Here is a 288,358-nt window from a genome sequence, read left to right as displayed (position 1 = left end):
GATATAATCGTAATATATAGTATAACATTAATATAAAAGATTAAATATTTACAAAAATTAAAAATGATGAAATGTAGTATTATGTGAAATATGACCTGGACATTTTCTTGACAGAGTTTGTGAGATTCACCCAGTCTCTCTTTTCTGACAAGAGGAATGGTTTTCTGAGAGCCCGTGTGATGTGTATGTGCCCACAAATTTTATGGTTATATAAAGTCTCATCTCCTCAATGATCAGGCTTATATGAGCAAAAGTGACGACAAGAGAGAGACAGAGATAGAAACTGATGGAGAATTTCTGAACATGAGAGATGGATAATGTGTTTTATTCAGAAGCCCATGATTGACAGTCCATTTACCTCTTAAAGTTCTTGAGAACAGTGAACGTCTCCGTCCTGATTGTTTCTCAGGAGAGGTATCTAAGGAGAGCCGTGTTCCTCCATTTCTCTCTCTGCTTCCATCTTTTCACTTAAAGTTTCACAGAGGCCTGGAGATTGACTCCTGTTGTGTCAGAGTGAAAAGCATGTTCTCCGAAAAGCTCATCACCCCATCCGGGAATTATGTGAGTCATCTGCAGGTTCTTGAACACAGTGCTTCCGATTGCATTCGCTCCTTTAAAAGATTACACTGAAAATTTCCAACTGTCCCGGATTGTGTAAAAATGGCTGGAAAAATAATTGGCTGCAGCTTGCAATGTGCTTTTCTCAGAATAGCTAAAAATATTGCAGATTTTATTATATTCTAGCAAAGAATATTACACAGTTTACACACCTGCATTATAGGATCTGCATTACTGGAATTGCTTGAAATGTTCACTGAAATTATTCTGTCCTCTATCTGCAAATAGACAAAATGAAAAGGAGTGTTGTCTTTCTTAATTTAACTAATTTTAAACTCATGTTTCTTATATAATTATTGAAACTGTGACATTTTTGTGCAGGATTTCCAATTGCATTTGACATATTGCACAAATTAGAGTTAAACAGGGCTTCAATCTAATCCTTATTCTTTTCTATCTGTCTATAAATATTTTCTGTAGTATTTTTTTTCTTTCACTTTTAAGATATGTTATACTACTGTATGTGTGTGTGTGTAATTATTTATTGTTTCAAATGTAATTTTAATACATTTTATTGAAAATAATATCTCATATATAAATAAAAAAAATGTCAAATCTCCAATTGCATTTGACATATTGCAAAAATTAGATTTGTAAGGATTTTGACCAACAAACTGCTTCTGCAAGTCAAAACAGGTCAGATGGATGTTTTAATAGAAACTGACAGACCGCTGCGGTTATGATTTAAATACGTTGAATGTACAGATGAAAAAGCATGTCAGCAGAAATAAGGTAACTGTGCCTACATATGAAGTAAAAGCAGCATGGTTCTGTGTGCATATATATATATTATCAACACCCTCCAGCCTGTCCTTCCTCAGTAGAAATGTACTGTTTTATTACTTATATGTAAAAAATAAAACTCATTTGTCAGTGACCCTGACTTTGTCAGGCTTTGCTATAAAAACGTTCTAAATATGTCATGCTGTTACTTGCATTATACAGCAGGTCTACAAAGGAAAGGAAATCTGAGAACTCATAATTGGGAATATTTTTTTGAATAGTGTTGGTCTAGTTTTATTAATCATTTGGTTGGTTTTTGACTGGTTTTATTGGTTATTTGGTTGGTTTCAATTGGTCATTGGGGTGTTTTTATTGCACAGACCTGGCAACCATGTATTTTTGTGAAAAGCCAAAGACAAATTTGCACAGTAGTGAACAATTACTGTGATATATTATCTAATCTAATCTAATCTAAATAACTTAGACTTGCGGCTTGCATGCGACCACCAGCTGCGGCAAAATGACGCAGCCGCAAAAGAAAGCTCACATGTAATGATCCAAACAAATGCCTACAAGAAAAAATGAAAGAAAAGGGAGAGAAAAAAGGCGACAAAGTCGTGACAGAAGTTTTTGTGTGTGTGTGTGTGTATGTGTGAGAACTTCTCATTGTACAGAGGAGGTTTTGAAGTTTCTCTCTCTGCTCTTTCCCCATGAGAACTGGCCTCCCTCTTTCTTCCTGTCAGCCCTCCAGATTGTTCTCTTTTCTCTGCAGCATTCTTTCCCTCCATCCTGCACAAACGAGAGTCGGGTTGCACTCAGCACCTGTTGGGGGTTGAAAGCATGTGGGATTAGACTGTTCACAGCTAACGAGTTCAAGGACTCCATTACTGCATCCACAGAACAAGCCAGACACAGCAGTAGTAGCAGGGCCAGGTGTAGATGTGCGATAGAGGGAGGACCTGCTTTCTGAAGTGTTCGCTGCTCCCTACATACTGGTTCACTAGACAAAATACAATATATATGAAAACAATATATTGCAAAGTACATATTGCTTTTAATTATTTTATTTATTAATTATTTTCAATTTTCATGTCTATAAATGTTATACATATATATATAGTTTCAAATTTATTTTTAATAAATTTTTCAGTTTAAATAATATCTCACATGTAAACACAAAAATATGTCCAATCTCCAACTGCATTATAATAATAGATTATTATAATAATTATAATATTGTATAATGTTATAATAATAGATTAATTAATGATTTATTCTTAATAACTAAAAACTAAAATGCATAAAAAACTATATAGCCCTAATAAAAATGTAAAACTTGTGAATATCTTAAATGTGTTTTGACATTCAGCATACTTTCCCTTAAGCATTAAAATTTATATGAAGTTGATAGCATATGTGCATAAATCAACCATTTTCATGGCAGACAGAGAGCAGTTAGATTTTTTCTGCCAACTGAATAGACAAAATGCCCTTTCATACTGTACTCCATATGAGCACCCTGAAAAGAGCACTTGACAGGGCACAATATCGGGCGATTGGAATGTACTCAGAGAGAGAGGTGACCCCCCTGACGGAAAAAATAAAGAGGAGAAGAGCGAGAGGAAGTGAGAGCGATAGATCTGATGTCATCTTGAATTAATGACAAGGAAAGAGTGAGAAAAATGGATGGAAGCAGCGCACAAACAGAGTGATGGATGGAGCGATGGAGAGATAAAAAGCTCAGATATGCACAAGGTTCTGCAGATGGACGGTGGGGGTGGGAAGGGAAGGGAAGAGAACGGAACGAAGAGGGGAAAAAATTAAAAGAGGGTGAGAAAAAGGGGAAAAACAGCAAGACAGAATTTTAGCGCCTGAGGTGATGGCATGAGCGAGCATCAGAGAGAGAGAGAGATGAGACGCTCTGAAGAAGGAGAGAGTGGCCAGACGAGCGTGACTGTGTGGAGCAGGTGTATTAAACATGCTGATGCCTTTAAAACAGACAACAGACTATAAATTACTGCAGCGGCTGTTATTAGTGCAGCACAAGAGCAGTGGAGTATAGAAAGACTTCAGTTACCACCCTACACCCATACTAATGCACCTAGAGAGAACAAGAGTAATTAAACTACAGAAAAGAAAGAAGTGGAGTGGAGAAGTGCTGTTCAGGTGATGGAGGGATGGAGATGGAGAGAGAGAGGGGTGATAAAGAAGTAATGAAGGGGACCGAATATGAGAGTGTGCAAACGGCAAGAGCTTAGTGCTCATTAAAAACACAGGCCCCATTAGAGAGCAAACTACCCGTTTGAAAACACACTCACACACACACACACACAGCCTGAAAGAATGCAAGAGGCTGAGGAGAAAAAGAGAGAAATCAGATTGTAGGACATTGTCATACTGTTTGGAAACAATGTTTTTTAACATCCGAATAAATCATTGTCTCATATCTGCATTAGCAGGCAAATTTACCCAGCCGTACGCAAATGAGATCTCTTTAATATGTCAGTTTTTTTTCTCTGAGAAAATAAATATTTCATCCACAGAATTATCATTTTGTTATTATTTACACACGAAAAAGACTTTTCTTGGCTGCTATTTTCAACATAATGACAGTGAATGAGGACTGGTGCTCGCAAGCTCCAAAATTACCAAAAAGTATCATGAAAGGACCATAAAAGCGGTTCATATGAAGTGTTTTGAGTCACGTGAAAACTTTTTGTGATAAACAGGCCAAAAAATTTAGACCCTAGTGCTGCATAGTGAGTTAATAACCCATTCACGAGTTGCCAGATTTGCCATCATTGTTTTGAGTCAGATCTTTTTAATGAATTTCAACCCAATTATTCGGTCACAACCTAAATTTCAGCCTGTTTATGGCACAAAGCTATCAAATGACTTCAGAAGACCTATATATAGGTCTATATACCTTCACTTCTATCTCAGTATTTTTTTCTTGTATGCCAGTAAAAATATTTAAACACTCTTAAATCAAGAAAATTACCCAAGATATGAAGTTTTGTTTTCTGAAAAATGCAATCAAAATGAAGTGAGTTTATGCCTAAACCTGAAAGAAAAACAAAAAACTAATGGGCTAAGAAAAATAACCTTGTTTTCCCTTTGAATTAATTTAATTTTTCTTATCCCTCGGGCAGATGTTTTTCTTGTTTAAGCACAAACCCACTTCATTTTCATGCATTTTTCAGAAAACATGCTTAATATCTTAAGGCGCTTCCCGAGTAAATATATCTTGATTGTAAGAAAGCTCAGGTAATTATGCATTGCATTGTTTATGGTGATTTTACATATATTTGGAATCCTGAAAGCTCCAGTCTTCATTCATTGCAAGTGCATGGAAATAAAAGACCAATGCACACTTCAAACTTTTGCTTATGTATCCTGCCTCTCAGAGCGAACACTGTTACTGTGGTTACTAGTGTTACCGGGATGCTGGTACTTTGTGTTTTTCTGGTGACTATAATTGGTCTATATTTGCTGTTTGTTTGTTTTATTTATCAATATTTAATTGGCAGCATTATGCACTAAGAAATTCCATTGTTTTGGCAAAGCCATTGCAGAACAGTCAAACTAGATCTGAATCCAGACTATTGATGTTGTGCTGTCTCTTAATCAGATGTAGAAAGAGCAGCAGAAACAGACGGAGCCTTCGAGAGACACAGACCGACTGCTGAGCTACTGCTGTAATGAAATAAAGATGTTCTGGAATGATGCCTGGCGCTCTGGACACCAGCAGGGATCTTCACAGAACAAACCTCTCACAAGCTGGACTGGGATGAACCACAGTCTCTCTGAAGCATGTCACTCCTCAGCAGCCATCTCAGCTATATGCAATTGTCATGTGAGTATATGTTTGTATGGGAAAAGCCTGAGACCTCCGATCATGTTTACCTAGCTTGCATCACATCACTAATAAAATTCAGCAAACATGGTATCTTGGTAATAGTTTGTCTTTTTCACGTTGGTTCAGCTCATGGAGGTGTATAATACCTAGAGCAAGCCATTCGTTCATAAGACATGAAAGGCAGCAAACAAAGAAAACTAAAAAGAGCTATTTTACACCATAATATTCAATTTAAATTAAAAACAATATATAAATACTATATGTGTATTATATTTACTTATTAGTAAGTAAATCTTAATTTAATATTTCTATTTTTGTATGTGTTATTTCAGACGAAATAATACATATAAAAATTAATTAAATTACATTTTTTTTTTAAATAAAAAAAATGAAACACACACACATATATAATGCCATAAATTCTTGTATTACTTCTTGTATTATGCCTTTCAGATTTCACATTTCAAAGCACCTTAAATCTGAATACACAACAAATTTACTCATTTTTAAGTTATATGGATACTGTAGTCGAGTCGTAATATATATTTGCAACCTCCAGCAGCAGTCAGTATGAATGCACCTTTAAGGCCTGTTCACACCATAACTGTAAAGATAACTTTAACAATAACTATATTATCTCAAGCTCTTTAAAGTTGGGATGGATTCTGATTGACTGTCAATGTTTTTATTTTTAATTAGCTGGGGGAAAATGCTCTGAAAGTGATTCTAAAGATTTTGTTCCTCTGTGTCATTTTCATTATAGTTGGTGTTGACTGTTCTCATAGAATTAGAACGATTAAAACTCTATCGTTAACATTATAGTTATTGTCCTTGGTGTGAACACACCTTTATACTGTCTGTGGCCAATTCACACAGATCTACAGAAACCTAACAGCCCCGAATGAACCAGGTTATACAGAACTAAAATGACAAAAGACAAATGGATTCAGTCTGTGACTACAGGTCGATCAGTCTATGACACAGTATTTCTTTGTTCTCATTGTGTTCTGTGAAATGGCTCACTTTGACCCCTGTCAGGAGGAAAATTCTGGATCATTTTCATTGTGTGTGACTCAATTAAGGGTTTTAATACAGAAAGTACCATAAAAGTGCACATTATGACACGCTTCAGTAGACAGTATTGATAACGCAACTCTATCTCGCTCTCTCTCTCTGCAGTGCAGTGTTCTGTGTTTCCTGTGACAACCTATCAGTGTACTCAAATCTATGAGCCATGGAGATGCACGGCCGCCTCCAGCCCTGCTCTCAAAAAGCATGACTCAACAATCCCGAGCATCCTCCCACCCCGTAATCCTCTGCCCAAGAGATGGCCACCACTCGAGACCAAAGCCATGTTGCCGAAGGTAAAGCCTTGCTCGCGATAATGGATACATTTCGCAGAGCTTTGGTTAATGTGATACCTTGTGAAAAATATGATATGTGAATGCTAATTTCATGGGGCGGTGAAAAAATGCAATGCAAAATTTCCACTGTAAGCACTAACATCTGAGACCTTCACCTGAAGCTGGTAAATGGATGACTCCTGCACGAGTTTTATGAGAGTCTGCTTGACCTTTTGATCCTCGAGGATTTTGATAGACGTGGAACTAATCAGAGTCAATTTCTTACAAAAGCCTGTGCCAATTTGTCAGCAAGTCATTTCTGTATTGGCCCCGCTGTTCCAGTTTCAGCATTTTCTAAAAATATCAATTTGTGAAGACGACGTCCTCAGGGAAAAAATGGAATAAAATCACATATTCAAGAAGAATAATGAGATATTTTTATGGGTTATCAAGTGGACTTGAGGGGAAAATTGAGTAACAGAAAAGTTTGTCTCGGACAACAGCGAGTGTCGAATCTAATCGAAAACCTGATTTATTAACACATAAAGTCAGATTTGCTTGGCTAAGCAATATGTGCTGTGATTGGTGGGTAAACTGTGGATGTGAGCAGTGATTGGTTGGCTTACTGTGAATGAGTGTAGCGACTGTGAGCGTGAGACAGAGTGTATCATTCATTGATCAAAAGTGACAATAAAGACATTTATGATGTTGAACTTTTTTATTTTATTCCTGAAAAAGTAATAAGTAGCAACAATAAAAAGCATTGCTAATAAGAAATGTTTCTAGAATAGATCATCAAATCAGCATTTTAGAATGATTTCTGAAGGATCATTTGACACTGAAGACTGCAGTAATGATGCTGAGAATTCAACTTTATATTACTGGATTTTAAAATGTATTCAAATTGAAACTGTTGTTTTTTTACAATATTACTGTTTTACTGTATATTTGATCGAATAAATGCACCATTGGTGAACATAAGAGACTTGTATAAAAAAGCATTAAAAAGTCATACGGACCTCAACTTTTGAACCGTGTGTATATGTGTATAGTGTATATTTCCTCATATTTAATAATTTAACTTTTGCGGTCTTGGGTGGATGAACACATCATTGCCCAAAATGCATTGCATGTGTTAAATTCATTTGAATTGCAATCTAGTCAGTTCCTCTTTCTGTCTTTCCAATTGAACATCCTGTGAAATGTAGCCAATTAAAATCAAATTCACACTTCTGAATTGAAAGAGAGCAAATATTTAATTCTAAATTTGACCCAACCCTAATGTGAGCAGTCATTGGTCAGTTTCGTAGTAAACGTAAGAAGAGATTAGTCAGTTTTTGTTAGGGCAAAGATTCATTATATAACTGGTTTAATGTATGCAGGCTAGCATTAAAGGGGCCCTTGGCCCTCCAGGGCCCCGTATTGTGGATCTAAAAAAGTGAATCAGCCTGCAGTCTGAAGTCAAAATTGATACAGCTAATGTCAAGTTTGCACTCTTATCTTCCACAGCATTAGCCACATGAATGTTTAATACAAACCCAAACATTGTCTGTGCTTAAGCTATTAAATGAATCAGACCATCCCTCCATTAACAGATTAAAAGCTTTACATTGTCTCCTTGTGTTCTCCATCTCTACCTCCCTCCTCCATTTCTCCATTTCTAATTGACTGTAGATAGAGTGGAGTAGAATAAAGCTTCCCCGGGGAACCTGGCTGGTTACAGCGGGAATCTCAGTACTGAATCATCCCAATGTTTACAAGAATAGTTCAGCCAAAGATGAAAACTCTGTCATCATTTACTCACCCTCAAGTTGTTCCAAACCCGTAAGACTTTCATTATTTCGTGGAAAATTTTTGAATGATGTAATGGTCGCCCTTTTGAGTCACAATGAAAATGAGGAAAATGGCAAAAGCTCCATAAAAAAAAAAAACGTGTGCATTGTTTCAGGTCTACTGAAGCCATACGATAACTTTGTGTGAGGAACAAACTGAAATTAAAGTCATTATTCACTAATAATCTCACCTCCGGTAAGCTATTAATGGCAATTAAGAACTGGATCAGTTCTTTTTTTGTGAACTGGATCAATCGATTCATTAAAAATCTGACTTAAAAGAATGATTCATTCACAAAAGTCTAATGACTTTCAGTGAACAATGACTGTTCCTCACACAAAGCTATCATATGACACCAAGAGATCTTATTTTGAACTAAAACTATTTTTAATTTAAATAAAATGTGTGTGTATATATACACACACAGTATAGATATTATATATAGATTACATAATAACCTAAATGGTAATATTATAATTAGTAATAGTAATAAATGATAATTATTATTGGGCATACCAAAAGTGAAAACTGTACATTACAATTACAATGAAAATGTATAAAACAAAATATAACAATAAAAAACAAAAACTGAAAAATATAACAATAAAAGCTCATTCAAAATATTAATAAAAACTCTAATAGTTCATACTGTAATACTAAAATAAAACTGATGACAGGCCTGAAAGGTTCTCATGCACTGCTTTTATTTTACTGTTATTAAAGACATTACACTGAAATTATTCTTCAGTATATTCTTTACAAAATCACCATGCATGTTCCACGGAAGAAAGTAAGTCAGACATGAGGTTGAGTAGTTAATGACAGTGTTTTCATTTGTGGATCTCTTTCAAGAAAAACAGAGAGAGAGAGTCTGACTGATGTAGTCGATTGCCTTATTAAATGATAAAACTATCAAGCCTGCCTTCTGGCCAGAGAAGGAGACGCCGCACAATTATAGAGCGAAACAGAGAGACGCAGAGGAGGGGTGCTGGATTTCTCGAGCCATCAGGCAGAGACAAATCCTTGCGAACACAAAACCCAAACATTCCCCAGTGTAAAAGTTGATGTCTCTTTGGAGAATTATGATCCAAAGTGTTCATCGGAGGGCAGTGGCTTTGGCAGGAGTGTGTTCACGTATGCTTCTGCTAACAAAGATGTATTCTGGGAGGGGAAAGTCAGAGATCGCAGACTGTGTGATTAAACTCAGTGGGACACAGAGAAATCTGATTAATAAATAAACGCTTTCTCACCGGCTTCCATATGCCGGAGAGACTCCACCAGCACCTCGGCTGCCTTTATCAGAGGTGATGATGCTCTGATTAACCCAGATGCAATTAGAACAATGACACGCCCCAGGGGAGGTCACCGACTGCACAAACTCACTTCAGAGCCAGTGTGAATCACTGATAATGTATGCAAAACATCAAACATTAAACACACACCCAGATCGCAATTAAAAAGGAAAGTTCACTCAAAATGAAAATTCTGTCATTTACTCAAACCCGAATGACTTTCTTTCTTCTCCATGAATACAAAAGAAGAAAAACACAATAAAAGTCAATGGGGTCCAATGTGGTTGTTGGACAATAATACACATAGACATATTTAAAACATCTTCTTTTGTGTTCCACTTGGCTTGATTGTTTAATTCAGTAATTAGCTTTATCTTAGATGTTTCTCCTAAAGCCCTAAAGGGATTTTTCTTATGTCTGATTGCCTTTGCAAGCAAAATCATTCATGAGTCAAATGTTGACATATACCATTAAAACGTTTTTTTATTTAAAAGATAAGTACTTAAATTCAGAAAGAATGCATTCAATTGATCAAAAGTGACTGTAAAGACATTTATAGTGTTACAAAATATTTCTATTTAAAAACCACTGCTGTTCTTTTGAACTTTCTATTCATCAAAGAATCATAAATCAAGGTTTCCACAAAAATAATAAGCAGCTCGACTGTTTTCAACATTGATCATCAATAATTTAATTATGTATCATCAATTATGTCAGAATTTACTACAAAACCATTGTTTTAAATTGTAATTATATTTCACAATAGTACTTTTTTACTGTATTTTTGAGCATAACAGACTTTTAAAAAGTATTTAAGTGAAAGCAAGAGGCTTTTAAAAGCATTAAATATTCTTATCAACAGTAGTCTAGAGCTATAAAATAAATAACTGAATTATTATAAATTATCTCATTATTTAAAATATAACACAAAACTGTTATTTTAATTATATTTCACAATATTACTGTTTTTACTGTATTTTTGAGCATAACAGACTTTTAAAAAAGTATTAAATTAGTAAAAGTAAGAGACTTTTAAAAACATTAAATATTCTTATCAACAGTAGTCTAGAGCTATAATTTGAATATAGCTCATTCGAAAAAAGTTTAATGAGAAATGCTTGTATTGAATCTTTTTTGACTGTAGACTCCATGTGGAGACACGTGTGAGGTTTTTCTCCAGCGAAACCCCTGAGAAGCAGCAAACTTATGCAAAAGTCTCAGTTTGAGCTCCATTTAATCTCATTTTTGCGCGTTCATGCTGACACACGCTGCGTCTTTCAGCTACCGCAGGCAGAGAAGATGACATCTAGACAAGCGGTTGATTTGTTTTCTTTCTTTTATTTGAGATGGTACATTATCATGGATCACAGAAACAGTGAATTCTCATTTTTACACCTGATAGGAAACAGGGCACATTAACAGAAGATGAGCAGAGGAAAGAACCGGCACAGTAAAACAGGTCCGAAAAGTGACCCAGAGGCCAGAGGTCGAGGAAGGGTTCAGGTGTGTTTGTGTGGAGGAGGTTTGTTAAAGGCAAGTTCAACATGGCACGGAGAGACATGCTCGAACCACAGCACACTCCACATCTCCACTCAACCAGTCACCAAATGGCAAGTATTTCAAGTATAATGACTATTTAATACTTAATCTTGTGTGCTATTTAAGTGTTTTCCCACTTCAGTTCCCTAATGTTTATGGAGCGTTGAGCATGACTGAGCATGTGCAGTAATGAGGGAGCTCTGATTGGCCGACTGCATGACTCTGGGTTATGATGGACACAATCATCATTCAGCGCCAACATTGAGGCAAATAATCAGGCCCAGACGGAATCAGCACACATTTCTGCACTGGATTGGAGGTAAATGCATGGTAAAAATGTGTGTGGTTGTGGTCAAGCTACACCAGTCACTTCTATTCAATCCTGATTCTTTGTTGATTAGTTGATTCAGCCGATGATGCATACAAAACTCATATTTGGTCAACTCTGACCTGCAAATTTGTATAGTGAAAAGATTTTTCACCAAAAACATTGTTTGCTTGTTTTGTATTTCTCATTTGTAAGTCACTTTGGAAAAAAAAATTAAAATAACTGTCTGGTACACCACAAAAAATGATTTTTTTTTTGAGTATTTTTAACTTGTTTTACAGTACAAATATCTAAACATTCTTAAATCACAATACATTTACTTAAAAAAGCAAAGTTAGTTAAGATATAGAGTCTTGTTTTCTGAGATATTTATCCAAATTAAGTGAGTTTATACTTTAAAATCAATGGGGTAAAAAAATTTACTTAATTCAAAGTTTTAAGCAAAAATCACTTAATTTTGATCATTTATTCAGAAAACTGCTCTTTATAATTTTGTATAATCTTGATTTAGGAATGTTTAGATATTTACCAAAACATAAGACAAAAATATACTTGTTTAGAAAATCCTTTTTTGCCTTGTAAATCAATACACATAAATGTAAATGTAACATTATTGACCTCATATCTCAATACAAAGAATACAAGTGGCATGTTAAATTAAATAAAGAGTGCTTTTATAAAATCGGACAACTGCATTGTGAAAAAATGACAAACGTTCAACAAATAGCTGAATTTGTTTCAATTATCCTTCCAAATTAAAAGCCTAAAGTGTGACTGCACCTTTAAATTTGGAGATGGAATAACACTCACCTCCAAATTAGTTGAAATTAATTATATTTAAATGTTGAATGCTGAATATGCAGAGACAACTATACGCCAGCAATCTGTAGATGGGCACAAAAAAAGCCCATTCAAATCATTTCTCTTTTTGTGAATCCTGGGCTGGACTATCAGTTTTACCGACCAATAGCAGAGTCTTCGGGCGACCTGTTTGAAAGCAATTTACGCAATCCGTGTGCAAACACGATTGCATTTTAATACACAAACAAGTTCCAATTCTCCAGAAATCAGCAGCCGCTGATTCCATGTGGGCCTGCAACGTTTAAGTAGGGTAGAGTGCTCATTGTTGATAGTTTCATTAAAATTAACTGCAAAACAAGACAAAATAAATCCGTCAAGCCATTATTAAAAGCGAAAATACAGCGCTGTGAAAAAAAGAAAAAAAAAACATAAGTGCACTCCATAAAAGAAGATTAAATACAGACTATTTTGGGCATCTTCATTAGAAAAACATTAGCAGTGGTGATTATTTTCATGCAATTGATGGTGCATTGTGGGGTGACAAACAGTGGCACACAGTCCAGTGGGCTCACAATGCAGAGCCAGAGGAGAGAGAGAGAGCGAATCAACATCAGTACAACTGAAATGAGTTTCAGTACGGGTGCCTGCAGCCGCCAAATAAATCAGTGTCCGCATACTATAATAATAAAGCTATGAGCCTACAGGGTAAACTCCTCTCTCTCCTCTCTCCTCTCTCTCTCTCTCTCCTGCAATCTTCCCGCTCCTCTCTTTCTCTCTCCATCACGCTTGCAGCTCTCTCGCCGGAGTGCTTTTTTCTCTAACCCATACTCTCGCTCTCTCTCCTCCACTTTCTCCATCCCTTTATCCCTTATTGTGTGTTTATCTCTTTTCCTGTCCCTTGCTCCCTGCAATCTAGCGCTCGGCGCAGAGGATTCGCCGTGGCAGGTTTCTCTTGTGTACACAGGCGCAGATGGGCGCAGAGGAAATGTTAGACTCATATTAAGCAAATCTGTGTATGGGCCAAGTCGTGGTTGTAATGCGGCACACGCAAGCAAACAGCGAAATTGTTATGGTTAATTTAGTGTGGGATCCGTCTCTCTAGCTCTGTTCCAGAACTGGGCATGTTTTGAACGCTGGTTCACGACATGGGTGGTCCCAGGTGGATTAGCTAGCTTAACCAGGCAAGATTATGCTGGTTAACCAGCTTTATTAGTGAAGTTGTGCTATAAGCATTACAACTTGACTTAGCCTACTGTTTTGAGTTTGATGTTAGCATGTTGCTAAGCTAACAGGATGATATGCCAATACACAAAAAATACAGTCTTTTAGTCTTGTTTTACAGTTAAAATATATAAAATCCTTGAAACAAGATTAAATTACTTGAGAAGCAACACAGCTTAATGTTTTCTGAGAACTGGAGTGTATTTTGTCTTACTGCACTGGCAGTAAGTATTTTAAGCATAAATGAGTTAATGAACAGACAAAATACTGTAATATTACATTCAAGCTATAATATCTTATGTGGTGTTTCTCAGGTAGTTTCTTTTAAGGATTTTACATATATGTGACTAAAAAGCAAGTCAAAAAATTATAATTGTGGGGGAAACAATTGCCAGGTTTTCCAGTTAAAATATCTCAGAATTCTTGAAACAAGATAACTTGAAAAACAGCATGACAGAAAATATTAAGACTATAAAGAATACAAGTTTATTTTTTATGTATTTTATGTGTTCTTTTCTTTTTTTGTCTTGTGCTCCAGTTAGTCTTTCCAAAAATACTTGAAACAAGATAACATTAATTGAGAGACAACACTGTAGAAGATATTAGTATATGATTTCCGATAATACAAGTGTATGTTGCACTAGCAGATTTTATTTTTTACACATAAATGATTTAAAACTCTTTAATACTCATTAAAAATACATTCGCTTAAGTTTTAATGTCTTTTGTAGTGTTGCCGGAAGGATTTTTAAAATTTTTACGGATAAGCAAGTTAAAAAAGACTAATTAAAAACTCATTAAGAAATCATTTTTGCAGTATATGCACAATAATTAGGTAAAATAGTCATTCTTTAATTAGATTGAACTATTTTATCAGTTTTTAACGGTATTTAATTAAACATATTTATAATCAACATTATTCGCCCACATCCTGGAAAAGTGTAGGCCTGCTTTAAAATTTGACCAAAACAAGGTATTATATCTTACTGCATTTCAGTAGCCTTCAAATGCTAAGTAGGAATCTTGCTAGGTCTCAGAACACAGCTAACACTGCTCTTCTGTCTATGCCTCCCAAAACTTTTCTGCAATGTGCATTTATTTAACGCATGGCTTATTTGTTTATTTTTTTGAAATATTGTAATGTGAATCACTGACACCCATGCCTTTGCTCTCCTCCTCCGATGTCACTCATTCTCTGACTCCCTCTGTTATGGCTGGGCGGACGACACTGGCCCCCGATAACAATTAAAAAATAACAACAGCCATCATAAAGGCTGCCCGCTATTTCGACAGGCGCATCAATCCAGAGGCGCTCTCGTTTCTTCTCTTAATTAACCCTACTGATTGAGCGGGCGCGCTGCGTGGCTCGCTGACCTTGCCACGGAGGAGAAAACGTTGAGGAGCACGACGTCTGTTCAATCAGAGCGCACCCCTCTATGTTCCTCCGCATAATAGATCAGTTCAGAATCTGATTGTTAAGTCATGTCGGTGTAATCGAAGGTGCTTCTTGAGAATGCTAGATGAGATATGAGCACTTTAGCTAAGCTTTAATTTCTTCCAGAGAAGATGAGGAGGAGGAGGAGGAGGAGGAGGAGGAGGAGGAGGAGGGAGGTGAATGTGTTTAGTAGCCCTCATGCTCTAAAAACCCAACTAGACGGAGGCTGCGTCTGAACTGAATCGTTTTTTTACTTATCGGTAAAAATATTTGAATATCCTTAAAACAAGATTCATTTACTTACATTAGCACTACATTAGATATTAAAAGCAATGTATTTTTAATGTGAGTATTAAAGAGTTTCAACTCATTTATTCTTAAAACTAAAAAATCTACTAGTTCAGTAAGACAAAATACATTTGTGCTTTTTTTAAAAACAGGTCCTAATGTCTTATGCTGTGTCGTTTTATCTTGTTTCAAGGATTTTTTGAAAGAAGAATTTTCTTAAGTTTTTAATTAGTCTTTTTAACTTGTTTGTCAGTGAAAAATCCTGCTTTTGAACTATCTATTCATCAAAGACTCTTGAAAAAAAAGGGTAACGCTTTACTTAAGGCCTTTATTTGTAACGCATTATAAAAGGTTATTAAAGGGTATAAGGGTATATAAAGGGTAAAATGCATAGTGTTACAATGAATTGATAAGTGTTATAATGTATAACTGTGGTTACAATTATTCATTGTAAGTTGCATTACAAGGCATAATTAATGCATTAAAACTACTTTTATAATGCATTATACATAAAGGCTTTAAGTAAAGTGTTACCAAATATCATATCACAGTAAACTTTTAAAGTTTATATATATCTATATGAATAGTTGTTTTTAATTGTTTCCAGCCAAAATTCTTAGCAACTGAAAAGTTAAAGAAATAACATTATTAGTGCTGTCAAGTGATTAATCGTGATTAATCGTTTGACAACACTAGACATTATGTCAAATAATTTCTGATTATCTAGATAATATTGTGATGATGTGTCATGTTTTTGAACAGGCATTACAGTGGGCTGCCACTTGCGGTCCAAGGGGAATAGGATTCTGCGAGGCACCGAATCTTGTAATTTTACTACATACCTACTGAACATACTCCATCAACGGTCGAGAAGTAAGTTCTCGATCGAATCCAGTACGACTGCACCCATGTTCTCTCTCTCACTTCCACGGATGGACATGCACGAGAGCGAGGAAAAGAAACGAGATTGAGAAAAAAGCATCGGTGTCAGCAAAAGATTTATAAGAAACAGAAAAAGCATGTGATTCTAGACTGTATGTTTTTTCTCTTCGCTGGAGGGTTTGAGTCTCTCCCCGTCTCCGTCTGTTCCTTCCCTTGATCTCTTTTTTCTATTTCGTTCCCATCACGAGTAATTCGTCCCCGTGAACACACAACAAGATAAACAGTTTGTGTTGTAAGCCATTATCTCTGTGAAAGTAAAACAACAGGCACAGGGAGAGGTACCAGGCGACAGGCGGTTGGAAAATGACTTCCTGTTTCTTCCCCTCGGGTTCTAAACCCAGACCGGACTCCAACACCTGCTGTGCCACGATATATTTATTTATTTAGTGTGTTTATTTCTTTATTTTCGGCTTTATTACTCATGTTTTTTTCTGTTCGCGGACGTGTTTTCTTATTTATGCCCCTGGTTAGAGTGCACAGTCTGTGCTGAGTCAAAAAATGAAAGCACATCGCAGATAGAGCAATAAATGAAAACCGCTTGCATCTGCGCGATCGGCTCCGCAGCAGGGCAGAGGCGTGTGTGTGTGATTAGGTGTGCGGCCTGATTCCAGAGACACGGAGGCGTGTGAAACGGGAAGATTCGGAAATCGTGCTCGACAGGTTTTTTGCTCTCGTGTCAAGCGAATCACGTACTTACAAACACATACATTTTGTCTCATTTCATATACGACGACATGATCAGCGACAATAAACACAGCGGGTTTTCCGAACCCAAGGAAAGCCAACGCTTTCCTGGTTTAACTCGCTTTTCTGAAGCACACTGACATTATACAATAGATACATGGCAAGACCAAATCATTCGTTCACCGTCGGCTTCTGTCAGTCCGAGGAGTCGTGAATCTTCTGTGTGATTCAAATGATTCAGGCAGGGAATCCCATTCAGAAAGCGGTTCCCTAATGAACAAGCAGCTATATCTATAGCAGACCCTCTTCCCGAGAAGGAGAAAAAGAATGAATGAAAGAAGGAAAGAGGGATAGAACAGTTGTCCGCTCGTTTCGCACTTCGATCTGTCGTTCTTGTCGGTCCCTCGATGGTAGAGTCTGGATGTGAGCGAGTACTTCAGGAGGAAGTGTGTTTGTGTGTTGTGTAAGAGTGTGTGTGTAGGTGTGTGTGTGTGTGTGTGAGTGAGGGTTTCTACCCCCAGCGGAGGGCAATCAGCAGCAGGGCCGCGAGTAGGAAATGAGGGATGGAGAAGGTGGAGGCCGAGCTGTGGACTCTTCCAGCCTCAGAGCCCAGATTAGTGACTGTCGCCTTGTCTGAGAACGGAGGGATGATGTTGAACCCTCCTCCTCCTCCGGTTTGGTCTTCTTCCTCCTCCTCCTCCTCCTCCTCTTCTTCCTCCTCATCTTCTTCACTTTCGATCACCTTTTGGAAACAGAGAAATGTTTCTTTAATGGGGGTTATGCACAACAAGCTACTGTAAAACAGGTGGCGTTGCTTCTGGTTCAGGTCTTTTGTATGTGCTTTGTTAAATATGGAGCTGTTTTACTCAAGATGCCTTCAAAGGAGATACCATTCTTAACCAGTGTCCAGACTGATGTCCAGATTGCTTCTCACTAACATTTTGATATTAAAATTGAATAAAATCGCAAAAATAATAATAATAAAAACATTCTAGTCCATATATGATCATGCAGTGAGACCTGATTTTTGGTTTGGTCAGAAGATGTAGCCTATTGTTTAAATTGTTGTTACACTGGCTCAGCCAATGGAGTGCAACAGTGACTTGCAGGATTAACTAAAAATAAATTATTAACTAAAACTAAAACCATGAAAACAAAAAATTATTTTTGTCACTTGAAATAAAATAAAAATGTAAAAAAATAAATAAATAAAAAAGCAAAAAAAAAAAAACATTTTAATTGCAACTAGTTGCTAAGACAACATTTCTCATTTTAATTTAGTTTAGATTGATGGCTTTAGTTTAACTAAATCTAAAACTGAAATAAAAATTTATAAAAACTATATGTAGAAAATACTATAACTGAGAAAAACACAACAAAATAAATTAAACTAACTCAAATTAAAATGGAAAATGGAAAAATAAAACTAATTCAAAATACTAATAAATGTTAGTATTAGTTGCAATAGTAGCAGTAGTAGTAGTATTTATTAATAAATACTCTCATGGGGATTAAAAAAATCATAATTTAAGAAGTTATAAAATATTAACCAAACCAACCAGCTAAGGGGTGAATCACGACATTACAAACTTTGATTTGAAGCAAAAAAAAAAGGTTTTAAAAATTGGACAAAAAGACAAAGGTTCAAGACTGTGTACTTAAAAGCTGCAATGAGAGAAAGAACTACAATCCCATAAAGCATTGCACATATATATATATATATATATATATATACTGTATATACTGTATATATGCACAATTATTTCTTTTCTCTGATTGGTGGAGATTTGTTTGCAGAATCATGGGAAATGTAGTTTTTCACGAGTTTAAATTCTAAGTTGAAATAGTGTGGCTGATGTACTCAACAAAAACATACCATCAATTAACATCCTCATAGCTCACAGTACAATTGTTGTCCTCTATGGCGTGAGTTTGGGGGTGAAGTTATTTGTAGTTCAACCAATGGCAGATATACAGAAAAATAATATATCTAAGGGATAATCAATGGCTAGCTGTGCATTAAACGATTTGAATGCACGACGTGGAGGCGAAGAACCTCCACGTCGTGCCTCCGCGAAGTGCATTCAAACCGTTTAACGCACAGCTAGCCGTTGATTATCCCGTTTATGCCATGGTCATTTGCCAGCATTCACATATTAAAGATGTTAATAATATTCGTGCTGCAATATTTGACCGGAACGATAAAAATTACGGTTATTTTTGTCTGTATTACTATTCAATTGTAACTATATGTTACTATGGTTACCAATGTTTATAGGAAGTGCATTAATATAGAACGTGATTAAACTGACCTGGAACTACCTGTGCAGTTCAACGAATTTAATCAACACCTGCCAGCCAATCAGAATCGAGTATTCAGACAGACCATGGCATAAAATGTAATATAAAAATTACATAATTTAATATATATATATTAAACTTTGTTACATGGGGTTTATGAGAAACATCAGAGACAAAATTAGTTGAATGGTGATATGAGAAATTAATCATATGAGAAATAACTGAAACACCTGAGAATTACAGTTTTAGTAAAGTAGGAGCAATACGATGGTGAGTGTTTGTCAGGGAGAGGGACGGAGAGATTGTGAGGGAGAGGGATTAGGAACGAACGATAAAAGAAGGAGAAAGAGAAAAAGAGAGTTAGCCAGAGAGACAGACAGATGGGTACGAATACATTAATATTAATGAAGTTTGACTGGTGCACCGCTGCTTGCAAACACCTTTAGCTAATCCGTTCAGAGAGAGAGAGAGAGAGACAGGCCAAGAAAGTGAGAAGCACATCAAGAGAGACAGATCAGGAAAGACAGGGACATTTGGAGAGGAGAGATTTGCTGGAGAACACAAGTGAGAGAGAGAGTCTAGGAAAGAAATAAATGACAGCAGAAACTGAATTGAATCCTTTTTGTCTGCAGGCCCAGATTATCTCTAAGCTGAATGCTGCGGTCTGTGTGTTCTGAGAACAGAGGATGTGAACGCGGTCCAAAGCGAGGACACGCGAACACAAAGACACACAGATCAGAGCAGCATTTCTTGATAAAGTCTGTACGCCTATGGACGCCAAGGGATTATTTGCTTCTCTTTTATGTGGGCAGCAAATATACAACCCATTTTACAATACATAGTCAAGTAAGTGTTGCTATCACGAACGGTGTCATTCCCTGAAGCACTAAAAGCTGATCGGCTATCAAGAAATTACTTTAGCTGGATATTACGCTACGGCTAATGCTAATAACATGGCCAGGGGGTCAGGGTTTAGCCGGTTAGTTTTAGTATTACACCATTATGCTGTCAAAAAGCATTGACATCCATTCAAAAGTAGCTAACAAAATCATTTTTGCCACAAATCTGCAAAACAGTAGATGTTTCAACAGTAACTAATTTTGTTGGATGGTGTCACTCCCTGTTGCTCTAGTAGCCTATTTGTCTATCAAGAAATGGCTCTTGCACAGATTATTATACTAATGCTAATACCTTGTCTATGGGGGTCAGGGTTTAGCCGGTTAGCTTTAGTATTACACCATCATGCTGTCAAAAAGCAAGTTTCTCTATTGACATCCATTCAAATGTAGCCAACAACATGCTTTTTGTAAGAAATATCAATGATTTATTTGGATAGTGTCACTCCCTCAAGCTTTAGCAGCTTATCAAGAAATGACTTTGGCACCAATATTATGCAAATGCTAATAGCTTGTCAGTGGGGTCAAGGTTGGCTAATGTTAACAGTTAGCCTCTTCAGGCTAATTATTTATTTAATTGAACTCAAGTTAAATCACTCTATGTATTTAAATATTAAATTGCACTATATATATATATATATATATATACATATATATATATATATATATATATATATATATATATATATATATATATATATATATATATATATATATATATATATTTATTTTTATTTATTTTTTTTGGTTGGTGGGTTAGTTGGGATCAGAGCTGGGTAGTAACTGATTACATGGATTATGTATTACGTAATCATATTCCAAAAATTAAGTACTTGTAATTAGATTAAATTACAATTTAAAATACTGGTAATCATACTACAGATACTTTTTTATGGATTACATGATTACTTTACCCAGTATTATTTTGGACAGCATGTGTCTTTCAAACACATTAAAATGCACAAATTCACCAACATTTTTGTCATCTGATCCTCTTTCACCTAATTTATTTTTATTTGAATTATCCCTGAGATATTAAAAATATTGGTAACACTTTAGAATAGGGAACACTTATTCACTATTAACCACGACATTTCCCTAAATAAATTCCTAATTTGCTGCTTATTAATAGTTAGTAAGGTAGTTGTTAAATTTAGGTATTGGGTAGGATTAGGGATGTAAAATAAGGTCATGTCGAATAAGGCATTAATATGTGCTTAATTACTACTAATAAATGGCTAATATTCTAGTAATATGCATGCTAATAAGCAACTAGTTAAGAGACCCTAAAATAAAGTGTTACCAAAATATTTTAATAATGAAGCATTACATTTGCCTGTTCATGGTCCTCTGACATTGGTTACGGTCACATGACATGCAGGTTAACAAATAAACTACAATTTTTGTCATGTAATTCGGAATCAGTAAAGGATTACAATTTGTAAGTAATCTACCCAGCTCTGCTTGGGATGGTCACTGGCTATCACTAAATGTCTTTGCGAATACTATCCTAATGCTAATAACTTTTCACTGATAACTGTTTCGAGAAATTGTGGCTCAAGCTGTGCAAAGTATATGGTCACTTTCAGATACAGCATAAAACCAAGGCAACCACAAGACTGAGGAAAATTAAAGATCTGATTCAGTGACGCTGCCTACTAAGTCTCATTGAGTCATTTAAAGTTTGGCAGCCGGCCATAATGAAAGAAAAATAAAGCTGACACCCTCATTCCAAAGCACAATATAATCTGACTAAAGGGAAGAGCAAATCGATATAGATTTAATTCCTTACCATGATTGTGTTCTTGAGGGCCTGTGGGTTGTGTGATTATTTCTGATTGAATTGAAGGTGGCAGTTCAGGCAGTTTGATTCCGACCCCACACTGATCCCTTTAGGTGCATGTGGCATTTGTTTACCATCTTTGTGTATAGACGAAAACCAAGTGAACATATCCGTGAAATTAACATTTTAAAGTAAGATCGGGCATTTTAACAAGGTCATGCGCGTAGAGGTCAGAGGTCGGACCTTTAATTCAAAGCATCATGACCTATTGATTAGGTCTAAGAAATGGGTCTCTTTTAAGGATGCTAAAGAGACAGAATAACAAAAACTCGCATTCATTACTCTTGTTCCAAAATATTTGCACCACAGTTGAATCAATACAGTAAATTAACAGGGAATGTTTAGAAGCATCCCACGACATACACAGGAAACCAAATTAAATGCAGAAGGTGGGTTTTCTGAACAAGCGTTTTTGTGCTTACTGTAGCGGCTGCAGAGCGATGGTGTGTGACTGTGTGTTTCTGCAGTGACACGATCAGCCGTGCATAAACGTCTCAGTTCGCTTCTCGGATCCATCAGTATGCTCAAAGCGCAAGGACTGCGGGTTTGCTGGACCCTTCGTTTTTGCAAATCTCATGTATCAAAGGCCAGAATTAACCACAAAGCTATGACAAGAATAAGAATCAGGTTTATCCTGATTATACAGAACTCGTACACGTGGGCGGAGCTTTATAAATGGTCCTTCTGTGTAAATTATGTTGAGTTAGCATTGCAGCTGGAGGAGTTTGATTGTGTGGTGGTTGTTTTAAGAAAATGTGTTCACTACTTACTGCATTGGGTTCAGGCAGCGTGTTGATGTTAAGCTCATCGCGCTGGACCTGAGGGGAGGGGCGAGGAGGAGGAAGGGGCGTGCCTTCTACTGGACGAGGGGTGGAGCTTCCCATGTTATCAATGGCATTACCTGTTAGGTAAAGAGACCAAGTTTTAGGTTTCATTTACTTGAATAGTCCAGTTTGCAAAATAAGAAAGGATAAAGTATAAAACATTTTAAAACCAATTATAAATCTCATGAAATGTAAAATATTCGAGTTTTGTGGGTTTTAGTTCATGTCTGTTATGCTTATCTACTGTGAAAAGTTGACAAAATATACTTAAAGTCTATACCCACATTTAACATTTACAGTCATCTGATAAAATGGATAAAATATTGATATCATCTTCTGTGCAGGGGTGTATATAAACGCATAGCTCAGATCATTTTTTTGAGTTTGATGAGAAATGCTTCAGTTCATATTGAAATAGATATCATAGTTTAAGCATAGTGTTGACATCTATTCTGATATTTTAGAGCAGACACACACTGTTGTTTAAAAGTGTGGGGTCAGTTTTTTAACAACAGAGTAAAACAGTAATACTGTGAAATATTATTACAATTTAAAATAACTATTTTATATTTGAGTATATTTTAAAATGTAATTTATTCCTTTGATGCAAAGCTGAATTTTCATTACTCCAGTCTTCAGAGATCATTTTAACATGCTGATTTACTGCTCAAGAAACATTTCTTGTTACTATCAATGTTAAAACAGTTGCTGCTTAATGTTTTTGTGGAAGCTGTTTGAAATATTTGCTGTCACTTTTGATCAATTTAATGCATCCTTGCTTGAAATTAATGCTGAATTAGAGCAGCTCCGACAAGGACCTATGCCAACTTCCTGTTTCAATAAGAAGTATGTCATACACAAAAGAAAAGTGTGAACGTTAAACCTTTTAAAGGGGTCTGTAAGAAACAGCAAATCTGTCAGAACAGTTCCATATTTACACTCTTCTTGGCAAACATTAAGATGATGTGTAAATGATATTCTGGGATACTCACGCAGGCAGGTGTTGCTGTTGAACATGTGCAGGATTCGCAGACAGTCCTGCCACTGATTCCCGCTGCCTTCGCAATTACACCACTGCGACACCTCTGTACTGCTGTTACTCACGTAGTTTGGTGTCATGATGGTACCTGCGGAGGGAGGGAGAAGGAAAGAGGGGATGAGAGACAGCCAGAGGAAAAGATCCCATGCCAATTAGCCTGAAGCCCATCTGGGAGAATCTCCAAGCAGTGTAGTCTATCCACCCCCCTCCGGTTTAATTATGTTGCCTCAGGTTGTCTTGCTAATTCAATATAAGTGGCACACTGGGTTAAAGTAAACCTACGACATGAAGTTGAACCCAAACTGCTCTGACCAGCCATTCCCGATACCGTTTCCCATTTCAGTGAACTCACTCCAGCAGGACGCAGAAGTGCTCGTCATTAAAAATGTAATATTATTTAAGTACAGACTGTGCAGTGACGTATCGATTTGTGCATTTTGCACTCTTCATTAAGATTGCGTCCATTTTTTCAAGGTCGTCTGAGGTGGTTTCTCACCGATGAGCCCAGCGTAGGCCTTGAGGCACACGGCTCCACTTTCCCGGAGACAGCCGGAGGAAGAGAGAGAAGACGGCTGACAGTTCTGCTGGAAATCAGCCAATCTTGACCTGACAGACCAGACAAATTTGAATACGGACACAGGATAATTAGAACATAAACATACAGTATGTCAGATTTTGACAGAGGAAATCTATACACAGAATGCATGATCAGTTGCTCAATCTGATTTTTACTGTGCTTTTGTTCTGTAGAGTGTGTACGGTTTTTGTCAGAGCGGTTTGAAAAGTAAGGGGGACGTGTTATAAACCTTATCTGTGTTGTTCATGTATATTTATTAGGTGATGTAATGTTTGCTTTATAGTTGTAACTGATTTACTGGGTGATAACCATATTAGGTTAATTGCTTACCAGTCATTAAACTGCTGATGCAACTGTGGCTTTTGTTTTGTCTTTAAAAAGGCACTAGTTTTTAAACATTTAAAACTACAAAAGTTTATCTGTTGGTGCTGCTGTGGAATAGTGTTACTTTAGAACACTTTTATTTCGATTTTCATTTACATGCTATTTTATATTTCGAATTAGCTTTATTATATTTTTTTACTTTCTTTTTTTATATTTTCTATTCGGTGTTCAGATTAATTTGATTATTTTATGTGCTTTAGTCATTTTTATTAATTTGTATTTTTTATTTTAATTAGTGCTATTATCGCTATTAATTGTTTGACAGCACTAATTTTAATATTTCTATTTAACTAATATTCTAACATGGTATTTATATTTAAACTTCATTTCAGTTTCAGTTTTTAGTAACTTTAGTACTTTAAACATATTTCATTTCAGATTGTTGCCTAAACTATTTCATCTTATATTTAAATTTTATTTTAGCTTTATTTCAACTATTTTTAATCGTTTAAAAAATAAATAATAGTTGTTGGTTTTTTTTTTTTTTTTTTGCTAATTACTAGTGATTTAGCAGTTTAATAAATCATTAGATTTTTTTTTTTAAATATCCAATGCTATTTTGTACTATTAATTGTGTAATTTTGTAACTAATTTTTAATGACTTGCTGCCTCTTGTGAGAAAATGCCTTTCACTGACTAAATGTGTCCATGCTGAAAGATAGTCTGCATTCTCCAAACATTTCTCATTTTTATCCTTGTTTAAATACCAGAGGCGTCTAATCGTATAATATGCGACCTGTTGTCCTTTCTTCCATCCAACTCAGCATGTTCTGTGCTATTAATGATGCTTAGATAAGCATTACTGCCAGAGACATCTGTTTCTAGAGGAAGATAAAAGGGAAGTCTTGTATTTCAAGAAGAAAGGTGGAAATGATCATGCTGTGCTGTTATCAAAGCTGAGGTTAGGTTTGAATGAGGGGAAGAACATCTGATGAGAGTGTAATATGTCACAATCAGTTACACAAACTGGTTCTTTCAAACAATTAATTTCAAAGAACCAATTTAAAATATTGATTCAGCAGATCTTTACATTATGTTTTTTACATAACGGGCGTTTGTTGTTATGTGTCCCAGTTCAGTTTGCTGCAGCCATGAGCTATAAACTTAAATATGATTTGCATTTTCAAATAAAACAAAAAAATCATATACATCTCTTGGCTGAAAATGTTTTAGCATGTTTTATAAAATGCAATTACATACATATAATTTCTTACCTATTATTCTAACATATGTCATTTATTTTTATTTATTTATTTACTTAATTTTTTATGAATATACGCTACTGTTCAAAAAAGTATAAACTCTTTTGAAGGTTTGGTTTCATGTGTTTGTGAGTTGTTGACTTTGAACTGATTAGTGAATAAAACATTCACATATGTTTTGTGAACTGGTTTGGCTGATTGATTTAAAATATCAGATTCGAAAACTCAAATTCATATCCAACTGCTAACAGACGTGTATCTCACCTGCACAGGTTGTCTTTGAGGCAGTAACTCTCCAGATTGAGGCAGTTGGGCTGTCCGTCTCGCTCCTCATAGGAACAGGAGGGCACGATGGTTTTTCTCCTCCTCTCCCCACACAGAGTATCCGAACAGGGACAAAATAAAACACCAAAGCTGTACTCCTCTGGAACACGCTCCAGGAACCTCCGCAGGGCCCGGTGACATTTGTGCCGGTTACAGTGGTTCGTGCCAGGTATGATCTTAGTGCAAGCTAGCGCGTACTCAGAGCGCAGAGAACCGCACTTTTCGTACAACCCACAGTCCTGAGCTGCTTTCAGACACTGGTTCTGATCCGTCAGAGGAAGGGAGGACACTGAGAAAGAGGAAAAGACTCTTTCAGTTAAGTGTCCAAATTCTTCTTTTTTTTTTTGGCCTGTAAAAAGCAGTATGTTATGCCTTTTATATTTCACACACACACACAGTAAAAAAAAAAAGGAAGTTGTAAGTAAAATATAGATTACTGGAGAATGTTTTGCAAGAAAATACTATTTTATTCTTTATACTTCAACATTTTGCAATTTTAAAGGAATAGTTCACCCAAAAATGAAAATTTTCTGAAAACTAACTCACCTTCAGGCCATCCAAGATGTAGTTGAGTTTGTTTCTTCATCGGAACAGATTTAGAGAAATTTAGCATTACACCATATGCTCACCAATGGATCCTCTGCAATGAATGGGTGCCGTCAGAATGAGAGTCTTAACAGCTGATAAAACACCAGAATAATCCACAAGTAATCCACACAACTCCACTCCAACATTTAATGTCTTTTGAAGTGAAAAGCAGCTGTAAGAAACTAATCCGTCATAAGGTGTTTTAACTTTAAACTGTCACTTCTGGCTAAAATGAGTCCATAAACCATAATAATACTTCCTTCAGTGAAAAAGTTGATTGATTGTTGTCCTCTCACATCAAAATCCACCAACATATTTAAGCTGTTTTCACTTGTAAACTGTGAAAGCAATATTATGATTTGTTTAAAAAAACTTTATTGTTTATTACAAAAAAGGAGCTTTTCGCTTCACAAGATGTTAATTGATAGACTGGAGGGATGTGGATTATTTGTGGATAATTGTGATGTTTTTATCAGCTGTTTGGACTCTCATTCTGACGGCACCCATTCACTGCAGAGGATCCATTGCTGAATTTCACCAAATCTGTCCTCACAAAGAAACAAACTCATCTACATCTTGGATGGACTGAGGGTGAGACTATTTTCAGCAATTTTTCATTTTTGGATGAACTACTCCTTTAATTAAATATATTACTTGCCATTTCTTTGAAACTATTTGTGAAAGTTACTAGCAATTTCTGAGTGAAAACTGTTTCAAAGTAAAACCTACACCAACTTTTTGCAGTGTAGAAATACAACAGCAAGACAAGGAAAACATATTAAGCACAAACATACAAACATGCAGCGATACACTGACATACATCATCACAGTGCATTCAGCTGTGGAGGAAAACACATTTTGTTTGGTCGTACCACTGATGTGGCTGCAGTACCTGAAACTATTGAGGCTAGTTTTGATGTTTCGCTATTTCTCACAAGTTCCAGTTCAATGTCTTCATATGGGGACGTCTCAATGTCATCATAACCTGCAATACAAACACACACATAACCATTTGAGACTAATTAAGCTCACCAAACTGCACCATTACCTTATCATTATGCCTAATTAACAGCACAGAATATTATCAAATTTCATATGGTATTTCTTTAATTATGTTTACAAATTTTAATAAGAGGTCAGTGTTTGAGATGCATTGGTTGAACTGTCAGTCCACAGACTGAAGGGTCTGGATCAAAACACAAGTTAAAATAGAGACCAGTCTATTTGTATCACACAACCCTGGGGACACTGCCAAGAAGAGTGAGTATGAAACCATAAACACACACACACACACACACACAAGCTTGTATTGTAGAGTTTTCTCTTGTGGGGACTTTCTGTTCATATTTATTGTATTTAAAATAAGATAATGTATGAGAATTTAAAGTATTAACCTTTGGTAGGCATCTTGTCCTATACTATTTTGCTACAAACATGAATGATACAGTAATTAGAAATAATTCACTTACGTTGAAGGGGGGACTGATAAAGAATTCTGTTTATTATAAGCACACTTCATTATTTTATTAATATGTTTTTTTTTCTTTCCTTATTAATCATTTTAGATCATTTTTATCATTAAGTTTTAAATAGAACTTTTATTTATAATTTTTTCATCATTATTAAGATATTGTTATTTGTTTTTATTTATTTGATATTTATTTTATTATTTTCATTTAATGCATTATTTTGTTATTTTAGATATTCTTTTTCATATTATTTATTTTAATTATATTTATTTATTTATTTTATATTTATAGAATGTATGATTTATAAAATGTAGATTTTTAAAATGTCATTATAATAGTCATTATAATTTCTCTTTATTTTATTATTTTTCTTTATTATTTTTCATTATTATAATGATTTTCTTTTTCCTTTTATTTACTTTATTTCTGTATTTTTGATTTGTTTTCATTTTTAAATTAAACTTTTCCTGTCTTCCTTCCTCATTCTTAAATTGTGTTAAATTTAGTATAATGTGTCGTTTATCTTGCTCTAACACTATGCACTTGCATGAATTACCACTGTGTATGAAATGTGCTACAATGTATAAATAAACCTGCCTTGTATCATCTATATGTACAGATCTGAATATCATAGAGTGCAACAACTTCAAATGCCTTAGCAATAGATTAGCAAATACTGTAAACAATTTTCAGCAAACACCACTCATATTTTCTTCAAAAAGTCATGTTATAATTACTACACTCTTGGCCTAACTCCAAAATGCACATTTTGTCATTTCACACGCCTGTTATATTTGTATCGACATCCCCAGAAGGAATTTTTGTCAAATTGTGATATTCTTTTGGGGACATTTTCTGAAATTCCGGTTATCAAAACCTACGCACACACAGACTCTTCAAACAAATGCAAACAGGCAGAATCCCTCCTGTCATCTTGTTCGCACGCCACATTTCAATCTACGGAGGCGCCACATCAAGTGTGCTACATTCACAATTACGTGCCTTACGTATTCTGCCGCTGACGGTTTTCATTTGCAGCACGCAGGAGAAGAACACTTGACATTTCCAGTTGATGTGGTTTAAAAGCACTTATTTCTGAGACTGTCGATCAGGCCGGGCCCTTCTGGCCCCTGCAGCCCCTGCATTGCACTCAGACGCATGACGAGTTCGCTGCTGGAGAAGCCTGGGATTAGTCAGCATTTACAACAGCTCTTGATGAGTCGCTGTGGGAACCCATCTTCCTGTTTCATAAGGTTTAATATTAATAAGCCATATTGGGTGGGAATATGGACTCCGAATCAATTAATTTTGCAGCCGTGCTTTGACGATCCCCCGGACGTCATTCACCAGCATCTCCGTAATCTCTTTTGCTCATGAGCAAACACACGGCGTGAAACTTCTGCCATGAGACGGAACCAGACGCCCTCGACGGAACGTGGCATATTCCGGTTCCTGCATGTATGCGTCCGTCCCGCCGAGCGTAATGAACAGATGAGGGAATGGCGAGATTAATCACGATAGCACTGTCAGGGAGCCAGTCGTTTGTTTAGTGTCTGACTGGGTTTTATGCTTCCTTGCCATTTCATACACATTACTGAGCACTCATTAAATGCTATTACTGCCTAAATCTAAATCCTCTGGTAGCTCACTCAACACTCTCATTAAAGCGTTTTGGCATGTCCTGAAAGAACATAACAAACGGCATCCACTGAGATCTATGAGTTCACTGTTTATGACCGACCGAACAAAGGCAGTCATTTTAAAATTGATTTAACCGAATTCTTTATGCATGACTTTTCTCTGGAGTTACCTACTCCCTCTGTTCGCTTTCTTTAAACCTGCTCCTTTCATCATGACATTTACTGGTTTGGGAATTGCTGGACATGAGCAGTTCAGTCAGGGACTATTCTAGGGAGTCTTAAAAAAACCATGAAACTGCATTAGCAATTTAACTTCTATAATATGATATATTTCTGAGTGAAGCTGAATATTCAGTATATGCATATATATATATATATATATATATATATATATATACATGCGGTTTTTGATGTTTTTGAAAGACATCTCATACTCACCAAACCTGCCTTTATTTGTTCAAAAATACAGTAAATTGTAATACTGTGAAATATTATTACAGTTTAAAAGAACTGTTTTGTCTTTTAATATACACTACCAGTCAAAAGTTTTTGAAGAGTAAACTAAAGTTTAAAGCAGTCTCTTCTGTTCACCAAGGCTGCATTTATTTGATCCAAAGTACAGCAAAAACCATTTAAAAGTACCATTTAAAATAACTGTTTTCCATTTGAATATATTTTTGAATGTAATTTATTCCTATGATTTCAAAGCTGAATTTTTAGCATCATTACTCCAGTCACATGATCCTTCAGAAATCATCCTAATATTCTGATTTGCTGCTCAAAAAACGTTCTTATTATTATTATTATTATTATGTTGAAAACAGCGGAGTAGATTTTTTTCAGGTTTCAGGTTTTCAGGTTTGATGAATAGAATGTTCAGAAGAACAGCAATTACCTGAAATAGAAATCTTTTGTGACATTATAAATGTCTTTATCATCACTTTTGATCCATTTAAAGCATTCTTGCTAAACAAAAGTATTAATTTCTGTAATCCCCCCCCCCCCCCTTCAAATTATTTTTTATACTGACCCTAAGCTTTTGAATGATATAGTGTATAATGTTACGAACGCTTTTTATTCCAGATCTTTGGATCTTTCTAAAAGCATCCTGAAAAGAATTTACTCAACTATTATAAATATTGATGATAATAATAATAATAAATGTTTCTTGAACAGCAAATCAGAATATTAGAATGATTTCTGATGGATCACATTACTGGAGTAATGATCCTGAAAATGTAGCTTTGATCACAGGAATAAATTACATTTTTAAATATATTCAAATAGAAAGCAGTTTTTTAAATAGTAAAAATATTTCACAATATTACTGTATTTGCTGTACTTTGCATCAAATAAATGCAAGCTTGGTGCGCAGAAGAGAATTCTTTAGAACGTTAAAAATCTTACTGTTCAAAAACTTTTGACTGTTAGTGTATTTTAAAATGTAATTTACTTCTGTGATGGCAAATCTGAATTTTCAGCATCATTACTCCAGTCTTCAGTGTCACATGATCCTTCAGAAATCATATACTGATTTGCTGCTCAAGAAACATTTCTTATTATCATCAATATTGCAAACAATGCTTAATGTTTTTTGTGGTTTATTTTAAACAGAAATCTTTTGAGCAATTTAATGCATCCAGGAGCTTAAAGGAACTTAAATTTGTGAATGGCAGTGTATATATATATATATATATATATATATATATATATATATATATATTTATATGGTTATATATTATGGCATTTTGATCATTTGAATGTATTTTTACAGTCCTTTTCACAGTAAATATTGGTCTAAAACTAAAAGTATTGGTCTTTTCTTTTTTTTTTTTTTACTTTCCACAGACTCAGAACTCCCTTTGCAAGAAACCATTTCTGAATCAAGCAGAAAAAAATTAGGGTGGGACTTATTGAGAACAGATCCAGGTGGTATATTTTTACTGAAATATACTGTAAGAGGGCTTATTGTTGACAACAGTCACCATACAAAAAGTAAAAACTCTCTCTTACGCCTCTTACCTTGTGGAAAACGGACGGTCCAGTAAACGCTCAGGCACTGTTGTTCCAAGCGAGAGCCTCGCTGACACTTGCATTCTTGCAGGTTCTGATAGTGCATGAGGTTGTTCTGGGCGTCGACGCAGGCCTGCCGTCCCTCCAGACTGAGGGGAGCCACCGCCTCCTCGTCCACGCAGTACTCCAGGTGCCTGAACTGCCGCTTACACTCTGGGTCCACCATACATTCATTTACAGCCTCTATGCAGTCCACAGTCCCGGGGAACACTGGCACCACAGAGGGAACAGCCCCTGGAGGATTGTGAGTAAAGTTCATTTTAAGGCACAGATGGAATCACACATTTTTTTGTTGTCATACATGCCTTTTTCTAAAAATCAGCAGTGGAATGCAATTAAACATCATAAAAAGTCTTAAAAGGAACCGAGAGCAACTACAACATTTTGAAATGAATAGAGAATTCTTATATTCCCAATCAGTTCCTGAATTTGAATCGAATTGGAGGTACATTAGCAAACAGGTTGCAGAATGCAGTCCAAATTTGTATGTGAGGAAGTAGAAATAAAATGAATCCAAAGAAGTTTTAATGTAATTTGAAATGGGACAATTCACCCCAAAATTATGTCATTAATTACTCAACCTCATGTTGCTTTCTGACCCTCCATAGACAGCAATGCAACTGACACGTTCAAGGCCCAGAAAGGTAGTAAGGACATTGTTAAAATAGTCCATCAGCGGTTCAACCTTAATTTTATGAACCTACAAGAATAATTGAAGGTCTTATGGGTTTGGAAAAACATGTGGATGAGTAATTAAAGACAGAATTTTCATTTTTGGGTGAACTATCTCTTTAAGTAGAAAGACACATTTTGTTGAATGTTGGCTTGAGAAAGCCTTGTTTTGAAAAAAAAAAGAAAAAAAAAAAAGTCTTCAAGTTTATAGGCCAGATAGTTTATAGAACACTTTATTTCCCAGAATATACCGCACATTACATTTCTTTGAATTGCTATTTAGTAATTTCTACTTCCTGTCTTTGTCTTCAATTTCCAATTCAACTTCCTGTTGGGTATGGCCGATCCAATTCACATCTGATTCATGAGTTGGTCGTTGAAAACAGACATACTGGCCAAAATATTTAAAAAGAGAACACACAAAAAGTGTGGGGAATATATATATAACTTTGTGAATGAGTTTTCTGTTCAATTCTGATTCCCTGTGGACCTGGTTATGACAAATTACAGTTTGTGAATTTTCATCTGTTTCACTATAATACATCCGAGTTATAACACTAGACACATAGAAAACATTCTGACAGTGGCCATGTAAAAACGAAGATCAAAGTCCTTGCACTCAAGGGCAGAATTAATAATGTGTAAAATAATTTAAAAGAGACCTCTTTCCGGCGCGCTATTGCAGGAGGACAGATAACTTAAACGAGCAAAAATCTTCATTCACCATCAAGAGTTTCAACCCAAGTCCTTGACAACAGACACTTTGTGCTTTGTGTCCATTCTCAGGCTCAATCCTGACAGACGTCATCAACTCCAGAGACCCTCGCTGTCAGCCGGGTCTCAGGGTGACCCGAGGGGAAAGTGTGACAGGGCTGTGTAATTTCATGGCTACGTTTGCTGTTTTTCATTAAGAAGCGACAGAAAAAGCCTTGCACTCCTGTAGAAGCATGAGACATGTGTTTCTCTTTCTTGTATTTCTCCCCCTTGACCCCCATCCCCCTTTGTGTCTGTTTTCCTTCGCAGCGGCAGGGGCTGTAATTGCGCTAGGCCTCATTTTAAAGCGTGTGGTGATTGAGAACCAACGGCTGTGGCCGGCAGACTAAGCGTTGGTCATGGCTTAGGACTCCGCTACCACAAAATGGCACCTCCTTCCACAGCTCACAGAGCGATGATCCAAGCGTGAAAGACCATCTACTGCGGCGACCGAAGTTAAACGGACAAGTAAACACACTTTGATCTCGCACATATTTGACAAACAGTTCAATATTGAGATGTTACGTGCTAGTTTGAATTTAAAGACAGGTGTTTGATCTGCCACTGTTTTCATTTTTCTTCTTAAAGGTGAAGTGTGTCGTTGCTGCACCACTAGTGGCACCAAACAGAACTGCAGAATTTATGTCTGCTTTCAAACAGGTTTTCCGTCTGCCATCAGATAGCCCCGCCCTAAACTCGATGCTGCTGTATTCGATGCTTGTTTGATAGCACAACACAGCCAAAGTATAAATTTTTCAGTCAACCACTGAATGTCTTGACACTGCATATGAAAATGACTTATACAAAACATAATTAAAGCATTTTTAGCTGAACTGTTGTTTATTTGTTCATTTTAGATGTATTAATAATTAATTTATTAATATTTATTCAAATGAATGAATAATACATTTTAATCAATAAATAATTAATATCATGGATATTAACTAAAACTTAAACTAGTTAACTAAAATTCAAACCATAAAAACATATTTTTAACTTGAAATGAAAGTTAACGGAGTTGAAATAAAATGTAAAAAAAAAATAAATAAAAAACTATTTAGACATTAAAAAACTAATTACTAAAACAAAAACTTTTTATAAAAAGCTATAATAATTTCCCAATTATACTAAAATAACACTGATTTGTGTTAATATATGTTCATATTTATTTTGGTCATACAAACTATTAACTACGACTTGCCTCAATAAACTCCTAATTTGCTGCTTATTAATAGTTAGTAAGGTAGTTGTTAAGTTTAGGTTTTGGGTAGGATTAGGGAGGTAGAATATGATCATGCAGAATATGTGCTTTATTAGTACTAATAAACAGCCACTACGTTAATAATAGGCATGCTAATAATATAAATAAATTTTAGGTGTATCACCAGCTGTTACTACTGATAGACAGAACACAACAGAATATAACAGGTTTTCAAGACATGTTTTTGAAAGCTCATGGCATTAGATGCTTAAAAATAGTGAGACACAAAGCAACAGCATGTGCAAACAATTTAAAGAAAATAGTTCCAAAATACATCCTGGGAAGAAAAGCCCTTAAGTCTACACCAGACAAAATAACAAAGTCGATTGCAAAATGGACTGTTGTGGACTGCAGCCCAGTGATAGACTTGCATTCAATGATATGGATATATAACAAAGAATATATTGACCTTCTGTCTATTCAACGCTTTACTCGTCTGCAACAATAATGTCTTTAAAGTATCTCCATTTGGGGGCTTTTCAGAGCAAATATATGTCTGGGTTTAAATCTGCGTTGTACAAAGTTTTATTCTATGGATTAACAGTCCAAACTACATTAAATATGTTTATATACTAATACAAAAAACAATAAATAAAACTAACTAAAATATCTCATTTTGTGTCTTTCCTTTTTATAAAACAGGGAACGATTCAAGATTTAAAAAGTGAGCGATGGAGTGAGAAAGAAACAGAAAGAAAGAAAGAAAGTAAACAGAATGACAGACAGCAGACGCCTCACACAATAGGAAACCGTCTCAGTATGGAGGCTGATGGCAATCAAACACATGCTGGCCGGGTATTACGAGATATGTGTGTGTGTGCGCGCACTAAAATCACATTTAGCAAGTGACAGTGACACACACACAAACACACACACCTTGAGGCTTTAAGTCTCATGCACACACTGAGAGAGAACGACAGACGCAGTTTCTGCAGTGAAGCTCAGCTGTACAGGGGAGTGAAAGAAATAAAGAGGTGAGTGAAATAGAGAAAGACAGCGTGAGCGCGTACTGTAAATCTAAGTATCCTTGTGTGACCGTATTTATGGCCGGCGACAGCAAACCGGCTCCAGCTGTCGATATTTGCGGGTCTAACGTGATTAACTAATCAATGCGTACAGCGGTCTGAACTGCTGTGGTAAACCGAGCTCCACTATATCAAGATACATATCAAGAAAACATCTCTTCTGTCGATCCACACAGAACTGAAGAATCCATCAGCTAAATTACAGCATGCTGCATCTCAGGGCCTAAACCAACAATTTAGACAAATTACTCGACAAAAAAACCCACACAAACAAACCCTCGTATCCATTTAAAACAGTGAATGTTTTTCAGCAAGGATGACAAATGTCAAGGAATAAAAAAGAAGCCACTAACATTATATTTAAGTATCTTTCTGACAGTAAATGTGCTGTATAGACTTCCAGCACACACTGTTATTTGCTGCATTGAGGGTTTTGTCAAATGTGGGTCAGAGCGCCGTATCTATTCACTATTGGTGACACGTCACATCAAAGCATGGCGGTGATATTAAAAGAACCGGGTCGGATGGGCCCGTCTGATTGACAGGGAGGAGAAACGGAAGACAATCCGAAAGCCCCGGGAGGAAGGAGTGCATTGCAGGGACGTGATGCTGAGACGGTCCTCGTCACTAAATCACAGCGCTCAGCGCCTTTAATGAAAATTGGCTACAACATCATCATAAAAGCCGTGTGCGAGTGGAGCTCACGCACACACATGCTCGCACGCGCTCTTTCTGATTCTGTCGCTTGGCTTGAATCTTCCAGTCGAGGCGAGAGAGTCCAACACCATCTGCCGTCACCGTGTTTGCCTTTCCAAATCCTGGTTATCAACAAAACACACACGCGACCCTGAAAAGACCCTAAACGTCCGTCATATGTGAAGAAAACATGCCCGGAGGGAGGATTACCTTTTTGTTAACTAGTCCTGTGTGGTTTATTGAACCTGTGTTCTTACGATTCCTCTTTGATTTGCTAAAAATGGCCGTGTAATTAGGCTGTCCGCCTGTCCCTGGGTATGTCCTTGGCTGGGATGCATCTGAGTCCATTATGGCATATATTTCTCCATGCAATTAGTATATGCGCTGACGAAGCCTGGTTCACCTGTGTATTAAAGCCTCCCAAAACATTTCTTAACTTGTGCAGCTCATGCTTTTCTCAAGAATCTCATTTGGGTAAAAGCAGAAATGAGGAAGAAACCATTACACAACAAAAAATATTTTCATGCTCGGTATTTTTTTTACTTGTTTTACAGTCCAAGTATCTGACGATACATTTACTTGTGAAGCAAAATTGCTTTAGGTATTAAGTCTGAAAAAGTTCAAAAATATCTACCACTGGGGTAAGAATTAATTTTATTTTTCTAACCCCACTGGCAGATATTTGTTCTTGTTTTAACCCTTGTGCTGTGCCGAAAACCTACTTTGGTGTTCTCAGTAAAGTGACCTTGTAATTCTCTCATAATTCTCTCACTAAATCTTGGGATTCAGTATTTTTGTCAACCTATTTTCTTTCAATTAGCACAGGTTTTGCATTTCTTTTTGGACCTGATACATCATAGGCTTCACTGATCTGAGCTAATGCGCAAAAAAAAAAAATATATTTGTGGATGATTTTGGCAGTGTTCACTCAAAAACTGATGTGCAGAAGCTCAGGTCAATGAGCTCGCTGATCAGTCAGGTCCAAAAAGAAGTGCAACACTTGTGCTAATTGAAAGAAAACAACTCTGAATCCAATATTTGGCTGCAATATAGCATATTGAGAGATTTACAAGTGATTTTTTTGTAGAGCAGTCATTTTTGACTGAAAAACACCATAAGTATAAGAACAATCCTAAAAAAACTACAAAAATTATGCAATTTTCCAAGCTGTTATAACCTGTGTGAACAAAGTCTGTAAGTTTTAGTCCAATGCGATAACATCAAAATCACTTAATTTTGATAACTTTTTCAGAAAACCATCATTTTTATTTTGCTTCTCAAGCCAATGTATCATAATTTGAGAATGTTTCAATATTCTACTGAAAAACAAGATTAAAATGCTCATGTTTTGCAGCGGATATTCCAGGCATGTTTTCCCAGACCTGTCAGCATCTGTCGCTGGCAAATGAGTTGAAGCTGCCAAAGTCCAGACTTGCGCACCTTTTCTCAAACACACCTGGGCACGCGGCTGGCACGAGTTTGCACATGCGCACCTGCCCGAATCTTTGACTTGGTATGTTTGTACACATCTTTCCACCTCAGGTCGCCTCTTAAAAACATATTCAAGCAAGCGAATCTTTATGCAAATACACTGTGGAAATTAAATCTTTTTGCCACTTGATATCCGTCAGGGGGTCCCTTTGCGATTCGTGCGGCTGATATACGACCCGACCCCCGGGGATACACACAGCATGAGCGAGCACATCAAATCTGCAATCATTAACACAGCTAATAAATAAACCTGTCGATCAGCGGGCGCATTACAGCATGTTCTCGTGGCACCAGGGTGCGACAAACACCACTCATGATGATGAATGCCACTTGGGCTACAAAGCACTCGCACAAGACACTTGCAATATTGCACCCTGTCGTCCCAGGTGGGAAGAGAAAGTCAGATCCCTCAAATGTTGGTTGCTGTGCTACGGGAACACCATGGAGCTGCCCTTTACCAGCCTAATCTGTCTCTGTTTATATGTGTGTGCGTTTCTGCCATCACATAATTAGGATAATATTGACTGTGACAGATGTCTCATAACATACTGTTATTTGCTGACAGAATTATATTTTTAGACCTGGCCTGTGTGGATTATCATTCTCAGAAGAGCTCCTGTAATGTCTGAGATATTAAAACTATTATGCTGTTGTGATTCTAAGGTGTGAAGAAAATAAACATAGGGCTGGAAAGTACATCTAATTGGCTGAAAATAAATTAAAAGTACTGTGTATGAATGAAATTCGATGAAAGCATAAGGATGAGCTCAGAATGCTACATTAAATGAGGGTCTCTTAAAGGTCATTTTTGTTTTTGTACACATTTAACAGTAAGTGATATTAATAGTTAAGCTCTTTTAAGCTCTTTATGTTGGTTTTACAACATAAAGGGTTGTGCTATTGTTACAAGCCGCATATAAAGATAATCTGGTGCTATTGGGGATATTCTTAAGAGTGTACAGCATTTGTTAAATGTAATAAGCAAGTACACAGATATGTGAGGGAGTGACAGACACATCTGCTCAGCGTACAGCACTCTAGAAAATGAAACCCTTTCTATTGTTTCAGCACAAGCACATGGCACAGCGGTCACCCTAAAACACACCTGTGCAATAAGTTTCCATGCAATTGTAATTTAATCACTGCTGTTCTGGCTTTTACAAATGTTCTTGATGCAATGGTATGCACTATACATGACATGTACAATATAATGCATGCACAATGTGTATAATACATCCAATACCCAGCATACCGTGTGCAACCGGTAGAATTTTTTATGTGTACAATAAAATCTTGTTTATGATGTCTGTTGTGCTTATTCTTCTCACTTGGTCTATTTGTCTATAATATATTGTGTATTGTGTAAATAGTTTATAATGTAGACTTTTCTAATCTTTCTATATATATTGTGTTACACTCTGTACATGTCTGGCTGTTAACGCAACCCCAAAATAGAGTATCTATCTATCTATCGATCTATCTATCTATCTTTCTATATTTTCCCTGAGACAGTCCTTCCCTTTACAATACCATGGTTTTACAATAGTAAGTCTCTTTTAGTTTAGTTCACCACCAAAGAGCCATTCATAAAAATATCTATCTATCTATCTATCTATCTGTCTATCTATCTTTTCCATTAGAAAATTTACAATACCATGGTCCCTTTTAGTTTGCGTTCATCTTTCACCTTACGTTTATATTACTGTATATATGTAAATATAAGGAATCACAATAGTCCTACAAACAAATTGCTTTTGCAGGAGGCTCTACAAAACAGTTCAATATTATTCACGTTGTACATTAACTTAAGTAAATATGCAATGTAAATACTTATGTATTTATGTAAATGTTCTGCATAAACACGGTCATGTAAAGTGTGACCCTAATGTGTCAAAATAAGTCATGGAGGCTGTTTCTAAGAGTCTTACCCTTAATGACGAACAGATTTAGAAGTATTCCCAGAAGGATCATGTCGACTGCTGCTGGATGCGCTCGGCTGGACGGTGATGCTGCTGGGGAATCTCGGGGAAGCGCGTCTGGAACCCCCGGATCGGTCCGACTCAGTCCGAGCCACTACATCCATACAAGAGGACCACCGTCCGACAGATAGAAATCTCCAAAACGACGTGTCCGAAAATCAATTCCAGCTACAAACTTGTGCGATATCGAAAGCTTTCTAATGCGTAAGAGGTGTCCGAAGAGCAATGATTTCATACAACATACAAACAAGGGGGCAATTACAAACTGTCAAACGCACTAGCAGCTGATGTCCGTTATACTCACGATCGGAGTCTTTCTAAAATAATAATCCTCGATTCAAACGCGTATCACCATGATAGAAGCGTAACCAAAGGCGCGCGTCAGATGTGCCAGTGTGCGCATTAGTGCGCATCAGTTTAATACAGTATATGTGAGCGCGACCCCAGATGCTTGATTCCTGCTGTCCCACAGCACAATGTGCTCAATCCAGTCCTCAAACTCAGCGGCGAATTTTACATGCATCTGCCTCCTTGTGATTGGCTCGGGCATTCTCAGGCGCATCCATGCAAAATCCCTGACCAGCCTTCTGGAGAGCTGGGTCGGTGCTCCTATAGGCTAGAGAAATTCAGACTGCTCTGCAAGTATCTAAGTTTGCAATAGTGAAATGTTACGGCGATTAAAAAAGTGAGATAAAGGTCAGTCAAACTGTGCACTCTAAAAAATAACTGTCCTTTTTTAGGATCCCATCACTCAGTGGTATTTAAACGGTTCATAAGTTTACCAAGGAATAAATAACTATTTTAGGCTGTATGTTGTTGTGTGTGTGTGTGTGTGTGTGTGTGTGTGTGTGTGTGTGTGTGTGAGTGTGTGTGTGTGTTTTAGAATAAAAAAAAAGCTCTTATGTTAAATGTTCTTCAGATTAGAACATTTACAAAATTTATGAACATTGTCCTATGGTGATTTTTGTTCTACTGGAAACCTGTTTAAGTGTGTAAAGGACCATTCACAGCAGAGCAATAACTAGCGTCCACAGCAGTGAACAATATCATTCATTTACTGTAAACGCGCGTCTGTAGCTTTAAATGCTCGATCGCTTTAGAAGCAGGATGGATTCTGATTGGCTATCAATGTTTTATCCTTCATCAGCTGGAATAAATCGTTCTAAAAGTGGTTCCAGCTATGTTCCTTTGTGCCCTTATCGTTATGGTGTGGACTCTGCCATACCTTTAAGTTTATAACAATTTATAAACTATACCTTTATCATTATAGTAATCGTCCTTGGTGTGAACAGATGTTAAAATGATGTTTAATAATAATAAAAAAATCAAGGTGCTAAATTCCATTGCTGTGTGCATAGCTATTTCTGTTTAACCTGACCCATATAAAGTAATGTTTAATGTTATATTTAATTATAATATTGAACAAACCCAGCTAATCTGGATATAAGTTTTGAGATCACCCACAAAACAATATGTAACAGTGCTGCAAAACATAAATACGGGAACAGGCGAGACTTCATTGAGAGAGTTCACAGGGTGTTCTGTTTCAGTTTATTTACAAAACTCCATACAGAGAAATCCCATAAGGGCCATGAGCTGTCCAGACCGGGGATACTACGAACACAACACCGTTAGAACTTTAGATTCTGAAGTTTAGTTGGCAGGACAACACAGAGATATACCAAGGCTGTATTTCTGTTCCAATTTCAGGATTTGCGAATGAAACTTTAATGAGAATTTGATTTGTCCAAGTGGTCTGACTTGGTCCAACAACTGGGTCTATAATCAGGAGGCTTATGTAGATACACATTCGGCTGATTACCGCAGTGCAACAGCCTGCACGGTCATCTGTGTGTGTGTGTGTGAGTGGTTTGCTGAGCGGACAATCATGTCCATTTAACTAATCAGAGTAAATGCCATACAGAGTCATTGCCCTGATGATGTCACAGCTCTGGAGTTGTCACTCTGAGTGCTTCCATCTGGTTTCGGCTTTTTAGTGGCCGGAGAAACACACTTCACTTTTTCTTTTGTCCTCTCTCATTTTCAAGCAATCTGGCCATACTTTCTGTCCTCTTTTCAAATGCAAGATGCAGTTTTATCACCCTTTTCAATGATCAGATGTAACAGATTTTTACACTTTAAAAAAAAAAGGTGTTTAAACTTGAAACTACTTTGAAACTGTAGCTTGTCAAGTTATAACCTAATAACAATTGTCAGTAATATTGTCAGTGTAATTTCTCCTGAGGTTTTGAATGAACAATCACGATTAATACAGTCCATAGTAAAGGGAGCTAAAATTGTTAATTCATTCATTTGCATGAATCATCGCATGACCCGATACACTAGAATGATTCGGAATCACTACATATAAAAGAGCAGCCCTTTTAGGACAAACCAATTCACTAGAATCAATCAGACTTTCTAACACAACATATGACAAAAAAAAAACATTTAGAAATGAATATGACTTTCCATCTCAACATATGAAAGAGCATACCATTTAGGACTAACCAATTAATTAGAACGAATCAGACTTTCCAACACAACATGTGAGAGAGAGCCATTTAGGGGTAAACTAAAATGATTCGGACTATCCATCAGAGGACCATTTAGGACGAACTGATTCATTACAATGAATCAGACTAACCAGCACAGCATCAGAGAGGACCATTCACTGGAATGAATCAGACATTCTACATATGAGAGAGAGAGTGGGTCATTTAGGACAAATCGATTCACTTGAAAGAATCAGACTTTCCAACACAACATATGAGAGCTTCATTTAGGGGGGAACTGATTTAGTGAAATGAATCGGACTTCCCATCACTATATGAATGAAAGGACCATTTAGGACGAACCGATTCATTAGAATGAGTCTTTCCAATGCAGCATCAGAGAGGAGCATTTACGACGAACCGATTCACTGGAATGAATCGACATGCTACATGTGAGAGAGAGTGGGTCATTTAGGACAAATAGATTCACTTTAAAGAATCAGACATGAGAGCTTCATTTAGGGGTGAACCGAATTACTGGAATTAATCTGACTTTCCATCACTATATGCATGAAAGGACCATTTACGACGAACCGATTCACAGGAATGAATCGGACTTCCATGAGGAGGACCATTAGGCGATAGTTTTTTTAACTTCTCTTCGGTCGCGCTACACCGCAAATGTTTCGCTAATTTAAAAGCTACACTATGACAATAATTAGTGTCAGACTACTGAACAATATATTCTTCGCTACGTTTAGTTAGCTAATCATCAAAACTGTGTTGGTTTGGGTTTTTTTCCCCAGGGTTGCTATGGTTTTGTGCGTGATTGCTAGTGTGCTTACTTTTAATAGTCCGAGTCAAAAGAGCGCCTCAAACGCTTTTCAATTCATTGTCCGTTTTATCCAATTTACTAAACATATATTTATGTTTTACCTTTCCCCATTACCACACCGTTTCTTTCTTGAAATTTCTTCTCTTCATCAACACAAAGATCTTTCCATTCGTCTGTCCTCCCTCGCTCTCTGTTTCTCCTCTCCACTCATCCCTCGCTCAGCTCATCATTGCTTTACGATAGCTGTGACCTTTTCAGTGGCACTCCACTATCAGACTCTTATCTCACTGCCAGTGTAGCCGAGCGGTCATTTATGAGGTCACTTCACAGAAGTGGACATTAGCGATAATGTACTTCCAGTGACTCAGGTGTCACACTAAAGCGAAGGCAAGCGCGCGAGCGCACGCACACGCACCCACTTTTGCCCGGCATATAATCATCCGGCTCTGTGTAGCCTACCTACATGACAGAGATGTGGACGTCGTAACAAATTAAAATGTCCGTAGGTGGAAGGAATATTTTGCTTGATGAGAGAAGAGAAAAAAAGAGACAAAATATTTTCTTCAGAGTATTACAAACGCGTGCATACACACACGCACACACAATTTCTCGATCCCACTCGGTTTGTACGCTTGTTAGTTCCACTTGAAATGGCAAATGACAAACAATCAGAGGCAGTGAAGCAGTGGCTTACCAGCTCACAGAACCAGCCAAAACAAAACAAACAAGGCAATTACTGCAATTCACACTACACCAGTTCTCCATGTTAAACACACACACGCACACACAGATAAACACAAAGGCCTTTGCAATTATAAACATTATTCTCATCTCTTGCAATCTATTTTTGACATGCAAACTAACACTACACATATACATAAGCTCGAGCAGCGGGGATGTACACTGTATATTAAAACGACTAAATCCACTGAATAAAATATTTTCTCATCTCCAAGGTTATGAAGAGAAGGTGGAGAAAATCTCCGAACTGATTTTTTATACATCACTGGCTTTGCAGGGCTTTGATAACCTGAGGCCAAAAGAGGAAGTTGGCAGATGTGTTTAGTTTACGGCCCGTTTGAATGTCTCCCTCACAGATATAGAACAACTTTATGCCTCTGTGCTATCCAAATACACACAAAATATAAAGCCGTGCCCACTAAGTATTTTTAGCACTCTTGCTTTAGTTCATGTAATTAATTCATATTATTAATTGCTAAACGACAAGACCTACTCACATAATTTGTCAGCAGGATGCATTCAGCAATGTTTGAAGCCGTTTGTTAATGTTTACATGTTTAATACAAGTTTACAAGTGTATGTTTGTTTGTGTATCTCTCACACACACTGGTTTTATAGACTCTTTTGACTGGCAGTAAATTATAGGCCTACAAATGGATAAAAATAGCATGGCATGAACCGTGCAACAAATAAACAGTTGGCAAGAAAGAATTAGACAAGTTCAACGTTTTTTTTGTCATGTATGAGTCATTCTATGAACACAATCGATCATTTGAAAAATATGCTGTTAAGGGCTTTGCTTGCTTAAATATATGAATATTATTTTATTGCCATTTTGGTATACATGTGTGTGTGTGTGTGTGTGTGTGTGTGTGTACATATATATTATATATAAAATTCTATTTAATACAATTTAAAATAAAAATTATAATAACCCACCAGAACATTACCAATATCAAATATGGACTAATTTTCTCGCTCACACTATATTAATAATGTCTTTTTTAGTCCAGTGCTGAAGATAAATTTGAACAGAAAATGAAAACAATTGAACTGAAAAAATTATTTTAATTAAAAACAGAATCATTTATCTGTGTCCACAAATTCTGATTCACTCCCCATCACATCACTACTGTAACAATAATGAGGAAAAGACAAAACTGCAGCCATGTTTAATTAATTAATTTTTATTTTTGTATTTTTTGCCTGGCAGGTAAAGCATAACATATCCAGCTTGTCAAATAAAAGAGAAAAGTCCTGTTGAATCTTAATGCTAATGAGAAAACCTCATAACTAAAACATTTTGGTTTTAAACATTTCATCCTGTCACATTCAGAATAACCTAACATATTATTTTTTTATTATTTCATCATATGATGAACGCTGAAAGACATTCTTTGTCTGGTAGAAGTTTTATAATTAGAAATGTATTTGGGAGAGCAGCTTGACTCGGTACATGGCATTGTTTTGTTAATGATCTAGGGGCAAATATGCAAAAACACAGTGATTTATGAAAGCACATCAAATAAATGTGTGTAAATGTTTGTTGGTTATGCATGAAGTTATTGGTATGTGTGGTTGCGGGCCCCTGATTAAGGATCTGGGTGGCTTGAGGGAAAGTAGCTCCTCCTGACCCCTGCTGGCCCTGCAGCTGCGGTAGAGCTTTATCTGACCACAGCAGTGTGGATGAAATCCTTAGTGATTTTTCTTGCCATATAATCTTGCTTAGATGTCCTAGAAGCAGGCCAGAACAATGGGAGCCTGTTTTATTCATCTGTCAGGGAAAAATCACAAGTTTGGTAACTTAAAGAATTAATTGCACACATCTCCTTAACAACATGCATAGATCATGTACATTACTTGCATCTCATGTGACCATTTACCAACATCAGAAAACTGTGAACTAGTGTTATTTTAGTATAATTTGAATACTATTATAGTTTTTATTAATATTTTGAATTAGTTATTGTTTTTATATTATAATTTAGTTAAAGTTTTAATAATTTTGTTGTGAGTTTTTGCCATTTTTATTAGTTATTGTTTTTAATGTCTATATAGTTTTAATATTTTAATTTTATTTTTTGTCTTAAATTGTATTTCAGTTAACATTTATTTTATTTAAAGTGCATTTTTTATGGTTTTAGTAATATTAACTATAATTATCCTGCGAATGAACGTGAATGTGATGTTAAATTATTGAAATATTAACTTAAACTCTTCAAGTAAATATTTTACAGGGCTCAGCTTAAGAAAACATTTGGAAATTAACATTAACTAAGATTAATAAATCCGTTAGCATTGTGAGTTAATGTCAACAAATGGAACCTTATTGTAAAGTGTTATCAGGGCCTTGTTCTTGCTGACGCTCACCTCTACTTCCTGTAAATAGGCTTTGTATTGACTGTCAGCATCAAACCCATCACAACAGAGCGAGATGGCAGAGAAAAGGAGGAGGGTGGGGTGGAGGAAGAACAAACATGTCCCTTTGAGATAGACTCTAGTACTAATATTGACCAGCAAGCTTCAGAAAACACAGACGCACGACTCTGCTACAGTAATGAAAGCCCCACAAAGGACCATCGACACGTTTTATCAGCAACCTGAATTAGCAGCGTCTGTTCACCTTGATTGCTAGTGTTCATATGTTTCACTTACACACACACACACACACACACTCACTCACTCACCACTGCACATGCAATCAGCCAGCAAATAAGAGCATGTGGCACAAAAAAACAACAACCACAAAACACATTTCATGTGCTCAGCAGGTATAAGTCCAACTATTAAAACACACACAAATGCATATGAAAACACATACATGCATCACTTTTGGACCTTTTATATCCCTAAAGGGTACATAGTAAAGTGTGCATATCAGTGACAGATTTTGTAGGCTACCTTTTTTGCCCATAGGGTATGAAGTCAAAGGGAATTGAAACTGTTTCTTTACCAACATTCTTCAAAATATCATCTTTCATGTTCCACAGAAAGAAAAAAAATGCACCCAGGTTTCTAAAAACATGAGTGTGAGTATCCTATGATGACAGAATGTTCATTTTTTGGGGTGAACATCCCTTGAATGAGTTACACATTAAGGTTTAATGCTTCTTATGTTAGATGAAACTCCTAACCTTAGGTATGAGCTATAATAATAATAATGACAACTGCCTTAGCAAACACCTTTTAAGTACGCACGCAGTAGTTTGTGATGAGAGAATCAGGTTTTAGTGGAGCTGGAGGGAGGAACGCACAGAAACGTGAGTCACGTTTTTCCCAGGTTAAAACATCAGGGAGCCTCTAAGCTATGAGCAAGCTGTTCCTCTCTCTGAAACAGTTACTGTTTACTATTTATTGTGGCGCTGATAGGCTTTTAAGAAATGATAGCTCTTCCTGCACTTAAGATGGAAGCTGCTTTATTACCCCCTGAATGAATAAACGAATGAATAAATAGCAAGTCGAAAGAACAAATTAAGAATGCAATGTTAAGGGTATAAAATCAACATTGATCTGTTGAGATATGACATCTGAGTTTACATAAATATCTTTTTGCAAAATAGATAGAAAAGTAAACGGATATGTCAGGCAAACCGTAAACTACCATGTGACACTGTGACGTGACAATCATGTGACACTGAGTAATGACTGCAGAAAATTCAGCTTTGACATCACAAGAATAAATGACATTTTAAAATGTATTAAAACAGAAAATAGTTATTTGAAACTGTAATAATATTTATAATATTTCACAATATTACAGATTTTTTTTTTTTTACTGCAATCTGTTTTTGTTTGTTTGTTTGATCAAATAAATCCATTGGTGAGAAACAAAATAGTGCTGTCAAACGATTATTCGCATCCAAAATAAAAGTTTTTGTTTACATAATATATGTGTGTGTTTTGCGTATATTTTTTATGTGTATATATATATAAATATGCACACATACAGCATATATTTTGAAAATATTTACATGTATTTACATATTCATATAATTTAGATCATATATAAATATATTTAATATATAAACGTAACATATTTTTCTTAAATATATACATGCAAGTGTGTGCATTTATATATATATACATAATAAATATACACAGTACACACACATATATTATGCAAACAAAAACTTTTATTTTGGATGCAATTAATCGCGATTAATCCAACATTTCAAACAAAATATATTAAAATATATTAAAACAGAAAATAGTTATTCTAAATTAGAATCTTATTTCATGTTATTTCTGCTTTTCTGTGTTTTTATTAAATAAATGCATATTTTATTTTAATGCATTTTATTTATTTATAAAAAAAAAGTCATACATTGGCACAATTATTCATAATTGTCTAGAAAACTAATTTCACTGCAGAAATATATATGGAACCCTATTTTCAGATCAAGCACTACTCCTAAATGTCAAAAGAAGATTAAAGTTCACTGAGACGCCCTGAAAGTTAGTGTGAGTGTGTTTACAGGGTGAGTGACAGGACTGAGGATATGAGTTTTGACATTGGACAGATTGCATGTCCCTCGGTGAGCCCCGGGGTGGCAGAGGGGCTGGGATCAGCCTCTTTATGAGGCGGGGCGGCTGGGGTTTGAGAGCGCGTGTGTGTGCATTTCAGGACAGGCTCACAGATGTGAGTGACGACCCCACGGCAAAGGAACTGCTGTCGCTACACAGCACACATTGCATAGCAACTGGATAACATCAGTCAGATAGGCCCAATTTTAATGTTTAGATGTAAAAGGGTATAAATTATTTAGCCAATGGCAGAGACAAGGCTCTGGATAAACAAGAAACACAGTGATATCCGAATACAACTTAATTATAGGTATGGTTAATACCCTCAAACCTGACGCTGAATAAAACCATCAATCCACAGGTGACCTAACCAGCAGGTCACAATTTGTGAAAATGATATGCACAGTCTCTAAATCAAATGAAGTGTTTAATAATATTATCATTGTGACTGCAGTACACGTGACAGTGTGAGGCGGCTTTATGACCTTCGCTACATTAGGAGGTGTTGATGTGTTTATTTCCATGCAAACAAACTGTAATTGCACTACGGTAAAAAGATGAATCGCACATCTCACAGCCCGGAAAATGGAAAGATGCAAGGGATGAAAGGTGCAGAGGGGAACAAGAAAAACATATGGCAGTTGTCTGTTCTGTCTGTTTTTCCTTTCAGAGAATTAAAAGGCTGTGAGGCAACGGAGGGATTTTCTCCTGCTAAAAAGTCAGAGCTGGAGGCCACACTGAGAACTAAGCCAGGCTCTGCCTTTCATCTGGCACAGCATCATTTTACACTGACAAACTGTGTACCTGCACTCATGCAATCGCTAAGCTGGTGTTAATTCAAAAGTCGCTACATAAAATACTGTCTTTGATCATTTTCATGTCATTTGTGTTCCAGACCTACATTTTATTGTAACTTGGCCAGAGCTGTATGACACACTAAACTCTTTAATTCATCTGCCAACATCTGAAAAAAAAACAACAACAACAACAACAACTCAGATGGTGTTTATCTGAATTAGGCCTATGCATATTCAAAAACAAGGTGTCATGGTTTTGTTTAAAACATCAAGATGAGTCTGAAGACAGTTTTTTATGTACATAATAAAAAATGCATGTCAACAAGCATGGCCTTTGAAGCAAAGTTACAAACAGAGTTATCTTGAGATTATTTATTCACACTTGACAGCTTAAAATGAAGTGTGAAAAAATATGTTAGGAATGGAACTCTTGCATACACACTGTGCAGTGTACACTGTTGCATACGATAAGATAAAGAATGTGATGATGCTTGTTGTTACATTGTTGTTATATGAACTCATCAACTTATGCGTATGTTATCATAAGCAAAAACAACAAAAAAGCAAATTAGCTCATGAATAAATAAGCACAGTTATATTGCATTTGAATCCAAATTTTTGTAAAATGTAATTCTAAATTAATAATAATATAACATAATATAATGTGATGCAAGATAATATAATATAATACATAAATCTACCACATCTCAAAGGAACACATATATTGAGATTTATTCAAAACTGACATCTTAATATTAAGTGTGAAAAACTAAAAAAAAGTTTGGAATAGAAACTCTTGCATACTGTGCAGTGTACACTTGCCTACTATATTTAGCTATTCCAAATCATCATGTATGTTTATTTCAGTGAATGGCATCCATTTACAATGAACAAAAATAGTTAATTATTTCATGAATAAATATAGTTATATTGCATTTTAATCAAATTTTCTGGAAAAAAAAATTTAGAATATAATTAAAAATAAAAGAAAAATCTATATAAAAAAAGACAAAGAGAAATACTAAGCTATGAAAACAAACAAATAGAATGTCCAAGAACAACAAAACACAAATCTTGAAAAGGAATCCACTGCTGTTTTTCTCAATAAAAAATATTTTTTTTAAAATAAAGAAAAAAATAAAGCAAGAAATAGTACACTTTGAAATCAAATACATCAAATGTCCAAGAAAAACAAAACACAAATCTTGAAAAAGCGTCCACTGCTGTTTGTGTCAGTAGACAGTTTTATGGTGCAGGGGTCATGACCTCTGAAAACTCGGCCCAGCAGAACACCTAATAACACATTTTCCCTTAGAATAAAAACACAGGAAGATCTACATATGTCCTGCTGTTTTGTACACATAAAGGGGGCGTATTTGCACATATATGACTCTCGAAAGATGAAACATGTTTTCAAACAGTAACAATGTTGCCGAGGCAGATGGACGAAGTTCATGCACAGCTGCCACCTGCTGGTGAAGAGCGGAACGCCTCTAATTATTGCTCCCCAATTAAACCAGTTTTTAAAAGTTACATAACAGATTCATTCATGCAAACACGAACAATTATAAATTTAACAGCTGTCTATAAAATCTTAATTGTGTAAGTATCAGCACTATCTCTGCTTATGACTGAAATTTCAGCGCGCTGCGCAGAATCCGCCCCCTTTCCTCAAGCGTGTCCAATAGTGTTTCCAGAAAGTCTTGCGCTTTATTTTAATGACCTTAGCTTGACTTTTCCACCAATTTACAGGTGTGCCATCACAGGTGGACAGCGACATGGAGGGACGGCAGCTACAGCAGGTGAGAGAGTTTATTTACTGTTAATATTTATAAACAGCACACTTGTTTTGCCAAAACTTTGCGCAGTAAGAATTTTACGCATCATGAGTTTATTCGTGTGTCATGACAGTTTGGCGTTTGAGAGCACTTCAGCTCATCGATATAAGATGGAAAGCGTTACATCACCTCTCTAATTTGATTTCTGGCAGGTTTTGAACCCGCAGAGACTGAAGGCACTACAAGAATGGATGCAGAAAAGCTCAATCACTTTAACACAGGTCAATGGGCAGAGGAAATATGGTGGTCCTCCTCCGGGTGAGTGCTCTTGAATGGAACTGAGATCAGCCTTTTGCAATTAAAACATAACCTGTGGCATTTTATATGGAGTATGGTATGGATGAAGACAGAGCTGTAGCACATGGCCTCTTATTTTCCTTTGTAACGTTGAGCAGAAACAAGCCTTTTGCTTTTCCTTTGAGAGGTTTTAGGAATAAATCTTCATCATCTTGGGTTTAAAACGGCTTGCCATGTAGAACTGACACGAAAGAACCATGAACCATGCCTCTTTTGTGCTTTGTCTTTACCTCCATTAAAACATGGACACCTGGAGCTCAATTAGGCTGCAAGTCCTCATTGCTGCTCAGTTTTTGCTGATTGGGTGGTTTTAATTATTGTTTGATTGGAATGATTAGTTCAAGATCCCCTTTAAAGCAAAATTTGTAGATTAGTGAGCTTAAATTCTAACGTGTTGATCACTTTAGATGTAAATAACTTGTTTAAATCTGACACCAACAGTATTTTCTGCGTAAGTAATATCTGTTTTAGTTGATACACTTAACTTCAGGAATATTAGATGTAACAAATCATGAGTGCATAGATGGTACTTATTAGTTTTTTTCTCAAGGAGTACATCTAATTTTCAGCTTTGATCTGAGTCTCTGGTCAGTGCATGTTATGTGATGTTTTCATCAGTTTTTCAGAGTATAGTTATACTTCTAAAGGATCATATTATGAGGATTTTTATTTGCCTTGATCTTTATTTCTTAAAGACCTTGATGTACTATAAAATATCTCAAACTATATATGCTTTATAAAGTCAGATCTTGACACTCTGAGCAGTTCGGTATCTATGATTGTCATAATTTATTATGAGGTGTTTTTCATCACGGTTTTACCGCTAGTCGACACAAAATCATGAAGCTTTGAATTTACAGCTAACAAGGGTTTTTATTTATGACTTATTTTATCTTTATTTATGAAAACACTTTCAAAAAGTGTATTTTGGCAAAGCGTATGTAAGTTAATATATAAATGAGAATTTATATTTATATGCATAACTTGTCTGTTTAATGTCTAAGTGTGTGTGTTTATGAATGTATGTCTCCTACTATTCTCAAATTGGTTTCAACATTAATCATGAAATCTTTTTGAAATGTTATCCCAGTCACTTTTGTTTTTGAGGAAATGCAAATTATAACTCCTTTCTTTACTTCGTTCTCTTACTCCAGGCTGGCAAGGTCCTGTTCCCGGCCCTGGCTGTGAGGTTTTCATCAGCCAGATCCCACGTGACGTCTACGAGGACCGTCTGATCCCTCTTTTCCAGAGTGTTGGCATTATTTACGAGTTTCGTCTCATGATGAACTTCAGCGGGCAGAATCGTGGCTTTGCCTATGCAAAGTACGGCGACCCCGTCACCGCCTCCACCGCCGTCATGACCCTGCATCACTACCGTCTGCCAGATGGGGGCTGCCTGACGGTGCGCAAGAGCACGGAGAAGCGGCAGCTGCGTCTGGGGGATCTTCCGACTAACATAAATCAGGTGAAGTTGCTGACGTTACTGCGAATGGTGTCTGACGGAGTGGAGGATGTCATGCTGAAGATGGCTGGGCCCAAAGGGAGAGAGGTTGTGGCTCTAGTGAACTACTCCTCCCACTACGCCGCATCCATGGCCAAGAAAGTGCTTATGCAAGGTATGCCAGGACATGGAAATATTTGGATTACTAACTGAATTGCTGTCATTTTAAAAGAAAGTAGTATGTTGCATGTGTAGTATGTGAATTTGTAGTACGGTATATTGTGTGTGTATATATGGAGTAGTATGCATTAAGCAGTACATCAAGGTTTATTTTGTGTGTGGATTTTTGTGGAGATTGTGACAATGTCTATTTAAAATAAATGCTGGTCTCTCAAACTTTCTATTTATCAAAGAATCCTATACAAAAACTCATGTTCTCCACCAAAATATGAAGCAGCTCAACTGTTTTTACCCATTGATAATAAGAAATGTTTCTTGAGCAGCAAATTAACATTACAATTTAAATCGGCATATTATAATGAATTCTGGAGGATCATGTGACACTGAAGACTGGAGTAATGATGCTGAAAATTCAGCTTTGACCTCACAGGATAAATTACATTTTTACAGTTTATTAAAATAGAAAATTTGAAGTTGTATTTTTCATAATCTTAAATTCTTACCTCTCCCATTTTGAACAGCAGCATATATGGTATTAAATGCATAAATATTCAACATTTAGAAGCAGTTAGGAAAAAAGATTATGCATGCATACACTCTGTATGTGTCAACACGCACAATTATTTATTTTACTGGAGTAAGAGAAAGTATTGTATTTATCTTAAGTAGTGTGTGTGTGTTTTTTTTTTTTTTTTTTTTTTCTTCTCTCTTATGTCTTTTCAGCTTTTAAGAAGCATTGCGGCATATCCATTACCGTGAAGTGGACGTCCTTCTCAAAGTCAAAGCATGTATCTGAGACTGAACAAGAAGATGGCACCTCTACCCCACCTGGTCTGAATCCTTTCCCCAAACCCTCCATCAGCCCTCCCCACCTGCACCCTCAGCCCTTCCTTCATAATGTCCCGGCCCACCCCCCTCTCCAGTCCTCCTTCAGCGCTGTGGGGGGTCCGGCTGGCCCTCCGAGAGATGAGATGAAGCCACAAGGCCCCGTTAACTGCGACACCGTGTCTCTGCTGCAGTGGATGTGCGAGGTGCACAGACTCGGCACTCCGCAGTATGAAATCCGTTACCATCACGCCAGCTCTGATGGCTTCCTCTGCTTCAGCTACGAAGTCCTGATCCCATGCTTTCTTATTCCCCTGTATGGGGTTATCCAGATCCTTCCAGGCCCCAGTGCTCAGGCCACGAAGGAGGAGGTTTATCGAGCTGTCGCTGAGCTGGTGATCCAAACCATCTGTAAGGTCTCAAGTTTACGACCTTTCTAAATTTTGAGCTGTTAATGTAACGTTATCAGTTTTACGTTCAGTATTCCGGTTTGAAGGTATGTACTGTTCCAGTTTCAGATGAGTGGAAATTTAATGATTAAACAAGTATTTAGTTTAATGTTAAAAGGGGGGGAAAAAAGCCAATCTGTGCAGTGGATTTCTTTTGATTTTACAAGCTCTTGAATTCAGCGGCATGAAAGAGGTTTGAAGTATTATGTTCTCGTTTGTATGTTTTATAATATTTTAATGTAATTAATCATTTATTTTAGTCAGCCTCATCACATTTGGATGATTGCATGTTTTCACAACTTATTTTGTGTTTTTTCACCGTATTTGGGTCTTTTTCACGATTTGTTGCGTTTGTCACGTTTGACTTTGCATGGTGTGCTCTTGTTTCCTTGTTTGATGGGTTGTACTGACTATAAATGACTTTTGTACAGTAAATAAGTTGTTCAAGACTTACAATTTGTGTAGTCTGTTGCTCAAGTCCCTGATTATGACTTGGATGGATCACTACTGTTCATACTCGTGGTAAGTCGTCTCAACTTTCATGCAGAAAATTGCTACAGATATGAATGATACTTCAAATCACATGGGTTTAGAGGGGTCTTTCAAAATCTTTTATATATATTATGACTATAAAATCAATTCTTAATTTTATTATTTAAAAAATCTATAGAATTGTAAATTCTGTAAAAGCTTTTTTTTTTTTTTTTTTAAGCTGGAAAATCACAACTTTCATAGACTTAATACTACTGAAGAGTTTTATTTAAAAGCTGTGATGTTACTTTTTTTTTAACAATTGGTTAAATTTGCAATACTAACATTTATGGCTGCCTTAAAGACAACATTACATAGAATGTAGGCCTAGAGACAATGTAAAAGTAGCATCATGCATGTGGCATTAAAACAAATATGACTGACACAAGGATAAGACAAACTAAATATCTTAGTTATCCATTTATTGATAGATCTGACAATCCAAGCACATTCTAAAAGAGCAGGCAATGACTTGAATGTTTTCTCCTTAATGTCAATGTTTGATAACTGACACAATTATAACTGGCATTTGGCAAATGGGTCCACAGTCGTCCTCTGTTTATATGGTGCCTGGTTTTAAGACTACAAAGTCCTTTTTTTGATCTCCTCAACCAGATCCACTCTGGGCACATCAACCTACAGGAAACCAGACAACATATTAGTGATTTTGAAAAATTCTCAATTTTTATTAGATTGGACTCCCAAAAAGTGAGGTATAAAAATGTAAAATAACTATTTATGTTCAAGCAGATGAATAAACATGCAATATTGTGTGACAAATGTAGCCTATTTGAAATGATGCATAAAATTGTTTTATAATCAATGTTGTTAAAAGGCATGACAAATTATAAACTATCAAACACACTTCTTCTCGGCTGGCCACGTTGCGCAGTTTGACGACTCTGTCTTTGAGTTCTTGTTCTCCTAAAATGGCCACCAGTGGAATCCCAGTTTCCTCACAGTGCTGCAATTGGCTCAACAGCTTCGGGTTTTTCTTATATAAAACCTCAGCCTGTAGCACATAATGCATAGCTCAGAATCAGAGATCCACAATACAACTCCAAATTCATTTTAGTTTTCTTGAAACTACAACCTTGATTCCGGCGTTCCAAAGCTCGCTGGTCAGTTTGAGTCGCTCTTCTAGAAGGTTCTTCTGCGCTGAGGCCACCAGCACTTGAGTTTCAGTGGTGCGCACCTTCTCTGAAGATATCTGGAGGAGATGAGAACATTCCACATTTCTATTTAAATACCTTTCATATTAAAACACAGTGGCACCATTCTAAAAATGAACTCCAAGGAAATAAAAAGAATTGTATAACTAAAATAAGTTTAAAAATAAATCCTTAATCTTCACAGATCATAAATACCTTTTATAATAAAAACCAGAGGCACCATTCCAAAAATGAACTCCAAGGAAATAAAAAGAATTTAGTAATTAAAACTATTTTTACCATAATAATGAGTCATTAATATTGTTTTTAAATTAAAAAAAAAAAAAAAAATTACTCCTCCCAAATGTGTAAAAAGCCTTAAATATTTAATATGAACTCTTAATTTTCCCAGTTTAAAAATATATATATATATATATATATATATACACATACATAAGTGGTGTCAAAATTAGCGCGTTAACGTAGGCGATTAATTTTTTCAGTTTAACAACGCAATTAACGCAGGGGCGGAGCTAGGGTTGGCCACCCCTCTCACAACCGCTGTTTGTCACTTTTTCTCTTGACAAGAAGTGCATGCATTCAGTCTCAGAGCGTCTTTGCGACCACATCAAACCGGAGATGTTTCAGAAGCGCGCTCCACTTCACTTCAGAGGCAGGCGCGAGTCAAACGAGCGCGGAAACGGTACTGTGCTCGCAGCGCGTGCTCTTCCATTGCACGCACAAAGGTGCCGGCGCGCGCTGTATCATTTCATATCAAAGCGCGAAATAAACTATGAGCATGCAATGTTGTGGTCAGTTAAGTCATGATGTTACCAAAAAGGCGATTAAAGCTGCCTTAAAACTGTGCGTGGCTGCGTGCATGTAGCTAATATATTTTATGAGTCACATTTAAGAACATGTCTCTAAAATGGTTTTCAAAACTTTCCTGGAGCAGCCCAGCACTGTCTCCCTCATCTAACACACCTGATTCAACTCGTCAGCTCATTAATAGAGACTTTAAGACCTGAAGTGTGTCAGAAATGGTGATGAGAGTTGAGAGAAAATAAGATGCGTGTCATGTTCAGCAGCGGCTGCTCTTAAAGAAATAACACAGCCAAAATAACCTAATAACCAGCTGCTGGGATGTAGGGCTGGGGGGTATATCGAGTTTGTACGATATATCGATATATGCTTTATAAGCGATAAGGTATGAAGCAATACCGTTACTATCGATATAGTAGTTTGATATGAGCGCATCTGAAAAAATATCTAGGGAGGACACAGACTGAACTACTACGGAGAAAGTGCATAATACAATTTGTTCTACATGTATCAGGCTTTAAAAAAAAAAAGTGCTTTTTTTTTTATTTTCAATTTTAGTTTAGTAAATTTAACTTCTGCTTTAAAAGCATTATTTTTGTTTTTAGATTGCAATGTTACAATGTTAGAATGTAATGTGATTTTAACCCTTTTTGCACATAATATATGCCTTCATGCTTACATTCACTTTATTTGTTTAATCCAAATACAAAATACGAGATATATACCGTATACTGCATATCAGCCAAAAAATACAGAGATATTAATTTTTGCTCATATCGCCCATTTGTTCATCAAAGGACAAAGGGAAAAAAAAAAAAAAAGAGAACTTTTATAGCTTTAAGGATTCATCTATATTTAATTTAGTATTTATATTATATAACTTCAATTTCAATTTCTGTATATTTCTGCTGAAAGGCACAGGTAAATATGACATTTATAATAATGGGTTTATGTGAAGATTGTTTTAAGTTTAAGAGTTAAGTTATTTTTTTAAAAGTCTAATGTTAAAATTGATATCTCTCAATTATACTGTAATGTTGAATGGCTATATAGGGGCATTTTATAGAGAAATCAGTACTGGTATCAGTGATACTGGCCTTCAGTCATAAAAAAAGATGCCATTAATCAAATATTAAAAAATATACTGTCTTTATGTTGTTTGTACATTCATTTGAAGATTGAATGTGAAATTATTGCAATATAAAAGTATATTTAAAAACTTTAATGTTAGGGGGGATTAATCGCGATTAATTTCAGAAAAATGTGCGATTAATTAGTTGTTTTTTTTAAATTGATTGATAGCACTTATATATATATATATATACACACACACACATGCAAATAAATAAATGTAAATAGCATTAAATAATTAAAATAAATATTAATTCATGTTTTAAATGTTTAAAAACCATTAAATAATTGAATATTTAAAATGAACCATTACAGTGGCTCCATTCTAAAAATGTATTTAATCAGAAAAAAATTTACATTTTAAATTGCATAATTAAAATAAATATTAAAAATAAACCATTGATCTTTCTAAAGGTTTAAAAAGCATTAAATATTTAAAACTAAACAATTTTTTTTTTGTTGCAAATACCATTTCATATTATATTTAAATGTACTCTTTAAAAAAAAAACAAGCTTCCAAAACAGACAAAAAAGAAAAGTAATTATACAACCTCTTTCTCTCACTCACCTCGGCCTTCTGCTCCATGATGGAAAAGATCCTCTCAATTCCAATGCTGACACCAACACAGGGCACTTTCCTGCCCTTGGGGTCAAACATGCCCACCAGACCATCGTATCTCCCTCCACCGGCCACGCTGCCAACGCTGACGCCAGCCTCATCCGCCCCGTTCTGCTCTGCGGACGTGGACACTGGCGCTGGGATGGTCTGGGAGAGAATGGCTTCATAAATCACACCAGTGTAGTAATCCAATCCTCGAGCCAGACTCAAATCAAACACCACCTAGAGAGAGAGAGAGAGAGAGATTTAAAAATTAATGAGGGCAAACGAAAAGAACAAGCATCACAGATGCAGACAGCGAATGGGTGTGAAAAAAGAAATAATGAACATCAAATTATAACTGCATTTACTGAAATGAAACACCCGTGTAAGAAATTTTATAGGGTGTGTATTTCTTATCTAATGGATCATAAAATGCAACGAAGATGCACGTGGAGCATACAAAAAAAGAATCAGGTGTGATGTGATATAGCATCTTTTTCAAGTTAATTTTGAGTTGTTTTTTTTTAAACTAGCTGTAAATATTTTCATTTTGATGGACAAATATATAATTACAAAAGACTGCAGAGTAAAAGCATTTTCTCTACACACCTTTTGATCAGTATTAAGCACAACAGGAAATAACTGAATTTTCTTTCGACGCGTTCTTGACCTCTGACCTCACCTTGTCTGTGACCTGGAAGAGCTCCAGGTAGCCGAAGAGCAGCTTCATATCCGTGAGCCCAGCGCAGGCCTGTTTGTTCTGGGACAGTTTGGGGTCCTGAAGCAGCCGCTCGGCCAGATCCTGTCCACCTGGAGGTCAAAGATGTCAGCAGATGTAGGAATACACAAGAGGGAACACATCTGGTCAGGTAAAAACCGGCTGTAAGCGACTTTGTAATGCATGTGTGATGAATGTTTACTCACCCTGCATGCTGACATACTCCCCGATCCGATCAGCCACATCCTCTGAAAGACCTTTCTCATTCACCATCTCCTTTTTAACATCCTCCCAGGCCATCTACAAACACAACGAGCACTTCAAACCTTAAACTAGGGCTGGGTTCAATCATATCACAAATCATTTGTAGCGTGCTTGCTATTCAATAATCCCATTAAGCTTTGTGCTTTGCTACTTGAGATATGAAGTCTCAGTTTTCAAATTCTGCTAATTTTAATCACAAAATTCAAACAATAAATACTGCTTTGACAGATCACTGTAGCACATCAGTTTGTGGAAGCACAGCTTGTAAACAATGTCAACGTTAACAATGTCACCAACCAACTTATTTTGTCAGCCAGACAAAGCAACTCCAGAGAAAAATTAAACTGTTAGTGCTGACAGATACAGGTATATTTAAACATACAATAAACGACATGAAAACTTATGACAGCCACCGTTTAATGTTTATTATTTCAGCAACAAACTGCATTGTGCAATTTTAAATATTTGTATACAGCTGTTTTTGAGAGCTGATTGAATATGGACTGTTAATTTTAACCTTCAATATTGTAGTAATGTACCAACTGACAGGTTCCCTGTATAATTTACAGCTTTAATGTAGAGACTGAAGAATAACTGAAATGCACTGCACCTGTTTTATGCATTCAAATTCACGGATAATGAATTGAATCGCAATCAAATCAAAGACTTGATAGATAGAATTGATTCTTAAAATCTGTGTCAATACGCAGCCCTGCCTTAAATGCATTCTATTATCATTCTATTCAATTATTAACATTTATTAAGACTTAAAAAAATGCAAACATTCTCTTGTAACAGAAAGCATTTCTCCAGTCACCTAATGTTAATGCTCAAGGTTGATCTCTCACCTTGTCCAGTTTGTCCACTGTGGAGCAGATTGTGCGGAACTTCTCGTCAGGAACGCCGCACACGGCAAACATTCCATCTAGAATGCGTCGGTCATTCACCTGAAACACCACAACAGTGAATATCCCATCTCAAACTGATAAATACACAACATAAGGTTCTACAACGATTAATAACCATAGCTGCTTCTGAAAGCTTAGGCTGCTGACATGTTGCCTCACTGCCCTATCAGGCAATGACTCTGCAGGCACAATTTTGGACAGGCTTCTGAGGCAGCATAGTAGTTTAACGATCTACAACAAAATGGATAGAGCTTTGGATTATAACTAAGTGAATATTTAATTACTACAATACTAATTTCTCACTAGAAATGATATTAAAAGTGAACAAAGTTGGTCAAGTTGGTTACACAGTGCAACTTTTAGACGCCATCTTTATTATTTTAAGATCAACTGTCATCGAATGGAACGCACAGGACAGTGGGATATCAAAGGCAGCAAAGGATACATCTACGATGCCTTCAAAAATCAATCAGATGAAAGCATCTCAGCAAACAAGGTCATTGGATTATGACGTGGCTTGTTGCCTTGCGGAAGCAGCATTTTTCAGCTTTCAGACCCAGCTCATAATACTGCGAATTTCTCATGTCGACCAGCAACCAACCTTGATATGAAAATCTCCAAGATCTAATTCATTCAGGATCTCGTAGACAATTTTCAGACACTCGGCATCAGGGATCATGGCATCGTACTGACCTGCGATATCGAAATCCTGCAGCCACAAAGATTTATCATCAAGAATTATTTACATTCATATTAATAATAATAATTCTATTACAACTACTACTACTACTAGTACTTCTACAAGTAGTAGTAATAATAATAATAATAATAATAATAGCTAATGATATTGAGGGATGCTTTAGAGCGAGGTACTCACACACTGGTAGAACTCCCTGTATCTGCCCCGGGTCATGGCCGGGTTGTCTCTGCGGTACACTTTAGCAATGTGGTAGCGCTTAATGTTGGTGATTTTATTCATCGCGAGATAGCGAGCAAATGGGACCTGAGGAGAAAAAAGTCAAGGAGCCAAATGCTGCCAGCACTGTTGATTCTTCAAAAAAAAATGTCATGCAGTTATGGTGAGATTGAACACATACATATGGCCAATCAAAAATAGCTTTTACAGCAATAAAAAAATAAAAAAACACTCAGATTTCAGAAACACTGAGAATATGCAATGACTTGTTTATCCGTTGATGCTTATTCTGGCTTTCACTTGATTATTTCTGTCCTGAGTCCCTTGGAGAAAAATGGTAATTTCAGTCTAAATCAAACAAGCTAACAGATGCAAATCAATCTGACTTTCCCTACCAGCTATATGTCTGCAAAAAGATTCAATATTAGATCAATAAACGCATGTCTGATGGATACAGTGAGGTCATATCTCAAAGACAGAAGTTCTCCTCCCTGGTCCTTCAGATCGTAGATGAGTTTGGAGTCTTCGCCGTACTTCCCTGTCAATGTTTCCTACAGAAACACAAATAAACAGGGTCATTATGGTGAATGATTGCAATTATGTGATGCAAAAATGAATGTGTAACTGCTACAGAGACCTTCAGCTCAAAGACGGGGGTATCGATGGTTTCAGCACCATGGCGTTTAAAGCAGCTGATGATGATGTTGAAAACCTTTTCTCTGATAGCCATTTGCTTGGGATTATAGTCCCTGGACCCCTACAGAGAAGAAATGAAAGATATAGCTCACTGCAAAATGGCTCACTTCAAACAAACCTGTCTAAAATGTCAGTTGTTTATATACCTTGGCTGTCTTGAGAACAAACACATGTTTTCCCTCATCTCCTCCCAGCTGAGCTTTGAGCTGCAACAGTTTGGCCACTTCTTCATCAATCTGAAAAACAAACAGTACAAAGTTTTTACCTTCAGAAAAATGAAAATGCAGAAATTGCTTCCGGGTGAATCATGAAACTTCTCAAGAAAATATCTAGGCCATTTTTTAGCCTAAAATTTAAAAAGTAAATTTATTTTCCCCAATTCGCTTTCTTGTAATGCAAAATCTCTCAATACATCATGTGTTTTATTTGTTTATTTGTTGTTTTAAATTACATTTAAATGCTGATTTTATTTATTTTTTTATTATTTATTATTTTGTCTAAATAAGATGATTTTCATTTCTTCTCAATTTCTTTTATTTTTTATTATTAATGCTGAAAACTTGACGCTCAATTCTTCTTACTATTTCTTACTCAATGCTGTCAACAGTTGTGCTGCTTAATATTTTGTGAAAACCATGATACATCTTTTCAAGACTCGTTGATTAAAAGAGAGTTCAAAAGAACAGGTTTTATTTGAAGAAGAAATTATTTGTAACATTACATATGTCTGCACTGTTACTTTGGAGCAATTTAATGCATCTTTGTTGAAAAAAAGTATTAATTTCTTATTTTTTTTAATTACTAACCCCAAATAGTACTGTATACACAGTAAGAAATTACATATATGTTTATCTTGATTTAAGTGAAATTTGACCTGCTATTTTCTTATCCTTTTAGTACATTTATTTTTGTTCTTCACTAAGTTCAGTATTGTTTTGGATGGGGAAACAGGACGTGAGCAGATGACAGGCAGCACGTAAAGCTAAAAGTCATAAGATCAGCAGTGACTGGACTGTGACTGAAATAAAAAGGTACCTGTGATAAAGTCATTCCAGAGGAGAAGCGCAGAAATGGCCGGTTCACAGCAGACCGACGGCCCATGAGTCCAGCACACAGCCGCATGGAGACCAGCCCCAGAGCGTTCATTACGCACAGTCCAAACACACGCCAAAATCACAATACCATAGAGTCCAAAAGCAGGTGAACCATCCGATCCCACAAACGGCGATGTAATGGTGGCGGTATCCGCATCAACAAGCAGGAAGAACAGGAGAAAAGTGGTGAGCAACCCTGTCACTAGGGGCCCATAAGAGAGGCATCACAGCAATGAGGAAGCAAAACATGAGAGGAGGCTGTCAAAATCAACCAGCATCCCCCAAACTGAGCTACAAACACACCACACCTCTTAGATGACCACATAACTGTTATTAGGGCCTTTTTAACACAACATGAAATATAAATATAACTTGCCTCTCTTTTACAATACACTTGTCATGGGACTTTTTTCATATTTTAATTTTCCTACATTATAGTGTGTTATAGACATACTGAAGTTCAACAATGAGTCTCATTTTCGATCACGTCATTTATCACTGGACACTCAATAGCGTCACATTTTCATTCTAAATCTACAGCAAACACTATAACTGAATGCATTTCATACTATCACTACAGATTTATTCCTCCATCCATATACAGTAATGATGTCCACCATGACTGACAGATTGCATCAGCTGGCTAACAGTTAGCATCATGCCGAATGCAGAATAACATTCATTAAATATTGAATATTGACAATGGAATAAATTAAAAACAACAAAACGGATCACAGCCTATAATGCAGACGAGACGTAAACAGTTGTGATCTCCCGTTTTCTTACATGAAAGATACAGCAGGGCCAGGCAGCCATTGATCACACCGTGTGTTCCGTCATTAAGCTTATGTTACAAGTTATTAGCACTTATTAATGCTTATTAATGCTTCAGATCTCATACTAACCTGTTCTTTACTCGCTTTCTCCGATTTCAGTTTCCTGACGACCTCTCCTTGTGTTTTAATCGCCTCCTGTAGCTGTGCTTTATCGGCCATGGTGCTCCAGACAGCCGACGATGAACCTGGGACGGAACTGCAGCCGCTGCGGCGCACACGTTAAACGTCACTGCGCTTGCGAAAACATGGGGAACGATGAAACGTTTAACCTATTTTTTTAACGAAGAGAATAAAAATTATGTTATTATTATTATTGTTGTTTGTTGTTGTTAGCTAGTTTCATACATATTTATAATATATGCATGTTCATAAAACCATGTTTTTCTCTATTATATCTTTGTAATTTAGCAAAACAGTTTTTATTTTGATAAATGGAATAACAAATAAATGATCGTTTATAATAATAATTATTATTATTATTATTATTGTTATTATATTATTATTATTGTTGTTGTTTAAAAATAATAATAGTAGTGCTCCAGCTAGTTTCACGTATATTTATAATACATACATGCTCAACTTTTATTCTCTATATTTTTTCTATTTATTCTATAAGTCTTTGTAATGTATACCAAAATTAGACATTACTAGATATTTATACCTAAAATAGATTATTATTATATTATTATTATCATTATTAATTAATTAGTAGTAGTGGTGTTTAAAAATGAAAAATAAAGAATAAGGTGACTTATCTATAAATTTGTAATGTATATATTAATTTTGGTACTGTGGCTGTTTTTTTTTGTTTTGTTTTGTTTTGTTTTTTTCACTACTTGAAGTCTTTAATACTTGGTGGTTAAAACAACCTCATTAAACAAACACATTAAAAATATTTTTCCTCATCAAGAAATGTCACCGGTAAATTTCTAAAGACTTTTCCCACAACTGTCAATATGCTGATTTCGGAAACGTGTAGTAGCATACTTCTCTTACTATTTTTGCCATGAAAAGATAGGCTAAAAGTAATAAGAGTAGTAGGCTAGTATGCAGTTTCAAGTCCGTGAAGTGGCTGTAAGCACAGCATGAGTCCAGCAGGTGGCGGTAAAGAGACGCGTCTCCTGCAAATCGACGCGAAAAGCCTCAAAAAGAAGAAGCAGTCATATGTCATGAAGAAGGTGGGGTTTGAATTAAAAACAAGAGCTGTACATAAATGTAACGTTAGGCCAGCCTGCTGAAAACCGAGTAAAACACTACTTGAAACTAAAGGTAAGTACCTTCCAGCTCATAGACTAATATTTACTTGTTATAAGTGACAGCGCTGCGTATATTAATATTGTTTAACAGGCTGTTACTGAGCGTTAGCTTTAGCATACACAGAGTAGCATCAGCTGTCACGGGTGACAATTGAAGGAGTCCGATGCTTTGCAGTTTATCCTTTGACGGTTTGCAACAAAAATGTCATTAGATTTATCATATGTTTAAAAAAAAAGACTTATATGTGTATTTGTCAGTGTGTCGTTTATTTTCTGTCTTCAAATCCCGAGAAGTCACTGTCTCCAGGATCCTTGAACATGAACCATGGTCATCTATCTCCAATGAACAACCCATATCAAATGAAATAAATTTCTTAGACTTGCATGCTGTATTTGCCTCTCAATGCAGTCTATATTGACTATATTTGTGTTTATTTTGTGCTGGTCAGGTGGTCTGTTCGCAGGCGTCATGAGTCCAGCTCAATGGGATCTTCCTCCAGAGCTGTGCTGCAGGCCCATGGCCTTTGTGGCTCTGACAGGACTGGACGTGGTTTATAATGCTATCCACAGAGCCATCTGGGATGCCTTCTGTGCTAACCGGCGGGCAGACAGAGTGCCCATCTCGTTCAAAGTTCTGCCCGGAGACCACGAGTATCCAAAGTGCAGAACCAAGGTGAGACAAAAGAACTTTGAAACCTTCTAAAGATATTCCAAAAAAAAATGCTTTATGCTCTTTATAAATAATTATTTTCATTTTGGGTGTTATGTAACTGTGTTGACTTAGTTTGCTAACACATTTTCTTTTTATGTTAGAGAACATCATATGAGTGGTACATCCCTAAAGGGATACTGAAGACGGGCTGGATGAATAAACATCTCAACCTGGTGCCTGCGCTGGTCGTGCTGTTTTATGAGCTGGACTGGGATGATCCACAATGGAAGGAAAAGCAATCAGAATGTGCAACCAAAGTGGAAATTGTCAGGTATATTTTTATGAAAAGGTCACAGTGCTCAATTTGGTGTTATTATTAAACTATTAAAATAGTTCTTGACTATTGAAATAAAGCTGAAATAAAATAAATATGAATATTAGATTAAAAAAAACAAACTTAAAAAAAAATTTAACTCAAATAAATAATTTGAAGAACTAAAATGACTAAAACTAGCTTTTAGTTAACTGAATTAAAAATCAATTAAAGCTAGGTAGAAATGTTTAAAAAAGACAAAAAATGGCAAACACATCAATTTACTAAAACCTAAAATGAAATAAAAATAAATGAAAGTTAAATATAAATGTTTAAAAAATAATAATAATAAAATGTTAAAGGCAAAATTAAAATGTTACTAAATATAAAAATTAAAGCTAATTCAAATAATAAAAAGTAATTATATAAAATAAATAAAAAATATAATAGTTTGTAAATACTAAAATAGCACAGAAAGATAGAAATGCATTGTATAATTTTGTAACAGAATCCAAAACTCTTGGGTGAATAGACATTAGGACAAATCCTAACAGGTGTTTTTATTGTTTGTTGTTTGCTGATCTGTGATATATTTATTTCTCACAGGACAAGTTTACAAGGAAGAAACACGAAGGTCGCTGTTGTTTTGATTCAGAAGAAAACCCCTCTCCCACCAGGTATCACAAAACTGAACCCATGTTTCAGGAACTTCAGTATATGTCTTGAGCAGATGTTGATGGGTGACGATGTGGTTGTGTCTCAGGTGAAGATCTGGTGGCATCTGAGAGGGCTTCTGCTCTATGTGGTGCCTGTGACCTGTCTGGGAAGTCCCTGTTTGTCCTGCCCCATACTGACCACCTGGTGGGATACATCATTAGGTTAGAGTCTCTCTAGATGTAGAGCGTGTGTTCATTATTCCTGAATGACCCAATCAGATCTGTCTTTGTATGTGATAGTCAAAAACGACTTGCTGGGTTGCTAGAAGAGATCAGCTGTTTTTTTTTTAAACAATATAATAGTCAATACTGATTATTTTTTTATTTGAGTATCCAATAACAAATATGCAGCACTAATATTTAATAATTGCTTTTATTTTACAACAAGAATGTAAGATATTTTTTGAGATTTCTTGTTCATTTGCCGGAATAGGTAAATAACTAGAAGAATAGCAAAGTGCTGTAAACAGTAGAACTATATGCGTTATAAAGCAGTGTGTTTATAAATATGCTAATAAATTAAAAGAAAATGAAATAAAGAAATACCAGTATGTAATATCAGGCAGCATAATAGACTGTTTTTGTATAGCTATAACAACTTGAAGCATATGACACCGGAGCCTCACACATTCAAGTTACAAATGGTTGCACCGCTCGTCTATGTTACAAATATGGTTGATATATCCTCAATCGCTGCCTAGATTACATGACAGAAAGTGACTGAAGTGACTGACTTGCATTTTCACACCTTAGTTTTGTCTGTTATGTATTTATATGCCTGCAGGTTGGAAAATGCATTCTACGAACATGCTCAGACCTACTATTATAATGAGATCAGGAGAGTGAAATCTCACAAGGAGTTCCTCAATAAAACTACACACCAGGTAACCAGGAGCCCGACTGCAAATATAAAACCTGAATTTCTTCAAAATGGCCTTTATAATGAAGTTCCTAACACTCAAAATGAGGCATTACAACAAGTGTAAAAAGCAAGAAATTAATTCAGGAACACACTTCTCAGCTTCTTTTGAATGCATAGCTTACATGAAGATTATGGCATGCAGTTGCCTCTTTCTAAATAAGTAATTAACGGTTGTAATTTTTATTGTGGTTCTTAATTTATTAGTTATCTGTTAGGTGTGAGAAAGCTCAACTTGCACCATAATAACCTATGAATGCTGTGAATTCTAGTTGCTATTTGTCAGGCACCAGTTTAAAATGGGCTTCTTCAGTGAACTAAAGCAGGACACTCAGAACGCCCTCAAGTAAGTGCTCTTAACAGCAATTTTGACTCTGCTGTTTTGTATTTATTTATAAGAGCTCAAACACATTCCATGTGCTGTCTTACAGATATTACAGGACAGCTTATAGCCTTGTTCATGAACTCAGAGCTCATGAAACCAACATGCTTGAGATCAAAACCATGGCTGGATTCATCAACTACAAGGTGAACTAGATGTTCTGAAGAAAGTGTGGATGGTGCTTGCATATTGTTTTGAGCAGTATTATTTTAGTGACATTGATATACACTGCCACTCAAAAGTTTGGGATCAGTAAGTCTTTTAAAGAAGTTTCTTCTGCTCATCAAGGCTATATCTATTTGATCAAAAATGCAGAAAACGCACTGTTATTTTGTGAAATAATATTGCATTTTAAATTTTCAAATATAATTAATTTCTGTGATCAAAGCTGAATTTTCAGCATCATTACTCCAGTCTTCAGTGTCACATGATCCTTTAGAAATCATTCTAATATGCTGATTTATAATCAATGTTGGAAACTGTTGTGCTGCTTCATATTTTTGGGGTGAATGTTGTTGTTTTTTTTTTTTTTGATTAATGAAAAGTTCAAAAGAACAGCATTTATTTAAAAAAGAAATTTTGTGGTACAATGCTATTCAAAAATTTGGGGTCAGTAATTATTTTTCTTAAGAAATTAATACTTTTATTCAGGAGGGATGTGCTAAATGAATAAAGTCATAGTAAAGACTAATATTGTTAGAAAAGATTTCTATTTTGAACAAATGCTGCTCTTCTTAAAGGAACACTCCACTTTTTTTGGAAATAGGCTCATTCTCCAACTCCCCCAGAGTTAATAAGTTGAGTTTTACCGTTTTTGAATCTATTCAGCCGATCTCCGGATCTGGCGATAGCACTTTTAGCATAGCTTAGCATAGATCATTGAATCCTATTAGACCAGTAGCATCGCGTTCAAAAATGACCAAAGAGTTTCGATAGTTTTCCTATTTAAAACTTGACTCTTCTGTAGTTATATCGTGTACTAAGACCGGCGGAAAATGAAAAGTTGCGATTTTCTAGGCCGATATGATTAGGAACTATACTCTCATTCTGGTGTAATAATCAAGGAACTTTGACGCGGCAGCAGGCGCAGTGATATTACGCAGCGCCTGAAAGTAGTCCCCAGCTATATTATAACTAGGTACCTGGCTGGGGACTACTTTCAGGCGCTGCGTAATATCACTGCGCCTGCTGCGGCCATGTTACGGTAAAACTCAACTTATTAACACTGGGGGAGTTGGAGAATGAGCCTATTTCCAAAAAAAGTGGAGTGTTCCTTTAACTTTGAATTCATCAAAGAAAAAAGTATCACAATATTAAGCAGCACAACAGTTTCAACACTCATAATAAATCAGTATATTAGAATGAGTTCTGAAGGATCATGTGACACTGAAGACTGATGTAATGATGCTGAAAATTCTGCGCAAAAATAAATTCTATTTTAAAGTATATTAAAATAGGAAACCAATATTAGAAATTGCAATAAATTTTTTTCAGTATTTTTGATTGAATAAATACAGCCTTGATGAGCAGAAGAGACTCCCTTAAAAAACATTAAAAATCTTACTGATCCCAAACTTTTGAGCAGCGGTGTATATTATCATTGTATCATCGAGTGGTCATTTTTTTTTTTTTTTTAACAATCGTGTATTCGTTTTAAATTTGATGTGTTTCTGTTTTGTAATTTTTACTGTTTTTAAAAAAAAAAAAATCTATTTAGTTTTTATTACGTTTTAGGGGTTTTAGTTTTAGTTATTTTAATAATATTAGGTTAAACTAAACAAAAATTTGAAATGTTGACACGGGCAGTATGAGGTGTCATCTAACCAGCTGTAAACACTACACAGGAAACTGGCCAGAGTTTCCTGTTCTCATTCTTTTCTAAATAGCACCGTCACGTTCAGTTGCATTTTGTTCAGAGTATATCTCTCTATTGAGTGTCTACCGGTGGTCTTCTCTCACAGATCTGCAGGCTCTGCTTTCAGCATAACACCCCCCTGGATGCCATTGCTCAGTTCCGCAAGCACATCGACCTGTGCAAGAAGAAGATTGGTAGCGCTGAGCTGGCGTTTGAACACACGGCCTGGATGTCCAAACAGTAAGATTCAACCCTGCCATATGCACACATTTTTATTTCATGTTTTTGGACAAATCAGGATTTTAACTGTTTCAAGGTTTTTATAGGGTTTAATTGCAGATATAAAAAAGTCAGAGTTTGACTGAATGATTAGTAGTTATTAAAATGTTGTTGTTGTTCTCCTGTTAATGCCATGTGGTTCTGGTTAGCTGATGTCCTGCCCATTGTGTAAACATGAATTACTTTGTATTATTTTTGATTGAATATTATCCATTAAACTGATTTTTATAATTATCAATAGTTATTATTATTATTATTATTATTATTATTAGAAAATAAAACCATAGACTTACAATAATGCGAGATCTCTGGATCAGAACATTGTAGAGTCAAGGGAGTGGGCTATTTTCACTCAGAATGCAAATTCTTTAAAAATCACACTGGCAACTATCTAGCCATGCCCTAGCAACCAATTAGAGCACCCCAGCAACCATATATCTACGTAAGCAAGCCATATGTCAGCTCTCTCTTGCAAACACCCATTTGCCATGGCAAGCACCACTAACGTTTTCTTCAGGAAATGTACATGTTGAGTAATTAATATTATGAAGATCTAAAATACAACCGACATTAAGAATATATAACATTTATGTAATGAGTTAAGAAAAACAAAACCAGCGCACCAACTGACTCATTGCGTAATGATTTCTGGGCATGTTGCTCAACAATCCTGATACTTAGCACATGTGGAGAAAAAAAGCTACGTTTAGAATTATATACAATTTTATAATTAATTTGATAAGTGATTCCACTGATTGGTGACCTCTGGTCTTGATTTTATACATGCACTCATTTGCTTGTTCCTTCTGTCTCTGTAGGTTCCAGTCGTTTGGTGATCTGTTCGATGAGGCCATTAAACTGGGCCTCACTGCTATTCAGACCCAGAACCCAGGGTTCTACTATCAACAGGCTGCTTATTATGCACAGGAGCGCAAGCAGCAAGCGGGGCAGCTCTGTAGTCATGAGGTACTGCTACCCAAAATGCAATGCATCATTAATGTTATCGCAGCTTATTTTAGTTTGTGATGCAAAATCTCCCAATCTTACTGTTCCAGCCAGGCGTGGGCTACCCTGCACCTGACCCATTAGAGACCACCTCCGGAGCTCTAGACTTTTACGGACAGAGACCTTGGAGACAGGGACATCAGAGTGAGTAATGGTTTAAGAAACACTATAATCCTATCTGAATCATATGAATCCTGTCCAGAACATGTGATGTTTCACAACAAAATTCAAAAAGGAAGAAGCAGAAATTTTATTACATTGTTGTATTGTATTTTATTCAGGGTGTCCGTGGGGTCTTAAAAAGTCTTAAATTTAGTTGTATCAAAATTAAATTTGTTCAAGAAAGTCTTAATGATGATCTCAAGAAGTCTTAAATTTGGAGACGTTATTTTTCTCCAAAAGTCAGCATGATTACAAATGATTTTATGCAACCGTTCAATAAACAAGAAGTTAATATTAAGAAACTCACATTTTAGACACCATATTACCTGCTTTTGCTCTATTTCTCCAACAAAAATCGTTCCAAACACAGCCACAGCACTGTTTTGCGTCTCTGAGCAACATGAAGGCTTGAATGGATCAGCCTTTTAAATGATTCGGTTCAGTCGCAATGACTCGCTGCCACCTACTGGCGGTTTCAATTTCACATTTAAAGTATCTTCATTTTTTTTAAATAATTTCAAACTTCAGTTTTCAACGTTTTATGTTTCAAACATCAAAACATTATTTATGCGTTTGTAACTGCAGGTTAGCATTCTACGTCCCTCTGAGCTGCATTAAACTTTGTAAATGCATCTAAATGCCACTTCAGATGCATTGCAAAGATACATTTTGTTGATACTGATTTAGGGCTGAACGATTTTGGAAAATCTAATTGCGTTTTTTTTTTTTTTTTTTTTTTTTTAATATGCAATTATTTTTTAAATGTTCTTTTATGTAGGCCAGGCCTATATGTTAAGATGAAATTAGGTGATGCATGAACTGATATGAATGACATTATTTAACAACTACAATCTACAGTAGTATATTGACTGATTTGTTGAACTTCCAGCCTTGTAAGCATGTAATAATTATGACAACATAAAGCACTGACAAATAAGCCTAAACATTATGATGAAAGTCAGTAACAAATCACACAAACTAACAAACAGGGTTTTTCATATCGCGATATTATCGCAAATGCAATTAATCGTTCAGCCCTATACTGATTTCATTTGCTTGGTAACAGCCCAAATGCAAGATTTTGACTCAAAAGATGATGCACACTTTTAGAAAAAATGGCTCAAAGGTAAAAATGCCCATAAACTTATTGGAAAAGATTAATTTCTATCACTGCTGTGAACTGACCACACAGAATATAAAGAATATCAAAAAAATTCAGGAGTGAGCTGTCCACGGTAATCTTTAAGATACCAGCACAATAACACACTCAGCAAAATAATCTAATTATTGATAAAATCCCAGAAAATATCAAGAGATCTTCTCTTTTTTTTTTTGTCAATATCACACACCCCTAATTTAGGTTATTTAATTTGTATAATAATTTATTGATGATAATTGTTTAAATCAATATAATAATTAATACTTTTGACTTATCCATTTTCTTAAAAATGTTTTAAAGGCTGAAATGTAAAGTTTATCATTTTATAAAACTTTTGTTTTTGTGAAAACTTGTAAATTATGCTTTTTACGGTCATTTTACAGTTTAATATGGTACTATAGACATTACCCTCCCCCGCTCATATGGTATTAATTTTATTTGTGCAGGTCTTAAAAGTAAATTTGAGCTTTAAAATCCTGCAGAAACCCTGTTTATTATATATTATATTATTTTATTTTTATTAAAATTTTCAGTGACACTTAAGCACATTGGCTTGTTATTCTAACGTGAATTAAAAAAAATCTAATTCACATTACTGTAATGTAAAAAAAGATTTTAATTTGCCCTTTTAATATTACGGTAGAACACAAAACACAAAATAATGTCATTTTAGAGAAAAGTAATAGTTTTTTTGAGATTAGAAATACAGTAAAATGGCATGAGTTGTTTCAATCATGTATAAATATCCTGGTGTTATGAAGTCTAATTTCTGACTCGGTGAACTTTAACCTTCAGGCATTGATCCTCCAGATTCTGAGAAGGAGAAGCAAGGCATCCTCGCTCATCAAGTTAAAGAGAGAGATGTCCTTCATTCGGTGAGATTTTCATAAAAAACCTGTTATTTGATTAGAAGTTATAAGTTCAGGTTCATTTGTGAATTTGACATCACTCGTTTTAAGATGCAAATGTTCAGATCAGAAAGTATTGAGTTCTGAATTCTCAAAGTGATGAGTCAATATTAAGGACTAAGGGACAATAAAGCATGCTAAGAGTCTTGTTTAGGGACCAAAATGTTATATGTTTCTTGCAGAAAAAAAAAAAAAAACTATTTACAGAAAAGAACCAACAGTATTTCTCTTCTAATGGTTGTATGTGTGTGTTTCTGTCAGGAGCTGATCATTGCTCTCCTCAGCAATGCTGTCGCTCAGTTTAAGAAGTACAAGTGTCCACGAATGAAGAGCCATCTCAGTTAGTCCGACAACACACATATTCATCAGCCAGATTTTCTGTTCTGCATTTAATTGCATAGTAAATCAATAACATTTTTGTTCTCTCTATTTTCTGTTTCCCTCTGCAGTGGTTCAAATGGGAGAGGAATATTATCATGCAAAAGACTACACCAAAGCATTAAAGTGAGTTAAATTCAGTATACTGTAAGTTTGACCTATATAAATTGAGCTCAGCTTGTGTCAATGGCTTGCAGCTGTACATATAACTGTTGTATTCGGACTCCCCAGACTGTTGGATTATGTGATGTGTGACTACCGTACAGAACGCTGGTGGTCTCTGCTGACGTCTATATTGTGCACGGCTTTGAAGTGCTCCTACCTCATGGGTCAAGTGAAAGACTACATCATCTACTCCATGGAGCTTGTGGGCAGAGGTACGTGACCACCATGTATTGACTCTCAACTTCACCCTCAATCGAAAGTTCCTGCATTAACAGAAGTATATGTGTGTGTTTAGCCTCTATCCTTCCTGAAGAGCAGAAGTCCAGGATTGAGAAGAATCTGATTAAAGTGCTCATGGTATGTATGAAAATATAGCTCACAGGGCGTGTGAGCTATACAGAGTGATACAGCTGAAAATAATCATATTTATTTATGAAATATAGTATCTTAACATTCTGAAAGTTCTACTATAGATAGAGGTGTAGTGTTTATGAAGCTGACATTTTATTTTGTGATCGACAGAATGAAGTCCCAGAGCCTGAACCGGACTGTGACCCAGTGTCTGTGAAGACGGCCCAGTCGCTGTGGAGTGATCGCACCTCTCTGGCCGGCAATAATGAGTTCACCATTGAGGTCCAGGACTATGTGCCCTTTGGTAAGCACTCAAAGAATATTGACTTTCCAGTCTTTTGGGCTGATTGATCATAATCATCAATTTGAGAACTGCAATCCTGGCCCCTACATTTAAATATTTAGTTCATTACTTAATGGAACAAAACGTAATGATATGTATGTTTATTTTCAGTTCAGTGCAAAGCCAAGTTCCTGTTCCCTAGTTTCCACATAGATGAGCCTGTCCAGCTACACGTCTATGTGAGAGCCGACTGCCCACATCCTGTGCGCTTCTCAAAACTATGTGTCAGCCTCAGCAACCAGGTACAGCACACCTAATACACACATACATACACACACACACACACACTTGTTTCACTATCCTTGTGGGGACATTCATAGGCGTAATGGTTTTTATACTGTACTTACTGTATGTGCTATTGCCCTACACCTAAACCTACCCCTTACAGAAGACTTTCTGCATTTTTAGATTTTCAAAAAACTTAATTCTTTGTGATTTATTGGCTTGTTTGCCCGTGGGGACCTCAATTTAGGTCCCCACCGTGACACGAGTCCCCATGAGTCTGTGTGTATTCAGGTTTAAGTCCCCACCTGAATAGAAAAACAAGTACACACACACACACACACACACACACAACTCCATTGAACAGTGGGTGTGTTTGAATCGCAGGAGTATAACCAGTACTGTTTGCTGGAGGACGCCTCTAAAGGGAAGGATATTCTAGAACCTTCCACCCAGGAGAACATGTGTCTCGTCCCCGGCAAAACCCGCAAATACTGCTTCAAATTTGTAGCCAAAACAGAAGATGTTGGAAAGAAGATTGAGGTGAACTATATATTTTCATTAATTTAATTTCAACAGATTTAGTGGTGCCACAACTAATCACATAGTATGTTTTGTTTTATTTTTGTCTGTATTTGTCTTTCAGATCACGAGTGTGGGACTCATGTTAGGCAGAGATACAGCCCGATACATCTATCTGAACTGGCGGGGTGGCTGGGGGGATGCTGCCTCTTCCCATGAGACTTTGCAGGCGTGCCGCTCCTTTAAGAGGAGGACACGCCTCCCAGAGCAGCAGGTGGATTGGGACACAGTTACTATTCAGTCCAGCACTATGTAAGTAAACAAAGAAGACTAAATAAATAAATAAATATATATATATATATATATATATATATATATATATATATATATATATATATATATATATATATATATATATTTTACATATTACATATTACAAATCAGGAAATCTATTATGTCATTGTCAGTACAGAAATATTTAATCAGCATGAAATTAAAATGGACCTTATTTATTTTCTTAATACGCATTCCAAGAAGCATTTCTTTTGGATACAGGTTCTAAATTATAAACGCAAAATGACAATATTTTCCTTCCCATCATGCCCATATAGGATCATCTCCAGAGTGCCCAAAATCTCTGTACAGCTGACTCATGAGCCTCCAGCACTGACCAATGAGATGTACTGTATGATTGTTACCATCCAATCAGAAGAGAACACTGTGGCCAAAGATATCAAACTTACTGCAGGCCTCAAACCAGGTACTTACTATGTTGTCTGGACCAAAATCTCATTATGTTTTAGTAAATGGTTTTTACATTTATTCGTAAGAAAAATTGCTTACGAAATTAATAGCATGCCTCTCAAAACACATGATTTGAGGTATCATTTAGGGCTGCAACAACTAATCGATAATGAAAATCATCATCAACAACGAATGTCATTATCAATTAGTCACATCTGCCCACCGTGCACGGAAAACGTCCGCCAGTCGTGTCAAATTATAGCACTGAATAACGCATTTCTATGGACGAAATTAATCTAAATGAATCAAATAGTGGAAGAAACAGAGTGAGCTGCTTCGGGAAAGGTGCATGATCCAAGCTGCTCAAAACATGCGAATGCTTTATTTTAGACTTCAAGCTAATACATTAGCGTAATGTTTAACATGGCTCGTCCTGCCAGGTGCTTTGACAGATGCTTGTTCTTAATATGTGATATGATTCCTCAGAGCCAAACTTTTTCTTTTTACGGATATATCCTTATCTGTAAATGTTACGTATTCATGCAAGTGTTTCTATTTTGCATGAAGGCTCGTCCTGACGGTCTGTGTTAAACTTCAGAATTTACTGTACAATCGGCTGCGCTTCAAACAGACAACTCAATAGAGAGAGAAAATGAATATGCAGCGCAAAAATATTAATTTTACTGAAATATTTGTTATTGGATGTTAAATTTAGGTTTAAAAGTCAACCTGCAATTCAAGCATTTTATGATTGTAACTGTAAAGGGATAACAGCATGTAATTGAATATAAATTTAAGATGTTCCTTACATTTACAGAATAAAGAAATGACAGTAACAGGTTAATGTATTCAGAGTGAATGTGTCTGTTCATGGAGAACATCTGTTAACACTGAGTTTGTGTTTTTATCTTCATTATTATTTCCATTTGTAGTGTTTAAACTCTCCATTTATAACTCTTTTTGCTCATGATGTATAGCATAGATATAGATATATTCACCATATAGTATGTTTATAGCATTCAGTTGGCATGTCTGTTTGAAGGACAGCATTGGGCAGCACGTGGCATAGTGTATTTTGTCAATAAAAAAAGGAAAGGCTTTTTATCCAATTAATCAAAAAAAATAATCAGCCAACTAATGGATTATCAAAATAATTGTTAGTTGCAGCCCTAGCATCATTCATAACTCAACTGTTAATTAACCCGGCCGAGTATATTTTGTAAACTGTGCAGAAATACTCCAAGTCTTCAGTGTCACATGATCTTCAGAAATCATTCTGATTTGCTGCTTGTGAGATTTCTATTATTAACAATGTTGAAAACAGCTGTGCAAATCATGATACATGTTTTTCATGATTATTTGATGAATAGAAAGTAAAACACCATTTATTTGACACACAATTTTGACCGATTTAATGTGTCCTTGTTGAATAAAATTATTAATTTCTCTTTAAAAATGTATTTGTGTTTATTTCTATTGTTTCAATTAGGTCAGGATGCCAATCTCACACAGTCAACCCAAATCACACTAAACGGCACTGAGGTGTGTGATGATTCTCATCCTGCCCTGCTTCCTGACATTCCCCTCGGAGATTTGCAATCTAGACAGAAGGTGCTGCTTCTTTTCACTGAGTTTCACTTGATTAAAACTGATCATCAGATGATCTTGACTTCAGTATAATGTTGTGTACTTGTTTTCTTGTGTGTCAGATTGTAAAGCCCCTGTATATCCACTGTGTGAGCACTGGATCCAGAATATTACTGTTTCATGTGGCTTATACTGTGAGTGCCACGGTCGAGGGCAAGGAGATCACCTGCAAGTGTCACAAAGTATGCAGAATCCTACCACCCTGTCATCAAAACCCATGCAATTGTTTGCTGAATGCTACGGAAAGATTTTGTAAAGATTATGTCAGAGCCAGACGTAAACTTCACCCCGACCTAGTTTCCTGAGGCATAATCTATACACCAGAGTTCAGTTTCATTCACAGAGTTGTATTATGTTTGTTCTTCACCTGCAGGATGAAACGGTTACATTAGAAACGGTTGTTCCTTTTGAAGTGGCTATGAAATTTGTGTCCAGTAAGGTAAGAGCTGCTTTCCCTGTACACTTGAGTAATATATTAATACTTCAGTCATGAAAATTCGGTCATTATTTACTCAATATTATCTCGTTCTAAACCTGAGTTACTTTTTCATCCATGGAACACAAAAGGAGATGTTTTGTACATGAAGATAGATAAATGATGACAGGTTTTTCATTCATGTGTCCACAGTTTTAAAAACACATATTTTGTAAGTTTGGTACAGTTTTGTGAATATTTGTGTCAGTTTGAGCATTTGGAGCGTGTGTACGTGGACATCCCCTTCTTGTTGATGATGGATATTTTGAGTGCATCTCCATGGCCGATCGAGTTGGTGAACAGTGAAGTGCAGCTGGCCTCCAGTATGACTGCCATCGATCAGCCCCAGAGTCAAGTAGAAGGAGGTGGGAGAACTTTTTATTTCTGATGGTGGTATTTTTTAGAAAATCTGACTGTAATTAATTTCTGCTGTGTCTCCAGTCACGCTTCAGACCAGTGAATGTGCTAGTGAGTGTTTCCTGCTCAAATGTCCTCCTGTTCAGAACGGCACCAGCACTGTGGCAACTGGACACTACATCATCTCCTGGAAGAGGTGACGGCACTCTATATACTCTCACTTTTATCCTGTATATTACATGCAAGCAATGACTTTCCTTTTCTCATGCTATTGTCTTATGAGCCATTTTCTATAAAGAATGTTAAAGTGTCTACATTCATAACTTGCTTAAATAAAAACTCTGTAACTAATTATTAAAGCACACAGTTTTTAATTTCCTGTGTAACATTTTTTTTAAATCCAGAAAGTCAGCATTTGCTGAGACATCAGTGGTGCAAACGATCATTATTCTGCCACATGTGATGGTCGAGAATATTCCAATTTATGTCCATGCAGGTCAGTCTGTTTTTATATTAAAATCAGTAGTATATATTGAATCACCTGAGACAGTCTTATGTGCTTTCTCAGTCTTGTAATTCATTCTGTCCCTCTTCTCTTAAGGTCCATTCACACCAAGAATGATAACAGTAACTACAGCTATAAAGATAAAGTTCTAAAAATCATCTTGATGTCAAGGGAATAATGCAGTTCACGCCACAGTTATAACGATATAGAGGAATGAAATTGTTGCGATCACTTTCAGAATGATTATTCAAGCTGATTAACAATAAAACACTGACAGCTGAATTCAGTGCAATTTAAACATTGCACAGCAAACTACACAGCAAACATTTTTTTCCAGTGCTAGTTTCGACAACATTATCTTGCCTCCTTTGTTGCAGTGAAAAAGACTGTTGTTCTTTTTTTCCACTACATTGACCATGTTAGCTAAATTCACTGTTAGATCAGATTACACTAGTTAGTTTCACCGTTTAGTGCACTCGAAACGTAACATGCTGAGGACATCTGCAGGTTAAAGCTGTGTAAATGCAACAGCAACAACAGCCAAAACTGAAATTGATACTGACTCATGGAATTTGTCTTCAAAAGCTAAATTCTTTAAGCAGAGTGACAGATTCTCTCAACTCCTTTTGTCTCATATACCCAAAAGCATCTGTTTTTGTGTAATTTTGCGAAATGAAAATCACCTACCAGCAGGTCACATACATCCATCTTCATTACTTCGAAAATGCAGCACACAAGCTTAGAATAGGTTGGTGACGATGCAAATATAGTTATAATTGTCGTTATCATTCTTGGTGTGAACAGACCTTTACTCTCTCATGTTCTAGAGCTGCCATCGTTTGGTTGTGTGCGCGAGTCTTTACCTGTTCGGTACCATCTGGAGAATCGAACCGGGCTGGTTCAGGATGTCGAGATCAGCGTGGAGCCCAGCGATGCATTTATGTTTAGTGGACTCAAACAGGTCAGTATATAGTAGGTGGCTTTGTGTTTCCTTCACATGAATTTTATTTGATGAATATTAAACTAAATGGATTTTAGAGCACCTGGTGTGTTTTTCCCTTTTTACATTTATTTAAATAATACAGAAACTTTTAATGTGACTTAATAAAAACTAATGGAAAAACACATCCGGATGATCCAGAGTAAATTCACTCACGATTAGTCTAAGGGTGTCTGAAAGCTATATAGATATTGAAGCAAAATTATCTGATGAGTAACCAAACAAGTAGCAAATAAAAATGTGTTTGTTTCTCTTTACACACTGATTATCAGCAAACCCACAACCCTTAAACTTCTGTTCCAGCTGCCACTCATTCGCTCAGGAGGTCTTGTTCTCATTCTGTGTCTGTGTGCAGGTGCGAATGAGGATTTTGCCCGGTGCAGAACAGGAGATGTTGTATAATTTCTATCCTCTGATGGCGGGATATCAAGTCCTCCCTCAGCTCAATATCAACCTGCCGCGCTTTCCAAACATCTCCAATCAACTGCTACGTCGCTTCCTGCCTTCACGCATCTTTGTCAAGGTAATATTTTAAACACTCCTCAAACAATTTTATCCATCAAATGAATCTTGATGTCAGATAACGTTGTGTACCGAACAGAATTGAGCTGGGCATCCTGTGAATCCATTCAAATTCGGCCATTTCTTAAATTCTGCCCAACCCTAATGGATGAAACTAAATTTGTGTGTGAGAATGTTTCAAGTGTGAAATGGTTGCTGTATCGTGTCTGTTCTGATTTCTCAGCCTCAGGGCAGAAATGGAGACGCTTCCATAGAAGCAGCTTGAGGAAGACAGGAGCACATCTCCCAACTCAGAAGCGTTGTCATGGATACTGTTGCAGGATGAAGGCTGAACATTCCTCGGAGAACACGTGTTTACAGCTTAATGATTTGAACTTGAATGAAATATTAGGGATTTCAGCTGATTTTGTTGTGTCTAGATTTTTACTTGTTAAACAAGACTTAAATGATGCTTGCATAAGATTTGGTTTTTAAATAACAGATTTCATCTACAGCACTCGTATTCTCTAAAATGTTAATGAAAATAACCTTGTAACTAAAACTAAATAACTGCTAAATAATGTTAGAAATCATTAAACTGACATGAAACTAGCTGTTGAATAAACTTTTTTTTTTGCTTCATCGTCATGAAGCTGTTGGTTGTTGTGGCTTGTGTCCCTCAAGAGGTGCTATGTGATTGGACAGAAGTGTAGATAATTTCACTACTTGTACACACTATACAATATTTTTATATTTGATTATACATTTCAGTTACACGAACCTTCATTAATTCAGCCATTTTTAATAATCTTACTGTGGATATTAAGAAACTGTCATCTAAAAACATAATACAAAATACCCAGGATTCAATCTGACCATATGACCATTTGTTTGACTTGTGGAGGTAAAAGGAAAGTTGATCCTGAACCAAATCCAGAGCACTTCTCAGCTGGTTTCGGATAAAGTTTAGTTCAAATTTGGTGCATTCACCAGACACAATAGAAGTTTGTGCAGTACCTCTCTCTCGTCAGCCTTATCATATCGAATTTTTATTATGAGGTGAACTATTCCTTTAAACACAGTTTACTCTGTAGGCAACCTCACATTTAGGTAAGAATAATACATTGTCTTTACAATACAAACCTGTTGGGTTCCTGTGAAGCAAAACAGGTATCAGAGTTTGATTTTGTTTCCTAGGTGATAAGTCTCTTTGTTCTGGTATCCTCTTTTATGGCTCACAGACTTGGAAACAAAGCAGGCTACGTGAGGTTATGGCTACTTGGTTTTTCAGTCACCCAACACTCTTTGGCTTCCATTAAACATATTACCTTACAATGATGTGTACGTGTGTGAGAGTCTGTTTGACAGGAGGAGGAAATGACTGTCTGAAAACTGTCAGCACGAAAAGCCCAGATTCCGTTCAGTCTGTCTAAATCTGTTGAACCATCGTTATAAGATTCATGAAGCTTTATTGGCATGAAAATCGCCAGAGAATTAATAATATACATTGACAATGTGTCTACTAGCAGGGCCTCGCAACGTTTGAGATTTATGGGATTTGATTTCTGTTTGGGTGAATGTCACAAATCATGTCAAGCTGTAAGGTCATTGTTCACCCTAACACTAAGAGGGGGAAAAAGAAATAGTATTTTAGAAAAATTAAGAATATTTTAAGCAACTCTTGCCTCCAAATTCATCTCATTAACATAATGGGGGAAAAAACACTATTGAAATGTTGAATAAAATTAAATAAATAATTCCAACTTTATATATCATAGTACTTGTATATTGTTTATGTTGATTTAAATGAAAATCATAGTATTTAGTATTATATAGTAATGGAAATGACTAAAAAATTAACATCGAGATGCATTATGGTATTGTGAGTTTCAGGACAAAATGTGCATAATTGTTTTGAAAGAATGTCACAATTAAAAAGAAAACAAACAAAAAAAAACATAATTGTCTCTAATATATCTTAATTTTCTGAAAGGCAAAATTATATATTGTGTGTGAGATCTACACATTTCTTTTAATTAATAAAACAAGATATACACAGAATGCTTGTGTGATTGTGGATTGAGCTTAGATTCCAGTAATAACTGCTTCTGCATTTACTGAAACAAAGGGAAACTGTTGTGGAGTCAGCGGGCAAGTTTAACATCCTCCTGCAGGTTAGCAACATGCTCAACGTCTTCATAAAGCGTTAAATTACACACCACCTGTGGCTATTATGAAACAGGAGAAGCAAATAGCACAGCAGAGACATGTTTACATGTCTGAGCCTGAGTAAAAAAAAGAACAAAACTTCCAAACTGTCATCCCTACCTCTTCTTGCTGTAATAGATATCATGTGGTAGTAACATAAGGTGATTCTTTTTAGTCTGGATGCAGAAATTGCATTGAATTTTTTTTTTCTTTCAAATTGCAATAGAATAATTTGTGATGGTGAGTGGGATGCAACCTCTCAGGTAAATATATAATGTTACTATAACACAGTAAAGTTGAAAGCTATGTTTGATCATATACATCAGAGTCTATGTATATAGGATTTCCATTAATGGTGTTAATATTGTGTAGGTAAAACTGCAGCGAAGCCAGGAGTCACTACATGCAGTTGTGTTTGTCTGTTTCATTGGATTGGAAGAATCCATTCAGTGAAAGAATTTGTATATTGTCTCTCTCTCTCTCTTTCTTTTTTTTCTGTTGCATATTGCATTTTGAATATTGCATTGTGTATTAATGCTAACTATGCATATTGTGCTGTATTATATTGCACAATAAGGTGGTGAATGACAGTGACAGTATCAGTTGGTAATACCATGGTACACTGTTTCATAGCCTGGCTACCATGAACATCACCATAAAAGTTAACCACATTATTTGTACGCATTCCAAGTCTTCTGAAGACATTTGATTTAACAAAAATGTAACTGTTAACTGTTCATCTTTCATAAAAATGTTTCTTTTAAAGTGAGCATCGACATATTCACAAAAAGTGGAGAACGAAATTACCCACAAATCAGTGCGCTTCAGGCCTTTATGAAGTTGGACGAACATAAGTATTTGCGAGGAAAATGCGACAGTTACAATGCAATGATCACGATTGCGAGTTAATAAGAAGACACATCCGATATTACACAGTGTGCCCAAATAAACTCGTTTTGTCAAGTGATCTGAACTTCGAAATAACTTTGCACAACCACTTTAAAGAGCGATTAACAACGCATGCATGGAGCCGGTGAATCGGTTCGCGGATGATTCGGATCGCGAGTTTAAATCACTGACAGCTAACAGTCAATAACGGCCATCTGAAAGGAGAATAATCAGTGAATAACAACTTAGTTTGGTCCGTTTTTCAAGCAAAACTATCGTATGACTTCAGACAGCTTGGAATATGTCGCACTTGTCGAGTGAACCACTTATATGGTGATTTCAGGCTGTATCTCATAGACTGCTCATATTGCCACTACATTGAAAATACGTTTGGTTTGGCATGAAGGTGAGTAAATGAAGAGCATCTTTGTTTTTGACAGGGATTGCGCCTGCAGTACCTCTCCTCCGCCGTTAGAGGGCATCACTATCTGAGCTGCGGGAGCTTCAAGGTAATAACCTGCTTTACACACCGTAAACCACACAGGCATCGTCACGCACCGGCCTGCAGGGATCCACCGCATCTCGACGAGGAAAAAAATAAGACGAGAAATCTTCTTTTTGCTTTTGACGCGAACCTATTTTTCATCCAGGGACGTTAAGATAATGTTTTTCTCCATCCCGCATCCCTGCTGGAAGAGGATGTCATTATTTTCACGCCGTTGTCTCTGATCAAGGTGAGGAATGGATAATATGCGGCGATTTCAGCGGAGAATAACATGATCACCTGCGTATTTTACCCTTAAAATGACATTCCGCATCCACCCAAGCCTTTATTTGGAATAATAATGATCTTATCCTTTCTATATCACCATAATGTTCTTTTATTACAATAATTGCATCACCTTATACAGGCAGGTCAAATGAACTAACGCGCAAACGCGCTCTTTGTCTGGTTGCGGGCGCGCGCTCAATCAGTCAATCAATCAATCCATCCATCGCCTTATTTGCGCTTCCACGCGCGTGGAATGCGTCGAGTCTAACGAAGCATCTTCGAGGGGATCAATGGAGCCTTTCCTGCAGATCGCGCCGCACTCGCTGGCCATCGTGCTGTCGCGCGTCGTGGCGGAGGACGCGCCCGGAGTGACGGAGAGCGAGGAGCCGCCGCACCATCACACCGGCTACGAGATATTCGCCGACTTCAAATCACTGAACATGAAATATTTCTGGAATAAGATGGTGGCCGATGCCATAGCCGAGACCTTCTTCCTGGGCTGGATAGACGAGCATGTGTTGCTGATCCAGGGGAAGGAGGATCACCTGGAGGTGTTGAGGGAGGCTTGGATGAGGAGGTCCCTCAAACCACCGCAGGGCTTCGACATCAAATACCTCGGTAAGATTCATCTATGTGGTGCATATATGATGTTTATACAACGACGAGGACTTCATTAGTGGCCAGTCTTGCTCCTGGAGATCTTCCATTGACAAAGTACCATGGTTTTGAACATGGCACCAGGGTAGGGCCACTGGTTTTTGGACATGTTCTATCAATTTCATGCCACTGTTTTGGCCTGTCATGTTGTATGAATATGTTGATTATTCAGTGCCATGGTATTTATCAAGAGCCCTTGTATTATCAAGTTGTGTTGTGATATTATTAGGGTTTTTGGACAAGCACCATGGTCATGGTTCTTGGATATGTGGCATGGTAATTTTATGGTGTTCTTTGAAGTACCTTGAAGCAGCATGCAAATATAGCGGTCTATGAATCTTACAATCATTTACCATGGTATATATCAAAGTACCTTTTGTATTATCATGGTGCTATGGTTTTTGGAAATAAACCATGATAATGCCATGATTTTTGGATATATGTGCCATGTTAATTTATAGTTTTCTTTGAAGTACCTTGCATCTCCATGAAAATACTATGGTATTTGAAAATGACAGTCATTCATTACCATGGTATTATTACTTTTTGAACAGGTACCATGTAAATACTGTAGTATATGAATGTTTTTGTAGTAAATAAATGTGTTTCAGTGTTGTAAGTTGTCTTTCTACCTGAGATCTAAACTTTTCACGATTGCAGATCTCCAGGAATATGATTGGCCAGCTCTGATGTTTATATTTAAATCTACTTTTTTGGATTCTGACCTCATATGCAACCATTGTGCTTTTTAGAAAAAAAATATTTCATTGTCTAAAAAAAAGCATTATTTGCTTGTGCTTGCTTGTCCTGTGACGAGCACTGTACAAATCAAGTGTTTTTGGCTGTGTCTAAACATTAAGGCTACTGCTTTTCTGTAAAGTCAATGATTTAGTATTTTTGTAAGAAGAATCCTGGTGCAATGGCTTACAAGGCTATAATGTCAAGTCCAGTGATCTACAAAATTAAAGTGACCATTAAACAAGCAAGCATATATTTAAGTACTGTAGAAATGGTTATTGATTTGCTTGCTCAAAAAATGAAGGCATCTTAGTAGACGGGGTGCTACAAAAACATTCAGATGTGTATTGATGGTCATACACTCCCTGCGTATGCAGCGTTTTTCAGGTTTCGGACACAGCCTTTGTCTTCAGCTGTGAGATATTGAGGAATTTGATCACCTGTAACCTGAAACTTTCTTGTGATCATTAAAGCAGAGGATGCATGTGTTTGTTCTCTTAAAGGAACAGGCCTTCCCTTCAGTGCTGGGGTTGTGCTATTGCATATTATGAGAATTATTGTGCACGTTAACATAGGTTTTGGTTGTCTCCTTGAAGATACTCTGAGTTTTGAAGTTGTGAATGAAGCTAATGTACTCACATCCTCATCAAGACCTGTGACGTTCAGCTCCATTATTCAGACTAATTAGTGCAGAAAACTGCTGTCCCATATTCAGCCCCATGGATACACTCTTGAGGACAGCAGCACTCTGTAGCTATTACTATTACTGCAGCTCTGTAGATTATGGGACAGGTCTGTGTATTGTGGCATGTTCTTAGTGTAGTGAAGGGAAGAGGAAGGAGCCTTGGTCCTTGACAAACAGCAGGTTTTTGAGGAGTGTCGCTGTAGGCGTCAGGGTTTTCTTTCTTCTGTCCTACTCTACTTGCATCTCTCTCTCTCTCTATCCCTGATCTCCCGCCCCTATTTTTGCAGGAGAAAGAGCTATGCTGTATCCGTCTCTTTGTGTTTGACATGTCTTGCGGAACAGCTGAGTTGTAGAGGGAAAAACCCTCTATTGATGGACAGAGACATTCTTTGCATGTTTACTTCACACAAAATAGTTCATTTTGATATTACGTTACAGAGTTTAAGACGAGAAAAAAGTTCAGAAAGTGATCATTGAGTTTTCAATGGTGTGTGAAAGTTCTGATCTTCCAAGAGAAGAGAAACATAAAAGTGTTTGTTTTGTGGTGCATTGAATGGAATTTATTACTATTGCTATAACTAGGCCAGTGGTTCTCGACCAGGGGGCCTCAAAGTGATTTAAAAATAAGGCAAAACAAGCATTAAAATAAGCTAAAAATCTAGAAATTTTTTACAATTATTAAAAAAGTTTAATACATTTTTTTTTTTTTTAGCTTAATTTTGATTTTTTTTTTTTTTTTTTTTTACCTAGAAATGTTGTTTCAATTCATAAAATCTTCTACCTCTGTGAGCATTTTTATGCATTTTAAGCTCTAAAATATTTTAGTGGGTAGAAATTGGGAATAAAAATAAAATACAGAACTCTTAACTAGTGATTTTAAAATCACTTTGTCAGTTGACTGAACGATCAGTAGACTGCCTTGAATAATTAACCTAGTTTTGGGTTTACCTTACTCTGATTGTACTCATTTCTTATGGCAAAGCATACTTCAGTTTTTTTTGTGTATGTGAGGGTCAGCATACAGTGCGCGTGAGACAAATTACGTCACCAAAATAGTACAAGCGTACTGTAAGCGCACCATCTGATTTTTGTAACCGTTTGTACTTTGCATGCGCAGGCCGCACATGCGCATTGACTTGGTTTTGCACTAATGAGTTGTTCCACAAGGTGGCACCACTGTCGTTGTTTCACAGTAGAAAATGAAACTAAAGGGATGGAACAACAGATGGCTGCATTGACAAGCGCTTGTGTGAAAGGGTTATGAGATAGCAGCTAGCTAGTGTATGCATGCAAAAATGAATAGGGATGCACCGAAATGAAAATTCTCGGCCGAAACCGAAAATTCTGGATGCACTTGGCTGAAAACCGTAATCGAAAATGCTTCGTAATAGTTATTTATTATTTTATTAAATAATAAAAAGTAATTTAAGACTTTTTAACTGAATTCAATTGAATTCAAATCATTTGCTCTTGTTTGTTTGTTTGTTTTTTTTTGTAGCTGAGAGTTGATAAACTGTTTAGCTCCGGTTTAGCTTTGGGTAAAACACAGCGCTTGTCACTGTCACTTTTTACCCAGTTGGAATTCATTAACATACGCATTTTTAACTATCAAATCGGATGTTTACGAAGCATTTGTGAATCCGGAGGAGAGTTTTCAGTCCGTTTTTCATGCAAATTACTCAGAATTTACTCCTATATTTGCGAATGTTTCATGAATGAGGCCCAATGATTTTAATGACAAAAAATAAAATAGAAGACAAAAAATAGCAAAACAATAAAATTGGACAGAAAATATATTAACATTAAATATCAATGCATTATTTTTACTCATTATTTTTTTTTTTGTCTAATTATCCAAATATTGTATAGTCCTTCAAAGCTGTTTTCAGAGCATAGCAGGGAGCAGATCAGTGAAAGAGAGGGTTAGGGCAGCAAAAGATTAATCGCATTCAAAATAAAAGTTTGTTTAAATGCTATATGTGTGTATTCTGTATATATAAATACACACACATACATCTATATATTAAGGAAAAATGTTGGAATTATGTAGAAAGTGTGTGTTATATATATATATATATATATATATATATATATATATATATATATATATATATATATATATATATATATATATATATATATATATATATATATATATATATATATATATATATATATATATATATATATATACACACACAGCCACAGTCAGTCACACACACACACAGTGTGCAAACATACATTTTTATTTTGAATATGATTAATCATTTTGCAGCCCTAGCGAGGGTAGCGTTGTTTTACCATTTTAATTTTCGGGCCGAAAATTCAGTGCATCCCTAAAAATAAAGTATACATTGGGCTTTAAGGCCCCCAATATACTTCAAACAAAATCGAAGAACAAACTGATATGACGTCATTTCGAACAAAATCAGGCTTTTCTGGGCTGTTTTGAACTGCCGAAACGAACTCAAAACAAACTACGTTTCGGCAGTTCGAAACAGTCCACCAAAGCGAACTTTCTGGGGGAGTTCGTTTTGGCTCCTAAACACCTTTGAGCTACCATTGGTCCGTGGCGATTACGCAATCGTTGGGTGTGTTCTGGAGCTCCACCTTCTTTGACGCGCAATTCCCACCCCCCGCCCCCCACGCTTGGTTCTCATTCAACAAAGGTCAGGCAGGGGAACAACATCTCCAAGTCACTAGCAACATAAATACACGGTGTCGAATAGCTGAGCTGCCACAAATAAATCCGCACTTGTACGATTGCTCACAGAGAGACTTTAAAGATTCAGAGAAAGATTTAATTCCTAGAAAGAAATTGCAACGAAGCTTGGTGTCGATGACCCGGAGTTATGCAAAAAGCGACGTAGAGAAACATCAGATGCAAGTTTTCCAAAGCCATGAAAAGAATGAAATGAAAGAGTAAAGATATAGAGAGTAAAGGTAGCAAGTACCAAATACATGTTTTAAATAAATGTTACAGCATACTGCTGCTGTCGTTGTTCTTTCAATAAGCTAATTTAAAAGGTATGCAATAAAGGAAATGCCAAAAGAACATACAATAATAAACCTTTGTTTTTATAAAATTATGACAACACATAAAATATAAAAACATGTAATAATTTATCCAGTTTAATAAAAGACCTAGATACACCTTCATTGCATCGTTGTTGTGTTTAGGGCATACACGCGAGAGTTGCGACACACGTGTACATTAATCTACACCCCGCCTCCAGCAGCATATTGGAATGTTCGAAAACAGTATACTGTCGCTCAGCCTTTTCGAACTTCTTTTTGCCCCCAAACGTTTTATTGTGAAATCTAACAGTTTGTATTTGGGGATGGGTTACGAAAAGTGTTATTGGTACTGTTTTCTGTATTTAGTGTTAGGACAGAGGTTTTCAATTTTTTTTGGTTTAATCTTTCTATATGTTTAGATGGAAAGATTCATCCAAAAAATCTATTTAGCTGGCTTTTTTTTTTTTTACATCCTAAAATTATTGTGAACATCTTAACACCTGCACCATTTTTGAAAAAAAACAAAAACAAAAAAGATACTTTAAATTGAGGAGAGATGTGCTATTACTTCTATTACTTTTTAATCAGACTTTTTTATTCTGGACTGGCTAAAGATAAAACTTAAGAAACTTTAAAAATTTAAGAAGGGACATTAGAATATCTAGCAACAACCCAGACCAGATCCTCCTAGAAACAACTTGACAACCACACAGAATAAATCTGTCTGTTCCTTTGCACTACACTTAGAGTCTGAAGTGTTGAAAACAGGTGGCTGTTAGCGTTCTTTGTTCTCTCATGAAGTGAAGCCAGTGTTAAATGATGTGATAACATAAGCTCAGATAATATTAGGTTGTGCAGTGCAGTTATGCAGATTATGCACTTTCTAAACGGCAGCTTTTAAATGACAAAATTTACTTTTGGTAAATTATACCGTGACTCAGGCAAGCATGCCTTAACAACATTGATTGAGTCTATGTGTGTGTGTTTGAAAAATGTGTGCAGGAATGAGCCATTTCTCATTTGCCCATGGCTGAATGAGGTGCTGTGTGGTCTCACCTGTGTGCATTGTTTCCAGTCAGCTCTCTCAGGTGTGTGAGTGAGTGAATGAGTGTGTGTGTTGTGAGTGAGTGTGTGTGTGTCTGTACAGGCTGATTCCGGGGAGGGGAGAGAAGGCCATGCCCTCAACTGACTATACTGCTCGTAAATCTCACCCCAGTTTGAGATTTTCCTGTGCAATGATCCAAGACCTTTTTATTGCAGTGAAATCCTGAGCTCAGTAATTATAAGAGAAACTAGAAACCCACTCAGAACAGTATGAGAGCAACATTTAGCTCTATACATTGTCAGTGCTGCATTGCTTTTAACTCGTGACCTGCACTTAGAGCGAACTCAAGCAAACCTTTCTCAGCCTGTGTTTCACAATGTAATTAGCTTTTTTCTCCATACATCTACATTATATCCACACATGCTGATACAGCCTTATTGTAAATGTAACTTTTTTTTTTTGTTGTTGTTTAGAGTCTTGCCCTGCATTTTCCGTATTGATGCTGTGTGTGAGCAAAGCCATAAGATTAATGTTTTAAAAGCATGTGCGAGGTTAGGACTCTGACGTAAGCAGTCTGCTGTCAAAGAGTTTGAGCCAATCACAGAGTAATTAAGGAGCTGATGCAATTACCTCATGCATTTAGTTGAGAATCTCTTAAATTTTATTTCAAAATATTTTTTTAGTTTAGTTTTTTATATTTATATATATATATATATATATATATATATATATATATATATATATATATATATATATATATATATATATATATATATATATATATATATATTTCTTAGTAGTAGCAGTTGTAGTTAGTAGTAGCTAGTACTTAGTTTTATTTATTTGATTTTTGCATAAAGAAAACACAATTTTTTTTTTTTTTTGGATTTTATAAAATTACATTAAAATATTAAAAAAATGACACATAATGACTATTATTAGGACCAAAATTATGTATCCAAACTTATTATTCAGAACGTGTATTTAAAGTCATTCAGAATTCACCCATGTTTTTTAGTGAAATGTTTTTACGTTTTAGTTTTGTGAAGAAAGCAAGTCTTCGGACCGAAAAAGTCATGAGAAACATAAACATAACATGTATAAATGTTACAATTTTAAATATAAATGCTGTGAAATTCACAGTGCAAACAGATCTTGACCATAAAAATAGGCTTCACTATCTTTAAACAAAATGTAGTTTCTTATTTCTTTCTTTTGATTTTGGGATGAAATACGACCCAGACATTTATTTGACAAGTTTTATGAGATTGACCCCTCAGGCTCAGTGATTTTAGTATCAGTGACGGTCCACTTTTAAGGACGGTAGATTCAGCTCATTCTCGTGCTGTTCTTTTCTGTTTGGCTGGTGTTGACATGGCAACTGTTGTTGATTGGCGTCTTTTCAGATGTGGTCTAGATGCGGGCTGCAGTAGCTATACCAGTATGCCATCTAGCTGGTGATTTATGGATGACTAACTCCAGTCGGACGCATTCCAAAGCGCCTGGTTTGTTGGGGGTGGATATTACCACGTTTTCACAAGTAAAGAGTCATAAATTCATGGAGAGAACGTGTTTGGCATTGCTTGCACTCTTGACTAAGTGTGTTTTTGTTGGTCAGATTGCTTAAAAGGTGGCATGATATGAATATAATGAAATTTAATAACAAAGATTTTGACAAGCTTGATTTAGGCGAATAACTGTGGATTAGGCTGTTAATTAATACTAGTAAATGGTGTTATACTAGTTTTAAAAGCATCCTCATTGGAGAATTGCAAGGTGACGACTTGCTAGAGAGGTAGCGCTGGTGGTGACTCAAAGGGACGTCATGAAGCTGAGAAATACCAGAGCGGTGCAGTGGTGTCTGTGGTACTCCCAGCGGTGAGGTCATCCTCATCTCATCCACTTAAGATGGATCAGAAGCAGGCGAGCAGGCGAGCCCAGTGGAGCTTTCAGGTGCATTGTGCACGGCTCCCCCTGCTGGTGCAGTACTGATAAGATTCATCAAGTGCTTTGCACACTAATCTAAATCCGCCTTACTCATGGCAATCTAACACATCCTGTGATTGCATACATTGTAATGCCTAGAGATTTACCTAAGAGGCTTCATGTATGGGTGAAATCATTCCTCTTGCTTGCTGCTGGATTGCAATTGTGAGCGTATATTTGGACAATGTTGAACATCTTCCTGCTCTAAACCTCGTGGAGCCAGTGCTTGTAAAATTAAGTTTTCAGGTAATTTAATGCTAGTGAGGTCAACATGACATCATAACTGTCAATCTTCATTATTCTAAAGAAAAAAACATAATCATTATTTATTTAATTCAGCTGTTTAATGCAGGTGAATGAACATAAAAAAATTAGTAGAAAAAAATCAGTTTATATTGATTCAGAAATATGTCACATTCAAAATTGCTGGCTCATACATTACCTTTTCACATCCCTATTATATACTGTATGTTGTTTAAATTTTAAACCATTTTTAAATATGGAAATTATATTACTACTTTACTTGTATTATATCACAATTAAGTGAACCTAGGGTTGAATCTAAATAATTCCTTTTACTTTGAGCAGCTGTATGTGTGTGTGTGTGTGTGTGTGTGTATGTGTATGTGTATGTGTGTGTGTGTGTGTGTGTATGTGTATGTGTGTGTGTGTGTGTGTGTATGTGTATGTGTGTGTGTGTATGTGTGTATGTGTATGTGTATGTATGTATGTGTGTGTGTGTATGTGTATGTATGTATGTGTCTGTGTCTGTGTCTGTGTAATAGCATAAAAGTGCAACATTTTTAAATTTATTTTTGTTTGGACACTCTGAAATGACAAACTATGAAATTATAGGATACAATTTTTGAATATAAACTTAATATTCAGAACTTGTTTTTAAAATCACCCATTTAAAAGAAAAAAGAAAAAAAAAAGAAAAATGGGCTATTTATTTATTTATTTTAGGAAAACACTGGCACTAAAGGTTAGTGATGGATTTGAATCCTGGTTTTTCTCACTCATTCTGGTCTATTTAATGAAATTATAGAAAGTCTGCATGATAATATCAGTTTCAAAAGACTGTTAAAATACTGATGTGTGTTTATGTAATAAATTATTTCTGGCTGACCTCCTGATGTGATGTAAATATCATAAATATATTGCAGAACTACTTCATATAAATTGAAACAATCATATTGGCATGTGTCAGGATTCAGGAATGACCCTGCTGGTGTAATTCACATGTTGCTGTGTCTTGTGGTGTTGGACTATTTGGACTATTTCTCCCCACTAGAGGGCAGAATCAGATAGCAATTCATTATCAATGGTTGGACTAAAGGGGTTCTTGATTGTGCATTGTGTTTGAAAGAAATAATAGGTCTTTGGTTCACTGTTGGTGTGATTCTTTCCATACTTTTCACAGTTTAATGTCAAGAAGGACACATCAATACCAGTAAGCTTTTGCTTTTGTATACTGCTGTCACAATGCTCCTAAGTAGTCCTTTAACAGTCATGGGGTTGCCCTGTTTTATATCTAAATTTCCAATTTTTTACTTCTATTTTCTTTAATTGTCTCCTTTCTTCTTAGACATTTTTTTTACTCTCTTCAAACAAAACATCCACTCCTGTATGTTCAAGCCTCAATGTTTGTGCATGCATAATTGCTTTCCATATTCATTGAGTCTGTCTCTTGTTTGATTAATAGTATAGATAATCAATAACAGTCCAGTGTGACCCAATTATGGCAGATGTGATGACGGACAAATCAGCTGTGTGAATGTTGCTTGTCCTGCTATGTTAATCAGCACATTGGTGTGGTTTGGTATTTTTGTAACTGATATTCAGGCTAATTTAGCTGGAGAACATGTGTAGGCAACATCAAAATCTCTCACACACCAAAGAACAATGTGTTTTGAATGAACTTGATTAGAGAATGGCACTTAAGACATTCATGAAGACAGACTGACAGGCCTGTTTTTAGTTTTTAGTGGAGTCTTTACAAATACATTTAGTTCCAGTCAAAGAATTAAAGCAAAATTGAATACAATTGCTAACTTCAAAGATGCAGGAATGCAGGGAACAAGTCATTGTGTGATGTCAGACCATGTATGATATACATTATTAAAGACTAATGCGTTCCATATTGATGGTTTGGTCTCTACACTTAATCTGCCTTGATGGATGTGTGACAGTGAAGTTCTGCTTTGGTTTTAGCTTTTCAACACTTGAATTGCAGATGGTACAACTGGATTCAAGTGAATTTGGCCGTAGCATGTATCTAATATCAGCCTGGTATTTTTATTTGCGATGTTTCTCCAATGTTTAATGCTGTATACTTTAAAATGCATTCGTAGGGAGCTTATACTGTCTTTTACCAGAAAGATTCATTTGTGTAGTCTTCTCGACCCTTGAGTAAGCTCTCTTATTTGAAATGTTATAATTAACCAACAGTGCTGGGTAGATTATTTACAAATTGTAGTCTGTTAGTGATTACAAATTGCATGATAAAAGTTGTAGTCAGTAATGTAATCTAGATTACTCATTTTAGGTAATGTATTCTGACCACTTTTAGATTACTTTTGACCTAACTTTTATAGATTTGAATGGGATTATTGTTATAAAAAGTAAAGAGCAATAAAATATATTCCATTCTCTTTTATCAACATCATGTAATGCATTAAACATTACATTATTCCAGGGTTTCCCAAACTAGCGTAAATGAAAGATCTGCAGAGGGTTTATGAGTTCATGAAAATATTATATTTAATCAAATCATAAACATTTAAAATGAAAATGAATAAATTAAATTACATTTTAAATATTTAATTTGTTTACCTGCATGTCAGTTTGACCATTAACTGACATCAGAGAACTGTGAACATGTGAATGTTGTTAAATTATTAAAGTATTAACATGGTATAATTAACTGAGAGGTGCTTTTGTCCTCAGATTCAGAAGCATGGGTCGCAAATTAATTTACATGGCCATTCTATATTGTGTATATTTAAAGCTAAACAATATGACACGCACTAGTACGCACACACGGGGCAGCCGTGGACTAATGGATAGAGAGTCGGACTTGTAACCCGAAGGTTGCGGGTTTGAGTCTCAGGTCCGGCAGGAATTGTCGGTGGGAGTGAATAACCAGCGCTCTCTCCAGCTTTAATACCACAACTGAGGTGAGACCCTTGAGCAAGGCACCGGACCCCCAACTGCTCCCCGGGCGCCACAGCATTGGCTGCCCACTGCTCCGGGTGTGTGTTCACTGCGGTGTTTGTGCACTTGGATGGGTTTAATTCCGAGTATGGGTCACCATACTTGGCCACACATCACTTCACACTTCACTAGTATGTTTTAGAGAGGGAAATTTAAAAGAGGAATTAGGAATAATCAATAAATCATTTACTGCTGATGTGTGAGAAATTTGTAATCATGTAATTCATAAAACAATAACTGTAATCTGATTATGAACATTTTAAAATGTAAAATAATGTAATTACAAGTGCTACATTTTTGGAATTTGATTACGTCATCCAGATTCCATGTAATCAGGTACTATCCAGCAAAGTGACCCATTTGAGGTTGTGGTGTAGAAGTTGCCCACTTTTTAATGTCAGACATGTTGAATTTGTTTTCAGTAACATGTGGCTACAGCACATCAGGGGTTGTGCAATATAGCTAAATATTTTCATCCTTTTGAATATTATTTTATTATTATGAATTTTAATATGTAGCCTGTTTGCTCTGAATTGCCAAAATAGGGTAACTTTTATTTTTGCTTTTTCATTTTGTTTTGGTGCCAATTAGAATCAAAATCATTTTGAAATTAGATGTTTAATGTAAGAACTAAAATACAGTTTAAAATACCCAAGCATTTTTCCACACTTTTTCCCCTGTACTAAATTTACACAGGATAATAAGGTTAATATAATAGCTAGTAAAAATATTCTTACATATTGCTGTAAAACTTTAATATACACTACCTTTTAAGTTTGTGTTTTTAAATTTAAATTTACTGTCACTTTTGATAAATGTTATGTGTAGAAAGTATAATGTAATAAAAATCTACGCTACCATTCAAGAGTTTATTATAAAATAATGCCTAGAACTGATTGACTTAAATGGACCATTTGAACTGATTCACATTAATGTAACAGTTTTGAAGCAAGACAGTTTTATATTGCTAGTCTAATCTAATGATAAAGCTGCATAATTTATTCCACCACCAAAATCACCACAAATACTTCATGAATATTTTCTATATGGCCTTGTCCTTCAACACACATGCCTTTCATTGCAGCGTTGCTCCAGTGGGTTCCATTGGTTCTTATGTCATCTGGAAGATATCCTGTGAGCGCTATGGCAACTGCGTAACAGGGGACACTGGCCAAATGATTCCGGAACTCAATCCCAGGTCTTCTCTCTCAGAAGAAAAACAAAGCTTTAAATTCTTGGCTCAGATTTCTTTGTTTTCTTTTGCCTTGTGACCTGGAGTTATGAATGGGCTGCTCAGGCGGGCCAGATGACATTCACTCACACATTGGCTTTCACTCACTTTGAATGTCCTCTTCTCTTTCTTTCCTATAAGTTCAGGGTGGTCTCCAAATTTGGAGGTTTAGATGCTTTCTTGACCAGAAAAGGGGCTCAGCATAGCATTTAGTGCTGTAACTAGAGGTAGATTTGTACATTCTGTGTACAAGGGGCATATGCAGTTTATAGGGTGATATGGGTGGTTGCTAAGGTGTTGCTAAGTGGTTGCTCAACTGGTCTCTATAGATATAACTGTCAGCTGCAAGGCAAAAATCATTAGTCGTCTAGGCAGAATTCTATTTCATAACTTTTCATTCTTTAAAATGGCATATTTCAAACATTTCAAATGCTACTTGTTTCTGTAGTCTGTCTTGGGCATTCAAATGTCTGGATTTAGCAGTTTCCAAGAAAATATCCGCCATGCCTCATAAAATTCATAGACTAACATAATTCAGCCGGTTAGACGGCACTCGAATGTTGAGTGTACTGAATCACTTCTCCAGTGAGTGAGAACAAAATCATCAGGTTTTCATTATTCCTGCAATTTTGTGCTTGAATAAGGAACAGACTGTCTTTTGATAATGATGATTATACACTAATGACTATCACAACAACGATAGAATCTGTAGCCTGGCTTCGTACCCTCATTAAATAAAATAATGTATATGAAAATCTTTCCAGCTTGTTGGAACACACCCTAGCCATACACACCTTGTGTGTGTGTGAGAGAGATGTCTTGTTATTCTAGCTGATTAAAGCATTGATTGCAACTATTTTTAAATGTTCAGGTTGCCAGTTTGCTGCAGGGTGTTGGCAAATCTCTCATCATCCATCACCTGGATAAGAAACAATGTGGAAAATGAGTAGCTCACTCAAAATAATGCACATTTTGTCATTTGTTCACCTCCTTGTCTTTCAAACTATAAATCGTTGTCTTTCTTCAGTGAAACCTAAAATGAGATGTTAGGCAGCATGTCTAAGCTGCTCTTTTCTATAAAAAGAGAAAAGATGATATTTAAAAAAATGAAAATTGTCCATACGACTTGCGAGCTATTTGTAAAAACTCATATGTTTGCATACAAATGTACACTACCATTTAATATGTTTTGGGTAAGTAATTTTTTTTTTTTTTTTTTTAATTAATTTTATTTAGTAATGATGCAGTAAATTGATCAAAAATGAAAGTAGGACATATAATGTTTCAAAACATTTCTGTTCTTTTAAAATATTTTCTATTAATCAAATCCAGAACCATGACTTCCTCGAAAATATGAAGCAGCACAACTGTTTTAACACTGATAATGATAAGAAATGTTACTTGAGCAGGATCATGTGACACTGAAGACTGGAGTAATGATGCTGAAAATTCAGCATTACGGGAGTAAATTACATTTTAATAATATTTTGTAATATAAGATTTCACAATATTACTGTTTTTGTGATCAAATAAATGCGTCTTTGGTAAGCTCAAGCACTTATGCAGGTATTGCAAGATAATCTCACAAATTTAAATTGCGGCCATGTATATTTAGATCTGCAGTAATGTGATGGAGAACAAATTCTATGATTTCTGAGCTCTGTATAACACATTTTTTGTGTTATAATGGTCAAAACAACACGAGGGTGAGTAAATGATGACAAAATGTTCATTTTAGGATGAACTATTCCTTTAATTCCTAAAATATTCTGTCAAGTCTAACATGTAATGAAGATATGTATGCCTCTGCTATTGCTTAGTGAAGCCCATTTTAGGCGATATAAAACAATTTCTCACTTTTTAAGCATTTGCACATGTCTGAACTGTATTTTTATGAAACTGAGCCGTGTTGTTTTAAATCGGAGCCTAAAAAGGCTTTATTTTCTTTAATTTTATTCTATTCTGCCATGATAGTGTGTTTCCAAACTACACACAGCTGAGCTGAAATTGCCCTATTCCAGAATGTCTGCCGTGAGTTACAACAAAGCAGGGACTCCTAAATCAACCCTGGATGCGAGTCTGGCCCTGGACCCCGGGAATAAATTACTCAAATATTATATTGCTCAAATCATGAAGAAGTTTCCTCTCTGGGCTACAAGCCAATGCCCATGTGCTTCACCGCTGTGGAAACAGAGTTGAATGAAAGCAGTGGAGATTTCAAAGTATCAGTGACCATATCTCAGACGATTCTGACTGTCGATGAACAAGTCGAGAGAAAGGCAGGACTCTCGTTTAAGATTTTTGGACACGACTCAAATTGGCCTCGCCAAACGTATGGTGCTCTCATTAAGACCTCTACGATAAAACTTTCGCTGCTGCGCTCATTGCTAAACCATGATTAGCCTTGGCGAGAAGCGCTACGGGGCCCTCAGAGAGACACGGCATATATTAATGCCAGCCAAGTGCTTAACTTAACGCCACGGTGCCATGGAGAGTGTTTGGACCAAATCGCTTTACAATCAGACCATGAAAGTAGGGCTCTGTATGTTTGAAGCCAGAATACATCGATTCTATGGTGTTGATTATGAGCGTGCAACTCAACAAAGACGTTGCGGTCATCTCGCGGCTGTGAAATGGCAGGGGGGCAATAGAGATATCTGTTCCTGCTCGTTCCCAGTGCCTTTGAAGAGCAGAGGGGTTTCCCTTTAATTGCTTGGATTTCAATCTACTTCACATGATGGATTCTGTTTGAAACGGCTGCGCCGAGCTCCCTAATGAAGCAGCGAGGTGCACGCGGGCCCTCGCTCAGTGGCAGGCTGCCTGACTGAAGCTGTCGTTCGTGCGCGGGCGACCTAGTTGCATAAATTCAGTGCCGCCTCTGAGCCAGAGTTCGAACGGAGTTCACCGCCACTTTCACAGCTATTGATCTCACAGGCTGATCGCATGCCCCATTTATTTGTTGTTATGCTGAACATATATATATTTTTAATGAGGCATCTAGTATTCTCTGAAAAGTATTTGTTTTTTTTGTAAGGAAAATGGCCAGATGTTCCAGTTCGGTTTAGATTTAATGTCATCAAAATGTTTTTTGTTTTTTTAGGAATGCTGTAATGTTTGTACTAACAGGTAAAATGACAAAAAAATGCCTCACAAAAGCTGTGGTGAACATGCCCTCAGGAGCTCATACGTATATTTCTGGTCCTATTATAGTACTGTTATGACTTTTTTTGTATTATGACATTATTTTCAAGACTTTGAAAATAGTCATGTATAATTGAAACCATCCTTTCAATTAAAAGGATAGTTCACCCAAAAATGAAAATTCTGTCATCATTAACTCACTCAACTTTTCCAAACCTGTATGAGCTTCTTTCCTCTGTATTTAGTTCTGTATGTAAAAAAATACCATGGAAGTCAATGGCTACTGTCAATAGTTTGGTTACCAACATTCTTCAAAATATCTTCTTTTGTGTTCCGCAGAATAAAGAACTTCATACAGGTTTGGAACAACATGAGAGAGTGTAAATGATGACAGATTTTTAATTTTTGGGTGAACCATCCATTTAAGCACCTAAAATCAGAGAAATAATTAGATAGTTGAGATATATTATTTACTTTTTTTTTTAGTGCTGTCAATTGATTAAAAAAATTAATCGCGTTAATCACAGTCATGGACATCATGATTAATAACAAGTTTAAAATACTAGGATTTACCTGTAAATGTGTTGGAAAAAGAAATGCATGACAAACTAGTTTAAGGAAACAGAACCGTTCACACCTCCGCCAGGTATGAGACATAATCCTTATTATTCTTTTGTTTTTATTCAGCCATTATCAGCCTTTATGCTGGCACTAAAACGTTTACCAAGCCACATCGCTTCAATCCCAGTATACATTTACCCAACTGTTATCAAAAGTGTTTCTAAATAAACGCAACAAAACATTTTCTTGCGACCTTACATGAAGTATTATGACAAAATGCGTTACGAAGAAGAATTGGACCTGTTCTGCAGGTGCATTAGAGCTAACATTAGCATCATGCTACATAAGACAGTTTATGAGATTAATAGTACACTTTTACTCAGAACTCATTACTAACCACCATCAAGTGTTTGTAATAACTTCCTTTTGCGATCACATGTGGAATTTGGTCGTTTACTGTTGTTAAAATATGCTATTTATAGCCTTTTATATCTCTGCACAAATTAACATTTCAGATGTACACATTCCACTGTTTGTGATGTTAACCGCCTCTCCGTTCTTAAGTTGCCAGGTATACATTCCGAGTATAATACACATTAGTAAAAGGATCTATTTTAATTTTTATTTGTATATACACCTTGGGCGGCTGTGGTACATTATAAAAGTAGCCCAAAAAACCGCAACCCACGGCTCTGTAATTTTTCCCGCAACTGTATTTTATAGCCCACTTGTGCCGTTACCCTGGCAACACTGGTGCTGTACCCTCATCACACAATGATAGATGACCTTTCACGCTGGGAAGAAGTTGGGGTCAAACCTTATCAAACCTTACTTTTTTTTGCAAGCCTTCATGTGTTCTCACCCTCAAATCAGTTTTTGCTTTTTGAATTTTGTTTTGGCCTTAAGGGATACTCCACCCAAAAACTGAAATTCTGTTATCATTTACCGGCCCTCATTTCTTTCTTTCTTCTGTGGAGCATAAACCTTTCTCAAAATATCAGTCAGGCATACAGGTTTGTAACCACATGAGTGTGAGTTGACGACAGAATTGTCTTTTTTTTTTTTTTGGGTGATTATCCCTTTAAATCTTGTAGGCTAATATACAGGCTTATTATAGGCCTAAAATGCAAAAATGCATCTGTAGCCTAGGAGACGACAACAAACAAGCCTGAGTGCTTGCATCTGTCAAAAACGTTTGGTTATGTGCATCTACACCAGACGCGACTGAAACTAGATCGCTCCCATTACAATCAACAGAGCCATCCAAACTGGAAGCGGCTGTTCAGCTGGCGGTCGCCTTTTTTTCTATTTTTGATGTAGCAGCTACTTTATTTCGTCTGTCAGAAATAGAATTACTTTATTTATATACATGTTAATTGATTGCTTTGCATTAAAGTCCTTTTATATATAAACACATTTTGAGTGTAATGAAAACCCTTTATTTTAACATAAAAGTACTTCTTTTATTGCATATACTAACTGTAATGACAACAATGGTAAAACAGGATTATTTTTTAACTGTATAACAGTAATCAATTTCTTAATGCAAAATGTAACTTCTCATTTTTATATTTTGATTTTGGGCTTAACAAACCTGCCAGGCAGCTTCATTTCTCTTCGTTAAAGCCATGTTTTTGTAATAGACCAGCCTGTTGAAAGATGTAGACCAGGATTACAGATAGCGTTTGTGTGCGGTTTTAGGGAGTGAGGGTGATAAAAGTTTCCTCAGAAGACCAGAACACAGGGATGGCCAAACAAATGTCAGAATGCCAAGATGTATGTGATGTATCAACATCCTCCGAAGCTTTTTGTGCCTGGAAAATGGAAACGATCTTGTCCTAATGTATGCAGCTTGACTTAATATAGGGCATGTATCATCTGAAAATTACATTAAAGAGTTTGGGGTGTTTGTAGAGTGTGTGTGTGTGTGTATATGGGTGAAAGGAAAAACATCAAAGGTCAATGTAAGGGCCATGTAGAAACAGAATACTAAGTCTTAAAGGCATAGTAATAAAATGTTTTTTTAAGAAAGACTGACATTTTATCAGTAACTTAAGGGAAATAAAAATAGCTTTAAATTGGTCAAGCCATTTTAAACCTACTAACACAATCACAGACCTCTAATGTACTTTGAGCACCATGCCATTTGAAACCACCTTTTAGTCCTTTGCTCTTTAATCTGTACAAAATGATCACATTATTTCACATCCAGAACTTTTAAACACATCAGTCTGCCATCCCTTGAGAAACACAGAACTGTCTAGAACGGTGAGAACGCTGAGCTCAGGTACCTAATGAATGTTGAAGTTCCTCCTGTATAGTTTAGGGTTGGACTGAGGCCATGGAGTTGTGGTTTGGCAGAGGTCATTCTGCGCTGGCTATTTATTTCATGGAGGGCTATAATTGCTCATTTTTACTGAAATTAGGCTGCAGTAGGAGGAGTCCAGAGGCCTGGCCTCATTGGCAGCAGCTTGGCATTGGCGCTTTCCTCTCAGGGCACGCACATGGAGAGCCCTCCTCATTCACAGTCTGCATACAACATCCACATGTATTGCATATTGTCAAATTCTTAATGCTTTCAGTTTAAGGAGCCACTTTCGTTGAGTATTTTAATGTTGGTTAAGGTTTCTCTCTCTAAAGACAGTTATGATTTAGAAACTGCTTATAATTAGAAGCAGGCATTTTTCAAGCATTTCAAAAGTAATTTTTTCTGCAGTTTTTCACCAAAATAAAAGTGACTTAACATTTGAAAGAAAATAAAAAGACAACCATAAATTAGTATTGTAATTGTACTGTTGTTATATGAAGTTATGATATATTGTAGTATATAATATAGGGGTGGGATGAAATATTCAGAATCGATTCTGAGCTTGTTTTTTCCCCCGCATATGGCACGTGTGCGCGCTAGAGATGCGGTGGGCTTCATTGCATAGAATTTGTGCTGTGAGACACGTGCGCGTTGCTTGACAGTGTGTGCTTCCACCCGCCGTGTTTTACTTTAGATATGCTTTCATTTATGGCGTTTGGAATGCAGTACTATTAGATGCACGAAACTCGCGCACTGACAGACCTTCGCGTGCGCTTTGTGTTTGTTTGTCCTGAAGCTCGATTGCAGCTGCGGTTAAATGTACTTGCATTTTCGAATACTTTTATACCAAATTGATGTAGGCTACACACAGTCAGTTATGTTTTCAGTGCAGGACAAAACATCTGATATATGGAAATAGATCTGTGCATTAGTCTGAATGCAGCCTGTTAAAGCTGCCCCTGTCTATGATCTCATCAGTAATAATCAAACGGCAATAATGCTGAGGAAAAAAGAAAAACCCATAACTGTTGTCTGTAAACTTTGGGATACTTAAAGAACACTTATTTTAAATAAGTAATTTTTTTTAAAAGTAGCCTGCTTATATAATAAAAAAATAAAGTAAGTTTTGCACAAAATAAATTTGATGTAAAATTTATATGAAAATGTTTGCCATGTGCAGTAATATTGAAAACCGACTGCGTTACATGACAGGTGTGGCAGATTGTTAATTTTAGGCCCTGATTAAGAACATGTACAGTAAATAATAATGTACTCATTGTGGCTTCTCAGTAGCCATGACTTCTCAGTGACCTGTAGCTTAAATGATCTGGATGAACTAGTGAGGCAACTCTGAGTTGTAAATATTACATAGTACATAAATTATTTTTATTTCAAAAGAACAAACATTTCTGTTTTCCATGATACGGCCCCTTTAAGGGCTTATAGTTTGATATATGAGGGAAAGAACACATTCCGTTTAAATAACACTGCATTTTTCAGAAGTATGTCCTCAGACCAACTTTATAATCCAAAACATTCACCGTGTGTCAGTAGAATCAAGAGCAGCATGCTTTTCCCATCTTGTCTTCATAATACACACCACATCTTACATGGACTCTTGTAAACAGACATTACTGCTGATTGTTTCTGGTCAGATTGTGTAGGGCCACTGAAGATGGTTCTAGATCAGTGTTTCTCAATCAAGCTCTAGATTCCAGATTTCTAGTTTTCCAGTGTTGTCAAAAGCAAATTATAAAGCATGCTGAAGACAACCACTCTTGCTGTATAGCTACATTTTACAGATGCTCTTTAAAGCAGCAGACCTCTGGCGTTTTTTGGTGATATTGAGCGGGTTTCTTCTACACCGGTGGACATGTACCCATTTCAGCTCATGTACACTTTACTAATGAGCTGATGAGCTACTGAATCAGGTGCCACATTAATACAGGTTAGATAAGGAAATAGGCCTATGCATTGCTCATGGGAGCAGAGTCAATGTGCCAGGATCAAAAAAGTACAATAGTACGTCTCATGACTTGTGAAACTGCAGACTTTATCACCTTTTTGCATTGTTGCTCAAAGCCGACACAACATGTTGCATGTTAGCAATTTCAGTCGTTGATACCAGTAGAAGTGAATTTTATTCAGCAGTGAAAGTTATTCAGGTATACAAAAATTAATTTAATAGCAGCAAAAGTAGTTTTCTTTTTTCTTGTTAATTGTCATTTTTTTAATTTTGTTATATTGACTTTGATTCAGAGAATTTTTGCTTTTGAAATCCGTAGTACAAAGACATAATGTACATGTGACTGCATGTTCAGACTGGTATAAAATAAGAGGCAACTTCTTAGTTTCAACACGCTGAGTCCTATAGTCAGAGAAGGGCTTGTCTAATTGTTTCATTACTATGGCAAATGTAAGAGTGATTTGTGGTATTTTTAGAGGTGGAATGGCCTAAATATGGGCAAACCGAGCTGTCTGTGTAGCTTGGAGCGCTTTCTGACACTCACTAATGGAGGTGTGTTTGGGATTGTTTGGGGTGGGAGTATCAGCGGTGTTTCTTACAGTATGGGGTGCTGCGAGGAGGGAGAAGGAGATTGTGATGATCCTGGAAGAAAAGAGGGTGAGAGAGAAGGAAAACAGTATGGTTTGAAAGCAGGGGGCAGGGTTGATAATTCAGAACATGTTTTTCTCATGCATGGGGGGTTCTGAGCTTCATGGATTAAAAAAACCTGCAGCCTAACATAAGTGTAGGATCAGTCACACAGAGAGGACAGGAACAAGCTGACAGTGGCTTAAGAGAAACCAATAACACTGTCTAGAAATGAAGAGGGACACTTTAGATGGCTTTGTGTTATTGTAAAGGTCTTTTCACACTGAGTCCGAAATTCTTGTTTGAAATTTTTGCATGTTAAAAAATAATTACGACCTCACGTTGTGTCAATCACGTTAACACAGTGTCTCCAAAACTTACATCCGTCATAAAAAAAAAAAAAAATCGGATCAGGTTTGATTTTCTGCATTTTCGCATCCATAGCAAGCATTTTGATGGGAAAGGATGAGGAATAGGAAAAAAAACGAAAGAAAAGGAAACGAAAAAAAAACGCATACGAACATTTTGGACTCCGTTTGCAAGGACCTTTAGTATTGTGGCAGAAACATGGTGAATTGATATATTAGATGCTAATGAGACTAATTAATCAGATGAGATAAAATAATCATACTTATCTGCTATAACTAAGAATATCACAGTATTAACATAGTCTAGTAACAAAAATAAAACAAAACAAAAAACAGTATTTGCATTATGCATGTTTAAAAAACTGGTATTAAACCATCTTCAACTATTTTGATAATCAGTTAATCTGGTGATTATTGCTTTGATTGTTGGATTGGATTGTGCTGGTGGTCCATTTACATGTGCATAGGTTTATGATGTGTTTAAAATATAAGTGTTAAAATTAAAGTGATTTGGGGGAAAGAAAATGTTTAAAGTTTCAGTTGTTTAATTTAAACCTGGAATTTGAAGTTTAACAACAAATACATTATGAATATACTTTGATATTTGTAAGTCGCTTTGGATAAAAGTGTCTGCTAAATGACTAAATGTAAATTATATTTTATCACTTGTTTGCTGTTTAAATGCAAATTTTGTCAAATATGATAGTAAATGTCATTACTCCAGTCTTCGGTCTCACATGATTCTTCAGAAATCATTCTAATATGATGATTTGCTGCTCAAAAACATTTCTGATTATCATTAATTTTGAAAACTATTGTGCTGCTTAATATTTTACTTTTTTTTTTTTGACATTTTAAATGTCTTTTATAGTCACTTGTGAATTGAATGCGTCCTTACTGAATGTGTTAACGCTTCAAAAAAATTAAAGTGATTTAAAATTAAAAATAAAATGTGTAAATAATCCTACTGACCCCAAACTTTTAAATGGTAAGTGAGGTAAAAATGTTTTTCACTACATTTTACATTTATTCATGTACACTGAAAACCTAGAAATTGTTAGTAAATTTCTATTTTTATGTAAATTGTTCTATATTTATATTTTATACATTTCTAACAATTACCAAGAAACAGTAAGCGACAAATATTTTTATGTATTTTACAAATATATTTTCTTGTAATATGTACTTTTATATTGTACTGTAGTTTTATTTAATACTGAGTGCACAATGCAAAGACCAACCTTTCATTGTTATCACTGCCATTATCAATTATCATCATTTTGATCAATTTGTTGTTTTAAGACTCCGTTCCCTCTGACCCTGCTCCACGCTTCGCTAACACCCTCTAAGGGTCACACTGTCAGCTTTCTCTGGAAGGAAAGACATGTGCTTCATGAGCCCTCGTCTGCATTCCTGTCATCACTGGCGACCCTGACATAACACAACTAGAAATATGAACCACAACAGACCCAGGAAAAGTGAACTGGTACTGTGGCCCGGCCCAGAGATTACCAGACTCTGAGAGCCATGGAGGAATGAAGCTTTAAGGGTTTGCAAGGCATGAAACGACAGCAAAGGGTTTCCCAGTGAAACTGTCATGCCAAGATGTCCAGACAGTGGAACATTTTTATTGGCTGAGTCGTAAACAGTTGGTGTTGCAATTGGTCAGAGAATGTTAAATGCAAATTCTGACAATATCAAAGATGCAGGCGGATTTGTATTGCGTTCAACCTATTCATTCTCTGGGAATCAAACCAATGACCTTAGTGTTGCTAGCGCCATGCTCGATATCCAACTAGTTAAAACTAGCCACAGTGGATGCGTTGTCTTCCTCAAAACTGTCCAGACCTCATGGAAAGTTGTAAACTGCATTTGCCAAGACTCCTGCAAAGTCTGTACTAGTGAGCCAAGGTTGCATTTGACCTACAGCAGGTTTCTGCTCTCCATGACTCTATAGTGTTCCATTAAGAGCTGTGTAACCCAACACCCTCTGCCTGCAAAGCATCAGTGCTCAACCAAACCATTTCCGAAGCTCAAAAGACACCATTTAGTTCATCATAAATACTTAGACATTATTTGTTCCATTCTTTGAATAAATTACCTTCATCCTTTAGTTTCCATTCAGGAAACACTGATGCCAATTTGTTCGCTGCAAGCCATGGGCACTGATTGTTGATATTAATGAGAAAGATGGTGGAAGTCTGCTTTATTATGGATGGGTGACCTTTGATCTGTGGCTTATTGGAAAAACATTAGTTTCTCGCTGCTCATTTGGCCGGACAGAGAGGGAGTCCTCCCTCTGATTAATGATCTGCCCTGCGGAGGTGAACGAGTCAGAAAGACAGAGCGGCCTTGTTAAATACAGTTTGTTGAAAAGTAGAGCCAAATTATACTGGACAAAATGGAAAAGCATCTCACGCACTGAGTATCTTCAACAGATCCTGTTTAAAGAGGTCATCGGATGCCCATTTTCCACAAGTTGATATGATTCTTTAGGGTCTTAATGAAAAGTCTATAACATACTTTGGTTAAAATTTCTAATAAACACCACCTTTTTTACCCTGTTGAAATCAGCTCTGTTTTTATCAAGCCATTCTAGTCCATGTTGCTTTAAATGCTAATGAGCTCTGCTGACCCCGCCCCTCTCTTCCTTGGGTGATGAGTAGACTGTGAACTTCAGCTGCAAAACTGGCTAACTAGCACATTATTAGGAAAGGCGATTTGCAAAGATTCATAAAAAAAAAAAAAACCTTATACTCACTTCTTCTGTAGATGAAGCTGGATCACGAATGACTCGCGTGAACATAAACACATTTAGGCAGATCGGGGATCAGCGCATTCCCTTCAAAACGAAAGTAACGTTAATCCTCTGCATCTTCAGCGGCTCAGATGTTGGGAGTAAATGATGACTGTTATATTCATTATTACATCCAACAACTAAACACCTCAATCGCTTAATCTGAGACATCTTGTCTTCCCCTGCGCCGGAGTCGACACAATGACGGACAGCTCTCAGCTCACTCAGGGCGGGTCTAAGGTAAGACAGCTTGTCAATCAACTATGGTGGGAGGGGCCTGTGCAGAACTACGTCATTCTGACAGGAATCTCAGAACAGCCTGATTTGAGAAAGGGGATTTTAAAATAGGTACCGCTTTAAATGGTGTTTAGGGTGGTTCCTAACTGTGGGTGCTATTGACCCTGTGGACTTTCAGAAAACAACTTAAACACTTTTACTAGTCTAATTTAGGGCTGGGCGGTATATCAAGTTTGTATGAAATATCAATAAATTCTTTATAAGCGATACGCTATGAAGCAATACTGTTAATATCGATATACAGTAGTTTGATACCGAGTGCATCTGAAAAAATATCTAGGGAGGACATAGACTGAACTGCTGCTGAGAAAGTGCATAATAAAATTTGTTCTAATCATGTGACAAGCTTTATATGAAGGGCTTTAAAAAAAACTCGTAAGATATAGTAGCCTATAGTTTATAGTTTCAGTTTAAAGCGGCTCTGACAGAAAGGCCGCGTGTGCCGCTGACAGAGACGTGCTGTTTTCCTTAATGCATAACTTACATTTCACAGGTATATTCTCCATCTGTAAATGTTATAAATCTATGGAAAGCTTTTGTGCTTGAGCTTTTGCTTTGCGATTCTCCGCTAAACTTCACAGACCATTTAGTCAGAACGAGTGCCGCCACGCACCAAACAGACGGAGCGAAATAACATACAAAATAAATACATTTTGCTGAAATATTTGTAGTTGGACAATAAATGTGACATATGTAGAATTTTAAACCTACAAGTAAGTTTATTTGTATAATAGCACTATCTGTAAAGTGTAATGGGGTAATCAAAATAGCCTTTTTACTCAATTAGTCTGTGCTTTTTTATTATTTTCATTTTTAGTTGAGTAAATTTAACTTCTGCTTTAAAAGCATTATTTTTGTTTTTAGATTGAAATGTTACAATGTTAGAATGTAATGTGATTTTAACCCTTTTTGCACATAACATATGCCTTCATGCTTACATTCACTTTTTGTTTAATCCAAATACAAAATAGCGAGAGATATATATATATATATGTCCGTATACTGCACATCAGCCAAAAAATACAGAGATTTGAATTTTTGCACATATCGCCCAGCCCTAGTCTAACTTGTGCACTAACAATGTGCAGTAGTGGACACTATTAGAAAGAAATAGTAAAAAAATGTTACGTTAAAGACTACAGCTTCACTCTAAAAAAAAATAAAAAAATAAATGGTGCTATATAGCACTAAAAGTGGTTCTTTGGCTTGTAATCATAGGGGAACCACTTTGGTGCTGTATAGCACCAAATCTTGGTGCTTCAGTGGTTCTTCACTGGTTTTTCACCAGTTCTTTGACATGACTGAGAGGCTATATAGCACCGCTACCATGTACAGAACCTGTTAAGCTCTTGTATGGTTCTTCAGCGGTTCTTTGGGGTGTTTAAGGTGCTATATAGCACCACTGCCGTACAAAGAACCTGTTAAGCCCCTTTAAAGGTTCTTTACGAGCCAAAGAACCACTGTTGGTGCTGTTTAGCACCATTTTTGTTGAAGAAATACAATGCAATATGGCACCTCTTATGGTTCTACATAGCACCATTTGATAAAGGTGCTGTATAGCACCTTTAAAAATATGGTGCTATATAGCACCAAAAGTGGTTCCCCTATGATTACGAGCCAAGAACCACTTTTAGTGCTATATAGCACCATTTTAGTGCTATATAGCACCATTTGAGGGCCCTCAAATGTACACCTTATACTTGTATGCAGTATTATAAAGAAATATATTATAACTTATTGCATAATTTGACAAAAATATAGCTTGGTTGGAAATAATGTGCCATAATTTTCTGTTCACCAATGATAGATATTTTATTTAATTTCTTTGCATTAAATGCCTCATTTTCATCTCTAGCTTGCTGTTGTGGTGAAAAAAACATTTTCATAATAATAATAATAATAATATTCTGTTTGATAATCGTTTAAATAAAGATTTTAGCATGTGAAAATTTAAAAGGATAACTACTCTGAAATGTCCAGCATTTTGCCTCTTGTTGTGTATCTTTGTGAATGCCGTATTTCCAACTCTGACTAAATAATGCAATATATGTTTCACATGCTTGAAAGAGAGAGATCCTGTCACATTCTCTCTCCGTCTGCTGCTATGGAGTGATTGGCTGTGTTCTCAAACAGCTGCGCGATTGCGCTCCTGTCAGGAGAGGTAGGGAGGGATGACAGCGTGACAGAGCGAGAGAGAGAAAGGGAGGGCAGGAGAGATCTCCATTCACCATTCCACGCTGCTCCCCGAACCCCCTTTTTCCCGCTCGCGCTGCCGTGGAGGGATCTCTTTAATTGCATTCCAGAGGAATTTCTCTTGCAGCTGGTGCTTCAACTGACGGGAGCGAGTGGGAATTGTGAATGACTCTGCCTGGAGGAAAAAGGGATTTTCAGTGAAAAACAGCAGAGAAGAGAAAGAAAATAAGTTCTTTTGGAAAAGGCACTGCAAGCCTCAACTCTTTTGTCATTCGTCTCTTGCAGATAAGGGACTCCTCGTCCTCATTTCTCACACGCTCTTTACTGCGACGGTTCGACTGTCTGGGGAGCTTGCGAGGCAGCGTATGTAAATAAAGCTCAGGGTTTCTATAGGCTGGGCAGACTGCCAGAAAGTGAGAACCTTCAGGGCTTTCTCTCGCCGTCTCTTTGTGGCGAGAAGCGCACCCTGACTGGATCAACAAGTCTGAAGACGGACAGCTCCTCAAATCATCAGGCGAAAGCAGGAGCTGCATGCGCCAGCCTTGCTTTTACGAGTGCTCGGTGCAAGAGAGACAAGTCAGACAACACAGCCTGGAGAGAGACTAGAAGACGGACGGATCTTCACTCAGTGCATCAGTGTTTATCTTCTGAACGCGTCAGAAATCAACAAGTCTTCCAATGCGCCCAAGCGGGTCTCTGTGTGACATGTTATTTTTCTTAAACAGACTGAGCTCTTTCCAGAATTGGATTTGAATCAGAGAAGGGGGAGGACTTGGACCTTGTGTCTCCCACATATACACTTTTTTTTTTTTTTTTTTTCTTTTTTTTCCTGCTTGTCATTTCTGCATGGTTGAAGGACCCTTGCCCTGCACACGAAGACTTTGTCTCCACTGTGGTTCCTGGTCTTAAAAGTCTAATTTGTTTTTGGGGGTCTCCTTTGTCTCGACAGCTCTGCACTAGTGGAGTGAAGCGCGACTGAATTGATCTTTTGTCTGAATCTAGGGTTCTTCTCACGGTGCGAAAACCCGCAGCCCCCCACTCCGACCCCTCTAAAATCCCCTCCTTCCATCTCTCCCACATGAGTCCCCTCGTACCCTTCCTCCCTCCACTCCCACACACCTCCTCGTCTTCCATTCACATGCCGCTGCGATCGGCGAGCATGTGAGTGTAGTGTGCATGTGTGCTTCTGTTTGCAGAAAGCGTAAGCCAGGATTAGGTGTGTAGAGGGTGATGTGTTGCTGGATGCATCTGCAGTCAACTGATTTAGGACCAGGAGGACCCCAAACCATTCCTAAGGGATTCCGCAACCTGAGCATCTGTGATTGAGTGTGTCTGCGTGCGTTTCACTGCATGCACTTACATCGAACTGACAGAAGAGGAGAGAGCTGGATAACGACGATATCCCGCCATGTCCGAAGTGTGATCGCGGTGGTGAGATATCAGAGCTGGTGCCAGCACGCTGCGTTTATCCGGGCTCATCATGAAAAAAACACGCAGCACCACTTTGCGCAGGGCCTGGCCCAGTTCCGAATTCTCGGACCGGGCCTCCGATCGCACGCGGTCACGGAGCGAGAAAGACTACCGGCTCCACAAACATTACCCTAAACACTTCATCTCTCACTGCCCTCGAGGATTCATGATAACAGGTCAGTTGTCCTTTACGCTCCAATGGCAGAAGCGACACTTTGTTAATTTGTGCATCTGATTTTACAGCCATCTTTTATTTTGTGTTTGCTTTGAACGGATGACTTTCGCCAGATTTCGGGCCATGAGATGGTTGTCTGTTGCATTACAGATGCAGGTCAGCTATTTTTAGCGTTTGCTCCACACTGTCTGAACATGCTATTGTGTGTGCGAGTGTTAGCCGAGTTTTGTTGCATCTGGAGCTTGTGTCGAGCGGCTACTCCATTTGGAATCTGTTTGCTTTTGGTATTTAATTTAGTTTGTTATATATATTTTACAAGTTTCTAGAGATGGTTCAATTAGGTTGACAAGTTAAACTAGATTTTGTTTTATTCATGTTATAATTTGTAGCAGCGAAGATTTACAGGGGATGAATTTAGAGATGCTGGTTTTATTGTGCTGTTAGAATCTCAGCATGGGAAGCTCTCTGAGATGTTGCATCCATAAATTCATTCTCTTAAAGCAGAACAACTGTAGCCAAAGCGCAACTTGTGAATTTTTTTTTTCTACACGTTTGTTCAATATCTGTCAGATATCTTGAATGCTATTAATTGTTGTTATTTTAATGTTGGTCCATGCGCACAGTACTGTCTCATACATAAGCTAAAATAGTTCAAATGTAAAAAATACATCTTAAGACTATTGCATTCTGTGACTTTCTTTTGCACTCTTTCCAACTGCTTCTGAACAAGAATGTGTCCCTTAAGAAATGCATCTGATCGAGGTCTGGTGGATGTGACCCTAAATCAACCTAATTATACAATCAGTACTTCCACAGGGAATTTCAATATTTTAATTTCCAGGCCTAGAGAAGTCAGGAAAATAATGAAATGGACTAGCCCTAGTAACACAGCTCTAAAAATTTTTGTCAATGATGTAAAATCAAATAATTTTTAAAATTCTCATCCAGTAATCGCAAATAACTGAAAAAGACACTGAAATTCAATCTTAATGTCAAAAAGATGTGGGAAGCCTGTTAGTCAGTCTAAAGGAAGCCCTGTCCTTAAGAGTAACTAGTCATACAGACAACAAAATGTGTAGTTTTGCTCATCTGTGTATTCCAAATCTAGATTTGCGTTTATTAAACGATGTGCTGAGACCTGTTGTCACAATATATTTAAGCTAAGTTGATTACACATGTGCTCGTTTTGTGATACTTTACCCGACTTGTTCAGACCCAGAGGGCAAAATATAAAAGGATAAACCGCATCTCATATTTTGATCGGCTAATTAAGGTTTCCTGTTGGATGTCATTATACCAAATCACTGCAGAGAGATCCCAGACCCAACGCAAGGCCTGAAACAACAGAGTGCTCCCATAAAAATAAATACTCTTATTGCCGCTGTGCCAGAACCCCTCTTTACATCTGCTCTCCTCTACACTAACGAGAGAATTAAGAGGCGATGACCAAGGATTACTCCATCCCAGTTTGATTAGTCTACGTCCAGCAGTCTCACCAACAAAGTCCAAGAATAGACGTCGTGTAGGCAAACAATTGGAGGGAATTTGAGCCTGACGTGAAATGCACCACTTGATGATCCCCTAAAATGTTTTTGCCGTCCATATTTGGTGTCAGTGGTACGTGAATTATGGTTCACGTTCCATTTTGCTTTACTTGAAGTGAGAGAAACTTGAGGTAAAGCTGAATGGGAATGGCTAAACCGCATTGGTTTGAGGATCCTTCATGTTTCCTAGCAACTTTGGGTGTCAAAGGTTAAATAACGTAGTCATTGTGGAGTTTGGGTGTCATTTGGGGCATAAAGCACTTGCAAGCAATTCAATGTGTGGGGCTAAGAAAGTGGGAGGTTCTGTTTTAAAGTTGGTTAAAATGATTGGATGGCGCTCCCTTGATGTGTAGGCCTTGTGAATCTCAAGTTGATTGTAATCTACAGTTCCTTAAAATGGTGAATCTCCACTGAAGGGATGTAAAGTAGTCATTATTTAGAGAGTTCTCGTGTCTGATATCAAAGCACTGGCATTTGGTTTTGGTTGTAAAGTCTGCTGTTGTTTGTTGAAGAGGCAGTTTCTATTGTTAATGATTTCTGCAATCAGAAGGAATCATAGAAACAGCTGTTCCTTTCAGTCTTAGATTAAAGGCAAATCATGTTGTTGCTACTCCAGATTCAAATGGAAGGGTTGCATTTAAATCACAACTACATTTATTGTCTGTATTTGATCATTGGTAAAATGACCATTTTAAAGTAACACTACAATACAGATCAGAAGATGTACATTAGTCAGTGCAGTTAGCTAACAGGAGATGATGATGATGATGATGATGATGATGAACTTTTACCACATAAATTTATTATATAAATAAATTATATTAATAAATGAATCATATTAAATATGTAATATGTGACCCTGGACCAGTAGCACTTGTATATTTGTAGCAATAGCCAACAAAACATTGTATGGGTCAAAATTATCGATTTTTCTTTTATGCCAAAAATCAATAGGATATTAGGTAAAGATCATGTTGCATGAAGATATTTTGTAAATTTCCAACCGTAAATATATCAAAAACTAATTTTTGATTCGTACTATACATTGCTAAGAACTTCATTTGGACAATTTTAAATGTGATTTTCTCAATATTCAGATTTTTCTGCACCCTCATATTCCAGATTTTCAAATGTTGTATCTCAGCCAAATATTGTCCTATCCTAACAAACCTCACATCAATGGAAAGCTTATTTATTCAGCTTTGATGTATATAGATGATGTATAAATCTTAATTTAAAAAAAGTGACCCTTATGACCCGTTTTGTGGTCCAGGGTCACATATACATTTTTACATTTCAAGTTGTGTAAATGTTCAAGTTGGCCATGATATATAATGCATGAACTAACGTTAACAAATAAAAAGCGTGTTATCAAAAAAATACGTGTTATTCATTGATAATCTTGATGAAGCAAATTTGTCAAATCTGGTTAGCATTTCTGACTTGGGGTCCATAATAAAAAAATAAATATTCTAAAATGTATTTTAAATGCATTAATTTCATGCTAAGTATGCTACAAGTACATTTACATATTTATGTGCTTAATAAAAATACCCTGCAATTGAACTTTTGGTATACTAAACTGGTATACTTGGAAGAACTAATTTTATACTTAATGTACTTTAATTGTGCAGAAGTAGTGCTGAAGTCCAACTAAAGATATACTGAAGTACATTTTATTGTGCTAAAGTGGAACTATCGCAAGTATACTTTCTTGCATTTAAAAACTGATATTATTCAAAGGTCATACAATCCTCATCAATAATGGTATTAAAAGTAGTACTCCAAATTAATTTGAATTATAATTTTTATATCTGTAAGTCTGGAGCAATATATCAATAAATATGTTATTGTACTTAGTATAAAATAAATGTATTTTTAAATAAATTACTTTTTTATTAGGGGTTCCTCACGCAAATTTTTTTGCTGTAATCGGTCTTTTAAACATACAGTTCTGGACTGTATTTTATTTCTTTATTCAAGCAGGAAAGAAATTTCCATAAACTACTGAAATACCATCATCCTATTGTACTTCCTCAAACAAATGTTGGAAGCATTTGCTCCCCAATATTGGTTAAAACCCACAGAAAATCAAATGACTCTGAATTCCTCACATGGCTTATGCGATATTTTTAGTGTGGTGGCGGTGTGCTGCCGGTCGAGTGAGTTTGCGGATTGTACAAACCGCCTGACTTCTGGCTTGCATTCTCGTGGAGGAGTGTTAGTTGGGGGCGGGAAGGTAAAAACTATGAAGTAAAGGTCGCACAATCATCTGCATTGTTCAGAGATAAAGTCGTAAGCATTGGCTTTATGGTTGATGCTGAACTTGACCCTGTGTTTTCTTGTCTTTCATTACTCTTCTGCATTTTCAGTAACACATGCCAAGCGTGGAGTGCTAATTCATGCAGGTCAGTGGGGGAGTCATGGTATGCAATATCCACATGCAAATCGGGTCGACGGACAAGGTTGATAACTTACAGCTGTATGCGGACCCTTTTGTGGGGTTTTAGATTTTCTTATTGATTTGTTTTGACTGGCTCCTCTGTTTAGTCCAATCATATTTTCCGGTGTCCAAAATCTTTGTTCCCCAGTTTAGTGTTTTTCTCAGACAAAGAGTTTTAAAACAATTATAGGGAATTTTGTGCTGTCATGGGTGAGTTGGGAGAGAGATTTACTGTTATCTTACCTGGCGATCGCTCAGCACAAAATTACATTGACTGACTATAGGGGGCTTTCTGGAGGAGTTCCCAGAGTCATTAGGAAAGTAATGTTAGGGAAGTCTGCATTGGTTTCAAATGTGTAATTAATTTGAGGCAATAAGTAATATGTTTTGGTTGCAGCCTCTGAGAGAAAAATCGTGCTACAGTAAGAGCAAAGATTTGTGCAATGCTAATTTAGGAAAACCTATCATATCTAGCCTAAAATGGAAACTTCTTATGTGATTCAAACCGCTACACATCTTAAGACTTAAGATCCACTTCAGATACACACGCATACACACGTTCTCTCACTCACAAGAAAAATGTCAGAGCTCTGTGTCAGTTTGTGGATTTTGGAGGGATTCACTTAAATGGTGACGAAATCCCAGACTTCATTTCAGTAGATACTTCAAATGGGACATCCGTTGTGGGATAGACTTCCACCTGCATGCAGTTCCTTCATGGTCTTTGAAGACTTGCATCTCATACTATTCCAAGATTTTCTGAATTAAGGGACCTTAAACTTTGTAATGCTTTTAAATTAAAAATAAGACGCCGATTTTGTGGCACATATGGAACTAGATACCTTGCCATTACAGTATTACGAGATTAATGATTGGTAGACTATTTATTCTAAATAGCTAACTGCCCAGATAAGAGACTTTTTCATCTTGAAAGGCATCTTAATGCTGCAATCAGACTTGACTTTGACTTTTCGTGTATGGTCATTATTTCTAATCTGACCCCACTGGTATCAGACTGACCGTCGTGTCACGTAACAACTCTAAAATAAATAACAGCTGGTCCTGCAGTTCAGAGCATACAGAGTAATAGTTGGTTGATTTTGTAGATGCGACAAGCTTAGATGTCAGTGAACCATGTGACTGGATTTGACCAATTACCCTTATCAACCTCTACAGCTCTCTTTTTACACACTGTGAAAAATGCTTGTACTAGCATATAATCAGGTTAAGCTTCACTGCATATCATAATATTGATGTTTTAGTGATTTGACAATTAGAATGGTGTTTTCTTCTGAAAGTCCAAGCACTGATCTGAGTGAGATGTTTTAATAGAATGAAAAGTATGGTAGCTGTTTTGTTTTTCAAAAGCATGTCAGGACATGATGAATGTTGAATCATTATAGATCAATAGACATTCATTAATGAGCACAGAAGCATTTTCTGCAAGCGTTGTGCTTAAAAAAAAAAAAAAAGTAAAAATTGAAAAATAATGTCATTGTTTTGCCATAAAGGCAAGACATCATTGTTTTGACTAAGGATCGTTTAAGGCTTTTTGTGCACATAACAAGCTGTTTTGTTAACAAAAGATACATTTTTCCATATTTTTACATTAAGCACAGTTCAAAGTCTTTTTGTCATATGTCCCATTACTATCTTCCAAAAAAAATAAAAAAGCATCACTATGTCATGAGTTATTATGAATTAATGTATGTTTATTGGAAAGATGCTTCATTGTGTCATTCCCAGTCATTCATCAGATTGGCTTTTGAGACACTGTTATTTACCACAAGCTGTTTTGATTGTTGGAGACTGTTTGAGCTTGATTGTCATTTTTTGAATGCCTTTTGTTTGTTTTCTGGTGCTCTATGCATTTCCTTCCAGACTCTTAGAGAGCAGCTTTGGATGCCATGAAAAGGAGCGCTCCTCTAGCCATTTGATTGGATGGGAACGCTGAAGTATTGGCAAGCCACTCAGAATTGCCATGTACCCACCACACAAGTGCGCACAGACACACACACACACACACTAGAACACACACAGTTGCACACCATGTTTTCATTGTCCATGATTTATTTGGATTCTGAAGATGTCGTGAAGTTCTCAACAGTCTCCCTTTCTGTCTTTTTTTCAGTTTTTCTAATAGTGCAAGCGGCTTCGTGTCTAGTGGCAGCAGTTCAGATTCAGCATATGAAGTTTAATGAATTGTTAAATGAGGGGTTTTCAAACTGGAAAGTTTGAGAGAAAACAAACAGTTTTTATGGGTAGCATACTTGACATATTAACTTAAGATAATGTAACACTTTCTTCTTGCCACTGTCACTTTTAGCTTTGGGGTTGTGAGGTACTATTTAACTTAATAATAGTGAGTTTTATTTATATAGCGCCTTTCCAAAGTAAATATTTTCCAGATAATATTTGTCATTTGTTTTGACTAGTACAGCGGTGATAACACTTTAGTATAGGGACCAATACTCACTATTAACTACACTGTAAAAAAAAAAAAAAAAGTTGAGCAAACTAAAAATTTTAAGGCAACCAGCTTCAGCAGATTTTTGAGTTTTCTCAACTTGTCGTTGTAAGTTTATGCAACAAAAATTTGAGAATCTCCCACAAAAATAAGTTGAGCAAACTCAAAAATCTGCTGAAGCTGGTAAAAAACATTTTTTTTTAAGTTCGCTCAACTTTTTCTTTTTTTTACAGTGTAGTTGCTTATTAGCATGCTATTATTAGCATATTGGCTGTTTATTAGTGCTTATGAAGCACATATTCTGCATGACCATATTCTACATCCTTAATCCTACCCAGTACCTAAAATGAACAAAATACCTTGCTAACTATAAGCAGCAAATTAGAAGTTTATTGAGGCGTAAGTTAGAGTTATTGGTTTGTTAATAGCAAGAATTGGACCTTAAAGCATGACCACGACAATATAAAAACCTGTTGCATTTATAATATAAAGCTTACTATTTTTCTCACACTGTATAAATGAGAAATATATAGCTGTGTATATAATATTTATAACTTTTATTCCTGTTCTATTGTCAGTCCTCTGTCGTGTGTGTCATGTGTTCCCGCCTCTTGTTTCCTTATTTGGTCATGTTCCTGTCTTTGTTCTGTGTGATTATTAGTTTATTCAGTTCAGGTGTGTCTAATTATCAGTAATTGTCATGTGCATTTAGTTCCTGCCTGTTCAGTTAGCTTTCGTTTGGTCTACTCGTTATTCTCCGGTGTTCCTGTCTGTGTCAGCCCTGCCTTGTCTGCTTTGAGTTCATTAAAGACTGTATTTGAGTTTATCCTCGTCTCCTCGTTCCTCCCTGCTGTGTGCACCGTGGCATCTATCACATGTATTATTTATTTTTGTGTAAAGTACAATAGGTCCTAATTGGAGCTGTGAAGTAGCACATACTAGATTTGCGTTGCAGGCTTGCTTTGATAACCCAATGCTGTGGTTCTCATTTACGGTAATCAACTTTGTTAAAAGCCTTAAATGCAGGAAAAGGTTGTACAGATCTTTACACAGTCCAGAGCTGTCTCTCCCTCTCTCAGATATCTCCATATTCATCTTTCGCATATTTTTTCCATTCTTTCCTATCCCTATCCTAGACATCACACAGTCTCAGTAAACTGTAAGATGTCAGTGGGCCCCAACTTAAGAGCCTCTGTTAGTTCTCCAGCTAACTTAAAATCTGCTGTGCAGCCCTTTGGCATTTTATAATCACGTTTTTTATTTATTCTCCTTTGGTCTTCCAGTTATTGCGGAAGCGGCTGAAGCTGTAAACCTTGAAGTTTTCAAAGATGGCTTCAGCCTGCTAATGTACTTTCTTTTATTTGTTCACTTTGTTTTGCCTTTATGTCTTGGGCATTCTTTTAATCTTTTCATTCATCAAGCCTACTTTGAAACTCGGTTCAGGCTGTAAATTGCAGATTGTGCGACAAGAATACAGGGATAGAAAGCCGTTTTAACACAGGCAAGGTTGTCATCACCTCCTTTTGAGAAGGGCTGTGCAGTGTCATCCAGCATTTCCAATGAAAGAGCGTTAAACTTCAAACATATCCAGAACTCTTTGTGGTTTTCTGAGCTTATTGCTCTGTAAAGGACAGCATTCATTTTGGAGTATGTCATGCTTATTGCCATTCAAGGGTTCTTCCCATAGAATGAATGAATGAATGAATGCTGCAGTTCAGTACGTGTCCTGGTGAGACCAAGTTAAAAGTTTTGACTGTTAATTGGGAGTGGGTTGGAATAGTTGGAATGTCTTTTTTTTGTATAATTTTTATTTTAAATTTTAAATTTGGAATTGAGGATTTAGATAGATGCATCCTCTCTGAGTGAGGTTTAATATGCTATGCTTTAGCTTGTTAAACTGTAAATGTTGAATAGCAAATCTCAGCCTGAAAGCGAGACTTTGCATTTAGCTTCAGTATTTCTTTAGCGCTGGATATTTAAAAGGGATGAATTTTCATATGCAACTTCTTAGAAAGGGTTGTGCTGTTTAACATTTACACTTTTAAGCTTGATTATTGTGAACTGCTTGTTCAGACAACCCACTGACCGGTTGATTTATGAAAATATGTAGTTTTGCAGAAGGATGCACCGAATGAAATTATTCGTCCGAAAATGGCAACAAAAATGCAGCAAACATGGCGGCAGTGTGGAAGCATTCAAAACTGTTTGAGAAAAACAGCGAGGGACTGTTTAGTACCACATCGCATGTCTTCAATGAGAAGAGGAAGCAGTGGTTGTTGCTGATTACTGTATGATGATTGAAATTGTGAAGTAGCCTCAATCAGTTAGTAAATTAGTAAATAAACTGCAGAATGTTACATTTTCTAATAAACGCACAAATTTCATGTATTCTGACAGCGCTGCACAAGCTCGTTAGCCAGGGTTCAAAGTCCAAAGCACAAGGAAAATCTGAACTGAAACAGTGTTATGATTTTTTACAAGGCATGTGACTATGTGATACGTGCGACAAACATATATTCGTAATGAGAATCATTTATAAATCTGCTGTTATCAACAAAAAGAAGCACTGAGGTCTTCCATGTTAGTGGAAATGTTAATATTGTAATTTTACTGTTCTGTAAAATAAAAATTAAAAAGGCTGCATTTATTTGTACAGTAAAAAATTGTGAAATATTATAAAAATTTTAAATAACTGTTTTGTATGTGAATATATATATATATATATATATATATATATATATATATATATATATATATATATATATATATATATATATATATATATATATATATATATATATATATATATATATATATATATATATATATATATATAGTAAAATGTAATTGATTGCCGTGATCAAAGCTGAATTTTGAGCATCATTACTCCAGTCTTCAGTGTCACAGGACCTTTCAGAAATCATTCGAAAGGCCAATTCACACCGCACAGACAAACGGCAACAAACAAGTTGGCTCAAGTTGGCTGTTGAATTTAGAATTTTATTAAAAATAACTGTCATGTTCACACTGCCCCAACAAACACCAACAAACTTCGAGTCACAAAGAGTCAAGTAACACGGTGTCTACACCGGACGCGACAGTTGTCCCATCGTGCCGCATCTAGTGTATACAGCGTCCCTGATTATAATCAATAGAACCTCTATTGTATTTTGTCTCGTTGCACCGCGCCGCTCGCGTCTGGTGTTGATGGTGGAAGTCTGATTGGGGACAAAACTGATGATCCTGTAACCAGAATCAAAATTTTATTGTTATTAATGTCTTTGCGTGTCATTCTTCACCTGAAAAGATGGCGAATAAAAAGGAAAGAGGCCGTGGGTGGAGCACGCTTTAAGTGAAATATGCGCATCGTCATGGAAACGGTTCGTGGCACGTCAGAATTTGTTGTAGTTTGTTGGAAAACCCTTTCACACTGCTCAGACATTCCACGACCAACAAACGGCGATTAAGCATGTTCAGTCGGGTGAAAACAAACTCCAACCAACGCCAACAGGGGTAACATACTGATCCAACAGACTAGTTTGTTGGAGTTTGTTGGCATTTGTCTGTGCGGTGTGAATTGACCTTAATATGCTGATTTGCTAATCAAAGTGTTCTGTTTTCCTTCTTTTTTGTCTTTAGCCAATCAAATGCCTGATTGAAGAAGGGGGTCTCAAAAATGGCCAATTTTTTACTAACATTTTAATTTTAAGTTTAACTGTGCTTTACTGGTATACTATTTGTTAAATAAATTGATTTATTCTTTGAAAAGCAAGACAAAACAATAAAAAAGCATATTTTGGCTATTTAATTTATGCAATGGTGAAAAAAAATTGGCAAAATACATGGGGGAAAAAATGCAAAAAACTGTGTTGGTATTCGGCCTTTGGCCCAGTGTTTCATTTTGTTCGGTTTTGGCTTCGGCCAAGATTTTCCATTTCGGTGCATCCCTAGTTTTGCCTTTCCCTGACATTCATAGGATGCCCTACCGCGCAGTATTTCAGATCTTGAATTACATTTGGTCCTGATAAATGTGAAGTTTGTTGTTTATGCATTGTGTAATGAGGTCGTAATTCATATGATGTCAGATTAATTTAAATGATTTATTTACTGAAACTCTGCCTCCCTCTTACACTGAAAGTCTTTTATTCCAGATGTTTCTACTGATGTTTTGGCATCATCAGCAGACAGTGACTGGTTTGATCTTAAGGATTTGTTACTTCAGTAGGCAGGCGAAACCTGCATTTTGTGAGAATATTTCAGCAGTTGCTCAGTTAATGTGTTCACACTGACAGACTTAGTGTTGGGGGTCAACAAGTTTATGTACTGATTGCTATTCAAGAATAATACACTACTGTTCAAAAGTTTGGAGTTGGTGAGTTTTTTATTTTTTATTTTTTTAAAGCCTGCATTTATTTGATTGGAAATACAATAAAAACAGTACTATTGACAAACATTTATTATTATTGTTATCAGTGTTGAAAACAGTTGTGCTTAGTATGTATATTGAAACTGGGGTACTTTTTCCAAGATTTTTTAAATGAATGGAACGTTCAAAAGAACAGCATTTATTTGAAATATACATCATTATAGACAACATTAATGTCTTTTTATTGTCACTTTTGATCTATATAAAATATTGCTGAGTAAAAGTAATCATTTCTTTCAACAACAGCAACAACAAAACAAACTGACCTGTTTGTATAATATAATGTAATATATGTGGATGGATGGATAGATGGATGCAGGAAGAAATCTAGATAAACTAGTTGAACTCACTAATTGACCAGTCAATTTTCTGACACATTGTTGATTAGTTGACCATCGTGACCCATGACTAATGTGCCATGACATCCATTGGTGCCTCAGGTCGTGAGCGATGCCTGAGCAATCATTATTGGCAATTCTGTCAATATTGGCTTTAACAGATGTTAACACTGTTAACAGCATATTTTTATGATTTCCCTGCTGTTGTTATGATGCAGTTGCAAATGGATTTCAGTGTCTATACCAGAATCCATCGGATGTTCTACATCAGCGGAAAAAAAATTCCAGCATTGTTTTTGACTGCACTTGACGTGCACATATGCACATGTACATTTACCTATACGCACATCATCTCCTACTGACATGCCGGCTCCCACACATACACTGCAGCATAAAGGATGCAGCAGTGCATGCTGGGATACAGAATGAACCCGTTAACCCACCGCGGCCCCTCGGCTGCCTGATGCAAGAATGCCCCCTGTGGAGAAACACACACACACACGTACACGCACATTTATCCCAACACACACTCACTTTTTAATGTCTGTTTTTGAATGTCTGTAAATCTTTCATATGCACCCAGGCAGAGGAGACAATTTTGTTCTCAGCTCATATGATTAGTTAATGGGGTTTATTTTAGTGTTTTTCAGTCATGAGATGCAAGAAGAAACGTTGATTAAAAAGAGATCAATACTTTTGTTTCACAAAGATGTGGTAATCCATTTGCTTTAATGAATAGTTTACCCAAAAATTTACATTTTGAGCAGACCGAAAACGAGTTGTGAATGGATCCGGCAGACTAGATTCGTTAAAAAGATTCTCATACGTTTCTGTTTCTCATACGAAACTGTTATAACTTGAAAAGACTTTAAATAAATGGCATATGAGCTAATTTTATGACACTTTTGGATCTTTACAACCCCAGCCCAGCATATTCTTCTCAAAAAAAAAAAAAAAAAAACTGGTTTGCGTTAGGAATTCATACAGTTTGAAACATCAGGATGAGTAAACGATTTCTATATTTGCTCAACTATTTTATTTTATTCTATTCTATTCTATTCTTAATGTTTCTAGTGCTGTCAAACTATTAATCGCATCCAAAATAATATATATATATATACCGTATTGTCCCGAATATAAGACAATGTTTTTTTCTTGGAAATACATCTGAAAAAACGCGGCCGTCTTATATTCGGGGTCTAGACTTTGACATGTCAGTAATACACCCACAACAATAGGTGGCGCCAAAAACGCATAAAACGAGTGAGCCATGAAATATGTAATGTAATGTGTGTTGTAAAGTCGTGACTGTCATGTTAGCCTGACGGGACCAAACTTCCTCTTTAAGTGATTTTAAAACATAAGACAGTACCCAGATTTGAAGACTACAATAAGATTTCACTTCTACTGATAATAAAATTTTGGTTGGCTACTATGAGATGGATAGCCTAAATGTTATATAATTCAGATGGGCTACCTGTTATTTCAATGGTATATCAAAAAGAAATTTTTCAATGTCATTGTTGGTACATTTTTACCAGTATTTACCATAATTTCAAAACAAAAATTAAAATAGGAAAAATATGCAATTTGAAAATAATTTAAGAAACAAATGTGTTTTACAGAGAGAAAAAAAAAAAAAAAAAAGATTTGGTTTTCAAAAAGCCTTTTTCTAAAAGGTACATCTGGAAAAAGGGGGGTCGTCTTATAATCAGGGTCGTCTTATATTCGGGACAATACGGTATATATATATATATATATAATATAAATTACATGAATATGAATATATACATGTAAATAAATGTAAATATTTTCAAAATATAAACTCTATATGTGTGTATTTATATACAAAATAAATATGCACAGTACACACAAACAAAAACATTTATTTTGCATGCGATTAATCTCGATTAATCGTTTGACAGTACTAAATGTTTTTCATGTCATCAGAATTGTCAGATGCATATTTAAATCAAGTGGAAAGGACACAGTGTGTATCTGCTGGTGTTTTGACCTGTTTTATGTGGCGTGTTCGAGACGCTGTTGCATGTGCATGATTTGCCCTGTGCATTTCAGCATAAATTTTTAACCCTCTAGCACACTGGAGAGCATTTGTTAAATGACGGATGGAAACCTGCAGCAGCTGTGTGTGTGTGTGTGTGTGTGTGTGAGATGCATTTGTGCATTTAGGCTATAACTGCAGAGCACGCAGCTTAACGCCGTACTTATAGTATATCACATGCAACTTGTCTGTGAGATACTAATGTCTAAATACACGTGTATGCATTAAATTTAATGTGCAATGCCGTATGTACAACGTTACTTGCTTTGGTTTGTATTTCTTTGATGTGTAGAGTAACTAGAGTGAACCAAAGACCCAAATTGTCATCAGAGATGCAGAGCACTGGCACAGAGATTAGTGTGTTTTATAATCCGGAACTCCATGTAGAGCGACAGGAGTCAAATCCTCAATTCTGTCCGGCATCAAAGCTGAATCTGATCTTGCTGTTATTATCTGAGCTACGCATTACAGCTCAGGGACAAGTTATACTAGTATCTCATTAGTATGATTCACAGGGTTTACTTTAAGGAGTTAACCTTTTGACAGAATCAGTTTAGAATCAAGAGACTTTTGCACAACCAAGCATCACATTTACTTAAGATATAAATGTAAAAATCGTGATTTTGTTTTTTTTTTGCTGAAATCACAGATCTTTAGTTCATTCCTGCTGGAACTGTGTTCCAGGCATTTAAAGTAAAGTTTATTTAAAATCACATTTCTTAAACTTTTAGGGCTCAAACATTGCAGTTATCCATTCTTTGAAAGAAATTATGTGGTTTAAAAAGAAATTGTATTCATGCTTGTTGTTGGTTTTCTCTTTTTTCTAGGGCTATATCAAAGTGTCTTTTTGGTAAGCAATGATCCAATCTGTTTTAATGGTGGAAGGACAATGTAAACACTTCTCACACAATTGTACATACACCTTTTCTAAGTGTTTGCACAACATTGGTGGAGTCAAGTGTCATATCCTCAGGGTCATGCAACAGTAGTGATATCACTCTAGCAAGAGTCTGAAAACCTGTATATCACTCTGTATTTTATTCATAATATTAAATATTATAATAATTTTATTGAATGTAATTTTTTAATAATTTAGTAATATTATTCATATGTAATTTTTAATTATTTCTTTTTATAGTTTTACACATCTCTATTGTGTAAATGCAATGCTGATTTTAATTGTATTTTAGTTTTTAGTTTTTATTTAATTGTATAATTTCATATATAAAATGTATAGTAGATTGTACAGCTTTCTTTTTTCCTTTTTCTGTTTTCACTGTATGCATGGAAAATTCAGCAGGTTATAGGGTACAACAGGGCCAAAGACACACCTTAAGAAAAAAATTGCTATTCCCTGCACCTAAAATGCATAATTGCTAGTGCTGTCAAACGATTAATCGCGATTAATCGCATCCAAAATAAAAGTTTTTGTTTACATAATATATGTGTGTGTACTGTGTATATTTATGTCTATATAAATACACACACATACATGTATATATTTAAGAAAAATGTTGTTTATATATTAAATGTAAAATATAAAAATAAAAATAAATCTGTAATATAAATAATATAAATGTAAATATTTGAAAAAATATATACTAGATGTTTGTGTATTTATATATACATATGTACAATAAATGTACACAGTACACACACATATTATGTAAACAAACTTTTATTTTGGATGCGATTAATCGTTTGACAGCACTAATAATTGCAGGAAAAACTATATATGCTTGTATTGAACATTAATGGAGCAACAGATTTTGTGTGAAAATAAGTCATACAAGTGGTTTATTTTGTTTAAAAATCTTCTAAATGTATAATGTGGCAAGGGAAGGCCCACAGTATTGATACAAATACTTCAGCTAAAATAATGTTAATACATGTTAAAAACAATAACTTTAGCAAAGTTTGTACTATTTTCTGCTTATTTTGAAAAATAAAAAAAAATATTTCTTATTCAAAATAAATATACTGTCATTAAAATGTTAATATAAAAAATATATTTTAAAATACAGAAACAAAATTATTTTAAAAAGTAAAGATTCTGAAAGCATTGAAGGAGATCCCATACTAATTGAATATAGATTTACAGTAGTAACAACAAATTATATTTTTTTATATGATAGGATTGATATCATGTTTTTAAACATGGTGATTATCTCTAATATGGACACCCAACATAATATATGATATTTACCATCTGAATCTAACCATGTCATGTCAACAAATGGAAAAGTCAGCCTTCTGTTAGTCTCGCGTAGGTTGAAGGTCTGGAATCCATGGCAGCTTTCATTGGCCAAGGCCCGCCCATGATGTCAAACAACCAATCACAGTTCGTTTCATTCCGTTCCGTTCAGAGGCACGTTTTGGGGCATGGAAATGTGGCCGCAATAACAGACTGGTGTGTAAAACTCTCGGATGTATTTTAAAGATTCTATGCCACGAACTGAAATCTGACTGACTGAAATCCAATTTTTCATGGGGTCTTTAATATTGAACCAGTGTATTTGTTTGGTCGAGTTTGTTTGTTTAATGTTGCCATAGTAGTCGGTCTGTGAATGGGTTTCATTTGAATGACAAAGGAGCTAACGGAAGCCCCTTCTGCACTGTGGGGTATTGGCAATACAGCTGTAATCATTTACATCGGAACCTTCACTTGCCAATAAGATCATTTGGTCACCATGATTTCTGAATTATATTTAAATCTTAGGGCCGATTTCGATGTTTTCAGCTTCAATTGCATCACAGACATAGTACTGTAGTGATCTGTAGAGGGTATGTGGAGGGCAGTCATATTTTGAGCTAGAATTCATTTTCTTTGATGTCTCTCCTTGAGCAGAGCCATGAAACCTAGTCTCTTTTTTTGTGGAAGACGTGCCAAACAGTCTGAGCTTCTGTTTTCTAAGAGACTCACATCTCATTCATTTAGGTTGTGCCGTGATTGAAGTCAGGCAGATCCATGGGGCATAAACATGCTGCCACACGAATTTGAGTGGAGTTGCAGAAAAATGCCGCCTGACAGCTTTTGGATGTTTTGATCCATCCTGGAGACGAGACGCAAGACTGAAGTAGCCAAAAATTGGAATTCTTTCAGATCTGTGGCAGGAATTGCTTTCAACTTCACTGTCTTGCATGCTTAGACTTTCTGTTACCACCATCTAGTGTTACAACCATAACAGCAGCTAGAGGATCAGGGCTACCGTTCAGATGGTATTAGCGATTCAAGGTGAATTGAATTACAAAAATTATGAATGTTTTCAAACGAGTTTCTGTCACATTGTTTACACTTTTGAGGAAATCAGCGTGTGGCTTATTTATAATTGTCTCAGCACATTTAGGTGGGATTCAAGAGAATTTGAACAAAAAAAAAATGGCACTTCACCTTTGTGTAAATGCATAGGTGAGATGTTTGATAAGTTTAATTAGGTCTATTGAAAATGTTTTCGTTTTTTGGCCTAAGTGTGCGCATGATGTTTTGTTTTAAGCCAAAAATAGTATTTTTGGCTTTTTTGTACATTTTAGATTATTTGTACATTATTTGTGATTTTTAGATTATTTGTGATTTTGTTTTTTTGTTTTGTTTTTTGTACATTTTAGATTATTCCATTTCTTCAAACTGGGTAAAAAAATTATAAAATTCTTTAGAAGATAATCTCCCTTTTAATAAAACAACTGTCTCATTGGTTGGTCCCACCCCTCTGACACAAGTTATAAGATGATTTATTGTGGCATCTGGTCTCTCCTGTTAGATATCCTGACACGCAATACCAGAGTGACAACTGTCATGTACTTTGTGTGTGTGTGTGTGTTTACAGTAGTGCCTCTGTGTCTTAGTTTTTTAAGCTGCAGTGCGTTTTTTCTTTTATTATTTTAGTGCATACAGGAAAAGTTATTGTCAGCAGAGACATTTGTTAGTATATTTTTATTTATATTTATAGGACTAAACTGCCTAATTTGTGTGTGTTTAAGTAAGTATTTATTTTGTTTTATATTACCATTCAAGAAATTTAGGGTTGGTAAGCTATTTTTTTTAATTTTTCTTTTAGGTTTTTGAAGGAAGTCTCTTATGTCAATCAAGGCTGCATTTATTTGTATATATATATATATATATACTAACTAATAATAATAGCTGTTTTCTGCTTTATTATATTTTAAAATGTAATTTATTCCTGTGATGCAAAGCTGAATTCTCAGCATCATTACTCCAGTCTACAGTGTCACATGACTCTTCAGAAATCATAATAATATGCTGATTTAAACATTTCTTATTATTTCAATGTTGAAAACAGTTCTGCTTAATATTTTTGTGGAAATTGTGATACTATTTTTCAGGATTCTTTTATGAAGAGAAAGTATGAATAGCATTTCTTTGAAAGAAATATATTGTATCATTGTATATGTCTTTTTATGGTCACTTTGGATCAATTTAATATATCATTGCTGAATAGAATTATTTATTTATTTATTTTATTTTTTATTTTAATTTTGCAGATTTTTAGGGTTACTGATTTGAACAAAGCCCTAGCTATAAGAAATAATATTGCTACTTGCCTTAAAAGGAACCACAAAAACTGTCTATTCTTTCCCATCAAAATTGCAAATAAGCCTGTTTGTAAAAATAACATTTATTTTCCATTTTCCATTAAACAGGGCTTTACCATGGTTGATCATGAGGTATTTATTCACAAAGTGATTAACGATTCCTTCTATAGGGTCTTCTGTCAGTCAGCCCTGGGAACCTGAATTCATTCCAGGGGCCGACAGCATGAGACAGCAGATCCTCTGTGTTTCTGAATAAAGCCTAAGCCTTTTGTGATCGCCCATGTGTCCTTTAAGAGACACCCTCCCCCTCCCCCTCTCCCTCTCCCAGCGATAACCCCCTTCCCCCTCTCTCCATCCCGCTCCTCCTCTCACACCCCCTCGCCACATTAACAGCTACCATGACGATACACACTCATCGTTTGCCTTCAGTTGGAAGTGACGTTGGATTTGGGACGATTGTGATGCGTGATGTCATTCGACTTGTGTGTGTGTGTGTGTGTGTGTCGAGAAAAACAGGATCCTTCTTCCTCACAATACAGTTTTCGTATAGGAATGACTGCATTGAGCCTGATTCCTTTAATTATTAATCAGCAGAATGTGGGAAAAATCTGTGGAAGCTGAGCATCGGAAAGAGAGAAAATATGGATGGCGTATGAACATGCACTAGGTATGTTCAACAGGGATGCGTTACCATAACAACCTTTTCCGAAAGGGCCGCCCACTAGACTGTGTCAGTGGGCATTCCTGGGAGTGAGCAAGTGTTGTAAGGACCCCCCCTCCCAAAAAAAACAGTGCAAGCTCAGCCCCAATGTGATTGGTCACACCTCCTCTCTCTTTGTGTGGACCAGAGCATGCTGGGTAAGACCCTGGAGTGAATGCTCATTTGTCTGTGGAAGGCTCTCGGAAGGATCCCAAAGTCTGCTTGGATTTTAGGAGCTGGAGCCGCACGGAATAAACCAAGGTAGAGCTTGATCTTCTTCTCTCTTTCATCGCAAGCACGGATGTGTTTCTGTCGCACGTTCGTCCATAATTAGGCTGCGTGCCGTGGCGTTGTCAGAATGAATCACAAAAGAGGGGGTGGGGTTGATCGGGAGGTGTTTGGACAAAGAGCCCAAGCTGTGGGGGGATTGTTTACTACGGCGGCGTCAGGCGTGAGCGCGTCTTCTGCGTGCCTCCTCCTCCATTATCCGACAGCGAAAACGCCTCCAGAGCAAAACGCATTCACGTTCAAGGATGGTTGTCTCTCTATCATCCTCTTTTTCTCTTCGTGTCACGTCATGCTTGATTTTTTGCGCACTTGTGTTGTATTAACCCTGTCGGGACGTGCTGATCTCACCAGGGCTGTGATGCAGCTGTTGCAGGCGGGTCCAGATAAAGACAGACTATGTTTTTAACCCCTCGGTACATGTGTCTGTGTCCCCCCCCCCCCCCATCAGCCATCAGGCGAGCCCCCTGCTCCGGGCCTACAGTTAGAGGGGGCGGGGGTGGACAAATGGAGCAGGACGGTCTGAAAATGTCTGCCATTCTCTTCCTGTCTCCCTGCTGGGGGTTAAAGCTGACAGCAACATCACATGTTTTCCATTTTGCTTCTGATAATGCAGCTCTTTGTTGCATGTGAGGTCACTTCCTGGTTTCCCAGCTATCTGTGAAAGTTTCCATGGTTCAGTTCAGACAAGCTTTTCCACCCAGAGCATCTGGAAGTTTAATTCAGTATTTCTGTTTTTGAGGGGTTTAAGGCTTTTCTTACTATAAAGTACTGCACAGTGATGATATCCGGTGCCAGTACCATAATATTTTAATACTGAATGCATATGTATCATGCATGTTCGTATGCTATTGACATCTAAAGTAATTAATAACATGCTTTTTTTGTAAGAATTGTTCCTCTTTACATTTTTTATGAACGTAAAACCATATTTTAGTGCAAGAAGCTTTCAGAACATTTCTGTTCACATTATTAATAGCTAATTATAAACTTACCCTTGTTTTACTATAGTAACAATATGTGCTTAAGTTAAAAAATGTAGTTAATGATAATTTGTAATAATGTGCCGTGTAAAGAATATGATCATTAGTTTCCGTGTAGTTAAATTCACAAACAAATGGTCTTATCAAGTCAAATTTATTTGTATAATGCTTTTCACAATACACAGAAATCTTAATATATTTGTGCCTCAGTCGTATTAAGCAGATTAAAGATGGATGTTAATATAGTTTACATTTTGTGATGATGCAAGCAATCAAGACGTTGAAATATGATAAATATATAATGTCCTATGCGAGTATAATGTACAGTTGTGCTCAATTTGACATACACTTTACAGTATCTGCAAAATGTTAATTATTTTACCAAAAATAAGAGGGATCATACAAAATGCGTATTATTTTTATTTAGTACCGTCCTTAAGATATTTCAAATAAAGGACGTTTACAAACAAAAATAATAGTTGAATTTAGAAAAATGACCCCATTCAAAAGTTTATATACCCTTGATTCTTAATACGGTGTTGTTACCTGGATGATCCACAGCTGTTTGTTTATTTTATTTTATTTTTTTGTGATAGTTGATGAGTCCCTTGTTTGTCCTGAACAGTTCAACTGCCTATTCTTCAGAAAAATCCTTCAGGTCCCACAAATTCTTTGGTTTTCCAGCATCTCTTGTGTATTTGAACCCTTTCCAATAATAACTATGATTTGATGTCCATCTTTTCACATCCAGAAGGAAAAACCATGCATTAAGAGCAGGGGTGTAAACTTTTGAACAGAATGAAGATGTGTAAATCTTTCTCGTTTTGCCTAAATATCGTTTTTTGTTTCATTCAGTACTGCCCTTCAGAAGCTACAGAAGATACTTGCATGTTTTCCAGAAGACAAAATAAGTTCAATTTACCCTGATCTTCAAATTCAAAAAGTTTTCACCTCCAGACTCTTTAAGGCATCGTTTTTCCTTCCTTCAACTATTATTTTCTCTTGTGGACTATATGTAAACACCTTTTATGTGAGATATCTTATTCAGGTCAGTACTAAATAAAAAATAACATGCATTTGTATGATCCCTCTTATTTTGGTAAAATAATTAACATTTTACAGATACTGCAAAGTGTATGTAAAATTCTGACCACAACTGTATGTATGCATAGTTGAACATGCTTATGTAAGGAACAGGGCGGGAACACAAACCCAGATTAACTTGTTCTTTTAATCATTTGTACCAAAACTTACAAACTCAGCATTTACTGCTTTGAATCATTCTGATGAATCTTTTTCTAAATTAACCCACTGAATCGACATCTGACTCCCTGAGCTGCGAGTTATTATTCTCATTGATGTCTGTCTTGAAATTAACCATAATTTGTTTACAGAAGTTGAGCATCATTGTCATTACTCAGAATCGAGTATATTTGTTGGTAGTTTTTTTTTTTTTCCCAGTAGTGTTTCATTATTTTTTTCAACGTTTCCTATTTTTTTAAATAAGTCATTCTGGCCACTAGTCTTTTAGTCCGAACACACCATGACAGTTTGCTGGCGATGTTTGCGTTTCAGGACTCATTGTAAAGCAGAGAGCTGGTCGCATCCTGCTGCTGAATGCTATCACCACCATCACAACACGCATGGACCATCAGAGAGATCAAAGCTGGCTCAGGAAGCAGAGAGCAGCTCCTCCCCTCTGTCCTCTTTCACTACGGCTATTGTGTAATGAAACCAATTTTTCTGGAATAAGACCCAGCTTGATCTGAAAACGGCGTTTATGCCAAAGTACACTTGTGTGGTGAGGAAAAACGTAATGATTGTTTGAAGATTTGGATCATTCTTGCCTTTTTCTTAGTTTCTCGACGGGAGCTTTATTTTTAGAAGTGACTCAACAGAGCTTTTGTTTTTATTTTAAACCTATGTAGTGTGCTTTAAGGCAAGCATTGCTTAATTCCCTCTTACCTTCCTTTCAGCAAATCATCTAATTATTCATCCACCCTGATAAGATTTATGTGTCCCCTTCACTTTATTTTCTACACTTGTGCAGTTAAGGTTTTCTAGTTGAGGAGCTCTGTGCGAGATGTATTGTAGTGATGAACTGTGAGAAATCGCTCTGACCGCTGGCGAAGTGATGTTTGGACTGCAGTGTGTTTACTATACAGTGTCTGTGGTCACGAGTGACTGGGCCGCAGGACCGCAGTCCCAGTCGAGCGGCTGGAGCTCTTTCCTGGAAGGAGGAGGAAAACAGTGATGTCAGTGTCTGTGAGGAGAGGTGGTCTGGCGTAAAATATCTCGCAGGGGAGTTAGAGAGTCCTACACCGGTGAGGATGAGGAAACGCCATTAAATGACTTAAATGTATGCATGATTAGGAAATTTAAGTGTTATGCAGCTTTTGCTAAAAATTTATTTCTTTATATTTATTTTCGGTTTCTTTTCATTTGCTTTTTAGTCAAAGTTTGGTTCAGTTTGCAGCTTATTCTGGCCAGCAACTTCCCACTTATTCAGAAAGAGTTTTTTTTGTTTGTGTTTTTTTCCAACGAGCATGCAAAGTGAGTACTGTTTCTATTGTTTTTCTGCTTTTTAGAGTGGAATTTATATAAAATGGTTGATAACACAATAATAGACCTGTGTGAGAAAAAGTTTTGTGTTAGCATTAATGCAATAGCTAACATGAATTAACAGTGAAGTTGAGAAATACTTTATTAGTATACTTTATCAGAAGATTAGACAACTTTATTACAAAATACTTTATTTTATATTTACCTTTAAATACTCTTAAATAAATTAGATTTACAATTAATGTATTTTGATTGGACACAAATTAACAATGAACAATTGTTAAATGTAAGTTCATGATAACTGCTGCTTAAAATACTTTATGGTATAGTTTTTTAAATTAGATTTTCATTTTAATTTTAGTTAAAGTTTTAGCAATTTTGTTGTGTTTTTGTCATATTTTTTTTAATAAAGTTTATTTTATTTCAAGTAATGAAAATAGTTTTTGTTAACTTTAGAAACCCTCTTACCACTTCAGATAATTTCACTGCAGTGTTGACTTAGGGACATGTGTGAAGACGTCTCTCTGCATTAGGAAAATAATTAGGCCTAGTACTTTATTGGTTTTGGCCGAACAAAAATTTTTAATATAAGGCAGAATGTAATATTCATGGATATCTCATTGAATTCCTACTACGTGCCTCAAAACTTAGTATATTTCAAAGGATTTAATGCAACTAACCTAGACAAATCTATTTGATTAGTTCTTCCTTGTAGCATGACTTTGTTTTCAGGTGGATTAAGCAAGTTTCAGTCAGCGATTGGCATGTTTGTGTGCAGCATGCAGTATGCGGTCTGTGCATAGTCAGGTTATTCACTAGTACATCTTTAGACTCTTGTTTTGCACTTAAGACTGATATTTCTCAGGTGACCTCGTAGTAAAGGATATTCTTAGTTCTACATATGTTTGTGCTGGGATCGCCTTTGAACCCAAACAGCTCACTTGTCTAGTGTCCTGTTAATCTCGTGTTAATTGAACACCTGGGTTTTTTGAGCAGGTTTGACAGCCTCCTGGCACCAGGCCAGAGTGTAAATGGGACACCTATGCATATCTATAGTTAATGTCTCCGCTAGAAGAAACTTAACCTTTCATGTTCGTCTACAATCAGATTCCTGCATCTACCGCCCCTGATAACCTGCATCAAACAGATCTTAGGTCAGTGTCTCATCTTTATCAGTCTGCCTAACCTCAGCGTGTCTGATTGTTGCTTTCCACCTTCACATGGACACTAGTTCACTTTGTGCACTCCTCACATGTGTTTTGTCCTAATCAGCTTACCCTTGTTCTTCACCAGCCAGGAAGGTGCATTACCAGTATGTTTCTGTCCTCACTTTGCATGCCTGATAACCCGATTTGGATCCTAAGGGCCAGGGATCCATGCTGAGCTCCATGCTGACCCAGGTGCCAAGGCCTGCTGGCTGGGAGTGTTGCCTCATCTGGGTGTCTCTTCCAGGGTCTGTACTGGAGGTTCTAGCACCAGATGTTCTGTGCTATTTTTGGGAGAGGTCTTTGAGTAGTACAGAATGTGGGTCGGTCCGGAGAGCAAGTGTTAAGTCTGTAGTTAAGGATGATAGAGTTGTGTCAAGGGCAAAGATTTAATCTCAGCAGGCTAAAGGTGGGATCTGTCATTTCTGCTGCGGTGCTTTTCAAAACCAGAGACTGAAGATTAAAACGTTGGAAAGTGGTTTTTGTTGCACTGCCAGCAGTTTCTTGCCAAGGTGCGGTTTGTTAGAGTGTGTTTTAGGGGTCAGCTGATAAGGGGTTTTTAAATGTCATTGCCGATATTTGCGACCAATATAACGCTGATATACATAATACAAAATAATGACAGCAAATGAGATTTATTGAAAAATTGCTGAAATGAAGTAAACACTTACTTACTTATTTAGGTATGACCAGTATATTGCCACCAAGTGACCTTTTTATTAATTGATATTTAATTGGGCATGCTCATTTTTGCATATTTTTGCATTTAGATTGCATTCTGATTACATTTAGATTACATTTTTACCTCATGCTCTTTCCCATCACCTAGCACTTATTTATAATTTTAAAACATTGTTAAATATATTTATCAAATCTCATAGTCTCTGAAAAAATTCACTTGTATCATTTTAAACTCTTTAGCATTTTATTTGAGTTTTTAGCAGATAATAGAGAATTTGAATAACATTGTATCTTTTTTTTTTTTTTAAGAGATTATATCGAGTGATGCAGATAATCTCAAAATGGTGAAATATTGGCCAATTAATTATATTATTAATGTATTGTGCTTGTGTGTGTGTGTTTAAAACATGACCTTACACATTAAAACTTTTGGTCAGTTCCTCAGTCTAGAAAGTCATGACACCTGTTCTGAATTAAAGCCGGCACTAACCTTTTAACCTTTCACCACTGAGCGAATCTTTGACCTTTGATCTTTGTCCTTTGCAGGTGATGTTTCTCCCATCAGCATGTCTCCCATCAGCCAATCCCAGTTCATACCACTGGGAGAAATCCTGTGCCTGGCCATTTCTGCCATGAACTCCGCCCGTAAGACTGTCACACAAGAGACTCTCATCGAACACCTAGCAACATGCTTCCCAGGTAACGTCCTTCAATGATATCACAGAAAATCAGTGAACAAAATGCACTTAAACACTTTTAAAATAATGTCACAATACAAAAAGTCATAATGATCCTAAAATATGTTACAATTATCTTTTTGCGTCTCTTATTTTTTCAAAGCATCTGTAAGTTTTACATGCTAAATCTGTTTTATAATGGTTCAGTGATTTTAGTTTCTTCAGTTTTTGCCAGTAACGCCAATCGTAACCATTTACACAGCCATTTGCACATGATAATAGCCATATCCTGGAACGTCTGGGTAAAGTCTCATATTTGGAGCTTTATAAACAACGATGTGGTCACAGCAGTGATACGGAAAGTTTAACATCTGTTGTTATATGCTATTTTGCAGAAACACAGCACAGGATAATGATGTTTTGCTGAAATTAGTGGTTGGATTATGAGGGAAAATGTGTTTTAGTATTTTCTCAGAGGATGTGGTCGTAACAAAATGTTAACAGTACACACATACATAGTGAATGAATAGACTTAAGTGTGATGCAAAACACAAATGTATTTTATTTTTTTTTTTATGAAATGTTGGTTTTAGTTGCTTATTTAAATACAATAATTAGTTCTGTCAATTGATGAAAAAATTAACTAATTAAACGCACATCTTTTCTTTAAATTATTCGCAATTAAGTGCAATTAATCCCACCCAATATTAAAGTTTTTAAATATACTATTATATTGCAATAATTTCACATTCAATCTTCAAATCAATGTAGAAACAACATAAAGACAGTACATTTTTAAAATTTGTTTAATGCCATTTTTTTTTATGACTGAAGGCGAGTATTACTGATACCAATCTAGGAAACTGTTCTTTTTTCCTAATATTTAACCATTGACTATAGCCATTCAACATTACAGTGTATAATTGAGAGTTATCTATTTTAACATTTATTTTATATACAGTAGTCAACATTTGAAGTGGATCAAAAAAGTTCATCAAAGTTGTCCTAAGACAAGAACGGGTGTTGTTCAAAATCCATGTATAACATATAGGCTAATCCTGCTATTAATCAGTGTTGTCATCAATGGAATTTCATGCCTCATCTCTTTTGATGGTGCCCAGACATGATTGTTTGTCACAAGGTGTGAAGTGGCTTGTCACACATTCGTAAAGACAAGAGTGCACCAAAAAAACTGTTAGTTGTTCAGTACTTCTGTGATTCACCTGAAGTCACAATGGACTAGAAATGCCTTTTAAACATTATTGCCTGCAGTGCAGCAGTGTAGTGTCTTTGGAGTGCCTCAAGGAGTCAGCACAATGGTCATAATGGTGATGCACTGGATACTGTACTGTAGTCACTCTGTGTGGAGCATCAGAGCTTGAAGCAGGACCCAAAACGGGAAAGAAAGCTTTTTTAGTTCAACAAAACAAGATGTTATTGCACGTTACAGCAGATCAAAACTCTTGAGTTCGTATTGTAAAACAATTATGACTTGCATGGTTTAACAAAAGCTACAAACAAGTCATTAACAAGAAACAACCGTTATGCATTGAGACGACCAGTCAGTAGTCACTGTTACCACCTCTGACATTGATCGCAGCCTCACATCGCCTGTGCATGCTTGAGATAAGGTTTTGGATATTGTGTTGAGGGATGGCTTACCATTCCTCCAGCAACAGACTTGTTATGCATGAATTGTGAAAGGAACACATTGGTTTTAGGACAACTTTGAAAAGTTTTGATTCAATTCAAATGTTGACTAGTGTATATATTAGGGCCGCCCTCGACTAAGGATTTTTCTGGTCGACTAGTCGGTCATTTAAGCATTAGTCAACTAATTGCACGTTTATTAATAAACCATTTAAATGGTTTAAATGGCAAAGGTATAGGCCTATACGGAGTTTCGCGCTCCAGTTCACAGAGACCGAGACGGCAGAAAGCGCATCCTGTTTGCTTTCATTTATTTTACAAAAGCGCGTTTTGTTGTTATTGTGAGTGCACACAAATAAACATAGAGTCTTTACAGTTTCGAAAGCTGTATTGCTCTTATCTGTATGATCAAAAATGAGGGAGTATTTTAAGAGCAAGTGAGCGCACCTGTGCCTCCATCTGTCCTGCAGTAAGCACTACTGTTCAGCTTCCACTCTCCGCACAGACACTTGAACAGCGCACATTTCTCTAGATTAACATTAGATTGAGCAGCCATGTAAAGTTGCTAATACTTACATATTTCAGATGATAAGTTATATTTGAGGTCGATGAATGATAGGCAAGTGTTTGGATGTCCTGCATTACCACAAAGACCAGCCGTTAATGATCTGCCCGTCATGGACTGCGTGACTTCGCCTGTGGATTTAAAAAAAATAAATACAATTTTCTGCAAATAAAAAATTTGGGTCGACTGTTAGGGGGCAGCCCTAGTATATATTATAATAAATGTCATATTTACCTTTGCCCTTCAACAAGTCGGAAATATACAGAAATTGGAAATTTACAGAAATTTAATAAGGTTATCAAACACTAAATTCTATATTAAATATAGATGAATCCTTAAAGGAACACTTCACAATTTTTGAAAAATGTGAAAAAAAAAAGTCCAACTCCCCAAGAGTTAAACAGTTGAGATTTACCGTTTTCGAATCCATTCAGCCGATCTCCAGGTCTGGCGGAAGCACTTTTAGCTGCAGCTTAGCATAGATCATTGAATCTGATTAGACCGTTAGCATCACGCTCAAAAATGACCAAAGAATTTTGATGTTTTTTCTTATTTAAAACTTGAATCTTCTGTAGTTACATCGTGTACTAAGACTGACGGAAAATGAAAAGTTGCGATTTTCTAGGCCGATATGGCTAGGAACTATACTTTCATTCCGGCATAATAATAGCAGGCGCAATGATATTACGCAGCGCTGCTTGCACAGGGAGTGTGCCTTGCAAACATGGAGACATTTGTGAGAGACGCTGTGTAATATCATTGCGCCTGCTGCACCCATGGTACTGCAGCAAAGTTCCTTGATTATTATGCCGGAATAAGAGTATAGTTCCTAGCCATATCGGCCGTATTTGTGTATGTAATTGAAGAGCACATGCTACGAGCACAGTATAACCGCTGACAGGACAGGAAAATTAGTTTTTACTGACATATGGCCTGACAACATCTCATCTGACCGCAGTTCACTGATGTTTGCTTGAAGCTCCTCATCACCTGTACCGTTTCCGCATTCGTTTGAGTAGCCCCTGTCTCTGAGGCGAAGTTGGAGTGTACGTCTGAAAAGTCTCCTGTTTGATGTGCTTGTAAATATGTTCTGTGTCTGAATAAATGCAATTCTTGCCAAGAAAAAAAGAGACAGAAGCAGCAGTTGTGCGTGAGGTGGCAAACCCTAGCTCCGCCCTTGCGCTAACTGCGTTAAATATTTTTAATGCCGTTAAACTGGAAAAATTAATTGCATGCATTAACAGGCTAATTTTGACAGCACTAGTAATAATCCATTATTAATTGAAGTGTAAACTATGCAAATGCACACTATGACTGGTTGATATAGCTAAAGTTCCTGGTTTCTGATAGTCAAGACATTTAAATCAGAGGTGAAATAAGAAACAAGGAAAGATTGTGAAGTTGGTCTTTAGTAAATTTGATGGCTAAAAAAATAATTGCCATATTCAATATATTGTCTAGCCCAAATTGTATTGGCACTGCCCTAATTGTTTCATTACATGTTAGTCATGTTTTTTGTGCCAAACAGATTTGTCAGATTCAGCATCTCAGTAGTGTGATGTTGATTACGTCATGTGAAAGTGAGCTGAAGAGATGCAGCAGATGCTGAGTCATAATGAGCTCTGTGTCCCTTATGTTGTGAGGCAGTGCGGTTGCTATAGAATCAGTAGCGAATGCTGAGGTTGCTATAGAATCATGACCTCATCTTTTCAGCTCACGCCCTGAACACAAAGCTGTACGTTCACACACCTGGATCATAACCTCTCCACTTGGACAGAATCAGGCAGGTCAGAAACTGTGTGTGTGAATATGGTACCTGAGTTGGTTTGGTTTGATTCAGTTTGTAAGGTTACCTTGAACTGTTGTAAGTCACTTTAGATAAAAGCATCAGCCAAAATAATACATGTATATATGCATTCGAGAGCCTTTGTAAAAGTCATATGGTGATTGTTTTGTTCTGTTAGACAGATAAAAGTCTGTTGGAGAGAGACTCATATGGGGTGCATTGGCTGTACAAATAAAGAATACAGGCATCATTGAAATGTAATATGTTATTCCACAGAGCACATTTTCATATGACTCATGTAGCAGTTCATCTCACTGCAAGTATTGCAGGATAGAAAATTCCACCCCCATGAAGTTTTGGTTTGGCTTCAAATCCATTGATGTTTATTTTGGAGAAAGCTGCTAAGGATGTTGCATGGATCCTGTCGTAAAAATAAGTCTTTATTTTGGTGAGGCACACAGCATCATATTATTATTGCCTGGTTCCTCATTTTCCAGTTCAGGCCAAAGTCTGTTTGTTTGGAGCAAAAATACACCCTTTTTCTGACATCTGAACGTAAAACATTGAGATTGACAAGTTCTGCAACACAGGCTCAGTGTATTCTTCTGATGTTTTTTTTGCTGTGTAGTCTAAAAGAGAAAAAAAATAAGTAGTTGTTTAGTTGAGTTAAAGTCATCTTTTTTTTGTAATAGTTTATCATTATACTTAATGAAAGAAAAATGGTCAGTGGTTAGTTAATGGAGATTTTAGGATTAGACTGGTGTTTTAGGGTACACTCAGCCACATTCATTGGATACTGCTAGTGATGGATTATTTTTTTTTTTAAACTCTGAAGTGTTTCCCAGTATTGTCTGTGTTGATGCATATTGAGATGGATTTTTTCATTTTGTACCAGTTTAACACAAAAATGTCTGCTGGTTAGAGCTGTGGTGTTTATTGGAGACCCAGGTTCAGCCAGGGTCATGTTCCCATCCCATTCAATACTTCCATTTGTCTTATTTCATATTTTTGAAAACTATTTTATTAATGCTAATAAAAAATAAGGAATAGGTGTGTCCAAACTTGCAAACACGTTCAATGGTAATTTGAATGTAACACATCCTTCAAGAAAATCTTGTTGAGGAACTTCTCAACTCAACAGCTGTAGACCTTTAGAACCAAAGTGAATTTCTGTAGTAAGTGAAAGGCTGTTGTTCTCGATTGGATTAGACAGTCATTTAAGTGTGTGTGTGTGTGTGTGTGTGTGTGTGAGTATGTGTGAGTGAGTGAGGGAGAGAGTGTTTGTAATGTTGAATTAGGATTGCACCTCATTGACAGGGAAACTAAGCAGCAACTATGATGTAAGTACAGGCAACCCTACTCCACCTCAGTGTCTACATATAGAAGTGCTCTGGACTACAAATCTAAATGACAAAGCCGAACCAAAACAGCAATCAAGCAGCTCTTTAACTCCATATTTTGACACATGTTGAGGCCTCAGTACTGTTTGAAAAGAGTTCTGGAGTGGAAAAAATACTTTGTGTTTCCCTTTAGAACTGTGACATCACAAATGCACTCACCTAAGCTATCATCAGAAATATCTCTATTTGGACCACAGAGATTTATAGAGCAGACGGAGACATATACTGTAGACTCTCCCCCCCAAATCACGGATGTTTGAATGGGGTGTTGCCTGCTGCATTTTAGCTGCAGTAGGTGGGAGGGGGATGTATTGCGTCACACTAGGCTGGCTTTAAGAACTCCATGATGTAACAGAGAGTAATGCCAACAGAGGAGCAAAGCTGTGAAACCAGTCAACCAGGCAGGGAGGGCAGCCACCACTGTGTCATGTCTATGTGCTTTATTAAACACACCCATACATATAGTATGAAACGGGACAGAATGCAAATGTGGGAATTTAATGGAAGTATTTTTATGCGCTTGGCTTATATGCAAATATATATACTCTGATGTGCCATGGATGATATGAAAGGCAGCCGATGAATACTGCACAGTAAACGTTGTTATTAGGGGTGGGCGATATGACCAAAATCTTATATTATGATAGGAGTAATTTTATTTTGCTGTATCTACTAACAATATATATCACTATGTAGTTATTTTTTATTTAAATAAGGTCTGTATGATATGAAAAGTTTTGATATGATAGAAATTTCATAATTCTTGTCACCAGTGTCAGTATCGCAAAAAACGAATACTAGCCTAAAAAGTTCACTGAAGACAAGTAAACAGTCAAGATTTAAATAAAAAACAATTACAAGCAATTGGACAAAAAACTTTAGTAGAACAAATAAATAAGAAATGCTATTTTATAAAGTAATTCAAATGTATAAACACTGCATATTCTTCAGTTACATTAATAACTTGCATTCTCTATCGTTTTGTTTGATTAACATGAATGACAAAGAGCAGGAATTTTATGGTGTTTTTCCACTGCATGGTACGGCAAGGTACGGTTAGGTACGGTTCACTTTTGGGGGGTTTTCCACTGGGTACAATACCTAGTACCTGGTACTTTTTTTTTAGTACCACCTCGTTCCTCTCGTTGATAGCCGAGGAGCGGATCCAGCGAGAGCATGATGGGGTGATGCGGAATTAAAAAAAAGTTTTTCAGTAGTGGCAGCGCAACTGTAACGACATGTAAATAATCCTGCCCTCTCTAAAGCGGTACTAAACTGCAATGGAAACGCAAACCGAGCCATGCCATTCTGTGCCGTGCTGTGCCGTACTGAGCCGTACCACGCATTGGAAAAGCGCCATTAGATTGCTGTTACTTTAAGAGTTTCTTTTCGCTGCTGATTGCATTTCAACGGCTTAAAATCACTTGTTTTTAAACTGCAATGCTAAAAAAGTGTGTGCAAACGATACGTTTTCATGACCACGTAGCACAGCAACGCCATGTGCCTGTGTAACCGCGATAGAGACGACAGTCGAAAATCTCTACGGTTGACCAATTTCTAACGGTTAACCATATCTACCAGTATATCGCCCAATTGTAATTACTTGATTTAAAAAGTTACATTGTGTAGTTTTTAAATCCCATTTTAATATTGGTCATCATGTACAAATGCACCTTGTGCACAATCATATTAAGATTGTGATATCAGTGTGACACGGATATTGTTGATATCAAGGTACTTGATTGGATCTGATTGTTTTCTGTCTCTCTTTCTATCCCGTAGGCGTCCCCACTCCAAGTATGGAGATCCTGCGGCACACGCTCAACATGCTGGTCCGAGAGCGGAAGATCTACCCCACCCCAGAGGGTTATTTCATTGTTACCCAACAGACGTACTTCATCACGCCTTCCCTCATTAGGACTAACAGCAAGTGGTACCACCTGGACGAGAGGATACCAGAACGCATGCAGCAGCAGCAGCCGTGTACCTCTCCTCACTCGAGTACCATGACACCCTCCACTTCGGGATGTGTCCGGGAAAGACCTCACCACAAGAACCACAGTGACTCCTACAACAACACCTACCGGGAGGACATCCCTAGTACGCATACCTCAACCTTACAGAGAAGGCCTAAGGAGCATAAAGAGTCTTCTCCTGTGTCTCCGCCCCCTCAGCAGCAGCCATCAGAGAAGAGTAAGAGTTCGCTTAGTTTTCCATTTAAAACGGAAACAAACAGTAAACACAAAGACGGAAGCAGCAGCAGTGGGGAGAAGCAGTCTAAGAAGTTTGGCCTGAAGCTGTTCAGGTTAAGCTTCAAGAAGGACAAGACGAAACATCTAGCCACATTTTCAGCCCAGTTCCCACCTGAGGAGTGGCCACTGCGGGACGAGGAGACACCCAGTACTGTTCCTAGAGAGGTGGAGATGGAGATCATCCGTCGGATCAACCCAGATCTCACGGTGGAGAACCTTGCTCGCCACACAGCTGTAATGAAGCGGTTGGAGGAGGAGAAGGCGCAGCGGAACAAAGCCAACTCTTCAGCTCAGCAGAGCGCCCGCAGCAAGAGGAGCCGCAGCCATCGAAAGGCCCAGCAGGGCAAGGCCTCGCGTTCCCATAGCAAAACACGTGCATCCAGGGGGGATCCGTCTGAAGGATCCAATCTGGACATAACCTATGATCGGGATTACAGATTCTACAGCTCCTCATTGGTACGTTCTCCACGTGAAACCATGATGTCCATGGAACGGAATAGGGGGAAGTATATGGTTCACAGCAACCCCAATATTGTGGAGTCTCACTTTACCACCGCTCCAGAGTGGGATGTTTCTGGGGAACTGGCAAAGCGGCGGACAGAAATGCCATTCCCAGAACCTTCTAGGGCACAGTCACATTCCAAAGTCCACCGAAGTCATAGTCATACGCAAGAGAGAAAGTCACGAAATGAGAGGTCGGACAAGGCCAAAGAAAGGTCACGTTCCATGGACAACTCCAAGGGACCACTAGGTGGTCCATACTTGGGAGGCCCAGAGGACTTTGAATGCAGTCCCGATGACAGGAGTCGGTACTACACTGACGATGGTACTTTGAGGGCATCTGCGCAGGCGACCCACTATTCCCGCATCATGCTCTCTGCTGCTAGATTGCACTCTGACGTTTGTGTGCCTGATGTTGGAAGAGGATCCTCGGAGGATGCTGTGCTTTACCGGACGCTGGAGAAGAGTAAAAGCAGGGATAGTCTTCCTGCTTACAACGACCTGAAGTCTTGCTCTCCCAAAACGCCAGTAGATGACTATTTCCAGTGCACTGCAGCAAATGAAGTCTCGCTCTCTGCCCCACCTTCTCTTGCAAAACCCAGCCATGACTTTCCGGATAGTGTCTGGAAGGGGATCTCCTCGGAGCGACTGACCCCTCATCTTACACCACCTCACCCTATAGAATATAAAGAGGAGTCAGCAAAGGGACAAAGTAGTATTTCTATAGCGTCAACAAGCCAAACCCCCGAGCATCTCCCCAATGGACGATTGTTGCACCAACACAATCCAGACTCAGGTGACTTGGACAAAATGCCCGAGGTTTACAGCCAAGAGACTTTGTTCAAACCTCCAGACTATGTGGAGAGCAGCTTCTCAAGGCCAGGTACGATAGGTAAGTCCCCTCACACCAAGTCGACAGAGGTCCTGGAGACTCAGGAGCATTTTGATAAACCTCTACCACTGACCGTGCCACCATCTTTGGCTCAGGAGCAGGCTTCATGTGCAGAAACCACCTTCGACTATTATAACGTGTCGGATGATGACTCTGAGGAGACTAGTCATAAGAACCGTGTGGAGGAGAAAGTCCTAGAAGAGGGAGGGACAATGCAATGGCTGCTGGAACGGGAGAAAGAGCGGGATTTGCAACGGAAGTTTGAGAAGAACCTTACCTTTCTAAGTCCCAAGGAAGGTGAGAGCAACAACAGCCAAAAATCAGTCCATTCTACCCGATTGGACAGTATGGACTCCAGCAGTGTGACTGTGGACAGTGGATTTAATTCCCCACGGTAAGGCACTCAGGGCCACTTTAAGGGTTTGTCTCATTTGTTGCGTTGGCAATAGGGTGTGTCTGAAATGAGGGGTATGCTATTCTATGAATAGACATACATTATTATCCTTGGTTTTTAACTCAGTGTTAACTCACAGGAACATTTAGGGTTTTATGCTTTTATAGACATGAATTCTGTAGAGCGTTAGTTTAATCCCAATTCATGCAAACCTTACATTTTCTTATTTTAAGCAGTAGTAACCACCCCTGTGAATGGCATTAAGGCCAGAAACATACTCTATGCAAGTACAAAAACACAGATGCCTAGCCAACAGTTTGTAGGCACACTGTCCTGTTGTACAGTACATACATAACATGTATTCTTGCATTACTGTGGCAGTAATAAACCTCAGTAACTTAAAATGTCTGTGCCATTAAACCTGATGGGTTATATTTCAGATAACTAGTTATAAACACATCACCAGTTTACCTAACTTTAACTTGCTTTGCAAGATTGTAAAAATGGTTGTTCTGCTATGACAGTAATTGACTTAAAATATAACTGACCACTATAGTGGCTCTTGCAGAAGTGATGAGAATGCGTTTTACACATTGCATTAAAAATATGCATTCTGACACATTTAGCAGTGCTACGGTTTGCTTGGAGTATGTTGGAGGCTTAAAACTACTGTACTATGAATCACGTTTTCACTAAAATGGGAGAGGCCCTAACATGTGAGAGGTACCGAATACACCTTAATGTAGGTCAACCACTACCAGTTCTATAACTGCAGTCTTTGAAAGGGTTTACACTATTGGTTTTGTCCTTAACTGAATTTTTTGTTTAAATAATGTTGTATTGGGTACTCCTTTTGTCATTTTTGTCTAAATGAACATCATGTTTGTATTGTAAGTGCTGCATTGTTGCATTGTGTGTTCTCTTCCAAAATCCATTGGGTTAATTGACATTGTTCTCAAAATGATCACAATATAAAATGGATAAGCACATGTCTGTCACTTTATCTATCGATGTTTGAGGCCTTACTTAAAGAATGAATTGCTTTGAGCACATGATGCAACTTATGCAACTTCATGTTCTACCGTTATCCTTGTCCTCCCCTTCAACCTGCATCCAGACCCTTTGATTTCATCTTCCAAATGTCTGAAACCTCTCATACTGCAAACTTCCAGTAGATGCTCAGACGTTGCAGTGCAATAATATTGACTCAGAAAACACTTTAAAGTTGGATAAGTCTGTTTTGCAGGCAAAAATCCAACAATAAAAAGGCTCAGTGTCATCCAGAGTGATAGAAATAAGTTTGTGACATCTAATCGAGGAAAAATACCTTGTGTTTTAAAAATCAGACTTCTTGAACTGCTGAAATTGATGAAGTGGATGTTTTCTGACTGTGTTTAGAAAAATGTGATTGGATGAAGAAAAACGAGCACTGTGCTTATACTCAGGTCACCCTGCGAGGCAGAGCGGGTTAGGAGCGCTTCACTACAGTGATGGCGACCCCGCTCGGTGCCAAAAGCCTGATGAGACATTTCAAACATTTGAGGAACAAAATGTGCCCCCATGATTTCTTTTGTTTTTGTTTTTTCTTTAATTGTGTTTTTTTCTCAAATTAAAGTATGTTGTTTTTCATGCAGTGGTTCAGTTGCAGTTTTTACCCTGTGTGTGTGTTAGTTTTGTGTAATTCCTTCTTGTGTTTTCATTCAAGCTAAAGTTGCCTATTTCCAGCGGTATGTCAAACGTCTTCTAAATTCTTGTTATGGTTTAATACATTATATAGATAAAAAAAGGGCACACCCAGAAAAAAATAAAAAAATTTGGACCAGTAACAATTTTTATTTTAAAATATCCAACAGTAGGGGTGGGCGATATACCGGTAGACATTTGGCAACCGGTTGAGATTTTGGACTATTGTCTTTATCGCAGTTAGACGCTCATGTGACATTGCTGTGCTAAGTGGTCACAAAAAAAAAAGTATCATTTGCGTTTTTAAGCATTGCAGTTTTAAAATGTGATTTTAAGCTGTTAAAATGCAATCAGCAGTGAAACGAACTCTTAAAGCGACAGCATTCTAATATGTGACCCTGGACCACAAAACCAGTCTTAAGTCGCTGGGGTATATTTGTAGCAATAGCCAAAAATACATTGTATGGGTCAAAATTATCGATTTTTTTTTTTTTATGCCAAAAATCATTAGGAAATTAAGTAAAGATCATATTTTGTAAATTTCTTACCGTAAATGTATCAACTTAATTTTTGATTAGTAATATGCATTGCTAAGAACTTCATTTGGACAACTTTAAAGGCGATTTTCTCAATATTTAGATTTTTTTGCACCCTCAGATTCCAGATTTTCAAATAGTTGTATCTCGGCCAAATATTGCCTGATCCTAACAAACCATACATCAATGGAAAGCTTATTTATTTAGCTTTCAGATGATGTATAAATCTGAAAAAATTTACACTTAAGACTGGTTTTGTCGTCCAGGGTCACATATTCCTGCTGTCTATCATTCATGTTAATCAAACAAAAAAAAGAGAGAGAAAATCTGTCACTGCTCTTGACTAAATCACTTTTGTAACTTTAATCCGAAGAAATTTATATTTAATTTTCACAGTGAAGTATATGCAGTGTTTTTATACATTTGATTACTTTATACAATGTATGTAGCATTTCATATTAACTTGTTCTACTATAGTTTTTATTATCCTATTGCTTGTAATTAGTTTCTTTAGTTGCTGACTGTTTACTTGTCTTCAGTGAGCTTGGGTTTTGTTTTGTTTTTTTTAAATTTAGGGTAGTGTTATTTTTTTTTTCCGTGAAATTGACACCGGTGACAAGAATTAGGACATTTCTATGATATCAAAAATTGTGATTATCATAAAGACCTTATTTAAAGCAAAAACAACTATATTGTGATAAATATTGTTATCGTGAAATAAAATTACTCATGTTGTGATATGAGATTTTGGTCGCATTGCCCACCCCTTACACCCCCATCCAACAGGATTTTAAATTTTTCTTTTGTAAGTCTCTATCAAATGTGTGTTTTAAATGGTTAATAAAAGCTAATTAATTATTGCAATAACAAAATATAATATAGATATATAAATTAAAAAATAAAAAATATATTTTTTTTGATGACGCTGATATTTAATATATGTGCTAGTTAGTTGGAGCTTGGCTGTATGTCACCTGAATGGATTCCACTTTTAATTTGATTCCCCCTTTGAAATTTGGGCAGTCACATTTAAAATGGGCCAAATAATTTGATATCTTCAGATTATTTTTTATATGAAGACTTGCATTCATAAAACTCTCATATAGTCATCCATCTTACTTTGGGAAGGTTTGGGCTTTTTGAGAGTACATGCATATAAATCCATGCATCACCACCCTAAACCTTTATAGATGTTCTGTCCCTTCAGGTTTGTATTCCTCATTTTGTCATAGTCTTAAATATTAATTTTGCTCATGTACTGTCCTTTCTCTTTTCTGTTGTCCTTATTTACTTGTCTTTTAGTATTAGATTTGGGCAAAATTCTGAATTCCAAAGTGAACAGACCACACGGCACAGGATGTCGAATAGGAATTAAACACTGACACCGAGCAAGAATTTCTTTAGTCCAATACAATATTTGCAATAAAACAAAATAACTGCATGATTCATTTTGACAAATGTAGTCCCTGTACTTTGTTTATCATTTTAAACAGTAGTGGTATACATCTACACGCATTTATTAAATTCAGTACTGTCAACATTTTAATTTTGTCTTTACAGCACAGCAAGAATTATCCACTGCATTGTTTTTCTGATCAAATATTGACAAGAAGATTTATGCTTGGCTTCATTTTGAATTTTATTCTGCTACTTAATCAAATTCTACATCCTGTTTGCAAATTCGATTCAAATTAAGACGACTGCATTCTCAGTTCAGTTCTGAATGGTGCACAACCCTGATCAGCATTAAGAACAAGATTGCGATCGTTAACCTTGACTAACCCCATCTTTGTTCCCTTTTCAGCCTGTTACTAATCAATTTTCCATTTCTGCTTTCTTCATAACACTTTCACTCTCTTTCCCTTTCTGTCCTTCTGTACTGCTTCAGCACGCGGGAAAGCCTTGCTTCGAACACCTCGAGTAATGTGGAAAATAGCAGGCGACAGAATATGGCTTTGAGTCCAGGACACATTGGCACCAAAAGACCCCCACCGCCCTACCAGCCCCCCAGCTTCCGCACCATCCGTGAGCCGCCCGCCAACCGCACGGAGAAACAGGCCTCCATCACCAGCGTGTAGTGATGGGGACCGCCGTCAAGCCCCACTTCACCAGGACTGTTACAATCTTACAGAGCTCGTGTGACGCCTGTTCCTGCTGTTTTCAAATGTAGACGTGTTTCAAAAAACACACTTCATCATGATTCACTGGAGGTATCTTTTACTTTTTTTGATATTTGTAACAAATACCGCTGCAAACAAACAAGTCACTTCATTAGGACTAAATTTACGCTGATCTGCGATCTGTTTGGGATAAAATCCTCGATCAAACTCATTTGTAGGTGTCCTTTATAGCTTAATGTATCCACTACGGGTCTTAACTGTCTTCTGATCCAAACTTGGCTGCGTTGCCTCTGCCTATTCATTCATCGCTGTGTCTGGTGTGTCATTCTGTACGCTCAGGTCCCTCTGAACTCTCACATTTTCTGGCCGAAATTTGAAGGCCACGATAATCTCCCTGGAAATCCGAACAAGCTCGTCTGTTTCTGCTGGAATCGTTCTACCGCATCCTTGTGTATCGTCCGCTGTCCTGGGATTTCTCTGGGACATTTATGTAGAATCTTAACAAAACATACCACCGTTAATGCATTATTTGTTTATAAAAAATACCAATTTAAATATTACTGGTGCTTTCTCATTGAATGGACCGTTATTATTTAAAAAAAAAAAAAAAAAAAGTTGGAATCCATTTTTTTTCTCCAGATTTTCTCTTTTAACCAGGTGCTCAACTACTAGACGACACAGAATACACACATTGCTACCTCCACTATTTGTACAGTCGTAGAGGGAGACATGAGAGACGTCCACCCCCACCTTAGGCCCGCTGTATTAGACAAACCACTATCAGCTTGCAAACTGTGAATGTACTGCTAGTGCTTTTCAATCACATCTCCATCATCAAGCGTTAGTAACCTACTGTTCTCATACTAATAGAGCCAAATCTCATTGTAATAGAGAGGAGACTTGTGTAGAGTTTGGAATCATATAGGACCCATATAGAGTGGATAATTTAGAACTTCATATCTCTGATATGTCCTGCCATGTTCAATTATTTGTTGTTATTATGATTATAATTAGTTTTTTTTCCAGTTCTTTTAGTGCACAAATTCATGGTAAGCAATTAGAACAATATTTCACTGATTCTTGAGATGTGGGGCAAAACTTTATTATTATTTATTTATTTTATTTTGTTTAAGTTAGATGTTCTTTCCCACTTTTTGTTCATGGTTTCTACAAAAATTTTAAGTTGCATTGTTTTTAACACTGATTATTTGCATTTGTTTTTAACACTTTTAAAATATTAAAATAGAAAATGTGTTATTTTAAATAGTAATAATGTTTTTTATATTACATTACAGTTTACATATACATCAACTTGTTCCCTTTCTATAATTTGCCACCGCCATTTCAATCTCAAGATTTCAACAAAAATGTTTTGGATTTTTGCATAATTTTCTATTAGAATATTGAAGTCCTGTTACTATTAGCAACACTAGAAAAATAAAGTGACTACAGCGAATTAATACTTATATGTGATCCTGGACCACAAAACCAGTCTTAAGTCGCTGGGGTATATTTGTAGCAATAGCCAACAATACATTGTACGGGTCAAAATGATCAATTTTTCTTTTATGCCAAAAATCATTAGGATATTAAGTAAAGATCATGTTCCACGAAGATATTTTGTAAATTGCCTACTGTAAATATATCCAGACTTATTTGATTAGTAATATGCATTGCTAAGAACTTCATTTGGACAACCTTAAAGGTGATTTTCTCAATATTTAGATTTGTGTGCACCCTCAGATTCCAGATTTTCTCTCAGCCAAATAGTGTCCTAACACACCATACATCAACAGAAGCTTTCAGATGATGTATAAATCTCAGTTTCAGAAAAATGGCACTTGTGACTGGTTTTGTGGTCCAGGGTCACATATGGTTATGACAGTGTGATATTGTTTCATTCTTAAAGTTGAATGCTAAATTTGTCAGTATTTATGATAAATATTTGACATTAGTCATGTCATTTTTGTAAATATTGACAAATCTAGCAAATTCTGTCACATGACCATACACATTTTGTATCTGACCTGTGAACAAGTCTTGTGTAAATTATATGTAAAGTAGCAACCAAGCCATAAAACATGTACACAAAATAATTATTTGATGCATTTGTTCTTTGCCCTGTTTTGCCCCAATATTTAAGAATCAGTGATTTCTAAGTTTTTAAATAAGTTATTCAATTATAAGTCTGAAAGAATAGCTTTTTTCCTTTTGTGAAACGATGTTCACTGCTCCATTTAGTGAACATCTATCATATTCATCCGAGTACGAGTCCCCTCATGAGTTCTAGAGGACTGTAAAATGTCACGCTCTCCAATAAATGGATAAACTGCAGCCAGGACTACCTTGTTATACCATTTTTGCACTAATGCCTGTTCTCTGGTGACTGTAAAAAGAAAAAGGAAAAAAATCATCCGAATGGATGTTCTGTTTATAATGAACATATTTCATACGAAATACTGATAGTCCATGAAATGTCTTCCCAAAACATGATGGATTTCTTATGGTTCTCAATAACATTGTTCCTTATTGTGACATTATGTCATTCTGTAAGAAATGGCCTATCTGTCAAGCTGAGTATAAAAACCTACAAGGGGGATTTTTTTGGTAAAGTCTATAATATTTAAAAAAAAAGAAATTCCCCGTTTGTGTAGTTGTGCTGTTAAATGTTTTAGTGTACTAAATCCCTCCCTTGGGGATTGTGTAACTTTTTAAGACAATAAAATAACATGACATGTTTAATTTAACTGTGTGATGATCTCTGTTGAGGTCAATGCCATGTATGGAAAATGCAAAGCTATTCACATTGAGGTAAACTACCACAAATAACCACTAGAGGGCTCCACAAAATCTGCACAGCATTGACCTTGGATAAAAAGTATTTTCCTTTCCAGAAAGTTTAAGATTTTTGCTTCTTCATCTAAAACACTGAAACCACCCATGCAACAACTTAAGTTCCGCTTTTAACTTTAGCAAAACCAGTGTGTCAAAACATCCCTCGGATGTTAACCATCTCTTGCCACATTTAGTTGTGGTTGCTTTCATCCTGGGTTTCATAAATTTTAAAGTGGCTAAAATTTGAAACTAATTTAAGCCTTTTCTAAATGAATATTGCTCATTTATTGAACTTAGAAAAAGTGACTTATTGCAGCATAAAGCACGACTGAGACATTTGGGAGTTTATTCAGCAATACAGCTTTGATAATGCATTAGAGATACAGCTGGTTTGAACAGTAACAGCACAGTAACTGAGAAATGCATCTTTTCTGCCACAACACAAACCTCGAACAAGTCTTGCGTTGTGCATTCGGAAGAAGCACCAGCAACTTTTTCCCCTACAGCAAAATATGGTCAAAAATGAGGAAGATGTGCGGGTAAAAACAGCCATACTTACATTAACGGAATGATCACAATATACTGTGGAAATTCATAGTGTGCAAAATCTAGTTTCCAAGACCAGCAGCTCAAAACATTCAGTAAAATGCACTTGGAAAAATAAAATACACTGTTGAAAATTGCTAATCTGTTCAGAAGGGTTAAAAGCAAATATGACACAGGCTCAACTCATTGTTTTGAAATTAAATTAACAATTAGATAAAACAAAATTAATTAGAGTTAAATACAAAGTAACTAAATTACCTAGTCTAAAATCACAATAACACATATGTAATGTTTTAGTAATATGGTAAACTGTGCTGTTATCTTGTACCTATTTGCTATTTGGTAATCTGCTGTTTCCGTAACATCACATGTGGATCTGAGGTAATGTACACCAAATTCAGCTAAAGCATTATGTAACAGCAAAATGACTGGTAACTAAAGTACATGACCTCAAGAGAAATACTTCACGTATCTGAACTACTGAGAATTATGTGCTTATGTAGATGAAATATGTGCAGAATGTGCGTTTACACTGAGTTCACAGATCACATGATGACTGAAACAGAGTGAACTATGTGCACAATCATCACGTTCATGACTGGGCCGTTTTGAAAAGTTTTGTATCCATGCTTGCTTGCTTGCTTTGTGTGTGTGTGTGTGTGTGTGTGTGTGTGTGCGCATGTGGGTCTAATTCACAATTGCAGATGAGCACATCTTGTTGATTCCACACAGTCTGGATCCTCTGTACAGGTAATAGTAACCCTATAAGAGAAGTACAGGAAAAATGTGAACATTTTTGTGATATCACAGTCTACGAACACCTACATGTAAGTTATGAGCAGGACAAAATGTTTTTTTTTTTCCTGTGCTGGTTTTGATGGAAAATCTAAACTAATTGCAAATAGCATATTTTTAATAATAAAACTTATTTTTATAGCAGTTTTCATAATGCAGCTATGATAATGCATTTTCACACAATATCAGTAAATAATGATATCAATATACTCAAAAGCTACTTGTGTCTTTTAAAAGATGTGGCTCACCTTTTAAAAATATGAATGCACCACCACTGGATCACTTTTAGTGTATTGTGTGCCAAAAGTACAGGACTAGAAGATCTTAAATTTTAATTTGGAGCAATTTTAGATGTTTTTCACTTTATTTTCTAACAATCAAACTTACTCACATTAAAAGATCAGTATATGAGTTTTCCAAAATCAATCAAGAATGGATGTCTACAGAGGCCATGTATTAATGATTTTAACATCAAATAATGATTGCTGCCATTTTCTTGCACACTGTTGAGGTGATTTTTCATACCTGCTCTCCATAGTCCTCTCCCCAGCTGTTCTTGATGGCCCAGAATGGAATGCCATTACCTGCACAAAAACGCAGAAAAATATACTCAACATCACAACTCTGTTGACTTATTTTATATGCCTGTAAATGTATATCCAAAGTATTCTGAAACTTTTTTTTTTTTTTTTTACATAGCCTTGCTGTTTAAACACCTGAAGTTCACATCTGTATCAGTACAAACATTGAAATCAATATAACTCACGTTGTCCGAATCCCACAAGCAGCACAGCGTGATCAATCATCCAGGGGTTGCAGAAGATCTTTAGAGGATGAGACACTCCCTTTTTGTAGAACTAAAGGCAGTAAAAAAACTCATATTTAAAAAAAAAAAAAAAAAAAAAGGCAACTTCAAGTAACCAGGTAAAGATATGTATTTTTGTTTCTGAAGGAGCAGACATACTGTATATGCTACTTTTGCTTACTGCATTAGAAACGTGTGACTTATATATATATATATATACACATATACACACACACCTTTTTTTTTTTTACTGTTTTCTCATGATTTATATACAGTTTTGCCCAGAACATTACAGGGAAATATATTAATGCATGCTAATGGTATATTTTTCCAATGAGGCAGCTCTATGGTGTATTTGTTTTACCTGCATGGCGAAAGCATTGAGGGCAGCAGAGACCGGACCGTTCTCAGCCAGCCAAGCAGCAATCTCTACAAGGCAATACCAATCAAGATATTTTACAGTTCTACTGTAACAAAAAAATCTTTAAATAGGTGCTGATCTTTTGAACTTTGTGTACATTAAAGAAAATATGATATTAAGATTTAAAAACTGTATTCAACATTGATAATAATTAAAAAAGATGTTTCTTGAGCAGCAAATCATCATACTATAATGATTTCTGAATAATCATGTGACACTGAGACTTGAATAATGATTCTAAAAATGTAGCTTTGCATCACAGGAATAAATAGCATTTTAATATATATATTCAAAGAAAGAAAATTGTTTTTTATTATTACTGTTTTTACTGTAATTTGTGATCAAATACTCTAAATGCAGCCTTGGTGAGTTAAACATTTTAATAAATCTTACCCAAATTTTTGAACACTGGTGTATTTCCATTTAAAACACTGGATGTTCTGTAATTATCAATGGTATATTAACACTCAAGTAAGATTAGCTTATAGCTCATATTTCTCTCCAAATGTTCTGATATTTTTAATTTCCTCTAGTGCAGGTATTTCCATCATCAGTGTTGTTTTAATGTGTTTTTAATTTAATTGAGTTTATTGACACATCTCTAGTTCCTCATCTCTCTCACTCACCGTTTTCATTGTCAGGCAGCTCAACAGAGCTGTTAATGTAGGCGGCCACCTTCCCTGAAGAGAAATCACAGCTCTGCTTGTGTCCTATGTAGTTGTAGTCCGTTTCTGTCTCAAGACCTCCTTTATAAGTGAAAGAAAGAAGCACATTTATATGGGACATGTTTATTCTTACAGATTCCCTATGGGTAGTTTGATTGAAATTGACTTCAAGGAAATGTTATTTCTTACCAAGCTTCTCAATGGCTTCATAAGCGTTAGACGGCAGTCCACCTCCACATGCTTGGTCCAGTTTATCACAGTCCACTAATTCTGTGATGTAAACAGGTGAGCAAAGAAATGAATGTACCTTTTCACTGAATTCAGTTATTTTTTTCAGGATTCTTTGGTGAATAGAAAGTTTAAAAGAACAGCATTTATTTGAAATAGAAATCTTTTGTCATTGTAAATGTTCATAACAATGAATAAAAGTAGTCATTTCTTTTTTTTTATAAATCTTACTGACCCCAAACTTTTAAACAGTATTGTAGTTTATATTTACCCTGCTCAGAGAGGGAAATAAGCTGTCCGGTTTTCTTGAACCACTGTCCCTCAATGTTTCCAGTCACAGAAAATGCCCAACAGGAGCCACACATGCCCTGCAGAACAGACAGTCAGTTAAAATGTTTAACTAATTATAATAAACCTGTTCATTTAAAGTTTAATTCTGTAGACATACTCAAAGAATTAGTATTTCACTGATTCACTCTTTATTAAGCTAATCTGTGCCATCGTACCTGATTCTTCACAGCACTGACCGCCCCGTGGTCCCTCCAGTCCCAGCTGTCAGGAGCAGCCTTACTAGCCGGAGTCGCTGGCTTCATCTCCTTCATCAAGCTCCACTGACTCAGCACTGGGTTCAGGTACATCAGTCTGAACTCATCCTCTAAACACACAGAGGTTGGGATTAGCTGCATTGATATGATCTTATAATCGATACATATTAGACTGGTCCCAAGTGTTACAAATTTTGTTACAGTGTCTTTAAACCATGTAATACCTATTGTTAATAATGTTCATTTTGGCTTGGATTGTTACTTTTGACCACTGAGTCATCACTAATTGCCAAATGTTGCTTATTTTATCAACAAATCCATAAACATACCTGTGAGGTCACTGAACTTGGTGACCCCGTACTCAGCTGACCCCTGTTCCAGTGATTGCAGTGTTTGTGCCGTTTTCATATTTTCCTGAAAAATGCGCAGACGCTTCTCTGCCTCTGTGGAGTTTAATGGATCAGTGCTTAAAGAAGGGATTTTTATTGTGTTATGTGCATTACAAATAGCCATTAACTGACATACTAGTGTAGAAAACTAATATGGTAATAGTTTACATTTATGGTATCTATGTGACAGGTAATATATATGTATACTTATACAGTTGCACAAGATTACAAACTGATTACTTGTTTATTAGTATTACAAATTTCTAAGTACCTGAGAAATTACACTGTAAAATGTAGAATAAAGTACAAGTGTGACAAATTCATGGTAATGTAAAGTATGTTCTGTGTTTTACCTTCTTGGGAGCTGTATGTTCGATTGTATGTGATCATAAAGTTTTTAAACTGGGTCAAAAGCTCCACAGTTTCCTGAAAATAGCAACAACAAAAAAAAAATCATATTGATAGCATGATGAAAAAAATATATAATTTGAAATAGAACCGTTTATTGAATTTTAGACAAAATATGAAAAAGATCTTAAAGTTTGCATGTGTGTTTTTTGTTGAGTATTATGTTTGATACATCAGGCTTTTATATAGCTCATATAATATAATAATGAGAATATGGAGCTCATACTTGAGGAGGAAAAATTTCTCAGAAACCTCATGTATTATATTTGATACTCATATTTTACCATGATTTTTCTAAAAAGTGACGTATGGATACTATCTGGCAAGTGTTCATCTTGTAATATTGCTAACAATATAAAAGTTATTCTTACATTTACTTTATAAAAATTTGTAAAGATTTTACAGCAAAAAGACACATGAACCACGACCTGATGGGGGACATAATTAAAATTATACTAAAAGGTATTTTAAGTTTATACTAATAATCAGATGACAGATAGCATGTAGCACAATAGGTTTTTCAGAAATGTTGTGATACAGTAGGCTTTATAGGGTTAATTGCAAATATTTTAATGACATTTTAGGTGTATACTGCACACTTATCCATACCTTCATGGGTTTGCCATGGGTTAGAGGCACGGCTGCAACCATTTTGAGCTCCTTGGAAACTAAGGCATGAACAATATCAAAGTAACTACACATGCATGTGGGTGTATGATCAAAATCACTTTATATCCTGTCCTAAAACATTACAATGAGTATGCAGGTCTTTGTGTTTTACACCACAGCAGTATAGCAGTATAAACATGATTTGAACTACATGAGGCTGACAGATCTGCCATCTGTCCCAGGCTACTGACCCGCAGGCTGGCATTTCTGTTTAAGTAGGGTGGATTTATTTTCCCAGGGAATGTCCCAGACCTCAAACAAACAAACCTCCGTCTGTGGAGAGACAGAATGGGGTGATTAGGAGAGAGAATGTGCATTGTAAATTTGCAAGAACTGCATTTCTTTGCAGCAGATGGGCAAGTTCAACTTTTGGCTACTTTTTGAACAAAAACATGGGGTTATCATACTGGATTTGAATTATTTTGAACATGAAATCAAAATCAAAATTGCAAACATGCTAATAATGGATAAAATGAAATTCCACCTTAAATGGGTTGTGTGCTGTGTATTGACTGTTAGAGAATCATCTGAATTTGCCATTACAGGACACTGAGTAGTGATGTTTTATATGGCTTAAGGATTAGTGTTTGCTCACCTTCTGTTTGTGAGGCTCTGGGAAAAAGTCACAGGTGTCCACACCGCTCAGCTTTAGGGATTTCTTACACTGAGTGCTTCCAATCTCAACCATAATACTGTACCGAACACCTTTTACCAGCTGTGGAAGACACAGAACAGAAATTAAAGACTCAATGGAGGCAGAGGAATAATTATGGTTGTGTAATATCAAACTTCTATAAATAACGTTACTACATTCGTTACATATTTCAATAAAGATTGACATTTAATAGATAAAGATTTATAGAAACTTATAAATAAATACACAAATTTGTGGAACAAATATTCCTCCATGTTCCATCTGTGTAACATCTCAGTAGTTAAAGTTCTTTTTCATTCTGATGTTGTTGACAATAGGGAGCTAGATGATGTCCTGGACTTTATTCGTATGATGGGTAAATACCACATTTAACAAGGTATCTCAACTTTAAACCTTATTGCAAAATATTCGTTTCTGGTTTACTATTCTTATCGCTTCAAAAAAATCAATTCTCATCACTCCTCCAATAAAATAAAACTTTGAAAACATTCCATCTTGTAGAAAATGTCGTAAATAAATTACATTTTTGCATTCTATTATTATTATTACTTTAATAATTGTATCTCCCCTCTTGTTCTTATTTGGTTGCCTAATGTTAATATATTATCTTTATGATATTAGAAAAAAAGACATTCGTATATGCTCAAAGGTGCGCAGTTTTCCTCTCGACCACCGTAATGAACAAATGCGCAAATTGCGCGCAGTGTGGTGCTGCTTAAATCAGCTCAGCACTGTTATGTATTTGAGGCCTCTGCGCTTGTTTACGTCTAATCACATGAATGCGGTAAAAATAGCTCCTTATAATAAACTTATTGTCCAATATCAGAATCGCGAAAATCAACAAGTCACGTCATAAATAAACAGTCACAGACATAAACAATAGCATATCAACAATTACATGAACAACAATTATATATATAGTTTTGTACCCATTAATAATATAAATATTGGAAATTTTAACGGATTAGTTATTTATAATTCTACCTGTTTGCTGGCCGAAAGGATTTTGCTAACACGGCGTATATGCATCGCGTTGGAGCCCATATTATATCGTTCCTCTGCGAATTTGACTGCTTTCATAACCCCCGGGTCTGACTCCGACAGACGGACCGGGGATCCCGGAGCTCCGATAACCGGGCGATCCGGGCCATCTTCTGAAGCCAGAACCAGCCCGACCAGGACCCAGCAGGCGATGACGGGGTAGCCGCGGTTGAAGTACATGTCGACCTTTCGGAACAGAAAGCAGCGACGTAAGATCAGGACAGGTCTTTGTTTTTAGATCGTGAGCTCGCAGTGTTTTGTTGCTCCACACACTGCACAGCGTCAGTCTGCGAGACGCCCCGCACAAAGATGGACGACTGAAAGCCGCATTAATGCCCCGCACAAAGATGGACGACTGATGCCCCTCTGTGTGGGGGTGGGAAATATTTTGGTTTAAAAACTTGTATAATAATAATAATAATTTGCTTGTAATTCTCAACAATTATTTATTACAAGAGAAAACTTCTATTTCTTTATAAGTTGTTGGGCAGTAGTGTTCCAAAAATAATGTAATATTTTAATTTATTGTTATATTCTTTTAATGAAATATCGCTAGTTTACACCTCATCTAAAACCGCACACATCAGTGCAGGTATCACCGCTAGATGGTGTAAAATCTCTCAGAATATTTAAAACAAGGTTTTTCCTGCCCTCTGCTGGCCGCTGGATGCTCATTAATGCTTCTTTCACTGTTTCCTCCGTTCCGGTTGTCACGTGAATTTCAGCAACGAAAGCATTTGGAAAGGAGCTTAAATGTAGCCTACAATATTCTTGTAGATGAATGGTTGTTAGTTGTTTAGATGTGAAGAATTGCACGAAACAAATGTAACTGCAATACAATCACGGGTGTGTCATAAATGGACTGTCAACCTCGAGGCAGAGGAAGAAGAGGAGGGCGAGGAAACCGGAATGAAGAGGTGGGAGAAACAATGATTGTTCACTTCCGTGGTCTTCTTACAATTTACTATTTTTATACAGACATTTACTATGGTAACCACAATTTTACCATAATTATTTACTACGAGGTCTTATTTAAACAGTTTTTGACATTTTGTTAATTTTATATTTTGATCAAAAATCTAGATTTTAGGTTAAAATGTATTTGTTTCATTATAAGTTCATAGAAAATATAAAATAACTATTATATATTTCATTATGAAAAACAAAATACTTTTTAAAACAGTTACAAGCACAGCAGGTCACATCTCCTGAGTGAAAAGTAGGCTAATGTTATTTTGTGTAACTACCCATTTACTGTGTTAAAGTTTTGAAAGCCTCTGTGCACTGTTATGAATTGTTATATTTCTATGTTGCATCTTTCAGAGCAGAGATGTGCGTTTGTCTAAATCTCTGTCTTATGCATTACGCCATGGTGCCAATAAGATGGGTCTGCAGATGAACTCGGGTGAGAGATGATATCCATGAAGTGTATGATTGATGATAATGATTGTACGTGCACCCACATGAGAACACAAACCCTGTCTGCTTACAAAGTTATGTAGGTATTTTGTGTAATTTCTTGTGAGCGGAGGATGATTACAGTTGTTGTTGGACAAGAAAACAAATGATTCATTCATAAATTATAATTCCTTGGATTTAGTTTTTTTAATCATCCCTGTTGTCTGTCTGTAATTATGTGACCTTGTCCACAGATGGATTTGTGTTTGTGGAGGAACTTCTCGCTCATCAGCAGTTCCGCTCTTTTTCACTGGATGATTTGGAGCGAGTGGTGGCCACCAATGACAAACAGCGATTCAAGATTTGCAACCACCCTGAGGATGGTCGTCTTCAGATACGAGCCAATCAGGGCCACTCAGTGCAGGTCGGTTTGGATCAGAGGTCATGCAAAGACTACAATAGAAAAATAGATTTAAAAATTGGACATGGTCACTGGAGCATTTGCTTGACACAAGTTTCCATATACTTTGATAAATGTTGTTACATAATGTGTCTCATTCAGGTTACAGATCTGGAGCTGAGAGCAGTAGGCCTTGATGATCCAGACTATCCAAGAGAAGCTGTTCATGGCTCATATATGAAACACTGGCCCTCCATACGCAGTCAGGGCATCAGCAGAATGAACAGAACTCACATACACCTGGCACCTGGGCTTCCTGGAGAGGGCGGAGTCATCAGTGGTGAGTGACTTTCAGATTAGATTAATTTATATTCATTTATTTGATTTTAATGGTAAAACTAGGATAGCAGAAAGCAGTCCATGTGAATATGATTTTTAAATACATTATTCGGTTATTTACAGTTGTAAATGGCCTCTTTTCTGTTTTTAGGAATGAGACAGAATTGCGATCTGGCTGTGTATATTGATGTTGCGAAAGCTATGTCAGGTATTAAGAAAACATTTTTAAAACCAATTTAAAGTTGAATAGGTTTAACAATGTTAGAGCTGAAGTTTTAATGATCCCTCTGCCCTCTGGTTGGTGTTTAGATGGGATTCAGTTCTTCTGGTCAGAGAATGGCGTACTCTTGACCCCTGGAGATGCTGCTGGGATGTTAGCACCGCGCTATTTCTCTCGAGCACAAAGACTGAAACCCTCATGTGAGTCACTTTCACAGCCAACTCATCAAGTGTTACTGATAAAATAAGATTTGTTTCTTTTCCATGTACTGTTATTATGTAAAAATGTAAAAGATTTCCAGTAATCTTACAATATTCCTTTGTATGCATTTGATATTGTACAGTGCAGATTGGTGATAACTGGATTTTAAAAAATCATTAAGTAATAATGCTTTTTTTCTTTCAGCTTGTGAAATCGAACTACATTAGCTGTTGGAGAGGATCTCCTTCTGACCTCAAAACCAAAAACCGGAGATTGAACTTTTGAAAGCATTAAAGTAGAATATCTGTTTCTAAGAAAAACATCTTCTAAATAAAAACAACAAATTTTCAAAAAACAATTATGCTCGAATATTTATTTATTAACAGAGTTGATTATACTTTGACATCAAAGGATAGAAACTGAAATAATTGAGATAAACTGAACACCCACAGATTACTTTGAGAAGGGTTCATGGAAAGATTTATTTTATTTTATTTTTTTTTTGAGTGTGCCTTTAACCTCGTATCTTCTGTGCAGTTAGACGGTAGTAAGAAAATATGCTTTGTTAGATTAAGTCATGATGTTATCCAGGAAATCACTAAGGGAATAGTGGCACTGCAGTATTAGATTTAATGCATTGAAATGCACTTTTTACTATGCAATTGTTTTTTCAGTTAGTCTGTTATCTCCAAACAAGGACAAAATCAGAATTTCCAATACTACATATATTATGGAGTCAGCGGTGTATCTACAAGGTTACGTGGTGTTTTGTATACAAATTGTCAAGTGACCTCTTAAGCCTGTTTTATTTGTGGGGCAGTTTCTGCCCCCTGCATATTTGTCAAAAAATAGAATATCTAAATACACTGAGCTCAAGATAGAAATGTGTCATGTTTCTGCAGGGGGATTTCTGCAAGCATATTTATGTACAGTGTGCTTGATAACAGTGTGCTAGATACAAATAACACACTAGGTTTTTTTTTGTTTTTTTTCTTTTGGTGTTTTTGTTCTGGCGTCTGTGCAGTTAATCCTGTTTCTGTTCTGTAAAAGCACAACCTTTCAGTGAAAGGTATTAAATGTCAGGTGGCTCCATGAGAATGCAAGTCTGTAAATTTAATTCATGGTCATTCAGAATTCTGTTTTGACTGTCCATGAGCTGATCAAAGACCTATTCTTGGTATTGTCAGGCTGCTGTGCTTTTGGATTTCTGTCAGTAGTGTGGTGTGAACACTAAATCCCTGCATCGCATAAGTGCTCAGCATTCTTTCCCCATTAGACGATGGACTAGTTTGTAACCACATGAAATAAATTTACTTTGATGCACTGAACAAAGGGCAGTAAAATGCGGAAAGAAGGTCAAGTGGTCATTAGGTTATATGCTATTTATGCTTTTTTTTTTTTTATTGAAATAAATAATTTTCAATTGTCAGCATTTTCAAGCTAAAAGCAAAGAATCACTTTCCCAAACTTGTGTTTATAAAACAATTTAAAAAAAAACTTATTGCAGCTCTTTAGGTTGAATTGCCTATGCTGTAGTCTTTATTTATATACTCTCTAGGTATAAGGAAGAGTTTTCAAGAGCTGGATGTTGCAATCTAATACTAAAGTTCAGTTGGTGTATACTTTGTAAAACTGCCATTTTGTGTCCTCTATCGTCTCTAGGCAGCCTCTCAAAGCAAAGTTTCCCCTGATAGAAGAGGTCTAAAATTAGTGAGCCCCTATGACTGTCTTGGCCTACTGTGTCGGATTCCATTCACAGACTCCGTCTATCCTATCGCAGCACCTGCTCCTAGCTGTAACACCCTATTAAGCTTGGCAGAGACATGCACCTATGTCCAAGCATGATTAAAAAAGCGTCAGGTCAGGTTCATCCTGTACTTTTTTTGTGCATGCTTGTCTCTCTTTTTTTAAAAAGTGGTGTCAATTAATGTTTGAAATAAGAGGGGTCTGTGAGCTCAGACAGGGCTAACAGTACTGGAGTCGTAGCATTTTTTGGACTTAGCTTGAGGGGCTGGACATATCTGTGCACTGAGTGGCCTTCGATGAAGGGTCAGTTTGGCACTCACAGGAAACCTGGACCCCCCAGTTGGAGCCTCATTCACAGCTCATGGTACAGTGCATAACTGTCCCCTGTGAATGTTCTCTGGAGGGGTTGTTTCATTCAAACTGGCCACATGGAAAACAGCAGAAAAAGGCAAGTATCATATTCTGATGACTTTTATGTGAACTATGATTTCTGCGTGTATGTTATAACACGTTTAACTGTTACTGTATATACTGTATATAACACTGCAAAGTTACTGTATATATTTTTGCATCAGTAAGTTTGCATTGATTTATATCAGTAGTCATAAGAGTAATCCTGTAATCTTATAAGTAATCCTGTTTACCATTACTAATATTATTATAATTTTGTATAAGCAAACTGTAAACTGTATTTTATTTGGAAGAGACACATTTGTTTCAAGTAGCTATAATTTCTGATAGACAGTCGCTTTCAGAAACTTTGTATAAAGCTTACAAGAAAATATTTTCTATAGAAATTTTAGTATTTGTCATGAGAATTATTTAATTCTTATAGTAACAAGTTTTCATGATCGTTTCTTTTGATGTTGCAGGTCTGAAAGCATTCAACAACTGATGAGTGACAAGTTCATGCATTTATAAAAGGCTCAAATGAGACAACCCAATGTCTGCGATATCTGACGAGAAGAAATGGAACGCTGGGTTCTAGAGGGCGACAGCTACTCGTTTCTTCGCAGCGCTCCACACACGTTCAACCTGCAGAGTCGTGAAGGGCCAAATCGTGTGGAGATCTTTGACATCACTTCAATCCCCAGCCATCATAATGCCATATCTGAAACAACCTGCCTGTGTGACATTTTTGGGGATGACGGCGAGTCTCCATCACTTTCCAGTAGCCCAGCCTCTGCCACATTTATCAGGAGAGAAGTGGATCGGTCTTTTCCAGTAGATGATGCCAATGACTCTTCAGGATCTTATCACACTGCCAATGGATCTGACTTAAGCGACAACGCTGAAGTAACTTACAACACACCTTCTCCAGAAAATACACCGGATTTTTCCACATCTGAGACCAGGGAATCATTTTCACCACCAGCTAAATCACCCATCTTGTCTGATTCCAAAAATGGACTTAACCAACTAGACTGCACACCACCTGCATCCAAAGTCAATAGTAATGACCTGCTTTCACATTCAGATAACTGGGAAAAATCCCAAGTGTCAGTAATCACTGCCCCAGTGAATGAAACGGGAATCACAAATGCATCTGAACCACCGTATGTGAATTCAACACCAGCTACTACCTTGATTAATCCAGCAAAGGAACCTTCTAATCCTAAATCCTGCTCTTCAGAAGAGCAAGAAGGAATTATTACAACACCTCAGCACATAAGTACGAGCCCATTTTTAGATAAACAAATATTTGAGTCAGACTGTGGATCTTTGGCAGTATCTCCAGTTGAACAAAATGATGTGATGTCTTCTGAGGACAAAGAGGGTATGGTCTATTGTAGTCCACGAGAGCAAAACATTCTCTTTGCACAAGGGACGATGAACAGTGGCTCTGCATCAGAACTGTCAAACCCTTCTCCAACAGATTGCAGCCTTATGCAAGAAATGTCTACTTCACTTTCAAACAGAGATATTAACTTTCTACCCATACCCAGTGTCATGCCAGAACCCAGATTAACCTCCACCTCCCCTGTAAGCAGGGAAAATACCTCCACACCTGCATCCACAGGTAGATCTTCACCTGAGCTGCTGAATTTGTGTCCAACTCAAGTTAGGAACACATCGGAGACTCCACACTTGGAGGACACTTATGGTGCTACTTTATCTGTATCTACACTGCCTGCCAGTGATAATGTGGAAATAGATTCCCTAACTGTGTCTGACATTTCTACTGTAACAAGAGGACTGGTATATTCATCCACAGATGGAAGAGAAAGACTGGAATCACCTGAAACCTGCTCTTCTCCTGATCACTCAGCACCTGCTCACTCACAAGAACCAGTACTGATTCACTCCTCTGTAGGTTACACCATCAGCCCATCACCTACATATGAGAAAATATGTTCTTCAGCCGAACCTGAAGACTCACCATCCTCCCCTGTATCACCTGAAATCAATGAAACCTGCTCTTCTCTTGATCAATCAACACCTGCTCACTCAGAAGAACAAGTACTGATTCACTCCCCTGTAGGTTACACCATCAGCCCATCGCCTACATATGAGAAAATATGTTCTTCAGCCGAACCTGAAGACTCACCATCCTCCCCTGTATCACCTGAAATCAATGAAACCTGCTCTTCTCTTGATCAATCAACACCTGCTCACTCAGAAGAACAAGTACTGATTCACTCCCCTGTAGGTTACACCATCAGCCCATCGCCTACATATGAGAAAATATGTTCTTCAATTGAACCTGAAGACTCACCATCCTCCCCTGTATCACCTGAGATCAATGAAACCTGCTCTTCTCTTGATCAATCAACATCTGCTCACTCGCCAGAACAAGTAATGATTCACTCCCCTGTAGGTTACACCATCAGACCATCTCCTACATATGAGAAAATATGTTCTTCAGTCGAACCTGAAGACTCACCATCCTCCCCTGTATCACCTGAGATCAATGAAACCTGCTCTTCTTCTCATCACTCAGCATCTGCTCACTCGCCAGAACAAGTAATGATTCACTCCCCCGTGGGTTACACCATTAGCCCATCACCTACAAATGAGAGAATAGTTTCTTTGACTGAACCTGAAGGCTCACCATCCTTCCCTGTAGTCACAAGGATTGATTACAGGGATATTTGCTCTTCTGCTGATCACTCAGAACCAGTAATCATTCACTCATCTGCATGTTACAACATCAGTCCATCACCTACAAATGAGAGAGGGGTTTATTCAACTGAACCTGATGCCTCAACATCTTCTCCTTGCGGTCACAGTGATATGCACTCCTCTTCTGATCACTCCATTCCAGCTCACTCACCAGAACCTGAAATAATTCACTCACCGATGGGTTATACCATCAGTCCATCACCTACAAATAAGAGAATGTTTTTTTCAGCGGAACCTAATGGCCTACCATCCTCTCCTGCCATCACAGGAACTGATTACACAGCAACACCAACATGTAGTAGAGATTCCACACCTGCGTTAAGGAGCATTACCTCCACTCCAAACAGCAGAGAAAATTACCTTACACCAGAGCCCAATTCCCCAGCCCCTTCACTGGAATTGAGATCAGTTACCTGCTCACCTGAAATCAAAACAATATCATATAGTGTTCTGCCACAAAATACAAAATCCCCAGGCATCACATATAACGTTACACCAACCGAAGATTTAGCACCATCACCTGCAGTAGAGACAAATGTCTGTGGCAACTCTTCTGAAACTTCCAGCTATCTTTTTGGAAATTACGCCTCTGTCTTACCTAGCTCAAGGAACTTTTTGCCAACACCAGAGAGTGGATCAAGGCCCTCATCAGCTACATTAGACCATACCAAACACACAGCACTATCCTCTGATCTCCAACCTGAGCCTTCCATCACTCTTGAAAAGGCAGAAAATCAGAGTTTATCCATAATCTGTGATGGAGTTAGTCATCCTTTCGCTAACCCAATAGACCATTTTGATTGTTTTGATGACCATGCTGACACAAAGACCCTCAAAAGCCTTGCATTTGTCCCAGATAAATGTAAAGGCAGTGGACCACCAGTTCAGATACTGCAAGATTCAACCTCTAAAACCTCAGATTCTGGATCGTCCACAATAAAAATTGAGAAAAGTCAAGAAATTGTCGCTGACAACACAACTGATTCAACATTATGTAGAACACCAACCTCCCCTCGTCCATGGGATGCATCTCTGCCGAAGCCAGTGGCATCTGTAGAGAAGAAACAATGCCATGTTGAGGTTTTTGATAGGAACAAGGGAACAGAAATGTTGAAAAATGATTCCCCAAGCAGTGACAAGAGGCTTAGCCAAGTGCCTGTAGCATTAAGAGAAAGCCCAGGGGTTATCAGTAGGGACAATGGTGGTGAATTTGACAGGCAGCCATGCAGAGAAAAAGAGGAGAGTGGAAAAAAGGAGGGAGAGGGGGAGGAGACTATGGGAGATAGTAGTTACAGAGGGGAACAGGTTGAGCTGTCATTCAGTGCCAGGAATAGACAAGGGCCTGCAGGCCACAGCCCAGCTCTCTCAAGTCGAGACCCAAAGTCGGGAATTCCAGCTCGCTGTTATTTTGAGTCGCACCCAACAACTTTGCAGCAACAGAGTCAGCTCAGAGCTCAGGGCTCACAACAAGAGAACAAGGGTGGCGCCAGGAGGCTCCAGTCAGCTGCCCAGGGTAAATACAGCAGCACAGGCTTTCTTCCTCCTGAATGTACTGGTGAGACCTCCAGCATGGGAAGTGAATTTGATGATGCAGACAATGAAGTAAAGTGGTTTACAGATCTAGCCTTCAGAAGCCTATCTAGTCCTCAAGTGGATTATTTGGATGTGTATAATTCAAGCCACAGGTCATCTACAAATGTTTCACAGCCATCGACTGTAGACAGCCCTGGTGCTGTTGCATGGATGACCTACGCAGACTTACGTGGCTCAGCGTTACATGAAAATGATGGTTCGTCTTTTTTACCCCGTGACGGCCTGGACCCAAACAAACGCTTTGAAATGGGGAGTTTTGAGTGTGTGGATGTTGCATTAGAGAGCAAGGAAGAGTCCAGTAGAGGAAAGAGGACAGTACCTAAAAGGCAGATCCAGCTGTTACGGCGGAACACAGATGAATCAAAACATAAAGGAAACTATGAAAATATTTTGAATTCACCCTCCACATACAGACGCTCAAAAGACGCACTTGTTCGTCAACATAGCACACCAGCTTTTGTGCAAGAGGAAGTTTCCAAGGAGGTGCCAGATTCACCACAAAATGACAGGAAAAAGACCTTGCAGAAGTCTGTGTCTTTAGATGGTGGCTTCCCTAAAACACAAATGGCATCTTGCATTATCAAGAGTGTGTTGTCAAAGAAAATGCAGGATGTGCAGAAAGAGACATCAAAAAGTACAGACCCAAGTCCTTCTGGAGATAAAAACAAACATCCTGATGTCAGGCCCAGCTCTTTTGATGGTGTACCAAGTACCATGGAGAAACATCGTTTAAGCTCTAGCCAGCATTCTGAATGTACTCTTTCATCTGAAGATTTTGCTGTTGGAGAGGAGAGAATTCCACATCATCAGCCGAAGAAGTGTGCTCCAAAAGTTCCTCCAAAGCCATTCTTAAGACCTGCATTTTTTAACAATGGGGAAGCTCAGGTAGCTGGCAACATTGCAAGAGAAGAAACAAAGCCTATAGTGGCCCCTCCACAAGTTGATGACAAAATACAAAACCGCAAGAGTGATAGGAAAGAGAGAGGAGGTAGCAACCCTAAAGAGAAGCACAATAGTGACTCATCAAATGCCAGTATCAGTAACACAAGTCCTGTTGTTGCTACACCAGCAATAAGCATGCAGAACAGAATGACAACCAGAGACATAAAAAAGCGCCAGATTACACCGGAAAACCAGGAACAACTGGCTGGAAAGAGTGTATTTATGTCGAAAACCCCAGAGATAACTTTGAAACCTTCTTCTATCAAAGGAAAAAAGATATCTTCTCTGAAGGTGTCTTTGTCCCCTGACTTGGAACAGTCCAGAGAAATATCTGAATATCAGGCAATGGAGAAAGCTGCAGAAGATATAAGCACGAAATCTACTAAAGTCATAGAGACAGAAGACGATAATGACAGCAACAAAAAATCTGTTATACATAGAGTTAGGGATGTGAGGAAGTTAGTGAAAAACACATACAACCTGTCTTTCAAAGCATCAAATTCAACCTCTACTGCAGAAGAGACAGTGATTCAAGGGAAAAAAGGAGAGAAGCCGCCGCAAACTCCTCCAGCCTTGCACATTGAATGTAAAGCCATCAGTTGGAAGGACAAACAAACATCAGGCAGCAAAGCAATCCCCTGTCATGGTGAAAAACAACCTGTTGACATATCAAAAATATCACAACCGTGGGAGTGCGCAGAGACAAAAAGAGTTGCTGACATCACTGAAATAACATCCAAAGGCTCTTCGCCAAAGACTGAGTCAAAACAAAAAGCACCATATTCTCACTCTACAACCACAGATGGATTACCTGAATCGGAATGTATCAATAAGAGATCTTACATTCACTGTGATCAGAGTTCTAAAATGCCACCTAGGCCCCCAAGTAAGGAGCGAGAAGTTTCTGCATTGGTGGTTCTACCAGATTGCACATCCAAGACAAAGACCGTTTCCCCTACAATCCTTGACTCTACTCAAATTAAATCTGCAAGCAGCAGCCACTCTGTATCCATGCTACTGAAAGAAAAAGGGATGCAGGCTGACATTGGAGTGTGTGATGTTCTCACTGAAGGTGCAAGTGCTACAGCTAAACATGTCAACAGGCTTGAGGTTCCTGTACAGGCTTGTTTATCAGAAAGCCTTTCAAGTGAAGCACAAGTAAAGGCAGAAAATGCATCATTGCCTTGCAATCCAACAGCTTTTGTCAACGATTCGTCAAGAACATGTGAGAGTCCCAAGGGAACACTGACAGAAGAACCTTCAACAAAAGAACAAGAAAAAAAGAAAACTGCCACCACAACTATGACACAAATTCCAACTTATTTAGCAACATCTGGCAAGCCAGAGGTGAGGTCTTTTTCAAGCAGTACAAAAAATAATGCCACGCCAGTGAATGCATCAAAAGAGATCGAGTTACCCATACAAGTGAGGTCAATATCCACTGATAGACTAAAGCCATTTGTACCACCAAAACCCAGCTATAAACAGTCATTTGCAGAAATTAAGTCAGTGTCAAGTGACCCATCAAAAGCAGATACTCAAGCATCGTCTGTTATTAAACAGCAAACAATGTTTAGTAGTGAATCAAAGAAAAATGAAACACCATCAACAGTGACACACATGGATCAATCAAACGAGACTTCATCAAGAGATACAAAAAGACTGGCTGTATCAAGCTGCAAACCACCATCCATCCCAGTCACGACAACTCCAAGTGTTGTGCAAAAATCCACCACAAAGACACTGGCCAGTTTGGATCAACAGCAATCTTCTGCTTTCTTGCAAACAACCAGCACTTGCCAGCAGCAGACCCCATCATTCAGTCAAGATCAGTCAATGCTAGATAGTTCCTTTGCTTCTAACCCATCAGGACCACAAGCCCCTATCCACACACCATCTGAGACAAGGGCATCATCTAATAATCGTTTTCACACAGATGACTATCTTTTCTACGCTTCAGATGATCCTCCCAGCTATGATGAGCGAGAGAGTTTCAGCCCACTAAAGCTCTCAGACTTACCCCCACATAGGTCATGCAGGTATCATCCAACAACTAAGCTATCTCCTTGCTCCTGCACATCAAGTTCTCATTCACATCAAGGACATCCCAATAACAGTCCACAGGAACAGGTACCAGCAGCCTCTCCGTCTCCAGGCCAAGTCCTTACCTGTCCCGGAGCTCCTCCGCAAGCTCAAGTTCGTCCTCATCAGTTCAGACCTGATGGTCTACCAGTCTCCAATACCACAATACCCCATGCCTCAGCTTTGATTCAGCCTCTACACAACCCACGAGCTTGCCCTGTTTCAAACTCACAATCCTATGTTGATGACCATCCACCAGCTTCTGGGCTGCATGTAGACAGACGCCCAGCCAATCACCCTTCACCTCAGGCAGCAGGTCCTGCTCCCTATCATGAGTATTCTCATTCAGCTAACATGTCTACTCTGGATCCCAGGCCTCAGTTGTTTAATCCCCAAGATTTGCCACCATCTTTTGGCCATGATTATGCAAATGAAGGTCCAGGTGGAGCTGGTGTATTGTATCCAGAGAATGCAAGTGGGCTCAGCTGTGGCCAAGGTCCTCGTCGTGTCCTTCTTGATCCTGAGACTGGTAAATACTTCTACATTGAGGTACCAATGCAACCACTCAGAAAAATGCTGTTTGATCCTGAATTGGGCCAGTATGTGGAAGTTCTCATACCACAGCAGGCAATGTCCCATTCAGGGCTATATCCACCATCTGCACCGCCCTACTCCTCTTTGCACAGTCCTGGGTTGTATGCACCACAGTATCTGCCTTATGCAGTGCCATCTTACCCAGCAATCTCAGGTAGTGCCCCACAAGTTCGCCATCCGGAGCCACCTCCTGTGCCCACCACACTTCACCAGACTTCCTTAAGGTATGGAAGCTCTGCAAGCCAGATGCCAAAAAATGAACCAAAAGGCCATTCATCGCTGGATCAAAGCTATCTAGAGAGCATGTATTACATCCCCACTGGGATGAATGCAAGCCCAAATGCAACCCCTTCAGAATGCTACCACAAGCCATCAAGCATGCCTCCTTCAGGGGGACGAAGAGCATGAAACATCAGTGGATACATGTAGTCTGTTTACATTTGAAATTTCTTCTAGTTGGCAGCATTTTTAATTTAAGACTAAGATTGAAACCGTATTTTTCCGGCTCATTTCATTTAAACATTTACTGTGAAAGACAATGTGTTAACTCCTCAAGAAGACCCAAAACAGCTTTGCTTTCTTTCTTTTTTCTGACATTTGACATATCATGGTTGTCATTGTCTGATATAATTTCAGTGTATCATTTAGACAAGTCCTTAACTTTCCTTGTATAGTCCAGGCTTATGCAATAGTAGGCCTTATCTTGCAATAGCTGTCAGGGTTTAATAAACAGTGTCTTCTTTTAACACCCTTAATAGTTATACGTTTCTGGAGGGATTTATTTTACTGCAATAAAGTGATTGGCATTTTCACCTCTTAAGTGACATTATTTATTCATTTATTCAAATACATATGACATGATGTAATTGCTTTGTTTAACACCTTTGGTGTGCACTGGGACGTGCAAGTAGATGCTGTACATTTGGGTAAACAAAAAGAATGTGGATGAGCAAGATCCACCAGTTCATGAGTATTAAAATCACAGACATACTTTCTATCTTCAGAAGATTGCCATTTGCTATTTTTTACACATAGATATACCCCATTAAAGATAACTGTCTACAAAATCCAAGTCTCAGTGTTTTTTCTTCATTGAATGTTAAATGCAACATATGACTTATTTCAGTAAGCGTAAAGCTAAAAGCTGTATACTTCGACTTCTGTCATTTCTGCTATAATTATATAATCACAATGTAAAATATTATGCCTACCACATTTCTTTTTTTTGTCACATTTTGTGTAACATTATTAAGCTCAAATGTAAAAGAAGAGTTTCCATTTTGGTAATTCGCATGGCATCCAGTTTGGGAGAAACACATTTGCTAGCCACAACATAATAGAAGATGACTCACTTAGAGTTTAGGGCCACTGCTGGGCTGTTGTTTTATCTAAGGATGACATCTAGTGGACAAGGTCTAACATCCTATTTAATGCTTTCTTTTAAGGATGTGCATGAGTATAATGTGTATTTTTGTAAGAAAAAGAAACAAATACTGGTCTAATGCTATAGTCATTCTAATAATAAGTCATTATTCAATTAGATCGATCTGTAAATGGATAATATGACCGCTTTTTATGTATTTCCATCAACTCTGGGATCATTCTGTTCGCTAAGTAGCACTTGTTTTGACTGGTGTGAACTATTCTGGGTGTTTCTTTTATTTGGGTGTTCAGCATGGCTAATGTGACATAATGGACCACCATGGTCTTAGCTGTGACGTTTTGTGGAAATGTTCCCACTTATTCAAGCAAACAGTCTTCTCCCTACTCCCAAATTGCAGCCGCACCCATAAATGACTGAATTTGATTTCCTGACCTGTCTGATCATACTGTAAGAAAGGCTGATGGAAGTTTTAGTCTGTGTGGGCAGACAGCTTTGTGGGGGAGAAGGCCTTGACTCTGTTTGTGGGGTGTTTGATTGAAAACAAAGATATTCAAGTCAGCCCATGACTTCATTCAAGATCCTCTGAGCAGACAAACAAGGGGAGTAGTGTGGAAATCAAAACAAGAATGTCTTAGGGCAAAGACTGATCTTTGATGAGTCAGAGAACTTATAGACGCAAAAACTTAAATTTACCATTCCACATTATGAAATCTAATCTACTAATCTCGAACAGTATACTTCTGGTTTGTGTGTGGTGATAACTGGCTGACTGTAAATCAGGGTATCCCAACAGAAGTTGAATTTGAATTAAAGGAAGAGGAATTTATTGAATTATAATTTAGAGAAATTCAACAGGGAATGGGAAATGAAGTGTTCTTCCACCCTGGTCTATAATTTTATAGAAATATAAAGAACAATACGCAATTTTAAGTACAAATTCCTAGCTCACATTTCATTTCAAACATCTGCTTGTCTAGTCTTGCGTAGCCAGAGCTTCAGACTGACTGCAGAAGGTCTGGGAACCTTGGCCGCTTTGAATGGCCAAGGATCACTCAAGAGGCCATATGTGACCCTAGACCACAAAACCAGTCTTAAGTCGAACGGGTATATTTGTAGCAATAGCCAAAAATACATTGTATGGGTCAAAATAATTTTCTTTTATGCCAAAAATCATTAGGATATTAAGTAAAGATCATGTTCCATGAAGATATTTTGTAAATTTCTTACCGTAAATGTATCAAAACTTAATTTTTGATTAGTAATATGCATTGCTAAGAACTTCCTTTGGACAAATTTAAAGGCGATTTTCTCAATATTTAGATTTTTTTGCACCCTCAGATTCCAGATTTTCAAATAGTTGTATCTCGGCCAAATATTGTCCGATCCTAACAAACCATACATCAATGGAAAGCTTTCAGATGATGTATAAATCTCAATTTTGAAAAATTGACACTTAAGACTGGTTTTGTCGTCCAGGGTCACATATGACTGACAGGTAAAGCAACCAATCACGTTTTTCAAGAGTCTATGTGAGAACTTTACATATTTTACATACTTTTGAAAATCTAGCGTTTAGTTGATCCTGATAAGCGCTCATTGTCACAGTTGTAAACACAATGGCTTTCTTCTTCGTAAGAGGGTTTTATTTCCAGGCAGGACGTTGAAGAACACGACAAACACGTCTCTCAGAAATCCTGTATAATTCAACCAATCCAACGACTTCGAAACTCCTGAAGTGTTTCCAATTTTGTGTGCCATGAGGCTGTCTTGACAAACCTTCCCTTCATTGAAACAATTCCAGTTCTTTAATTTCGGTTATTTATTGTGGTTATTTTACATCTGTTATATAAGTAGATGGACTTGAAATATTAACTTATTTTTCTTTGATTTGGTGGTCATAAAACATTTGACATACTGAGGTTTTGTCAAATTTTTAAGAGTATACTGAAATACCATGTGTAAAATTTACTAAAAACTTCTGAGTGAAAATTGTTTGAAAGTAAATTTAAGACCTTTTTTTTTCTTTCAAACAATTACAAAGAAACAACAAATCAAACTGAATTAAAAGTTTTGTAATATTAGTAGTTATAGTATTTTCTTGTAAAGTGTATTCCAATTTATTTATAACTAATATTTTTTAATTTTATTTATTGAATAATAAAGTGGCACTGTATATTTGCTCAAATCTTAGTAGAAAATCTTTATTCCACTTCACAAATATAAAAAATAATGTTTTTAAATTAAGTTCTAACAGAAATGAAGGTCTAAATCCCCCCAAGTGAGATTAAGGATTAACCCCTTCAGCATGGCACTTAACCTCAGGTTGCTGCAGGCAGGGGTGTCCCTTACATTTTTGTAGTGTTAGTCGCTTTGTATTTTTTTTCCAGACAAAATAACCATAAGGAAGCAGCTCCTTAGAGGAATTCAGTTGGCCTTGTGAGGTGAGTAAATGCTATTGCTACATAATAGCTCATTACTCCCATAATGGAGAAATGTTAACTTTGTCCTGTACCGTGTTCTGCTTTGAAGAACAAACCATATATGACCGCATTCCGGAGATAACATCCGCAAGACATGCAGGCATGAATGAACTCGCCTGCAGGATGAATGAACTCTTGTCTACCTGCAGGATGATGGATCAGATACGCAGGTTAGATTAGGAAACGTATTTCCGCTGCCATTCCGGTCGAGTCATGTCACATATAGCAACGGTTGAACCAAACAATGCTTCCGTCTGCAAGCCAAACCCCGACAGAGGGCGGAGAATGGACTGTTTGCTGAGGTACCAGCAGGTGGTGCAGTCACACCCACAAACATACACAACTGAGATGCTTCACTTGCTTATATTTCATTGAAGAGCTATTTTATTGCATCAGGCATTTTTTAAATTCCTATTTGCAGACATTAACTTATTAACCACCGTCACATACACAGTGGCCCCAAAAGTTTTTGGATATACAGGTCACACATAAAAATGTCTGAATTTCATTGCATTTGTATTCCATTTGACTTTTCTGAGCCACTGTTTTAAAATAGTGTGTGAATGTATGAAGTCCGTTCCATTAAGTAAACATAACCTAACAAACCTTTTTTTTTTTTTTTTTTTTCTTCATATAATGCAAATAGAACTATGTCTATGTATCTTCAAATACGTGAGGCGTCTGTAAAATAAAGTAAAATAGGAAAATAAAATAATAAATAAATAAAGTGACACTTGCTTTTTTTGTGTGTTATAATACATTTTCATCTGTTAAATAGAATAAAGTAAAAAATAATTAAATCAAATGGGAAATAAAGAAAAATAAAACTGACTGACTTACTCTAAACAGATTTACTTTCCCTTTCCTGGAGAACATATGGAACATATTTTGAATGTTACTTGATGATGTGAGCACTTAAGCACTTCTCTCGGTATGTCTTCTCCGCAAGACACTGGACTCTCAATGAGGCCCGAAACTTGAAGGATGGAAGGAATTCGCAGTGAGACATTGCCCCTAGAGAGCCTCTGTGTGTGTTGAGAGAATAAAACCACCAAACTATCAACAATTACAGGACAAAGGTGAGGGGAAATTAAGCTACTGTATGTGTGTGTTATGGCAACACGATAGGGAGAGGCAAATATTTTCCTTAATTCCCTTGTAAAAGTCACATAAAATGAAAAGGAAATGGCTTGTGAAGCAGGAGGTTTTAATCATTCAGTGTTTGTAACATTCACATGTGAAAAGTGAAACCCTGTTTCCAGTGACACAGCTCGGATGAGGGGATTCCCCTTCCCGGCACGGCTGAGGGATCAAATCTGGATGTCTCATTATTGGATTTTGTTATATATTAAATGAAAACACAAGGTCAGACTGACATTATAGTTCCAGAAAGATTGCAGAACGGGAGACTGGACGCAGAGTGTGTCACATTGACGGTGACTTATGGGTAAAAATATGTCTCCCTTTTACTTCTGGATCAGTGTATCCAAAATACTGACTTCATCTATGATATCACCCTTCCTCAAGAACCCTGATGTGTCACATCCCCAGTTGTATGTTTTACAAATACAAATGAGGCTGTCTGGATTTTTAATAAGTATTTTGTTTTAGTGTCTGATCACAACCAGATGTAAGTGAGCATATACAACCCTTGGGAATTGCTGTATTTGCGATTCCATTGCCTTATGGTGACATGTTTCACCGCTAGTTATTCTTAGAGACGCCCACGATTGGTTTCTACTACAAAACCCTTATCAGTAGGGAGCCGATAATCTAGAAAAGCATGACAGACGCATTTCTTTTTGGTATCTCTTCCTACCTCCTGCAATAATAAACTGCTTATTGTTGATGCCCACTCCCTCACTTTGATGTCAGTATGGCATTTGATCAACACAGCCCCAAGGAATGCTGGGGAAGGCTTTGAGATTCTGTGGTGACACCATAAAACAACACAAAGGCATGCGAGAAATTTAAAGTCAAAATGCTTGAGCTGAAAGAGTAGGTGGTGGCATGCTGCATGTGACTGGTTATTCTCAAAGTCTAATTTTGAGGATGTATTCAGGTGAGACAGATTGATAAGGACAGTGATCAATAAATAATCTTTTGACATTTAATAGAAAACAGAAATAGTGGTGATAGATAATGCAACGTAGGCGATGCTCTTTGAGTAATGACACAACACTGAGAATTCCTGTGACATGACGGCATTTACAGTGAGATCAACTCACTTTGAACACATCACTAGTTATTGTTAGGGAAAATTGCTTTTTGTTTTCTTTTTCTGTTTCTATTCTTTGTCTTTCACTTCTTCCCTCTTTCCCTTTCTCCTTATCATGTCCACACAAATGTTGACAAATCACTTTAATATCACCTTAAAACACAAATTTCTGCAGATATTGCCCTGCTTACTCAGTTAGTCAATATGACGCCATTAGTGATGAAAGTCCAAGTGCAGTGTTAAACAATCACAAAATTAATTACAAGCCAGTCACGCCACGTTGATTTGATCACGCCACACAAACTGATGCAACCTGATTTGCATCTTATGTTAAATTGAAAGACTTTTTAATTTACATTTTTGAGATTCAAATGTTTATTTTATAGCTCAGGAATCCTACACTGTAAATTGTAATGTTTACAGAAAATGACTGTAAAAATGCTACAGTAAAAAAACATGCCATATACAGTGCCTGCCACTAATATTGGCACCCTTGGTAAATATGAGCAAAGGCAGCTGTGAAAATAAATCTACATTGTTTATCCTTTTGATCTTTCAATCAAAAAATTCACAAAATTCTAACCCATCATTGAAGTTAAACAATTGAAAGTGGGGTGAAAACCTCATTGTAACAACACAAAAAAACAGAGAAGAAAAGTCAAACTTGATAAAATTTCACACAGAACTCAAAAATTGAACTGGACAAAATGATTGGCACCTTGTCAAAATTGTAAGAAATAATTGCTTTTCAAGCATGTGGTGCTCTTGTAATTTGTATTTAGACACACCTGTGGCAAGTAACAGGTATGGGCAATAGAGTAATCACACTTGCAACCAGTTAAAATGGAGAAAAGTTGACTCAACCTTTGTGTTGTGTATCACACTGAGCATGGAGAAAAGAAAGAAGTGTAAAAAATGAAAGAATTGTGGAAAAACATGGACAATCTCAAGGCTACAAGTCCATCTCCAGAGATCTTAATGTTCCTGTGTCCACTGTGCGCAATATCATCAAGAGGTTTACAGCCCATGGCACTGTAGCTAACCTCCCTGGACGTGGACGGAAGAGCAAGATTAATGAAAAATTACAACGAAGGATTGTTCGAATGGTGGATAAAGAACCCTGATTAACCTCCAAACAAATTCAAGCTGATCTGCAGACACAGAGTACAACAGTGTCAGCTCGCACTATCTGTCGCCATCTGAATGAAAAGGGACGCTATGGTAGGAGACCCAGGAGGACACCACTGCTGACACAAAGGCATAAAAAAGCAAGACTGGAGTTTACCAAAACTTATGTGACAAAACCACAATCCTTCTGGGAGAACGTACTGTGGACAGATGAGACAAAAGTAGAGTTTTTTTGGTAAAGGACATCATGGCACTGTTTACAGAAAAAAGAAATGAGGCCTTCAAAGAAAAGAACACAGTCCCTACAGTCAAACATGGTGGAGGTTCAAAGATGTTTTGGGGTTGCTTTGCTGCTTCTGGCACTGGATGCCTTGACTGTGTGAACGGTATCATGAAATCTGACGATTACCAAAGAATTTTGGGGCGCAACGTAGTGGCCAGTGTCAGAAAGCTGCGTCTCCATCAGAGGTCATGGGTCTTCCAGCAGGACAATGACCCGAAACACACTTCAAAAAGCACTCAGAAATGGTTACAAACAAAGCGCTGGAGAGTTCTGAAATGGCCAGCAATGAGTCCAGATCTAAATCCCATAGAACACCTGTGGAGCAGACCTGGAGCAGTTTGCAAAAGAAGAGTGGTCCAAAATTCCAGTAGAGAGGTGTAAGAAACTCATTCATGGTTACAGGAAGCGATTGATTTCAGTTATTTTTTTCCAAAGGGGGTGCTACCAAATATTAAGTAAGGGTGCCAATAATTTTGTCCAGTGCATTTTTTTTTTTTTTTTGGGTTATGTGTGGAATAGTATCAGATATGACTTTTCTTCAGTTTTTTTTTTTTGTGTTGTTCCAATGCAAAAAAACAAACAAAAAAAACATGTGAGAACCAAAACATTTGCAACTGCAACAATTTTCTGAGAGAAGGGTTGCATTTTCTGACAGAATTGCAAGGGTGCCGATATTTTTGGCCATAACTGTATATGTCTGTACAGTATATGTAAGGTGGGAGGAGTTGGATCTGGATCTTGTGTTCTGAAGTGAGGACCATCTCCATTTTTGTGCTAAATTTTGATGTTTGTTTTAGATTATTGTCCTGATGGAGGATCCAACCACGGCCAATTATAAGATTTCTAACAGAGGCAGTCAGGTTTAGAATTTTTATCTGTTGGTATTTAATAGAATCCATGATGCCATGCATCTGAGCAAGATTTCCAGGACCGCCGGCAGAAAAACAGGCCCACAACACTAAAGATCCAGCAGGATATTTAACCATGGGCATGAGGTACTTTTTATCCCTGTTTGTACTAAACCCATCTGGTGGGTTTGTTGCCAAAAAGCTCCTTTTTTTTTTAGTTTCATCTGAACATAGAAGCCAGTACCATTTGAAGTTCCAGTCGTGTCTGATAACTGAATTTGCTGGAGTTTGTTTTTGGATGAGTGAGGAGAATTTTTATTGAAACCATACCGATCAACATGTGGTGATATAGGGGCTGTTTGATTTTTTTTTTTTTTTTTTTTAGGTTTCTGACCCCAAGACTCAACTAATCGCTACAATTCTCCAGCTGTGATCCTTGGAGAGTCTTTGGCCACTCAAACTCTCCTCCTCACCGTGCATTAGGACGATATAGACACGTCCTCTTCCAGGCAGATTTTTTACATCGTTAGTTAATTGAAACCTCTTAATTATTGCCCTGATGGTGGAAATGGGGATTTTCAATGCTTTAGCTCTTTTCTTACAGCCACTTTCTATTTTGTGATGCTCAACAATCTTGTTCTGCATATCAGAACTATATTCTTTGGTATTACTCCTTGTGACGGATGATTAAGGGAATTTGGCCTCTGTGTTCCTCATATTTATAATCCTGTGGAACAGGAAGTCATGGCTGGACAATTTCATGCTCTTAGTCACCCTGGTGTGCTACAAAATGTAAATATGAATGGGAATATACTTCAGAGATATTTTAGATATAAGAATTTCTAGGGGTGCCAATAATTGTGGCCAACATACATAGGAGAAAAACATTTATTTCATCATGAGATGTTTCTCTTCACATTCACTTGTTTTACTTCAATGAAAGGTTAGAATTTCTGTTCGTTTTTTGAATGAAAGATAAAAAAGATCAACGATGCAGATTTATTTTCACAGCCAGCTTTGCTCATGTTTACTAAGGGTGCCAATTTTAGTGGAGGGCACTGTATGGTGAAAACATGTTAAGTGGTTAACTTTAAGCTGCTTTGCCATATATGGTGAAAAACTGTAAATGTTTCAAGATTGCATTATATGTAATGTAAAATACTGTCACTATGAATTACCATGTAATTTATGGTGAAAAATAGCACAAGGACATTCCCAGAAGTTCCTGTGTGACACATCACATATGATTATATGTAATTAGTTTTGTTTCTGATTATTTTTCTTATGAGTAATGTGCATTAAGGTGTTTTGTGTTACATTTTCTGTTATTATAGTTTATTGGATTATTTTAGTGTCATGTGTGTTACCCAGATGTTTTATTGTGTTTATGACCCTGTGCTCCATCTGTACAAGAATATTTGTTATGTTTTATGGACAGGCAACTTATGATAAGCTCATCGTGTGGCTTTCTACTGTGTCAGGTGGTTAAGGTGGTTATCAGTACATTTTAAGATATAAAGGAGATTTTAATAGTATTTTTTTTATAGTGAAAGTTTTAGAAACCTTTCTGATTCTATGAGACCAGGGAAGTCCACACCACAGTTATGATAGTGACACAGAGGAACGATATCGCTGGAATCACTTTAAAAATAATTTTTTCGAACTGATGATTGATAAAAAACATTGACAGCCAATCAGAATCCACCGTACCTTAAACAGCAGAGCACACTTACAATAAACAGAATCATTGGTGTGGATGCTAATATAGTTATCTTTATAATTATAGTTCCTGTTATCGTTTGCTCACCCTCATGCCATTGTAAATCTATTTTGAATAACATTGGAGTCAAAAAACAAAACAAAACATATATCTAAAGTCTTAAATGTTTGGAAAGACATGAAGGTAAGTGAAATTGTGATTTTAAAGTCTCCTTACGGGCTCATTGTTGTCATGACAATTTGTGTCATTTGTAGTTTTTCTTTCCTGTGGGTTCATTGTTTACCCAAAGCACCTTTCCATGACTCCTTGCATCAGTTTCCTGTGGTCACTGTTGTGTACAACCTGCCCGCCCCCTGACGAAACCCCTTCCTTCTTCCTTCTGAGAATTCTCAAGAATGGGCAAACCAACAGTGTGAGTCAGTGCTTCAATCAGCACAATGCGGCTAAAACAGTCTGCGAGCAACAACCTTCCAACATCATATTTAGTTCTCACTCACTGTCCTCTTACGCAAAACACGCAACCACATAGTTTTTGTTTCCAGCAGGATTTGAGTCCAGGCTTTTGCAGTTGGTCGCTCACAGAGTCTGCAAGTGTTTATGCGGCTTGTATATCGAGTGCATGACGGCTGGCTAATGCTATTCCAGCCATGATAATAAGGAGGGAGCGGGCTATATTTATCAAGTGGGGGAGTGTCCATCACTACAGCAGAGCTTAGCGCAGGTTGTGGCCACAGAGGGGTTCATATGGGCCTCAAGTCTTAGTGTTTGTGTTTTTTCACACCAGACATTATTCCAGTAATTACAGTCTGAGGTTTACATGTCTAATTATTTTAAGTCTTTGATTGTTCGTGGGTGTTTACAGTAAATTCTCATATGTGGGTTTATATATGTGTGTGACTGGTGGCAGATTTATGCTATGCAGGATGTGTGTTATTTAGGCCTTTACTATATATATATATATTAGTGGTGGGCCGTTATCGGCGTTAACGTGCTGCGTTAACGTGAGACTCTTATCGGGCGATAAAAAAAATATCGCCGTTAATCTATTCTCAAAGTTGGGTTGGGGCCTGGGTCTATACTACGCAAGCTATGATGACTTTCACCTTGATATTTTAGCGCGGATGTATACCTAGCCGAATTGCACTGTAGGGGGCGAGAACGAGTCTTCGAACCTGTGTGTATGCGTGCTAACATGGATGCAGCTATGAAGCCGCCGGGTTTGCTTCAGGGAAAATTAATTTTTAAGAAGCTTCCCAATGGAAGTCTCAGTGTTTCCCCTACCATTATTTTAGGGGGTAAATAAAATAAGTTGATTTTATTTAATTTTATTTTCTCTATAGCGCCAGACCACAAAAGAAGTCATTCAATGTTACCTTCCCTATAGAACAGGTGTAAACCTTGTTCTTTTATTAAACAAACTAAATAGCCTTATGTTATTTATCTTATTTACACGACGGCGTGTCATTTATGTCTCTATGTTACATGGTCGCGCTCTCTGTATCGCGAGCACAGCGGAGTTCTGCCCCGGTTCGCGCACACACACACACACACACACACACACACACACACACAAACGTAAGCGCACACACAAGTGAGCACACTCCCACTCCTATTTGTAAATATTAAGCCGCAAAACGTCTATTTAAATATGACTTCTGCGTGTCTCCGTGTTAATGTATGGCGCAGACGCGCGCGTTTGTTCACTACTCATACAGAAGACCGCGTGACGCTTGCGGCGATATTAACGTCTGTCGTCTCACTAAATGAGGACATAAATACATGAACAACATCTCCAGAACTGCTCTGAGAGTCACTTCATGAGAATTCGAGCGTTTCATTTGAGAAAAACTATCCTCATATCATATACACAGAAATGTAAAGGTATTCACGGCAACCCGTCAAAATAAAAGTTCGGTTTCACTTGAAGACATTGGGCAGAACGTAATAGACTACTACTACTAAAACTATTAAAACCTTATCTTTAAATAATAATCATACAATGTCTTCAATGTTATTATCAATATTAAATCCCGTTTATTTTTATGTCGGGAAAAAACGGAAGAACCCCCCCCCCCAAAAAGCCTTTAGGTAGGCTAAGTTATGTAATTTTAAATTACATAATTTAATTTAATTAATTAGCCTATTAATTATCACGACACCACGAATTACCACCATATTATGTTTGCTTCTTGATGACTGCTATTTGTTTACTACTAGTAGTGAACTTATTCTGATCTATTTGGCAGAATTCAAATGAGCCATTTTAATCTAGATTAATCTAGATTAATTCCAAGATTACAGTGAGATTAATCTAGATTAAAAAAATTAATCTATGCCCACCACTAATATATATATATATATATATATATATATTTTATTTTTATTTTATTATTATTATTTTTTTGGAGTAAATATAAGTCATATGTTCTTGTGCAAAACTGCTACAAGGACATTGCTATGTGGTTTTAAGGTATTCTGACTGTTTTTTGCATGTTGCAATGCAGTTCTGTGTGGTTCTCAAAAGAGCCTCAACTGATTTAATCCAGGTTTGTTTTTATGACATTCTGGTTTGGCTTTGGTTCCTCATTCACTGTGAGACTATTTTTTTTATACTTGCATCATCCAAACATTTATTTGACTACTATAAATAACTTATTTTTTTCTGCAATTGTAATTTTTTTTATTTTTTAATTTTTATTTTTTATAAAGGGCATTAACCCTTAGCCATTAAAGGGATTGTTCACCTTCAGTTGCGGGTTCCCATTGACTTCATAGTATGGGGAAAAAACACTATGCAAGTCAATGGGGACCAACTGAAGGTGAACTATCCCTTTAAGGACACTGCTTTTTTGCGAATCACTCAAGAAAGCTGCATTAAAACCATCTGTGATATAGAGTAGAAAATCAGTCATTGTGTAAAACAATAAAATATTCTTAAATTTCTTGAAAAGAAAGTCTGTGAACTTCGGGAGTCTTTGAATGCTTGATAAATCCCTCTCACAACCTCGACAGGGGTCCCATTAATAATACAAATGTCACTCCTTCTACAACCACAAGCCCACTAGCAGTGACCACAAATACTCTCTGCCTTTACAAATGCTGAGAGCTGGGGGGTTTGCACCCATCTGACAGGTGTTGAAACTAGATGTCATCACCCGTCACAGCCCATAGACACCCTGACTGCCAGCACAATCAGGTCATAGTGGCACCTCAGCAGACAGAATGCCTGAATTTACCTTTGAGACTTGGACAGACTCACCCATTGTCTGGCCAAACCATGCACATGAAAAAAACAAACAAAAAAAACAATTCATTGCAAATTTGAAATAAACTAGTACAATAAATGTATTTGGAGACAATTATACCCAAAGTTAAATTCGTATTGCATTTACTTTTGATCTTTCGTTACTCATGAATTGAACTTTGGTTCTACTAAAGGCATCAATTTGAGGCGGAACTATCTGATTATCTCTCCAATGACACATAAAACCTGTTTGTAAGAATCATTATGCCTGCAATCTTGTTTGGTGCCACTAGAGGTGCAGAAAACACACACTTGATTTTTAAAATGTGCTTTAAAACAACAAGATGATCTCAATGAACAAGCACGCTCATGTTTGAATTATAAAACACCAAGAAGAAACATTCTGTCTAGTGCATTTCGGTGGCAACACGTCTCCAAAAAGTATAGCAGTATTTATATCACATTACATTTTAGGTGGGGGTATGAAGGAATGGTTGCGTGGCTTTCAGATCTGGAATGACATGATGGGTCGTGATTGATGGTGTAAGTCACACATGAATCTCCTTCCTCAGGCCAAAGTAAACTCTTGGGAGTCATTACAATGATGAGAGTATGAAACTCTCTGTCACTCTGCCAGGCAGTTGCGGCTAAATCCAGTTTTGGAAGGAACGAGGCTTTCGTTTTGCTGAGTTACAGACTGCAACAGGCAAGCGTCACTAATATTATGGCTCAAGTGTATTATTTGATATTTGGTTTGTTTTACATTCCTAACCATGGTAAACACCACTAATAAATTAAAGTATCAGTGCTGGAAAACAGCAAAAGAATGTTCTCCACTGGATTACACAAAATGAAATATGTTGTCACAGTAAAACCGCATCTCTAAACCTCCCTTCTAGAAAAGTCTGTTAAGTCCGATGAGCCACAATCTAACCAAAGTATGTAAATGTAATTGCTGTATTTTCCCATTTTTGTTTTATTTGGGACAGTGTGTTCTACGGTTAGTACTTCTATTTGTTTCTGGATAAAGATCCCCGCCTGCCACAGTACTGTCAAATCACGATATGATCAGAGAGCACTAATCTAAAACTTGGTGGAGTCTCATCCAAGGTGCCATATTTTCCACAACAGCATTGCAGTAGCTTAATCATTTCAGGAACTGTTTATTGAGAAAATCCAACACTCAACCTGAAAATAATAGCTGTAAAAGAAACCAGACTCATTTTGGGCTTTGTGGAAATTTTGGACAGCATTCCAGAGTTGTGAGAGCGTCGCAAAGCTCAGGGAGCACCCAGCATGCCTAGGCAGATCCTTACCTCCACCCAAGCCATAATGATGAACACTGAGCGCCTTCATACCAGTTCCCTTAACAACTGATGCTAACAGGTGGGACTGTAAAAACAAAAATATGCTGTTTCAGATTTTCATATCTAAATGAGCATAAATTTGGGTGGTCAACATAGGGGTTGAAGTAGAGTTTGCGTCCCACAGGTTGTAGGTTCAAACCCCAGAAGTTAGTGAGCTACCATCATTGTGTCCCTAAGCAATGTACTTAAATGATAGTAAGACCAAAAAATATCTTAAGGGTGTGTTCACACTTGTAGTTCAGTTCACTTTGTTCTTTTTGAAGAAAATGATACATTTAGTCCTGATCTGCATAGCGTTCACACTGTCATTTTCAAAACTCAATCTAAAGATGCGGACACAAACTGCTTGGACAGCCTAAGCAAAATGAACTTACCGAACATCTAAAACAATGCTGGGCTAAATACGCTCTTTGTATGTGTGTACATATGGTGGTATTTTTACCAGCTGATAACTCATATAGTAGAGCTTATAAAATATGTAAAGGAGTCAAAACAGAACTAGGAATTCCTTCATTGCACACAAAAACAAAGATCTGCTACAAGGAAATGGCATTTTGACGCCTGTCCCAAACTGAATTGGATTTTGGTTTGTTTAGATGTCTTTCATCTGTGTTGCAGAGTCTCTCTTCAGTGGGTGTTTGGTGCACAGCATGGTTTGTGTTGTGAACGCACGTTGAAGACTGACACGGATGGAAGAGAAGGAATTGTTGAATAAAGTCGTTATTTTTGTTTTCTTTGCACACAAGAAGTATTCTTGTAGCTTCATAACATTGCGGTTGAGCCACAGATGTCACATGGACTATTTTAATGATGTCCTTACTACCTTTCTGGGCCTTGAACGTGGTAGTTGTGTTGCTGTCTATGCAGGGTCAGAAGGTGAAGAAGGTCTTACGGGTTTGGAACGACATGATGGTGAGTAATTAATGACAGAATTTTAATTTTTGGGAGAGCTATCCCTCGAACAGCTGTTCAAATGAACTCAGAGCAATTGCAACAGCAAATCGAACCAAACCTGCAAAGTGTGAACAAACATTAAATGTAGACTGTATGACTTGTGCACTTATTCTTATAAGTCTTCTTATGTCATATAATATCTATTCTGCTCTCAAGTTCTCAAATTGGTCTTACATTTGGTTATGATATGCAGAAACAATTCTGTTTGGCATAAATTATGTCAAACATTGCCTAATGCTTCTAAAGCCACTATGTTTGAATTTAAACACAGTAAAAGTTGAGTTTTTGAGTGCATGCTAACTTAAATTTGGAATATGGTGTGAAATTCATTTTTTAAATGATATTTCTAAGTATCTTTAAGTATAATTTTATATGAAAGAAAAGCATTAACATTGTTTAACATTATTTCTATTTTGCATCCTATAGAAAGTAGCAGCATACAGTGACATGAGGGTGAGTAACAGAATGATGACAGAATTTTTATTTTGGGTGAAGTATCCCTTTAAGATTGTGCTTGTCACTTTGCATAAAAGTAAATGCTTGCTAAATAAAGAATAATAATGTAATGTCATAGGCTTACGTGATGTAACCTCAGATCTGTATTTGACATTAGCACACATTTCATTTTCTTGGTTTAAACTAAGCTGTCAGCAATGGAAAAAATACACTGTCAAGGGACATGTGCTATTGTGTGTTCTGGCTCTCAATAACCATTTTTAAGAAACTCTAAAATGCAGCACTTGCTAGAAGGATCTTGCTGTAAGCCCTGATATGGTGTTGTGGGATTTCACTGGCCGGAGTGTGTGAAGGTCAGGAAACTCTGTGAAGCATTGATACAGTACACTGGCCTGGCTTTCCTCAGTATGGACAGCTGCTCTTGATGACAAGATGGCAGGGTATGCCACACCGAGGTCTTTACTTTGGGTTGTGGCCTTTTTTTTATTTATGCAATATGCACACTGTGTAAGCTTACAGCACGTTATAATAAATTCAGGATTGTCATTTGCCGGCAGCAAATGGAAAGTCTGGACTGGAGGTTAAAGTCCAGTTGTTCTGGGAAACTAAGAGCAACAGAAACAACATACCAAAACAAAACCGTACGTTTTGCTATCAGTCATTAGGGTGTCATCACAATAAACCAGAAGGAAACCTCTTTTATGACAGAAACCTGATGACAAGTTTGCCAGACAGATGTTAAAGCAGTCGGATGATGTGGGTGGATCTCGCAAAATCATGTCCAAGTCACATTTCATGTCAAAATCAAAATCAAAAATTGCATGAAAAAATGAAGACCATGAGGATTGCACTGTAGCATTGTTTGAAGGAAAATCAAGAACATTTCCATCCAAAGTCTGGTAACATTAGTGGGAGCTGTGATTAAAATAATAATTACATTTAGAAAGATATTTTTTTTGCAATACTTTGCTGAAAATTTGGAGAGAAATGTGCTGATTTAAAAGAAATCTTAAAGTAAAAAATCTCCATTTCTTTTCATTTTGGAAGTGAAATATGACTTGGACATTTTCTTGACAGGTTTTCTAAAATTAACTCTTATAGATAAACACACAAACACTCCCAGACTTCCTAATAAAGATTAACTTTCCACACACAAGTTCACCTTTGTACACTGGTTAACATGAACAAACCTCGAGTACGACCTTCATTCTTTAACTGTTGTAAATATTTGACACCTGGTGAAAGAACACAGTTCACCGACTCTAGGTTTTGTGTTAGCTTAGTAAAGAACAATTCACTGTGTCATGACAAGCATCCAGTGAGGCCAGAGTGGGCCTCAGTAAACAAAGGAAACCTGATAAGTGTGCTGTGGGTGTTCAGGGAGTTCCTGGGCTTCTATTGCTTGAACACCCCTGATGAAAAAGCCCTCCATCGACGCTACCGGCATTGAGAGTCACAGCATTAGTCATGGCTCAGCTTTGTAATAACAGCTCTCACCGGAAGCTTTTCATATCAGATAAAGATCTGATAGAGAATGTAGCCCGTGGCAACAGATTACACACTACTGTCTTAGCTTGTAGGTGGCATTCTTAAGCGTTTTTCAGGTATGACCAGCAGGGAATCCGAATGCGTCATATAAACCGTTTTCCATTCACAACAACAACAACAGCTATGGTTTCTGTTTGTATATGTACAAACAGTTCATTTACTCATTCCGATTTTTTTCTAAAACACTGAATCAAAGCAATGTACACACTGTCGGTGTTTGGGACTGACAACCGCATTTACAGGTGAGAGTTCACACAGCAGCTTATGATAGCAGCTCAAATACTGCAGTGGACATCAAGCCCATATCCGTTGACTTTAACCATAAAGTAATATGGCTAACAGTGACTAAAGTAATATGGAAACGTCCATAAAACTGCAAAGTCTTATCACATTTGAAGAAACGAAAGTCTTATCACATTCTTTATACCCTGTACAGCGCACACACAAAAAAAGTGTGTAAATTTTAACTTTAATGTGCTATTTACATTTGATTTGACCCTTGATATAACTAAATGATGTACATTTTAGGTTACCAGAGAATTTTTATTACAGTATGCCGTTCATTTTTTACACTGCTGTTCAAAAGTTTGGGATTTTTTTTTTTTTTAAGAAGTTTATTTTCATCAAGGCTGTATCTATTTGATAAAAAAAAAAAAAACAGAATATTATTTCACAAAATAATGTTATTGTAATTTAAAATAAAAGTTTTCTATTTTAATATGCTTTAAAATATAATTTATTCCTGTGAAGCAAAGCTGAATTTTCAGCATCATTACTCTTGTCTTCAGTGTCACATGATCCTTCAGAAATCATTCTAACATGCTGATTTATAATCAGTGTTGGAAACTGTTGTACTGCTTAATATTTTTGGGACATGTGATATTTTTGATAAATAAAAAGTTAAAAAGAACAATGTTTATTTAAAATAGAAATTTTGTGTTACAATATACACTACTATTCAAAAGTTTAGGGTCAGTAAATTTTTGTCTCTCTTTCTTTTTTAAAGAAATTAATACTTTTATTCAGCAAGGATGTGTTAAATGGATAGTAAAGACTTATATTGTTAGAAAAGATTTCTATTTTGAATAAATGCTGTTCCAAAAAAAAAAAAAAAATTAAGCAGCACAACAGTTTCACTGTTATAAATCAGCATGTTAGAATGATTTCTGAAGGATCATGTGACACTGAAGACTAGAGTAATGATGCTGAAAATCAGCTTTGCTTTACAGGAATAAATGATAGCCTATTTTAAAGTATAGGTATTAAAATAGGAAACCAATATTAGAAATTGCAATAATATTTCACAATATCACAGTTTTTTTTTTCTTCTGTATTTTTGAAATAAAATCAGCCTTGATGAGCATAAGTGATTCCATTAAAAAACAAGGTCAATTATTTATTAGGTTTATAATATAGGCCTTTTAATAATATAATATAATATAATATAATATAATATAATATAATATAATATAATATAATATAATATAATATAATATAATATAATATAATATAATATAATATAATATAATATAATATAATATAATATAATATAATATAATATAATATAATATAATATCAAAACAAACTAAAGCTTTTAAACTGATAGAATAGAATACAAAACAAACTGAAGCAAAACTTAAACGTAATGACGCTCAAATTAGAAAACATTATTATAAGCTAACCTTTGTGAATCGGGCTAAAGTAAGGTGATAGTTTTGAATACTGGCTGGTTATGTACTTGCTCAAATATTGATTTCGGATCATTTTTAACCCAAAAAAGTTAAGGACTGCAAGTGTTCTGATCCATTAAAGGTTAAACTAGTGGCTGCTAGGAACAGCACATCTTATCTGAGTCTGGCCTTGAATGCTCTTACAATTTTCATCAGTTTTTTTTTTTTTTTCTAAAGTTATTTATAGAAAACCCAGAAGTGGAAGAACCCTGCCTCAAAAGAAAACACCCAAGAATAGATTCCACAAGGAGAAGAAAGATAGCATAAGCTGCTGGTGAATGGAAATGGGAAACAATTGCTCTCATTTCTAAAAAAAAAAAAAAGAAAAGAAAAGGCTGATTTTAGGCTGCACTTTGTCAGAGCTACTTGTTGACAGTGTTTGTTGAATGGTGAAAGGAGACGTCAAAGTTTGTGTGCCTTCAGAACAGCTGTATTTGAATGTATTTTTCTTCCTGAGTTCCACTTGTATTGTTAAGGTTTTTTTTGTTTTGTTTTGTTTTGTTTTTTTTTTGGTGCCAAGATATATATTTTTTGGTGCCATAATTTAGATTTTAATGACTGTTTTTAACCCTCTCCTGACCCTTAGAATAAAATGGAACATTTTCTCATGCAGTGCCTTTTAGACTTCTTCAAAAATGGATTAATTGATTGATTGATTAATTGATTGACTGCAAATTATGCATTACATTAGACAGAAAAAAATATGCACTGAAATGAAAAATACTGTAATGATGCGGTTTCTATAATTTTGGGGGACTTTCCCATGTGGCTTTAAGGATAATAGTATCTATTCAACTTTTTCTTTTTTTCTTTCCTCACTGTGACTAGGCGGGCCATGTTTCTGAATACTGAATAGGCGTTGTTGGTGTAAATGTTAATTTTTCATGTATTTGACGTCTGTAATCCAATGATTTCAGCGTGAGCCATTTTTGTAGCTTAGTTTCACTTAATATCTGTTTTTAAAATGGTGAGGAAATTTTGAGTTACAGCGTGTTTTCATAGTTTCATTTCAAAAGATTAGGGAATTTTTTATGTTGCATGATCTGACACCTTAATCTGTCACTGAAAAAAGAGAAGTGAAACAAAAAAGGCCAAATATGCAGTTTAATAGTCAACATACAGAAATACATTACTGTTCAAAAGTGCTTTTAAAAAGTTTTTTACTTATAAGGCTGCACTTATTTATAAAAAAAAAAAAAAAACTGTAAAATTGTGAGAAATTATAACAGTTTAAAATAACTTTGTTTCTTTGAATATTTTTTAAATATTATTTAAATATAATATTTACTCCTGTGATGTCAAAGCTGAATTTTCAGCTTAATTTCTCCAGTCTTTAGTGTCACATGATCCTTCAGAAATGATTCTAATATGCTGATTTGCTGCTCAATAAACATTTATTATTATTATCTATGCTGAAAACAGTTGTGCTGCTTAAGTCTTTGCTAAATAAATGTATTAATTTCTTTCCAAAAAAAAAAAAAAAAAAGACATACTGACACTAAGAACTCTCTTTGACTCTGTGTCAACTGACCAATCAGAATCCAATTTTCCAGAGAATGTTTCATAACATTTCATATTACAATATCAAGGCAGGGCATCTACACAGGATCCACCTTGTATTCTTGTTACAGGCCAGTTGACATGAGAAGCAGAATAAAACAAAAGCCTCTTCTTAGTTTCTGTCACCATCCCATAATATCAGTCCAGCCTACACAAGGAATGCAGGGGAATGACCCGTAATGTTAGCAGGGAACAGACTCATTCCTTTAATCTCCATTGGGTTTCTTTATGAGCCAGAGAGTAAGAGAGACTCAACATCAACCTCAGCAGATGTGTGATTTATGCCCACAGATCCACCTGCACCGTGTTTAATCACCAGCAATAATGACTAGCTATAAAAGTCTGACTTTGTTTTCTGTTCCATGTTCTCCTTCCTGCTTTCAGTACAGCTTTATTAGTAGGGGCATATTGGTTTTACAGCAAGCCCCTCCTTTTGCAGGTGGTCTGGAATCTGTCCTCAATGTTTCAGTAATTTTTGTCCATATACCAATTCAAAAATCAACAAGAAATCAAACCCGATTTACTTTTTAATGCACATTATTGGTTTTATTAACTGCATATTTCCCACATTTTCTGTTGAATATCCTGTTTAACTCTTAAACACATTATATAATGTAAATAAAATGGGTTTTTAATGCTACACTCTCAGAAATAAAGGTACAAAAGCTGTCACTGGGGCAGTACCTTTTGAAAAGGTATCACCCCAGTGACAGTTTTTGTACCTTTATTTCTGAGAGTGTATTTTAAAGATTAATATCTTGGCGTAAGACATGAGCTAGACCCAAAAAAAATGATCAAACTGACCCTTTTACTTTTTAATGCACGTTTTTGATGTTATAGACATATTAATTCCCATCCTGTATTGTTTTCTGCATTTTCTTCTCATTTAATATCCTGTTTAAATATTAAACACATATGATATAAATTAAATATGTCTTCAGATTAGTTTGGAAGCTTGTTTCCCCCAAAAAACTAAAACAAATCTGACTTTTTATCTCAACAATATGAGTTTATATCTTGCAATTTGGAGTTTATATCTCAAAATGTTGACTATTTCCTCGGAATTGCAAGAAAAAAGTCAGAATTGTGAGACATAAGCTTGCATTTCTAAGGTAAAATTTCTGAATTATTAGATAAAATCACAATTATCTTTTTATTTTTTATTCTGTCGCAGAACTTTTTTTTTTGAGGGGAAAAAAGACAAAATTGCAAGGTAAAAATTTTAATTGTGAGATGAAAAAACATGAAAAAATGAGAATGAAAAAATAACAAAATTCTAAATTTATATCTTGCAATTCGGGTTTTTTTTCCCCCTCAGAATTGTTAGTAAAAAAAAGTTTATTTACCTAATTACCTTGTTTATTTTCTTTTATTCCATGGTGGAAACATGCTTCCATAGATTTATGTAGAACATGAATTAGACCCGAGAAGCACAGTCACAGACACAAGTAGATATTTTTGTGGGTCAAGCTGTCGGATAACACACACAGGTCCAATATCTGAATATAAACCATGGCACATTCACAGGTCTATGTTTAGAGCTTTTATGATGTGTGGATCATAACTGCGGATCCAGATTTAGAAAGGACGGAGCCTCGACATTTATCTAGTAATGGAGTCAGTGTCAATATTGCCGCTCTAATCATGTTTATTTAGTATTTGCATAGTCAACTGCAGCTTAATTGTCCGTAGCTGTGATTCAGTTGTCTTTCAGATTCACTGAATGATGTTGTCCGTTGACTCACAGAACGTACGAGGTCATCACCGTAATATTTTCCTGATGCCATACATTGCGGTGAGTGTTTGATCCGAGTGCATTGATGATGGGCCAGACCTGTATAAGTCTACATCATCTCATTGTCCCTGGGGCCACTCATCTGCCTGTCAACCCCGGAAAACACAACAGGGGGCACCGAGAGGAAGAGGTTTCACATGGAGACACAAAGGCTGGGTGCTCTGACTCACGCTTACACATTCACCGGGGGAAATGGCTGAGTAATCAGCACTCACCGCAGAGATTTTGAATGATCTATCAGGTCTAAGTGACTGTTAGCAATAAACCGTTTTTCATATTTCTATCCAGTCAGCTTTTGAAAGAGTAAGAAGTGTGGAGCACACAGAAAAAATGACTTTTAAGTGCTCTGAGCCAGGCTTTGTTCATGCCTGGAAGAAACGCCAAAACCCTGCGTTGTGACATTGGAGTCGATGACTCTAGGATCTGGGTTTGTGGTCAAATTACGGCTTCCGCTTATTGCAAAGGTCGTAAGTTGAGGGTTCTGGGACTAGAAGGGGTGTTTTACTTACTGTGGAAGTGTATTGTTGTAATTCATGTTAGGATTTATCTTGTTTTAAGCAAGTTTTACTGCAAAACATGACAAAAAACTGATAAAGAAAATGATGCATTGATGTAAAAACAAAAACACATGTCAGTGCTGGTCTTTTGAACAGGGTTGGGTGCAGATAAAAAACCTGGACATTATTCTAATACTACAGGGTTGCACTTTATTTTACAGTACTTGTGTACTTACATGTACTTACAATGCACTTACAGTGTACTTACCCAAGGAAGTACTGGTACTATAAGGTAACTACATGGGGTAGGGTTAGGTTTAGGGGTAGGTTCAGGGTTAGTACCTAGTTATTACCTAGTTATTGTAATTATTACAATAAGTACGTAGTATGTACATGAGGTGCAGCACTGTAAAATAAAGTGCTACCTACTACAAGAATGGATCACTCCTTATAAAGCATGTTGATGATTCTTGCCATTACTACATCTCTTTGTTGTAAAGCAAAGCTTTTACAGGAGAGGAGTGAGCTCACCATATGAAAAATCCCCTCCTAACATTCCTCTGGCCCTGACTACAGCTCCCACCTCTCTGTGGCTCGCTGTTCAGAAACCAGACAACACGCAAATTAGAGAACGAGACTGATCTTTTCAGCACCTGATTCAGGCTTCTTAAAGGAAGGATTCTTGGTTAATACAAGTTAGGATTCATCAGTATTTATGTCATGCTAACAATTACCACAGAAAACAGAACCAGAGTACCAGAGCTTCTGGAGAAAAAAAAAAAAAAAAAAAATTTTTTTTTTTTTTTAACTTTCTGCTCACGGCTTAAAAATATATATGAAGCAACACAGCTGTTTTCAACAATTGATAATAATAAGAACTGTTTCTTTAGAACCCAATCAGCACATTAGGAACATTAGGAAGAAAAAGACTGGAGTAATGATGCTGAAAATCCCACTTTGCATCACAGATATTAACGTTAACAAATATTTTAACTGTATTTTTGATCAAATAAATGCAGCCTTGGTGACCATAAGACACAAAACGTCAAGGATTTATTCATTCATTTGCTCTCAAGACCCTTCACCGGGAGTTTGATTGACAGGGGATCTAACCAGTCGTAATGGTGAATTTTTTTGTCCGATAAACTTAAAAAATGGTCAGTGGCAAAGCAGATGTGCACGCAGGGCACGCACTTGCACTACACCACTGAAAATGGTGTGTATTGACATCTTTCTGCGATTGAAAAAGATACCTTCTGATGTTCATTCATGTTTATTTTGTGCTATAACTAGTAGAGGAAGAGATGATCGGTTCACATGCCACTTAAACTGAGGCGCTACAGCGATGTGTCACGACACATTAAAGAGCCACAAAAGAGTATTTATTGTTTGAATTTCTTACAAAATGAAAATATTTGAATGCTGAGACATTGTTTCATACCAAAAGTAACCTGCTCTGTCTTGTCTGTCGGCGCATTGTCAGTTTCCTCTTTGCTCAGCGATGTATTTTTCACGTGAGAACATGATGTGTGGCATGAGAGCACCATGACTTGTCGGATGTAGCAACAGTAACTAAGGGGTTGTGTCTTTGCAAAGGGTTAATTGTCCTAAATTGTCTTTAAATTGTTTTGTTGTGTGTTTCCTTTTGCTGCCAGGGCATTCATTTACTAAGAGGTTTTTATGTTTCAGTGGGCGAAATTCACTAAACAGTTAAACAGTATTTCAGAACAAAATCCTGCATCTTATTAATTCCCTCCAGTCAGCCTTTTTACATGGTTAAAAAAGCAAATCATTTTGACTCATACTTCGATTTATTCATATGAACAAAATGTGCTGACATCTATTGTGTACTTGCCCCATTGGCTTCCACTGTCTATAAGTGCATTTTTTCCCTCTTGTTTTTAGTATATTTTTCGTAGTGAGGTATATGTTGCTATCTCTTTTTTGTCATTCAACCATAACTGACACCTAATGTGACATTTTCAGAAAGTGTAACCTGGTTAACTATTTAAAATCAGCATGCTCTGCAAAACAGTGGCTCATGGAAGAGTCATTCTGGCAGAAAAGCATGCACGCTTTAGCTTAATCCAGCCCAACCGCATTCGCCGGAAATGGGAGGCTGTGAGGGGGGTGGAGGCTCTTGTTTAAATATGTGAGTCAAGTGCAAGACATCCCGCCCTTCTGACTGAATTCTGCAATGTGGTAAAAAAAGGCAATGCTCAACACAAGCCACAGCCCTGGAACACCATCAGATTCCCAACGTTTATTGATAGCATCCACTGAAAAAGCAACTGAATTTGTTTGTGCAGGAGCCGGAGCAAAAAAGAGATGGCTTCTTAGTCATTTTGTCCCCTCTCTGCTCCACTCCTCCCAGCGTTATCATATCCTCTCCTCACATTTGACATACAATCCTGCTCGGACCCTCCAGGGGATCTAAATAGACGGGTGAGAATTTAATAACGTGATAAAGATACACAAGTGTCTGTCCAGCAGCATTAGGTCACAGTGAAAGAATCTGATGGCAGCTCATGTGGGCCATCAGGACAGAAGATGAAGCGGACTACTGGCTCTCTAGGAGAAAGACAGCTGGTGCATCAGACAGTTGATGTTTATGTAGAGATGTACCATGAGACATTAGAAGTGTGACAACTGTAAACATTCAATTCCTACCCATAATCCCTAGCCGTGTGTCCATCTCCTCAGACTGCCATGTGCTATGGATAATGCAACTTTATAGTTATATATTATATTAATATTAATTATATACATATAATAACTGTACAATATATTATATAGATTAAAATAATAATATAATCTAGAATATTTAATAATAATACTAATACTACTAATAATATACAATCTATAATTTAATAATAACAATAATAATAATAATAATTATTATTACTTATTATTATATTTAGTGATGTTTGCATTGGTCACATGCTTTTCAAAACCCTTATGCCTGTATTTTAACCTATATATATATATATATATATATATATATATATATATATATATAAATTCAGCATTCCCTCTTCCCCATCATTCTTTCTCCTCTAAAATAGTTACTTATCTGTCCATTATGGAAGGCCATTAATATGGAATATGAAAAAAAAAAAAAAGGTAATTGCGACTTTTTATCTCACAATTCTGACTTTTTTTCTTAGAACTGTGAGATATAAACTCACAATTGCAAGTTATAAAGTAGGAATTGCAATATATAAATTCACAATTTTAAGAAAAAAGTAAATCACAAGTTTTTATCTGGCATTTGTGAGAAAAACAGTCAGAATTGCGAGATGTAAACTAGCGAGATAAAAATTAAAAATAAAAATTGTCCGAATTCTGAGAAAAAAAGTCAAAATTGCGAGTTTATGTCTCACAATTCTGAGAAAAAAAGTCTGAATTGCTAGTTTCTATAATGCAATTCTGAGAAAGAAATCAGAATTGCTAGAAGTAAACTCAGAATTACGAGATAAAAATTGCAATTACTTTGTTATTTTTTATTCATTGTTGGAAACAGGCTTCCATAGTCCTTTGCAATAGAATATAATAGTAAATTTTCCTAAACTACATCTTTTTTAATCTATCCACTGTAGTGGAAAACATGCAAAAAAGGAGTTGAATTTCAGGATGTTGCTCCTTCCACGGTTTATATGGACATGAATGACACCTCAAATTTTGTGACCACCTAGCAACCACTTAGCAACCTGCTGATGACCACTGAGAACAATATAGCAACACCTTGGCACCCACCACCCACAAGTCCCTATAGTTTATATTCTTGCTACTACAAATGTAAATTTTTTTGCCAAAATTCTGCAAATGTTCAGACAGTATTTCTAGATTCCCTTTGAGCTGTAAATAGTGAACAAGTATCTCACTGTGCTCTATCCGGCACCTTGAGTGTTGAATCACAATGGCTCTGTCGACACCTCATCCATCAGATCTCGTGTTTCACCAGCGGAGTGACAGTGTGTCCAACTCTGCGGCAGCTGCTCTTCTGCGCTGCCAGAGAGTCATTAATACACCACACGCACACCCTGCTCAACACAGGTGAGTGAGTGAAAACAAACACCTAAGACACGACACCGTCTTGAGATATGTGTATAATGAACCTTTAGCCCAACACATTCTGGTGGCCTAATGAGATCCCCAACTGTCAGTGTGCGCACTTCCATTGTACAATGGAAATGAGCCATTGTTACAGCAGGAAACACCTTGCTTAACAAATAGGTTTTGAGTAAAGGCAAGTTTTTACTGGCAAACAATAAATGTTACTCAACTGAGTCATCTTACTCAACCGGAGGAGATGTCTCAAAGGCAGAGCCACTACAAGAAATGTCTGAGCGTATGTCAAGTCACCTTTATTTATATAGCGCCTTGTACAATACATACAGACTGTTTCAAAGCGGATTCACTAAACAGGAAAATAACAGAATCTGTGACGCAAACTTCATTAAATAGGAAAGAAATTCAAATTCCACTGTAAAGCAGCTCTAAAAAGACAATAGTGTCATTATTCAGCTCAAGTCAGTTTTGCTAATTCAGTTCAGTTCAATGGCTGTGTAAAGTTGATCAATTATTAAACAAGTTCAATTCAGCTATAAGCAGCGCTACAGAAGACAATAGGGTTATTATTTAGATTAAGCCAGATTCAATTCAGTAAACACTTAGTCAGGGTAGCGCCATATTTAATTTTTGACAGGAATGAAAACTAGGCTCTATAGAAGTGCAGTGCGTTCAATGGATTGTTGGCTACTGTTGTTTAACATCATGGCTACCGATTGTTCAGCTGACAAAATGTCTATCCAAAAAGCTTTAAGTAGACAAAATGTAGTTTTTATTCACGTAAAATTCAATATGGCTTCTAAGAGACAGCAGCTTCTGAGACATACCAAAGCCACTGGAAGGCAAGCCTGCAACCTTTAGCCAAAAAAGCGTAACGGCTAATGCTACCACTGTGACTTTGGCAGTACGCAGGGAAGGAGACCAGAGGCCATTTTATGACTGAGGTGCCTCACGTGATCCAAGTTAGCCATTACGCTTTATCCTACGGTAAATACTACATTAAATAAGATGTTAAAATTGACAATCTCTGGACGTGCGCATGCGCACTGGCTGATCTAGCCTGAAAAATAAACTTTTTTAATGCTATTTGGGCAAAAGAAACAACATACATGAGACAATTGTCAGATTTCATTGGTGATTTTCAAATAAGAAATTTAATCATAAGTTTTGGTGAATTTGATGTTTCCCCATTCAAAGAGATTTCAAAGATGGCTGCCGAGTGAAATGACTTGCCTTAAAGGGGCTTTGACTACGTTTTTAGAATGCCATATCACGTGTGAGATGCAAGCGCAATGGTTAAAGGCATCTAGTGCATGTTCGCGTAGAAAAACAATGGAAAAGTAGGGCATAAAAGCGGTTTTCACACCAATCTCATTTTTTCATTGCATTGCCTTTTCTTCATTCCTCTTTTTTAAAGCAAAAGTGTGCTCTGTGTAAACCGCCCATAATGATGTTGATGTTGCAAAATTCATCAGTTACAAAACAAATTCAATTCAGCTATAAAGCAGCTCTACACAAGACAAAAGTGTCATCGTCCAGCTCAATAGAGTTCAAGTTTTATTCTCATCTGATAGCTTAAGAGCAGTGATAGTTTCAGAAGAAAATCACTAGTATATTTCACAATTAATTACAAAGAAACAAGACTGACAGTATTTTCTTGTAAAACGTACTTTGATGATTTTTTTTTTTTTTACAGATTAAGCAAGCCAAAGGTAGCAGTGGCAAGGAACCCAAACTCCACCAGGGGACAGAAATTGAGAGAAGAAGCTTGGGAGAAACTGGGCTCAGTCGAGGGGTCATTTCTGCTCTGGTATGTCATCATAACCTTCCTGAATTATGAACTGTAAGCTCAACACACTGCCAGGGTGTGACCCAAACCCATATGTACAGTATTCCGACCAGATGTGGCAGAGTTAGATTGGATAGCTCATAAAGCACGAGAATGATGTCATCCCTAAAAGAGGGCTGTCGGCCACCCAGCGTGTGATGAACTACCCGTATCCCCTGCCAGATCGGTCAGCTGACCATGCCATATCCCATTACTCAAAGCTGAGTGAACTTATATGAGTATAAAACAATAAATGTTCATGTTGTCTTTTAGTATCACTAACAAATAGTGATAAAAGTTGGGACTCAGCAAACGGGAGCTTTACAAACAAACAGCATGAGTCATTCATTCAAGCAGACAGGCACTGTGCGGAACAAGCTGAGCTTGTTAATGCATTTTGCGGAGGTGGTTTGCCACAGACGTTTAAACATCGGTTTAAAACAGTGAGGGTCAAAGGTTAAAAAAACCAACAAAGGATCTGAGACCGACTTCAAACATGCAAAAGGAAATGAGCTCTGTGGTGTGGATTCCTCTTTTAAGTCTGTCACGGATCCAGTTTTTATAGATTAGAGACGTAATTTCAGTTGAGTAAAAAATGCTGAAGGTGTGACCAACAAGAATTGCAATTTTCTGTCAAGGAAGTGCAATTTCACGATGATGCAAGCAGATAATGCAAGGTGAGAAGTTGCATGTGATGGGCGTGTTTGTGAAAGAGTGTTTATTGTCAATGTAAAATGGCCACAATGCAGATCACATGCTCAGGATACAGGTGCATGTCACATGAAAGACATCTTTGGATCTGAGAGCAGGAGGCAGACTAGACAAAATTTTCTTTTTATGCCAAAACGTAGACATTACAGTATTTTTGTCCCCATTCCAGTTTTCAAAAATATCTTCAAAATGGGAAACCGGTCCTAACTGCTCTCATGAGGAAATGACTCATTGCATCACACTGGAATCTTCCTCCTTGGGAAAATAACGAGCATACAATTCTCTAAAGAAAATACAATAACTTGGTCATTTATATAAAGAGGTTTTTATTATTTGCTTTAATTTCTTGTCTGAGCATTTAAAAAATACTCCATACAATGAGAGAATGAGAAAACAACTATTGTGTCTTATAGAGTAGGATGCTGAAAATGAAAATGAACTAATAATTCACATTTCTTAATTGGAACACTGTTCAGTAACAGTGTAAGCGTTTTACTGGCCAAAAAAAAAAAAAAAAGCTTGAAATATGACTTTTCATAATGTTTGCTGAAATATACATTCTAACACTGTCCTGAACATCAAAATACAAGTAATAATAATTCCAAAAATTCGCTTCATTAAATGCATCAAAAATATCAAAAATTGCATATTATAATATACTATTATTTTGATTTTCAGTCTACCATTGTTCAGTACTCATTTACTGAATAGACACGGATTACTACTGCTTCTTTTAATAAATAAAATATTACATCAACATACAACACAGACTTTCAAATACGTTGCCAGTGCATTAGGGCTGGACAAGGTTGGTCTAAATCCAAATAAATATTAATAGTTATATATACATAAATAAATAAATTAAAGCATAGCCAGCAACGATTAAATACACAGTGCACAAGACATGAACAAAAATGCTTATTTGTAAGAATACTTATTTCAGGCCAAGCTTCTTCAGTACTAGAAAAAGTGTCGCCTCTAAAACTCAAACTACATTCCCAACCCCGAAGAGTTCCTTCTTATTCTCTATCGAACAGCTCGGTTTCTCTTCCCGACTGAGTCCGTCAGAGTTCCAGTTTGTGGCAGGTTTTGAGCTCTCCTGTGAACAATTTAGCGAGTCATTCGTGAGTCAGGCCCTTCACAGAGACGCCGCGACTGCTGCCAAACAAACGCTGTCACTCTATCCTCCTCTCCAGCACGCGGTGCCTGCTGCTCCGCACAACATTCAACTTTGCCACTTCATTTTGAGGTAGAATTTCCACACGGTTGCCCTGAAATAAAACAAGAACGCAGATGTCAGGCGACGGAGTCAAGTCATGCTGGATGATTTTATGCAGTATGTACGAATGGATGACCTCACTCACCGTTCTCTCCAGTCTCGTTTAGTGGTGTGGGGCGGCTCCCAGTTTAACTTTCTCCTCATTTTCCACATTATATGCACCTTGCTTGTGAAATCTAGATAAAGAGATTGACATTATGATAGACTGCAGACATCTAAATGCTTATAAAAATAACGCAGGAGATTAAATACAAACCTGAGTGCCAGTAAAAGTCCAATGATGGTGAGACATAATGAAGAGAGAACCACGGCCACCACAGCAAGCGCTGTAGTGCGGTTATACGCTCCCTCATTCTGCCTTACTTCCAGGGAGAAAAGGTGGCATCGCTCTCCTGAATAGCCATGGTCACATCTTTTTGGGAGACACACAGCCATTAATTCTCTTAAACGGCTTTAAAATATAACCATTTTAATAGAGGAGTGACAAAAACTACAGGAGAAATGGTTTAAAAGGAAGTGCTTACATGCAAGAGGGCCCCTTTAAGTCCCTGAGATACTGGCAGGTTCCGTGGATACAAAAGTCCTTGTACTTTTTTAGACATGGATTCCTTTTCTTGCCTTTTCCCTTTCCTTTGGCCTTCTTCCTTCCGAGCCCCTTGCTCTTTGAGCCTTCAAGTTTCTCTGCATTTAAAACTGCACTCGGGTCTTTGGGTTTGCTTGAAAAAGCAACTGTTTTGGTGGGAGAGAAGAATGTACAGTTATTCATACTAAAATTTAAACTACAGCATAAATGCAAATCACAAAATCTGTGACAAATTGCTTATGCTCTTCTATTGGAAAAAAGCATCTGCTAAATGTGCATGTTTAAATTAATTACCAAGTGGCACTTCGTAATCCCCTGAAAACTCATCCTCCTCTTCATCATCATAGTAATACTCGTCTTCCTCCTCATATTCCACTTGCTTGTTGTCCACAGTAGATCTCTTCTCACTCAGTGCCTCCAAAAGATCAATCACAGCTGTCTGTGCAGGCCTCTCGCTCTCAAACCGCTCTATAGACGCACCGCTCACCGATGTGACAGCCACTGGATGGGAAAACAGTGAATAGCCATTAAAACTTAGTCAGTTAGGATGATTGATTGTTTATGGTTATGCAGTGGATTGTTGACTACAATGTAAATGTTATACTGGCTGGTGTCTCAGAATTGTATTTTTTGTGTCTTTTTGTGGTTATTAATGCATAGAGCACACTAATATTTTCTCTTTTAACTAGAATAAATACAATCGAGTTTATTTCAAGATCCAGAGACTGACATGCAAATAAGCATGTTTTAAAACTAATAATAGGTTGTGTGCATTACCTAAAACCCCTAGAGGGTGCCGAGGGGCTTCATTTACAAAAAAATCTTGCATGCACAGACACTGAGCTAACGAATGAACGCATGAGACAAAAATAAATATATCCCAGAATATTCTTAAAACAGAATGACTGAATGACATTGTTGACCCATTAATAGGTTCACTGGCAAATCCGAAGTTTTGAATGGTAAAAAAAGCCTCAGTTGAATATGAAACAATCATGTTATGAATTTCCACACAATCTTTTAGTAAAACCAAAGTTTCTTTATCAAAAACTGAGTATTTTACACTTATATAACTAGCAGGGTTGTAATGCGACACCCTTCAGCAACAAGCCACCCCGGTCTGTCAGTGATACTCACCGATGGTAAAGACGAAAAGACGCAAAATAGTTAAAAACTTCATATTTTCCCTCCTGGTAATGACGACGACAGATTCAGCTGTTAAAAATAAAATCCTTCCCGCTGTGTTAATTCCCTTGACGCCGCCGTAGACTGTTACTTCGTGTCTTCAAGCGTTACTTTGTTACCCTGAGCGTCTCTCGTGCGTCAAGGTTAAAAAATCAGCCGCGTTTCAGTGACAGCCGTTTAAATATGACTGTGGTCACGCCCACCATAGAGCTGTACCAGATTGTGCATCAAGACAAAATCCTTTGATGATGTTTTATAAGCTGTTTTATTGGTCTACACCTCTTTCTTCTTTTTTTTTCAGAAGTTTTAACCCTCCTACAGTGCTAAAATCTACACCCACCTGTGATCATCTGGCCTACTTTGTAAACAATTAAAAATGCATGATTTTTTAATAGAGCACAAAGGGTGCTTTTTTTTTTAAATGTTGATGGAGTAGCATAATTGTTTTTTGTTTGTTTGTTTTAGTTTTTTCCTGGCTAACTTCACTTTTGGTATTTCCTAATATCGCACATATTTTATAACAAATTGTATATTTTGGTATTAGTAAAGTAGGTATTATAGATGCAATTTTACAATTTCAACATATTTCACAAATAAATTGCCATTGTGACTGGAGCAGTAAATAAGGCTCACTTTGAACATCCACGGCAACACATCTGCTTATCTACATTCTTTACTGAAATGACCCAAAGATAATAAAAGGTTAAAAACAATACCTGCCATGGTTTTGATCACGAGTTTAAAGTAATAAAAAGAACTTAATATTATGTCATTATAATTTCATTTGCAGGACAGCCATGCAAGTGGATCAGCATAAGCACATTAAGGGAAAAGATTTATGTTAACCATATTGAATTTTCTTTTAGAGTTCTTTCAAAACATCTGTTTAACAGACATTAACTAATGCTCTGATAATGAAATCAATGTTAGTTTTAATGAAAGTTATGCTTCAAAACACCTGTAGTGAAGCAGCTAAATCAGATTCAGATTTTGAGAACGTGAGAACATGTATGAAAAATAAAAACATTAAAATGCTTTATGGGTTGAGATCTAACAAATCAATTAACCTTAATTATTTTTAATCCTTGACATTATTACCCACGATTGCATTCTTTCATATAACACCTTGTGCCTTTTGGTAATGTATCACAACCATCTAAGATTTTTTTTAACACTCAAGTTGTCTTAAAATCCTAAAAATTACTTTGCATCAGATAAGTCTTTCCCTGGTTTTGGATATACAAAACACAGCGCAGAAAGCATTAAAACAGCATGGTCAGTGTATCGCCATTTAAATTAGCAAAAAGGCGTTCGCTACTGCCATCTAGTGGAGACAGTAAACTCGTAGACAGTCCAACCAATATGCACACATAATTTGTTAAACGTTAAAAGGTTTAAAATATGTCTGTCCGTGTGTGGGTAAGTTTTTTTCAATCTATTTTTAATATGTTTTATTGATTTTGGTTTATTTTGTATTACATTTCTATTTATTTTCTATTTGATTTCTGTTCAATATCTTCGTTCTTTCTGTTCTATTCGTCTAATTTTAATGTATTTAGTAATATTTCTAAAAAAAAAAAAAATTTTTAAATCGATGTCACTATATAGATCAAAAAATCTCCTCAATCGCCGATCGATTTGTCTCCCCTGAGCGATAAAAAACCGATTGCTCTGGTCTCGAGTCACATGTTTTGACATGTAAACATGGCGGACGATGATCCAAACACCAAAGTTGAATGCGAAGACGTTCCTGCAAAAGAAGAAGAACCAGAGGCTACGGAACCTGGGCAAAATGATGTCGCCAACGATACCGACGAGGCCCAAAAGGACAAACGGGCAGACAGCTCCTGGTCGGCGCCGATTCTGTCGTTTGCTCGTAAAGCGACGGAGACGCTGAGCAGCGGAGTGAATCACTACAGCGCGGGGTTAAAAGGATCTGACACATCACAACACACCTCTGACACCTCAGATCCCCTAAAGACAGCAGGTATGAGACCTGTTCAGCTCTCTAATATTTAAATATAGGGATAAGTTAACTGACTGCGCTTACTTAGTAAGATAAGTAGTCAATAACAGACTTAAAAAAAGTACAACGATAATGCCATAATTTTGGAAATGGCACCATGGTATTGCCATATAATATTGTATATAAATATACATGCACAGGACATTTTTCACAACGTAAATTGGTGCGTCATGGATGTGAATTTTTTTAAATGCAACATGAAAATCTGACGTTCAGATTGGTACGAATGTATAATGGAAGGTGTGTATTTTTTACCATGAAGTTTTAAAATCAACTTTTTTATTTATTTTTTTTATTTTTTTTGCTGTTTACTTAAATAGCCATGTGGGCAAAGACTATCTGAAACTACAAATATCGCATGCAGTGTCATATTTTAGATGCCAGCTACTGCATCTATGTGTAAATACCCAGATTTGTGTTAAGAACAATTTAAAAGTATGTGAAAATTATTTTTCACGTTTTTCTGCCTGATATGTGACCCTGGACCACAAAACCTTAAGTGTCAAGTGTCAATTTTTCGAAATTGAGATTTATGCATCATCTGAAAGCTGAATAACTAAGCTTTCCACTGATGTATAGGACAATATTTGGCCAAGATAAAACTATTTGAAAATCTGGAATCTGAGGGTGAAAAATCAAAATATTGAGAAAATTGCCTTTAAAGTTGTCCAAATGAATTCTTAGCAACACGTATTACTAATCAAAAACGACGTTTTGATATATTTACAGTAGTAAATTTACAAAATATCTTGACGGAATATGATCTTTACTTAATATACTAATGATTTTTGGCATTAAAGAAAAATCAATAATTTTGACCCATACAGTGTATTTTTGGCTATTGCTACAAATATACCCCAGCGACTTAAGACTGGTTTTGTGGTCCAGGGTCACCACATATATTGTACTGTGTATTATTTAAATCTATTTTTATTTATTCCATTTTGAATTATTTATTTAAAATAAATTAATTTAATTATTAGTTACTTTAAATTTTAATCTACCTGATAATTATTTAATTTTAAACTGTAATACCTTGGTTTATTTTAATTATTGTTACTTTTTTAAATCAAATATCCTTTTTTTAATCAAATTATTGTTACTTTTCTAACAAAATTAGCATTTATTTTAGTGTAATCATATTTTTTTTGTATTATTTTATTTTATTTATTCATTGTTTTTACACTGGTTTTTCTCAAGTTTTCCGTGGTGCCCCAGCTCTCCCTTCTGTCTCACTGGTTTGAAAACCCCTGTCATGCTTGACATTAGAAAATAATAATTGCTTCGTGTATTTTCTTGATGCGAAGTATGAAACTGTACAAGTTAAAATTATATAGTGCTTAAGATATAAATACTCAAAAAACATAACATGCCAAACTAGAGAACACTGCTGACACCGTTTTAAATGTAATGTCAGCTGCCCAAATACTATGGTATATGAACATAGTAAAAATGATGTACTTTAGTAAATGACAAAGAACCATGTTATCATCTGATTGCAGCACTGCTCCATCAAACAGTACAGTTTTGTAATAGAGATTAGTGTACCATTCAAAAGAATGTAGAAGTCCAGTTGATTGCATCACACAGGTTAGTGTATTCATGAGCTCAATCCTTGCAACTCGTATCTGGCCATTATCCATTTTGATTAGGCGTCTATGAGTATAACAAGTGATTTATAAGTTTGAATGCAGCTAGTGTTATATGGTGAAGAACATAACCTAAATCTGTGGCCTATTTTGTGGTATAATTCCAATATGTGACATAATTGTATTATAGACCATTACGGTATACAGGAAATGACTAATGCACCTGCTTCCTGACTCTGAATATTTTTTTTTCCTGCAGGAACTTCCACTTCCCCTCAAGTTCGGTTTAAGACTCTTTATTTGTTATTCTAAGTTACCGTACTATTTAAGTCATTGTTTTTCATTTGCACTTAATTACACGACTCACCGGTTAAACTAAGCAACCGTGAGCTGATTAATCCTGCAGATGCCACAGGAAGTGTTTGTGCTAATGCATCTGTGTTGTCCAGCTGTGAAGGATCCCGTGGTGGTGGAGAGGTCAAATCTCCTCAGCATGATGAAGCTCAGCATTAAGGTTCTGATCCAGTCCTCCCTCAGTCTCGGCCGCACGCTGGACTCTGAATATCCACCTCTACAGCAGTTCTTTGTGGTTCTGGAGCACTGCCTTAAACATGGGTTAAAAGGTGAGATGGGACATAAATCTTAAGTGAATGTAGAATTACGAAATGTCACTGTATTCATATAGGTAACTCTCACAAAAAACATATTCCGGTGACCGGTCACATTTCACCCTCAAAATCAAATGAGAAGAATAAAAAAATAAATAAAAAATGTATTTCAAAAATAAATATTTTAGATGCATTAATTAATTAATTAATTAATTTAAAATCTATCTATCTATTTACTTATTTATGAAAATGAAACATATTTACAGTTTGACTTTTAGTTTGGATGGTGCACATTTTCCACTTGAAATGTTATTGCTGGACATTTTTTATTTTCAGTTTGAATTATTGTTATTGATTAAAAATTATTGTTATTGTTGTTATTATTGATTCTCATTATTGTAATACAGTCATTTTTATTATATAAAATTATTTATTGTGCAGTAAAAATAAAATGCTGCAATGTAATTAGTTTTGAAAATTACATACTGTAAATTTCAGTATAACAAATACCTCCATGATTTATAAATACTTCAGAGCAGTGTTCTTTTTGTATCATTGCTATACTGTTTTAGTTTTTATTAATATTTTTTAATTAAATTTCGTTTTTATATTTTCTGTTTTCAGAAATTTAAAATGTGGCCTTGGTTACTAGCTGAAAGGAATATGTTTAATATATTTTATTTTATTTCAGTTCATGTTTATATTATTCAAACAATGAAAATGATTTTGTTTTTAATTTAGTCAACAATAATAAAACTGCTTCAAAGTTTTAATAATTAAAGTAAGTATCTCTCTCTCTCTCTCTCTCTCTCTCTCTCTCTCTCTCTCTCTCTCTATATATATATATATATATATATACAGTGCCCTCCAAAAGTATTGGAACAGTAAAGACAAAATTGCTCTGTTGGCTGTGGAGTCAAGACATTTACAAATATGATTAAAAGATGAATATGAGACAAAACTTCAGAATGTCACATTTAATTATTGGGTGATTCAACACATAGATGTTTTGCCAGCTAAGAAGTTCAGCACTTTTAGAGTTTCATCCCTCTATCTGATGTGAGCATAAGTATTTGAACAATTGCCTCACAGGTCTTTCTAAGTGATCAGCTGTGTCCTGTTGCATTAATTCTTCAGATATTAAAAGCAGGGAATGTGTCATATCAGTTATAGCCATTTCTTCTGCATTCTGAATCTTGCATTCGATGATGACACACACAAACCAGGATGAAGATGAGGGAGCTGACTTTGAGAGAAAAGCAAGAGTTTGGAAACCACCAGCAACCAACAACGACCTGATCAGCTGAGAAAACAACAGTAGTTGATGACAGACAAATCATAAAAGCTGTGAAAATGAACATATCTGTAAAATAACCAACAACTTCCAGAAAGCTGGGGTGATGCTCTGACAATCTACTGTCCTCAGGAGACTTTGGCACAGAATTACAGATGCTACACAGCAAGATGCAAACCTCTGACCAGCTCCAAAAATAGAAAGGCAAGATTAGAGTTTGCAAAAAAGCACAAAGGTGAGCCAGAAGAGTTTTGGAACTGTGTTTATGGACTGATGAGACAAAGATGAACCTTTATCGAAGTGATGGGAAAGCAAAAATGTGGAGGAGGAAAAAAAGGCAACTGCAATGATCCCAAGCATACAGCCTCATCTGTGAAGCATGGTGGAGGTGGTGTCATGGCATGGGCATGTATGGCTGCCTCTGGAACCGGCCCTCTCAACTTTACTGATGACTTAATGTATGATGACAGTAGCAGAATGAATTTGGAAGGGTACAAAACCATCTTGCTTACCAATATTTAAGAAAATGCCACCAGATTAATTGGGAAGTGCTTCATATTGCATCAGGACAATGACCCAAAACACCCTGCCAGTTCAGTCAAGGAGTTTATAAGGGCAAAAAAATGGAAAGTCTTAGATTGCCCAAGTCAGTCTCCAGATTTAAATCCGATTGAACATGAATTTCACCAGCTGAAGAGGAGAGTAAAGGCAGAAACTCCCCAAAACAAGCAACAATTGGAATTGGCTGCATTAAAGGCTGGGAAAAGTATTTCAAAGGATGAGACCAAGAGTCTGGTGATGTCTATGAGACGCAGACTCACTGCTGTGATTGTGCGTAAGGGATCTGCAACTAAATAATAGCTTTTAATCTTTTATATCTGCCTTATGTTCAACTGTCCCAATACTTATGCTCACATCAGTGAGTGGGATGAACTCTAAAAGTGCTGTTCTTTTTATTTGGTAAAACATGTATGTGTTGAAACGGCTAATAATAAAATGTGACCTTCTGTAATTTTGTCTCATATTCATCTTTTCATCATATTTGCAAATGTCTTGACTCCACAGCCAACAGAACAATTTTGTCTTCACTGTATATATGTAATTTTTTTCAGGAGGGAAATGTGTTTAATTGTTATAAAAACTTAAAGGCTACATTTCTTGAAGGAAAATGTGATTTTTTTTTTTTTTTTCTTATTTATTTGTTTTGATTTTGGAGTTTAAAACCTAGATATTCTTGACAGGTTTTGTGAAATTAACCCATTTTACGGCCTAAATCCTGCATGTTTCTGTCTCACCTCCTGTGCAGTAAAGAAGACCTTCATTGGTCAGAATAAGTCTATCTGGGCTCCTCTGGAGTTGATAGAGAAACTGTGCCCTGAGTCAGCTGACATTGCCACCAGTGTGCGGGATATGCCTGGAATCAAGTAGGTTCCTATCACAGACGTTTGTCTTGAATATAATCATGTCTGAAACAGTGTAATATGAGAGTGTGATTTGATCTGTACATTCATGAGGTTCTGTGTTGATTCAGGACAGGCCTCGGGCGAGCTCGAGCGTGGCTGCATCTGGCTCTAATGCAGAAAAAAATCGCAGACTATATGAAAGTGCTAATAAATAGAAGAGACCTTCTTGGGTAAGAGCTATTAAATTCCAATGATCTTTAATATTTAGACTCTTCTACAGAATTTGTTTAATATCATACAAAATACAGTACTGTAGTGCTAGTCAATTCTGGGCTTCCCAATGTAAATTTGTGTCTTTTTTCTGTCTCAGGGAGTTTTATGACCCTGGGGCTCTTATAATGGAGGAGGAGGGGTCTGTGATTGTAGGGATGCTGGTGGGTCTGAATGTGATGGATGCCAATCTATGTGTGAAAGGAGAGGATCTGGATTCCCAGGTAAAACATATAGCCATCCAAACCATGTTATCAGATGACACTGATGCTAAACACTGTGTTTTTGTTTCTGCAGGTGGGCGTCATTGACTTCTCAATGTATCTAAAGGATCCGCAAGCTACTGAGAACACACAGGAGTGAGTGTGTGATCACTTAGCATTAAATCACTAATTACATGGCTAGAAACAAGACTATTATTTTGTTATGAACTAGTTTAGTCATTTTGACTCTTTCTGATTCTTTAACTGCTAACAGTGATTCAAAAATGACAGCCATTCTTGACCAGAAGCACTACATAGAAGAACTGAACCGGCATCTGAGCTGCACAGTAACAGATCTTCAGGCCAAGATGGACTCACTGGAGAAGACCAACAGCAAACTCATTGAGGAGGTGGAAAAATTAGATTGATTGATGACCTTATATTGTACAGTATATTGTAATTTCTTGGTTCTAAATTGTGCACAGTATTAAATACAGGATTAACATGGAAAAATATATTTATTTTACGTCTTTTGTACAGCTTACAGCAGCCACAGACAGAATCAACGCTCTGCGTGAAGAGCAGGAACAACTTAAACAAGAAAATACGAATATTGTCCAATCTAGTCAGAGGAAAGAAGAGGTGAGAGTTGCAATAGAAATGTTGTATTATGAGAACAATCAGTATGAAATCATTTTTTTAAAATCTGCATCTGTTCACTGGAAAAGTCGCTAGAATAAGTTTGGGACATCTAATGCCAGGACCCTAAAAATGTCCAAATGTAGGCCTGTCTGTTGGTTTATTACTAATAAATTGTCATTCCAAAAGAAAGTTACCTGCCATCTAGACAGTTTTATTTTCTAAGCAAAATTGTACTCACTTTGGATTGTTGTTTAGGTGTCTCTACAAGACAGCCAGGTTGAGCTAGAAACATATCGACAGACACGGCAGGGTTTGGATGAAATGTACAATGTAGTTTGGAAGCAATACAAGGAGGAGAAACGAATCCGGCAGGTAAGAATATAAAATAATTCAGCTCTAAATGTAAAATCATTTTCAAATTTGAGTCTGTATTGAATTGCATAGTATTAAAGGGATAGTTCACCCCCAAAAAAAGAAAATATACTCACCCTCATGTTGTTTCTTTTTTTCTGAGATATTTTGAAGAATGTGATTAACCAAACAGTTGCTGGTCCCCAATTGCTTCTATATTATGGAAAAAATAGTATGATGGTCACTGGTGCCCAGAAACTCTTTGGTTACCTACATTCTTCAAAATATCTTCTTTTATGTTCAACAGAAGACAGAAACTGATATAGGTTTGGAAAAACTTGATGCGTTAATGTAACTATAATATTTTATGGAGCCAGTCAAAGTATCTGAATAAACTGTTTTGCAAATCAGGAGCTGCAAAAGGAGCTGGAGCTGCAGATCAGTCTGAAGCAGGAAATGGAAGTTGCCATGAAACTCCTGGAAAAGGACACGCATGAGAAACAAGACACGCTGGTCGCACTTCGACAACAACTAGATCAAGTCAAGAATCTCAACTTACAGATGTTCAACAAAGCACAGGTGTTACATCTTGTTGTCTGAACAAAATGTTACTGGAATAGGATTACCTGTAACCAGTTGAAACTTAAATCTTGCTGTTTAACCTATAAGGAGTCTGACCGAGTGGCACAGAAAAAAGTGGAGGACATGCAAGAGTTGGAAAAGAAGATGATTCAGATGGAAGCAGCCATGAAGGAACTAGAGCAGAGGTGCCAGGACATTTTTTAAGGAATAATTCACTCAAAATTATTTATCATTTACCCACCTATATGTTGTTCCAAACCTAATGACATTGTTTTCCTTATGATCTTTGGAAGAATGTTGGTGAAACAAGTCATGCAGGTTTGAAACAACATGAAGATCACAGATGTGTATGAAATGATATGTATGTATGCAGTTTTTCTAGATCTGATAAATATGAGTATTTGCTCCTTAGGCTTCAAAATTCCGAAAATGTGCGCAAGAACGCGGATGAAAGCCAGAATGAGCTGAGATCGGAGATGAAAGGGAAAGTGAACGCTCTGCAGAAGCGTCTCACTGACCTCGACACACTCAGGTAGTGTAAATCAGGCTTCTAGAAATGCACTAATTTTGCTGTCATAGATACCTTGAAGGGGTAGTTCATCCAAAAATGAAAATTTTGTAATAATTTCTCACACGCACTTAAGTTGTTCCAAACCTTTATGCATTTCTTTCAGCTGATGAACTCACAAAAAAAAAATATTTTGATGAATGTTGGTAACCAAACTATGGAAGCCCGTTTCCGCCACTGAATAAAAATTAAAAAGGTAATTGCGACTTTATCTCACAATTCTGATGTTTTTTCTCAGAACTGCGTGATATAAACTTGCAATTGCGAGTTAAAAAGTCAGAACTGCGTGATATAAACTCACAATTCTGACTTTTTTTCTCGCAATTCTGAAACTTTTTTTTTTTTTTTTCAGAATTGTGTGATATAAACTCGCAATTCTGAGAACATACCAGTCTTTTTCCTCCCTCAAAACTGGACTTTAACTCGCAATTGTGAGTTTATATCACGCAGTTCTGAGAAAAAAAGTCAGAATTGTGAGAGAAAAAGTCGCATTAACCTTTTTATTTTTTATTCAGTGGTGGAAACGGGCTTCCATACCAAACAGTCGACTTCCATAGTATGGGGAAAAAAATACTATAGAAGTCAATGGCTACCGTCAACTGTTTGGTTACCAATATTCTCTTGTGTGTTCAGCAAAAGAAAGAAACTCATACGCGTTTGGAACAAGTGTAGGGTGCATAAATGATGACAGAGTTTTCATTTTTGGGTGAACTATCTCTTTAAATTTAAACCAGCTGTAAAGTATTCGTTTTGAATTTACATTTATTGTTATAATTACTTAGAAATCTCATCCTGCATTAGAGAACATTTTAAAACTAAATTGTATTTATTTTTTTATTTTATGTATTGCCCCAGTTGTTTTTCTTCTCTAAAGATTTTTTGTTAAAAAATGATTAAATAAAAAAAAGATGTGGTGAAAAAACTTTTTTTTTTAATTTTTTTTAAAGGGGTCGTAATTTCACCCCTCAAGATTTAGATTTTTTTTAGACTCGGGTGTTGTTTCTGTTCTCTTTTCAGGGCAGGCCTGGAGTCAGATCTCAGCGTAGAGAAGGAGCAGCGGCAGAACCTACAGAGGGAGCTGCAGAGAGAACAAGACAACAGCGCAGAGCTGCGCACACAACTGCAGCAGCTGCAGGGCCTGCAGACGGTCAGATGCACTGCTGCTTCCACCATAAAACTAACCACTACAAGTCAATAAAGACTTTAAATTCTACAAAATCAAAGCAAGAGTGAAGTTTTTGTATTATGGTGTTAATAAATTACGACTGCTTCAATCTAGGAACACTCTACCTTTGTTTCCACAGGAGCTGCTTGATCTTCGACAGGAGAAGAAACAGCTCCAGCAGCTGTGTGAGGAGCAGGAACAGGCTCTACAGGAGATGGGCCTTCATCTCAGCCAGTAAGACTGCTCCACTCACATTTTCTGATATTTCTGGATAATGACAGTTCACAGTTGTCCTCTGAAGAGCTGCTTTATAGCTGAATCGAATTTGTATCATAATTGACAAACTCCGCAACACTGACAGTCTTTTTGAACTGAATTGAATCAACGCTGAACTGACTTAAGCTGAATGATGCTTTTGTCATTTTAGAGCTGCTTTACAGCTGAAAGTGTTCATTTCAGAACTTTGCAGCATGCTAAATGTCTTGAACTAAAATCCTGCTTTCAGATCCAAACTCAAGATGGAGGACTTCAAAGAGGTCAACAAAGCCTTGAAGGTAAAAGAGCTTCATGAGGTTACCTTTATTGTGTCCATTTGCACAGCAAAGCTAAAAGATCTCTTCTTAGTATTGCTTTCCAAGTATTCCTATTTTTTTTATTTTGCTGTGTAACTTCTTGTACTTACTGATGTGACTTACTTTTGTAAAATTGTCTTTACTTTCACTTTTGATCATTTTAATGCATCCTTACTTAATAAAGGTATTACATTTTTTTCCCCCCAATAATTTAAGTAACAAGTCATTTTCTTATCCGTTTTCCAGGGTCATGCCTGGTTAAAAGACGATGAAGCTACACAGTGCAAGCAGTGCCAAAAAGAATTCTCAATCTCTCGGAGAAAGGTGAGTGATGCTCCACTCTGTCAGTCACTACATCTGTCTTTGGCATGTAACTCAACTCTTGTTTTTTTTTCTGTTTGAAGCACCATTGCAGGAACTGTGGAGACATCTACTGCAACAGCTGCTCCAGTAATGAGCTGGCTCTGCCCTCGTACCCCAGACCTGTCCGCGTGTGTGACGTCTGCCATTCCCTTCTGCTCCAGAGGAGCTCCATCGGCTCCTCCTGACAGCATTCAACATCTCTGCTGATTGTGTGTGAGAAACTACAGGCCAACTGCATTAATCAAACTCTCAATCTCTGTTTTTAACACTTATGCATTAATTACCTGTGGCACCACTGGCTTTCGTTTGACTAAAACCATTGATTGTTGCAAAACCATATGCAAAGTTTTTTGACAGGAAAATGCAAGGATAATTAGAAACTAACATTAATTTGATTGTATTTATAATGATAGTCTCCATTTTAGGGAGAGCACTAACATATATAAACCTTTCATGTGTTCACCAAGAGTGGATGCAGAGGATTCATATTTCGATACTCTTCATGCTTTTTAGTCTCCTCTTATCAAAATGGGACAGAATTAATTTTGTAATGATTTTGTAAATTCTAGTGTGTTCTATTTTATTTTTTAAGGAGACATGGAATTACTGAATTGCAATCTTTCACTAATTATCACTATTTTTTAGTGCTTGTGCTATAAAGATTTAATCTGTGCATGTCATACAAAAATATACCACTATCAGAAGTCAAAAGTTGGGATCCGTTCCTGTATGAAGTTAGTTGATGTGTGACTTGTTCGACAAAATGTGTAAGTCATTCATAAAACCATTCTTACATAAATAGAATTGAATAACAATGGTTTTATGAACACATTTGTTCTACTAATATCACGAATGAGGCCGAAAGTCTGTAAATGATTTTTCATTGTCCAAAGGTAAGATCACATTTATAGTATGCAAGACTGAAGAGCAGATGGATTGTATTTTCCTGCTCATGCCAGTCAAAGAAAAACTTTTTATAAAACTTTTTAAGGCTCTCTGAATACAAAATGTCTATTTTAGATCGTATGACAGTTTCCTGTGTTGTACCCTCTTTTGTCTCCTGTGCTGTTCATAAAGCTGTAATGAAGTTTCTGAAGATTTTATAGAATTGTGTACGGTTTAATAAACACTGCCTCAAAGTAATAATCCATCTGTGAAGCCATGAGGAATCAGACATTTGTCCACTACACTGAAATCACAGGTGATACACTGCATGGGAAAAAAGCAAATGCAAACAGTAACATGCATCTAAATGAAACCCGTCCACTTCCCACCATGCTTTAAAATTATACAAAAATCGTTTCTTTTTTTTTTTTCCTTTTCTTTTTTCTAAACTTAAACACTCTCTTTAAACGATCGGCCTGGAGTAAGCATTGAGTACATGCAAAACACCTTTGCAGGAGCCAAAAGTTTAAGATATGCTACAATCACTGAGAGTGAAACCTCTGTGTGCAAAGACATCAAGCTGTACGAAAGGCTTTGATAAAGGTTGCCCATAGAGGATACAAAAATCACCTCTTTAATACTCCACTGTAAAAACAGATTTACAGGCACCTCTCCAGTGTGATACATAGGCTGTTTCACATTTCAGCAAATAAAGAGTTTCTCTTTAACATAAATTACCACCTCTAGTCGGAATTTGTTTTCAACCATGTCAAAAGGGAAAAAGAAGTCTGCTTGTGTACAGCTCCAAACACAACTTAGAAGGGAACAAAGAACAAACAAATGAAAGAGGACACTGTTCAAATGAAGGTTGTAAAGCAGCTATTAAAGCCCCAGAGGCTACATCCCCCAGCCTCCCCCCATGCCGCTGTTGAGGCCGTTCATTCCCATGGACCCGCGGCTCCCTCCACCGTAGTAACTGCTCCCCATTCCGCCCTGATTACCTGACAGGAGAAAGAAATACACATTTTAGGACCAGGGAGTTCTCAGTGTGGAAAGAATCGCTATTTATACTATGACTCTCAAGGCCTGGTCACATGACAAGCAATGCAGGTTTGTCATGAAAGGGTGATTTACATGGTTTTAATTTTAGTGTAGTTAACTATAATAACCATTACAAAAACATTTGTCACTTGAAATACAAAATTCGTTTCAGCTAGTTGCCAAGTTTTCATTTTAATGTGATGTAACTTGATATATTAAAATAACCAAAAAACAAAACTATATAGACAAATATATAAAAAAATTAAAAAAAACTACAAAATGACAAAAACAAACACTTTGAAATAAAATGAAAACAAAATACGCAAATAAACTTAATCAAATTAATAAATATAATAGGACCTCAATACTATTATGCAACATTTAAATTCCACATGAAAAGCAACTAGATAAAGTTTGTAGACAAACTTTAAGTTGGCTTGAAAAAGCCTAGCCAGAAATTTGTAGTTTTATAAGCTTGAAGTTTAAAGGTTTTCAGTTTGAAATAGTTAAGTTTTAATTTACTAGTTTTAAAAGCTAAAAACAGCCGATTTAGCAAAAAAAAAAAAAAGGCTAAAACCAGCTGATTTAGCAAAAAAAGTGTACAAATAAACAGTTAAATAGGTTAAAACGCTAAACCCAGTTCATTTAGACAAAAAACCAGCTAAAACCAGATTTAGCCAAAAAAAAAAAGCAAAGGAAACAACTAAAACCAGTTAATTTAGCAAACAAAAGCGATAAGCGGTATCATAAGAGATACAGAAGTCATCGTTAAAGCATCGTTAGGTAACTATGGTCACAAGTTCCATTAAACTCTATTGGTAACAATGGAACTTGTGGCCATGGTTGATTTTGAGAAACGCACCCGTTTAGTTGTTTGTTTTTACACTATGGCATAAACCCATGTAACGATACATCAGGTGAATTGTTTGGCAATCAATAACTGCACTTTAAATGGTCAGATGGGATCAAAGGTGAAACAGTTTAAACTTTGGGTGTAAACATTACATCATTTAAAGTGCATACAATCCAGTGTCAGAGAAAATGCTAGTTTGATGATTGGGAGACTTTGATGGAGGTCATGTGATAGGGCCTTGAGTGATGCGTCAAATTCCTAACCCACTTGGACCCCTAAAAGATTCCACCAGCTTGACGTACTACTAAAAATACTAAGCCTTAACGAGCAACATGCATCAATAAACCTGCACAATGCAATCAATAAAAACAGCAGCATTTTTTTTATTATATACCCTGTGTACAAATTCAGAGACTGCATCTTTCTAAGGCAGCATTCCGAAGACGTCAATGAGGGGCTAAATGAATTAATGCAGCCTCAAAATGTGTCCTTCGTTTCCAGGGCCATGAGGGATGCAACAGATGGATCCTTCACAGCCCAGACTATCCCAAGATTGACTGTAATTCACCAGTAATAAGAGTCTTTTATTGAGAGAAAAAGCAGAATTGCACTTTTAAATGTAGTATTGGGTTTCAATTTACTCTGATATTTAACTTATCAATATAAGAGTCAAAAAGTCTAGTACAAACTTTACTGCCACTCATTAACAGCAGCTGTCACAGTTTCTATGCAACAAGAGCAATCCACCATTAGCGAGACCATCCCATTTAAACAATACTTGGTTTGGCCTTCATAGACTTCGAAGAATGCAGCCCCCGAATTGGGACACGGACAATTTCATTTCTAAAATGATCAAATTAAATGCCTTTGTTTTGTTTAGTAAGCTAACCATCACCATAATCTACGCATTTTACAAGCAACCTTTACTGAATTTTGCTCTCTGTTAAATATGTGAACATTATGATACTGAAAGGTACACATTTATTCAAAAGAAAGATACTATGTAGTCAGTGTAAAATCCAGACAAACTTTATTAAAATTATATTATTGGCATTGAAGTACTGTTTAATTGTGATTGTATTTACCTGATCAGCTACAACAGGATAACACGAAAGGCTTTTTAATCAGGCATTACAAACAGCTACCACTAGGGGTCCAAGGGCGATAGGATTTGGCAGGGAACCGGCTAGCAGAGCTACGGAAGAGCTGACACTCACTGTAGTCACTGTAGCCCCCCATGCCACTCTGGTTACCATAACCTCCGCTGTAGCCAGAGCCCATCTGCTGGCTGCTGTGTCCGTATGATGACTGGTTTCCTGCAGAGCGACAATTATGCATTTATGATAGCTGCGCAGTAAGAGTTACTAAATTCTGAAGGAGAGGTAAAGAAGGGGTCTTACCCATACCGCCCATCATTTGGCCACCGTATCCTCCACTTCCACCCCCTGCCGTGGAGTTTAGGAACAGCTCCACATAACGGTGCTCTGCATGAGAATAAAAGCCCATTCACACCAAGAACGATAAAAAAAATGTACTTAGCATTCACACCAACAGAAGATAACAGTCTGTTTATTATAAGCACATGCTACAGTTTTGTCATCTGCTGGTTTAAATGCTAAGTGGATTCTGATTGGCTATCAATGTTTTTGTCATTCATCAGCTTGAAAAGTTGCTTTTAAAGTAATTCCAACAATATAATTCAAAACTTTATTATAGTTACTGTCCTTTAGTGTTGTCAGTTAAGCCCAAAGTATACTTCAGTTTTTACCCATACGCGAGTGTCAGCGTATAGTGCAATGTGAATTTTAATCAACAGAATAGTATGTGCACCATCAGATTTTTGTAACCGCATGTACTTTGCGCATTGATTGGTTTTGCACTAATCAGTTGTTCCACAAGGTGGCAGCACTGGCCATTGTTTTACAATAGAAAACGAAACTAAAGAGTCGGAACAACAACAACAAAATAGCGGAGAGTGCATCAACAAGTTGCACAGTTTAAAAGAGTACAAAGACATTTTTATTGGACATAACTTCAAGAAAAAACAACAGATGCTGGACAAAGATGATGCTTTCCATAGTGCATGTATCGACTGCCTGCGTTTGCTCACTATCAAATGGAGGATACTTTGAAAGGCTGCACGTTCGACTGTACGCATACACTAGTGAACACGTACAAAAACGAAGTATACTTTGGTTATTATAGATGATATTCTGGAGCCTAAAGCCCAAAGTTTTATTAAGGTGTTCAGTTTCCTTCAATAGAAGAATGCAGACATTCCAGACCCATTAATAGGACTGAATTTAAACATATAGTTCACTCAAAAACAAATTCTCTCATCATTTACTCAATCTCACATAGTTCCAAACCTTTATGAATCAGCTGACACAAAAGAATATAAATTTAAGGATGTGGGTAAACAAAGAGCAGACTTTTCATTTTTGGGTGAACTATCCCTTAAATGAAAATCATTCAGTTTTACTTTTGGTTACTCTTCTAACACTTACGCATATTGGCTTTGTCCTTCGACATGGCTGCCACCGCGTCCTCGTGTGTGGCAAATTCTACATCCGCCTCGCCCGTTACTCTTCCATCAGGGCCGATCTCCAGGTGAACACGCACTGGGTTCAGTGGAGAGAAGAACTAGAGAAGAAAACATGGAAATAGACAGTAAACAGGACACGTATGTAATCAAATAAACACTTTGTATTAACGGATACTTGAAATAAACACGTGTGTAAAAGGACTCACATTGTATATGTCAGTTTCAGTGGCTCTGTATGGAAGGCCTCTCATGTGCACACAATGTCCCGTTGTGCTCTGAAAGGAGGAACTGCCGTCTCCATAACGACCATCTTTGAGGCAAATAAGAGCAAGAACAAGTTAAGAAAAAAGACGTTCTGCCTGATAAGCCTTTCGCTGTCTGTTTTACTTAACTGTGCACAAGTATCTTGACAGGAAGCTGTAAAAACAGAGCAAGATTCAAAGATTTATCTCGACAGAGTAAAAGCAAAGCTATTCCTTTAGCAGAGGCTTTCTTATCTAAAGTGACATAAAACAGTTTATTACAAGGAAAGTTCCTTGAAATCACATGAGGTTTGAACCTACAACCATTCCGTTAGCAGCCCAAATCTGCAACTATTATTTTGGAACTACTTCAACCGAGTGTCAGTCTCTAAATTTTTCTCTATACCATTCAAAAGTCTCTGGTAGTTTTTTTTAGTTTTTAAAATTGATACTTTCATTTAGCAAGGATGCATTAAATCAAAAGTGACAGTAAATGTTCTTTTTAACTTTCTATATATCACATAGCCCTGAAAAAATGCAACATATCCACAAAAAAATAAATGTGGTGTCATCAAGATTTTTTTTTTTAATTGATACTTTTTTCAGCAAGGCATTACCTCATCAAAAGTAACAGCAAATACTTTTATAGAAAGACTTTCTTGTATATTTTTATTAAATGATTATAAATCAAAAGAATCCTGAAAAAATGTATCACAGCTTTTTAAAAAAAATATTAAGCAGTATAACTGTTTTCAACATTTCACCAAAATATTTCTTGAGCAGTAAATCAGCATATTAGAATGATTTCTGAAGGATCATGCGACACTGAAGACTGGAGTAATGATGCTGAAAATTCAGCTTTGCTTCACAGAATAAATGACAATATATTCAAATAGAAAACGTTACTTAAATTTGTAATTGTTCACAATATTACCATTTTTACCATATATTTGACCAAATAAATGCAGCCTTGGTGAGAATAAAATACTTTAGAAAAAAATCTTACCGACCCCAAACTGAATAGTGAACAACAGAGAGATATATTAGGTTTAGTATTATTAAGCTCTATCAATAGTATTTGTAGCAATGTTAATTACAACCAAAAATACTTCACCTCCACCGTAGCCTCCACGTCTCATTCTCTCAAAGGAGACTCCTCTGCCCATGCTGTTGTAGCCGCGGCCGCCTCCAGGCCTGTCGTAGGGGCCCGGTCTCTGCATGCCCATGACCTTACGCTGGGGTTCATAATGTGTGCGCACTTCCGCCCGGCTGCTCTTGAAGATCTCTATATACCTAAGGACATAAATGCAGAGTAATGGCACCAGGGTCTACCGGTAAGAGACAAGAGCATTCCTGCGTGCAGTATAAATAAGGGCTGTCTGAAAACGGGTCTAATGAACAAACACCCTTAGTAAGAATGACTCTGGGATGACACTAATTAACAGTCAGCCTCTCTGTTCAGTGACTTTATGTAACAGTTTCCGAAAAAAAAGAAACACAGAGAGAGACAGAAAATAAAGAACCCTTAAATATTTAGTTTCATTCAACCCTTCATTACAAAGAACTTTTCTTATGGTCACCCGAAGGCAGCTGGCAATGTGTTACTGTGGTCTGGGTCTTATTGGACTGACACGCTGCTTTCGTTCTCTGCTAGCAAAGCACTTCAGACTGTTAGGGTTAACTTTGTATTACCTGTTTAACTGGGTCCTCGTGATCTGAAGTCTTCAAAATGGTAGAAAAACTGAGAGATTCCTATTGCATAAAACTTAGTGCTGAGTGGCCATGTCTATCGATCAAGCAGGGAAGAGTTGACGTCAAACATCTCAAATAAAAAGAAATGTTCCTTGAGCAGCAAATCACCGTATTAGAATCACGTGACACTGAAAATTCAGCATTACAAGAATAAATGACGCTGCAAAACTTTCAAGTAGAAAACCGTTATTTTAAAGGGTTAGTTCACCCAAAAATGAAAATTCTGTCATTAATTAATGTCGTTCCAAGTAAGACCGTCAGTCATCTTCAGAACACAAATGAAGATATTTTTGATGAAATCTGAGAGCTTTCTAACCTTGCATAGACAACAACGCAACTACCACGTTCAAGACCAAGAAAGGTAGTAAGTACATCATTAAAAAAGTCCATGTGACATCAGTGGTTCAATCATAATTTTATGAAGCTACAAGAATACTTTTTGTGCACAAAGAAAACAAAACTAATAACTTTGTTCAACAATTTGTTTTCTTCCGTGTCAGTTTTCAATGCATGTTTACGACAGTACCATGACAATTTAATGCTGACACAGGAGCCAGCGTTCTGACATAGAACATCCATCTCTCTTAGTTCATCGTTTGTATATTCTGGTTCAAATAAGTAAGGTTGGACAAAAAATTTTAAGTCATCCTCTCTGTCAAAATCTTTAGACATGTTTATGACGTTTATGTTTATTTCACACATGCCTCGTGATACTGCTGTGAATGCACAACGAAGACTGACACGGAAGAGAAGTGACTGTTGTTCTTTGCACACAAAAAGTATTCTCGTAGCTTCACATGGACTATTTTATCAATGTCCTTACTACCTTTCTGGGCCTTGAACGTGTCTGTGCAGGGTCAGAAAGCTCTTGGATTTCATCAAAAATATCTTAATTTGAGTTTCAAAGATGAACAAATGTCTTACGGGTTTGAAACTACATGAGGGTGAATAATTAATGACATAACTTTCAATTTTGGGTGAGCTATTCCTTTAAATTGTTAAAATATTTCACAATATTACTCATGTCAAACATAAAAAGTCCAAATACTGTTGTATTAAGGTGCAATTACAGATGAAATCCAGTCATTTCATAGGAATCCACACGATTGTGAATTTCATGTGAGTACAAAAGATTTCCCCTTGCAGATCTTGCAAGAAGTTCATGCTTTTCACAAATTCACTACAACCATCAGAAAGCTGCTTGGTTTGAAAGTGTCTTCTATGTGAACTGTGCTTCATACATCGCTACACTATAGACGATTTACGATGAACACTTTTTGCCAGAAAAATTGAGCAGAAATTCTACCGCAACTTTAATACATCTGGCTGATATAACTGCACATTACAACAGGTAAGAGTAAAAAAATTCACTAAACTGTCTCAAAAGTACCCACATTCAGTTATCTCTCTAAATCTACACAGTGCAATTTAATGGTTCACTCAGCACTAATAATACATAATCTTTAAGGCTTCTGGACCTCATCTTCCTTGTTTTTTTTGTTTGCCGTCAAATCATCTGTGGACATATCTTGCCATTTCTGCAGTGGATGATTTATTGAGGTGAACACCATAAGAAAAGCAACGTATCCAGGCAACCAACCAGCCATCCCCACCTGTGCCCTATTCTTTCCTTGTGTTTCTTTAGAGCCTTTTCGGCTATATCCTGTGAAGCAAACTGCACGAAGGCCTCCCCCGTACTCCTCCCCTGGAAGTCCACCGGCAATGTTATCCCATTTGGCACGATTTCCAACCCTTCAACCCAAGGACAGATAACCCCAGTGGGGGACAAATTAAGTCACAAGCCCATTAACAAGACTTTATATTACTCTATGGGTTTCTCTTTATGTCAAATGAGAAATGGTACTACATAAACATTCCAAATGGGGCCACAATACATTTGAACCTTTTCTGGCACAATTTATGGATAATTTTGTGCAAGAAAAAGAAGGGTCACTTAAATCAAATGCCTCTTGAGCTTCTGTCTCAACCCATCTCTTGTTTGTTTGGTAAGCCCCAAAAATTATCTAGATTGTTGTGCACCTGTTTTAGGTATATAAAAATACAAAAAGGGCTGAGGCAGTTTAATTCACAAGAAAATAAAAAAAAGAAAGCACAAATTCTAATAATTACATAAACGGACAACGCTGGATAAAAAGTGACCCATCTTGGTCCTTCTGGATGGTCCAATTCTCAATAAAAATTTCAACTATTCCTAATTTTAAAGATTATATGACTGAAACTGAGCTCTTTAATTTAAATGTTCAAAGCTCATTTAAGTGCAAATGATGGTCCGATGAACTAAAATAAACCTAAGATAAATGGTGGCATACTGATTAATTTTGAGTAAAAAGAGCAATTCTAAATTCCTATCGGACATACCTGCAAAAAACTGGACAATTTCCTCCTTGCTGCATCCAAAAGGCAGACCGCGAAGCCTAACCAGGCCGTCCCCTCCTGTGTCCGGGCAGTTCGGTCCGGTGTGCTTCAGAACCCAGTCCATCTCAACACTATTGGATTTGAATACTGAAAGCACATGTGAATTGATCAGTATTTTACCTTGAATTATTTGATGTAGTTCACCAAAAAAAAAATTATTTGCTGAAACCCTCAGTTCATCCAAGATGTAGATGAGTTTGTTTCTTCTTCAGAATTCAGATTCTTCATCATATTTGGAAAAATATAGCATTAAATCACTTGTTCCCCAATGGATCCTCAGCAGTGAATGGGTGCTGTCAGAATGACCAAACAGCTGATAAAAAACATCACAAGTACTCCACATGACTCCAGTCCATCAATTAAAATCTTATGACGTGAAAAGCTGTGTGTTTGTAAGAAACAAACCCATCATCAAGACATTTTTAAAGGGGTCATATGATGAAATTTCAAGTTTTTCTTTCTCTTTGGAGCTGTTTGTGAGATAAGATCCCCGAAGTTGCAAAGACTAATGTCTCAAAACCAAAGCGATATTCTTTATAAAAAAGTTAAGACTTGACCACGAGATTTGCAAAACACCGCCCACACGTATATGCAATGAAATTATCTCACTGTAGTTCTTTTATTCTCGCTGTAGTGTTGTTGTTGCTGCCGCCAGCGCCATGTCCTGGAGACGCGTGTTTCGTTGTGAAAGCGAAACTACTTTGTTTGGGCTTCCAAAAGAGAACACAACTAGAAATCAGTGGTTAAGTTGTATTTACAACACTGTTCCAAAACAGTTCAACCCAAATTTTAGAGTGTGTGCAGCGCATTTTACGGAGGACTATTTCCTGAACCTGGGAGTAGCCTGCCAGTTATGCTCAAAGACTGTTTCTATAAAGTTTCTATAAAATGGGACAATTCCAACTTTGCAAGGACAGTCTGGCGCTTATGACTCACAGCCTGCAAGTATGTTTTCATATGTAAAGAATTTGCCACTGACTATTCAAACGCGAGTTTTGAGCAGTGTAGAGTAGTGCTTGTTGTTTGTCGTTTCTCCAATCACAAATGCAGACATGGTAATGTTTGTTGCGATGCAACACGATGTGTAAAACGACAGTATAAGTCATTATAATCAGTAATTATGTCCCCACTGGATGCAACAAATGCCTCGTTTGCATCAGAATCAGAATGAGCTTTATTGCCAAGTATGCTAGCGCATACAAGGAATTTGTTTTAGTGACATAAGCTTCCAGTTCACAGAGATAAGAACACACAGACAATAAAAAAATAAAAAATAAATAAAAAAATACACATATGTAAATAAAAATAGACTAAAATTTTAAAGTAAATAAATTGTATGTACAGTTGTGCTATAGATGATAGAATGGAATAGAACAGAATGAGATGCAGGGATGTGCTAGGATGGAGGTGGTAACAAATAAATATAAGGTTATTGCATAATGTGGGGAACATTTAACTGTTCATAAGGTAGATTGCCTGGGGGAAGAAACTGTTCTTGTGCCTGGCTGTCCTGGTATTTAGGGCACTGTAGCGCCGGCCAGATGGCAAAAGTTCAAAAAGGGGATGACTTGGATGTGAGGGATCCAGAGTGATTTTCTGAGCCTTTTTCCTCACTCTGGATGTATACAGTTCTTGGAGGGTGGGCAGGGGAGCACATTAATCCTTTCAATGGGTTTTCGCGCCGGGACATAGCATCATAATACGATAAGGGGTGTAACATTTCCGTCTCACACTTGAGGTATTCTGCCAATCACAACGGACTGGATAGCTGGCCAATCAGAGCACGCCTTGCTTCTCAGAACGATGAGCTTTTTAAAAAGCACATTTCAGAAAGGCGGGGCGTAGAGGAGCAACAATAGTGTACAGTATGTGGAAAATAATGTGTTTTTTGAACCTTACACCGCATAAACACATTGCATTTCACCAAATATGAAATAATGTGTATAATATGTATAATGTTCCTTTTAGCAACGTCATATGACCCCTTTAAATTCAAACCATTGCCTCTGCCTTGTCTGAATCAGAAGATAAATATGCACAGATCAAGCATGGTTTAGAAGTGAAAACAGTCTGAAACAGTTCTAAACAAATATGTTGATGTTGACTTTGACTTTGAAAACACACAGTTTTGCACTTCACAAGACATTAATTGTGGACTGGATTCATGTGGATTATTTGTAGATTATTGTGAAGTTTTCATCAGCTGTTTGGACTCTCATTCTGATGGCACCCATTCACTGCAAAGGATCCACTGGTGAGCAAGTGATGCAATGCTAAATTTGACCAAATCTGTTCTGATCTACAACTCAACTACAAGGATGACCTGTGTGTGCATACATTTTCAGCAAATTTTCATTTTTGGGTGAATTATTCCTTTAGAGATGCTAACTAAGGCAAAAGAAGCTGCCTACCTTCTACATAACGGTGGCCCATGGTTTCACGATCTTTCTTCACTGCAATTTTAAGATCTTCTTCTGATTCGAACTCTACAAATGCTTCTCCACTTGGTCGCCCTTCTCGTGTATATGTGAAGTGTATGCTTGTCCCATTGTTTGCAATTTTGCACTCTACGATGAAATTTAGCTAGAATTAGCCAGGCAGGGAAAAAAACCTAAGTGGTAAAGATTTAAGCAGAGAACTTTTTTACCTGAGAAAAACCTCTGAACTTCATCAACAGAACAGGACCACGGCAAACCTCTGACTCTCACCACAAAACCCTCTCCATCCGCCATGCTGGAAACAACCCTGTTTAAACACAATATATATAGGATAGTGACTCTATAGTACACTATAGTATAACACAAAAACTAATATTTCTATTAAAGTGATCAGAATTTCAGACACTTATCTGCATTTCAAATGAAGCATGACTGCATGGTAAACTACCCCTGACATACAATATATAAAGTAAAATGCTCAGCCAAAATAAATAAATAAACAACAGGGCAGGGCCAACTATTAATTAAAAGCTAATCCAATCAATCATGCACCTAAACATTTCCTATTCATTCTCTATTCAGTCAAAACGAAAAAACAAGAAAATTCCTTTAAGCATAAAACAAGGCTCTATGTGAAAAGCAAATAGTTATTTACATAATAAATGAGGGAAACTCTTTAGTATAACTGAGGAAACGAAACTGTTAGCTTAGCGAGCTAGCTGAACCACATACCTTCTGATAAACCCCCCAAAGACGCTTCGTCTACTCAACCGAAGCAAAGTGACGTGATTTATCTACCCCTTAATAAAGTATTTTACCACACAACTTCTTATATATGTCTACAATAAGTAAATGAATAAAAAACAGGAGAAGCTGAACTGTGCTCACATATGAACGAGCGATAAACGGCGCTCTTCCCCGATGAGGCGGATTCAGAAACTAAGGAGGCGTTTGTCGACACCTTCTGTTTGGGATGTGAAACTACAGCGCTCTAAATCTGTACAATATGACACATAATACCCAAATTTAGTGTGCCATATTATTTCAGTACATGAAGTACATTCTCTATCTGTATCACTATCAGGAACTTATGTTTCTATATACGAATAAATAATCCAATTAAAAAAAAAATAATTCCACACCTTTTAACAGTTTCTGTTTATATCATAAACTGCATAAAAAGGCTTAAATTGGTATTCGCCTGGCCTATCACTCAACCAGTCTGAATAAAATATCAATATTTTTTTCTTTCTGAGAAATATACAATATATAGGCTATATAATTTAAAGGCTACATTTACAACAGTATTATTAATGTTAATTGAGTTAAAAACTGACATGTTCCAAATATCATTGACACACACACAACTAAATTAATAATAATAATAATAATAATAATAATAACAATCTCATATAAAAATAACTTGACCCCCTGGGATTGGCAAACATAATTTTCAGAAAGGTTAACCTTTTTCTAACCATATGTGAAAATGAGTCCTAAGTGTCAATTTTTCAAAATTGAGATGTATACATCCTCTGAAAGCTGAATAAATTAGCTTTCCATCGATGTATGGTTTGTTATGATCGGACAATATTTGGCAGAGATACGACTATTTGAAAACCTGGAATCTGAGGGTGCAAAAAAATCTAAATATTGAGAAAATCGCATTTAAATTTGTACAAATGAAGTTCTTAGCAATGCATATTACTAATCAAAAATTACGTTTTGATATATTTATAGTAGGAAATTTACAAAATATCTTCATAGAACATGACCTTTACTTAATTTCCTAATGATTTTTGGCATAAAAGAAAAATCCATAATTTTGACCCATACAATGCATTTTTGGCTATTGCTACAAATATACACCAGCGACTTAAGACTGGTTTTGTTGTCCAGGGTCACATATGTAGAAAATTATGGAAGCAAGTTTTTGACAGACAGACAAACAAACAAACAAATAAATGCTTTGGTAAGTCATAATTATAATGCAAAAAGTGATCTTTTAGGCTAATCGCAACTTTTTATTTATAAAAAAGTAGCTTAGTAGTTTTTTCATATATTTTACCCAGTATCTCATAATTTCTATTTTTATCTCATAGACTTTTTAATGTCATAATTATTATTAAAACTAACTAACTAACTAACTATTTGTTTATGTATTTATTTGCAGGAACTTGGCTTCCATATATACTTGTCTAAGTGCCGTGGAAATTCGAATCCTTGGCAGAAGTTTTGTAAAAACAAATCTATTTCCCTGAAAGATCTGGCAACCCTGCATGTTACACCGCCTGTTTTTGTTGTTGCTCAAGTGTAGTTTATCACATGATGCGAGTCACGTAGTCTGAGCTGTTGTTAAATACCCCTCACCTCCGCCGCCGCGGGCAGACAGCCTCTCTCAGCGAGTATCACGAGACCAGCGCTGTCTGCAACACGCTAAAAATATCTTTGCCGTTTTTTTATGTTGTTGAAACTTTGTTGAGCTAAGTTTCATCATAACCAAACACTTCATATAGACGAGTGTCTAGAGCCCTTACATATCATCGTGTTCAGTGGCACAGAGTTTTGAGCGCATTTCAGCCACGATGTCCGCCAACACGCAACAGAGCAAGAGCTGCCCCATTCCCACGCGTGTCCTGCACCTCAAAGACTGGTCCCAGCTCCCAGACTGCTACAGTCAGACCCCTGGAGGAACACTCTTCTCCACCACACCGGGGGGTAAGACTGTGCTTTTATGCCTGTACAGTTAGTGTAGGTTGGTGAACGTGTATTTAGAGGAATATAAAAGATTCTTTTTTGAGGGGGGGGGGGGGAATTCTTTTTGGCTGCTCTCCTGGCATGGTCTGTTTGTTGATTTTAGGTGAGTTTTGTGCACTTGTCAGTTTGTGAGACCAACCTAAACCAGCTATGGCCATATTGTCCAGCCTTAACCAGCCAAGACCAACAAACCATCTTGGTCTAGTTTAGGCTGGGTTTTCTTTCAGCAGTGTGTGTAAAATTGTTGGAGAGACACATGTTGCCATCCCCCACTTTACACATTAAAAACAAGATAGATAGATAGATAGATAGATAGATAGATTGATAGATAGATATTGTGGATTGTGTACATCAAATTAAGCAACAGAGCAAGCAGATCTTATTTAAGTTAAATAAAAAAAATTCCCTTAAGCATTATTTTTGTTCTGTAAATCTTTTATATTTTTACATGAGGATGATTGTTGTATATGACACTGAATCTCATTTCTGACCATGTGTTGAACTGCATAATCTCAACTATTTTAAGCAATATGAAAGTCTGATGCAATACTTTTTAAACTTGCTATATTGGTTGACTTGCAATAAGACACTGTATTATTTATTTATTTGTTTATTTATTTATTATGCATGCATGCATTTAGCCAGGGGATGGGCATGCATTTTTACAAAGTACAGTAAAACTAAAACCTCTGTTTATTTTATTAGATTGTAATGATCTGCGATATATTGTGCCCGCAAAACATCTCGCTGGTACTCATTCCTGTTGCTACACAAATGTTTGTTTTGAACAACAAGTTAATCATTTATGGCAGACCTTCTGCAGCAAGATAGCCCAACTGCCATGCTTGTAATGTAACATTGTCTGGTTATCTGATTTGCGACTTGCATGTCCCATATTATACTAGGCATTGAGTTAATCTAATCTTGTGAAAAACAAATGCTTGACCCCTTTTCTTAATGGGCAGGACCCTCCACCCCACATGTTTCTCGATCTCCTTTGTCCCTCGCTAGAATATCTTTCGCATGTGGCTGTAACTGTAGCACATGTAGAGGAGGAGGCAATTCTTAGAAACACCCTCCTCCTTAACAGCTGCCGTGGATTTCAGGAATAACAGAACTCTATGTGCTCAGGAAAATGGGTTCATTGCGGCCACTGTATCATGGATGGTTCCCTTAGGGGGGGAAGCAAAATATCAAATCAGAGGCATGTGCATTCATATACCCTATATATGATAAGGATCTCGGTGATTACGATCTCGGTAAACCTTTTACAAACAAAATACAGAAAGAAATAAAGTGCTTAATGGTCCATTTAAGATTTTTTGCATTGTGTTAATACATGATATACATTACAAATAATTCATACATAATAACCCCTGGTTTCACAAACAAGGCTTAAGTCTATAGTCCCAGACTAAAATGCCTGTCTGAGCTGTTTCAACTGAAAGAAATTTGCACTTAGTGATCTTAAAATATATCAGTTCCATTGTTTTGTCTCAAGATGCACATGAGTAATGTTTTTAAAAAACAACCGTTTATAAAAGCTACTTAAATGTCCTAATTGAACTATGGCCTAATCCTGGCTGTGAAACCAGGCCTATATAACAAAAAAAAAAAAAAAAAAAGTGCTTAATTGTCATGAACATAATGTAACAATTACTCCCAAAAATTTTAATTATTAAAAATAAAAAATAATATCCAATAATAGGTTTCTGTTCTTTATAAAAAAATATATATATATAATTTCACCTTTTTTATTTATTTATTGCTGATTTTGGTAGGTAGGTAGTATTTGTTGTATTGTTTCTTTTAATAACAAATAAATTAATACAATGTCACAGTTTGCACAAACTGCAAACTTGGGCTATATTTAATTGTCCTGCGATTTAAAAACTTCCACTATGTTGAATTCTAAGAAGCTGAAGAGCAATCAGGAAACAAAACATGCTTCAGCAGAACAAAGTCCTGCTGAAACCGTTGGGTTGGTCTCTCTACATTCCTCTGACCAGAGCAGCTCACAGTTGAGACCACTGTTCGTCCAACCCCTGTCACCAGCTCCGTCCACACCCTGCCCCTCCCCCTTCTCTCTCAGCCCTCTTTTGTCCAGAACACATTGAACTAAATGGCAAAAGATTGCATAACATGTTTTTCAGCCACTGGTAGCACTGTTGGGTACAGTATAGCTTCAGCTACAACATAGATGGTACTACGTTTAGCACATGCTAGCAGTCAGAACAAACCAGGGCTAGTTAAGCTCCACAAGTTTGCTCACAACATGTTCATCTGCTATATCGTGGTGCCCTCATGTCTCGGCTCTGCTTGCTCACATGCAGATGTGCTCAAATTTCCTAGAACTAAAATGGGAGGTGCTGAGTCCTGCAATTCAGTTCACCCCGTATTTCATTGTGGGAGCTCGAGTGCTTCCTTTCACATGCAAAATGTCAAACGTTTCAGTCTTTGTTTACAATCTTTTAGCATGGACGTGTTGAGTGGCACATCAAGTTCCTTTTGTTTTGTTAAATAGATTAGAATTGCCGTTCAAGAAATCCTCTTCAGAGTCACATTTTATTGTCTGTTTTTGAGTGCTAAAACATTTGGCTGGAATCCTAAGTTTATTTTATTTTTTTTTCTTACACATTGTACTCTGCAGCCTAGAATGTAAATATGTTTTTCTAGTTGTCTGATTGGTCGCTGTAATATACTTCTATCCCTCCTCCAGGAACTCGGATCATTTATGACAGAAAGTTCCTCCTGGACTGCAGGAACTCTCCCATTGCCCGGACCCCACCCTGTTGTTTGCCCCAGATTCCTGGGGTGACCATTCCTTCACACCATCCAATGTCTAAACTGCAGGAACTCAAAGAGGAGTTGGAGGAGGAGAAGGATCTGGCAGGTAAAGTTGCTGTCTGTTCCAGAAAAAAAGAAAAGAAAACCTGTTCTGCGATTAAAAAATTTCCAGGAAACTTTAAGCCCTCAGGTTTTTCCTGAAACAAATTATTTTGGTATATCCTATCTGGTCTTTTATGCCATGCAATTCTGAGTTTATATTTTGCAGTTTTTTTTTTGTTTTTTTTTCAGAATTGCAAGACAAACTCAGAACTGTGATATAAACTTGAAATTCTGAGGGGAAAAAGTGTGAATTATGAGAAGTTGCAATTACATATTTTTATTAAATAAAAAAGTGAATAGCGAGATGAGAAATAAAGTCAGAATTGCAGGATATAAACTCACAATTGCAAGGAAAAGTAACAATTGTGAGATAAAAGTCGCAGTTACAGAATTGTGATATATAAACTCAGATTTGAAATCGAGATATGAAGTTAGAATTCCAAGACAAATTCAAAATTATGACAAACTCGAAATTGCAATGTGAAAGAGTTGTAAGAAAAAAGTTGCAATTACATTTTAAAAAACAAAAAAACAGAATTGTGAGGTGTAAACTCAGAATTCAGAGAAATTATCTCAGAATTGCAAGTTATAAACTAGCTATTGCAAGGACAAAGTTATTATTGTGAAATAAAAAGTCAAACAATTGCAAGATTGAAACTCAATTTAGACAAAATCAGAATTGCAAGAAAAGTGTGAGATAGAGTCACAATTACTTTATTTTGTTGTGGGAAGGGGCTTCCATAGAATATCTCAAAGAAACACTCTAATCAACCTCTTTTTTTTCTTTTTTTTTCTTTTAGCTGAAGACAACCAGTTTGAAATGGACATTTGAATCTTTCATCTACCTCCTGTGGAGAATTCTCTATTATATCTGTCGGGATGTTGCTGCTTACTCCACGATCAGCAGACATTACATATTCACCAGATTACAGGGCTTTTTAATGAGCTAAACACCCAAAGGGTGTCTTATTCTTTTGTTTAAAAGTATTTGTTAGATGTTTACCGGAAGAAAAAAAAAAACACGATTCCTTGACAAGTGACAGTGTGTTTTAAAGTTCTTTATTGTACATATGGTACTTTCTACTTTTTTTTTTTTTTAAGAAAATGTAGCATTGTGTGGGAGCCGGGGGCAAAACCATGGCAAAATCTCTCATTTCTGAGCTTTATATCTCCGCAAACATTGTTGATTGTTTAATGGTAAAGACCGACTATATGCCAAATGAATGTCTGTTGCAAGTTTGGTGTTTCACCTGAAAAAGCACATCAGAACATAAATGTACGCCATTGTGTGCCCTCAGGGTTTTCCTGGTGTTTCATTTGCCTCAGGTTTTATTATTTTGAATGAAATAAAAAAAAAAAAATTTATTTGAAAAATATCACACTGGGAAACTGCTATTAATCTTTGGTTTCAAAATTTGCATAACTCTGCTACTTGGTTGTCAAGGAATACAACAACAGCAAAACAGTTGCCATATGAAAAACTGTCATAAAGTAAATATGACTGTCTAGAAGATACATGTGACTGAAGAAACATTTAATGTTGAAAACAGCTGTGCTGCTTATGTTTGTGGAAATTGCAATACAGCATTTATTGCGTCTTCGTCACCTTAAATCAATTACACTCTTAAAATTTTACTACTTAAAAAAAAAAAAAAAAAAACTTTACCTTTTAAACCATAGTGTGTGTCCTATATACACAGTATCTATAGGTTAAGCTGGTTAGCATGGCCTCTGCTGGTAGATGCTGTAACTACACATCCCACTTATATATTTCTTTCCAAATGTTTAACTTAAAACTCACTCCAAATCCTCTGCATATCACCTCAAGGGAAAAACATTTAGAAATGACAACTGTAAAAAGTTTGCCATTGCTTTAAATAGAATTTTAAGGTTTAACAAAAGCAGAAGTGAAAGATGCATGTGGTGTTGTAACTTCTCTTTATATAATGGGTTAAGTTTGGAACAATTTGCTTTATCCATGCATGTCCATCTAAGCTGTGTACCAAAAATTATTACTGTCAGCTTTAGATACAAACTGGCCTAGTTTAACTAGTGACCTATTCTTTTATACTTCCAGCTGCCTCTATAAAACAACCCTGAATGTACTCTCAACCTCATACCACAAGCCAGTTTCCACTTTAACTTTGTACAGTAATGTTAAACCTTACCAGCATTTCTTTTAGATAGGTATTCTAAATTCTTTAAATGCAAACTAGGGTTTGTTGGTTCAGAAAGACAATTATGAAAATTGAATGCAAAAGACTTAGACAATAGACATCTTAAAAATCAACTTTATTTCTTGAAATTTGTCCAAGACACTGGAGGAATGTTTATCCAGTGTTTCGAGAAAGAATCTTGTTACAGTTACCTGTGTATGTTTTGAGGTATAGTTGAATCACTATTAAAGCCACTCTTAAATATCTAACAAGACGGGAGGAAATCTCCTTAAAAGCAGTAGAGAGGGGAGGAAAAAAAATAAAAAAATAAAAAGTAAAGTCACCAAGACTTGTCACTAACAGATTTCAATGGACAAGCTTACAATCGGAAGGCAATCCCTTTTCATCTCACCTTGAAGCCATGCAACTTTGCAACACAGAGCACAGGTGACACAGGAAAAATAATAATCATCTAGAAACACTAAAGAAAAATTAAACTGTTTATTTTGAAAGCATTTTGAGAGCTCTGAGCCTAGATGTGGTAGACATAGCCATGATGTAAAATACAACCATACAATAACATTAGATTCAAAAAGGTACCAAAAAGTACAGTAAAAAAATAACACTTCCATCTCTGGAAATGTAAAAAGGACACAAAAAAAAAAAAAAAGAAAAAAAAATTATAAAACAAATGTGAGAAGTGACATTTGCGCCCCCCCCAATTCCTTATGTTTTCTGTACAAAATGAAGCAGAAGTCCAGATTCTGCCAACTTCCAAAAGTAAAAGACCCCAATGTTCACTGTGACCAGACTGCTGGTTCCTGCTCGGTAGCTTTACGACCTTTAAAAGAGAAAACACAGAGATTTAGCCGCATGAACCCATGTAAACTTAACATGTGAAAAATAAATGAGGTGAAGAGATGGGGGCCTATCATGATCTACTGCTACAACCCTACTGGACCAAAAAACCCCACCCCCAAACGGATCACTATCTGCCTTATAGTTCGGCTGGGTAAATGGAGATGAATTGGTAATGGAGCAACACAACCAAATTAACCTTACCATGAGTGGTGGGAAAAAAATAAATTAAAATTCATACCTGCACTACACATGATCAGTATGGCTTGTAGCTACTCTGGTGAGCCCCACGTCTTGGAGTTTTTCCATAGCTTGTATTGCCCTGGTCTAGGGGGGTAAGAAAAGAGCAGAGAAAGGAACTTGAGTCCCTCGCATTCACAAGAACCTGACGGGGGCGGGGAGGAAACCCCAAGGACAATCAGTGCTTACTGTAGTCATATCCGCCGCCGTAGCCGTAGTATCCACCAGAGTAATCATAGTTGCCGTAGCCTCCGTATCCACCATAACCTTGCTGGCCACCATAGCCATAACCTTGGTTACCGTAGCCTTGATTCCAGTAGTTATTGTAGCCCTGATTCCAGTTCTGACCCTGGCCTATAAAACCAAACCAAACCATTTTTAAACATCATGGCACAGTAATGTACTGATATCTGTAAGCAACTAGCAAAACCATAAAGAGATTGGTCTCTACTCAAGCTTTGTGGGGCATTAGAACGGATTTAGATTAATCAGATCTGAGATCAGCCAAAGCTTTTAAGATAGATTACATCTGAAGACTTACACGCAAGAGGAATTAGATTAAAATATCTGCATGTGAGCAATAATAAATTCTGACAAGACTTTGCATTACGAATTTCTAATTCTATGAAGTTATTCAGATTCATCAGTATGTTTAAACCAGCCTCAGTCATAAACACTATCTTCAGTAGAGTTACTTCTAGCAGAATTGGACTTGTTTCATAACTGCAGTAACTTCATGGTTACTGAACTGAATCAACACTGAACTGACTTGGCTAACTGAATATGGTCTTTTTAGAGCTGAATTTGTATGTCATATTTGAAGTTCCCAGCATTGATTATCATCTTCCCGTTTATTATCATTAAGTAGTTTTGAAACAATTTGCATTGTATGAAGCTCTAAATAAGTGACTTGCCTCAGTTAACTCAACAGCATTCAATTCATATAGACGCACAAGGGTGACTTAATTGTTTTTCTAATGCATATCTCTGTACATTTGATGAGCGTGCAGTGATTATCTAGGTAAACTCTGACTGATGCAGCCTATAGTTTGAGTGGTGGGTGAGACGGTCCAACAGGAGAGAAGCATGCAGTGGTACTAACCTCCACGCCCCCTTCCTCTTCCCCCAAAACGACCTCCATACTGCTGCTGCTGGTACACTTCTTTTGGCTGTGCAATCTTAATCTCGCACTAGGAAAAAAAAAAAAAAAAAAGAAAATGAGTGATTGGAATCATAATAGTAGAACATCTACATAAAACACTACCACTAAAATTAATAATCAAATAGGTAGCACAATGTAAAGTAGCAAACAACAACCCTGAAGATTTATCACATCTATCAGTAAATTCAAGCTAAACTTCACACTGGAAACACTCACAAGGCCTTCTTTTCCATTTGTGTCCTTGGTTCCACTGACGTTGTGATATTTCTTTTCTACAACTTTCTTGACAGGCTCTTCTTCCTTGAAGGTAATGAAGACAAACCCTCTCCTCTTATTTGTCTTTGGATCCATTGGAAGTTCAATAGTCTCAATCTGCAGTGGCAAAAATCATCATGTTAACAAATGTGTACAAAATTTAACTGACAAAACATCTATTAACAAAGTCAAAAGAAAAAAAACTATACATAGAAAATGTGCAAAGATCAAACTAGAAACTTTACATGGCCAACATACAGTAATTACATTATAATTGCACTAACACAAGTCAAATTTGTTAAGCTTGCTTAAAACTATTGAAAGAAGTTAAAAATCTATAAGGAATGCTTCAGTACCTCGCCAAAGGCGCCAAAATACTCGCGGATCCTCTCTTCTGTGGTTTCGGGGTTCAGCCCGCCGACAAAGATCTTCTTAACGGGTTCTTTCTTCATTGCCATTGCCTTCTTGGGGTCGATCTGTCGTCCATCCAGTCTGTGCTCTTTTTGTGCTAAAACCTGTGCAAAGTGAAGTGACGATTTAGCTTACCATCAAAGAATCACAAGACTACAGCTTTTTCTAAGCACCAAAGCTTACCTTATCTACACTGCCTGGCTCTTTAAAAAGAATAAACCCAAATCCCCTTGATCGCCCAGTGTTGGGGTCCATTTTGATGGTGCAGTCTGTCACCTCTCCAAATTTAGAGAAGTAATCTTTAAGATCCTTTTTACTAGTGTCCCAGCTGAGGCCACCAACAAACATTTTCCTGAGGAAACGAAGCAGAAAATCAGAGTGAGACCAGTAGGGGGCGTGGTAGCACAGATTTCATAAATGTCTCCATTTCTTGCATCTAAAACCCCCACTTTCTAGTAATAAACAGAAATAACTGCAACACAACACCTTTATTAATTAAGCGCACAAAAATACAAAAACGTTCGCTTAAGGAAACAATTAAGAGGCTCAACAGTGCATTTTAAAAACCCTCTCCGTGTTCAATTCACCATTTCGCCCATCCCCCTTCAAAAGACACATGGCGCCAACAAAGACGGGAAGGAACAAAGGATTTTACCTCCCAGCATTTAGCACAATTATGACTTTTACATACCCCGCATCTTCCTCTCCTTTGCTGGCATCAATTTGCCCCCCGTCCGATGAGCCATTTTGTGGGTCTTCCTCATCCACGGCCGTGTCGTCTGCACCGGCGTCTCCCTGCGCCGCGGCCTGCGCATCCCCGTTGCCTTCCTCGTACTGCTCGGCTCCGTTCAGATCGTCCTCGTGGCCGTTTTCTGAGGTTTCCATATACTGTTGCTCGGCGTCTGACATGGTGGTAGTTTAATGTGAAAACCTAAAACTGCAGTGAATGTGAAATGGTTACGAAAGGAAGCACCTTATGTAACGCTCATGAACCACCATTTTGAACAGCGGCGCTTGCATTCTCATACGCAACAAGAATGTAAACATATCGTTTTCCTAAATCAAAAATACACAGCGTTACTGAGCTATAATTTAATATAAGCGTTAACACAACTAATACGTACACGGAGGATAACAAATTCAGAATTTACACGGAAATACTTTACCGTAAAAGCAGCAAGTGAAAAATCTCCGTGGAATGCTTTCCGCGGTGTGGGCCCTTCCTTATTGCGCCGACAAGCGGTTGGTTTTATATTACTGGATGGAAGATAAAGGAAGTTTAGTAAGGGCGCATTTGATTGGGTGGCTTTGAACGCCTATCATTCTAATAGCCAATCAAACGTGTCATACGTCACGTCACAGAAATCCTCCCCCTAACGCGCTTCTTCTGAACCTTCGTGTCGAGTGGGGGAAGAACTCTTTGTTCTTGTTTGGTTTATAAACGTGCTGTTGACCACTTAATATTAGCAGCTAATGCAAGAAACAAGACGTTTGAATGTGGATTTTTTTCTGCCTAGTCAAAATAGTAGGAAGGAGGTTAGAGCTGTATTTGCAATAGGCCTTTTAATTATTTTCATTCTTACGTTCATTTTGTTGTCGAGATCAGATAAATGTCTTAATGTACTTAGTTTTTCACTTTCAAAACTGTTAGTGAATCAAATATTTGTTGATCACCACCAGAAGGCTATTTTATTTGATCATTTTAATTGATGTTGAATATTTATTTCTACTGTTATAGTAATCAGTGACAGGATTGGGATACTGTAAATTTGCAATTTTATCTTACATTGAAATGAACCATGACAATTTAAAACTGACACATTTAGATAGCACAATAAAAAGGGCTAAGACAAAATTGCAAAACTTTATTTTATAAAACAGTTCAAAAGACCAAAATAGAACAATACAGTAACTTCTTGTTGGTCAATTCTTCTTGGGGAAATAAAAAAATAAAAATCACACTGCTGCCTCCTCTACTACTGTTCCATCAGATATTTTGGGCTTATTAGGGTTATTATTCATCAACCAGTCTGCAAGCCATGTCTGTAATGAAATATAAATAGCATATGAGTAAATAGCATATCGATATACAGTAGTCAACATTTGAAGTGGATCGAAACCTTTCATCAAAGTTGTCCTAAAAGCGTTATTGTCTTAGGTCAACTCTGATTAACTTTTTTGATCCACCTCAAATGTTGACTGTATTATGAAATCCAAAAAAAAAAGATTAATCTGGATCAGAACTGTCAAAGTGTTTAATCTGAAGAGGCAGAACAGTACAATAAAACAACACAAACATCCCATTCCATTGTCAGTTTTTTTTTTAAACAGTCAACCCCTCATCTGACCTACAACAAATAAATAAAAACAAACAAATATACACGGAATAAGGGATGCAAATAGTTGAAACTTCTTTTGACTGGTCCATCTCTGTTGATTGTGTCAGTCATTGTAATTAATATTCAGTAATAAATGGCCATTTTTGTTTGATATTGACAGCTAGGGGATTATTTTATGGGGCCAAACTCTTCTCTTATATATATATATATATATATATATATACACACATATACTGAAAGGCTTTATAGTAAACAGTTGTAAAGATTTATTATATGTTGTCCCTGATATCCACCCAGCTGTTCGGATCAGTATAATCCAGTTTTTTTTTGACAAAACCAAGACAGTGTGATCTGATCTGATTTCAGAGTCCTTTTTTTTTTTTTTTGAGGCCCATTTTCATGATTTGATCCAAAAGTCAAAATCCAATCGAATTTCCTTTGAACAGCTGGACCCAAGTGTGTCAAAAAACAGGAAACTGGTTGAACAATTTTAAAGAAATACTTCCAAAATTACAATTCTTTCATTATTTATTTGCCCTCATGTATATCATATCACGATTTTTTTTTTTTTTTTTAGAAATATCACGATTCACGGTTTTATCATGATTCTTTGTCAAGTTGTCTGAGCAGTACAGCCAAACTAATTTCCCTATTATAAAGGCAAAGCCTTTCAAGGTAACAAAAAAAAAGAAAGGCAGATATTTAGTGGGCGAAAATAAAAATCTTTGTTCTTATTTTTTAATAACAGATTAAATAATGACACAGATACATATTACAACTACACATAATATACAAATAAAACAAACAGTGCTTTATTTTCAGGTACAATAGGTGTTTTTAGCAGGAGCATTCAATAAATTGAATGAACAAATATAAAAATAAAACTCTATATAGAATGATTCCTAAAGCAACTGTATTAAATTTCTTCAGTCAAGAGCAGTGAGTGATTTTTCTCTTTGTGTTTTGTTGTTTTATTAACGTTAAAGGAATAGTTCACCCAAAAATACAAATTCTGTCAGCTGTCTGTTAATTCTGTCATAGTGTTTTATTTTTATACCATCATTTACTTAAAAGTTGTTTTAAACCTAAATGAGTTTCTTTCTTCTTCTGAACATAAATGCTATTTTGAAGAATGTGGGTCACCAAACAGTTGCTGGTCCACAGTGACTTCCATAGTGTTTTTTTTCCTTCCATCAAATTCAATGTGGACCAGCAACTGTTTGGTGACCCACATTCTTCAAAACATCATCTTTTGTGTTCAGCACAAGAAAGAAATTAATACAGGTTTGGGACAATGTGACAGTGAGTAAATAATGACAGAAATGAAATGTATGTGGCGTTGTACAGTATACTGATACAGCGGCACCAGAACTGCAACTGAAAGAATGTGCGCTGTAGCGCGATACTACGATATTTCTTCAAAAGCAGATCGTGGAGACATTTTTATCGTCCACGATCAAAAATAGTCATATCGCACACCCCTACCCTCAAGTAAGTCCAAATCTATCAAAATGACTTGAATGAAAATACTTTTAATCAACAGATACACTTACAAAAGGGTCCAGTGGCTTTTTCTTGCTCAGCTCTGTCAGTCCGGTGAGAAGTGTTGGGCTGACGTACCGGCTCAGGTAATCTTTGGCAGCATCTCCCATAGGAATAGGTTCAATCACAGCTGAAATAGATGACAAAGACAAAAAGTATGCCTTCATATCCTGTTCACTCAACTCATCTGAGCAAGGTTAGATTTACTCACAGTTGGGAAACATAAACCTGATTTCCCTCTCAGCAGCAGAGAAGGATTCACTGCCATGCACAGCATTCCGCAGGTCACACGTGCCGAATCTCGCTCTCAGACTGATGGTGACATTCACAGTGATGAAGTGCGCACAGAAGAGTATTTCCCAGAAAGAGGAAAGAAATATGACTGTTACATATATTACAGTATGCATAACGAATATAGCTTTGTTGCAATGACAAATGAGTTATGTGATTGATTTAGGCATTGCAATGAACACTGGTTTTGTATATTATTATCCTGAAGTGCATAAAATCCAACAAAAGCATCTATTTATTTTGCCAGGAATTTAAAAGGCAGTTATTGGTGCACTGTGATGGTTCTCCCTACAATACATGAAAAAATGTAACTATATCAGTCCACTTTATTATTAAACCACCTGCATAGACAGAAGATTCATTCAGTGACACTCATTACCAGTCAGGATGTGTCTCTCTAGCTTTTATGCTGCTGACTGGTCCCATTATGGCTTTCCAGGTGGCAATAGCCTGGTGTCGGGCCAGTGCTAGAGCAACAACCGGTCCGGAGCTCATGAAGGCAGTCAGATGAGGAAAATGCAGCTTCCCATAATGCTCAGCGTAGAAATCACTGCATTGCTCTGGACTCAGCTGAAGCCTTCTTTTCTGGTAAATGAGAAAAACTAAATGAGAACGATAAAGGCATAAGCAGAATGCAAATCTCATTCTTAAACTATAGCATTGGCTACAAAATATGAACTATTACGTTAGCTGATAAGGGCTATGTTCATTTTATTTATTAAACAGACGCTTTTATCCAAGCGAGTTTATCATATGGAGGCAAGAAGCACTAGCATCACCATGTTTTAAACATTGTCCAGATTAATACAGGATAGAAGGAAATAGAAACAGTGATGGCATAGATTTGAGATGTTTTAATACATTTCATCAGCCTCATTTTAAACAATGTAGTGGCATCAGACACCACACGACTGTCTTGTGCTCACAAAATGACCAGAATCAGGGATTGTCTCAACTCACCATGCAAATAATTCATTTTATGCGTCGTGCAAAATTAAGAAAACGTGCCACGTGCGACGTGTCCGATCAATACGTACCTGAATAATTGTAAATCCAGATTGAAGAATAACGTCCTCAATTTCATCAGTTTTGTGGATGGCATCAGGTTTGATTAAAGCCAGCGTTCTCTCCACGAAGATACGAGGTGCAGGCATCTGTTTTTGAGGACTGTCGCTCTCCATGCTAGTGTTATGCTATTTTTCTGTAGTTACTGGACTTTTTCCACAATTACATTTGAAGTTGCTTGAACAGCTAAGGTTACATTCCCCAAATCATAAAGTGCAAAATGTTTTTTCCAGAATGGAACCGCAATTAATATTTGCTTGCTTACAACATTAAAACATTCATGTAATTCAAGCGTCTGTGTATCATGTCGCGTCCTCAAAGTTGAGTCCTGTTTGTTGACCTTGTTGCTAGGTAACAGTCGAATAAATTAAATCAACAGTTGCGCCATCTAGCGGCTATTCAAACCTATTTCAATGACTCACATGGTTGCATTTCTGTTGTACTTTATTTAAAGGCAGAGAAATTTAAGTAAACACAAAGTCAACTGTGGTTGTTTTTAAAAGACTTTTTTTTTATTTAGACATTAGAAAAGGCGTCTATCTGGTTCCAATGGTCACCTGCCACACTCTGATCAGGTTGTCAGTGTAGCCAGCAAAGAGAGTCTGTGATGAGAAAAGAGACAGAAATTATAATCAGGCATCGCTTTAGAAGCAACAGATTTAAAATCATTTAATGTCCCCCTCATATTTGCAGGACTGTCACCATAAGGTTTCAGATGTTATAAGTGATTGGGAATAATCAATGGGAGCAGCTGATCCAGCCAGAATTTGCAGACTAATGAAATGCAAGGAATAGTTCAGGAACTCATTCCAAGCGGAAAAGGCTGCTGTAAATAAAACCCACCTGTCCATCAGCAGACCAGGCTAGAGAAGTGCACTGAGGCGGCTCAGCCTTGCTGTTGGTGGTGATGATGTCCTGCCTCAGCTCATCAACAATGATCTTGCCCTCCAGATCCTGTTGAGAGAAAACCGTCAGTTTTGCAACAGCAGTATGATAATGTTATACCCGCTCGGGCCAACAGTTCTCAGAAACAGCCTCTTTATCATCATAGAGAGTTACAGAAGGCATTGAACTTTCATCACTGATTTCTGTGCTTCAATATAGACGGTTTTTGTTCAAATATATTCAAAACAGCAAAGGGAAATCTTTGCATTTGAAAAACATGTGCATATGAATGAGAAGGGTTCATGTACATAAACTCACCCAGATCTTGATGCTAGGTCCAGTGGCGGCACACAGCCAGTAGCGGTTGGGGCTGAAGCAAAGGGCGTTGATGGTGTCACCACCGTCCAGGGTGTAAAGGTGCTTACCCTCGTTCAGGTCCCACAGCATGGCTTGCCCATCCTGTAATGAGGACAAACAGTAAATACAGATAGGAAAGTTAAAAATGAGTTCTGAAAACTCAATGTTTTTTTTCCCCCAGAGTTTTTTGTGTTCAGAAACAGCCTCTTTTATAATCACATGGATTCAGATGGCATTAAGGTTTCATCATCTCAAACCTCTAACCTGTTCACTAACTGCACAAGTGAAAACCAGAAGTGATGCGATTACCTTTCCACCAGAGGCACACAGAGATCCATCGGGAGACACAGTCACTGTGTTCAGGTATCCAGTGTGGCCAATGTGGTTGGTCTTCAGCTTGCAGTTAGCAAGATTCCATACCTGTAACAAACAAATAACAAACTGGCTGCATTAGCAATTATTCAAATCAATCCATGCAAAGTGCCCTGATTAAGTTGATCACATTGATGTTCTCAATCCGTTACCCATCATAATTGCAGGACTTGTCGTCAGAGCCCAAGAGCTCAGACAATATGAATGTGGATTTGTTTAATCACAGGGTAAAGTTATTACAAAAACACAGAGCGACTTTTATAGTTTACATTAAGGTACAGACAAAGCTCTCACCTTGACCATTTTGTCCCACCCGCAGGACACAATGATGGGGTTGCTGCTGTTGGGAGAGAAACGCACACAGGACACCCACTCAGTGTGGCTGTCATCCTGTGGACAATTCAAAATAAAGGGTTTCAGAATTCAGAACAGCACAAACTAAACAAACCTAAACATCAGGTATCTGTAGAGTTTTTAATATTAAAGCCTTTATGACATGCACAAATTAAATACTGCATGTACATGCAGTACAAACCAATACAACCTCAAAAAAAAACCCTCAAGATTCTTTAACTTAAACAGAAATTAAACAAGCCTAATGGCTTTTTAGTTAACTATAACAGCCCTTGTTAGAGGTTAATCAATATTGCATTTTGCTGATATGACAATGTTTAAAAAAAAAAAAACATTATCTTTGAAACATGCAACGCTTCCATTTGATCTCCTTTTGTACTTTAATCATCACATTAGGTCATATTGAGATTCCAGTCCACACATTTAAGACCTCTAAAAATGACAAGATTTGTGTTATACCATATTTATGAAGACTAAATGGCCTTAAATTTAATCAGACTGGATTCAAGACTTTTTCTTTATTCAAATTTTTTTCCTGTTTATGTTAGATGGTCAAAGACTACCTCTCCATAAAGTGAGCACTAAACTTGCATAAAGAGCATTTAGAGGTCTACCTGGATGGTGTACTTGCAGACTCCCAGGGTGTTCCACAGCTTGATGGTCTTGTCTCTGGATCCAGACACAATCTGACGGTTGTCAGCAGAGAAAGCCACGCTCAGAACATCCTTGGTGTGCCCAACAAAACGGCGGGTTGTAGTGCCACTAGGTGAGGGAAAAAAAATAAAAAACAAAAGACAAATTCAGATTAATCAGACAAGATGTAACGGTGCAAACTTTTTTTTTTTTTTTTTTTTAAATCTGATCTGACACTCCAGACAAATGAAGGTATGGAATTATTCTGACTATAAAGTTGGTCTTAAGTTTATCACCATAACAGGCTATTTCACAAACTTTCACAACTTTTTGTACTTCAAAATCCTGAAGACTAAATTTTGTATATACATAACTACTTGTGATTACTGTTGTAAAAGTTTTTCTGCATCCATCATGTTAAAGTCTCTCAAAGTTTATTTTTAATTGTGGTCTCATGACAACAATTGGGCAGACCAAAATATAAATAATAAAAAAAAAAAAACATTCACAGACAGGTTATACAGACAATATTGACATTTTGGTGGTTCTTCGCCCTTCAACAATAATATTTAGACATTCATAATACGAATTTTTCACAGTATAAACATGGCCTTTATACAAGACACTATAGATCACTTAAATCTTAAGGTGGGGGTCCCTTGCATGAGAATGATCATATTTGGGGGTCTGCGGCATCTAACAGATTGAAAACCCCTGACATACACAACCACATTCATTGGGCTTCTAAGAGTTTTAAGTTCAGAAACAGCCTCTTTATCATCACAGTGACACAGATAGCATTTGAGTTTCATCACCACTTCAAAACCAGTGCAACAGATCTTGAATGACTGCCCTGTCCCTCCAAATACTCACGTTGTCAGATCCCACAGGCGCAGGGTGCTGTCCCAGGAGCCAGACAGGGCGAACTGACCATCAGACGAGATCACAACATCACTCACAAAGTGGGAATGGCCCTTCAGAGCACGCTGGGGGATGCCATAGTTGGTCTCATCACGGGTCAGCTTCCACATGATGATGGTCTTATCTGCAAGGTGGACAGCAGAAGATCACCTAACAGTTCTGTAAGCTTTTATTTGCTGACATACTATAATTCTGACAGCTGGAGGCATTCCACACACTAGACAGGTACACCGGTTACTACCATTCCCTAATGCTGCATTATAAACATCTGTTTAACCATAAGCTAAGTCTCGATAGTACAAAACATCAGTTTTACACAGAACTACAACTGAATGGACTTATTAGTCAGTGTAATTTTAAGGGCTCGTGTTTCCGGCGGACATTCTTTGGGCTCCAGCGCGGCTCTGCGGACACTTACCCCGGGACGCGGACAGAATCATGTCGGGAAACTGGGGTGTGGTGGCGATTTGGGTGACCCATCCACTATGACCCTTGAGGGTCCCCCTTACTGTCATCTGCTCGGTCATTTTGGCGCAGGAAAGAATCACCTATAAAGGTGGATGGAGTTGGATTTTGTCGGAGGGCCAAGTCCCCCTATATCTCTCACACTGTGGCAAGAGGAAAAGGAAGAAGCACACCGGAAGCAAAACTCTTGAGGGTGAACCGTCTTCTTCGGTCCGCGTTCTCGTGTGAGATACCTAATGTGAACAGTTTACTGCCATCTAGTGTGTAGATGGCAGTAAACCACTTCAAACTACTTATTTTTAAGCTGTCATATTTTATTGTTAATGTTAATAAATTCGTATGTGTATTATTCATTATGTTTTTATCTTCTACCCGTTTGTCTCGATCGATTTTTGCTCCCTGTTTTTTCTTTTTCTTTTGTTCCCCTGTATGTATATTTTTATACATGTACAAATCTATGGGATGTCTTATCAAAGACTAGAGGGACTTACATTGTTGAATGTTCTCTGTGTTGTACAATCGTAAAAATAGCATGTTTGCAATGTTTGCAACGGGTGTATAAGGTGCTAGTTGCTAAAATGGTGTAAATTTGTTGTAGAGTAGGCTCAAGTGTTTTTTTTTTTTTTTACATTAATGCAGATATATCAAAATGTATTTTAAAATAAAATACCTTAATTTTAAGTGTATCAAAATAGACTACAAAATACAGCAGACACACCATGTATCAAAATAAACTAGCCTACTATATTTTTGTATTTTAAAAATACTTAAAAAATACTTTTGCAAGGGAGCATGAAATTTCTTCACAAACCTTCCATCAGTTGGCCTATTTGATCTATCCCTTCACCATTACACTGACTCAGTTGATTAAGTAGACAATGTTTGATAGCGGCAGCTTTTCTCAATAAATCTGACATATGCAACTAACAGATCAAATATTCACATCTCCCAGATGAAAGTTAGTTTTAAAGTAACCAGCAGTTTAATGTTTAACAGTTTGCGAATGACTCAATTGTATCCTAATTTGGTTACTTGGTGTTTGGTAACGAAGGGCCTATCCTTTGCATCAGCAACACTGACTTAATGACAAACAAGTCATTCATGAGAAGACAACTGATGGCACCTGTATTCATAGCAACTAGTTTCTAACTAATTTATCATTTGATTGTTAATCATAAATATAATAATACACTCTCAGAAATAAAGGTACAAAAGCTGTCACTGGGGCGGTACCTTTTCAAAAGGTACACTTTTGTAGCTATTAGGTTCAAATAATGTACACTTTAAGTACTAATATGTACCTTTAAGGTACTAATATGTACCTTTAAGGTACCAAAATGGACCCTTTAGGTACAAACGTACCTTTTGAAAAGGTACCGCCCCAGTGACAGCTTTTGTACCTTTATTTCTGAGAGTGTATATTATGTGTCAGGCAGTCATTCATGCATTGGTATGCAAAATCATCATCCTACTAAACAGCTTCTTCAATTAGGGTACAATATTCAGCAATCGATTGATCAATTCCAAATGATTTATCAATCATTTGGAAGTTGAAAACAAATATTTTAGCATTTCAACAATTATTAAATTATCAATATGTTTTGATTTTAAATGCCAGAAACGTAATCAGAAAGTAGCAACAGAACTTGTCAAGGAGTATTAACTCCAACCACTGAATCTACCGAGAGCCATATAAGTATAGAGGACACATACACATTAATAGTGTAGTAACAAGTCTGGACAAACTATTGAGTAGGCACCAATTAGAGGCCACATTTTTATGATGTATTATATGATGTAAGTATTTTACAGTACTTTAAAACTACAAAAATACTACAAAAAAAAGTATTTTGATATAAAATATGAAGCCATTTTCATCAACCCTATCAAATACAAATACGTTTAAAATACGTATTTGAAATACATGTATCATAAATACTGCCCATCCCTGAATATATGCATATTAACATTAGCAACACTAAGATAAATATACAGTGAACCAGTAAACAAATGACAACTGGTTAAATTACGCATACAAAAATAATAATGTTTTCTTTTTGGCTTGTTAAAATACTATAGTATTGTTTAAATAGACTGCTCAGAGATATAGCCTACCATACTTGAAATATTAATAAAATGTTAATATATTAATATACATATATAAATAATAGCCTAATATATAATAATTGTATTGATTCTATGATATATGCGTAAAGCGCTGGTTAAATTAATGTTCATCAAGATTTTTAGCTAACACACACACACACACACACACACACATAGCCTATATATATATATATATATATATATATATATATATATATATATATATATATATACACACACAGTATGTATGTATGTATGTATGTATGTATATATACAGTATATACACTGAACAAAATTATAAACGCAACACTTTTGTTTTTGCCCCCATTTTTCATGAGCTGAACTCAAAGATCTAAGACTTTTTCTATGTACACAAAAGGCCTATTTCTCTCAATTGTATATTGTTCACAAATCTGTCTAAATCTGTGTTAGTGAGCACTTCTCCTTTGCCGAGATACTCCATCCACCTCACAGGTGTGGCATGTCAAAATGCTGATTAGGCAGCATGATTATTGCACAGGTGTGCCTTAGGCTGACCACAATAAAAGGCCACTCTAAAATGTGCAGTTTTATCACACAGCACAGTGCCACAGATGTTGCAAGTTTTGAGGGAGCGTGCAATTGGCATGCTGACTGCAGGAATGTCCACCAGAGCTGTTGCCCGTGAATTGAATGTTCATTTCTCTACCATAAGCCATCTCCAAAGGCATTTCAGAGAATTTGGCAGTACATCCAAACGGCCTCACAACTGCAGACCACGTGTAACCACACCAGCCCAGGACCTCCACATCCAGCATCTTCACCTCCAAGATCGTCTGAGACCAGCCGCCCGGACAGCTGCTGCAACAATCGGTTTGCATAACCAAAGAATTTCTGCACAAACTGTCGGAAACCGTCTCAGGGAAGCTCATCTGCATGCTCGTCGTCCTCATCGGGGTCTCGACCTGACTGCAGTTCGTCGTCGTAACCGACTTGAGTGGGCAAATGCTCACATTCGATGGCGTCTGGCACTTTGGAGAGGTGTTCTCTTCATGGATGAATCCCGGTTTTCACTGTACAGGGCAGATGGCAGACAGCGTGTATGGCGTCGTGTGGGTGAGCGGTTTGCTGATGTCAATGTTGTGGATCGAGTGGCCCATGGTGGCGGTGGGGTTATGGTATGGGCAGGCGTATGTTATGGACAACGAACACAGGTGCATTTTATTGATGGCATTTTGAATGCACAGAGATACCGTGACGAGATCCTGAGGCCCATTGTTGTGACATTCATCCACGACCATCACCTCATGTTGCAGCATGTTGGACCCCTGTTGCAAGGATCTGTACACAATTCCTGGAAGCTGAAAACATCCCAGTTCTTGCATGGCCAGCATACTCACCGAACATGTCACACATTGAGCATGTTTGGGATGCTCTGGATCGGCGTATGCAACAGCGTGTTCCAGTTCCTGCCAATATCCAGCAACTTCGCACAGCCATTGAAGAGGAGTGGACCAACATTTCACAGGCCACAATCAACAACCTGATCAACTCTATGCGAAGGAGATGTGTTGCACTGTGTGAGGCAAATGGTGGTCACACCAAATACTGACTGGTTTTCGGACCCCCCCGGTCCCCCCCAATACAGTAAAACTGCACATTTTAGAGTGGCCAGCCTAAGGCACACCTGTGCAATAATCATGCTGTCTAATCAGCATCTTGATATGCCACACCTGTGAGGTGGATGGATTATCTCAGGAAAGGAGAAATGCTCACTAACACAGATTTAGACAGATTTGTGAACAATATTTGAGAGAAATAGGCCTTTTGTGTACATAGAAAAAGTCTTAGATCTTTGAGTTCAGCTCATGAAAAATGGGGGCAAAAACAAAAGTGTTGCGTTTATAATTTTGTTCAGTGTATATATACACGTGTGTGTGTGTGTGTGTATATATATATATATATATATATATATATACAGTATCTCACAGAAGTGAGTACACCCCTCACATTTTTGTAAATATTTTATTATATCTTTTCATGTGACAACACTGAAGAAATGACACTTTGCTACAATGTGAAGTAGTGAGTGTACAGCTTGTATAACAGTGTACATTTGCTGTCCCCTCAAAATAACTCAACACACAGCCATTAATGTCTAAACTGCTGGCCACAAAAGTGAGTACACCCCTAAGTGAAAATGTCCAAATTGGGCCCAATTAGCCATTTTCTCTCCCCGGTGTCATGTGACTCTTTAGTGTTACAAGGTCTTAGGTGTGAATGGGAGCAGGTGTGTTAAATTTGGTGTTATCGCTCTCACTCTCTCATACTGGTCACTGGAAGTTCAACATGGCACCTCATGGCAAAGAATTCTCTGAAAAAAAGAATTGTTGCTCTACATAAAGATGGCGTAGGCTATAAGAAGATTGCCAAGACCCGGAAACTGAGCTGCAGCACGGTGGCCAGGACCATACAGCAGTTTAACAGGACAGGTTCCACTCAGAACAGGCCTCACCATGGTCGACCAAAGAAGTTGAGTGCACGTGCTCAGTGTCATATCCAGAGGTTGTGTTTGGAAAATAGACGTATGAGTGCTGCCAGCATTGCTGCAGAGGTTGAAGGGGTGGGGGGTCAGCCTGTCAGTGCTCCGACCATACGCCGCACACTGCATTGGTCTGCAAATTGGTCTGCATGGCTGTCGTCCCAGAAGGAAGCCTCTTCTAAAGATGATGCACAAGAAAGCCCGCAAACAGTTTGCTGAAGACAAGCAGACTAAGGACATGGATTACTGGAACCCTGTCCTGTGGTCTGATGAGACCAAGATCAACTTATTTGGTTCAGATGGTGTCAAGCGTGTGTGGCAGCAACCAGGTGAGGAGTACAAAGACAAGTGTGTCTTGCCTATAGTCAAGCATGGTGGTGGGAGTGTCATGGTCTGGGGCTGCATGAGTGCTGCCGGCACTGGGAGGCTACAGTTCATTGAGGGAACCATGAATGCCAACATGTACTGTGATATACTGAAGCAGAGCATGATCCCCTCCCTTCAGAGACTGGGCCGCAGGGCAGTATTCCAACATGATAACGACCCCAAACACACCTCCAAGACGACTACTGCCTTGCTAAAGAAGCTGAGGGTAAAGGTGATGGACTAGCCAAGCATGTCTCCAGACCTAAACCCTATTGAGCATCTGTGGGGCATCCTCAAACGGAAGGTGGAGGATGTCGTCATGGAGGAGTGGAAGAGGACTCTAGTGGCAACCTGTGAAGCTCTGGTGAACTCCATACCCAAGAGGGTTAAGGCAATGCTGGAAAATAATGGTGGCCACACAAAATATTTACACTTCGGGCCCAATTTGGACATTTTTTGCACTTAGGGGTGTACTCACTTTTGTGGCCAGTGGTTTACACATTAATGGCTGTGTGTTGAGTTATTTTGAGGGGACAGCAAATTTAGTCTGTTATACAAGCTGTACACTCACATTGCTACATTGTAGCAAAGTGTCATTTTTTCAGTGTTGTCACATGAAAAGATATAATAAAATATTTACAAAAATGTGAGGGGTGTACTAACTTCTGTTCTGTGAGATACTGTATATGTATACATACATATATAGGCTACATATTCATAATATAGTAATAAAATTAATACTATAGAGCTGAGACAATTATTAGTGCAGAACGAAGGTGATTGGAAATAAAAAAAACACACACACACAAAGGGCAAGGAAGAAGTAATTTCTACAATTCAATGCAATAAATACATAATGTTTTTTTTCTCTCTCAAAAAACACAAAGAAAGAAAGAAAGAATAGAAAAGAAAATATGCTGGTCTAACAGATTAGGGTTACCATTATTTTTAAGGCACAACATCTCGTGAAATGTTTAGGCTAGATGCTTTACTAAAAGGATCTGGTCATCGTACAGTTACAGCACAGCACAAATTTCTCGCGCGCTTCTCTGTGCAAGTGAGCCCAAAAGAGCCGATGACGTAACGAACTAGCTCTCGAACATTCCAACTCGACGGACGCCATTTTAAACCACACCAACGACATCAGAGAAGACGGAGGAAGTAAATTCGTTTATCATCGAGTACTGCTATTATTGAGAGGACTTGCTTAAGCCAGGTAAGGTAATGCTTTACGTATTCGCTAAGTACTTCACTCACACAATGTAGTAGCTTTTTTGTAGCAGATTTTTATTTTATCACCTAAACGCGTTAACGACGTCGCTATTACTGACTGTGTGTTTGTTAATCTTAACCGTGCAGTAAGTGTTACAAAATGCATTTTACTGTCTAAATCGGTTTTATTTATTGTTATTATCTTCTGAGCATTTTTAGACTTCCTAAAGAGAGTAATTTGCATCGGGCAAACACTTCGCTGACACGAGGTGTTAGAACAAAGAGACCACTGTATTTGCGGATCCTGCGCCCTATATATTAGCCTACACGGATTCCGTGGATATGGTATGTGTACTTAATGTAGAAGTTATTTATTTGTGTTATGCTTGTTTTGTCAGATGAGACAAATAAGACTGCGCTCTCCCTGGCTGAGAGAGGTGAGTCTGGAGGAGAGAATGGAGAACAGAAAGAGACACAGACGAGACTCGCTCAGCAGCGAGAGAGAAAATAAATACAGAAAAAAACACCATCACCACAAGAACAGCGAAGGGTGAGAATCTTTCTGCAATTTCTTGTATTTATTCAGAGTCCTTTTCAATCAACAAATTGTTTAAGGCATATTATACTAATATATTAGTTACCCAGTAGGTTACTAATTTAAGGGATGTCTGATCTTTGGCCAGGGCCCACTGAGCCTTATGTGGACATCTTCTGGCAGTGTGTTGTATAATACTTGTTTGACAAGTTTGCCACCTTCTTGGAAGCTTCCTGGAAAACATTTGATAACATGACCTCAATATGTCAGTCTCATCCATTTTTAGACGTGATTTAAGTAATCTGTTAGTGCCTCCAGATAAGTAAAAAACTTAGCTCCAGATCATTTTATTTGCCATTACAGAGAACATTTGGAATTGCCTGGGTTGTCAACAAATGGTCCTCAACAATATGGATGTCTTTCAAACGTTCCCACCCCAAAAAAGATACTTTTTATTTTTAGCAATACATTTTATATGTGCCAAAAATGTTATTTTACTTTTTATGTTTTCTTTACACAATTTCTTCTTAATTTATTTTAAGAGTCTCTGATAACAATAGCTTTGGTGAAGTTCATAATTTTTAGCCCAATGCAAATAAGTCGGTACCTATTGAATTTTTTTGTATTGTCTTAATAGACATTACTTTGAGACAAGGAGCTCAAATGAAAGACTGGAAACTAAAAGACAAGAGGTCCCATTTCAGTGTCCGCATCAAATTAAATTGACAAAAGTTATTTTATATACATGGAAAGTATATTAAATGCATGCAAGTAAAGTGTCTAATGTGTTAAATAACTTGTGAAAATGTCATCATTCAGCAGAACAGATATATTTAAGTATAAAGTAATCAACATTCTTATTCTGGCTCATGTTTATTAAAGAATATAGAAGCAAAAGTAGTCATGTTAAATTTTACTGTTTTAAATTATTAAAAGCTTCTTGCTGACAAATGGGTAAGACCTAGTGGTTTGACTGAAGGATAGTGGCAAAGATTTAAATTTACAAATACAATGAATACATTTTTGGGGGCTGCACTGTGATCCTTAATTGGAGTCTTTTAATGTCATTTAATGATTTATGTTTTAAATGGACCTATGCCTGACAAGAGTTTTTGGTGTATGAGCTATTGTGAATGACATTTAGCATTGGGTGTTTTGTGTAAATCATGGTAAAGACACATTATAGACATTGTTTTGCTCACAATAAAATAAAACAAACAGGATGCATTTTAATGTAGGAAAAAAACAAAAAACAATTAAAGCTGTATTAAACTGTTTTGAATTTTTTGTTTTGATGCTACTTTCTGCTTTCCCAGAAATGCGTTTTTATATGTGCTAAAATATATTTTTGTCACAAATTTAAAGTATAGAAATATTTTTCCTAATTTCACACATAAAGACACAGGATTGAAAACAATAGCTAGTGATTTAAAACAATTTTTTTTAATTTATTTATTGTTTATTTTTTATAATCTTCAGTCCAATGTGAATCAGTCGGTATGCACTGATTTATGGAGCACAAATAATAGACTGGAAACTAAAGAAAAAGATACATGCAAATCTACAAAATAAATGTATGTTTCAAATGATTTCTTTTTATTATTGTTAAAAAAAGCTAAATTTTTCTTAATAGGCATTACCTTGAGACAAGGAGCTCAAATGAAAGGCTGGAAGCTAAAGACGGGCGAGCTGTATTCAGAGACCATGAGGATGACAGCCGAGGTGCCTGTAAAGACAAGGAGAGAGTCCGAGACCGGGACAGATCCAGGTGCCGTGATAGAGACCGAGACCGGGGCCGGGAGCGTGACCGAGACTGGCACCATTACAGCAAATCCTCTGGCAACAGCAGGCGGAGCAGCCGACACCGACACCGGCACCATCACTCTGACTCGGTATGACCACTGTCTGCCTCTCGTTGCCATGGCAACTGTCTGCTTTCTGTGCCTTCTTTCTTGTTATTTGCACTGTGGGAGTTCCTTATTTCCAGTATTGTCTGAATGAATGACAGGAAGAATGTTGGATGAAATTATTATGCTAATATTATGACATAATAAGAGGGTTCTTACTCAAGTTAGTTTGATATCCACAGCACATAAAATGTTTTAAAGCACCTCATTCATGAAGGGGTAATAAAGATCTAGAATGTTTTTCAATGATGAATTGTTATAATTGTCTACTTAATGGTTTGAGAAAGTATCTCATCTGAAAATATGTTGCCATTGTTTTTCTTCTGTAACACACACGATGTGGTGGGCCCTGTGTGTATCTCGTGGGCTGAATTTGCGTTGGCTGCTCCCTGTGGCCGGGCCTGGCTGCTGCGGGTATCTGAATGGGCCGAATCACTTCCCCCAATCGTGAATGAATGAATGGCGCGTTCTGGTCCCCCTCGATTCTCATGGGTTAATGATGATGGTGGTGATGATGATGGCGGTGGTCCGAAACCCCAGAGGAGCCATCGCAGGAAAAGATCCAGGAGTATTGAGGATGATGAGGAGGGTCACCTGATCTATCACAGTGGAGACATGCTAAGAGCAAGATGTATAGAATACACACTTTTCTGTATCTCTTCTGTATCTTTTTATTTCTTTTACTGCTTATTTTCTGTTGTGGGGTCAGACTAATTTTACACGCTAATTTTGGGGTCCTGATAAATGCAGTTGTGACAGAACAACTTAGACTTATCCTGATGTGTGTATCACCAGTCTAGTATTGTCTTATGTTCGTCGATTTATTTATGCATTGCTTTTCTAATTTGAGTGTTCCAAAACGCAGCAAAATCTTTTGAAAGGGTTTGATGGATCATTGTCAATTTCATGTTTCTAACTCTCTTTCTTTAAACCCGTAGATGAGATTGTGTGCACACTTGGAGAGGGAGCCTTTGGTAAAGTGGTGGAGTGCATTGATCGTGAAAAGTAAGTCTTCATGCCACGTTTTACCATGTTAAAATTTTTTGCTCCCCATGAAGACCCCATGTTGATTTTAATCATTCTCAAATCTGATACTTAAAGGTTCCTATTAAATGGAAATAACAACAGGTCTTCTGTATTGTGGCATACAATAAAATGGAACTGATTTCATTTTGAAATATGCCGTTTCACCCGAAGATTGTTTTTTTTTCCTTTTTAATTTATTACATTTTCAGCAAATTTTCATTTTTGGTTTAACCAGTCCTTCAAGATCAGCAATATGTGTGTAGAAAATAGAATTTATTTCATGACTGCTTTTTAATGTTAAATGTTTTTCGGGAAATGCTTTGGTTGAATAAGTGTCTGATAATAAGTGCAGGCATCTGTGTTCTCATGTATGTTAATGATAGTACTGTATGGTGTTATTGCAGGGGAGGAGCTCGCGTTGCGCTGAAGATCATTAAAAACATTGAGCGCTATCGTGATGCGGCTGTGTCTGAGGTTGAGGTGCTGGAGCAGATTAACTCGCTTGACTGTGACAGAAGATAGTAAGTGCCTGTGAAAGCAGATAAGAAATAAATCTTAAGTAATTTATGCTTCTGTGATGCATGGCTGTGTAATATATCACACTTAATTTGAAATTTACAGCCTCCTGAGTGTATAGAAGTCCAGACTACATATTAGGAATGCAGTATTTCATATCTATTCTTCCTTTCTCCAGTGCTTGTGTGCGGATGTATGACTGGTTTGATCACCACGGCCACATCTGCATCGCCTTTGAGCTGCTGGGCTTGAGCACGTATGATTTTCTCAAGGAAAATAGCTTTCAGCCTTTCTCTATGAAGCATATCAGGCACATGGCCTACCAGATCATCAGAGCAGTCAGATGTGAGTCACGGATCTTGCTTGAATGAATTTTTTTCTGTGTATTTTGGACAAAACGTTGATGTAATATTTTGCGTTTCTTTGCTTCTTTGTGTCTTAGTTCTTCACAAGAATAAGCTGACACACACTGACTTGAAACCAGAGAACATCCTCTTTATTAATTCAGAGTATGACATCAAGTACAATCCAAAAATGGTAAGGACGTTGACTCCAGACAATTTCAGTATTGTCCATGTTCTGTAAATATTTAACATTTTTAAAATGTATGAGTTTTTTGTTGTTTTATAAAAAATATTTCTATTTAAAAAAAAAAAAAAAATTATATTACTGAAAATATAGAAAGTATTTTTCAGTTTTAGTAATTGTAGTAATTCAATTTAAACCTATTTCAGTTAGTTGCTAGTGGAACTTTTCTAATTTGTTTAAATTTTTCATTACATATATTTCAATTCAGCCCAATCTTAGATATTTCAGAGTATTTTTCAATAGTTTTACTTAACAAAAACCGAACTGATTGTGCATTAATTGTGTTATTTGAAATTGTAGAGGAGGGATGAGAGAACTCTGCTGAATCCTGATGTGAAAGTAGTTGATTTTGGGAATGCAACATACGAACATGAGCATCATACCTCTGTGGTGTCCACTCGACATTACAGAGCTCCAGAGGTTATTCTGGGTAAGTAGTTACAGATACACTGTGTGTGTGTGTGTGTGTGTGTGTGTGTGTGTGTATATACACACATGATATTCTGACTGAGATACATTGATAGCACACTTGCTATGATTGCATGTATTGACTATAACAGCTCACATATATATCTGTCTGTTTCTAACAGATCTAGGCTGGAGTCATTCCTGTGACGTGTGGAGTATGGGTTGCATTCTGATCGAGTATTATCTGGGATCGACTCTATTTCAGGTCATTATCCTCTGAGTTCAGATTAGTTCATTTATGTTCACTTTGGATACACACGACTTGTTGATTCAGTGCTTATATAATAGTTTGTGGTTTTTGAAATTACAGACGCATGACAGTAAAGAGCATCTGGCCATGATGGAGCGAGTGCTGGGCCCTATACCGACACACATGCTGCAGAAAACAAGGTAATTTCAATAATTGCAATTAAATATTTTTGCGGGATTTGTGGTAATATCAGGGAATTTTACAACTCTAATTTAGTCATGGAAATTGAAAAACTAAAAATTTGTCTACAATTAATTCAAATGTGTCTAGTTATGCTCTATAATATAATAAGCTATGTAATATTTAATTAGCATGAACCACAGATCCCTGAAAATGCGTAAAAATTGTACCAGGAGGAAGAATCTTGTTTGTAGCTTCTGAAAAGCTGTTCCTTATTTCTTAGTTTGATCTTTTTGCATAAATTGGCAGATTTTTTTTTATAGTTTGAACCTTTTCTTATATTATCTTTAATCCCACATACTGCTGTTGTTTCATGCAAACAGAATCAAAATGGCTTTCTTTTTTTTTTTTTCCTTCTCATTTTGCAGGAAGAAGAGATATGTTCACCATGATAAGCTGGACTGGGACGTTCACAGCTCCTCGGGACGTTATGTTAGGAAGCAGTGCAGGCCGCTGAGAGTAAGTTTTTCATACTTGAAGTTGTTTTACAAAGTTGGTTTTGGGTCAGTTGAGGTTTTTGTTTCTACTTGAAGCCGTTAAGACATCTAGAAACGCACAACTTATGAAATAATGACTTTTTAATTTTCTTGCAGCAATTCATGGTCTCCGGTAGCTCTGACCACGTACAGCTGTTTGATCTCATAGAGAGGATGCTGGAATATGACGTCACGAAGCGGATCACCCTGGATGAAGCCATCAAACACCCTTTTTTTGACTCAATCACAAAGACAAAGAAATAAGCGATGGATTCTCTTGATTTTTGCTATAGTTCCTCTCAGAGAGAGGCCGTTTCAGTTGACTGTATCAGTCCTCTGTATAGATCATACACTGCTCCCTTCTTGTTTATATTTATTGTGCTTGTTTTTCAGTTTAGGGTATGTGACCTATTGCTCTTGATTTCTCCATCGATTTGTGCTTGTTATCTGCATCACATGACAGAATAATGTGTAACTGAAGGGGCAAGGTTTTAGGGTGTTAAACATGTACGATTGTCACAGATTTGTTAGCATTATCAATATAAACGTAGTGATATTTGTAAATGTCTTTTCAGTTTTTCCTTGATTTTTAAATAAAATCAGTTCATGATCAATATCGTTCGTCTCCTGGAGGTGTAATGTTCTCAAGCGGTCAATAGGGGGCGGTAGATCACAACTCAACATTTTCACGTGCAAAATGTATTTCTGCTAGGAATATTGCAGTGCCCCCTGTCAACAAGTTTGGCCCCCCCTAAATTTGGAATCATATCACACCAAACAATTTTGGGTGAAATGCGCAGATTGTCCTGTAAACTATATAAAAAGAAAAACAGCTGTTAAATTAAAATCGTTTTTAAAGCACTGCGCATTATGAGCAGTCACACACGATTCTGTTGAGCTTATGAATGCAATGACCAATCAGAAGCGTTCAGATGAGTCATCGCCGAAGCGCGCTGGCTGACTGAATTCTCATTGAAAAGAACAAAGTGAAGATTTACGAATGCAAGTAAGATATTAAATTCAGTGTAAACAGCTTTAGAGATTATGGGAGTTTCTGAGAGTGCTTGAACTCGCTGGTCTGAAGTGAAAATGTTCTTTGATAATGTAAACATTCTTTGCTCTCTTTTTGTACGATGAAAGTTATGAGCTAATTAGTAACTTACAATATTTTTATTCACATAAAATACAAAGTACGTCGTAGGCTATTAAAAATTTACATTTATGGTATGACACTCATATCTGGTACTTAAGTAAAAAGACGGATTTTATGCAAAGTTAACAGCCTAGATTACACTATAGGCCACTTTGTCCGTCGCCCATTATAGATCAACTAACATAATCTATAAAGGTGCAAAATGCATGTACTTACATTTGAGAATCGAGATATTTCATGAAATATTTTGGGAATATTTCGAATTAAAAAAATTAATTAATACATAAATCCCCCCCACCACCACTCGTGTCCCCTCAAAAGTGATGCCCCCTGACACAATTATTTGTCAAATAAATGAAACATGATGAAATATTAATTTTAGTTTATATTTTTATCGATTAGCCTACTTTTAGAGATTTCAGTGATACATGACATGGTGAAAAATGACTGAATGAATAATACTTAAAGTAGGTTAGGATGAATTTTCAAATTGTGCCCCCTATAAGCACAAATGGCCCCTGTCTAGCCCCCCCCCCCCCCCAGTAACTGTGGTCTAGAACCGCCCCTGGTACTACGGGCGCAAGATGAACAGAATGCATCCGTAAAATCTCTTTACAAAAATTCATTTTAAAATGACACCACGAAATATTGTAGGCTACAGACTAATTCTCACACTGATTCTACGTGTGGGGAAAACAACCTGAAATAGAAAATCTCACAGATTGTTCACAGCTGCTTTTGGACGCTTTCCGCCAGTCGTTTCACGCTCGTTACACACACGCACAAAGGGATGTGGCTCAATAACTAAAGAGCGCCCTACCTAGACAGTATTCATATACGTCACAGGCGCGCGCAACATTTTGGCAATTTGAGAATCTATGAATCGACACGCGTCTACGACGGACAAAAGCGCTGTTCACTAGGTAGTCCGCATACTAGGTTTGGAGACAAGTTCATGCTGTTCAAAGCACCGTGTGCTGCTCCGCGCTGCTCAGTCTGACAGCCACATCTCATCGATCAAGAACTGATCAATACTAAAAGTCATCAAACAATCGGAAACTAACTGGAGACTTTTCCAGCATGGATCAATCTACGGATGGAAATATAGAAAACAAACAGAATGCTGCGAAACCGCTTTATCAGCGCTATTTAGTGTCTTTTCCAACCATAGTGTGTTTAGTGTTATCGCTGAGTTCAATAGCGGTGTGTTTTCTCATGACTTTCAAAACGCATCAGATGGAGAGCAGGCTGCGCGAGCTGGAGATAAAGATGACTGACATCTGTCAAGAATCATCCAAGGACGTCTCTGTTCCACAGGAACTGCGGAAATCCATTGAAACACTCTTTCAGGAGGCAAGCATTTTAATTCTTCATAAAGGAAAGCTGCAACATTATATGTTTCGTTCTACTGTTTCACGTGTTTCTGTAGTATGTTATCCAATTTAATTTATGCTCTGATTAATTTACCGCTAGTTATAATTAATCCCATTAATCAATGCATAGCCTGCTCTTTAGTTGCCAGTGGTTTTGAAAGTTGTTTAACTAAGTAACAACGGCAAATTCATCTATCTATCTATCTATCTATCTATCTATCTATCTATCTATCTATCTATCTATCTATCTATCTATCTATCTATCTATCTATCTATCTGTCTGTCTGTCTGTCTGTCTGTCTGTCTGTCTGTCTGTCTGTCTGTCATAAAGGATTATAGATTTAAATAGCCTATAATTCTGCATGTGCAGTGCGTTCATGTGATAAGAGTGATTTTTAAATATGTAAACATATATGCTTAATTTATTTTGATTTTACTGGTAAATTCTTGGTAAATTCTTCTCATTGTGGTGTATTAATTAACACAAAGACAAAAGTGAATGTGCTATATATTCTTTCCCGATCCTATGTTAAGAATTACAATATTTATTACAATATATATATATATATATATATATATATATATATAGTAAATTTGTATTGTAAGATAGTAAATTGTGCAAAATCAACATAAATTACAAACATGTGTAACATCTCAATAAAAGAATGCAGCAGAATAATCAGTAGGCTACTATGTAATCCAATATTATTAGTATAATCATACTATGTTGTTTGCCAGTGTTTTTATAAACCTTTTTGTAAGCAGTAATGGCAAATTTTCCTTTTCCTCTACAAACATGGAGAACCATGACCACCACTGACACTTCTGGTGTCTCTTCAATATTACTGCTTAATCAGGATGGATTTATAAATGACTGATTCTTCAAATTTGACCTTTGACCTCTACCCAAAATTTGAATAATTAATTTCCTCCACATTGTTTATCACAGATGCCAAAGTTGCGTGTGGCGAGAGACGTGACACAAGACTGCAACTGTCCTCCAGGTACGTCCATGAATCTGCTCTAATAACAGACTGGGAACGTCACTCCAGGATGAAACCTGATAGAAACTGTGATAAATTCATCAATGTCTTGTTCTTGAACAGTGATTGCAAAGCTGTGATGTGGATGAGATGGACAGATTAGAGAACTGAAAGTACAGGTTTCTGAGATTTGTAGATCAGATTTGTAACTAATTAAGCAATATTAGATTCCGATTGGTCAATTTAAGCATTTTCCAAATAAATGTTTTTGGATAATGATGCTTAACTGTAAAGTCAATTGATTTCCTACATAGCTGTTGTATTTTCATGTCTCTCATATTATCCTTATAAAGATACCTTAAATGTTTAATGTCTGTTTAGAAGTCATATAATCAGCCTTTCATGCTTTTAGAGTTTATTTAGTGATAATATTGACTGACTGGAGTCGGGACGTCAACAAGCCCTAAAAATTTGAATAAGTGTTCGTTGAATGCAGGGTTTCTTAAGGCAATTACAAATCACCATGATTATAGTTCACTTTACACAGCTCTGTGCTTTTCCAATTGTGATCATAAATACAGAGGGAAGGAGAAAATGTGGAACTGTCGCATATTGATGAATTGGTGGTTGCGGAGAGTTTTTTTTGGCTCCTCTGTCACAAAATGTGGTTGTTAAAGATGGGGTTGGTGGTAACTTGAGTTTGGGTGCATTGAGAAACTTCGAGGAACTGCTGTCCATCTTTTTCTTTTTCACAATCATTCTTTACATCGAGTCATGGTGCCTATAAAATCCAATGTTTCCATAAATGTATGCCGGTTCACATCTGAGGGGAGATATTGATGTCACAGGACAAGAGGGAGGTCATAAGCATCTGTTTATAGGTTCTGAGCGTGAGTGTGTGTGTGAAGGGGCCTCAAGTATGCGTCTGTGTGAGTGTGTATTTCTGTTTGTTTGTGTGGGTAGTGCCGCAGAAGGCCCAACAGAGGCACCGAACTGTAAGGTGAGACCCTTTCATTTTAGAAGCAATGGTTGCCACCTGAAACCTGAAGCGTTTTGAGCGGTCCTGGCAGGCAGGATCAGAGGGAGAAGTATTTCTGTCTCCACAACAGACATGAGCTCAAAGCTCTCTGGGCAGGTAATAGTGTCGCCCCCTACAGGAGCTGCTTGGAAGGACACTGATGAGAGTCACCGAATGACTTTATTTGTTCCATTGAGCACAAAAGTAGATTTTTTTTTTTTTCCAATGCAGTCGCAATTAATGATGTTTTTAAACTTCAAAAAGGATCCAAAACACCATAAAAGTATGATAAAGTACATTTTTTTCTGTCTTCTGAAGCCATACGATAGCGCTGTGTGGGAAACAGAATGAAATTTGAGAAAATGTATTTAAACTTCTTTAATTTCTTTTCATCCCTTTTCAACTTTATTTTATTGTTTATTATTATTATAATTTTTCATTCTGCTATAATTTCAAGAACCCATACCTTATTATTATTATTATTATTTAATTATTGAGATTATTTGTTATATATTATTTAATGCCATTATTTAGGCTTTGACAAAAAAAATATTAAAATGTTTTGTAAAATATATAAAAAATTAATTTGGAGAATTCTGTATTTTTTAACCCACACATTATCATTATTATTATTATTATTATTATTATTATTATTATTTTAGGGTTTTTGCCATTGTTATTGATTACGAAAGCCTTTTAATAAAAATAAAAACTATTATTTAAAACACCCTTGAAGAGTTGCATTTTTAAAATGGGAAAGTATTGACCATGCCAACCACAATTGTGATGTTTTTTACTTTCTAAACGTTACCAAAACTGTAGAAATGCACTTGCAGGAGTTGTAGAAGGTCCCTGTCATGCCTTTCTCCTTAAGCACATAGCTTCTTTCATTTCTACTTCCTCTATTCATTTCCACGGTGGAGTGAGTTCTCCCTAATTACCTGTCGACTGAGATGGTTGTCCTTGCATGCTAAACGATTCCCCGTCTGTTATCACCCATTTCCACCAAACACCAGGCCCTGTTTGACAACAAGCTGTAACTCTCAAATGAAAGCACGAGAGGTCTTTAACTCGGTCACATCTCCCTGTCTCATTTTTCAGGCTTGCATGTTCTCCTTCACACTATTTAGTCCTTGTAAAGGTTGGACAAGGTCAGGGATGTATTTCTCCCCTTTCCTACATTTATTGCCCTAAGGATTTATTGTCTTTCGTCACTCTTTTTCGAAAGTCGTCACCGTGCAACATGCACAAGTCTATTCAGGAAACATCTGAGCTGTAGGTGTGGTGTGTGTTTTGTAGTGATTGACTAAAGCCAGGGGTCTCTGATTAATTCTCAAAAAGAATTCTCATCCTCAAAAGTCATGCTCATGGACCACCTGCTGAAAATCTGATGCATGCTGCCCAAAAAAATGGCAAGCAATTTCTTGATCTGACAACCTCAAATCTGATTTGCTGGCTGGTATCTAAATGATGCTTCATAGCATTATGTAGCTTAAACAGCAGACATATACCAGGACTGAGGTTTTGATTCCCGTGGAACTTATTAATCAAAGAAATTGTTCACCCAAAAATTTTGCACCAATGGATACTCTGCAGTGAATGGGTGCCGTCAGAATGAGACTCCAAACAGCTGATCAAAACATGACAGTGATCCACTAAAACTAAAACTTTGATTGGTCACTTTGCATGTTAGTCAAACAACCTTTTCAATCAAAAAATGCAACTACTAGACTTTGTGCTTCCTTGATGTCAATTCACATATGCATGCGTACATGGGTGACTGGAAATGCGAGCTCATTCATAGACTTTTTGCATTCCGTTGCAAATGGAAGTTCAAGTTCGGTGAACTCTGACCTGCCTTTGCATAGTCAAAGTCTTAAGTGGACAGAAAGAGTGGCCAGGATATCATACAGGCACATCAAAGCACAGCTGAATGTATTGGGCTCATCTCATTTGAAACAAAAGGGAAATACAGCGTTTCATATTTCGCCTGCTAGAGATTACAATATTAAACCCCAGTGAATAATAGATCGCCGACTTGTTAATGGCTGTAAGTGGTATTAACATACAAAAGGTGTCAGAAACGCTTAATCTGGATGGGTTTTTAGCAGCGCTCAGAAATCAGAGAGGGTTTTGGGTGTGGCAGCGGGATCTGATGGACTCAGCACTGTATTTACTTTCATCCCTCCAAAAGGTCCGGCTTAAAATATCCGGCCAGGGCATGTGCATATGTGTAATATCTCACTAGGAAGTGGTGCAATTAGATATGCTGCCCACGGCTGTGCAAAAGAGACGAGACATGCAACTAGGAATTAGGACTTTCCTTCTATTACACACGTACACATACTCACACTTGTTTAGTGGTATGCGATTATGAATGCGGACATGCACATCTGTGCAGAACTGCTGTATAAAGGCAGTGCTGATTTTGCCTTGAATGTCAAGTGGCGACACTAGTATTTTCGCTGTGTGATTTTTATAAAGTAAACATAAGAGTAAACATCTTTTATGTTGTTAGAAATATTTCAAGATGAACAATCATGTTAAGTCATTTAGAAAAATTATGCTTAAGTCATGTTTAGAAAAATCATGTTTGAATGTAAATATCAAATATGATATCAGGATTTTGAGGAACTGATACAACTGTTCTTTATATGCTTTTTTTATGCAAGTAGTCTGTTATAAAGATCTCATTGATTTATATTACAAGCTATCAGTATTTCATCTTTAGTTTTGGCCATATAAATATCAGCAACTGCATCAGATTGCATACTTTTTCTCAATTTGAAAAAAAAAAAAAACTTTTTACTTGAATATGAGCTCCAGATTCTATATTGTACTATAAAAGCAAAAAAGCCTGATGTATCACATACTGTATGTAGCCTATGGCATTCAACAAAATCACATATGCAAACTTTTGTTTAAAGATTTTTTTTAAAATATTGTCTTTTTTGTGTTTAAGATTGTGATCAAACGATTAATCATTAATCGCATACAAAATAAAAGTATTTGTTTGTATAATATATGTGTGTGTTCTGTGTATATTTATTATGTATATATAAATACACACACATTACATTATATATTTTGAAAATATTTACATGTATTTACATGTCTATATTTATATTTATATAATTTATATTATAATAAAATAATCAATATATTTAATATATAAACATAACCTATTTTTCTGAAATATATGCATGCATGTGTGTGTATTTATATATAAATAATAAATATACACAGCACACATGCATATATTATGTAAACAAAAACTTTTATTTTGGAATAAAGCAATCATTTATTTATTTATTCATGAATATTATTAATATTTATGCAAATTGTTATTGGCATATAGCATGTTTTCTCCTGTCTTGCATTTTTAGGCCAGGACCCACTATCACTTAATGTTAAGCCATCTTTTATATTACTGATGATATTGAGCACTGTCAAAATGACTAAGCAGGTTAAGAGGAGCAAAGGATGTTGACCCCACCCCTCAACCAAACCAAATCTCCATGGCTTACCTCAACATTCACCTTTTACTTGTCTTTCAACAGGCATCTTATTAAAGTTTGCTTTGTAAAACCACACTCTTTGCATTCTTCCCTCTGAAAAATAAACAGCTCACAGGCCTGTTGGTGTAAAGCGGTGGTCTGAAACAGAGTCTAAATACTTAAACCATACCGACCCCGACCGCTTATAAAACATTTCTAGCTATCGGTTCACTGGGGCAGGTGGTGTGTTCAGATTTATGGTTTAAAAACAACATGAAACTGCTTCAAATGCATTTAACTTCTTTAATGTGACATATTTTGACTTAAAAACAATATTCAGTGGGAAATATTGTATGTATGAATCATGTACAATAACATGAGTGACATTGAGATTAAAGTAAATATATTGTAAAAATGTGCTTCATCCAAATGAACATAGAAATATGATTTAATTTCACATTCTGGCTCAACGAAAACAAAAGCCAATTTCAAGGCTCATACTGCAAGTAAAGTAAAATAAAAAAAATTACAATTAAATATTTTTTATGATTTCAATTATATTTTGTCCTTAAAAATGAACAAATGCACCTTTATCCAACAAATAATAGTGAACACACAATATTATCTCAATATATCTCGCCATTTTTGCCTGCAGGCTTGTACTGTACAAGGAGTATGATTAGTCTTTGGTACGGAGGAGATTTGCAGTGTGGCATCTCAAGCTGTCTATCAGCATAGCTTGCAGTATTAACTAAAATAGAAGGCTCTGCTAACCCGCATGTGCCTGATGACCTTTACTGTCCCTGGAGTTCAAGGCTGATAATGGGGTGAATTTATTAAAGCATGTCTCTTTAAGACCCAACAAAGACAGCATGGAAAATTAATTTTGTACAACACTCTTGTGCAGTGGACTGGGTAGCTTAGAATGATTTCATTACTGGCATTTTTAATTATCGTTAAAAATGATTTAATTTGATCAGCTTTGTGACCACGTGTGGGCCGCATTCCAGAATTGCTTTCCCCTGTGTGGAGTCTGACACAGCGCTCTTACTGTAGGTCACAAAATTCCAGTGTGCCAAGGTGTTGCATGGGAACGAGAGGCGCGGGTGGGGGAATGGAAGTGATTATATTGTGTTAAGTTTCATTATTGAGAGTTACAGGTGACATGGAAAGTTGCCATTAAATTTAACGAGGGAGAGCGTGAAAAACGGTTAACACTTTACGCTTGTGTGCATCAGTTGCTTTGAGAGGCTTACCACCTTCACACAATGGATTCTCCTTGAACTCCCAACTTGAACCTGATCTCAGATCTACATCTGTATACAGCTGCATGCTACCGCAATGTGCACTTCTGACTTTCTCAAGTAAGTTTTCTTGATTAGACTAGGACTTGGTGAAATGGCAAAGAACCACAATATATTTTTTTCATATTGTTGATATTGATATTTATCACTGCATTTAATACATCTATTACGTTCTATTGACATGTTAATTTAAAAAAAGTTCAAGTGCAAGCTGCCTTTTAATATGCAGTCTAAAATGTCCCTGAGGTTGATTTGAAAAATCCAAGCGCTATATTGGCTCACTCTTTCTCAGTCTGCTGCACAGCGTGAAGTTTGAGAACATATTACTGGCTTTTAATGAACATAACACATCAAATGTGCCACTGAACTTCACGTACATGTCTCTGATATTGCTCTCCTCCAGCATACACACACACACACACACACACATACACCTGTCTCTCCTGATCTAAATTGCAGGGAGCTGTTCTCACGCCATTACCTCAAATCCTGTTTAAAATATCTGAACTTATTTACTTTGCATTTAAATTGCAGTTTCTACAGCTGTTTGGCATTTGGCCATATACAGATCCTATCCCATATGAATTCAATACTGAACCCAAATTTTGTTCCCTTGACAAGGCTGGGCAGCTTCATCCAGACTGGGAAATCTGATAACTGCTTGCATTTTAGCGACGCGGACTTGATCGTCTAGATCAGGGGTGTCAAACTCAGTTCCTGGAGGGCCGCAGCCCTGCAGAGTTTTGTTCCGACCCTGATCCAACACACAAACCATTTAGTTTTCAAATAAGCCTGAATGACTTAATTTGCTGGATCAGGTGTGTTTAATTAGGGTTGCATCTAAACTCTGTAGGGCTCCGGCCCTCCAGGAACTGAGTTTGACACCCCTGGTCTAGATGTATGACTTGGGCCAGATATAAAAAAATAATGTTAAAAATATTTTATCAAGCTTTTCATTTAGTGGATGATAAAATGTGCAAAAATGTGTCTTACAGACTTTTATACACACACACACACACACACACACACACATACAAACCTTGGCAGTATGTCCAAAAAACAACAATAGATTCTTTTTTCATATTGGTTGGTATTAATATTTATCACTAAAATATTAAAGGTGCCATAGAATGCATTGATACAGTATTTTAAATTATTCTCTGATATCTACATAGAATGTATGTGGTTTAGGTAAGGGCAAAAAATCTCCAGAAACGGTTTTATGTCCATATGTCCATTTAAAACCCTAGGATTTCTCCCTAGAATGAAATGGTTTGTTATTGGCTTATTTGGAAGGGTCATGAATAATAATTAGCTCTGCTCTGATTGGCTGTTTCTCAGTGCGGCTCAATGTTGAGCTCTGCTCTGATTGGCTGTTTCACAGTGCGGCTCATTTCAGTAGCTCACAGCAGGAAGGAAACACAGGGAGGAAAATATATATTTCAATACTTTCTCTCGCAGTTATATCGTCGGGTAATTATACTGTATATAAAATGCGGGCATCAGGGAGCCGCAATTAATATGCGGGGCACTGAAACTGCTTTTGAACAATCGGTCGATCGCGTTATAGTTTCACTTTCGCTTTCGAGATTCGCGATCGCACGTACTCTGTTTATACTATGGAGCGGCAGTACTTACCACACATTTTACAAGATCAGATGCTTGTCAGTGGTGCTCAAGATCTGTAAATCTTTCGCCATCATCCTCAGTCATCTCTCCTTACTCTGTTTATGTGGTAACTGAAATCTTACATACTGTAATGCAACAGACTACTGCTAAGAAGCTAACCATGTCCCTTTAGTTGCTCGCGTTAGAATGAACAATACTTCTACGGCATTTATTAGTCTTAGCTAATGTTCATTTCAGCATTTACTAATGCATTATTAAAATCGTTTTATTAAAAGTTGTGCTTGTTAACATTAGTTAATGCTCTGTGAACTAACATGTCATGAACAAACAATGAACAACTCTATTTTTTATTAACATTAACAAAGATGAGTAAATAATGTAATAAATGTATTGTTCATTGTTTGTTCATGTTAGTTAATACAATAACTAAAGTTGACAAATGACACCTTATTGTAAAGTGTTACCCAATCACCTAAAAACCACTCAGAACATCCTAGCAACTACATAGCAAAACCCTGTAAATCAAAATATATTTATTATATTTTCTATATAAAATGTAAAAGTTGGTTGTATTCACCATTTTTCATATATCTACATGTTTGTGATGTTTTCAGTGGACCAAAACCCAAACTGAGCTGAAACATGACTGTGGTAACATCTGTCTGTAACATTCAAACCATCCAACCTAAAAGTCATTAAACGGTCCTTATTTAAATGAATGAATAGCATATTTTAAAATCCAGTGATACAGCCTGGAGAAAAATGGTGTTATTAGATCTTTTGAATTATTTAAAGATAAACACAGAGAAAATTGATTTAGACATGGTTTACAATGATACTTTCGTTCTTGAATCATTTAAGCCATTTTTGCTCCCTTGATATACACTTTAAAGACTAACAGAACTCAGATTTTTCCTCACCGCTTTTGAGCCCGTTTACAATTAAGTATCGATCTATCCTGTCGTTCTCTAACCGCAGTCGAGTGAAGTGTTCTGTCGTAAACTTTCAGCATAACCTCTAAAATCCCATTTGGCAGGAGGAGTGTTTTTATAACTTTCAGATTGCAGTAGCATGGGCCGCTCTGGACCTCTGCCTGAGTGAGAATCTTTCAGCACCTGTTAAAAAAAGTTAGTGCTTGTCTTTCTTCTCAATGTGTAAATGTGTGTGTGTTTGAGCCTGCATGCTACCAATGTATGTGTGTCTGGTTTTCTTCATAGCCTTAACTTGCACACATAAAGAAAAGGAAAATACATGAGCTTGTAAGCTAATTGAGATTGTTAAACAGAGTTATTTTGTGGTACTGAGCAATTAGACATACAGCCTTGCCTTTAATTAATTTTTAGTTAAGTCAGGGATTACAAAACATTTTTGTCAGCCGAACCCCTTTGGCCTAAAATATTTATCTGAAGTAAGTAGATTTTAAAGTTAATATTTCAATCATTTAAGAACACATTCACATGTTCACAGTTCTCTGATGTCAGTTAATAGTCACAAATAAAATATGTTTAGTAAGTGTTTTATTTCATTTTAAATTATGTATTTATTTTAATCTTAAATATATATATATACATGCATACATAAACATGCATATTTGTATGGCAAGATACAGTGTTATGTTAATATATGGAATTGTTCTGATTTCTGATAGTTTTCATATATATCTTTATTTCATGTGATAATATTATATTTATATATGTATATATTTAGATAATATTTCATATATGGATATTTAATATATATACATACACTGAACAAAATTATAAATGTAACACTTTTGTTTTTGCCCCCATTTTTCATGAGCTGAACTATGTACACAAAAGGCCTATTTCTCTCAAATATTGTTCACAAATCTGTCTAAATCTGTGTTAGTGAGCACTTCTTTGCTGAGATAATCCATCCACCTCACAGGTGTGGCATATCAAGATGCTGATTAGACAGCATGATTATTATTGCACAGGTGTGCCTTAGGCTGGCCACAATAAAAGGCCACTCTACTGTGGATTATAAATAAAAGACTTTCTTTTGTTCTACTCATCGTCGTGCGCCTCTTTAGCTGACATGTAACGTTACAAGAAGATTATCGTCCATTTAAACATATGAAAAACAGTTGATTACTGGTTGAAAGTTCAATGCTCTGGTGACTTACTTCATAGATCCAGATGTGTGCTGTAAGCATTGCACTCTGTAAAACTCTTCCCATTGGTAGACAATTGAGAAGGACAGCAGGTATTACAACAAGCTTACTTACCTGTTCAATGTATAAAATATATGTGTATTTGTTTTGTTTCTCTCAATCTCTAAAACAGGGTTATTAGTTTGTGTCCTTCATGGATTCAGCATGTTTTGTTTTGTCTGTGGGAACTATGAAACGGAAATACTATGGGTTGTAGTCTTTTTTTATTACCTCTGTAAAACTGGCTTTGTTGAATTTACTCAGAGTCTACAGCAAATGGCTTCATGCTTTTAGGGGGTTGTCATTAATTTGCCTTTTGCTCAACACAACAGACATGAGCAAACCACTTCAGTAGTCCAAAGAGATCCAATGAGGTTTGTGCTAAAAGCCTATCTATCCTCATTATATGTTCAGTGGTGTTCTCAAATGTGTCATATAAATCAGTGTTTATCAGTAGCCTATTTATAAATGTTTTAAGGATTGAGACTAAATGCAAAGAGGTCTGTACCGAGAGCGAGTTAATAAGACAGATATGCTATAGGTATGCAGTAGGGGAGCATTTAATCAGAACAGCATTGCTAAAATCCTTCTTGTTGATATTGAGCCAAAAATCCATTTAAATGTGTTTTAATAGCAATGACTGGCTTCAATGAGCAATTACTGTGATTAGAGCCTGCTGTTTCTCTGTGGATTGTCTTAAAGGTTCTTAAATGAGCCTGGAATGATCCTTAATGGTCTTAAACTAGAATTGGTAATGCAAACAAACTCTCAGTATTTGACAAAAAGGGAATAAAATATGTTTATTAAAATAATACAATGAAACTAAAACGTCTTTTCTCCAAAAAATAAAAATAAAAAAATAAATGAAAATTTTTGAATTCATTTTTATTTATTTTTTTGCATTTAAATTTTGAGTTACAGTTTTATTAATTTTGATGATTTTTGTTATTTTTAATGTATGTCTATATAATTTATATAGTCTTTTTATTTTATTTTGGTTTTTGTTTAGTTATTTTAATACATTTAGTTAAAAGAAACAAAAATGAGAAATGTTGCCTTTTCAGGTAGCAGGGGAAAAAATCTATTAATATTGATTTTATTTATGGTTAACTATAACCACCCTGGCCCAATCTCATGATATTCATGAATGCAATTTGCTCTTCCAGGTTATGTTAAAAAATGTCAAACATCAGGTCCCAACTATACATATATATATGTTTTTCCAGATGTTGTGAATAGCTCTCACTGTGTATTGGTGAACAGTCTTAACCACAAAATTTCTATGGTATGCAGTCAGCCAATATCTTTGAGCATTTGCGGTCCCAGAATCCCCAGACTGTAAGGTTTAGCTCTTAAGTGTGTATGAATGTTTGGCAGCAAACCCCATGGTAAACCACCACACAAAATGCATAAATTATTACATTTAACCTTGTGATACCTGCTGTTTGGTTTTGCAGGAGTTATTTGTTTTAACCCTTGTGTGTGAGTGGAAGGTGTTTTGACCTCATAGAAGGTGAAGTAGAGTCATCTATTCCTCTCTGTGGACATCAGATGAGCTGTGGAGGATAATACTCTGTCAACAGGTGGAGGAAAACAGAAAACGATCCTGTCCTGTGTGGTAGAATAATTGTCCAGTATATTTAGTAACTTTGCTATGCTGACAGATTGTCAGCTGTTGTCTGTCTAAGATTTATTCTGACGGTTTATTGGACACTCAGTTCAAGATATTTTAAGCCTATCGAAGGCATCTGAAATGTGTGAAAGTTCTTATTTCTCGTTCATGTTGGGCATAATAATGGCTAATTTTCGGTCAAATCAGTCAAAGATCAGTCAAAGATTTGGATACTTGACAGAATCTTCAATAATCTTGAAAATTACCTTTTCTTTTGATCTCATGGCATAAATACTTTTGTAGTCATATAAAAATTGTGCCTACACACAACTTGCAGTTTAGTAAGTGAGTCAGATGTTGATTCACTAACCGATACGATTTAGTTAAAACTTCAGTCTGTAACTTTTTTGGTTAAAAATGATCCAAAATAAATTTTTGGCCAAGTACAGAACCAACCAGCATTCAAAACCTTAGCCCAATTGACCTATCGGTAAGCCCCTCCCCTTCGAACGCAGACTAGCCAATGGCAGTCGAGTATCAGTTGCACGGGGAGCGGAACTCGGACATCTTTAAGTTTCAGCGCCATAGAGAAACATTGGAAGATCCGAAGCTCGCATTGGTTTTATGGGGTTTATGCTTCAAAAATGGAAAAACGATGTGCCTGGGGTACTTGTAACACTGATTCCAGGTATCCTGAGAGGATGGGCGATATAATTTATTTTATTACATTTCCTCAATCCAAACAAAACAGAGCAAAATGTCCCTAAGTATTCACCCCAATACAAATGAAGACAAAAACGTTCATTTTCTGGTTGTCATACACTCATTAAGTTACAGTTTTCATCTGCTCAAGCAGAACGTTAATGTTATCTTGTGCTTTAGCAAGGTATCTCTGGCTAAAACTAGCTAACGTTAAAGTTAGTGAATCCATGCTAACGTACAAACTTAAATAGAGGACTGTTCTCGCGTCTTGTACAGTGTTAGGTCAAAAACACACAAACGTAGGTCTACATTTCAGTGCCTCTCCATATTAAACTGGTTAAATGTACATTAATTTAATCGTTCCCTGCGATACATGAACAGTGTTGATCCTGCATGTTGTCATCCGCGATCGTGATGACCGACCGTAATATGAGACTTCTCCCACTTGCATTGTGATCTGTAAACCCTTGCTTCGAGTTACCCACCGTATTTATTTATTTATAAATATTTTATAAATCCCTCCATGGAATATTTAATTCCCATTTGGTGGCCTTCCAAAATTGTGCAAAAACATCGTGGGACAAGGTTTTCACACTGTAGCTGTCATTGAAAGACAGTGAGCAACTCCATTTGTTTGTCCGAGGGAGCAACAGTAACTAAGGGGGGCGGGGCTTACCGATAGGTCAATTCCCAACAGTAAGCTTGTAACAATGTTTTCTAATTGGTAGCACAATGTATTGTAATACTTTTTCCCCTCAGTTGGTCATAACAAAAGTGGCAGACATGTTTCTTACTTGTTCAGATGATATTTTCCGGTGAAAATTCTTATTTGGGTCTTACTTCCAAGATGTAGAATCTGTGATTCCGAAGTACAGTGAATGCGGTGACTGACAGCCACACATACTCCTCAAAACATTAGATTCATCTGTGCTGAGGAGCCGTGTCGATGCACAACCCATGTAAAGATGATAATTCCGCAAATAACTGCAATTGCAAGTTTCAAACAGAGATGGCAACAAAGAGGAAAAACTTACAGACTGCATCTTTAAGGATTCAAATGATTCAAACCAGTAGCTCCGTCCTCATGGACTAATTATTAACAAACAATAGTCTTGATGTATGTTTTTACATCATTAAACAAAACTGTCTCATAAGATTCATTTATTTGTGAATCAGACTATATTGCTCACACTGTATCTGTTTGATTCACTAAAAAGAACTGGCTCAAAAGAGTAATTTGTTTGTGAGTCGAACAACAATGGTTGTGTTGTATGTGTTTATTTCACGAAAAGAAACAGCTCATAAGAGTTGACTACTCTGGTTGTATATGTTAGCTCATAGGAATCATTTGTTCATGAATCAAGCTACACTGGTCATGCTGTATATTTTTGATTCGCTAAAAGAAACTAGCTCAAGAGAGTTATTTGTTTGTGAATCAGACCATATTTGTCACACTGTATGTTTGTTTATACGTGCGAAGACAACTCAACAGAAAGACAATTTTTTTTCACAGCACACAGACTGCAAAATCACATTAATTCAGTTAAATATTATATTAAACCAAAAGAGTAGTACTTATGCGTTTAAGTGAGAACTGATCCAGTCCTTGTGATAAAATATTGAAAATGTCATTGTGCTTTTTTTTGTAATATTACAATATGATTTATTTTTGACAAGCAATGTATGTTTGCATAATATATTTTGATTGTGTATAATATTAAATTGCTTGTATGGTGTTAGGTATTTAAAAAAAAAAAAAAAAAACTTTTCAAAAGTGAATTTATGGTCTTCTGATGGTGACGTTGGGGATGATGGTGTTTATAATATGTCTCACATGTTAGTGTTGAGCACATACCCTCAGGGCCTCCTGCAGGCCTCGCTGGACAATTAGACCAATGCAACACCCGCTCCCATTCCCCCACACCCCCTCCTGAACCCAATATCCCGCTGTCCTCACCCCCTCTCCGCTCTTTAAAGACCAGACCTCCATCAGCGCACAGGCTGTATCAGATGACCTCATTACCCTGGCCTCTCCTCTAAGGATACAGCTACTGCTAACTGTCCATCAGCAGTTCACCATTTACAGCCCCAACTGTGAGACAATTGCGATTGCGCAATTGCACTGTGCGCTGAGCAAAACAATAAAACATGATGGTATTCATCCTTTTAGGATGTTTGCTTCTGGTCATTTTAGACTGAGTGGCTCATTTCAAGAAAATGCAAACAGACAGTTTGGAGTTTAGGTTCATTAAACAGTTGCACCACTTGCATGTGGTATTTCAGAATAAAATCTTGTGTGTTATTCGACAAGCACAAGCAATCCAGTTTAACCAGGAACTAAATGTGCAGTAATCACTTTAAATGAGCTCATAATCATTTTAAAGAGTCCTGACTTGAAAATTTTATTTTGTTAATCGTGTGCTAAAACAACAATCCATATATATTTGCTCTGAGAGATTGAGCAAGTTCATTCAGTGAAACATCCATTAGACTGTTTCAAACAGTAATGGTGAGTCTTTTTGAGTGAGAGGTTCATAAGAGTTTTTTGTTCATGAATTGGACTACGCTGGTCACGCTGGATGTTTTTTATTCACTTAAAAAACGGCAAATAAGATCCTTTTTTCGTGAGTCTACACTGGTTGGACTGTATGTTCTTAATTTATTAAGAATAACTGGCTCATATGAATCATTGATTCATGACGCAAACTACACTGGTGACGCTGTATGTGTTTGATTCACTAAAAGAAAAAGTAATTTGTTTGTGAATCAGACTACAAGGTTGTGCTGTTTGTTGCTGATTCACTGTAAAGAACCAGTTCATGAGAGTTATTTGTTAATGAATCAGACCAAACTAAATGTGCTGTGTAGCCATACACATTAAATGAGCTCATAATCATTTAAAAAAAATAATCGTTTAAAAATAATCTGAATTGATGAAGTGATACTAACAGTTGCAAGTAAAGTTTGTCTGCATCCTGCACAATCTAGCACACATTTGCATATTTTCATTAGCTAATCAATGTTAAATCAGGGAGAGAATGCATGCAGTTCATTCTTAGTGAACTCCTGCTTTGGTATTTAGTCTCAGGTTGGACAAAGGTCAAAATCAGGATTCATGAATTCATGTCTTTGAGATTTGGAAATTATGCATTGCTGTTCCTTCAAGGTAGCTTGTATTTGCAATTTTTTTTGTATTGCATCTTTCTCTCTCTCTCTCAAAAAAAAAAAAAAAAAAAGGTACAAAAGCTATTAGTGGGGATGTGCCCTTTCAAAAGGTACATCTTTGTACCTTATTTAGCCCTAAAATGTGCATATTAAATAGTACATTAAATATACATATTAGTACTTGAAGTGTACATATTAGTACCTAAAGGACACATTTTAGTACCTTTTGAAAGGCTGCAGCCGCAGTGACAGCTTAATGTTGAGTAAAGATCAAATCAAAAACTTCTGGGGGGTCCTTCAGCAGCCATTGAGATGAATGCTAACCGATAACTTTCTCCAGGTATAATAGAAGCCTTTGATGCTAACCAGCCAAACCTTGACTCCTTGTATGGAAGAAAGCAGGTAGAGCTGACATCTTCCTGATTTGAGCATGCAGTCTTCATTAAATAAAAAACATAAAGAACTGACAGAAAGTGAGCAAAACATGAAAACAGACAGATGTGACAGACAGATCCGGATCAGTGGATTTGAGCAGCGTGTTAATTGAATACAGCGGAAAGAGCAGACAAGCTCATCATCAGAACATGCAGTCTTCATTAAATCAGTAAAAACAAGAACGGATTTCCTCAGAACAACTAAATGAGCATCTGATGAAATCATATTGCACATTAAATGATTCTTAAATCACTCATTGATTTGTCTAATTGGTTTGACTTGCCAGGAGAAGTTCTCAAAAAAACAGTTGGTGCAGATTTGAACAGGCTTTTGGGCTTTGGCTTGGCTGTCTTTCATTAATGTGCCATATTTTCATAAGGGCTTCCAAGTGGTTGCCATGTGTCCGAGACCCAGACATTTCATGCTAATGAACCCTGGATACATTGTTGAATCTGAACAATTCATAAATCTGCCTATAATTTCTTTTCTTTTCTGAAGACATTGTGAGTTGTGCTTGACTGTAGAAAAGTCACCTTGTGTTTGCCAGAGCGTGTGTGTGTGTATGTGTGTTTTTAATAGTTTGCCTTGACCTCCTAATTTTGATTCATTTCTGATTAATTTGGGCGGATTTCAGTTTGTACTGTCCAACTGTCTTGCATACAGAATACATTCTCATGCTGTAATTTGTACCTTTTAACTTGGTCTATTACACAAATAAAATATTATAAATGAACAAAAATAACTAACCTGCAGTTCAAATGCTATTTACTTTATCAGATATAATAAACGCAACCAAAAACTGCTCTGTGTGACCAACTTAATTTATTAATTTATTTACCTTTACTTAAATTAATTTAACTTTAAATTGGATTTACGTTAATTACATTGCAATGTGTATAATTATTACAAAATCATATGTAATAAACACATGGAGAGTCTATATATTGACAAATTCAGCAATTTGTTTTGATTAATTTTAGTCTTGACTGACAGGCAGTGCAGTTCAGTCCAGCTGGCCCGTGTTTACGTCATTGCCGGAATGCCAAGGTCACTATCAGGCCTCAGTTGCTCCTTGTTTGGACTATTTTAAATTGATTGTCCGGATCAAGATACGGTGTGTTTCAACCACTGCAAGCAAGAATCTCATTTCTAATTTTAGCGTTTAGCGATGTTGATTCCCCTCTGCGGCTTGAGACTGCACCCGGTCAAACATCAGGGCGTTAAACCCATCTCACGCTGACTGGTGCTGGAAATGAGTGTGGATCGTCACCTCCAGGGTTAGAGGGATGTATCTGGAACAGTCACGAAACGGATTATGAAGTCTGAGACCCCACAGCCGTCAGTCCCTGAGGGAGATTAAAAGATCCAAAGGTGGCGGCCCGGACAGGAATCTGACACAGAAGGGGAATGATGATGGGGGGTCTGTGCTGGTTGTCGCAGCATGAGATGTTAGGAATTAACGTACGCTGTGACGTTATGAACATCCTCCTCTTCCTACTGGGTATCAGTTCTTTGACTGCTTCTCCAGTGACTGACGGACAGTGTAGCACCTGGTGTAAATATATAAATGAGCTCAGTTTAGTATGTAGTGCCTGTGGTTGCTGACAGCTATAGGGGATAAAAATATGTGAAGCACTCGCTGGATTTAACACTGACTGCATGTAACAAAAGAATAAACAGGCTTTTATGTGATTTTTGAACCGTTCCAACATCACTTCCCTTTCTTTACCAAAAGTGGTACCTGAATAAATTGTTCTTAGCATTTAATATCTGTGCAGTGAATACGAGCACCATCCTCATTTTTGTGGAAGGCACTGATAATAGAATAAAATCTTTGAATAAAATCAGCCAACTAAAGCTGTCAAGAATACTATTCTTATGATCGCTGCAGATCATATAATATGTATTTTGTGAATGCCTAGAAAACATTTGCTAAAATGTGCAATATGCAGCAGAAAATAGTGATTTTTTCCCCCCACATCTTGGCTGATTTATTTGACTGAACTGCCAAGGTTTTTTTTTTTTTTTTTTTTTTTTACAAAATATTGAATTATTATTACTTAATTATTTTTGTATTGGTTAGAATTTAATTATTATATTTTATTATTTATTTTTTAAATCATACAAATTATAATGATACTGTTTGAAATTGTTATTTTTGTGTAGTTTGTGCTGTTTAACATACTATTTAAAAAAAAAGATAGTTTGTATTTCACAGTATGCTAATATTTCATCTGATCATATCCTAATAATACCTATTTATTAGAAAAAGGAAAAACTAAACAAAACAAAAACACAAATGCACCTTGTTTGCATTACATGTACTATTTTTCAATGACCACATACCATACCCATTTGAGTTTTTTTTTTTTTGCACACTTTACGGGATTATTTGTCTACTGAGTAACATGTCAGATGAAAACCAAAGAGCTTTGGGGTTTGAAATGCTTGTTCCTCCAAAAACCGCAGCCTTCTTGCCACCCACTCTGTCTTAAGATCTCTCAGATTACAACAGGCCAATCGTTAAGTTACTCACAGCGAAATTGTTAATAAATGAAGCGCTAGCAGTTTGTTATTCATTTTTTAAAATAGTACTCTGTCATAGTAACAGTTTGGTAAACCATTCAAGCATTTTTCTCAATTGAAGGACGCATTTAAAGACTTGCCACAGGGCCAGATGTCATAAACAACTGCTAAACTTTTATTCAGATTGATTTGATTCCTGACTCACAAAATGAAATGGTCAACTGATTATTTCTGCATGAGCAGAGTTGATTCTCTGATTTTCTGCTGAATTTGGCTAATGCTAAAATCCATTATGGGATTGTATGTAAGCTGTAACGGGACTGTAAATGCTGCTCAATGCTCTGCAAGCCTTGTGAATCCACCAGTCCGGTCGTTTTGACACTGATAAGCTCATAACGCACAGAACGGTGCATCCTGTCTTCTTGCGTGTGACCAGAAAGCACTTTTAACATCCAGGAAAACAGTCTTTCGTGAGCAGTGCATTTATAGGCTACCAAGGTAAGCGTGAGAGGGAAAGTGTTGTGTGTGATCCTCTTTTTGCATGCATCCACTACACACACGCAGAGACGAGGACTATATTGAGATGTTTCTGTCTGTGTTGATAATTGCCACTTGGTGTGGTAGTTAGATAAAGAATGCGTGGAATGCTGGACTAAAACACTCAGGCCACCTAGTTAGTTTCAATTTTAGTTTGTTGCTTTATATTTAAATCTTTTATGCATCTTAGTGATTTATAGAAATGCAATTTTTTTACCAAAACAAAAAAGTTTTAGTGTAGGCAAAAACTGAAAATAAACTTTATTTAACAATAAATTAAATAATCACATTTATTTAGTTTTTTTTTTTTTACAATCATTTTTGCACTAATAACATAACCTTCATGTCATTTCAAAACTCTAGACACAAAACTCAAAACACAGGCTATTTGTAACACAGGCTGTCCAATGTTCAAAACTTTGCATATTGCGTTCTTATCTTTAAAGAAGCCTTGCATTTGCAGAAGCATTGGTTCAAAAAACTCATTTATTATTAAATATCATAGGAACATTACTTTAGATTACCCATAGTTTCATTGTGTAGTTTTTAGTACAATCATTAAATATAGTAGTACAAAACACATGATGCAGCTTTCATTATGGTTCTACACATTCATACATCATTGTAATAGACTAGAGAGAAAAGTACAGACACTGGCATCATTAAACATTTGAAAATTATTGATGAAATAATCAACTCACTTTAAATGAGAAAAAAATTTGTGTTCCTCACTGCACTTTATGTTTTTATTAACTCTGTCTTGTGGATTTGGCCACAGGTTCTCATCCACATCATAATGGATGTTTTCATTAGCTAAACATCTTGGGAAAAGTCTTCTGGCATGGCAAATACAGGCCTGACATTGGTCTCCTGTGATGTCATTGCATGCATCATCTATGGCCTGGAGAAGAGAGACTTGTTTGAGAGGGTTTCTATTGTGGAAGCACCTCCATGTGGAGAAAAACTCTCGAGTCGGGTTACAGTGAGGAAAGGAGAGTATGGGGGTAAATACAAGGTGATAAACTGTGGATGGGCCTGAAACCATGATTGCACTCAGTGCTGTTGTTAGAAATTCTGGGCCCTTTGCACTGATTTTGCTATGGGGTTGCCTCAAAATCACATTCAGTGGGGGGTGGTCGGGCCCCCCAGAGAACATCGTTCTGGGCCCCTCTCAACCGCTGGGCTCTCAACCTCTCCTCCATGTCATGGCCAGGGTAAAGCCTGCCTCATCCAAAAATATGAATGGTTTTCATCAGCTTTCAGCTCTATCACCCTCTACAAAACAAATACTGATAACTATGATATAGATATATGTGATATATATATATTTTTCCTCCCAACAACAATCATCTTGAAACTGATCACACCTGAACATACTCAGTCCTCAGTTGCTTCACTTTCATAATCTAAACATGTAATGTTGTTCATAATTTTACATAAAAAAACTATGCTTCAAGAGTAATGTAAGTTACGTAGCATTTTGAGCAGTTGTATCAATTGATAGTTAGATCATTGTAATGAAATGAATAAACACTCAATTCAGATGAAATGTGGGAGTTGCATTTTGAAATAGTAATACTTTGATGTTAAGTTGTGTCATTTTGAACCGGTGATTTTAGTTCAGTAAACAAAAGATCTTTGGCTCATGTGTATTGTATCCAAACATTTGGAAAAAGTTAAGTGTTGTGAATTATGTGTCTAGAGTTTTGATAAATGACATGAAGGTTCTGTTATTAGTGCAAAAAGGATTGTAAAAATAAAACTGTAATAAACATCCAAATAAAACTGAATTGAATACAGTCATTTAAATTGTGCATACTTTTTATATCAACATTGATTTTAATGACATGTTTCTCCAATTGATTGTTTAAGCAAAATGCTCCTCAAGTTATTTTTTTCCAGCTTAATAATAAGCTATGGACATTTAATGGCTTTCCTATTAAGTAAACGTAGCTGACATTGTTTATACTGTTGTAATGGTGTCTTTCTGTAGTTGAAAGATTGAATGAGCGACATGTACTGTTTCTTTTCTTTTAATGTACTGTTCCTATACAATGTACATTCATGTTTATTTTGTGCTATAACTACTAGTAAAGAGTAAGAGATGATTGGTTCCCGTGCACTTTGTGCTGCTGCTTGAAATTCAGGTGGCTAAAGCAATCTGTCACACCACTTTAAAAAGCACCAAAATGACATTTGTTGTTAGAAATTGTTCTGAATTTGGAAGATGAGACTTTGTTTCATATCAAAAGCACAAAGCTTATTGTGCTCGTTGTGTCTATTTTTTTTTTAATTTTGAAAAGTTTTTTTTTTTTTTTTACCTGGTTGCAGATGTTTTATTTGTGTTTTAAATGTTACTATTATTATTAAATCAAATGTCAGTTACGCTTCATTTAAGCATCAATTTAGTCTCAGATGTTTCTCTTTAAATTTTTAGAGACATAACAATAAACGTCAAGAAGACAACTGTTTAGCAGTTAAATGAATAATAGTTTTGGTCTTGGAAGAATTAGATGAAAAATGATTCAGAGTGCTAAAAACACAAACTGTGCTATTTTTAATTACTCAAAATTAATTACTCAAACTCTGCTGTTCTCTGATAAAGAAGAAGTTGTGGCCAATATTTGTGTGTGAAGACAGAAATGCGTGTGCTGTGGTGATTAGTCAAAGTAGGCGAATAATGGTCCTAGACGTCAGCATGTCCGTTGACGGCCTTGTATGCCAAGACAAGTGTTTTGAACTTAATCCTAGCAGAGATTGGAAGCCAGTGGAGTGAGTGTGACATGACCTGACATAAGAGGCAGCATACCATAGTTATATAACTGAGGACAACGTGATTGGAAATTCAAATATCTGTTCAGAAATTCTTAAGAACATCTTTCAGTTTGGTTGTAATAGTTGTTTGAGATTGG

At 36.7% G+C, this 288,358-nt stretch overlaps 17 protein-coding genes across 34 annotated transcripts in view; 9 read left to right on the top strand and 8 right to left on the bottom strand.

The window, feature by feature from the left end:
- Positions 1-11,519: 11,519 nt before the first annotated feature.
- gfra3 (GDNF family receptor alpha 3) lies at positions 11,520-40,412 on the bottom strand. Its single transcript, XM_058798886.1, has 9 exons — positions 39,893-40,412; positions 32,016-32,300; positions 27,777-27,869; positions 26,237-26,585; positions 24,306-24,415; positions 23,763-23,897; positions 22,717-22,847; positions 12,065-17,648; positions 11,520-11,825 (listed from the first exon to the last, which is right to left on the bottom strand). Exons 1-8 carry the CDS (start codon positions 39,933-39,935, stop codon positions 17,418-17,420), a joined length of 1,377 nt encoding a protein of 458 aa, XP_058654869.1. The 5' UTR covers positions 39,936-40,412; the 3' UTR covers positions 11,520-11,825; positions 12,065-17,417.
- A 10,573-nt stretch (positions 40,413-50,985) lies between these two features.
- Positions 50,986-54,814, top strand: dnd1 (DND microRNA-mediated repression inhibitor 1). The gene is made up of 4 exons (XM_058798054.1): positions 50,986-51,137; positions 51,326-51,431; positions 52,625-53,086; positions 53,815-54,814. The coding sequence occupies exons 1-4, from the start codon at positions 51,114-51,116 to the stop codon at positions 54,354-54,356; spliced, it is 1,134 nt and encodes a 377-aa protein (XP_058654037.1). The 5' UTR covers positions 50,986-51,113; the 3' UTR covers positions 54,357-54,814.
- Positions 54,815-55,303: 489 nt separating this feature from the next.
- On the bottom strand, positions 55,304-64,257 carry hars (histidyl-tRNA synthetase). Of its 2 annotated transcripts, XM_058798794.1 has the most exons (14): positions 64,103-64,243; positions 63,139-63,399; positions 62,250-62,339; positions 62,045-62,164; positions 61,863-61,958; positions 61,369-61,494; positions 61,093-61,200; positions 60,432-60,530; positions 59,526-59,619; positions 59,284-59,411; positions 58,569-58,841; positions 55,990-56,106; positions 55,762-55,908; positions 55,304-55,532 (listed from the first exon to the last, which is right to left on the bottom strand). In XM_058798794.1, the coding sequence occupies exons 2-14, from the start codon at positions 63,247-63,249 to the stop codon at positions 55,479-55,481; spliced, it is 1,563 nt and encodes a 520-aa protein (XP_058654777.1). In that variant the 5' UTR covers positions 63,250-63,399; positions 64,103-64,243; the 3' UTR covers positions 55,304-55,478. The 2 variants fall into 2 exon arrangements, with proteins under 2 accessions (XP_058654777.1, XP_058654778.1); XM_058798795.1 differs by lacking the exon at positions 63,139-63,399 and having other exon boundaries at positions 64,103-64,257.
- Positions 64,258-65,172: 915 nt separating this feature from the next.
- Positions 65,173-81,497, top strand: trappc11 (trafficking protein particle complex subunit 11). Its single transcript, XM_058798750.1, has 30 exons — positions 65,173-65,302; positions 65,739-65,962; positions 66,103-66,272; positions 66,861-66,931; positions 67,018-67,132; positions 67,755-67,854; positions 68,162-68,235; positions 68,321-68,417; positions 70,233-70,366; positions 71,224-71,371; positions 71,461-71,554; positions 73,527-73,606; positions 73,901-73,979; positions 74,089-74,143; positions 74,249-74,394; positions 74,478-74,539; positions 74,705-74,837; positions 74,988-75,118; positions 75,486-75,641; positions 75,745-75,932; positions 76,232-76,380; positions 77,854-77,975; positions 78,074-78,193; positions 78,385-78,450; positions 78,695-78,851; positions 78,928-79,039; positions 79,248-79,339; positions 80,176-80,309; positions 80,704-80,871; positions 81,094-81,497. Exons 2-30 carry the CDS (start codon positions 65,759-65,761, stop codon positions 81,133-81,135), a joined length of 3,399 nt encoding a protein of 1,132 aa, XP_058654733.1. The 5' UTR covers positions 65,173-65,302; positions 65,739-65,758; the 3' UTR covers positions 81,136-81,497.
- Positions 81,498-83,917: 2,420 nt separating this feature from the next.
- On the top strand, positions 83,918-154,233 carry stox2b (storkhead box 2b). 11 transcript variants are annotated; one of them, XM_058797978.1, is made up of 6 exons: positions 131,846-131,988; positions 135,161-135,319; positions 136,665-136,711; positions 137,990-138,142; positions 145,304-147,560; positions 151,668-154,233. In XM_058797978.1, the coding sequence occupies exons 4-6, from the start codon at positions 138,010-138,012 to the stop codon at positions 151,855-151,857; spliced, it is 2,580 nt and encodes an 859-aa protein (XP_058653961.1). In that variant the 5' UTR covers positions 131,846-131,988; positions 135,161-135,319; positions 136,665-136,711; positions 137,990-138,009; the 3' UTR covers positions 151,858-154,233. The 11 variants fall into 11 exon arrangements, with proteins under 11 accessions (XP_058653962.1, XP_058653954.1, XP_058653960.1 ...); XM_058797975.1 differs by having other exon boundaries at positions 131,852-131,988; positions 134,571-135,319; XM_058797979.1 differs by lacking the exons at positions 131,846-131,988; positions 135,161-135,319; positions 136,665-136,711 and adding exons at positions 83,918-84,278; positions 84,386-84,454.
- Positions 154,234-155,063: 830 nt separating this feature from the next.
- On the bottom strand, positions 155,064-162,213 carry ctsf (cathepsin F). The gene is made up of 14 exons (XM_058798160.1): positions 161,845-162,213; positions 160,801-160,920; positions 160,397-160,478; positions 160,146-160,204; positions 159,482-159,554; positions 159,069-159,182; positions 158,701-158,849; positions 158,466-158,562; positions 158,156-158,236; positions 157,928-158,047; positions 157,245-157,309; positions 156,842-156,932; positions 156,601-156,659; positions 155,064-156,042 (listed from the first exon to the last, which is right to left on the bottom strand). Exons 1-14 carry the CDS (start codon positions 162,079-162,081, stop codon positions 155,968-155,970), a joined length of 1,422 nt encoding a protein of 473 aa, XP_058654143.1. The 5' UTR covers positions 162,082-162,213; the 3' UTR covers positions 155,064-155,967.
- A 187-nt stretch (positions 162,214-162,400) lies between these two features.
- On the top strand, positions 162,401-164,817 carry trpt1 (tRNA phosphotransferase 1). The gene is made up of 7 exons (XM_058798161.1): positions 162,401-162,818; positions 163,225-163,306; positions 163,554-163,723; positions 163,862-164,039; positions 164,190-164,246; positions 164,348-164,458; positions 164,664-164,817. Exons 1-7 carry the CDS (start codon positions 162,759-162,761, stop codon positions 164,684-164,686), a joined length of 681 nt encoding a protein of 226 aa, XP_058654144.1. The 5' UTR covers positions 162,401-162,758; the 3' UTR covers positions 164,687-164,817.
- Positions 164,818-166,087: 1,270 nt separating this feature from the next.
- On the top strand, positions 166,088-175,595 carry si:ch73-43g23.1 (mucin-2). Its single transcript, XM_058798159.1, has 2 exons — positions 166,088-166,653; positions 167,078-175,595. The coding sequence occupies exon 2, from the start codon at positions 167,175-167,177 to the stop codon at positions 174,945-174,947; it is 7,773 nt and encodes a 2,590-aa protein (XP_058654142.1). The 5' UTR covers positions 166,088-166,653; positions 167,078-167,174; the 3' UTR covers positions 174,948-175,595.
- Positions 175,596-204,644: 29,049 nt separating this feature from the next.
- hbegfa (heparin-binding EGF-like growth factor a) lies at positions 204,645-207,569 on the bottom strand. Its single transcript, XM_058797523.1, has 6 exons — positions 207,361-207,569; positions 206,518-206,724; positions 206,165-206,369; positions 205,897-206,052; positions 205,726-205,816; positions 204,645-205,632 (listed from the first exon to the last, which is right to left on the bottom strand). Exons 1-5 carry the CDS (start codon positions 207,401-207,403, stop codon positions 205,744-205,746), a joined length of 684 nt encoding a protein of 227 aa, XP_058653506.1. The 5' UTR covers positions 207,404-207,569; the 3' UTR covers positions 204,645-205,632; positions 205,726-205,743.
- Positions 207,570-209,063: 1,494 nt separating this feature from the next.
- On the top strand, positions 209,064-220,194 carry rufy1 (RUN and FYVE domain containing 1). The gene is made up of 17 exons (XM_058797516.1): positions 209,064-209,395; positions 211,473-211,646; positions 214,232-214,349; positions 214,457-214,558; positions 214,699-214,822; positions 214,896-214,957; positions 215,076-215,211; positions 215,342-215,443; positions 215,699-215,815; positions 216,206-216,373; positions 216,464-216,561; positions 216,789-216,908; positions 217,962-218,091; positions 218,249-218,343; positions 218,615-218,663; positions 218,928-219,005; positions 219,086-220,194. The coding sequence occupies exons 1-17, from the start codon at positions 209,113-209,115 to the stop codon at positions 219,227-219,229; spliced, it is 2,100 nt and encodes a 699-aa protein (XP_058653499.1). The 5' UTR covers positions 209,064-209,112; the 3' UTR covers positions 219,230-220,194.
- Positions 220,195-220,338: 144 nt separating this feature from the next.
- Positions 220,339-232,193, bottom strand: hnrnph1 (heterogeneous nuclear ribonucleoprotein H1). 5 transcript variants are annotated; one of them, XM_058797517.1, is made up of 11 exons: positions 232,125-232,193; positions 231,446-231,543; positions 231,210-231,365; positions 228,742-228,885; positions 227,976-228,114; positions 225,725-225,903; positions 224,575-224,678; positions 224,331-224,466; positions 223,224-223,307; positions 223,041-223,139; positions 220,339-220,930 (listed from the first exon to the last, which is right to left on the bottom strand). In XM_058797517.1, coding segments are annotated over exons 1-11 (1,245 nt in total). In that variant the 5' UTR covers positions 232,127-232,193; the 3' UTR covers positions 220,339-220,826. The 5 variants fall into 5 exon arrangements, with proteins under 5 accessions (XP_058653500.1, XP_058653504.1, XP_058653502.1 ...); XM_058797521.1 differs by having other exon boundaries at positions 222,909-223,139; positions 232,125-232,191; XM_058797519.1 differs by having other exon boundaries at positions 231,969-232,169.
- A 1,391-nt stretch (positions 232,194-233,584) lies between these two features.
- Positions 233,585-237,979, top strand: eif4ebp3l (eukaryotic translation initiation factor 4E binding protein 3, like). The gene is made up of 3 exons (XM_058797573.1): positions 233,585-233,954; positions 236,713-236,886; positions 237,683-237,979. The coding sequence occupies exons 1-3, from the start codon at positions 233,822-233,824 to the stop codon at positions 237,712-237,714; spliced, it is 339 nt and encodes a 112-aa protein (XP_058653556.1). The 5' UTR covers positions 233,585-233,821; the 3' UTR covers positions 237,715-237,979.
- Positions 237,980-239,155: 1,176 nt separating this feature from the next.
- hnrnpaba (heterogeneous nuclear ribonucleoprotein A/Ba) lies at positions 239,156-243,269 on the bottom strand. Of its 2 annotated transcripts, XM_058797569.1 has the most exons (9): positions 243,131-243,269; positions 242,656-242,901; positions 242,148-242,316; positions 241,910-242,068; positions 241,515-241,670; positions 241,239-241,326; positions 240,326-240,490; positions 240,138-240,223; positions 239,156-239,879 (listed from the first exon to the last, which is right to left on the bottom strand). In XM_058797569.1, exons 2-8 carry the CDS (start codon positions 242,871-242,873, stop codon positions 240,153-240,155), a joined length of 1,026 nt encoding a protein of 341 aa, XP_058653552.1. In that variant the 5' UTR covers positions 242,874-242,901; positions 243,131-243,269; the 3' UTR covers positions 239,156-239,879; positions 240,138-240,152. The 2 variants fall into 2 exon arrangements, with proteins under 2 accessions (XP_058653552.1, XP_058653553.1); XM_058797570.1 differs by lacking the exon at positions 240,138-240,223.
- Positions 243,270-243,814: 545 nt separating this feature from the next.
- Positions 243,815-247,564, bottom strand: nme5 (NME/NM23 family member 5). Its single transcript, XM_058797572.1, has 5 exons — positions 247,174-247,564; positions 246,516-246,721; positions 246,057-246,157; positions 245,857-245,975; positions 243,815-244,007 (listed from the first exon to the last, which is right to left on the bottom strand). Exons 1-5 carry the CDS (start codon positions 247,315-247,317, stop codon positions 243,921-243,923), a joined length of 657 nt encoding a protein of 218 aa, XP_058653555.1. The 5' UTR covers positions 247,318-247,564; the 3' UTR covers positions 243,815-243,920.
- Positions 247,565-247,691: 127 nt separating this feature from the next.
- On the bottom strand, positions 247,692-251,355 carry rack1 (receptor for activated C kinase 1). Its single transcript, XM_058797571.1, has 8 exons — positions 251,142-251,355; positions 250,676-250,847; positions 249,784-249,931; positions 249,110-249,205; positions 248,753-248,863; positions 248,405-248,545; positions 248,045-248,155; positions 247,692-247,803 (listed from the first exon to the last, which is right to left on the bottom strand). The coding sequence occupies exons 1-8, from the start codon at positions 251,248-251,250 to the stop codon at positions 247,738-247,740; spliced, it is 954 nt and encodes a 317-aa protein (XP_058653554.1). The 5' UTR covers positions 251,251-251,355; the 3' UTR covers positions 247,692-247,737.
- A 5,884-nt stretch (positions 251,356-257,239) lies between these two features.
- clk4a (CDC-like kinase 4a) lies at positions 257,240-263,953 on the top strand. 2 transcript variants are annotated; one of them, XM_058798707.1, is made up of 13 exons: positions 257,240-257,397; positions 257,792-257,943; positions 259,562-259,820; positions 260,376-260,466; positions 260,774-260,840; positions 261,266-261,382; positions 261,556-261,722; positions 261,820-261,914; positions 262,266-262,395; positions 262,556-262,638; positions 262,744-262,823; positions 263,232-263,322; positions 263,457-263,953. In XM_058798707.1, the coding sequence occupies exons 2-13, from the start codon at positions 257,792-257,794 to the stop codon at positions 263,601-263,603; spliced, it is 1,479 nt and encodes a 492-aa protein (XP_058654690.1). In that variant the 5' UTR covers positions 257,240-257,397; the 3' UTR covers positions 263,604-263,953. The 2 variants fall into 2 exon arrangements, with proteins under 2 accessions (XP_058654690.1, XP_058654691.1); XM_058798708.1 differs by lacking the exons at positions 257,240-257,397; positions 257,792-257,943; positions 260,376-260,466 and having other exon boundaries at positions 259,680-259,820.
- Positions 263,954-265,168: 1,215 nt separating this feature from the next.
- Positions 265,169-288,358, top strand: part of col23a1a (collagen type XXIII alpha 1 chain a) — a 130,734-nt gene continuing 107,544 nt past the window's right edge. The window contains exons 1-2 of the mRNA XM_058797533.1: positions 265,169-265,845; positions 266,815-266,869. Coding sequence (XP_058653516.1) covers positions 265,573-265,845; positions 266,815-266,869 — 328 coding nt within the window. The 5' untranslated portion in view covers positions 265,169-265,572. The remainder of the gene's footprint in view (positions 265,846-266,814; positions 266,870-288,358) is intronic.

The sequence above is a fragment of the Onychostoma macrolepis genome, chromosome 14 (assembly GCF_012432095.1).
Source record: "Onychostoma macrolepis isolate SWU-2019 chromosome 14, ASM1243209v1, whole genome shotgun sequence".
NCBI classification, from domain to species: Eukaryota; Metazoa; Chordata; class Actinopteri; order Cypriniformes; family Cyprinidae; genus Onychostoma; species Onychostoma macrolepis.
The sequence above is the reverse complement of the archived record's forward strand: the minus strand, read 5'-3'. Positions and strand labels throughout refer to the sequence as shown.

What these genes read in the sequence shown, in the direction of transcription:
- gfra3 (XM_058798886.1), bottom strand. Translation starts at nt 39,935, where the DNA reads ATGATCCTTCTGGGAATACTTCTAAATCTGTTCGTCATTAAGG. An exon ending in ACTAGCCTCAATAGTTTCAG is followed by an intron (nt 26,586 to 27,776) that starts GTACTGCAGCCA and finishes CCTCTTTCTCAG; the next exon opens with TGTCCTCCCTTCCTCTGACG. An exon ending in GGCCTACGCTGGGCTCATCG is followed by an intron (nt 23,898 to 24,305) that starts GTGAGAAACCAC and finishes CTCCCTCCGCAG; the next exon opens with GTACCATCATGACACCAAAC.
- dnd1 (XM_058798054.1), top strand. Translation starts at nt 51,114, where the DNA reads ATGGAGGGACGGCAGCTACAGCAG. An exon ending in AGGGACGGCAGCTACAGCAG is followed by an intron (nt 51,138 to 51,325) that starts GTGAGAGAGTTT and finishes GATTTCTGGCAG; the next exon opens with GTTTTGAACCCGCAGAGACT. An exon ending in CAAGAAAGTGCTTATGCAAG is followed by an intron (nt 53,087 to 53,814) that starts GTATGCCAGGAC and finishes ATGTCTTTTCAG; the next exon opens with CTTTTAAGAAGCATTGCGGC.
- hars (XM_058798794.1), bottom strand. Translation starts at nt 63,249, where the DNA reads ATGAACGCTCTGGGGCTGGTCTCCATGCGGCTGTGTGCTGGACTCATG. An exon ending in TCTTCCAGGTCACAGACAAG is followed by an intron (nt 58,842 to 59,283) that starts GTGAGGTCAGAG and finishes CTCTCTCTCTAG; the next exon opens with GTGGTGTTTGATTTGAGTCT. An exon ending in TCATGGAGCAGAAGGCCGAG is followed by an intron (nt 56,107 to 58,568) that starts GTGAGTGAGAGA and finishes CATCTCCTCCAG; the next exon opens with ATATCTTCAGAGAAGGTGCG.
- trappc11 (XM_058798750.1), top strand. Translation starts at nt 65,759, where the DNA reads ATGAGTCCAGCTCAATGGGATCTTCCTCCAGAGCTGTGCTGCAGGCCC. An exon ending in GGCAGCTCTGTAGTCATGAG is followed by an intron (nt 71,372 to 71,460) that starts GTACTGCTACCC and finishes TTACTGTTCCAG; the next exon opens with CCAGGCGTGGGCTACCCTGC. An exon ending in ACGAATGAAGAGCCATCTCA is followed by an intron (nt 73,980 to 74,088) that starts GTTAGTCCGACA and finishes TTCCCTCTGCAG; the next exon opens with TGGTTCAAATGGGAGAGGAA.
- stox2b (XM_058797971.1), top strand. Translation starts at nt 85,008, where the DNA reads ATGGAGCCTTTCCTGCAGATCGCGCCGCACTCGCTGGCCATCGTGCTG. An exon ending in CTTCGACATCAAATACCTCG is followed by an intron (nt 85,336 to 137,989) that starts GTAAGATTCATC and finishes TGTCCTTTGCAG; the next exon opens with GTGATGTTTCTCCCATCAGC. An exon ending in AGTGGATTTAATTCCCCACG is followed by an intron (nt 147,561 to 151,667) that starts GTAAGGCACTCA and finishes GTACTGCTTCAG; the next exon opens with CACGCGGGAAAGCCTTGCTT.
- ctsf (XM_058798160.1), bottom strand. Translation starts at nt 162,081, where the DNA reads ATGTACTTCAACCGCGGCTACCCCGTCATCGCCTGCTGGGTCCTGGTC. An exon ending in CAAGTTCAGTGACCTCACAG is followed by an intron (nt 158,850 to 159,068) that starts GTATGTTTATGG and finishes CTGTGTGTTTAG; the next exon opens with AGGATGAGTTCAGACTGATG. An exon ending in TATTTCCCTCTCTGAGCAGG is followed by an intron (nt 158,237 to 158,465) that starts GTAAATATAAAC and finishes TTTACATCACAG; the next exon opens with AATTAGTGGACTGTGATAAA.
- trpt1 (XM_058798161.1), top strand. Translation starts at nt 162,759, where the DNA reads ATGGACTGTCAACCTCGAGGCAGAGGAAGAAGAGGAGGGCGAGGAAAC. An exon ending in GAGGAAACCGGAATGAAGAG is followed by an intron (nt 162,819 to 163,224) that starts GTGGGAGAAACA and finishes TGCATCTTTCAG; the next exon opens with AGCAGAGATGTGCGTTTGTC. An exon ending in GGGTCTGCAGATGAACTCGG is followed by an intron (nt 163,307 to 163,553) that starts GTGAGAGATGAT and finishes CCTTGTCCACAG; the next exon opens with ATGGATTTGTGTTTGTGGAG.
- si:ch73-43g23.1 (XM_058798159.1), top strand. Translation starts at nt 167,175, where the DNA reads ATGGAACGCTGGGTTCTAGAGGGCGACAGCTACTCGTTTCTTCGCAGC.
- hbegfa (XM_058797523.1), bottom strand. Translation starts at nt 207,403, where the DNA reads ATGAAGTTTTTAACTATTTTGCGTCTTTTCGTCTTTACCATCG. An exon ending in TCTTTTCGTCTTTACCATCG is followed by an intron (nt 206,725 to 207,360) that starts GTGAGTATCACT and finishes TTTCCCATCCAG; the next exon opens with TGGCTGTCACATCGGTGAGC. An exon ending in GGACTTTTACTGGCACTCAG is followed by an intron (nt 205,817 to 205,896) that starts GTTTGTATTTAA and finishes CTCTTTATCTAG; the next exon opens with ATTTCACAAGCAAGGTGCAT.
- rufy1 (XM_058797516.1), top strand. Translation starts at nt 209,113, where the DNA reads ATGGCGGACGATGATCCAAACACCAAAGTTGAATGCGAAGACGTTCCT. An exon ending in GAGAGGATCTGGATTCCCAG is followed by an intron (nt 214,823 to 214,895) that starts GTAAAACATATA and finishes TTGTTTCTGCAG; the next exon opens with GTGGGCGTCATTGACTTCTC. An exon ending in ATGGGCCTTCATCTCAGCCA is followed by an intron (nt 218,344 to 218,614) that starts GTAAGACTGCTC and finishes TCCTGCTTTCAG; the next exon opens with ATCCAAACTCAAGATGGAGG.
- hnrnph1 (XM_058797517.1), bottom strand. An exon ending in AGTTCAGAGGTTTTTCTCAG is followed by an intron (nt 231,366 to 231,445) that starts GTAAAAAAGTTC and finishes ATTTCATCGTAG; the next exon opens with AGTGCAAAATTGCAAACAAT. An exon ending in ACGTGGAGGCTACGGTGGAG is followed by an intron (nt 224,679 to 225,724) that starts GTGAAGTATTTT and finishes TTTGCCTCAAAG; the next exon opens with ATGGTCGTTATGGAGACGGC.
- eif4ebp3l (XM_058797573.1), top strand. Translation starts at nt 233,822, where the DNA reads ATGTCCGCCAACACGCAACAGAGCAAGAGCTGCCCCATTCCCACGCGT. An exon ending in CTTCTCCACCACACCGGGGG is followed by an intron (nt 233,955 to 236,712) that starts GTAAGACTGTGC and finishes TCCCTCCTCCAG; the next exon opens with GAACTCGGATCATTTATGAC. An exon ending in GGAGGAGAAGGATCTGGCAG is followed by an intron (nt 236,887 to 237,682) that starts GTAAAGTTGCTG and finishes TTTTTCTTTTAG; the next exon opens with CTGAAGACAACCAGTTTGAA.
- hnrnpaba (XM_058797569.1), bottom strand. Translation starts at nt 242,873, where the DNA reads ATGTCAGACGCCGAGCAACAGTATATGGAAACCTCAGAAAACGGCCAC. An exon ending in AAAGGAGAGGAAGATGCGGG is followed by an intron (nt 242,317 to 242,655) that starts GTATGTAAAAGT and finishes TCGTTTCCTCAG; the next exon opens with GAAAATGTTTGTTGGTGGCC. An exon ending in CGGCGGCGGATATGACTACA is followed by an intron (nt 240,224 to 240,325) that starts GTAAGCACTGAT and finishes TTACCCCCCTAG; the next exon opens with ACCAGGGCAATACAAGCTAT.
- nme5 (XM_058797572.1), bottom strand. Translation starts at nt 247,317, where the DNA reads ATGGAGAGCGACAGTCCTCAAAAACAGATGCCTGCACCTCGTATCTTC. An exon ending in CTGGATTTACAATTATTCAG is followed by an intron (nt 246,722 to 247,173) that starts GTACGTATTGAT and finishes CTCATTTACCAG; the next exon opens with AAAAGAAGGCTTCAGCTGAG. An exon ending in AGAGAGACACATCCTGACTG is followed by an intron (nt 246,158 to 246,515) that starts GTAATGAGTGTC and finishes TGTCACCATCAG; the next exon opens with TCTGAGAGCGAGATTCGGCA.
- rack1 (XM_058797571.1), bottom strand. Translation starts at nt 251,250, where the DNA reads ATGACCGAGCAGATGACAGTAAGGGGGACCCTCAAGGGTCATAGTGGA. An exon ending in GATTCTGTCCGCGTCCCGGG is followed by an intron (nt 250,848 to 251,141) that starts GTAAGTGTCCGC and finishes TCCACCTTGCAG; the next exon opens with ATAAGACCATCATCATGTGG. An exon ending in CCTGGTCTGCTGATGGACAG is followed by an intron (nt 247,804 to 248,044) that starts GTGGGTTTTATT and finishes TTCTCATCACAG; the next exon opens with ACTCTCTTTGCTGGCTACAC.
- clk4a (XM_058798707.1), top strand. Translation starts at nt 257,792, where the DNA reads ATGAGACAAATAAGACTGCGCTCTCCCTGGCTGAGAGAGGTGAGTCTG. An exon ending in TGGGATCGACTCTATTTCAG is followed by an intron (nt 262,639 to 262,743) that starts GTCATTATCCTC and finishes TTGAAATTACAG; the next exon opens with ACGCATGACAGTAAAGAGCA. An exon ending in AGCAGTGCAGGCCGCTGAGA is followed by an intron (nt 263,323 to 263,456) that starts GTAAGTTTTTCA and finishes ATTTTCTTGCAG; the next exon opens with CAATTCATGGTCTCCGGTAG.